Source organism: Leuresthes tenuis, unplaced genomic scaffold (assembly GCF_036924035.1).
Source record: "Leuresthes tenuis unplaced genomic scaffold, fLeuTen1.0.hap1 SCAF_22, whole genome shotgun sequence".
Classification (NCBI taxonomy): domain Eukaryota; kingdom Metazoa; phylum Chordata; class Actinopteri; order Atheriniformes; family Atherinopsidae; genus Leuresthes; species Leuresthes tenuis.
The window spans coordinates 19459878-19722224 of record NW_027325376.1 but is presented as its reverse complement, the minus strand read 5'-3'; the positions used below and the strand labels follow the sequence as shown (position 1 = coordinate 19722224).

At 40.4% G+C, this 262347-nt stretch overlaps 15 protein-coding genes and 1 non-coding gene across 21 annotated transcripts; 10 read left to right on the top strand and 6 right to left on the bottom strand.

Moving 5' to 3' along the window:
- Positions 1-21054: 21054 nt before the first annotated feature.
- Positions 21055-22642, bottom strand: LOC140281873 (uncharacterized). The gene is made up of 5 exons (XM_072376376.1): positions 22600-22642; positions 21787-22485; positions 21533-21661; positions 21411-21454; positions 21055-21261 (listed from the first exon to the last, which is right to left on the bottom strand). Exons 1-5 carry the CDS (start codon positions 22640-22642, stop codon positions 21133-21135), a joined length of 1044 nt encoding a protein of 347 aa, XP_072232477.1. The 3' UTR covers positions 21055-21132.
- An 11496-nt stretch (positions 22643-34138) lies between these two features.
- Positions 34139-36088, bottom strand: LOC140281799 (uncharacterized). Its single transcript, XM_072376294.1, has 6 exons — positions 35891-36088; positions 35370-35693; positions 34959-35288; positions 34724-34873; positions 34509-34546; positions 34139-34425 (listed from the first exon to the last, which is right to left on the bottom strand). Exons 1-6 carry the CDS (start codon positions 35931-35933, stop codon positions 34297-34299), a joined length of 1014 nt encoding a protein of 337 aa, XP_072232395.1. The 5' UTR covers positions 35934-36088; the 3' UTR covers positions 34139-34296.
- Positions 36089-45225: 9137 nt separating this feature from the next.
- Positions 45226-48248, bottom strand: LOC140282395 (RNA-binding protein 4.1-like). Of its 2 annotated transcripts, none has more exons than XM_072376980.1 (4): positions 48099-48248; positions 47307-47727; positions 46566-47218; positions 45226-46234 (listed from the first exon to the last, which is right to left on the bottom strand). In XM_072376980.1, the coding sequence occupies exons 2-3, from the start codon at positions 47713-47715 to the stop codon at positions 46587-46589; spliced, it is 1041 nt and encodes a 346-aa protein (XP_072233081.1). In that variant the 5' UTR covers positions 47716-47727; positions 48099-48248; the 3' UTR covers positions 45226-46234; positions 46566-46586. The 2 variants fall into 2 exon arrangements, with proteins under 2 accessions (XP_072233081.1, XP_072233080.1); XM_072376979.1 differs by having other exon boundaries at positions 47307-47724; positions 48099-48245.
- Positions 48249-52723: 4475 nt separating this feature from the next.
- LOC140282397 (RNA-binding protein 4B-like) lies at positions 52724-55539 on the bottom strand. 2 transcript variants are annotated; one of them, XM_072376982.1, is made up of 4 exons: positions 55378-55539; positions 54505-54923; positions 54181-54417; positions 52724-53444 (listed from the first exon to the last, which is right to left on the bottom strand). In XM_072376982.1, the coding sequence occupies exons 2-4, from the start codon at positions 54911-54913 to the stop codon at positions 53209-53211; spliced, it is 882 nt and encodes a 293-aa protein (XP_072233083.1). In that variant the 5' UTR covers positions 54914-54923; positions 55378-55539; the 3' UTR covers positions 52724-53208. The 2 variants fall into 2 exon arrangements, with proteins under 2 accessions (XP_072233083.1, XP_072233082.1); XM_072376981.1 differs by having other exon boundaries at positions 53336-53444; positions 53792-54417; positions 55378-55503.
- An 844-nt stretch (positions 55540-56383) lies between these two features.
- On the top strand, positions 56384-57564 carry tifa (TRAF interacting protein with forkhead associated domain). The gene is made up of 2 exons (XM_072376331.1): positions 56384-56472; positions 56636-57564. Exon 2 carries the CDS (start codon positions 56651-56653, stop codon positions 57230-57232), a length of 582 nt encoding a protein of 193 aa, XP_072232432.1. The 5' UTR covers positions 56384-56472; positions 56636-56650; the 3' UTR covers positions 57233-57564.
- Positions 57565-61699: 4135 nt separating this feature from the next.
- LOC140281836 (RNA-binding protein 4.1-like) lies at positions 61700-64354 on the bottom strand. Of its 2 annotated transcripts, none has more exons than XM_072376330.1 (3): positions 64301-64354; positions 63417-63845; positions 61700-63321 (listed from the first exon to the last, which is right to left on the bottom strand). In XM_072376330.1, the coding sequence occupies exons 2-3, from the start codon at positions 63823-63825 to the stop codon at positions 62705-62707; spliced, it is 1026 nt and encodes a 341-aa protein (XP_072232431.1). In that variant the 5' UTR covers positions 63826-63845; positions 64301-64354; the 3' UTR covers positions 61700-62704. The 2 variants fall into 2 exon arrangements, with proteins under 2 accessions (XP_072232431.1, XP_072232430.1); XM_072376329.1 differs by lacking the exon at positions 64301-64354 and having other exon boundaries at positions 61700-62359; positions 62684-63321; positions 63417-64249.
- Positions 64355-66951: 2597 nt separating this feature from the next.
- Positions 66952-83694, bottom strand: fxr2 (FMR1 autosomal homolog 2). The gene is made up of 17 exons (XM_072377001.1): positions 82970-83694; positions 80061-80113; positions 79176-79269; positions 76846-76917; positions 75556-75704; positions 75352-75445; positions 75032-75148; positions 74054-74224; positions 73885-73963; positions 73588-73745; positions 73135-73221; positions 70901-71120; positions 70634-70813; positions 70030-70224; positions 69766-69873; positions 69593-69681; positions 66952-69500 (listed from the first exon to the last, which is right to left on the bottom strand). Exons 1-17 carry the CDS (start codon positions 83018-83020, stop codon positions 69390-69392), a joined length of 2028 nt encoding a protein of 675 aa, XP_072233102.1. The 5' UTR covers positions 83021-83694; the 3' UTR covers positions 66952-69389.
- A 1666-nt stretch (positions 83695-85360) lies between these two features.
- Positions 85361-96464, top strand: haus4 (HAUS augmin-like complex, subunit 4). Its single transcript, XM_072376241.1, has 9 exons — positions 85361-85499; positions 85797-85936; positions 86236-86367; positions 86653-86793; positions 94572-94668; positions 94801-94946; positions 95299-95429; positions 95687-95755; positions 95896-96464. The coding sequence occupies exons 1-9, from the start codon at positions 85433-85435 to the stop codon at positions 96080-96082; spliced, it is 1110 nt and encodes a 369-aa protein (XP_072232342.1). The 5' UTR covers positions 85361-85432; the 3' UTR covers positions 96083-96464.
- A 1052-nt stretch (positions 96465-97516) lies between these two features.
- dock11 (dedicator of cytokinesis 11) lies at positions 97517-160196 on the top strand. Of its 2 annotated transcripts, XM_072375827.1 has the most exons (54): positions 97517-97791; positions 104891-105007; positions 107208-107297; positions 108901-108983; positions 109451-109517; positions 110823-110918; positions 111360-111494; positions 112216-112399; positions 113235-113314; positions 114010-114093; positions 114233-114373; positions 116344-116619; positions 119746-119868; positions 119960-120042; positions 120763-120885; positions 121034-121110; positions 121902-122086; positions 122255-122320; positions 127054-127146; positions 128539-128662; positions 128797-128909; positions 129181-129264; positions 129390-129479; positions 131207-131328; positions 131449-131518; positions 131597-131722; positions 132015-132086; positions 132552-132698; positions 132904-132987; positions 133538-133649; positions 134003-134041; positions 135721-135902; positions 136490-136603; positions 137012-137087; positions 137979-138067; positions 140447-140567; positions 140744-140810; positions 141020-141067; positions 141421-141566; positions 144046-144161; positions 144380-144517; positions 146126-146308; positions 146703-146816; positions 146997-147212; positions 148148-148205; positions 148860-148966; positions 149257-149379; positions 150449-150562; positions 151697-151843; positions 152367-152577; positions 153591-153781; positions 154210-154310; positions 154441-154579; positions 158684-160196. In XM_072375827.1, the coding sequence occupies exons 1-54, from the start codon at positions 97687-97689 to the stop codon at positions 158771-158773; spliced, it is 6282 nt and encodes a 2093-aa protein (XP_072231928.1). In that variant the 5' UTR covers positions 97517-97686; the 3' UTR covers positions 158774-160196. The 2 variants fall into 2 exon arrangements, with proteins under 2 accessions (XP_072231928.1, XP_072231929.1); XM_072375828.1 differs by lacking the exon at positions 134003-134041.
- A 5583-nt stretch (positions 160197-165779) lies between these two features.
- Positions 165780-170946, top strand: LOC140282124 (interleukin-13 receptor subunit alpha-1-like). Its single transcript, XM_072376701.1, has 8 exons — positions 165780-165923; positions 166053-166152; positions 166657-166820; positions 166972-167102; positions 167289-167418; positions 168627-168729; positions 169426-169507; positions 169592-170946. The coding sequence occupies exons 1-8, from the start codon at positions 165815-165817 to the stop codon at positions 169706-169708; spliced, it is 936 nt and encodes a 311-aa protein (XP_072232802.1). The 5' UTR covers positions 165780-165814; the 3' UTR covers positions 169709-170946.
- Positions 170947-172580: 1634 nt separating this feature from the next.
- On the top strand, positions 172581-181282 carry il13ra1 (interleukin 13 receptor, alpha 1). The gene is made up of 9 exons (XM_072375816.1): positions 172581-172725; positions 173801-173927; positions 174114-174213; positions 176109-176299; positions 176482-176615; positions 177680-177809; positions 178034-178124; positions 178220-178295; positions 178718-181282. Exons 2-9 carry the CDS (start codon positions 173813-173815, stop codon positions 178799-178801), a joined length of 921 nt encoding a protein of 306 aa, XP_072231917.1. The 5' UTR covers positions 172581-172725; positions 173801-173812; the 3' UTR covers positions 178802-181282.
- A 2211-nt stretch (positions 181283-183493) lies between these two features.
- trnar-ucu (transfer RNA arginine (anticodon UCU)) lies at positions 183494-183567 on the top strand. The gene has a single exon. It is a non-coding gene; the product is annotated as a tRNA-Arg (tRNA).
- Positions 183568-185477: 1910 nt separating this feature from the next.
- On the top strand, positions 185478-217888 carry kirrel1a (kirre like nephrin family adhesion molecule 1a). Of its 2 annotated transcripts, none has more exons than XM_072376303.1 (15): positions 185478-185761; positions 201742-201891; positions 205968-206117; positions 206210-206367; positions 206468-206618; positions 208946-209051; positions 209237-209385; positions 209543-209670; positions 211666-211792; positions 212016-212116; positions 213088-213304; positions 213542-213649; positions 213895-214022; positions 214339-214416; positions 216221-217888. In XM_072376303.1, the coding sequence occupies exons 1-15, from the start codon at positions 185716-185718 to the stop codon at positions 216881-216883; spliced, it is 2460 nt and encodes an 819-aa protein (XP_072232404.1). In that variant the 5' UTR covers positions 185478-185715; the 3' UTR covers positions 216884-217888. The 2 variants fall into 2 exon arrangements, with proteins under 2 accessions (XP_072232404.1, XP_072232403.1); XM_072376302.1 differs by having other exon boundaries at positions 214303-214416.
- Positions 217889-220293: 2405 nt separating this feature from the next.
- On the top strand, positions 220294-230346 carry ndufs2 (NADH:ubiquinone oxidoreductase core subunit S2). The gene is made up of 14 exons (XM_072376444.1): positions 220294-220426; positions 224058-224161; positions 225595-225785; positions 225934-226054; positions 226632-226744; positions 227673-227747; positions 228063-228140; positions 228221-228306; positions 228445-228564; positions 228797-228926; positions 229268-229363; positions 229495-229578; positions 229992-230049; positions 230142-230346. The coding sequence occupies exons 1-14, from the start codon at positions 220320-220322 to the stop codon at positions 230177-230179; spliced, it is 1401 nt and encodes a 466-aa protein (XP_072232545.1). The 5' UTR covers positions 220294-220319; the 3' UTR covers positions 230180-230346.
- Positions 230347-230501: 155 nt separating this feature from the next.
- LOC140281405 (high affinity immunoglobulin epsilon receptor subunit gamma-like) lies at positions 230502-236476 on the top strand. Its single transcript, XM_072375823.1, has 5 exons — positions 230502-230729; positions 234191-234282; positions 235145-235192; positions 235682-235705; positions 235814-236476. The coding sequence occupies exons 1-5, from the start codon at positions 230663-230665 to the stop codon at positions 235865-235867; spliced, it is 285 nt and encodes a 94-aa protein (XP_072231924.1). The 5' UTR covers positions 230502-230662; the 3' UTR covers positions 235868-236476.
- Positions 236477-237241: 765 nt separating this feature from the next.
- Positions 237242-258491, top strand: nectin4a (nectin cell adhesion molecule 4a). The gene is made up of 11 exons (XM_072375824.1): positions 237242-237659; positions 241132-241326; positions 241792-241959; positions 243096-243374; positions 243504-243621; positions 248164-248318; positions 253650-253809; positions 254144-254219; positions 254386-254448; positions 256176-256364; positions 256518-258491. Exons 1-11 carry the CDS (start codon positions 237608-237610, stop codon positions 256884-256886), a joined length of 1824 nt encoding a protein of 607 aa, XP_072231925.1. The 5' UTR covers positions 237242-237607; the 3' UTR covers positions 256887-258491.
- Positions 258492-262347: the final 3856 nt, after the last annotated feature.

The window sequence follows — 262347 nt, the reverse complement described above, 5'->3', positions numbered from 1 at the left end:
TTTGGGAGAAATCGTTTATTCCTAGAGCATGGCGTAGAGCAAGAGGCGTTCTTATTTCAAAGGAGAAAGAGTCCTTGGATCTGAGTCAGTTCCGAATGATCTCTCTCCTAAATGTAGAGGGGAAGATTTTCTTTAGTGTAGTTGCACAGAGATTAGCTAGTTATTTAGAAATGAATAGCTTAATAGATACTACTGTGCAGAAGGCAGGAACACAAGGTTTTGCAGGGTGTTTATAGCACACTAACATGAATTGGCATCAGATTCAGACAGCCAAGATTGAAAAAAAAAGACTTGGATGTTATATTTCTAGATCTAGCAAATGCATTTGGTTCAGTGCCACTTGTCCTTATTTGGAAAGCATTAAATTATTTCAGAGTTCCTGTATTAGTTGTTAACTTAGTAAGAGCATATTTCCAGGATATTAGACTGTGCCTAAGGACAGCAAGTTTCACAAAAGGTTGGCAGAGACTAGAAATAGGCATTATGGCAGGGTGTACGATTTCTCCATTAGCATTTACAACGGCAATGGAGATCATTATTAGAGCTTCCAAATGGGTTGTAGGTGGAGAGAGATGTCAGCATGGCTTGCACCTTATGTCATCTTACCTTACCTTAATTAGGGCCTACATGGATGTTATGACGTTGGTTACTACAACAGTGCCATGTATGAAGAGAATACTTGAGACTTGTTCTAAGTTAGCTTTGCTCAACTGTTTTTTGCCTTTTTTTTCTTAAGCAATTTTTCAGTTCCACACAAGGGAAAAATCTTAAGTGAGCTGGTATGAAAATCAAACCTAATAAGTCTAGAAGTATCTCAATAAATTAAGTGATAGAAAGTTTGTAATAGATGAAAAAAAAATCCAATAATTAGGGAAAAGGCAGTAAAGAGTTTAGGTAGGTGGTACCAGGCAGACATAAATGATGGAGAGCAGGCAGTGCAGTTTCGGAAAGATGTTGCTGAGGGACTGGATAGAATAGATAAATCACGGCTTCCAGGAAAGTTGAAGCTGTGGTGTATGCAGTTTAGATTGTTTCCTAGGTTGATGTGGCCACTGTCTGTGTATGAGATTCCTTTATCTGTTGCAGAAAAAATGGAAAGATCAGTTAGCTTTTACATTAGGAAGTAGTTAGGTGTTCCTAGATGTTTAAGTACCGTGGCACTGTGTGGGAAAGGCATACTCCAGATCCTAGTATCTAGTCTAGTAGAGGAGTTTAAATGTACCAAAGTTAAGACAGAACTCCTGTTAGCTGGGAGTAAAGATGTGGTAGTTAGTAAAGTGGTTCCAAAACCCAACCAAGGGGACGAAATGGAATCCAAGAATGGCAGCTCAAGAGGCAGAAGCAACTCTTGGCCTAGGAGGTTTGAGGCTTGGCCCAGGTAAACCAGTGTGGAGTAGAGCAGGTCCCAAGGAGAAGAGAAAGCTAGTTGTTGAGCAGGTTCGTAGAAAGGAGGAAATGTTAAGGGGTACAAAGGCAGTGGTTCAGGCTATGCAGGGACAGTGGTTGAATTGTGTAGAGAAGAAAAAAAAAGGCCGGTATATGACTCAACCAAGTATTAAGAAGCTTAGCTGCAGGTATTGAAGATAAACGAAGGCAGGTACATTTAGGAGGGTCTAAGGTGAAGAGAGTGGCAATTCAGTTTGTTCAAGAGGGGAGAAAGTTAAGGCAATCAGGAGGCAAGGCAGCTTAGAGGATGCTTATAATTGGGAGATGCAGGTAGATTTAGGAGGAAAGCTCGTTGTTCCCCAGGAAATAGACTCTACAAATCTAGGCCTGATATAGTCTTGTGGTCTAGGAGTAGAATGAGAGTCTATTTTATAGAGCTGACTGTTCCTTGGGAGGACTTAGTAGTAGAAATATGTGAAAGGAAAAAGCTTAGGTATGTGGAGTTAGGGGCAGAAGCAGAGCAGCAAAGATGGAAAGTAAGAATATGTCCAGTGGTAGTAAGATGTAGAGGATTTATTGCAAAGTCTGTCTCAACGTTGAGGGAGTTGGGTGTAAGTGGACAGATTGTGAGGAAAATGGTGAAGGAAATGTCAGATGAGGCAGTAAGGTCCAGTCAGTGGATTTGGATTAAAAGAAGCAATAGCAGCTTGAGGCCCAGCAGGGGGAGCACTTCGGGTAAACAAACTCTTGGAAGAAGCAAGGACATATTTGAGTGGAGGGTGTGTCCCATGTGAGCCTTTTGAAACCAGGCGGTCATTTCAGGTGAATTGGCCTGTATGGCCTTGTTTTTGCTGGCATTTTTAGTGACTGCCTTAATACTGTTTTGGTGAATTTGCCTGCTGAATCTGCTATTGTGTCTTGTACTGTCTCCACCTCTGGCACCCTCTATACTCTATAAACCAGGGTTTGTGTCCCCACCCTGCTATGACTGGTGTGCAGTTGGTGAGAGGCTGGGGTAGCTGATAATAATGCTGTTTAAGGTGGTTGTTGTGTGGTGTTAAGACGAAACACTGATGAAAGGAGGTTCCCACCTGATGACCCCAATGACATGTCAGCACTGCTCACTGGTCTATATAGGAATTATAGGGAATTATTGACTGAGTCTGGTCCATTTTTTTTTAGCACAAGTTTCTTGTGTTTACTTTAAATTAATTTAATACCAGTAGTCTGATTTGTTCCAACATTTTTTTTCTTTTACTCTGGACTGTAAGATTGTCCTGAGTACACACACCATGGCCAATGTTTCTGTCAAAGACGTTGGTGTAGGAAGGGAGGACCCAGATGCAGATGTGATTTATTAACAAAAAAGGCACACAGGGCAAAAATAGAGGGCGCAGATGGGCCCGATTATCAAAAATAATTAACTGTGAAACAACCAAACAATTAATAAACAAGACAAAGACTATGGTTAAATAATGAACAAGACTATGAATAACAAAGAAGACTATGGAACTGTGGTTAACAAGACTATGAGGCAAAACCAGACTTAGCATTTCAGAGTGAACATGACAGGCAACATGACAGGCAACAAAAGAACCTGAAAACATGAAGATCAAAACATAAAACATGACAGAACCTGAAATTTAACAACGAATCCTGATAACAAGAATATTAAAACATAAACCATGACAGAAAAAACATGTTTTTTTCTGTCATTAGGTTCTGGGGAGCTTATGACAGGCTTGGTCTCGATCGTGGCTGGAACCTCAGTCTTGTTCATGGCTGGAGCCGTCTGGGTCGTGGCTCGAGCTGTCTGGGTCATGACTGAAACGGTTTGGGTCATGGCTGGAACAGTCTGGGTCATGGAGTCGTAGGCGTAGGACCTCGTCAGTGGCGGCAGCCGGCTTGGGAATGGCAGTGGGCTGTGGGGACGGCAACACAGGAGGAGAAACTGGGGAGGCAAAAGGAGAGGTGAGAGTCCGGTGGAGCATGGCCGATACGTCGGCCATGTCCGCACCGAAAACGTCCACCGCGGCCACGTAATGGACTTCTCTTGTCGCCGCCCAGGCCTCCTGGAGTGCGGGGATCTCCGGATCCAGCCCCCACCGGAACACCTCCAGTAAGTCGCCAGACACCCTCCACCGGACAAACATGTCGGCCCCCTCGGCCAAGCAACTGGCCAAGTCCCGAGTCGACTGTGGAAAGCCTCGAAGACTGCTGGGTCCATTATTGGCTAAATCTTTCTGTCAAGGACGTTGGTGTAGGAAGGGAGAACCCAGATGCAGACTTCCAAAGCAGACGTGATTTATTAAGAAAAAAGGCACACAGGGCAAAAACAGGGCTGGGCCGGATTATCAAAAATACTTCACTGTATGATGCTGTAGTGTCGCAAGATTGTGTGAGACTATCGGCAGATTCAAACAAGACGCGCCTCAAATAGAGCAAACAATATAGTAAGATTATAATTACGCCAATAACTACTGTTTAAATAAATATATTATCGGGTGAAACAAAAACAAAACACTGGAGTACAGTGAAGAAAGCCTGGAGAGCCTCACGGATTTCATCGACGAGTGTTTTGACAGGATCGTCATGGGGAAAACTAACCAAACCCCATCTGCTAGCAGCAAGGCTTCAACTTCAAAGAGAAGTCGTAAGGAAGAGTCACCCGGAGCGACGTCTCCAGCTGGTAATGATTCGACGGACATTTTAACATCGATCGATAACAAATTATCCAGCTTTGACGCCCGTATGTCTCTGTTGGAGATTCTACACAGAGAGTTCCAGGCATTACGGGAGTCGTTGGAGTTCAGCCAGCAACCGGTGCAGACGCTGGCTGCAGAAAATGCAGCCCTCAGAGGATCGGTGAAAACACTCACCGAAGGAATGAGCCGGATCTCTGATGAGAACAAGAGGATAAAAGAATCAATTATTGATCTCCAGGCTTGTATGAGGGACAACCTGGTGTTTTCTGGAATCCCGGAGCAGGCAGACGAGGATCCTGAACTCGCAGTGAAAAACTTCATTCAAAATCAGCTGAAACTTCCAGGAGATGTAGTGAAAAACATTACTTTTCACCGTGTCCACCGCCTGGGAGGGAAGAGACCTGATGCCCGCTGACCGAGACTGATTGTGGCCAAGTTCGAGCATTTCCAACAGAAGGTCCAGGTGAGGGGCCGCGGCAGGGAGCTGAGAGGAACGGACTTCAGCGTCAACGACCAGTTTCCCAAAGAAATCCTGGAAAGACGCAGGATTCTGCTCCCCATCCGGAGAAAGTTCATGGAAGGAGGCTCCCGAGCTGTCATCGCGGTGGATAAGTTATTCATCAACGGGCAGCTGTACCGCGACCAGGAAACCACTCCTTGGCTCTTCTAAACTCCAGGTGATCTGTATTCGTTAACTTGTATGAATCATTTCACTGTAGATGACATAAGTAAAATGAAATAATCTATCCAATTCACAGTTATCTATCAAGGCAAAATATATAGCTCACTGCCAGTCTCACCAGCATAGGATGTATGCAGCTCATATTTGTTTATTTGGGTATGTTTTTTTGTTTTTGTTTTTCCTTTTTCTATCTCACACTTCCACTCTTTTGCACTGTTTTTCTATTCTGTCTTTCTTCCCCAACCCGCTGCGTTTCCACCTTAATAAGTAATGTTAACAAGCACGGCGCACATAGAGTTTTGAGCAGAGCACATAATCAAGTTCCACACAGCATCGACAGCGCAAGTACATATTGTAGCAAGCTCATATTGACAACTGAAACACCAACAATGGCATGTTCATGGAAGCATATATGCACACACACGCACGGGATGCTTTTAGCAAGCATCCAGAACTCACTGCGTTAGTCTGAGCATGTCCACGCTGAGGTTTATCTCATGGAATGTGCATGGAGCTGGGTCCAGAGAGAAGAGATTAAAAATCTCCAATAAATTGAAGGATTTACAGGCGGACATTGTTTTATTACAGGAGATTCATTTATCAAAGACTTTAGCTGATGTTCTCACCACAGCACAGTTCCCTCATGTGTACTCAGCCTGTTACAACTCCAGACAAAGAGGTGTAGCCATTCTGATAAATAGAAGAGTAAATTTCCCCGTAAACAACACACTTATAGATCCAGAAGGTAGATTTCTAATAGTTAATTTATCTATTCAAAATATGAATTTATGCATTGCAAATATATATGGTCCAAATGTGGATGACCCCTCATTTTTTCACTCCTTTTTCACTTCACTCTCTGATCACTCAGATAACACACTCATCATAGGAGGGGACTTTAACATGGTATTAGACTCAGGAGTAGACAGACTCAGTACTTCAGGAAGTCAGCGGAACTGGCAGTCCACGAATATTGTTAAACAGTATATGAAAGATTTTGGTCTTTGTGATGCTTGGCGCTCCCACCACCCCACTCTTAGAGTATACACCTTCTTCTCACCAGTACACCACTCATACTCAAGAATAGATTATTTCTTAGTTAGCAGTTCCTTGATGAGGGATATTTCAGACACCAAAATCCACCCCATCACTATCAGTGATCACGCTCCAGTTTCTATCACACTGAAGAATAACAGAGTTACACCACCAGCTAGGAATTGGAGATTTAATACATCATTACTAAAAGACCCTGATTTTATTAATTATTTCAAAAGGGAATGGTCTGTATATTTAGAAAATAATGACCTGCCAGGAATGTCAGCTTGTACTCTTTGGGAAGCCGGAAAAGCAGTTATGAGAGGCAAAATAATCTCTTTTTCATCAAATAAGAAAAAGAGGGAAAGTTCAAGGATATCAGATTTAGAACTCAGGATTAAATCATTAGAAATTGTCTACAGTACCTCCAAAGAGGAACACACACTGAATGAACTAAGAAAAGCTAAACTTGAATTAAACAAAATTATTGATAAACAAACACAGTTTCTGATACAAAGACTTCGCTTGGAGAACTTTGAGCACGGCAATAAATCTGGAAGGTTCCTAGCTAACCAACTAAAGAGAAACAAAGAGAAAACAACAATCACTTCTGTTAAAGACTCAAAAGGAAATGTCACCCATGACCCCGATGTAATCAACAATGCTTTTAGGGACTTCTATAAAACCTTATATTCATCATAAAATGATCCATCAGACAGTAACATCGATCAGTTTCTTAGTAATATCAACCTTCCAAAATTACAAACCGAACAGGCAATGGCTCTGGATTCACCTCTCTCAATAGGAGAACTCCATGAAGCCCTTCAACATATGCCTAGTAACAAAGCCCCGGGACCAGATAGTTTTACAGCAGAGTTCTACAAAGAATTTTGGACTGTTTTGGCACCTGTATTTCACAAAATGGTATTACAAGTTAAGCAGAATGGCAGATTATCCCCACACATGAACTCTGCTAACATTATCTTGCTACAGAAACCAAGAAAAGACCCCATACTTCCATCCAGCTACCGCCCAATATCTCTAATAAATGCAGACCTCAAAATAATTTGTAAAGCCCTCCCCAAAAGAATAGAAAAAATAACTCCACTTATAATACATCCTGACCGGACAGGTTTCATAAAGGGTAGACAGTCATCCACTAACACTCGCAGGCTAATTAATCTCATAGACTATTCTACCATCAACAACCTGGAAACCACAATAGTCTCTCTAGATGCAGAAAAAGCATTTGATCGAGTGAACTGGAAATTTTTATTCGCAACATTAAACAAATTTGGGTTTGGGTCACACTTCATCACCTGGATAAGGATATTATATAGCTCCCCAAATGCGTGTGTCAGGACAAATGATCAAACCTCTCCAAGCTTCAGTCTGCAGAGAGGTACAAGACAGGGTTGCCCACTTTCTCCCTCACTTTTTGCTATTTTCATCGAACCTTTAGCAGCTGCTATCAGAAAAGAAAGAAATATTAAAGGCATCCAACCCCAAAATATTGAGCATAAAATAAGTCTTTATGCTGATGATGTTTTACTTTTCCTTCAGAACTCTCAAACGTCTCTCACTCACACGATCACACTCATAAATAAATTCTCAGCACTTTCTGACTACTCTATCAATTGGTCTAAGACCACAGTTCTGCCCATTAACGGCAGAGTCCAGAATATACCTGCGATCACTTTACAGTCAGGAAATATTAGATATTTAGGCATAAACATTTCCTCCAGGCTCTCAGAGCTAACAAAGCTAAATTATGTGCAATTATTAAAGACAGTAGAGGACGATCTCTCTCGTTGGAACCTTACCTATATCACTTATGGGGAGAGTTACAACCATTAAAATGATGATACTACCAAAAGTTAATCATTTGTTCACAATGATCCCCATAAAACCATCTGCTACTTGGTTTAAGTCACTAGATTCTTGCATCTCCAAATTTCTGTGGAAAAACAAACCACCACGTATTAGTTTAAAAACCCTACAGAAGACCAAGGACTGTGGTGGATTAGATTGACCTAATTTTCAGCACTATTCCTTAGCCAATAGGTTACAGTATATATCAAAATGGTTTAAACCTAGCCCAATAGATGAACCATGGATAAATATAGAACAAGCATTGTGTGATAATCTGGAAATCTCTGACCTGCCACTTATTAGTCAAAACGTAAAAATTCACAAATGTTTCATAAGCATTAACATCAGCACCTCTCTGACAGCCTGGTGGGAATTTCTTAAAATAACAAAGTCTTCAATTGTCCCATGTAAGCTTACACCCATCTGGAACAATCCTGACATACTGCAAAACAAAAAAATGCTAAACTTTACTCTGTGGAAGATAAAAGGAATCAAACATCTGGAACATATAATCCAAAATGGACATTTTATTTCATTTGATGAGCTCATATCACAACATGAGATAGGCAGCAATAAATTCCTAGAATATCAACAACTTAAGTCTATAATAACAAAGAAATATATCCTCCACCAACCAGACTTACAACTCCCGACTAGGGTAGCAGAATTTCTAAGCATCTGCACCCCAAAACTACTATCAAAAATATATAAATTATTGTCTAAAATAGATGACACAATGTCTCTTCCATCCTCAAAATGGGAGGCAGATTTATCCATCAGTTCTAGTCATAGCTTCTGGCCACAAATATGTTTGAACACCTTCAAAATGACTCAGAATTCTAATTTACAGCTCATACAATACAAAATTCTTCATAGAACACACTATACAGGACAAAGGATGTTCAGGATGGGTCTAACACACTCAAACATCTGCTCACATTGCACAGATAACACACCTGATGATTATGCACACGCTTTGTGGTTCTGTGCGCCTGTCCAGAAGTTCTGGTTTGAAGTCTGTACGGACCTATCAACATGGCTAAAGTGTAGCATTCCTGCATGCCCCACACTGTGCATACTGGGTGACTTAGACAACATCAACATGGAAATTAACTCAGCACACATGGTTCTCACAGTGTTATGTATCACAAAGAAAACTATTCTCATGAACTGGAAAGCGAAGAACAATCTGTGTATTAACCACCCAAAGAAATTTGTGTGGCTTCGGGCGTCTGGTGGTCTCTCGGGTCGTGGGGACCGGGTTGGTCATTGCTGGGGGGGACTGTGTGTCGGGCTTGGAGGGCAGTTTTGGGGGCTTGCGGGTGGGACTGTCTTGCGGTGTGGGGCGGGGTCCCTTAGGGGCCTTGGGGTGGTGGCTGCTGGCTCTATGCCGGGTGGCCGGGCCGCTCTGGCGTGGGTGGTGGTGCTGGGCCTGGGCCCTGGTGGCTGGGCGCTGCCTTGCGCCCGGGGGGGGGGGGGGCCTGCCTGTGCCTGGGGGGGCTGGGTTGTCCTGGACACGCCACAGTATGGGTGGGTTGGTGCAGGTCCTGGTGCCGGGCTTGTTGCTCTGGGACCTCCAAGGTGTCCGCAGATGGTTGTTTTTTTTTCAGGGTGTTGGGGCGTGCGGTAGGGGGGGGGGCGGTGCTTTTCCCCTGTTGGGGGGGGCCTGGGTGATGGTGGGTCTCAGGCCCGGGCTGCTGCGACTGGTGTGACTGGGTGGTTTGTTTGTTTGTTTTTTGTTGTTGTTTGTTTGTTTTTTGTAGAGGTCCTCCGGGGTGGGGTGGGGCGGGATGGGTACCTTCTGGGGGTACAGTAGCTCCCGGAATATGGTCGTTGCAGGCCCCGAGCCTGGTGGACATCAGCCCCTCCTGCCCTGGGTTGGCTCCCAGGTACCGGGGATGCCTATTGCAGCCAGTACCTGTCTGCCCTCTCCGGGGGAGAGTAGCTCCCCCGGTGTATATCCCCATACCCCTCTCCCTTCTGGCTCCTGTACACAGCACACACTCACACATGAAGGGTTTTGGGGGCGTGTGTGTTCGGTGGGGTGTAGTGGATGGGGCCACGTAGGTGGTCCCCTTTGGTTGCACTCTGCAGTTCCCCGCCCCTGTTTTAATTACACCTTAGACATTACTACTTATCAAACACACTCACACACACATATTAGGTCTTGGGGGGTGGTTACACTGAGTGGCATCTGGTGGGCGGGGCTCTTTGGGTATGTAGGCTGCCCAGAGGGCCGCGCTCCTAGTTCTAGGGTTTGTCTGCCCCTCAATTTTAATCGCTCACTATTAGAAAATATTGAAGACCCAGAAGGGTGAGGGGAGGGGTCTTCTTCCCACACCCCTGCTTCCTGGTTGCTGCTCGGGGCGGGAGGGGCCAAGAGGATTAATTAATTGTTCTGCTGGTTCGGGGTCTGTGGTGGCTGGGTGGCTGCTGGCCACCCCTGGTGTGCCCGCTGCGCTACACCCCAGCGGAGTTGAGGGAGGGAGGACGTGTGGATGTATGGGACGTGAAAGTGTGTGTGGTAATGATTGGGCCTGGATCTGGGACTTGCTGTCGCCTGGCCTGCTTGTGCTTCTCCCGATGGGGGGGCGGCGTTGCCTCTCCCCGCTGCTCGCGACTTCACCCACCTGTGGGCACGTCTTGACTCCCAGGGCACTTGGCCAGGGGCGCTGGGGCAGGCGCTGACCCACTGTGTGGCTGTCTGGGGCGCTTGGCCCTCCTGGGTATTGGGTGGGGCCTCTGCCGGGGGGTTTGGGGGTGCTTGGGCTCCCGGGGCCCGGGTCCAGTGCACGGCCCATGTCTGGGCGGCTGGGGCCTGGCGGGGTCGGTGGGCTGTTGCCCCTGGCTCCCGGAGGGCCTCTGCCCTATGCTTATGGGGGCTCTGTCCGGGGGCTTCCTCTGCAGTCTTCTGGGTGGATGCGTGGTTGTCCCTGTGGTGGGCTTCCTGGGTTCTGTGCTCCGTGGGGGCTGCTGGTGGCCTGGGTCTTGTGGCCCTCTCTGCCTGCTTCTGATTGCTGGGGGGGGGGGGGCTGTGGATTGTGGCTCTGTACACTTATACACTCATAACTAAGTAAGGTTACCATGTAGGTCCTGTGCCATGGGTGTTGCATGTTCTCACACACACACACACACACACACACATTTATTAGCCCAGTAGCATGCTCGCTAAGCAGTTGATGTATTATCATGTCGTCTCAGGTCATCTATATTCACAGCTGTGTTGTATGCGATTACCGCTTCTTGTGCTTGTTTTTGTTTGGTTGTGTGTTTGTTTTTTCTCTGCTTGTCTGCTTTCAGGTGCTCCTGGTGGCGCCAAGGCTGGATTCCCCTCAGAGGCCATGGATTGTTGTCTGTTTTTTACAGGTGTAGCAGCTGGTTGTCTGGTTTTTGTTTCTATTTTTGTTCTGTTTTCCCTTCTTTCCTTGTCCCCCGGTCCGGTTCAGTTCCATTACATATTATATATTGTAAACAAAAATAAATAAATGGGCATCAAGGGGAGCTTTACATTTATAAAACTTCCTTTGGCAAAGCAAATCTGTTTGGCATCAAAGGTATTCAGACTACAATTCTGCTGCCATAATGCTGAACAGGACAAGGGGAAAAGAAAAAAAAAAAAATACTTCACTGTGAAACAACCAAACAAAACCAGACAGGACTAAGATCCATAAATAACAAGACTATGGAATTAATAAACAAGACTAAGACTATGGACTAAATAACGAACAAGACTGAATAACAAACAAAACTATGGAACTGTGGTTAACAGGACTATGAGGCAAAACCAGACCTAACATTTCAGAGTGAACATGAAAAGGAAGTGAGGATTGAGGACTGAGACTGAACCTGGAAACTATATACTGTGGGGAGGTGATAGGTGATGATGTGCAACTGTTGAAAAGAAAACAGGTGACTTGAGTGAAGCTAAGTGAACATAACCTGGAAACCGAGAAACACAAGAACCTGAAAACATGAAGATTAAAACATAAACTGTGACGGAGCCTGAAACATAACAAAGAATTCCGAAAACAAGAATATTAAAACATAAACCATGAGAGTTTCGTTGATGCACCGGTAGTAATGCCTTTGTATTCAGTTTTATTTGTCACACCCTAATGAAGTGTGGGCCCCGGTGCGGTCACAGAGTCAGGAGAACAAGAACTCTTAGTTCAAACAAAAGTTTATTGGTAACAGAAAATCTCACACAGAGGAAAAACCTGGCCTGGTGAGCAGGGAAGTCGGCCTGCAGGACCGGAGCAAAAAACCAAGGTAATCCAAGAACAGAAAATAATCCATAAAAAACACCAAGGGTCAGGATCCAGGTCATGAACCAAACAGGCATAACAAATACATTAACACATGAGCAAAGAAAGGCGGAGAAGACCAGGTATTTAAACTAACGGGGCACTCAAGGGAAGATGGAACACTGGTGAGTTACAAACCAGGTGTCACAGCCACAGCTGTGAATCATTGTAAATAAAAAATAAACAATATTGTTAGAGGTCATGAAAATAGGATTCAAATGATTTGGTGTTCATTGGGTTGCATTACACAGCAGTTTATTTGCATATTGCCAGATATTTAAAAAATACTTTACATTATTAGATAATACTTCCAATTTCATTGCTTGACCAATGTTATGGTTAAAACAATGTAATCACTGATATCATGTATTTGTTCTCTTTTTAAAACCTTCTGGGCCGAGTCACAGTGTGTGTCTGCAGTGCATGAAAACTGCATGACTTCCTGTTGGAGATCACAGAGTGAAGAGGTGTTTGGAGAGATTTTTGACTGAAGTATACTGAGAGGCAATCTTTAGACTGTCAACCACACAAAGGCTAAAAAAAGATATGTACATCTCTTAGTGGTGTATATGCCACACATTTGCAGTAAAAAACCTGTGACAATGAACAGGCATCATCGTTCTGCTCAGATCAGACTTTGTTTGTGCCACGTGCATTTTGCTCATCGAAATGTAGGCTTCATTAGCATATGAAGGCAACTCTGGGTCTGAACTTGCAAACACACTTAAACACATCCCCAAGTGCTTCATGGCTGCAGTGTTGTGCTGACTATGACTATTTTCTAAGTAGCCAGTAGCAAGATCCAAGTAATGTGTGTTGTATGAAGGGAAACATTGTACATGTATATACAGTCCATGATATACATCTGAAGTACATTGTGATTGTCTAGTAGTTTCCCATGTGGACTGCACAAGATATTGAGCACTGTGAAAGCTGCAGTGGGCAAAGTATTCCCAAAGCAAGAGATAAGCAAGATTCTAAAACCACACAGTTGAAAAATTCACACCCTCTCTCCTAGGAGCTTACGTTAAAGCAACACCTCTACAACATTTGCACTTGCCCCTCCCAGATCAGCGAGTTAGCCATGAACTAACAACAGAAATCGTGATAAATGAACTCATTGGGTCTCTAAGTTTAGATAAGTTTAAGTTACTGCTCTTTCTCTGTTGGTACTGAGCTCTCTGCTAGCTGCTTTTACTCTGTCACTGTTGCACTCTGTAGACTCCAGTCATTTTTTCTCTCTTTTTGACTCAGATTTATTGATAGCTGTTGTAAAGAGAACATCAACATATATGACACAAAAATGCATTTACAGAGGATAAGATACTGTACCTTCAAATGCTCAGCTCTAAGGAAGCTGTGATCAGTGCAGGGAAGAATTTAACTTTCTCACTTAAAGTACCCTTCAGTCACTGTAGCTTGCTTGAGTTAATAAATACAAGAAAAAAAGAAAGAGTTCACTTGATAGTTTACATATGTCTTGTTATGCAAAAGTGCACTCCAAATCAGTAATGTTTTTGCTGACATTAAATCTACCCGATAAGTTGACTTTGGTTCAACTCGTTTAGCTGTGAAACGGTCAATGTTAGCATTTGGTGCTAAAATTTCCACTAGAGTGGCAACAGATATAACAGGTTATGTGACCAGAGTATGTTTGTGACTAGAGTGTTGTCTATGTTAGTGATGTTGCAAAATAGTGCGTATTTAAGCACATGTGCACGAGGATAGTAAATTTAGATACTCCACACCCTAAATAATACCATATAAGGCTACGCTTCCTCTCTCCTGTGTCAGGAAGTGTTGAGTCATGAGAATGGCATAAAGGCGCAAAAATGAAGATTGAATTCTGCTTTCAGAGATCCAAAAAGGAAAATCTGTCATTTTTAGCAGTGTCAGCAGTGGAACTGCAGGACCTTCGTAATGTCACCGAAATTAAAATGGTTTGATATGAAAACGGCTTTAAAAAAAAAAAAATGTCTTGCCAGGCGAAGGCACTCGATGACTACAACTAAAGCCGTGCAATTAGTTGTTGCCTCATCGTGATGGCACTTTGATAGGGCGGTCCATGAGGGGGTCTTCTGGTACCACACTTGGGCTGTGTCCGAAATCACTCCCTGACCACTACATAGTGACCACGCCATTTTGTAGTGGTGTCCCAATGTTTAGTGATTATTAATGTTCACTATATAGTGCACTGAATGTATCTCACAATTCACTGCGAAATGTAGTGAACATCCGATGGTCACTAACTGGCGCAAGATATTCCATCATGCAACGTTTCGCCTCTGCAGCCAGTTTGGAGTGAGTAAAAGTTACACATTTCAAAGCAATGCAATTTAAATAGCTTCCTTTATTCATTGAAAACAAAAAGTGTAAAACAAACAGCAAATAATTAGACATTCCAGTAGGTTACACTGTAACTTGCTGTTACTAAAGAGCGAAGAGAAGAAAATATGAAAATGTGCTAAAATGGAAAACAAAATACGAAAATAAAAATTACAGGACAGTAATCAAAAGCCTCGAATTTAACAAAAATGCAGTAGTAAACGGACAAGTATTATGTGAGGCGACGTTAATGTGGTACATTTTAATTGTACGACAGCGATAACATAATTACCGGCGCTAAGAGTAGTGTCCGAAAGTGTCAAAAGATTTTTCTGTTGAGCTCACTATATAGTCCACTGCATTTATTTCCCTATGTAGGGAGTTGGGAATGAGTGAGTGAATTCGGACACATCTCTGGTCTGCCTGGGCAGGTTCAGGTAGTGGAAGACCCTCGTTCAGAGCAGTATTGTGCAAAACGCATGCCTTCTCTGGGCTATAGAGCAGAATAATGTCAGCATAATTATGGGGTATAATATATTCATCTATGATTGCTTCAAAGTAATTAAATATACAATCCATTAGTCAAGCAAACTTGATTTGAATAACAGCAGACTATTTTACGAAACTCTTATGACAAGTCTGGATCACTTAAAATACGAAAAAATTGGTGAATGCGCAAATTCTCTTAAATCACTCATATGCACGACTTAAGAACAAATCTGTTTGTATGAACAGTTTTTCCATGAGGCCCAGTGTCCTCCATCACAGGTTCCAGTGTGTACTGTACACTTCAGAGTCACAGAGTCTCCTGGCTGGATGGTCTCAGATGCCAACTGACAGACAGAAGCCTGGATGGAACCTGAACCCTTCACATGGACAATTGTGCCCCCCAAATATTCATACATATACTGTATGAATAGCCACTAACAGTCACTAAGTAGCTGAGATTTTACCACTCCCAGTTTCCAGATTAAATCGTGGCTCATTCTTAAATTCACCATTCAAGGAGCCATTTCTCTTGTGCTTAAAGAATTCAGACATTAATTCTTGTTTCTGACCCAGAATTTGTTTATATCAAAAAGAAACCACTGCAGCACTGTTTTGATAAAAAGCATTTCAAATTCACTGACCAACATTTAAAATGTAAAGTTGATGACACTTTGAGAACTGGTACATGAGCTAAAGAGAGACCCGGTGGGAAAGGAAATAAAAGAATAAAAGACTTAATACCTTGATTGAAAGCATATTAAGGCTGACACAATATACACTGCTCAAAATAAAGGGAACACCTAAACAACATAAGGTAACTCCAAGTCAATCACACTTCTGTGAAATCAACTTGTCCAGTTAGGAAGCAACCCTGATTGTTAATCAATCACCTGCTGTTGTGCAAATGGCACAGACAACAGGTGGAAATGAGAGGCAATTAGCAAGACCACTCCTATAAAGGAGTGATTCTGCAGGTGGTGACCACAGACCATTTCTCTGTTCTCATCCTTTCTGGCTGATGTTTTAGTCACTTTTGCTCTCACCCCTAGAGGTAGCATGAGGCGGTGTCTACAATCCACAGAAGTTGCTCAGGCAATGCAGCTCATCCAGGATGACACATCAATGTGAACTGTGGCAAGAAGGTTTGCTGTGTCTTTCAGCACAGTGTCCAGAGCATGGAGGAGATAACAGGAGACGTGGAGGGGGTTGTAGGAGGGCACCAACCCAGCAGCAGGACTGCAACCTTTGTGCAGGGAGGAACAGGAGGAGCACTGCCAGAGCCCTGCAAAATGACCGCCAGCAGGCCATTAATATGCATGGTTTTGCTCAAACTGTCAGAAACATGAAGGTGGTATGAGGGCAGGAACATGGCCAGGCGCTGTTGGAAGGTCATATAGGCACATGGAGGATGTGTTATTTTAGTGTTCTCTTTATTTTTGCGAGCAGTGTATTATCTTCTTCTGCTTTCGGCCTCTCCCTTTATCAGGGGTCGCCACAGTGAGTCGATCTTGCCTCATCAATTTGGCACGTCTTTTTACACCTGATTCCCTATCCTGACGCAACCTTCACTATTTGGGACCGGTCTTGGGTCCGGCACTAGAAATACACTGGCTCATGCTCCACAGTGGCTGGGTTTTCACACTCACACCCAGGGACAATTTCGCATCACCATTTAACCTAACATTCCTGATTTGGGGGGTGGGAGGAAGCCAGAGTACCCAGACAGAACCCACAGATATACAAGAAAAACATGCTAACTCGACACAGAAAGGCCCCAGCTGGGAATTGAACCTGGAACCCTCTTGCTGTGAGGTGTTCACTTAGAGAAGCTCTTTAAAATTTCCACAAGTTTCCCAAGTGATAGGAGTAGGTATGACTAGCCAATCAGAAATGACTGAATGGGCACATGTTCAGTGCTTACTTTAGTTTTCATGTTTTCATTGAAAAAAATTGCATAAGAAGATGTAAAAGCATGACTGGAACAGATATTTTTAGGTGAGCAGGTAAAGAGGATTGACTTGGGGACATAAGCACAAGTCCATGGTGTCACCAATGTCTTCTAAGTCAGTGTGACATAAAGCTACCGAATCATCTGTGGTTGAAACTTCCAGCCTTGTTGAATACATTGACTCAGATTCTTCTGAAAGGCCTGAATGTCCTAAGATATTATTGGACAAATTGGTTTTAACATGAAGCATATTGGAGAGACTGAAGTGGAAATGCAACAGTGAGACTGTTTAGAAGAAGAAACAGAGCATACTTTGTTTATTTGTAGAAACTGCAATTTTGTTTGCAGCCATCTGTTGAGTCCACAGTATGAGAACTAAGAAAAGAAAAAAAACTAAAACAAAGAAAGAGGCCACAAGGCAAGTTTATTTGTAGAGCACAATTCGTACACAAGGCAATTCAGAGTTCTTTACAGCTACATAAAGTTACTTAAGGCAAATAAAAACATTCCATAAAACAAAAAATAATCATTAATCAATTCAATTAAAAGCGAAAAAGTGCAGATAAAATACTTTCAGTTGTCATATGCACAGCTATGACAACTGGATTTAAACATTGTCAGAGTTGAGGCCTTGTCTCACATCTTCTGGAAGACTGTTCCAGACTTTAGGAGCACAAAACTGAAACGCAGCCTCACATGGTTTAGTCCTGATTCCTGAGGTTGCCAGAGATGTACTTTGGCAGTAGACCATGAAGAGACTTATTCACAAGCAGAGCTGTTTTAAAGTCTATTCTCTGAGCAACAGGAAGCCAGTGCAGATACCTGAGCACTGGACTAATATGGTTGTATTTCCTCGTTCTAGTCAGCACTCGAGCAGCAGCATTCTGGATGTACTTCAGCTGTCTTACAGCCCCTTAAGAAAGCCCAGTGAGCAGGCCGTTACAGTAGTCTAACCTGCTGGACACAATTGCATAGATTAGTTTATCTATGTCTGGTTTAGACACTATTCCTTTGATTCTGACAATGTTTTTTAGATAGTAAAGAGCTGCTGATGTTATTGATTTAATGGTCAGGTCTGAGTCCAATATTACTCCTAGATTTCTAACCTGATTATTAGGTTCTAGAGAGAGAGTCTCAAGATTACTGGTAACACTTTATCTTGGTTTCTGTGGGCCACAGACAATGATTTCAATTTTGGTTGAGGTTAACTGGAGAAATTTGTTTTGCATCCACACACTGATCTGTTCGATGCAGTGACATAATGAATCTACAAGCCCTTGTTCTCCTACCGTCAGTGACACATAGGTCTGAGTGTCATCTGTATAGTTGTGGTAGGACACATTATAGCTGCTTGTTAGCTGGCCTAATAGAAGCATGTACAGGTTGAACAATAGGGGTCCCAGGATTGACCTGGCCTCGAGATAGGACATGAACTAGTTTACAGCAGTACCAGAAATTCCCACATAGTCTTTTAACCGCTGTAATAAGATTACATGGTCAACTGTGTCGAAAGCAGCACTCAAGTCCGCAGAACTAAGACTGACACTTTACTGTGTTCAGGTGGATATAATTTGTCACCTTGACCTGTCTCAGTGTTGTGGTGGGGCCTAAAGCCTGATTGGAAAGTATAAAAAGCATTGTTAGACAGGAGAAAGTCAATAAGCTGTTGGTACACAACTTTTTCTAGGATTTTGCCTTGGAATGGCAGGTTTGATATGGGCCGGTAGTTCTTGAGTACTGTGGCATCAAGACTGCTCTTCTTTAGAAGAAGCTTAATGACAGCAGTTTTTAAGGCATTTGGAAAAGTTCCAGTCTGAAGTGAGATGTTGACTAGATGAGCGAGTTGTGGTAACACAGACTTTAGAAATCTAGTGGGCAACTCATCAAGGCAGCTTGTCGATGGACTCAGACTGCAGATGATCTCTTTGACTGTGTTGTCAGTGACTGGTTACTGGTGTGAAATGTCTAGCTGAGTAGTTAATTGTGTTGTGGAAATTATTGTATTTTTAATGCCTTGAACTTTGTCATTAAAGAATATTGCAAACTCATTACACTTAGATGTAGAAATTAATTCTTGATTAGAAATTAAGGCAGTGAAACTGGAGGGTTTGTTCATCTGTTTACTGTAGCAAACAGGACACGAGAGTTGTTACTGCAGTTTTTGATGATTTCAGAAAAATAACTATCCCTTGCTCTACACATTACTTTTCTTTGTAAATCTCATAATAAACCAGGAGCTTTGAACTGTGCCATTTCCATTCCGCTCTCAGGCTCTCCCTTTTCTGTGCCCTGACCAAGTCTTCTTTTCTCCATGGTGCCTTTTGCCTACTTTTAACCATTCTCACCTTGACAGGAGCAATGGTATCCAAAACATTCAAAACACTTGATGTGTAAGAGTTCAACAGATCATCAACATTAAAACACGGGATATTTTCAAACCTAATCATTTCCATAAACTTTGTCACAAGTTGACAAATGGTCAAATACTGTAGATTTTTTGTGAATATCTTAAATATGACCCATAACAGTGTCCTGTAAAGTAACCCCACTATAGGCAGCAGTAAGGAAATATGGCTCATAAGAGCATTTCCTCTATGATAACATCATTCTTTAGTCTTACCTTTTAACATGCCACAAAATCCTAATAAAGAAGCAGGAGGTAGGGTTTGGATGGTGCTGTTATGTGCAGCACTTTTAGTCAATGTGTTTTCAAACTTGGGACTCATGTTCAAGATGATGTGTCAGCTTTTACTTCTGACTTATGTTCAGTTGATAATGCACCATTACTTTACTGTAGCACTTTTGTCACTTCCTGGTTGGGTTAAGGCAACAACATCACATAGTTAGTGTTAGAAAAGGATCATGGTCAAAGTTAAAACAAATTCTTTTACAACAAATTGTCACCTTCATTGACATCATTCTAAGACTTTACATGAAGCACCTGTTATGATCACTGCAGGTTGCATAATCATAGAAAATAACTTTTTTGTTTTGTTGTGGCCTACACATTTTAAAGGTGAAAGTTTAAACAAAATCACAAAAAAATTTTTATTTTGTGACAAGTTGACACAACGATGATGCCTGTTCATTTCTTTGATCAAAGAAAGCACAGTCTAAGCAGACCTTAAACAAGAAGGTGCTCCTTCAACCATCAAGGCTTCAACAGGATGTCAGTAAAGGCTTAGTTTATGTATGTTGACTAAGGACACACTGCCATGCTGGCTGTTGCTGACAAGAGTTTGTTTTTGTGCATTAGCTGTCATCAAAACCTGGGCATCTACAATACAAACATAATGAAGCTATTCCTCCAGGCATACCAAAACATTGTAGCTCTATATTTCGATATATATGTTATTGCTCCATTGATCCAAGAGGGGATTTTTTTTTTTATCCATGTAGCTGTAGTTAGCAACAGAAATAAAACTCAGAACAACTTGTCGAATGAGAAACTTTGAAACACGGGGGACAATGACAAAAATATCACGGTTGTGCTATTGGGGAGATTTTCACTTGCTTGTGACTTGAGACAGCTAAATATATGCTCTCAAGAACAGAGAGTTTTTTTCGTTTCATAATTTTGTCCCCTTTAACATTTTTGGAAAGAGGACAGTGTCAAAAGAAGGCTGTCTCTTTGCTGGAGATTGCTCTGGCGCCCCTGGAACTGATTGTGCAATATAGAGTGTTGTACAAACTTCTAAACATAATGGACAACAGTGAACACCCACTATATAACATCCTTATCAAACAAATTTTTCTCAGTTGGAGGGCTTCGTCAGCTCCACTGTGGTAAAGACGATTGTTCAGGTTATTTCTGCCCACTAATATTAAGCAACACCCTTTCTCCTTTCTGAATTCAGGCACCAAACATATATCATAAAAATGTGTGCAATAACAAACAAGCTTTACACTGACCTTCTAACAGTGGCATTTTTATTTTGGTCTTCCTTCCAGGCATGGATGAAAGGTCAGATATTTAGTGTCTTATATGGTTGTAGAAAAGTGTTTGACAGAGCCTGTGTATTGAGGTTGGTCTTCCTGTGTTTAAGTTCTGTTCGATCTCAAGTTTCCACCAGTGGAAAATTTTACAGTGTAATTCACACCACCTTTACCACACGAGCGGAAGGTATACAGTGCAATTCCACTATAAACTGAAAGGTGTGACCTGTGCTCATGAGGTTATTGAAGTTATTTTCATGAGGTTACTTTATGTATTCAGTGTTTACTGTATGATTGGAAATGCTGGAGCTTGTGTGGTGTCCTCTCAGAATTTAACTGATATACAAATAGACAAAAGTTATTTATTTTAATTTAGCTTTATTTTACATAATACTTCCAGTCAAGTGATTTGTTGTTTTCTTACTTTGGTTTTAAACAAGAAAGTGTTCTTTATTGTTTTCTGCTCTTTACTCTGGAGTACACACAAACACTCTCCGTGCTGTCCTCTGGATGATGCCAGTCACTGTTCCTCTTCAGACTCAGAGCAGCATAATAGAGATCGTCTGCATTGTGGCTCTGCTCATGAGAATGACAAATTATTTTTTTCATATGAAAAATAGAACTGCAAATAACATAGAAGAAATAGAAATTGAATTGCTTCTATTAAAAATGTAGCTGAAGATGCTAAGAAAGGAAATTTGGTATAATGATAATATTTTTTCACCTACCACGGAGTCTGTGGCTGCAGAACAGGTCGGGTGTGATGCAGTTCCTGAAAATTAAAACATATGAATAAGCCTGCCAGCCAGTTGGATGCGGCAAGATTATGTTGATTCTCCTGAACCTTTACTTTTGCAAACAGAACACAGCTTTGACTTCAGCTTGTACATGACGAGACCCAGAACAAGGAGCACAACAATGGAAACTGTCAGAGCTGCTAACAGGCAGTACACCAGGAGAAGGGGGACTGTGGTGGAACCTCACATGCAAGAAAGAGAAAACTGTTACATACATTTATATTTTTTAGAAATACAATCAATATGAGTCATTTCATAGTTATTCCACAGACATCAATAATATTGATTATCTATCGTCATCACCTACCTAGAATCTCAACTCGAGTTCCATTTCCAAAGACAACCTCCCCACAGGAGGCCAGAGCACAGTAGTAAGTTGCAGCATCAAAGGAACGCACAGGCTTTATTTCAAGTTTTAAAGTACAATTTTTTCTGTCAAGCTTTTCATTTGAGAGGCTTGTACACTGTCTGTTGCTGGAATACATGACTGCAGGCTGAGACACACCATGTCTGAACCAGTACAGTTTCTGCTCTCCTGGACATGACTCAGCATACACTGTACAGCTCAAATTCACAGAGTCTCCCAGTCGAAGTTGCTCCACAGCTGGCTGATGGACAGAAGATTGTGTGTTGGACAGAGATGTTTTGACATGAAGGAAAACTCCTTGTCCAAATTCAATGGTATTGAATTCTAAAATCCCACAGTAATATCTCCCTGAATCTGATAGGTGAAGATCTGTGATTATCAGATTGTTGATTCCTTCCTGAGTTTGTGCATCAACTTGAAACCTTTTTCTATATGTTGGGGAGATTTTGGGTTCTTCACTGTGCTTCATCCAACTTGATATGGTGTGAGGTTTGCTGCCCAGGCTTTGCTGGTACCAGAAAAGAAAAGTCACAGTGTCATCTTGACAAGAGCAGCGTAAAGTCACTGCGTCCCCAACTTTAGCTGTCTTGACTCCACTCTCCTGAATTATACATGTTTTGTTGAGAGAAAGCCCCAGGCCTGCATACAAATGCACAATTATGTAATTTACAGTTTCATTAGCACTCAATTAAATTAATGCTTGAAGAACCCCCCCCCCAACACACACACACTAAAAATGTGTAAAATACTCACAGATCTTGTAAAGAAGCAAGAGAAAAACACAAAGTGGCATCATCTCTGAAGCTCTGTAGTCTGTGTGATGACGAATGCACTCAACTTTTATAGGGGACGAAGGCTGTTTGTGATTGGCTAAGATGAATGGTTTGGTTTAACATCATACTTATGAGTTGTTCCAGTCGAAAACATCTTTCTCTTAGATGACTGGAGAAATATTTGAGGTCAGTTAAGTCATTTTACCTACATCATTGTTATTTACACTATAAGTTCACTATAGAAATGTTTTTCATTTTTCAGAGGTGTAGAAGTTGGTGCATGTTATGTCAGCACCACAATATACTAAATGCAGTGTGCTTACAGGAGAATTTTAGATATTTGTAAAAAGAACGAAAAATCTGACATGACACAAGTTTGTATCTGTTGTATTGAGCAGTGTGTATGTGTCTGTGTGTGAAACTGTCTTGTTATTTTTTCATGAATAACTTTTAAAGACTGGGTATTTTTAATTTATGAGTGATGGGGAAGAGCTTCACATTGGATGTTTCATTTCAACTTCTAAAATGCATCATATATTGTCATTTTGTCAGAAACACTGGTTCTAAAACAACAGTGGGAACATAGTGAAATTGTGTATTTGCTTGTAACTATTCTTGTCAGTGTTGTGATGCCTATCCATCCATTTTCTATACCCACTTAATCCGATTTTGGGTTGTGGGGCGCACTGCAGCCTATCCCAGCTGTCCTTGGGCGAGAGGTAGGGTACACCCTGGACAGGTCGCCGGTCCATCACAGGTGTTATAAGGTGTTGTATTGAAAACCTGACCTCAAATTTTTCCTAAACCTATGAAAGTTGTTCTGGTTCCTAAGCCTTACCAAATAGGATTAGTGCATAAACTTGGCAAGACAGCGAGTGTAACATAGATCTCAAGTAATGAGTAAATAACTGAAAGAAAGGAACTTAAAACATGCTGCAAAGAGGTCTTGAATATAACGCTCCTATTTCAAAGTCTATGGACCTGTTCTCATTTGGTGCAAACATGTGTGCTGGGTGATTTGATCATAAGCGGACATTCCATAGTAGCCATAATGTGTTAACACCTGGTGTTGCAATGTATCCCCACATGAATCCATAATGACCACATTTGATCTTATCTCAGTTACCTGGGGCCTCATGTATAGAAGACCGTGAAGCTTTCATATTGTTAGAGAGCATAGTCTGAAAATCTGAAAGGCACATATGCCAAGAAATATCCAAATGTATAAAATTATGCTCATGTCTGATCCTGCACACTGTCCCTCTATAAATACTAATGAATATGAAATAGAGCCCACATGCATGAGCCAGTAACCCCACCTTGTATCCTCTCAAAGATGATTATGTATGGTGATACAGCACACCCAATATGTCACTTGTTGTCCAATTAACAAAGGCAAACTCTGTTGCAAAGAAGAAAAGAAATTCAGAGTGTGAGATCAAAGTGCTTTTCACAGAGATGGAGGCCATAAGAAAATATTTAGTGTCATCTTCATAGGTAATACAGCTGGCTCAGACAAATGAAAAATAGCCAAATTTAAAACAAAAAATTGTGTTGAATGACATTAAAGTAGAAGTAAAGGAAAGGATGATATTGCAGAATGTGGCTAATGCAGGTTGATGTGCATAAAATTTCAACCGGACTGGGCTATATACTCTACCTCCACCTGATTCCACCCTAAGGCGGGAACAGAGGGGTGAATAATAGAGAATTGAAGAATAAGAAGGGTCTATCGGTTTATCAGTTGTGGAATGTCTTCCTTGGAGTTGGGGTGTTTAGATGGTGACCACTTAGATCCCCTGCAATACATCAATGGTTGTGCATCCAAGCCTCGTTGCATGTTTTGGCCATTTATCACAAGACACCCTCGGCTGGGAAAGGCCCACCACAGGTTGATCAGACCTGCGCGTGTGACCTGGTGACTGAAGTGGTCTTTGGCACCCCATTCTGCATCTTTTCATTCAATTCACAACCAGTTACTGCTTCGTTTAGCCACAGTGGAGAGTTCTTTAATTAATTTCAGCTGCACCTGCCCTCGAATAACCAACTCCTTCAGCAGCCTTGTGGTGGAGGCTTCATCAGGCCACATGTTAAAGCATCCTTGGGCGAGACATTGAACTCCACATTGCCTACCAATGCAGCTTTCGGTGTACGAATGTGTGTGAATGCATAGATGAAAGCGCCATTTAGTACTTAGCACTAAGACGTGCTGTGAATGTTGTATGTAGTGTTGAGTCAGCTAGACTAGAAAAGCATCATAAAATTACAATCCATTTACTAATCAAGGGACACTGGGTAAGTCAGCAGGTGGGATAGAACTCTAAAACACGTAATTACCTTTACATTACATAAACTATTTGTATTTTACAGAAAAAAGAGACATGAAAAAAATTATTTGAAAAAAACGTGTTTCTTGAGGACCATCACTGCATTAATGTTAGGTTAGAACATTTGCATATGTATTAGGGGACAGGTCAGCCCTTATTACTTTTCACAACCTGCCCTCTGGACGTCTTTTTACTTATTTATTATTAAGCACCAAATAAGCCCTTCGGACTTGTTTGCAGTATAAACATTATATAAAGATGTTTGATTAATTTTTTGTTGCTTTCCCATGTTGCATAGGCAGATGAGTTGCTCAAATGCAAAACGTCACAGCTAGGTGTCTAGCCGCCTTAGAGTTACTAGGACTCAAGAGCAGATGCTGGAGACAGGGAGGATAAAGGTTAACAGAATTTATTGTACAGAGGAGGTGATTCAGTTCAGTTTTCAATTCAGTTTTATTTATATAGTTCCAAACTACAACAATTATCATCTCAAGGCACGTAAATAATATAATCCAATTCAAGACAATTGGAATTCAATTAATTGTACTCATAATCCAATTAAATCCAATGAATTAATTTAGAAATAATCCAATTCATTCACATAGAGCCAATTCAAAAAACAATATCCTAGCTAAGGAAAACAACAGATTGCACCGAAACTTCAGTCCAATCTCCCGTCCTGAGCGTGCCTGTGGCGACTGTGGAAAGGAATGACTCCCTTTTAACAGGAAGAAACCTCTAGCAGAACCAGATTCAGGAAGGGTGGCCATCCGCCTCGACCAGATGGGGTTTGAGAAGATAGAAAAGAGGGGGGGAAAACACCGTAACACCATTCAAAGGATACCTGTTGGAACAGGGAAACACAAGTTAATAACCACAATAATGTCACATGTACATAATATCATTTGAGAAATGAAACAGGAAAAAGAGAGCAAAGTGAGGGGAGGTGTGACAGATGAGGTCCCCCAGCAGTCTAAGCCTATAGCAGCTTAACTATGGGATGTTTCAGGATCACCTGAGCCATCCCTAACTATAAGTTTTATCAAAAAGGAAAGTTTTAAGCCTAATCTTAAAAGTGGAAAGGGTGTCTGCTTCCCAGACATTTACTGGCAGCTTATTCCACAAGAGAGGGGCCTAATAACCGAAGACTCAGCCTCCCATTCTACTTTTAGAAACTCTGGGAACAACAAGTAAACCTGCAGTTTGGGAGTGAAGTGCTCTGTTAGGAAAATATCTTACAATGAGATCTTTAAGATATGATGGAGCTCGGTCATTAAGAGCTTTATATGTGAGGAGCAGAATCTTAAATTCTATTCTGAATTTAACAGGGAGCCAATGAAGAGAAGCTAAAACTGGAGAAACATGATCTCTCCTGCTAATTCTCATCAGACCTCTGGCTGCAGCATTTTGGATCAGCTGGAGGCTTTTCAGAGAATATGTGGGACAGCCCAATGATAAAAAATGACAGTAGTCCAGTCTTGAAGTAACAAATGCATAGATTAGTTTCTCTGCATCACACTGAGACAGGATGTTCACGATTTTAGCAATATTACGAAGTTCACTTTCGTAATATTGCTAAAATCAGGAACAGTCCTAGAAACCAGTTTTATATGTATGTCAAATGATAAATTCTGGTCAAAAATAACTCCAAGGTTCTTCACTGTAGAACTGGAAGCCAAGGAAATATTATCTCGAGTAACTATATAACTAGACAATTTCTCCCTGAAGCGCTCAATTCCAAAGAGAACAACTTCAATTTTGTCTGAATTTACAAGCAGACAGTTCTGAGTTATCCAGGTCTTTATGTCTTTAAGACATGCTTGTAGTCTGACCAACCTATTGGTTTTATCTGGTTTCATAGATAAGTACAGCTGAGTATCAACAGCACAACAATGGAAATTTATGCCATGCTGTTTAATAATGTTACCTAATGGAAGCATGTATAAAGTAAAAAGAACTGGTCCAAGCACAGAACCCTGAGGAACTCCATGACTTACTCCAATGTGTGAGGAAGATTCTTCATTTACAAGAACAAACTGGAATCTATCAGATAAATATGACTTAAACCAGCCTAATGCAGTTCCTTTAATCCCAATAACATGTTCAAGTCTCTGTAACAGAATGCTGTGATCGATCGTAAGAGGCTAAGAGGAGATCATTGGTAACTTTCACCAGCGCTGTTTCTGTGCTATGATGCGCTCTGAATCCTGACTGAAACTCTTCGAACAGATTATTTCTATGTAAATGATCACAAAGTTGAACTGCAACTATTTTTTTAAGAACTTTAAAGGAGATTGGATATAGGTTGATAATTAGCCAATACTTCTGAATCAAGAGTAGGTTTTTTAAGTAAAGGTTTAATTACAGAAACATTAAAAGTCTGAGGTACATATCCTGTCAACAAAGACAGATTGATCAAATCCAATATGGAAGTGTCAATTAAGGGGAAAACCTCCTTGAACAGTCTGGTTGGGATTGGGCCTAAAATACAAATTGATGGTTTAGAAGAGTTTAGAGATTGTTCTTATTCTCTTCTATCAATGATGAATAATAAGCAGTTCTAGCTTTACAAAGGGCTTTCTTATACGTTATTAAACTATCCTTCCAGACTAATTGAGACACTTCTAAATTAGAGGAACACTACTGTCTCTCCAGCTTTCTTGCAGTGTAGATTGTAGATTGACAGGAAAGTCCAGGAAAGGCGGTACTCTGAGGGTGGAGAGAGATAGTTAGGAGGAGTCCAGATAATGATATGCTAGATGTAATGGCTGGTTTTATCCATACTAGATACGAGAATTCGAGAGAGAGGGGAGGGCGCTGGCTGTGGAGCAGTGGCTTTAAGATGGTTAAAGCTCCTATAAGGCTGTCTTGATGAAGTTAGATGAGGAGCAGGTGCATGAGGAGCAGGAGCAAGAGCAATCCAGACTCCCTGGGGTCCATTACACAAAGCAGGTCTAATCCTAAACTCTGAGTTGATCTACTCTGAGATAGAAAACTCTGAGTTTCCGGTTCCAGATACCCTGATTTGAGTTAGTTTAGTCAACTCTGAGTAGAGTTAAGCGCGTGAGCCAAAACTATAATAAGCCAGCATTAACGAAGCCCCTATCCGACGAGTCACCATGGCAACGGAGAAGGGGAGGGTTACTTTTTTCACCAATCTCGAATTGTAAATCTTAATGCGAGGCATAAGGCGAGTTTCGACAAGTTTTTAAGAAAGAAGTTTTGAAAGAAGTGTGACACCGCAGCTGCAAAAGAGAGGGAGACAGCATGGGAGAACATTGCTGCTCAGGTCAATGCGCAAGTTTAAATGTAGTCCTTCGCAATCACAATAATATTACAGGGAAAAACTGCTTGAATGTTGGACAGAGAATGCTATTCATTTATTTCATTTAGGTGCAATCCCACAGGGGAGAAACGCACTTGGCAGCAGCTTAAGATGAAATGTAAAAACATTGTTCTAACAGGTAAGACCTCGGCATGGAGGTACCTCATTTTGATCAAGTTTTACACTGTAATGTAAATATTAATTTCTTTTGTCCCAACAGATTTTGAAGGTACCGCTCAAAAAGATAATTATCTGGAAATGCTTAAACATCTATGCTGATGACCATATCCCGACAAATATTTAATTCTCTGCGCAGTAATGCTGCACCTTCATTCACGGGATCGTTTTCAAAAGGACATGCCGTGTTCGTGAAAAAAGTCGCCTCCTACTGTGCTTAATGGACTTCTAGAACTAGAAGAACTAGGCTACGCAAAAACTCGCTTGTTGACTGAATGAATGAGGAAATCAAATGGCGCGTGTGGCAGAAAGAGGGCGGAGACAGAGAAAAACTCGAGGTTGACTGAGAAAAACCTGGTCCCGACCAGGTCCAAGTACCCCTGACTGCAGACCGCAGATCGGGGCGGGGCTCAATGTGGGCGGAGCTCAACGTTGAGCCACGCCCACGTCGAGTCCCGATTGACGCCTTCTTGGACGCCATCTGGTGGTGAAGACCATGAAGCACATTACCAAACACCAATGTATGAAACAATTATAATAACATATATTAGATAGATCTTGTTTTTTCTTCCCGTCCATAATTTTATCCATTCTGCCTATATTTAAAACAAAGTTTTTATAGATTTTCCCCAGAACAGAAACAAAAACATACACCTCTTTATAGAAACCTACTGTATATGATTATACCAGAGATAGTCTGTACATCTCACGAACCATATATGTGTCAGGAATTGCAGAAAACTGGACCCAAATGCAGACGCTGATAGAGACAGGTAGGTGAACAATAAACTTTATTTTTACTCGCAAACTGAACTCACAGACAACATGAGGAACACAGGAACACCAGCCATGGGGAACAGGCTGCAACACAGGACAAAACACAGGCATAGAACACACAGGAAGACAGGACACTGAACTTCAAAATAAAACAGGAGCACAATAGGGAACAAAAGACAAAGACCATGACAGGACATTTGTAGGGGTTAGCATTCAAAGGCAGAAAACGCCTGAGATCAGTTGATTAACTGAGTCAAGTCTTGTGTACTGTTGCTTGGTTGGGACGAAAACCTGCAGCCACATGGCCCTTTGTGCAATAGTTTGGACATGCCTGCTTTCTCTGGACAAGACAAACTGGTACAAAACAAATGGGAATGCAGAATACATACACTGCCTTAATAATACCCTTGATCTTGTGCTGACTTATGGCATTGAGAGTGAACAGTTAACAGTGTTCCCCCTCAAAACCCTGTCTTGTCTGACCATTTTTAGGTCACATTGGGAAGCTATTGAGCTGAAATGCTCATATTTATTTAAAATGAGTGTAGCAGCTTAGTACTACACTTGTTTTATGAGACACACATTTGAGGGCTGCATTGGGATGTAGCCTACTTGTGTTCTCATTAATGTTTCTTATTCAATCACCTCAATCACTGCGTGATTATATAAAGATAGAAAAATAAATAAAATACGGAGGAGGAGAACAGAATATGAAACAGTCTTTACTTAATTAAAAACTAAATGAAAACAATGAAATAGGAGTGTTATTCCTGACCAGCGCGTCAAAAAACATGCTAGCAAGGAAAACGAAACATAAAACCCCATGAATCTCTTTAATGTGGCTCAATGTGGGTGGAGCTCCGCCCCGATCTGCGGTCTGCAGCCAGGGCTTACTCACCAGGTTAGGTTCATAGAGTCTGTTAATACGGTAACTGATCGAGAGCTTAAGTTGCCTTTCCTTCTGAAATAGGCTAGAGTTACCTCTCTTTCTCTGGTTTGAATTACCTCCCTTTGTGAAATGGAAAACTCAGAGTTTTCACTAAACCTGCTTTGTGAAACGGACCTCTGCTCAACCCTCACCTAAGACTCCGAAACCAAAGCAACAACAACCAAGCGTGATCGTGGCACTAAAGGACACAATGAGTATTTGTACATGTTTACATGACAATAGAAAAAAAGATTAATGTGAGATGCACGATGTGAGGCTGAGCCAGTTGTTTGGCTTGTGTGAATTACGAGGAAGTTAACAAAGACGTTTTTTGCGCCAATGAGACTTTGCACAACGTATGTGTGAAAGAGACTTTAAAATGTTTGAATAGAATTACAGTTTTACAACTGTAGCATCACCTGATGCAAAATCACGATTCAGTGAACTTAATGATATTTGGGAAGTAAGTTCATGTACATTTGTCTCCCACAGAGAGACGTAGACGTGGTTGAATGTCTTGAACATTTTCTCACACAGTTCACAACATCAGACAAAACGGAACAGGCCTTTCTCCCAAGGCATGATCACAGTTCCACAGTTTTTCAACCATGCTTTTTGCATGGTCACAACATTATGCCTCTGGCTGTTACAAGTAAACAATCAACAATGTTAACCTGTCTTATGTGCCCAATTTCTACACAAGGTAAACAAGTATTTACCTTATGTTCCTTATGGGTACATTATTATGCATATCAGTTATGCCTACATTAATCAGAAATAATGGCTTTTCGATGACAATTGAAAGAGTAATGTTGAATGTTTGTATTGCAAAGGTAAACCTTGTATATGTACTCTACACATTATACAAAAACAAGAAGCTGACTACTGCCTGTGACACGCACCTGTCCTTTTATCTCTGTGGTCTGCATGTTTGGGTTTCGAAACAAGCGACGGGTAAACGTACTATTGTTGACTCAGAAAACATGATGCTTTACTGAACAACAGTCTTCTCAGTTCAAGCCAGCTTCCTGTGTCATGCACAGTAGATGGTCTGCTGTTTCTCAGAATGAGTCGAAGCTGAAGCGGAAAAATTAAACTTAATTTTTTTTCAATGAAAGTCAGGCTATGTCACAAACAGTGAAAAGAGGAAGCAGTGTTGTCTGTCTATAGCATTTAATTAGATTGTATTGGGAGCAAAATCAATGCAAATGTAAAAAAAAGTTGTTTACTGGGGTCTTGGCAAATTGAACACATTACTGGGTTACTGGGTTCTGTCTCCAATGTAATTTGAAGCTACGAGATAAAGCTGGCATGTTTTTTAATATGCACACACGCAGCTTTTACTGCTTGATATAAGCTGAGTTTTCAGTGAACCAGCTACTGAAAAGCTGTTCAAATCTTAAATTTAAATCTTGCTATGACTCTGTTGAATATGCAGTAAAACTTGTATAAATCCAATTCTAAAGGTGGAATTGGACCATTGACCAGTTTATGGAATAGTCCATTTGATCCAGGGTTTGCCGACAGATTTAAATGTATCTTCAACTTCAAAATCCAGTTCTGATTAGTAGTGGTTAACATTAACACTCTTCATGTATGTAGCTAACCGATGGCTTTCAGACTCTTGGCTTTATGCATTTTTTTAGATTAAACACATTTTTTATCATCAATCTACACACAGTTACACAGTTAAGTTAAGTTCACTGGGCCACACAAAGGCAAACAACCATGCACTCTCACCCTCACTCGTAGGGTCAATTTAAAATTTGGATTACAAACTTAAAATAAAAAAAAAGTGGACAGTTCTCGCAACCTCAAGTATTGGTTTCATTCTGACATGAACCATTTTTCCCAGATTGTGACACGTAACATAGAAATATGTGTGCCTTTCTAATTGTGTTCAGTGAACAGAGCTGGGCACAGGTGAACTCCAGGAAAGTTGTAAAACAGTCTCAGTTTGAAGGGCTACAAATAGAACAAGGAATCAGTCATGACAAAAGGTCATTGTATTTTATAAGGAATTTTTTTTTAAACTAACTTTCATTATGGATAATTGTTGTCTTAAACTTTTGCAGCAACTTTCAGATTATGAAAGCTCAGATCTAAGTTTGCTAAAGCAAAACAAAAAACAGCAAAGCATTCTTCTTAAAACAGCTAATTCATTTGTGTGTACTTCACACAAATCGGGTTTAATAGAACCAGAAAAAGATAGCTGATGCTGTGGTTTTAGATTAGAAACCATGACAGTTTTTTTTATATAAAACAATATTCGCCTATCGCACTTAAATGATTTTGTTTCAGAATTTTCTCGAAGAATACCTCTGCATGAAAGTCCCCATTTGTTTCCTATGATCTTTTGCTTTCTTATAACACTCAAAATAGGTCACTAACACGAAGATGTACCATCTGGTGGTAAAAATGTTGTTTGTTTTTTTCCATTGTGCTTCCCGTTACAAAGAAGTACATTTAGGTCAGTGAGGGCCAAATAAGTTTCCTGTGTGCCTCTGCAATGTCAAACAGAGACCAAATTCTACCTTTTATGCTCACAGAGAGTGTTTTGTTATTTATAATATAAATATAAATATTTTTATTTTAATTTATTTAAATGTAAAAATCAAAAATTGGAATATAAATGCATTTACAGCTTTAAAGATAATAAAAAAGAAAACTTGTACATACAGAGAAGAGAAAGCAAAGCCAGGGCCCTACCAGTCTTCTCATAAAGCTCCTCCCCCTCCTTCCTCTATTCTGGGGTGACTGTGAGGCGGCTGAAACAAACAAACTGCATCAGAAATGACCACACAGACATCCTGTTAGGACGGCGCAGAGGTGGGGCTGACAAAACCGCTGAGGTTGATGCGAGAGAACTTGACCAGAGCGGGAACTCAGAAAGATTTTTTTTTTCTTCCTATTTCTCAGAAGCCTGCAGTACTTGAAAGCACATCATTCTAAAAGTCCAAAGTTGACACACACACAAAAAAACACGTAGCTTCATGGCTTTCAGCTTGAGATTTCTATTTTGTTCCATAATTGAAGATTGATTTAAGAAAAAAATATAATATCATGATGGTCTGACTGCATTCACAGGGTTTAAGTTAGCAGCTAAATTATTCAAAGAGGAGAGCAGTTTGTATGCAGTTTTGTATGCCATAAGGGGTGGCTATAAATCAGGAGGAAGAACAGTCGCCCTCCAATCAGAAGGTCAGTGGTTCAACTCCAGGTCACTTGTCAAAGTGTCCTTGGCCAAGGCACTGAAACCCACATTGCCTACTGATGTATCCATCAGTGTATGGATGTGTGTGAATGGAATAGGAAGCACAAAGTTATGTATAGACTGTACATACTGTGTGGGTGAATGTGGCATGTAATGTTAAAAGCGCTTTGAGTGGTCAACTAGACTAGAAAAGTGCTATACAAGTACAGTCCATTTACCATAAGATGTTGCTGTGATGATGCTTAAACAAAAGGCAAATGAAAACTTTTTTATGTCATTTGACCACAACAAGTGGTTTCGCTCTATGGGTGGACTATCTGAGCAAATAGGACAGATCACATGTTTCTGTTTTTGGAAATGTTCAGATACACATTTTGTTTCTCTTCTGCATTCACTTTGAATAACATGTATCTCCAGACTTTGCTATCTGATGTCTTTGACCACATCTAAATTTGTTGATCATTTTTAAAGTTTGGCTTCATGACTGAGCACTTCTGTGGAGTCTTCTGTAGGTGGACTGCTGCCTCCTACTGGCTAGAAGCTTTACTGCGCACATATGTTGAATATTTTTATCAAAATGTTTAAAAGCAAACACTACACAGTATGAATGCAAAATATCAAAAGCTTATAGTTAACCATTGCCCTTAAAGATTTGACCAATTATATAATCAACTTTTTTTTTTAGAGGTTTTGTGAATTTGTATTAGGAAAATAATTCTCTTCTCTTTAGGTTTCTCCTTAAAATTACTTATGAAGTCATGACTTTTTGGTAAAAGGTAATTTATTTTCTCTGAATTTTAAAGATAAATAAACACATCTACAATGCAAACTTGGTTTGATTTCATTAAAGACAGTGATAATGATTAAAAGTAGAGGAGTCAGAAAAGAAAGTCAGTTTCAGTGGTGTTTGGTCTGATTAAACAGCAAAGTCACTTCAGGTGTGAAAGTCGAACTCCAGCGTAAACAGTCTCTTCCTTTGTGTTTCTCTGTCTGCTGCTCTTTTCTTTCCTTTGTTTGAAGTCCAGAGCTACATACTGCACCACACCAATCACCTCATTCTGTAGGAAACAAAGGAGCTATGTTATGGGTCATATCTACATCCAAACATGTGACTCATGTTGAGAGGATTTTGTTTACCAACCTGACTGTCAGCTGTGTACTCACGCTGGTGATGGGAATCTTCAAAGAAAAGCAGATTTTTCAAAAATCATTAACTGAACCTGCCATCATGTTTAGTAAGCACATACCTCTAAATAATGAAAGAACTGTCAGCTTTGCTGAACGCAACAAGAGTTAAGTTGAGTTAAGTTAAGTGAATGTCTCCTTTTATCCTCATTAAAACTACAGACTACTTACCTGGTAAATAATCATCATCTGCACCTTCAGAATGAAGATAATGTCTTCTGGACTTTTTACAGAGGAAACAGAACAGAATGAGGTTGAGTGTAAAGGACACAACCAGCGCTGCGACCACACAGTGCACCATCACTGTGTCACACTTTTTCTCTGGGAAAACATAAAAAGCAATGTGGACTGAGCCAAAGAGGAGACAAAAAAGAAGGATTTCAGATTCTAAACAGCTGTTTCTTACCGCCAACATCCAGTGCTGTTCCTGTCCCAAACACGATCTCCCCACAAGAAGCCACAGCACAGTGGTATATCCCGGCATCGGACAAGCTCACATTCCTCTTTGATAAACTGTACACACAGCTGTGTCCAGAGCTCCTCACACACACACTGCTGCTGTGTATGGGGATGTACATGGTTCCAAAACGCGAGGCTGTTGAATCCCTTTTGAACCAGTAAATGCTGTGTTCTCTGTCTCTGGTTCCACCGAGCACTGTGCAGTTCAGAGTCACAGACCCTCCTGGCTGCACAGATTCTGAGTCTGGCTGCTGAAGGTAAGACCTGCAACCAGACTCTGAAAAGCAGATGTAGAAAATAAAATGAAGTTTGTATGAATTAGTAGATTTTAAATAGTTTAAAACAATTGTTATATTACCTTTCAACACCAAAAATGTTGCTTTGTAAAATTCAGTGACTGTGATGCTGGTATGCCCACAATAGTACATGGCTGAGTCTGAGTCCTGTACATTAGAGATGATCAAATTGTAGAATCCCTCTCCAGTTTGAACTGAAAATCGCTTTTCATCTTTAAACGGCTCCTGGAAGCTGTTGGAGTCAGGTGAATGTTTGTAGAAAGAGGATACCATCTGAGGTTGCTCCCCAGCTACCTGTTTATACCAGGTCAGATGTTTGACACTGGAGGAGTAGACACAAGGTAAAGTAACATTGTCTCCAAGGTTGGCATAAAGCAGGTCACCATCTGAAACACAAGTGAAGATCAGTTATGACTACTGAATGTAAACATAAAAGGTAGAAAAGAATAGAACAGAATAGAATAGAAAAACACTTTTAGTGAAACATCTCCTCTCGGGCTTCCATAATCACCTATGCCTCAGTAAAAGTTAAACCCAGAATCTAATCTCAGTATAAATAAAGAGTGTTGAGACAGTAACTTACAGGCTCTAAAGAGAACAATGAAGAGCGTGTAAAACCGAAGCATCCTTCGCTCTCTGCTGTTCAGTCTCTTACAATGTGGCAACAGTTTCAGTGACAGGGTCGAAGACGAGTTACAGATTCAGCGGAAAAGGTCTGTACATAACCAGGTACTACACATTTGTGGGCGTCAATACTCATATTAAAGGAAGTGAGAAGCTCTGATTTGACATTTAACTTGGCATATTTTTTATTTTAACACCTGCAAGACAGTTTTCTTAGATCTTCAGTTCACAGATACTGCTTGACTCTCCTAAAGTCATGACACTTTTCTTTTGACCTGAAAACATCCATAATGTTCTTTTGGGTCTTTTGACACAATCCTGTCTTTGGTTGAACTTTGTTTTACATTCTGTGGTGGAATTGTGTTTTCAGATGTATACCGTGCAGCACTCTTGTGTGCATAAAGATTCTGCATCCCTGCATGGCTGCACATCTAGCCTCAGATGACTGTTCTCCTTTGTTTCACTGACTTACGATTAGGAGGTGCTCACAGTTCTGCATTATCTTGGATGGATGAGATGCCACTTGCACAGGCATCAAGTAGCAGGTGATCTGACCGGTTTAGGTGGGTCATAAAGTTAATACTTAGGCCTTTAAATATTCAGTTCTTTATAAGCCATCAATATTTTTAAAGTCAGTTCACTGAAAGACAGGAGCAGTAAAAGAAAGGACAGCTGCAGTGATCTGATGCACTTTCCTGGCCCTATGAGAATTCTGAATCTGCTTTGTAGAAGCATACTCAACATGTTTACATGCACAGTTCTCCTGCAACATTGAGAGAAAAGTTGACTGAGAAAGTTTTGGAATAATACTGTGAGGAATATGGCATGCTGATTAATGAAGATAAAACAAAGTTTATGGTTATCTTTGGAACTGATGAAGACAGACAGCCTATTCAATTCAACTCATTTGCAGTAAGGCACTGCAACAGTTATATGTATCTTGGAGCTATTTTTACTGCTGATGATAACGCCCGAAATTCTCTTGACTTACATGTCAAAGATAAAAAGAAGAACTTAAACAAATTGATTATTTTCCTATCAACCAATTATGATGCTCCATTTTTTGTTAAATCAAAAGTGTTTGAGGCTGCTTTTACATCAACTATTTTGTATGAATGCGAGACTTGGTTAAAAATTCCCCTAAAGTGTGTAGAATCCCTTTATATGGCTTTGGTGAAATCTTTATCGGGTGTGTGGTCTGCCACACCAAACGTTATTTGCCCAGCGGAGGCAGGCCTCCCTTCAGTACCAGCTTTAATCAGACTGAAACAAGCCAGATTCTTGACTAAGGTGATGCAGCGCCAGGGTATTCAAGACAACCCCTTATGGTTTGTTCTTGAAATGACAAGAAAGGAAAACAAGGTCATAGACTTATACCTAAAGGAATTAATGGATGAACAAGATCACATTGAGAGAGATCATGCAGACACGATTGTGTAAATATGCTCTAATGAAGGAACAAGATACAAAACCTATCAAGTCATCAACCCGGACATGTCCACACACCCCCTTTATTCCAACACTGCCCCATACATTAAGGACCACTTGAGAGTGACTTTCACACGGTTCCGGTTGTCCTGCCATAGGCTGTGTGTAGAAATGGGAAGGTGGAGTCGCACACCCCCATACCTACGTGTGTGCCATTGCAATATGGACATACAAAATGAGGAACATTTGCTTTTGTGCCCTCTCCCAAAGGATATCTGTGCAAAATACGGACATGATTCTACAGAGATGAGCTCTCTGTTCGACAACACTGATAAAAAGATTTTAGTTATGTTACAAGCTTGTCTTGCAATACTAGATAGATGGGAGATGGAATGGTATAGTGTAATCGTGGTGGTTATATGACAAATTATAAAATGTATAATTTTTTCTTCTTTGTGTGTGTGCGTGGGTTCATGGTTTTTTGTTGTTTATTGTTTGGACCCAAATGTTATGTTTTTAATTATTTGTGTCAATAAAATTAACAAACTAACTAGGTCGAGCAAGATTTTGAAAAAATATGATATTATGTTATTACAATATAATAAATGTTAGATATTGTAATTTGTATTGTAAAAATGTTATGCTGTGAAAAAATTAAAAATACACATCTATTACATTTATGCCTTTATGCCTCTTGTTAGTGAGACCAATCTAAAAACATCTAATCAAGAGGTCTAAATGTAAATGAGCTGATATTAAGATACTAAAAGGCAAAATACACAAGAAAACACACAAAAGTATGACCCGTTTTCTTTTTTCCTTTTTTAAAAAACCTTTTTGCAACATAATATGATGTGGGAAAAAAAAACCTTACACACTATCCTTCAGATAATGTCTTATCGTACCAGAGAGGCAAATACTTTTGGAACTGAAATATCAAAAAAGAAAGGGGAAAAAGCATCTTCCTACAGGAATCCTACAGCTGTGGATTTTGATGACTTTAACTGTTTGCACGTTTCAACTGTTAATTATCTAATCATTATCAAATTCTATGGCTGGTACGTGTTTATGTTCCATGTTCCACCACATGGTGGATACACTTGACTATGATGCTTGAGACACTTTCAGCACTGTATCACAAATTTTGAGCAGTTACATTTCACACATTCGTCAGTATCCAAAAAGTTACTGTAAGAAGCTGACTTAAGGAAACTATGCAATATCATGAAAAAAAGAGAGCAAATCTAATATTTATGCCTATTTACTTTGGTTTTTATCAGGAGTGTTAAATCTCTACACCTACATGGGGAGAACATCCAAACTCTACACAGAAAGGCCCCAGCCAGGATTCAAATCAGGAACCCTCTTGCTGTGAGGTGACAGTACTAACCATCACACCACCATGCAGCCCATGACCATCTCAATTTGTTGAAAATTTGAAGGGTTCATCAGTAACATCATTACCTTTCCCTCTATTTTGAGTCTTCATGGCTGAAGTTCTTCAGAAACAGTTTCAAGGTAAAAGTCATGAAATAGGCTTTTTGTGCTTTTGAACTTTAAGTGCATACAGAAAATGGTGTGATTAATACAAACTAGTATTACCATTTATCAGATGACAATCTCAAAATCATATCACAGGTTACATTTGTTCTCCATTTTCCTGTATGAAACAGGCACTTTCATGTAAAATAATGTAAAAATGCTAGAAGCATGCACAACCATATCCATGCTTTTACGTCCTCAGGCTCAAGCAGCTGGAGTGCACTTTATACCTAAAACTGAGTCGACATGATTTTAGACATCTAGTACAAAACTCTGCAGCAAGGTAATTTGCTAAGATTTCATGTTAGTCATCTATTTCACCAGCCCTCATGTCATGACTCCAACAGCTTCCACAAGTAGGTTTTACAGGTATTACATGAAGTTAATTTCATCCCAGAGAAGGATTCTACAATCTAACTCAGACTCTGCTGTCAGGGAGAAAGTTTACAGGTGAGAAAGTTTGAAAAAGCCTCTCATGAAGGTCACATTAGGACATAATGCACCCATGTGAACCAGGAAAATATACAGCTATTATTTGATTGTCTTAGCATGAAACACAATTACTGGCTTCAAGATAAAATAGTTAATTATTGTAACAAACAGCTGACAGCTGTCATCCTTTTAAACTTTTTCAAATGGATTTCTTTGGTTTTAAGACTGATGGAATCATTTGAAGTTTTGGGTTTAAAGAGTGGGCATGGTTTCTTTTTGAGGAGATTTGAGAAGATAAGAGTTTCTGTAATAAATGATTGTACTTAGTTGTATTGTGGATTTTTATTTAATTAAAAAATTAAATACAGTTGAAGGACAGAAGAAGTGATAGGATTTGTATTTGCAACAACGATTGAAGATCAATTAGAACTGGGGACGGTTTAAAAACTGTGTATGCAACGTGACTATAAAAGGCAAACGGAGGGAGACATGAGAATGTAGAATATGGAATGAATAAAGAAAGAATTTTTGTTTCAAATTGGTCTTTCAGTACCAACCAAAATATATCCTTTTGTTTGATTGTTCTTTCTATTACAACTCATGGAAATGGTAAATGGACTTGTATAGCGCTTTTCTAGTCTAGCTGACCACTCAAAGCGCTTAAGCTGGGGAACAATAGTCTGTATGAGGGGGGGAAGAAGGGGGAAAAGGGGGAAGAAGGGGGAAGGGGGAAGGGGAAAAATGAAGGAAAAGAGGAGTTTTTGAGAATATGAGGGGAAAAAATGGAATGAACTTGTAGTTATTTGTGTTTCTGCTGTCCATTTCAAGTAAAAGCACACATTCTGGTGTATTCATTTGAGAATTCTACGCGAACATGACACTTTGCTGTGGAATAGTATAGGAGGCTCTTAATCCAAAGGTCACCGGTTCGATTCCACCATTGGAAGATGACACAAACGTTATCAAATGTACTTTTATGGTCATTTTTAAATTTCTGAATTAAGTGCTGCAACAATGTAATCTTCTTCTCTGAATGAGTTTGCATGTTTGCAGAAAAAACTGAAGACACTCACTGAAATGTAACTAATTTATTACTAATTTCACACACACAAACACTCAGAAACATGTGTGAAATTAAACCTGAAGTAATAAAAACAGGAATAAATTAAACAATTAAAAATAGAAAAAAATAAATGGGACAGTATATCTTCCCATAATACTACCATTTTCTTTTATGCACGGCAGGTGACACTGACAGCATTTGTTTTTTTCCACCGTGCGGGCGTAAGCTCTCCGGGTTAGTGGAGGTGAGGGCAGGGAATCAGATGGCACAATCTGTTTGTTTCCATTTGGGATGACAAACACAACTGGCTCAATGAATGGACTGGGGTTTAAAAGTACAGGAGATGGAGATGGAGGAAGAGACAGAGGAGAAACGATCTGCAGAAACTTCTTGGGACTGCAGCCAGGTGGTGATACTTTTCTTTTGGTGGGGCTTGTGATGCGGTTGGATAAATCAGACGTCTGAGGGAATAAAGGCACAGTTCACAATATAGGATAACCATAGATGATAGTGAATTCATCTATCTATCATTATGGGTATAGCAGTCAATAAAACCAGATCATTTCAACATGAAATGAATGAAATGCATGAAAGTGCCACTATAGTTACTGCTACATGAAAACAATAACAATGTACATTTTTTAAAATCAAAGTCAACCTATGTATCATTCTCTTTACATTACCTTAGATGAATGCTTCCCAGCCAAACTTAAGTTTGGCTTCAGCATGGCACCATGACAGCCACCAAACCGTGGCTTTGTAAACTGACAAAAAGAAAAACATAACCTTAACTGGGGCTTTGTACATTTTATACAGTTGAGTATATTAATAATATTAATATAAATATCAGCATAAGTAAATCCTCATTACTTACTGATACCAAAGTCACAATGGGTCTTCTCGGTTCATCACCAGCTAAGGAGACGTCCTTTGGTGGTGGTGAATCTGCAGGTGAGGGCCCTGGCTGCTCTGCCACCAGCACGTCATAAATGTATGAGAGCCTTCTGATACCTTCTTTGCATGCAAACCGCAGTTACAGCTCTGTGCACCTCCAAACAGTGACATTTGTCCCCTCATCTGCATTGGGCATTTCTCAATCTGTATTAATGTTTGACAGCAAATAAGAAGGTGTTCCCTTTAAATCTGTCACAGCTTTACATTTAATATGATACACATATCACTCTGTGCAGGTTTACCTTTCAGATACAGATCATGCCACTTTTTCTGCCGAGGTGCTGGTCTGTTTCCTGCCTCAGAGGGCCAAACACCCGAGGCAGCAACTTTTCGCAGGCGGGATATCCACTCCTCCTCTCCCATGGCCCTGTGTTTTTTTTTTTTTGTTTGGAAGCCATCTGCCATTAACAGAGAAAGAATATCTATATCAAACAGCTAATATTTGTACATCACAGAAATATGACCAATGTGCACTATTTTTAACTTATTAAAATATATATATTCATGCACACACATAAGTTCTTACTTGCATACAATCACACAAACACACAGCTAATTATTAACTAATAGCAGTAGCCTACATATTACACATATTACAACAGAAGTGAATACTACATAGATTTCATTCATACCCTAGCTTGTTATCAACTAATACTAGTAGCAGCAATGCATATTTAAGACTTTTGTGACAACAGAAGTTAATATGTCGTACTGATTAGCAGTACAATATAGAGCAGTACAATAGCATTAGCATGTTTGACAAAAAAATCGCCACGTAGAAAAAACGATATATTTACCTTCTGTAGTTAAAGTCACCTGAAGTCCTGCTGGGCTGAATTATGGAGAAGTGCCATCGTGATTGGCTATCAGCAAAAATGGAAATGGAGCAACGCGATTGGCTGTTGGGCTGAATTATGGAGAAGTGCCATCGTGATTGGCTATCAACAAAAATGGAAATGGAGCAACGCGATTGGCTGTTGGGCTGAATTATGGAGAAGTGCCATCGTGATTGGCTATCAGCAAAAATGGAAACGAGGCAACGTGATTGGCTGTTGGGCTGAATTATGGAGAAGTGCCATCGTGATTGGCTATCACCAAAGATGGACCAAAAATGGAAATGGGGCAACGCGATTGGAGGAGAATTATACAGACGCTTGGTCTCCCGCTACCGCTCCACTACATGCTGCATTCACCCCACTCACACACATTCATACAGCACGTCTTAGGACAATACAAGGTACACTGGGGGAGCAACGTGGGGTACATGTATCCTGGGGAAGCCAGAGTCGAACCACCGACCTTCCGATTGGTGGGCGACTGCTCTTCCTCCTGAGCTACAGCCGCCCTTTTTCTCTTTCACCCACTACTCTTCCAAACAGGGTATACAGATAAAGGTGATCTACTCCGATGTATACTTCATCTTTGATATCAGCTTTCTAATTTTTTTTATTTTTTACCACTGTTCCACACAAAATTACTTTTTTTCAGAGGTTTTGAAATGTTTGTTTTGATCCAATCAACCCAACCCTGTTCTTTATTTACATGTTTACATGTTTGATTTGCTTGTGTACTTTGGTCGTTATCTGTTTAAAACTCCACTTCTGATTAAACTTTAACTTTTGCCAGATAATGTCACATTATCTTCAACCACCTCTGCCCCTGGCAGTAAAGAAATCCCAAACCATATTTCCACCACCATTTCACAGTTATTTTTCTTTGGTCTGTACCCCACAACGAGCTACTGTTGATAGAATGTATTTATTAAAAAGCTGGTCCTTTTCCTTTATGTTCATTGTCAAATCGGATAATTATCCTCATTTTCTTTTTGTTTATATCAGATGCTTTTTTCCTCCTTCAATACAGGACAAATGCATATAGTCTTTTAAATTTTTTTTTACAAGGATATAATTTAAGTTAGGCTTCCTTTATAAATCCCTCGCCAGAACACAGATACAGTGCCCTCCTTGGAACAAAGGGACATTTTTCTTTGAGCTACCCAACTGCTCTTCAGTGTAAAATTCTAAATCAAGCAATTCCAATGTAATTAAAGTTCACATGTCAAACTTTAATTTAAAGTCATTTTCATACATTTCTGTTCCACCATGTTAGAAATTACAACACCTTTTTTGATATAGAGTCGGCTTCCAAGGTGTGATTACTCAGGTGTGTTCCATTGCTTCAGTACTGCAGGGATAAGATACCTAGGTTTGTGTTTAAAATTCAGAGTCTGTAGTTGGCATTGCGCAACATGAACACAGAAGCTTTATGAGGCTGAAAAACAACAAACATATCATTAAGAAGAAACAATGCACTGGCAAGTTCTGTAATGGCAAAGAGTAACCGGTAGGCCAAAGAAAGACCTTCAATGCTAATGACAGAAGAATCCTCAAAAGCCTGACCAACAGATCAGAAACCGTCTTCAGGAGGAAGGTGTCTTTGTCCGAGATGACTATCAGCAGAAAACTTCATGAACAGAAATACAGAGGTTGCTCAGCAAGATGCAAACATTCTTGAATTTCCAGGCCAGTCACCTGATTTAAATCCAATTGCCCTCTATATGCTGAAGAATAAACCTAAAGGGACAAGCTGCCAGAACAATATGTATAATATAATGTATAAAGTGTTGTAATTGAAATGTATGAAAACTGCTTTAAAGGCTAGAATGTGCACATTAATCACATCAGAATTTGTTGATTCAGAATTTTACTCTGAGGAGCAAGAAGAAATGCGACTGTCCACATATTACGGAGGGCACTGTATGCACAACCTTTTCTTATTGGCAATTTCTTTTGTTCTTTGGCTCCCCCTGCAATTACGGAATGTTACACCATAAAAAAAAAATCATGTGAGCCCAAAACACGTACAGATATACAAATTAATCTGTTGTCATGTTGAAGAGACCTCAAAGCCTAAATCAGAAGTCCACAAAAATGCCAGATGACATATCACCAAATGATATGGTGCAGGGCTGGAAACCAAAGAACTGGTTTGTCAGCTACCAGGAGTTCAAGGGTAGTTTAAAGCCCAGGAATGTGCAGAATGAAGGTGAGTGTACTTCAGAAGGAGTAAGTAGTACAGTTTTACGGTTCACAAACTTCTCTACTGTTGGTTTAAGGGGTTTTGACTGCGTTACACTAAGAGATCATAAACCGTTAACTCCATACCAAGTTTGAATCATGGTAATCTTACCTTGAAGGTAGGACATTCAGCATACTTCAGTGGGTAAAGTAGGAATCTATTAAACTTTGGTGTGGACCTGAGTAACTTTTTAAACAGCAAAATACACCCGAGCTTTTTAGAAGCACTTCTAGAGCAGTTGTTTAAACTGTATCAATATTGCAATGCTGGTCTTATATGACCAGAAGTAACTCATCTACCTCATTTAAACATTCATGTTGGACCTTTGTTTTCTTGTAGGGAAACACTGCCAGGTATTCCAATGCAGTAAAGAACTAAAAGTAGTGCCCCAAAAGCAAGACCCACATAATCTAAAGCAACGTATTACTAAAGAGGGAGTCCATTACGTTTTTTAAAAAAATTTTTATTCATGCAGGTCAGAATACAAAAGTGGCAAATATAATGGGAAAAACTGTCAATGTCCATCAAAAGTGTGGGTATCATCTATTGAGCTGCTTAATTGTACTGTTAAAAGCATTTCATGTTAACAAGCTTTCTTAAAAAAGGTCCATCTGCAATATTCAGTGAATTCTTGTGAGGATTTCTCCAGGTCCATTCTGCCAACGAAACCTAGCAAAACTGCATCAGGTGTAACATTATTTTTTACCAAATTCCAATCAAGGCTTTTGTTCTGCTGGATTTCAACACTGCTGGTGGTATTCTATTCACTAGCAATACCTTAAAAATGGAGCACTCCCATTATAGACCAGTAAATTATTGTAGATTTGAAGGCTGGTCAGTTTAGTGTACTAGCAAAGAGTCTGGACCTGCAGATAATCCAATAAATGTCTACTTACAGGAAAGCTATTTGACGACTGATAAACAGGCATCTTTTGCATCGTTCTCCACTTCAGTAGTTCTTGACTTACCTGTTCATCATGTAGGTCTCCATCAGCCCTAAATGTCGTCCCTTCCACCATTTCAAAATAGATGGGTTTTAATGCAGCAATATTTAAATTTTGGTACTGAGTGGCACAAGTTTGGTGACTCGATGACGAATGATTTAAGTTAGACCAGAGAGGAGAGTTTCTTTAATTAAGTGTGACGGTTTTGACAAACTTTTTCGTCATTGTTTTAGCAGAAACTAATGAAAGCTCTTAACACAGAATGTTCTAGATGTTTTAGCGCTGAAAATTTCGATCTTATTTAAGAGCACTTACTGCACAGTTCGGGTTAACTTAAGAGTTGGAAGTCTGACAATGACAACGGTATACATTACCGACCTAGTTACAGTTGACCAACTTAAACCTATCAATAGCTTAAATGTTCAGAGCAATGCCACAGAAGTTTGGGTTTTGCTAAAAACTTTTACATGACGGAGCCAACGTGCAGATCATATTATATGTCAAACAATTCAGTTCAGTTAAGGTAATAAGTTTCGGTTTGAAACTGCTGCTGAGATTATTTAGATTTCAATGGTCACACAGATCAAAAATCACTCAAACGAAGCAGTAAAAAGATAAAGAAAAAAGCGCCTGATGAAATCAACCAATAAAATACTACAGTACAAATGCTAAACAACCAGGGGGAAAAAACAGAGAGACGAGGGTAAAACTGTCCCAAATAGGAAAAACTAAAAGAGACGTCAACGCCAGCAATTCGTTTCTTCGTGTGAACACCGCAGGGAAACAAAACGCGCTCAGCCGCAGACGTGAAGAGGACAGAGTCACGTGCATCAGGAGGCGGCAACGCAGTCGGACGACAATCCTGAAAAAAGAACAAATGAGACAGATGAACTACCAGCAACGTTTCAGCGAACAGCACGTTGCACCATCGTAATCCTTAAGTTTAAATTGTTTCCGACGTTTGAATCTCAAGACCTGTTTTTATTCCAATGAGAGATCTCTGCCTGAAACAATTTTAAAACTGATATTAGCTAAAAGTCCAAGCTCATGCATAGACTTTTATTACAACCTAACACCTTGAACGAACACTTTTCCAACCTTGTTCATCCCACGAGATCGCGTGGGATAAAGCCGACTCTCCTTTTGGAGGGACGAAAGGTATGAATACCAGTTTAATTCGGACCTATTCTCACCTTCGAATGACGACGTCTAGCTTAATAAGCGTAGCGTGCAGGTGGAGGCGGAGGCAGCCGGTCTGCGTAGGGGTCCCTTGCACGTGGAATTTCATATGCAGGGATCCGGGAAACTGGAGAGAGCCGAGAACGCTCATAGGAGTAGCCATTACTGGCAGGGGGCATTGGTGCGCTCGGTGCCCTCCTGATGGGGCTGCGATCTCGGGCATAGTACGATGACGGAGGCGGAGGAGGAGGAAGGGGTCGACGCTCATAAGGGTCAAGCGACGAACTCATAGGACGACCTCGGACGACAGCTGAGGGTGGAGGAGGGGGAGGTGGGATACCAGAACGTTGGTCTTCGTAGGGGGGGATGCCATACGTACGGGCTCTGTACTTCTCATAATAATCTAACATGCTGTATCTATCCCTGTCACCTTCATAAGGACGGTCAGGATAAACAGCTTGTCTGGGGGGAGGGGGTGGAAGAGGAGGGGCGGGGTAACCTGGGGGCATCATTCGGCCCCTCATGTAGCTGGGTGGCGGAGGCTCATGTCGCTCTCCTGGATACCGTGGAGGCCAGTAGCCGCCCCTGTCTGGGGGAGGAGGGGGATAGTCGTCTCTCTCATCATGCCTCGGACGACTCTTGGAAATCTGGACATGGATCCGTTTGTCTAAGATAAGTGAAAAAAATAAAAACATAAATGGAGAAAACGTGGCAAGGTCTTTTCTTTCCTTTTTTACAAAGCGGCCCTCTCTTACCTTGAAACTCTGCGTTATCCAGTCCTTTGATGGCATCCATGGCCTCGTCATAGTTGGGCATATGTACAAAAGCAAAATTCTTAACCACAGCACACTCTGTGACTGTACCGTACTCTTCAAAGAGAGCACGGAGCTCATCATCACATCCTTTTTCTACATTTGCTACATGCAGCTTGACTGAGCCCTGGTTCTTCCCATGACTGGCCTCCACGTTGATCTGCGTGCCGTGAAGTTTGTGCAGGTGCAGGTTCTTGATGGCTTTGGTGGCGGCTTTGCGATCATCCATATGAACAAAGGCAAAGTTTTTGATGATGGCACATTCAGTGACTGTACCATACTCGGTAAAGAGTGCCTTAATTTCTTCCTCGTCTGCCTCTCGGGGCAGATTTCCCACAAAAATCTTCACCATTGTTGAGATCTGCTTCAACGCAATACAAAGAAAAGAGGAGTATGTTAAGTGGTAATACAAAACAATTTCCTGTAATCCTGTTTATGGAATGGGGTCTTAAGCTTAAATATTGTTTTCTGAAGGTAGTAAGTTTAGAATTTAGGTTGTCTCAAGGCCATATTTGTACGGCAAGGAATCGAATTAGAAAAGTCAGGCCATGGACTTAGCTCATTTTACATGCGTAGCTGTATGCTTCCGTTAGCATGCTACAAATCACGCAACAAAATCGGAACGACTGGTTTTCACTCAAATACGGAAGAATACTCAAGGACAGAAAGTTCACAAAAGTAACATTAAGTCTACAAGATGCATTAAATAACGTATATGAAGGGTTTAGTTTCTACCTTGTTACCGGGCGGCCTCGAGAAAAACTATCAGATTCTTCCCTCGAGGTTTGCTTCCGCCGACTTCCGTTTGGTTTGTCAGCACGAGACGAGCTCCGCTGGCCTTTAGTTCGTTTCTTTGTCAGCACTTTTAAAACCACAGCGCCACGCACTGGCCAGGAGGACACAGGCATCGGAGGGAAAAACAAAAAAAACAACAGAACACCAATCCAGCTTGCAACCATTCCTTTCTTCTTAAGATTTTGTTCATGAAGCCAGGATATACGAGTGTTTATTCTGTTGATATAATTACTAAGATCAGAGATGAAAAAATAAAAAATTATAACTACCCAATTATAAGTACTTGCTCTCTTCTGTAGGTTCTTGTATTTCTTACCTCCCCTACTTTAGGTTGTATTGTACATGTGTCTTTTCTTATGGTGTGCCATCTCAAATTGATCTCATTAGATTTCTAAGCTTGATATATAGTAATATATAATATATAGTTTATTTAGTGTGCTCTTCAATTATAGCCTCTCTTCAGGGGGTTGGTTAAAAATATGCATGTGATGAAACAACTCAGCATTTTCAGTTGTGACTGTTTATATTGAATGATGACTAAAATTTGTACATCTATACTGCAACTTTATCATTTTCATTTAGGGATTAATGAAGTATCATTCAATTTAATCATTACATCTGCACTAGGACTTAACATTTTCAAAAAATGCCCACTAATTAGAATTACAGTGCCAATACTGCCACGCCTCAATTAAAATTATCTCACTTTGTAATGCACTGTAGTAAAATAGTACAACTATAGCTGGAAAACAGGACTTGCTCTCCTCTGCAGGTTTTTGTATTAAAAGTCAGTATGTTATTAAACAAGGAGTCCATTAGTTTGATTTGAATATATTTATTCATGCAAATGAGGATCCAAAAATGGAAATACAATGCAAAGTGTTGTAAATATCTGCATCTACAATACATCTATAAATATTTTTTTCTGTGAAAATTTGAAATATTCCACTACACTTATCATCAATTTCATGTCAGTCAAGATATAAAAATAAGTTCAATTCTTTGTGATATGTATATGTAAAACCACGCAAAATACTCTTAGAATAACAAAACATTGACATGCAGTATAAAAAATTTCCCTATTTTCACCTTACTTTGACCAAGATGAACATGGTCTTAATTCTAATGATACTGAATACTGCTGATGGTATTCTTTACAGGCAGTACCTTAAAAATAATTTCACTGTACAGAGGGGTGAAAAGATAAAGGAATAAACCATTTCTGTCATTATAAGGTTTAGGGAACAAGAAGCTATGAGAATGAGAACTTCATATTGAAGAATTGTAATTGCAGCGATCATTCAAAGGCTGCAACAAACTGCAATTCTAGCCACCTTATACGTTCACTGCCAGCTACACTGTGCAACAGGCACCTAATGAACTCAACTACAACATGTTTGATGTATGAAAACAGTCCCATTACAATAGCCTCATAATTGAAGTAGGTTTCAGGGCAAATTGAACAAGTGTCATTGTGGACTACTATTCAGCTGTGCCATTCTTTAATGAATAATGAAGAAATGGCCTAGTCCAAACAATATTGCAATATGTGTGTATGGAAAATAAATCCCATAGAGGATGATAATGTGGACCTGGTCATGGTTGAGGATAGAGGCCAAATTCAGATGCAGAACTTGGCTTGAACCTATAATGTTCAAGTTTGTATTTGTTTTAAAAACAACTCCATCAAATTTTCTTGTTCAAAATACACAAAGAAACTGTACTAGATAAAAATTTTGTCAAAAATCCCTATATTTAATTGTATGTACATAGATACAAATCTAGAACAGAATAAACACCAACAGCACTGTCTTTCTTTCCTTAAGTTGACAATTAACGGCAGCGCTCACAGTGCAGAGCTAAATTCATTCTACAGGGTTCAGACTGCAACCACCTAAGCCAAATTTTGCAATAATTTTTATGAGAGTATTTTACATTTAGACATATACAAGAACAGCTTGGGAAAAGGTGACTCAAGGACCCTTTTTGTTTGCCTTTTAAATAAATCATAAAATATCCTGAGAAACATCAGGGGGGAGAAAAGCTGTGTGTATTTGCAGTGAGGAGCCTATTGCCCTCTCACTTCAGTTGGATCTTTAAACTGTGGTGTATCATTTAAAAAAAAGTTAGCATTCAGACCTGTGGCACAACAGTCATACATTAATAATGAGGATATGATGTGAATCAACCATCTTCCTGTAACATGAAACGGTTCCACTGTCTATAAGGTAAATACTTCCCCAAGAAAGGAAGCCTGTAGATTTCATTTAGCTCTATCGCTGTGGCCCAAATTTTGTGGGGATATCTCATATGCTGACTCGACCACAAACTTTATACATGAGACACTCCTGAAGCGCAACAGCACAACTAATCAACAGTGCAGGACCAAACACACTAAGAAACCGCAGCGGGTGTCTGCAGACTTTGAATTAATTAGTCTGCACAGCCAACAAAGTTCAAGTGAATCTAAGTATCAGACATGACAAGTGTATGTGAGTGACTCTGCTCATTATAAGTGACTCTGATGTGTCGACCAAATAACTTAAGTCAACATGCAAATCAGCGCATTATCATCTAGTTCATCTTAACATTTCTGATACATTTTTCGGTAATGGACGGCAATTTCCTGCAGAAAAAACAAATTTTCCCTTTAAAGGGAACAAGCAATATAATACTAATAAATTAGATCACTTGGTTTCTGTGTTGAAAAAATAAATGACTTAAGTTACCTTTTATTTCTCGTGAACTTCTATTTTGTGACATTTTCTCCTAAAATGGAACGTGTTATTTCTGTAAATTGTTCATTATGACCAAATCCTTCATCAATAAGTACAGTTACCTGAACAGCTGAGTTAACCTACAGTTAGTTGTCTTGATTGGACAATTTTTTTATTACAACTTCTGACGCATTAAGCCATGTAACAAAAGAAATAGAAACACGTTTTAATTCTAGCAACCTTAGTGGGAATTCCAGCTATATCAACACACGTTTGTGCTTAATCGTTTTTCCAAAAAGGTGGAACTTCACTTGCATGCATTTTAGCCCAGTCTTTGTGGAAAAAATATTCAATCGTTGCATTAAAGTCCATTTTTGCAATGCTTTTTTGTGCTGGTGCTCATAACTTAAGTTAAGAACAGCATTGTTGATAGGGGAAAATGTTATTCTGGAATCGCGTTCTTTAAAAACATTTTCTGCCTCGTCATTTTTCCTTACAAAGCATCAAATGTTTTCCTGAGCATCGGTTAGATTGTTCTTTTATGTTGGTCCTCTTTCATATGAGAAAGCCAATAATTGCAGTGTACTCCAGGCTTAAGTTGAAAAGTACAACTAATGTGTCAGCACCTCATAAAAGTATGTCGCCCTATCTGCTAATTGTAGGTGTCAATGTTGCATGCCTAGTCCACAGTTCACTGCACCTGCACTCATCCACTTACGAATATGGCGAAAAACTCATTTGACACCATCGGTCAGTTCAATGTCTCTGGACCACATGCCACTAAGCATTCAAACGTGTTCATCTTGAGATGTTTATGTACTGCAAACAGTTCTGAGTTTAATCACGTCCTGAATAAACGTTTTCTGTCCCGATGTTCGTTGTTTTCTCACACCCGTGTACAAATGCAGTCAATTATCCCATTTATTGCTGTAATTCATGCCATTATTAATGCCAAGGTCACTCCTGTGACTGCTCCTACTGCAATACTAAGCCACATTCTAAATCGGTCACCTCTGTTCTTTGTCAGTGCTTCACTCATACAACCGAATGTGGATTCACCCTATGCCTCCACACATCTTTTCATGTGTCGTTCCACGATGGTGGATGAACTACTCAGCACTACAACAAGGGCACCCCTATCTATTTCCAATAAACTCTTGAAGACCCAGCTCTTCAGAGAGAATCTCCTACCATAACACTTACCCTGTACTTCCCTGCCCCTTCTCTTTCTGTACTTCTATTCTTCACTGTCATCCCTGTCACCTCTGACAGAGCCTGACAAGTGGTTTTCCTTCTATGTAGCTTATTGTTAGCTTTGATGTTAGCTGTAATGTTATATCCTCATTTAAGTCGCTTTGGACAAAAGCGTCTGCTAAATCCATAAACATAACATTTATTCATTTATTATTCATTCTTTTGTCTTTGTCACCCAACTGTATAGTGGCACATTTCAGGCACAGAATGATAAAAACAACAGCTGCACAACTGGGTAATTCAACATAGTAGCCAATAACCAATGACAGAGAAAATGTCAATTATGGCTAACAGTAGTCTCTAAAATTAGTTAATCTAAGCCTATATAAACAGTCAAACATCACCATATGATGTCAGCATTGATCTCTCAAACAATCCCTTGACTTACCTGCTCACTGTGAAGGTCTCCATCAGCCCTTGATGTCATCCCTTCCCCCAGACCATGATGAACTGTACTTGGCTATGCAATCTATCTTGGTCGAGTACAGCTGGAATGTTTAAGTTCTGATGCTGAAGCATTTAAATTCTGGCTCTTTGGGTTACGTTACGTGTGCCGCTGATGAATGATAAAAGCTGTAAGATCTCAGACAAGACCAGAGGGGAGGTTCTTTAATCAGCGTGACGGTTTTGACAAGCTTATTATTCGTTTTTTTACTACTAACTAATGAGAAATCCTAGAACAGTATTTGAATAATTTCAAACAGTTACAGTGATGTTTTATCGATGAGCATTTTGATCAGATTTAACATTTACTGCACAAATCTGTTTTTTTAATAGTAAGAATTTGACAGTTAAAACGCTTTGCATTAACTGCCGAGTTAACAGTTACATTTATCTAACTCCTACATCTTAAAAGCTTAAATTTTTACAGCAACGCCACAGCGGTTTGCCAGTCGATGGAAAACTTGATGGAACCAACGTGCAGGTTAGATTGTATACCAAAACAAGTCCCGCCTTGAAACTGTTGCTGAGATTATTTAGCTTTTTAAGGATCACATTAGTATCATGAGGTCACATTAGAAACATTAAAATTACTTTAACGAAATAGCTGGAATTTAAAAAAAAACAAAACGCAAAAATCATACGTCAACCAATGAAAATACTACAGCACAAATATACACTAAAACAGTCAGGAGGAAAAAATAATAGGTGTAAAAATAGTCCCAAAATAATAAAAACATAGACATGGACGTCAGCGATTCGGTTCCTCTTGTGAGTGTCGCAGAGGAACGTAACGCGCTCAGCCGCAGACATGAGGTGGACAGAGTCACGTGCATCAGGAGGCGGCGTGCGGCGACGCAGTCGGACAACAATCCTGAAAAAAGAGCAAATGACACAAATGAACTACCTGCAACTTTAAGTGATAGCACGTTGTTCCATCATACATTTTTCTCCTAATAGTTTTGTATCGAGGCCGGCTTTTTAGTCAGGGTCCATCTTTGACGGTATACGTTTTGGCACTCGCTAAAACTCCAAATTCATGTGCTCTCGTGCATTAAAACGACATGGAGAATAGCAACTTGGACGCACTCTTTCAAACCTTGTTTATCCCACAAGATCTAGAGCATGCAGGACAATTCACAAGCTGCTTCTTCGTTTGAAGGGACGAGGGGAAATTTAAGGAAAGGCATGAACACCAGTTTATCTCAGACCGGTTCTCACCTTCAATTGCCGACGTCTCGCCTAATAAGCGTAGCGTGCAGGCGGAGGCGGAGGCAGCCGGTCTGCGTAGGGGTCCCTTGCACGTGGAACTCCGTATGCAGAACGATCATAGGAGTAGCCATTACTGGCAGGGGGCATTGGTGCGCTCGGTGCCCTCCTGATGGGACTGCGATCTCGGGCATAGTACGATGACGGAGGCGGAGGAGGAGGAAGGGGTCGACGCTCATAAGGGTCAAGCGACGAACTCATAAGACGCTCTCGGACGACGGCTGAGGGTGGAGGAGGGGGAGGTGGGATACCAGAACGTTGGTCTTCGTAGGGGGGGATGCCATACGGACGGGCTCTGTACTTCTCATAATAATCTACCATGCTGTATCTGTCCCTGTCACCTTCATAAGGACGGTCAGGATAAACAGCTCGTCTGGGGGGAGGGGGTGGAAGAGGAGGGGCGGGGTAACCTGGGGGCATCATTCGGCCCCTCATGTAGCTGGGTGGCGGAGGCTCATGTCGCTCTCCTGGATACCGTGGAGGCCAGTAGCCGCCCCTGTCTGGGGGAGGAGGGGGATAGTCGTCTCTCTCATCATGCCTCGGACGACTCTTGGAAATCTGGACATGGATCCGTTTGTCTAGAATAAGTGAAAAAATAAAAACATAAATGGAGAAAACGTGGTGAGGTCTTTTCTTTCCTTTTTTACAAAGCGGCCCTCTCTTACCTTGAAACTCTGTGTTATCCAGTCCTTTGATGGCATCCATGGCCTCGTCATAGTTGGGCATATGTACAAAAGCAAAATTCTTAACCACAGCACACTCTGTGACTGTACCGTACTCTTCAAAGAGAGCACGGAGCTCATCATCACATCCTTTTTCTACATTTGCTACATGCAGCTTGACTGAGCCCTGGTTCTTTCCATGACTGGCCTCCACGTTGATCTGCGTGCCGTGAAGTTTGTGCAGGTGCAGGTTCTTGATGGCTTTGGTGGCAGCTTTGCGATCATCCATATGAACAAAGGCAAAGTTTTTGATGATGGCACATTCAGTGACTGTACCATACTCGGTAAAGAGTGCCTTAATTTCTTCCTCGTCTGCCTCTCGGGGCAGATTTCCCACAAAAATCTTCACCATGGTTAAATATCTATTTCAACAAAATATGGAGAAATAAAGTGGGAAGAAAAGAAACAGGAGAGTAAAATTTAGCACGTAAAAGATTCTTAAATAATTCGCCAGAATAAAAAAAGTTACATCTTCAACCTACCGTTTTATTGTATAATGCCTAAAGTTAATTTAATTAGCAGACATATGAAATTATATGTTCCTTACAAGAACAGCCTAAACAACTTATATATTTAAAATGAAATATTGCCATCTTAATTGTACAGTGAGGGCAGATAGCTGCTGGGAAGCAGTCGTTAGCTAGGATTTAGCTTGCTCGCCAGGCCATGCTAACACAGAAAACCCCGCACGTATTAGCTCACAGGCGCAAAAGCAGCCGGCGGGCGAACGAACCTTCGACGTCATACAGAATAAGCAGATATGCAAGATATTATCAATAGAATATATCAAGTGTGATTATTTAACATGCTGGTTACCTTCTCACACGACAAATTCTTCAAAGAATTCAAACCCTTTTCTAGAGCTTTCTTTCTGTCGACTCCCCGTTCTATTGAACTACGCTTGCGCAAAGATCCTCTCCTCTGTACTGTCTTCTTCGTGGAAAACAAGCACATTGCCATCTGCACTTAGGGGTGCGGAGGTTGTGGCCCATTCCTCCAGGACCCTCTATGTTCTACTTAGTTAATGTTTAACTGTCTTCTGTGACTTACTCTACATAGGAATGTGTATATTAAATACATTTACTTCCCTGAGCAAACTTACAGCTGTATTGGACATAAACTTACCACGATTTATAATCCAATAATGTATTTTTTTTTGTGTGTTGTTGGGGGGTAATTTCTTTAAAGTAATTTTAAAGGCGTGGCTTTCTGATATAGTTGTAAATACTGCAGGCTCAATCTCACGTGAAAAATAAAAGAAATTCCCTTTCTGAGGTTACCTCAGAGAGGAATTTTCTGTTGTAATGCTGCGTTCAGGGACATATAGTTAAGGTAAAATACACTTATCAAAAATATATTTGCATTAAAAAAGAAAACATGATAAGAGACTAGCTCTGCAGTAAGTAGAGTGGGGCGTTTTTCATTTTCCCGCGTCATAAGATTATGCTATACATATTGCATTTATTTGGATGGGCCATGCAACACCAGCTAAAAAACATTCAATTTACTTGTTTAACTATCTAAACTAATCTGGATGAAAGTACACTTTTGTTAATGGTTTATTGGTTTGCCTCCTCCACAACACTAGTAAAACAACCGGATTTTTACTTGTGAGATATATTATTAAATTATTTGCCTTTCATCATGCAGGTTCCACAGCAAACGAAGATTTTTTGGATTCACACTTGAAGGTAACAGATGTCTGAGTGTGGCACTAAGAGAATGACGACACCATTCTGAATAAAAGAAAACAGCTTGCGGAACAGCCAGGAGTCTCCGTGCTTCCACTTGTTGCAGCAGCACTGTTAGTTTCTTGTCAGTCTTAAGAGTAAGATGTCTCAATATTTTCACGTCTTTTTGTTGGGGGAAACTATCTCTCTGTATTTTCATCTTTAAAAAGTTAACATTCAGGTAAGGCACAGACATGTTATAATTTATTTATGTCGACATTTTGTCCTTATAGTTTGGTTTGACTTAAAAACTGGTTCAGTTCTCTGAATCGCAAATGTTTCATTTGTCTTCTGTGTTAACAGAATATTGTCACTGAACATAAATTTCCTATCAATTTCATAAGGAACTGTTCTTCAAGATGAATGTGTCTCAGACAATTGAGACAGAGGAGGATCTCCTGACTTGTCTGCACTTTCATCTTTACCACCCACAGCAGAGCTGTAAAGGCCTTTATGGTTTGTTGCCCTTGGGGGTCAGAAGCAGACACTCTGCCGATGACCCTCTCAGGCTTGGCCGTGATGCCCAGGCCTGCTCCTACGCTCTGGTAGATCCCAGAGTGTCCCGTAAACAGCTGGCCCTCCACGCCTACTACTTGCCCAACAGCCCTATGATGCTGTTCACCATCCAGAATCTGAGCCAGAGGGGACGACTGTCAGTGAACAGCACAGCACTGGGATACCTGGAGAGGATAGATCTCCCAGACAAAGCTCTGATCCGGTTTGGGGAGTATGAGATGCTGATCATCTGTGACTCGGGAGAAGCCAAGACAAGCTTTGAAGTGGAGTTTGAGGTACTGGCAGTGCCTCCATCCAGGGAGAGATGCACATGTGAGCCCATGGTGACACCTATCATGGACACAGGCTTGATGACCAATTTCACAGCTGATATCGGAGAGCTTGTCCCCCAGGAGACTGATGAGACTCTTGTGTGTTATTCATGATGAACACTTACCTCTTAATGATTCTTATTCATCTACATACTGAACTTCAAGGCAACATAATTTGCTTTCCACTTGTTACATTAGAAGAGCAGAATTGATTAAGATGTCCCTTTTATATGTGAAATAGCATTATTTTAACTCTTGTGTCTGTCATGCTTCTGCATTTCCAACTTCAACAAACAAGCAGTTTATGTGCAACTTCTTTTCTTAGATACCAATATATCGGTATCAACTCAGTGGAGGAGGTATTCATAAATAACTTTGCTTGTCCAGTATGAGTCAGATTTTTACTTTCAAAACATTATTAGTAAATTAAAATATTTACCTCTGAAATTAGTACAAATGCTTTTTTACATGGGTGTGTTTACATGTACTATTATATGACACAAAATGCTAATCCAAATCAAGTACAAATTCCCCAAAAATGTGATTGAGTAAATGTACTCCCACAACTTTTCACATAACATCATACAAAAACAAATTCTGCTTAAACACTGTGGCTGTGCATCCCACCTCACCAGGATTTGGGTAATGTTACATTTCATTCTGCAAACCCTCATGTTAACACGACACCCAACTGTAGACATATTGTGCACAGTTTAAGTCAATAAACTCATGCTATTTATTGAGGTCTTAAAAGCAAAGTTCAGTTGGTTTAATCTTACTGTGGTGAGTTTATAGCTGGGAGATGCAATAAGTCATTTTCATGAAACTGTTGCAACAATCACTTATGACAGTAACAGGAAGCTTCAGGAGAGAGAACAAAAGCCATAAATGTTTGGAAACTCATTGCTGTCATTCAGGCACTTGTTCAACACCCCCCATAAAACCATGCAGTGAAATTCCAGCCTTCACCATGATTTCTTAAAAGTCTGTTGAGAAGGGAGTATGCTCAAAGAGAAACTAATTTGATGTGAAAAACAACTTCAGTCATTAAGCAAGGCTTCTGAAATGGGGAAGAGAAAATGACACGTTTCACTCTTTGGTAGAAGTGAAAGCATTACTTTCCAGTTTACTAAAAATAAAAATCAGTTCCATATGTTTCCCAAAGCAAAACTTGCAACATCAATCCATCTACACTACCTGTCCAGGATGGATTCCACCTCTCAATTAATCCAAGTCAGAACAGGTTCCAACACACTGCAGGTTACTAAAGCAACACTAAACAAGTTTTTGAACCTTAAAACCATGTGCTTCTGACTCGTTTACGTATTAAGTATACTGACATCTGTTATGCACATTAGTTGAGCACCCAGGGACAGAGATACCACAGTTCATGACTTCGGTTTTCAATCCCACAACCCTCCATTTTTCTTTATAGTCTCTGGTCAAATTTGTGGACATTTGATGAAGTCTTTGTGGCCTTTTTAACATGACAGCAACATTCATGTGTATGGCTGTACATTTGCAGGACTCCGACCAACATTGGTTTTTATGACAGTGGTGTTGCACCCCACCGCTGCAGAGGGAGTATCCCACACCTTCCAAAAGTTCACAAAAGAGCAATGATAATCCTCGAGAAAAGTAAAATGACAGAACACTTAACATTTTAGAATACAAATAGTTTATTTACTAAACATAAAAAAGTGAAAACTGTTTTAAAAGTATTGGGTTTTTAAAAAAAAAGATTTCAAAGTTTCACATATTTAATGCTCATTTAAAAAAAAAAATTAAATGTTTAAATAAAACATTTGCTTGTTATTTACTTCTTCGTTAATTTTTTTTTCTTAAACAAACACATGAAAATTATACCAAAAACATCATAGTGCTGTCAGCTGCAAAGAATAAAGATGGAAACAAGCAGGGTTTCCATGGCATTCTTTTTCAGCTAATCAACCAATGGACCAAACTCCCGCAGGAGGACTACGCTTCCTGTAAAAATAAAGACTCCTCAGTCATGGTTCAAAAAGTCCCTTAAGGGCTCACAGACTCAATGTATATAAAATGGACCACATGATCTCATGCTGCTTTACCTTTAACTACAGGACAGCCTGTTCACATTTCTCCAGCTCGCACTCCAATTTGAATTCACCTCAAGACCATCCCTGGAGAAACAAGCCTGTGGACAAAGATGCAGGGTCAATGATATCTACAAGTGGCTGTTTTTTACATCAGCCAACAATTCCCTTTAATGCCTTCTGCCAAAGCTACATTGACAAATTCACTAAGAAAATGAACTTGTCATAGAAAATTAAAACAAAAAGACAGCTAACGTTTCCTGTTGTCTAATAATGCAACATTGAAGAGCTCTGCAAAGCTGTATTAGCTTGTAGACTAAAAAACTAAATGTCCTCAGTGCCAAGTAAACAGCAGCATGAATCCAATACCAGGATTTTTAAAACAGTGGTATTACTACGTGTTCAGAGGTACAGTTTAAATGGTATATACCTGGTTTCTTTAGAATGTTGAACATCTTCTGAGGATGACTTACCATGAGTTGACATCTCCTGTACATAGTCTAACAATCTATGAAGAGCAAAAATTACTGATAATACTAAGATTGCAAACAATTTGTGGTGCAAATTCACAAAGTCTAAATAATGACATGAAGAGGTGACAGATGTGAATTGGGATTTTGAATATATGAAGAGTGCAAATTGAGCGTAACAGTTGAAAGTCCACAGAATCATGAGTCAAGAAGTTCAAGAAATAATTCTTCTGTTCCAAAGAAAATCAATTTAAATGACTAAATACAATGTCGGTTATTAAAGATGAGGACTAAGACGCAGCTATTCGATCGCCAACAGACTCAAGATGAGCCAGATCCAATCACTGCACAACACAAGCATGTCAGTTTTCTGACCAACATATAAGCTTAGACAACGATAATCTAATGAGAAAGAGGGGGCTGCAAGTTTCAGAGTCAGGCGTCACAGATGCTCTGCGCCAACTACATGAGAATGGTAGGAAGCATCTGCCTCTCACCTGATCAATGCTGGCTTAGATGCTGGCACAACATGATGATCATTAGAAAATACATTTTTGTTGTAGAGTTCATTTAGTCTGATTTTAAAGATGTATTGACAGGTTATGTCACCAAAAATTTGGAAAATGGATGTGAGGATTCTTGATATAAGACATGAACCGAAGCAAAGTCAAAACGGTCAAGAATTTCTTTCCTATAATCTATAGTATAGTATAATCGCTTTTTAAAATTTTTTTTTATCCATTTCTGTAGTCTGAGCGTGACAGGTTTGTTCAGCTTTAGTGCTTGTTAACACAAACAGCTAATCAGCCAATCGTGTGGCCGCAACTCAATACATTTACGCATGTCTTTAGAGGTGGTCAAGACAACTTGTTGAAGTTCAAACCGAACATCAGAATGGGGAAGAAAGGGGATTTAAATTATTTTGAACATGGCAGGATTGGTGGTGCCCGACGGGCTGGTCTGAGTATTTCAAAAACTACTGGAATTTTCACGCACAGGCAACTCTGTGACCAGAGAATGGTCCAAAAAAAGAGTAAATATCCAGTGAGCAGCAGTTGTGTGGACGAAAATGCCTTGTTGATGTGAGAGTTCAGAGGAGAATGGGCAGACAGGGTCAAGATGATAGGAAGGCAACAGTAACTCAAATAAGCAATTGTTACAACCCAGGAATACAGAATACCACCTCTGAATGCACAACACGTCGAACCTTGAAGAAGATGGCCTACAGCAGCAGAAGACCACAGCAGATGCCTCTCCTGTCAGCTAACAGCAGGAAGCTTAGACTACAGTTCGTACAGGCTCACCAAAATTAGACAATAGAAGATTGGAAAAACGTTGCCTGGTCTGACTAATCTCGATTTCAGCTGCGACATTAAAATGGTAGAGTCAGAATTTGGCGTAAACAACATGAAAGCATGGATCCATCCTGCCTTGTATCAATGGTTCAGGCTGCTGGTGGTGGTGTAATGGTGTGGGGGATATTTTCTTGGCACACTTTGGGCCCCTTCGTACCAACTGAGGATAGTTTAAATGCCGCAGCCTACCCGAGTATTGTTGCTGACTATGTCCATTCCTTTATGACCACAGTGTACCCATTAACTGGTGGGATAATGAACCATGTCATAAAGTTCATATCATCTCAAACTGGTTTCTTGAACATGACAATGAATTCACTGAACTCCAATGGCCTACACAGTCACCAGATCTCAATCCAGTAGAGCACCTTTGGGAAGTGGTGGGAGATTCGCATCATAGATGTGTAAACGACAAATCTGCAGCAACTGTGGAATTGTCTTACACATTGTAAACAAGACTGCTCAGGTAAAAAAAAAAAAGAAAAAAAAGAAAAACCCAGAATGGGTGTTATTCACGATCAGAAATTAAACTCACATCTACCATGTGTCAAGCTAAAAACTACAAACCGAAAGCGCACAAATAGCACGACTGTAGTTAATATATTTTGCTCAATAGAGGCTGTCTACCCAGTTACTGTACAAAAGCCCAACGCAACGAAGAATAATTTCACAGTTAAAATGCTGTTGTTGGTTTCATGTGTTTATTTAAAAGCCTTCAAATAAAAAGCAACTTGGAAAGTAAATAAAAGCATACAAGGCGGGGCTAATAGAGTCTACGTTCGCACGAAAACTCAACACAAAGTGTCAAAAGAACAAAAATCACAATGGTAGTCTTGATGCCCTGCCAACATGTCGCAAATTTGAAACTTCTATACAACCTCCGACACCAAGTAGCACTTCCAAAGGGATTTTTCCTTAAGAAATTAGCTTTTTTTCTTTTTAAATGAACAAGCCTACCCTGAAAGCAGTTTTGTTTACAAAGACCACACATTGTGATTTTAATGCATTCCCTTATGAAAATATATTAGTTTCCCAGAAGCCTTTCTGAAAAAGATTTAACAACAAAGCGTGTAGTTTCCACCTACTGCGTCCCACTGAAATAGTCCACACCTGTCCAGCAAAAATCTTAAGAACCTGAACAGTAAAACAAATAGAGGTACAGAAAAGGCATGAAAGGCTCAGAAGAACTGTGGGCATGGATTCGTATTTTTGTTTTAAGTACGGAGCTGTCTGCAATATCTTCCAGTAAGTCACAGGTGAACGCAACGCAATCCGCCATAGACGTAGGGGGTGTATAGCGCCACGTGCATCAGCAGACAACGACGATCTTGTCATATTCTAAACCTGGAAAGAGAGCACACCAAACATGTCAAGGAGCGTGTTTTACTCAGGATTCGCGCAAGACTGTTTGAAAATAAAACAGCAATATGTGAGCATTCTAACAGCAACGTATACTGGTTGTATACCAATTTAATGGTTGAAGAAAATCTGCACGAATTAAGAGCTCTGGTTGATGGTATGAAAGCATGACTATCAACTTATGTATTCAGCTTTCATTCATTTTGACACAAACATCAAAAGTTTTTTTTTTTTTTTTTTAAATCAACTACATCTACTTGTGATCAAAGTGACTTATGGAGTTTTGAAACATTCCCTTGCAGCCCTCACCTTGTGCCACAGTATTGCAGTCTAATAGCCTGCATAGCGAGGTGGTGGAGGTGGGGGCGGAATTCTCTCTGAAAAAGAATCCCTGGGACGGGGAGCCACGTACAGTGGAGTCCTGGACATCGGTGAGAGACGAGACCGCTCATAGGAGTACCCGTTACCTGCTGACGGAGCAGGCGAAGGGGGGAGTCTTCTGATAGGGCTCCGGTCCCTGACAGCATAAGATGAAGGAGATGGGAGTGGATGCCGCTCATATGGGTCAAGCGGCCCCATTCCTAGTTGCTCTCTGACCAGTGCCGACGGAGGAGGCGGAGGAGGAGGAATGGCACGCCTGTCATCATAGCCTGCAGCGCCGTATGGACGGGCTCTGTATTTCTCGTAGTAATCAACAAGCCCGTAGGCATCTCTCTCGCCATAACCACGGTCGGGATAAGGTGCTCGTCTGGGGGGAACGAGTGGAGGCAGATGAGGAGGGGGAGGAGGGGGGTAAACAGACAAGCAACCTCTGTAGGGGGGCTCAGGCCTCTCCCCTGGATAACGAGGAGGATAATAGCCTCCTCTGCCTGGTGGCTGTAGATATTCCTCCTCCTCCGGAGGCCCCCTCGGCCTGCTTTTTGATACCTGAACGTGAATGTGCTTTCCTGAGAGAGAGAAAAACATTGTCCCTAAAATCTCAAGACCTAGAACAGAAACTCCCCAAGCTTCAAACATAGATTACATTGTTAAACTCACTTACCTTGAAACTCTGTGTTATCTAGGCCCTGCAGAGCATCCATGGCCTCATCACAATTGGGCATGTGCACAAAGGCAAAGTTCTTAACAATCGAACATTCTGTGACTGTGCCATACTCTTCAAACAGGTCACGCAGCTCTTTATCGAACCCTTTTTCAACATTAGCTACGTGAAGCTTCACTGGACCCTGGTTCTTCCCTTTGCTGGGCTCCACATTGATAGGACGGCCATTCAGTTTGTAAAGATGTAACTCACGGATAGCTTTAGTGGCAGACTTGCGATCCTCCATATGGACAAACGCATAATTTTTATACTTGGCACATTCTGTCACTGCCCCGTACTTTGTGAAGAGAGCTTCAATTTCTTCTTTCTCAGTGTTCTGAGAGAGATTCCCGATGAAAATCTTCACCATTGTATCAGCAGTGCATCTATCTACAAAGGGGAAACGCAATGTGTGACAAGACCACCTAAAAAGTAGTAAAAGACGCAGTCTGTGGGCATGTGGTGAGTAAACAACACCATTTACAGGAAACACCATCTGACTGATGCCACCGAAGCCAAACGATATTTACGACCTCGTTTTGGACTAACGCCATAAGAGTTCGTCGGAAACCCATATTAACTCAAATATAGCAGACCACAGGGAAGATGTATATGAGTAAGTTTCAGTGTTAGTACGTCCTAATCACAGAGATGCTAGCCGAATTGCTAGCAGAAAGATAACATTAGCTACAAACTACAACAGTAACAATAACTACATTAGCTGGTAAATTAAACTCACTCGCTTACATCGCTTACATGTGAGTTGTTACGATTGTAGACACGTATAAGGCAGAGCCATAAAATTAGGAACGTCAAAAAAACCGAAAAAAAAACACAACACTCACAGTGTATCAGCGAGATCAACAGAAACGCCAAACATGAGACTTATGAACGTATGTAGACGTGTGATTGGAAGATAAATGTGTCCATCAAAACGTCTGGACTGTGATTGGGTGACGGTCTGAACAAGCTTTTCCTGGGAAAAGGTCAATCATCCCGAGTTGGTTGTGTGAGAGGTTTTCGGTTACTGTTAAGAAATTAAAATAGAATTTCTACATTGACTATGTCTATGGACATATCAACAGGGTAAATCCACAGATATTACGAATGTTTAATGGTACGCTTTTAAAAGTTTTACACAGTCATAATAGCCGTGTTATTTTTTTTATTTTCTGTTCTTATACTGCATTTGTAAAATGAAACCTAAACTCATTCTTTTCTGTTTTCAGTAAAAAATAAATCCCTAAAAGCTATGTTTATAATTAGATTATTTTACGATGACTTCTCTCAATTATTTGTCACACGCTGGCTGTGTCTGTTGATTGCGGAATAAACGTGGGGGAAAAAGTGAAAACTTACCATTTACTTTGTATAACAAATAAAAGATCATGGTGGTAAGATTCCTGATACAACATTTAGTATGACTGTTGTTTGCCAGATTTCACAGCTTTCTAAGAAAGCAGTGACTTAACAGATGGTTGCAATAACTTTGTGTACTCTTTTTTGTTGGGGGAAAAAAAGCACTAACGTTACAGAATTTATTAATTCTAGCAAGGTGAAATTAGTGTTTTGTTTAGTGTCTTTCAAAATATAGTTGATATTTATCAGAAGCTAATACTGACACCTAATCTCACTACCCTGCCAATGTGGTTATTCCATTCTATACTTTAATCCTCAAAAGAAAGTGGAGACTTCAACCTTACACAGCCATTTGTAAAATAGAGGGGCAGAATTTAGCAGCGGAGCTAAAAAAGGAAACTGGCAGTGAACCTGGAGAATCTGACTTATGACAGTAAATCCCGAGCAGGGGGACACAGACTGATAAAAGTGAAGTTGCCCTCGAGCATCCTCAGGGTTGGAACTTCCAAGGAGAAACATCAAAGCTCTAAACGGAATCACATTCTATGAACATTCACTCGAATCCAAAATTAGTTAGTTATCCCTTTGTTTAACCAGGGGAAACCAGTTGAGAGCAGTGTATCATTTTCAACACCTGCCCCGGCATTAAAGATGTAATTTATACAGAGAGGCTGTGGATGAACACCTCATGAAAGTTTCATCCATTATACCCTCAACTTTACAGCTTGTGAAAGACTTTTTACAAGTTCACTTTACTTACTTTCATATCAGTTATGTAACTGGTATATTACAGTACAAGAGAATTTTATGAGAACAGTCTCTGAAAGTGGAGGAGGCAGCCCGGCACATGATTGGTAAGAAGCACATTACCAGTAAGGACATCTGACTCTAATGGTGAGCCATCCAGCATGCAAATAGTTGTGCTTATCCCTGTCTAACAGATTGTGAACAGACTACAAGGCTTCAAAATGGTTTTCATTACTTGAATTCATGCAATATGTTTTTGCATTAATATATTCATTGTACTTATTTTGATGCTAAGCAGTCATCAGATTCAGACATTGTGCATATATTCTTACATTGTGGATGGGCTGAATTAGACTGTGGATAACAAGCTTTAATGTGAATTTAATTTTGTTTTATTGTTTAGTATGTTATGCATAATGTTGAATCTTCATCTTATAAGTATCTAGTAATAAGAACTTTCAGATATATGTACTGAAGATTAAATACTTCCTAATGAAATGGGGTAAAGAGGAATCATGAGGTAGCATCGAAAACACAAAGTACGGTACTTGAAAATGAGGACTTAGGTACAGGTAATTCTTCTTGCTCATTTCCACCATGGTTATATCTCCATGAGTCCTGAGAATCTTACTTGAATACTGGCTCTTAAATTTCACTTTGTCAAGTGTCTGTCTGACTTTGTCTTATTTCAAATAGTTAATTGTTCTTCCACAAATCACAGACTCTGCAGAAGACTTTGAGACACCAAAACATAGTACTTCTCGAGTCCATCATCCCTTGAATACTGCCTTACACCCTCTTCTTTCAAATAGGGTAAGAAGATATGCATTTTCCGGAGCTGAACATAACTCCTCTTTTGCTCCCATTGATTGATTTCGGTAACTTTCACACAGACTTCTGCCTGTAAATTAACCAGCTGCATTAATCTCTGGGTAGCAGCAAACTTGTATTTAGTTTCAATGAAAATGACACCATGTAAACAAAACCTGAAGATCTTGGAGCTACCTTTTTATGCATATTTACTGAGGCTCATGACGATTACTTACAAGGCCTTTACTGAAGAGGCCATGATTTACATGATAGTCTACTGAGTCACTGCTGTCTTAAATCCTTTTAACGGCATTCAAAAGCAGAATAAAATCAGCAAATGAAAGGTACCGTCCTGTTTTAACAGTAACGTAAAAACAGGGAAACAAAACCATCCTTACAGCAGTGACATCACTAAAAGGCTAAAAATATTAGGTCTGAATGAGCTCTGAATTGCATATCTTGGTGTAATATAACAGAAAAATGTGTTAATGCTCACTTACATTATGCACAAGTTTCACAGTAAACTTGGATAGTCAAGAGCTCAAGTGTGTGATACAAAGAAGAAACTTTTGCAAAAACGTATACCAAACAATGAAAAGTCCTTTATTGCCATCAGAACATGAGTGAGAAAACCAGAGACAAAAATTTGAGTGAGGAGTCGACTGTACAACCAGCATTCATTCATATACACACACACACACACAGCGCAGCCTTCAGTCTTTCAAAAATGACGCGAGGGATACGGATACATGAGGGAATACAGTACTCACACGATGAGGTATAAAGGCAAACACAGGCATACCAGACACAGCCTCATTCTCCACTCACACACATGCAACTAAACCAAGGTACAAATACTCAAAATACTCATTCATTCTCTAAAACACAACATACAGGTGAGCAGAAATGTACAACAGCAGCATCTGGGTCATCTCGATTCAACCTTACTCCCATTCATCTGTCTCTCAAACCTTTGGCCATGTGGACGCTTGCTTGTCATGCACAATGTTGCCCTTGGGTTTTAATACTTTTTGAGACGAAGGAATGGGTCCCTTCCTGACTCTTGTCCACTGAAAGTGGGACGTTCAGGGCAGATGAGCAGAAGGAAAATGTTGATTCAGTCACAAATAAAGTTGTCCTCCACCAAAGGCAGAGCTTCTACTACGTTAGTTGGACATTCAGTGTGTACATTAGCAGCAATTCTAGTGAATGAAACAATGGCTTTGTAAGTCAGATTAATAACACCCTTTCCTCATGCACAGGACAGGCATCACCTACCACTCAGTAACTAAATGCCATGCAAGTTAGAAAAATAGACTGCAAACTCACAAGACAGAGAAATCAAAGTTCGTCTCCACAGAAGAGGTTGATTTCACTTCAATGTTTTATTTAATATTTTCTAAGGTGTGGAAATTGCAACAAAAAAAATTGAGAGCGGTAACCAAGACAACAGTAACAACATGAGAAGAGAGCCACTGAGGTTTCCAGTCCGTCTCTTACTCCATATGCCAACCCAATCTGCCAGGTACAGGACAGACACGTCACTGGTTTAAGGTTTTCTTTTTCGGTCCTCTACTTTGCGCCACGCGGGAGACCACGTCGACTTGCGCGTGCCTTATGTGTGTGTGTACCTGTAAATGTGGGCCTGTGTGTCATGTGGCTCTCATTTCAATTTGAAGCTGTCCCAATCCCACAGTCTGCAGTCTCCAGGCCCTCCCCCACTAGCAGCACCCATCACAGAAAAGGTGGTTGCCCTCGTGTGTTCCGGAGCTGCGTGCTGCAGTGGTTTATCAAGACACTAGTGTGGCTGAAAGCTAGCACCGCTGCCCCCTCTGACACAGAGAAAGAGGCACGGTATAGTTAATTATTTTAAGTCTAAATCTACAGTTCAAGTTTGCCGTCTGTCTGGTCTCAGCCTGTCCTGTTTACAAGGCCGCAGAGGTGCAGCCCTGGACCCTCGAAAGACCTAAAACAGGTGAGAGGAAGAAGCGACACGTCACATAACAACCCCCAAGCTAGTTGGTAAAGAGCCCAGGGCTTTTTGTTTTTTTTAACCTCACCCTCACAGTTTAGTTTTGTGGTCGCCAAATGTCTCAACTGTGCACACGTACGTGCGCTCGAACATATGTGCACACACAGACCCCAACGCCGTCCATTCTACATGGAATGAGGACAAGCGCCTTGAATTTTGTGTTTGGCACCAGGCTTCGTTTTTCTCACGCTGGCCAGCCACACCCTCCATTTCCGGATTCTCTTTTCACTCATCACTTTCGCACGGGTCTGTTCTCTCCTTCAAACCAAATAATAATAATAGAAAAAAAAAAGGCCCTGGAAGGATACCCTCTTTACTTCCTCTCAGGAAACAAAAATAAACTTAATGGAAAAACTCAAGTTTTTTTTTTTTTTTAATTTTTTTTTTTTTTCAGATTCAAGGCACAATGTCTATCAATATCCCAATCTGTCCATCTTCACTCCCAGGTTCCAGGTTCAGTGTGTGGACACCGCGTCTATTGGACTGTCTGCTCATACGCTTAACAACATAACTCGCAGTCCGTGACATCTCTCTTTAACACCGAGACGCGTCTGTTTTGGTTGAGAGAGCAGCCGCCGAGTCCAAACCAGTGATAAACAATGAACAAAATAAACATTAACGTAAAGGAGGACACAAATAAAGACAACCGTTAAAAAAAAGAAAAAAAAAAGTCTTGTCCTGTTTCTCGTGTTTCAGTATTTTTAGAAATCAAGTCATATCCACCAGCTCTTTTTTGGCAAGCTAGTTGTGTTTTTAAATAAGCACTAAGTACTGATAGATAGGATAGCATACACCGTTAACGTGTGTTTTTAAGAAGATGCGTTTGTCGTTTTTTTGTACTTTTTCACTCTCATAGTATGAATTCAGGTATTTTGTCAGGTACTTTTCACTCATCTGTTTAAGGTTTAAGTTAATGCAAGCAGGGACAGAGTTTGCCATGGAGTCTTGCTCTAGACTTGGGTTCGCGAGGGGCAGGGGCCGTCTCTTTATGAGACCCCGTTGACCAGAGTCAGGGTCTCGCCGGCCGAGGTCATGTCTTTGCTGGGGGAACGCTTGGTGGGCGTTCGCTCATCCTTCTTGGCACTGGTGCCGTTTTCCTGTGGATACAAAAGGTGGGAATCATAAACCAATATCTAATTTGTGTCAAGAAAACTAACAGTGAGGTGAATTTGTGCAAATCTGCCTGTACCTTGGGCTCAGGTGCAGCATGGTTTTCCTTTTGGGGCATGTTCTGTCTGCTCTGGGACTCAGGACGGGATATGTAGTCAGCAACAGTCACTGGAAACATTCAAATCCATGAGATAGATTAATCCACAGAATATTTCAGAGGAAAAATGGAAACAGCTAAAACACTGGACATACCATTTTCCCCTGGCTGTCTGTCACGGCTCGCTGAACCACCCTCTTGGCGGTTGCCACGGTTGCGACGGCGGCGGCTTCGGTTGCGGCGCTGAGGTCTGGCCTCTTCATCTAACAGACAAATGAGATAATATGGATCATTGTCTCTGATTAAGTCACAACTCTGAATTTTTACTTCCATCCAAATTTGTGGTCTTAATTCTCAGATAGTAACATTTCTTATGAAGTATTAGACAACAAAGGTGAGATCAGAAAACTGAGGCTCACCCAGGCCGTTCTCACTAGGGCCAGCCTGGCTGTCTGACTCTGCAGCGGCATCCATCACGCTGGGCTCCTGGTCGTTGCGGCGACGCCGAGATCGTCTGCGGCGGTCTCCTCCCATGCCTTCACTGATGTCTGTGTCAGCCAGCTCTCCCTCCCCCTCCAGCAGAGAGTATGGGTTACTGTCTGGGTCCCTCAGCACTGCAAATGTTGAAAAAGAAATCTTACCATAACCTACTCTGCCATCATTAATTTACAGCAGTTGGAATAGATACACAGCCTTTTAAAACTGCATCTATCCTTGAACCAAAAAAAACACACTTGTTAGCCTGAATACAAAAATGACCCTGCAAACTCCCATGCTCCAAGCTGCGTTTCTCATCTTTACAATATCAGGCTGAAAAGAGCTCAGTGATCACGACTGTTTCCAGAGCCTATGATCTCAGCTTCATAGACAGAACTGATGGGCTCTGAACACTTAAAATGACTGACTAAAGGCTCAACAAAGTTAATGTACACACACCTCCTGCGCACTAGCACAGTTGCTAAAAGGCAGATCAGTGGTGCTATGACTGCTTACAAAAGCATAAAGGGGCAGATCATGGTCTACCTGAGCTGATGGAGTTGGAGGGCTTGGATCCAGTCCCTCCACGGCCTCTTACAGAGTTGGAGCCTCGGCCCCTGCCACCCCTTCGAGAGCCTCTCTCGTCACCGCCTATCCCACGGGGCCTCTGGTCTTTCTCAGTAATATCCTCTGACTCAGAAGCATTGGACAGTTCAGAGTTTGTGCCTGCACAAATTAAAGATAATGTAAACAACTTTCTATAACTTTTCATAAAAAATAAAAAAATTAAATCATAATTTCCTTAATTCTTACCATATCCAGAGTACTGGCTGTTGGATGCCCTGCGTCCTCTCCCACGGCCCCCATAGGTACGAGAAGTGTGGAGTGAGTTGCCGCTCTCATCTGTCATGTAGCCTTTCTCCCGGTCAACACCAGGGCCCCCAGTTCGGCTGGGTGGAGCACGGTAACCGACCCCAATCTGACGGAGCTGCTCATCAATCTGGAGACGCTCAAGACGCAGCTGCTCCACTTCCTTTAAATTAAGACAACCAGTTGTAAATGGTGGGAACTTTTTGAGACCATTTGAGAAAAATCTTTCTTTCTCTCCTTTGCATTTATTACCTATTATTAAAGGTTTGTTTATAAAAAATAAATGTAGATGAACAAATCTTTAAGAAGTAAAATACATGTTAAATACCACAAAGACATTACTTTTAAGCGATTAAGGTGAGTCGTGAATGGCACCTATGCCTTGCTGTTACAATGAAGGATCATTGTCTTCTCCAACTTTAGGTAAACACAAATAACAATGTCTTGCATGACATTTTTGTCTTAAGTGGGACAAAATGCAATATATAAAAAGTGTTTGGTGTCCCACATGTGAAGCAACAAAAATATGTTGAGTTAATGAAGCCATTGACCACTGTACTATAGACATGATTAAAAGCAACATTATGGCACATTTTACTCTTCTATGACTTGTGATTGATTGGGATCTTAATTATAGTTGGTATAGACAGATTTAACAGTCAAAAAAGTTCTGCCGTATTGTGCTCAGTCCAAGCCGTAGTAACAAAACTCAGAACTACTCCAGGGCTGCGCTGGTTCTGCACTCATTTTTCTGCCTCCTATTCTACCACTAAGTGGCAGTGTGGTGTAAACTTTAGTGGCCCTTTGGAGGAACACCCACTTCTGTGGAAAAGTCACTACTGATAATAAATAATAAATGTTTCTGTTATTACCTGAGATTTAAATATCTTTGTCTATTTGCATGGCTGGTCATTCTACAGAGCTGAGTGGCCTTATTATAACTGGAAAAAACACGAAGGACTAGGTTTGAGGTTCACACTTAAGAAATGGATCATGCTTATGATCTAATACAATAACAGGCAGCAGCATGTTAACTGAGTCAAAACGTGACGGCTGAAAACAAGAATAATCACCCACATGAAAATCGCTGATGAAGAACAAAGATCTTGATACAGATGCAATTTGTTCCTAAATAGTGAGTTGATGGCATCTGAGATGGTTACCATCTCCAACTTGACCAAACAGTTCCTTTCAGCTGCTATAGCAGCTGCATCTGTCAGCACAATCAATGCTTCACTCCTCCCATCTTTTAAACGCACTTTTTTTTTAAGCCACTGCTGAATTTAAGAAGGGTCAGTCAGAGTTGCCTGACTGCTGGAAGACAGTAACATAGCATCACACTGTTTCTTACGTATCTGAGAAGAGGCAAAACAAATATCACACTTGGTTTATGTATGTGTATGAGTGTGTGTTTGTGTGTGTGGTAGCTAAAGAAGCCTCACAGTCTAATGTTTTCCGGCCTCTTTGATTCACAGACCTATTTGGTTCGCCTTTTTGCTGAGGATATCCTACAACCCCATTATAGCTGTCAAACAAACAAACTTGAAGAGAAATCAAAGTTAAAAGTTTCATTTTGTCACTTTAAATACTTTTGTCTATCTGGTGGATCACAATTAGTCAAATTAGTCATACTTATGGATAAGGAAAGTGAGCAATGGTAATTCATTGCAGCAGGACCCTGACTGCACCTTCTTGGAGAAGGGGGTTCCACTTCAGTGTGACAGCTGACTACACCAATGACAGCTGACCCCCAAGGGAGGTGTGAAGGAAGCGAGGCAGGGGACTTGATGTTATTTTTGAAAGCAGAGGGTCCAGATAGCTGGTAATCTACACTCCGGTGTACCCTTCACCCCAACCCACAGAGAGGGGTTATTTATAAAAGCACATGAGGTAAGGGCAAAATGAGGCGCTCTCAGCAGCTTCCCTCGTGTGTTACCGAGCGGGCAGAAAACAGGTGACTAATACGAGACCCCCGCACATGCGCTCATCTAGATGCAATAAATAAATCTGTTTTTTTTATCTTTGTAAGTGGAGACACTCACAGATTTAAATCAAGTAAAAATGGCTGCAATATAGACAGACATGCTATTGGTATACAGCTATCTTTTCAGAGTGATAAAAAAAAACAGACCAGAATAGTGCTGCCATCTATTGGTGAAAACGGGAGATCAACCAACCTGAAGATAAGACACGTGATACTCCAACAGTGCCTGAGCATTGCTGATGTTCTCTTTGGTTCCCACAAACACAAAGGGAACCATGCCCTGATTCAGAAAAAAGAAAAGAGAATAGAGTTATGTGCAATTTACAGCGCATTTTGGAATGAGTGTATGCTTGAAAAGAAAAGAAAAAGACATTCAACAGAAACATAGCAACCCATCAAAAACAACAGCTAAGCACCCACACACCAAATAAAACTGACATTTTCTATGCTTTAGGCTGTGTTTGTGTGTTGAAAGTAATGAAAGCTCAAGTGCGAATGACAAAACAAGAGGCACAGCCGCAGAATAGAATAGTGTCTAAGCAGACATTTACTCTCTCTGTCATTAATCAGCTTTGCAATTGGAGAGCAGAAAGGGTGGGTGGGTGTTTATAAGGGGAGTGGGAGGCCAGCCGAACGGTCAATTCACCTCTTTGCTGCTGGCAGTGTCGTCTCTGCTAGCCCCCTGCCTGCCTACCTCCTCCCGGGGAAGCTTTTTATCATTGTCTCCTTCGATCCTGACGCGGACAACGCCCGACTTATCCACAATTTCCTGGATGACTTTGCCGTTTTTGCCGATGACTTTGCCTGTGCAAGGATAAAAGTGGAAAAATAGACAAGAGTAAAAGAATATGCAATTACTAATAAGTGATATTCAGTGGTGATGAAGTGAGATGTTGACAGCAACAAAATGAGACTTATCAGGAATGTTTGGCTGCTCACTCACCTACAAGGTTCCTGGGTACCTGAAAGTAGTCTTCTTTAAACTCAAGATATTCTCTAGCCTGTTTCACTGCCTCTGGGGTCTGCAAAATGGCACAAACATTACCATAAAGAAAATTCAAACAAGACCAGTACAAACATACAACAGTACACAGGTTCATTGAAAGACTTACCTCTCCATAGATCCTGAATGTGCAGCTTTCCTCCTCCAGCTCGATGGCTGTAACACCAGGCACCTTCCTTGCTTGCTGGATGTTGGCACCATGAGAGCCGATGGCGAGGCCCATGAGATCCTCTCTGACTCTGACCTCTTCTTGGTAAGCTGAAGCTAACTGTTTACTCGTCTAGAAAAGGGAAAACACAAATATGCTAGCATGTTCCCTACAACTGTACAGGACTGGGAAACACCTAATTGCTTGAAGTAAAACAGTGGTCCTCATTTTGTCTAAAAGCAGTCAACATAAAGGAAACAATCAGCTGGTTATATGTACAGCTGAGTCGAGCTTCAGCTCACCCTCTTAATTAGACCAACATCCATTGGCCAGTATGTGTGCACGGGAGCAGAATCGCAGCTTATTCAATGCTATGAACTATTGGTAAAACGAGGCATTCTTCTGCTTCTAACTTTCTCTATGTGAGATCATCATACATGTAAGAACCGCTGAATTCACCGCGCAGACATTGTTTTTAAGTTAATTTAATGGTGATTTTATCAGATGATGATGTGGTTCTAAAATCAGGATTTTCCTAAAGCACAGTCTGGAAAAGTGACCGCAAACTGAGGCGATGTCTTAATGGGCTGATTGTCAGTCACGATTCTGAACCAGTTTAGTTGTCTTACTTAAGTAACAAATATGACAATGAAGGAGGCTTTATTGGGAATTTGTCTATATTAATATGCACTTAGGCTTTATGTGTCATCACAAAAAGATGCTAAACAGATGGAAGAATATACAAAGTATATGTCCATTTCAATCTAGTTGAACATATACAAGAAGAGTAATCTGACCCATCACAGCATGGTCTGGGTGTTTGGAGAAGCTTAACATTTTAGAATTTCAGTCAGACTAACTTACTTACAGACTAACTAGATATTACTGAAAGCTGATATCAAAGTGTGAACTTGATACGTGTCAAATGAGTGCGTTTACCTCCAAATGTTTGGTGGCTTCCTCGTTGCGTGACATTAGTATAAGCTTGGTACGGATGCTGCGGAAATGCATGTCGCTCAGGAGAGTCGCACGCTTTACTGTTGTGTCATTTGTAGACTGTTAAGAGAACAACAACAAAAAACAAACAAAAAAAACATGAAGATGACAGCAAAAAATTATTGCTAAAAAAAACTATTATTCTATTTTTTGTGTGATAAAAGGGTTAGGGGTTGAGCTTGTGAATATGGGCAAGTTTTGGAGCCAAGAATGAGCAAAAAGTTTATGAACTTGTTTATGGAGTGTGAAGTCAGAGTACTAACCAGCACAATTAGTTCATGTGTTTGGGCACTGTAGAAGATGCAGTTTGCTCCAATAGCTTTCCTGAAGTCTTTGTGAATGTTGTCATTTGCACAGCTGCCAGATAAGAAAACATTCTTCATTAGTACCACTATAACAATCCCCATGAGATGACACCTTCATGTACAATGTTTCAATAAAAATCTTAACATTAAGCTTGAACTCACATTTCCCTCAAATCTTCTGGGATGGGGATGGGGACCTTGTAGAAAGAGTTTCGAGAGGAAGGGCTGTTGGGGTTGACAGGTCTGATGCGCTCTGATGTGACAATCTCATTGTATGTGGCGTCACATGCCGCATATTCGATTACATAAAACTGAAAACAGCACAACAGTTACAGATATTAAACAGCATGGACAGAATTATAAGATATTTACAGAGCTGGACTGTTACAGACAACCTATATAAAGGATCTGAATAAGCTGTTGATTAAAGGTTTAATAATACATAGATTATGAAGAAAAAAAATCTCAATTCTTGTTTAAGAAAAAACTATGATGGAACTAAAGAAGTCTGCCAGACTAAGATGCAGGCAAAGATGGAAAAAACTGCAGACAAATTAAAAGAAGAAACATGTGAGTGCAGCGGTGAGATGAACACTAAGCCCTCTGTGATCAAAAGCATCAGTCAATGTTATAGATTCCTGTAGGCTCTTATCAGACTGAGACAATTAACATCACAACACCAGCAGCAGCTTTACTGGCACAGGAACACCACAAATCTGTCCTTTTCATATCCTGCTGAGCCACCACTCAACCTGCAGACTGGCACTTGGTACAAGCTCAAATAGTGTGAAAATGTTTTTGAAAACAAAAACAGCAGTGCCTGAGACTGTATCGAGCATTTTGACAGAAAGCAGTGTAAAGGCGAGCACAGTGTGTATATCAAACATTATGCAAAGATATAATGTCAGACTCAGCCAGCACATATTGACTATTTCAGCTCATTATCAAGCAGAACCTCAAATACGACTCAACATACTGCTGTACATACCGCTGTACTCTGAGCTCAATAAGTGATTACTGGCAACACAACTGAATAGTGGGGGCAAAGTGAAAGATGATTGCTTCGCTCCTGTGATCATTTAAAAACTCTGAATCTGAGTAAATAGGCCCTGTCGGATCTTATCACCCAACTGACTTCTCAGCAAAGTTTGTCCTTTTAAGCTCCAGCTTCACAAAATTTGAGCTCTGTGGAAAAACCAATTCAATTCTTAGAAATTACTTCCTGACTCGTTAACTTTTTTATTTTTTTAGAAATGAAGTAATATTTTAATCTACTTTCGGTTACTATGGTGCTTGAAATAATGCAGACATGCACAAGTTGAAAAGGTGTATGAAAACTCAAAACTTTTACTTGTGACTCATTAGCTTCATCAGTCATTAGTAGGAAAAGTGTGTTTTTTTCCCTTTACCATCTGATCTTGTTTAAAAGATTTGCTCTTAGCAACCACTTACCTCTCCCTTCATCATCCTGACCCGTGCCAACCACCACCCACATGGCTCCTGTTCGTTGGCCCTGGAGTAAACCTGCAAGGAGAGGTACAGTGAATAAAAGCAGAAACACAGTCATAAAACTATACTTCACTTAATATATTTCATTGTTGAGTTATTTTGTAAATACATAAGCCTTTTTTGTAATGTTTAAGATACAGTATTACAAACCAAAGAATTCATCTGATCAAAAATGCCGGCACCATAGTGTACTCAGCTTCCACAATAGACAGTTTAGAGTGTCAATAAGCCTAAAAGTCCATTTTCAAATCCATTCATCATCTGCCGCTTATTCGGGGGTCGGGTCGCGGGGGCAGAAGCTTGAGCAGAGAAACCCAAACGTCCCTGTCCCCAGCCACTTCCTCCAGCTCTTCCGGGGGGACCCCGAGGCGTTCCCAGGCCAGCCGAGAGACAGTCTCTCCAACGTGTCCTGGGTCTTCCCCGGGGTCTCTTCCCAGTGGGACGTGCCCGGAATTTTCAAATGTTGCAGAATTCAGAGGCCACATCAATGTGAGGACATAATCAAAATCATATGTTCCTTACCAGGTCTTAAAAAACCTTAGATGAACACCACATATTACAGTGTCATCATTCGATAAAAACTAAGTAAAATGCAGAAGCTGAGTGTATAAAACTAAGTCCACCCCATGATTCGATCATTTTTAGGACCACCTTCAGTCGCAATAACTTGAAGCAAAGATTTCTTTATGACATCATCATTTACATCATTATAGAGTAATTTTGGTCGGCTCTTCTTTATAAAATCGCTTAACTGCATTGAGGTTTGCAGCACTGGTTTATGCACAGCTCTCTTAAGGTCCCACCACAGCATTTCAATCAAGTTGAGGTCTGTACTTTGACTGGACCGATGCAACAACTTGATTCTTTTCTTTTTCCGACATTCTGTTGTAGACTTGCTGCTGTGTTTGGGATCATTGTCCTGTTGATGACCCAGTTTCAGTCAAACTTTAGCTGTCCGACAGATGGCCTCACATATGACTCTAGAATACTTTGGTATACAGAAGAGTTCATGATGGACTCAATAACTGCAAGGTGTCCAGGTCATGTGGCTGCAGAACAAGCCCAAATCATTAGCCCCCCACCACCGTGCTTGTCAATTTATATGAGGCGTTTGAACGCAAACGCAGCATATCAGCTCAAACATGCTGCTGTGCATTATGGCCAAATATCTCCACTTTGGTCTCATGTGTCCTTAAACGTCAAGAGGAGGATTTTGAAGTTGATACGGTGTTTGATGGGAAGCCAGTGGAGTTGGTGTACAATGGGGGTGATGTGACTGATGGATGGTGTTTTGGTGATGATCCGGGCAGCAGCGTTCTGGACCAGCTGGAGTTTATGGAGGAGCTTGTGGGGAAGACCAAATAAAAGGGAATTGCTATAGTCCAGATGGGAAGTGACCAGAGAGTGAACCAGGATAGCTGCGCTGTTGGGAGTGAGTGAAGAGCAGAGGCGGTTGATGTTCCGGAGGTGGAAGTAGGGGGCCCGGATGGTGTTGCTGATGTGGGTGTGGAAAGATTGGGTGCTGTCGAGGACAACACCCAGACTCTTAGCCTGTGGGGCAGGGGAAACAGAGTAATTGTCGATGTTGAGGGTGAAGCTGGGATGTTTGGAGAGGGTGGACTTTGTACCAATAAGGACTACCTCAGTTTTGTTACTGTTGAGTTTGAGGAAATTTGAGGAGAACCAGGCTTTGATTTCCTGTAAGCAGGCACAGAGGGAGGAGGGCGGGAAGGTGGAAGTGGGTTTGGAAGAAACGTAGAGCTGGGTGTCGTCCGCATAACAGTGGAAAAGGATTTTATGTTTGCGAAATATCAGTCCAAGTGGGAGGACATAAATAATAAATAGGAGAGGGCCCAGGACAGAGTCCTGGGGAACACCAGAGGAGAGGGGGGATGGGTGGGATGTGAATGATTTCAAATGGATGAACTGAGTACGACCAGAGAGATATGAGTGGAACCAGTCTACGGGTGTTGTTGTTCCAAAAGTCTTGTGGTTTGATCAAATGCAGCTTTTCAAACCAAAGCTGTTATGCCATGTTCATGTTTAGAGAGAAGAGGCTTTCTCCTGCAAACCTTCCAAACAAGTCATACTTGTTCAACCTTTTTCGAATTTGACTGTCATGAATTTTAACATTTAATGTGCCAGCTGAGACCTGTAGAGCCTGAAATGTAGCTATTTTGTTTTTTACAGTTTCTCTTAGAATTGCACTGTCTGACCTTGTGGTGAACTTGTTGGGATGACCACTCATGTGGACACAAAGTGGCAGGCCTTACCTCCACCTCTTCGCCTTCACCAATATCCTTGTGGTAGTCGGTCGGAGGAGGCAACCGCACGTCGCTGAAGGGCAGTTGTCTTTCTGGCTGCCAGCTAGGGCAAGAAAAGCCATAAATGAGAATTACTTACACCCTTATCGATAAAAAACAAAAACAAAACTAGAATCGAAATAAAGATAGAATAGTAATGATGAAAATATAAATCGAAACGGTTCAATAGGCTTAATGAGCATGTATGTTCCCCCTTTTAAATTTAAAAGTTTGTTAGTTTCAAGGGTAAAAGCTTATTACACTGGACTTTTATATAGCTTTATTCCGTGTTCATCTACAATCAATATCTCTTCCTCTTATCACTTCCATAAGATATTTTAGATGTAAAGAAACAACCAGCTTGTTCAACACCTTTATATGCTCAGAGAAAGTAAAAGGAGAAGGCGGGGGAGAGAACCAACCAAAAAGTAACACAGGCCACCATGCTGCCTGCCTGCCTGCCTGTCCCCCCTCCCTCCCTCCCACTTTGCATACCTTGGATCACTATTTTTAGGAGGCCCGTGCTCAACATTCTGAGTCGGGTAGATTGAGGGACCAAAGAGATGGGTGGGGGTGGTAGAAAGGGACAGTAGGTTGGCCTATGAGTAAACGAATTCATGCCACATGTATGGCAGGGACAGAAGGGGGTAGAGCAGGAGATTTAAAAAACTGTAAGAGACGTATATGGACAGCTGCATCCTGAGCACAGGTGCTGAAGAGGAAAATTTAAATACCTAAGACACAGTCCTGGACTAGTCATCATATTTCTCTTACTATGTTACAAGCTTGGTCTCTCTGTACCAAGACCATTTACTATAATGCAGACATACAAGTGAACGGAAGGAACAAACTTACTTGTTTTCAAATACAATTGTGAGTGAATCTTCATGGACATCTTTGATAAAGCCCTGAAAGAAGAGCAAAGAGGAAGAATTTTACTCCCATGAACGCAGAACAGAAAGACATAGATGAAGGGTGGAGCTGTGGGTGTAAACAACACTGACAGCTGGTTTTTAAACTGCACTACACCAATACTGTAACTGTTGCCGAAAAAGAGCATCTAGAGCTTTTTGGAAAGCCAAGGCATCATGTCGCTGACACAATTTCACTGGCTGTGAATTCTGTGCTGGATAAAGTGACAAGAAACATTGAGTGACTTCTCCTGATAGCGCAGACAGCCTGCAAATCTTCCTTACATACAAACAGGATTAAAATGCAGGAACCTTTCCTTTTGTGTGTAAATTGGAAGACAATCATTTTAGGATAGGAATATTCATGAGGCTACATATACAAGAAAGGCAAACTCCCATTCCGCCTTGCTTATATGGACTGATTATATGACAGCCCACCTATTAAGAAAGAGACTACTTGAGTATGTTGCTTGACCACCATGACCATTCACAAATCAGTCACATCATGCCATAAAACATAACCAACACCCCCTTTGCTGAGCAGAAACTGGACAGGGGGAAACATGTAGGCATGGCATGTCACTTAGAGTGACACTACCATATATGGGACAGAGAGATCGGATAGTATCTTCAGCTTCAGATGTGCTTGGGGGTTAGAAATGCTGGTGTGGAATCACTTGCTGGCTAGATGCTGGGAAAGCTGGCTGGGGTTAAGTCTGGATTAGGGGTAATGATCATGTGCACTGCTGGATTTTACACCCTGTGAATCATCCACAGTAACAACAACTAATATCAACAACAACCTCACAGTCCAAACATCCATACAAACAGTAGCAGGTTATAGTCTGCCATTTACATAATAGTGCTCATCCACACAGTTGAATGTTTTCCAGTTCAAGCATTGCTTTCACTCCTATGCTGTATTCAAAAGATAGATTAAATTTATCATTCTGGCCATCGATATCTTAATTTCGGAAAGAGGACAAGACCTATAAGGGGTATTCTGACAGAAAGTACGCAGCCCTGTGGGGTATCACCTTGTCAATAACAAGGCACGCACACACTACATAATGTTACGTCACTGGATATCGTTGCAATTATGTTTAGAAAAGTTTTTGAAAGCTTCGGCAAAAGTCGGTTTACAAGACAGACCTGCAGCAGTGGATTTTATTCCAAGTTCGACAAACTGAGTGGGATGGTGGATATGCACATGACTTTTCATTTTACAGGGACCCTTGACTGCCAACTTTTTTTGCTGAAAATCCAATTAAATGTCTTCTGCAACTAAAGAGAACCGCTGGGTTTTGAGTGACAGCAGAAGTCACACCAATGTGGCATTTTAACAATTTAAGCGTTTTACACAGTGCTCCAAAACTTCCATTTTATTTCAGATGCAACACCTGTTAATGACATTTAAATAATGGTATATTGAAGAGGACTTCAAACTGGAAAATGTTTACTGAGCCAAAAAAATCAAGTGTGATGTTTGGTAATTTTCTCATCCACTTATAAACAATTAAACAAAGGAGCTGTTTCTCGCTGACCAATAGATGGAATGCACACTACAAGTTCTTCAGGAACGGCTTCTCTTTTCAGACTCAAAATCAACACCTTTTTAAACAATCTAATCTTCTATATTGTATTCAAGTAGAAAGTTTAAAAAGACTGAGTCAGAGTAGCTGAGGATATTTCAAAGAGTGAAATTCTTTTAAACCGAGTGTGAATCACAGAAGAAAAGCTTTCGTCCCACATCCCACAGATTATAAACTATAACCTGGAAAATGGCATTTAGAAGTCACAAACACAGTTGTGTCTACATCATGTACAAAATGAGAGCTACAAGATAACAGACGTAACAGAGTTTAATGGAAAATGTTCATTCAAGCCAGAGTCAAACTGTCACCCAGTAAAACAGAACAACAGGTGAAGCAGCATGAGAGTAAATATAGGATCATCACTAAACTGTGGTGTGGTTGGCCGGCCAACTGAAAGGTTGAAGACGAACAAGAAAGAGCATATTGACAAATAACTGTACTATATTAAAGATACGAAAACGCGTGATTCAAAATCCTCATATCAAAACCTGCAATGTTCAGAGACCAAAGTTTGTATGACTACTTAAAAACAGTCATATCCCATGACATTCTCTCTAAAACCAGAATTAAGTATAAAATTCAATAAGAAGTCACCAAGTTTGAATTTTAAGGTCGTATCTCACAGTGACACAGGAGCAAAAAACTAAACAAAAAAAAAGATGTGAAAGTATAGTTGCCTCTGAGGATTCGACAAAAATGAAACAGAAACTGTTGATGGACAGGAGTTATTTTTCAGGGCAAGAAACAGAATGATGAGGTTACATTCATGACGCTAAAACTTTGGTTCGTTCATAAGATAATTCTGAGGTTTGTGAGCTTTGATGAAGCATCACTTCACAAAAGCTGCACAACAGCTGTCTGGTTAGCAGTCGGCTCTTGTCTAAAATGCTCGCATCCCACAATTCACGACAAAGCCATGTGTTATCAGACACGATATGTACAATTGAAATAATACGGAGAATATTTTCCTAACAATATAAGCTGCGTTTAGAAAACCAGAATATTATAACGGATAAATATAGGCCATACATGGTGATGACAAGTGTACCTAGCTAGTGCCGCTAACTCTTGCTAGCTGCCCATCCTGCAACGGCCATTCTTATTGGAACCATCTCTGCTCATCATGACTAACCAAGAGCTAACTTTAGCCAAGTAATGCTTAACTACGTCTGTGCACTGGAGAATGAAACCAACGTTTTTAATTAAGCAAAACTTTTCATTTAAACAGCTAGAAACTACGACCGTATAACCAGGTTACCTTGTAGAAGGCCCCATTCGAGCCGCGAACTTCCACGGCCAGCCCGTCCATACTGGTCGGAAGATCCCCACGGCTAAGCTTGTCTGCAGCCGTTATGACTCCCTGTGGGTCCGGTAAGGTTACCACCCCCAGCTTCGCCGGCCCTTCGCCGCTATCTGGTCGCTTGTGGATTTCCAGTGTTTCGGGTGGAGGAAAAGGGACAGAGGTGAAGGGGTTGGGGAGATGGGTGTGATGGTGTCAACTAATACAACGCAGAGGCTGTCTCTGGCAGCCACTTAGGGAGAATCCGCTGTCTGTTTTGTCTGGGTGTGGGATTGAGAACTAACGACCTGAAAAGATCCGCCACGAGCGGTTGGTGAGGTCTCGACGTCCGCGAGGAGGAGAACCAAGCTAAGGATGCTACAACAGGAGGATGCTAGCTGATGGATAATTAGCTGGGAGGCTAGCTATCAACACCTTGATCCCGTCAGTTTTCAGGGATGCTAGCAGGCTAGTATTTGATAGCCTGGCTACGTTTGTTGGTTGTACGTGTGGCGCAGTCGCTGCCTTGAATAATTTCACAGAAGTCGTCACCGGGGGTCGTTTCTTTAGTCCGTGGTGTAATTTTCAGCGGTCAGTCTTTCCCAAAAAGCGTTCGAAATACACTACCGCCCGGTGACTCCTTACACCAACCACCCGTCCCCTCAAACACACGCCGATAGAGTGAATCAGTGAGGGACTGAATGACCTGGAACACCCCACCCCTGCACACAAAGACCCGCCCGATACGACGAACGGATTCATAATTGGTTAAAAGTAATGACAATCACTTTTGCTGTCATTAATTGGTTTAAAAGATAAGGGCTGGTCAATGAACGTGTCCAATAAAACACAGAGAGTCGCATCCTAACACAATCCATTGGTTTATTTCCGTGTCAGTTGTATTTTTACTCAAATTGACTGGCTCTCAGGTTAAATTTTGCCCACTCATTGATGAGTAAAGACCACCAGCTATTGTGTAAACAGCACCCCAGCGTAGTTACTATTTACACAATACTTTATGTAAAAGTTTACAAGGCAGAAACACAAAAGGGAAAACACTGTTTGGGGATTTTACCCCCTACTTTTGATAAATCTTATCACCTTGATCAGCCCAACAGGACTATAGCCATTACTTTAATGCAAAAGAAGATAAGTAAAAAAAAATCAATGTAGGAAAAACTGGGTAATGGCATGTTTACTTCACAGCCAAAATGCTGCACCAAGATGAGGAGATATGGACAAAGACTGATGAGAGGAAACAGCTGTGAGGCAGAAATGAGAGGGCAAGGGTCACAGGGGGAAGCCACCCAGCTCATGAATAGTAACAACAGAGAAAGTTACTATATGTACAGGAGAGAAAGCAGTTAATACACGACTTCGACAGAATCCATTAGTTGGTTTATTTGCAAGACTTGTTCAAAGTCTTTACCAAGCTGTTAAAACCATACCAAACACAAATAATCACACCCTGAATACCAACATAGTCTACACAGAATGTAAAATGTGACGTTGAGCAAATTGCAATTATTTACAATTTCTAACGGTTAAAATTGAGTGAGTTTGTATCATCACAAAAGCTCCATCAGTGTACCTTTAAAAAAAAAAAAGGAGTTCAACCTACACCGTGCATACTGGTTCTGTAAAACAATAAATGGTACAAATGGGTTGTTCATAATTTCCTGTCACAGAATTGATAGAATATTTAAGGCATGGCTGGTGCAGAGAGGTGTGCTTTACCTCCTCTCATGTATTAATAAAGAATAAGTGGTTGATCATTTATGGGGCTTGTTTTCAAACCCCTGATAAAAAAAAAGTGACACTTATTTCGTGTGAAAACATAAAATAATTGTTCTGTCAGATTGAAAAAATGCGAATGTACATTGTACATCATTTGGGTTGATGATACAATATGAGCTGTACAAGATGTTTGAATTAGTTTAGTAATATTAATTAGAACTTCATAGAATTAAGTTGCCATCTTGTTTTTACTTTATTTAATTAAGCTTATAAGCCATACGTTTTTCTATTCTAGTTTTTAGAATTCTAAAACCTCGTTCAACATGTAAATAAACAAAGCAAAAATGACAAGACAATACAAAAGCAGAATGTTAACTTAATTTAACATGAAGTGAATGATTTTTCTTCAATAAAAAGTAGTCCAAACATAGTTTTATCATTGTTCATGTCACCGAAGATTTAACCCTAATTTTACCAATCTTTTAACTCATACTTTCTTTAAACACGCTCGTGAGAGAAACCTGCAGTTCTCGTAATGCTTGCTTACGTAGTAGCCATGTGAGTTACGGAGCCAATAAGAAGGCTTCTTGTAGACGCGCGCAAATTGATTCAGGAAGTGTTTGTTCTGTTTTCGTTTAACTAAAGTTTCGGAAATTTAAAACCTTCTGCGCTGTTTTGCGACTGAGGAACACAATTCAGCGGAAAATGTCCAGTGGCCTCGAGACAACAAATGCATCATTGCTCGGGAAGGGTGACAGTTTGCATCATCAGGGTAAGTAAACATTTTACTACTTTTGCTACGCTCTTACAACGTCAGGTAGCATTAAGAATGGGATTAAAACTACGATTATTGATGGTTTATTGAAAAATTAAAAGATAGAAAGTTTGCGTTGTACTTTAACAATACCATTTTAATTATATATATAAAAAACTAATAGTCTAACGACATAGTAGGTTAAATAGAAACTAAGTCGTTTGTACCATTTAGTTTGAGATGGGCTCGTCCGGTAAAATATCAGTGATTTACTTTGGCCACCTATTTAAAAGTGTTGTCCATCTTTCCACACAGTTCTTGCCTCCTTCCCACTGTGTGACGTGACAGAAGAAGACCTGACCCAGAACCCTCTGTTCTGTAAACTGCTGGCCACTCTGACACAGTATGTGGACAAAACTGGACTAACTTTTCCACTGAAGACAGAGCTGGACAAGGTATCAGTTGTTACTTATAAACTTTTCCAATGTACAACACCCAACTGTCAAATTAACTGAAGTCGAATGAAAGAACTTGTAGCACAAGTGGCCAACTGGGAGCTCCTTGAGCATTCCTGATGGGCCGTTCCTTATCTATCTGTTGGATTTGCAGCTTAGTTACTGATATTTTGTTTTTCAGTAAGCAGTCTATAACTTACCGATCTTTGCTGGCCAGCAGAAAGAACTGCAGAAACACGGAGGGGACTTTACTTAGCTGACAAAGGTCTTAGTGTGCATATGTGGCTGCTTCTCTGCAGGCTGAACAAAAGCTACAAGGCCAGAGGCGCCAGTGGCTCCACCCCGAGATCCTCCACAGAGGGCTGCAGGAGATGATTCAGCACCACTGTGTGAGGAAGCACCATGTCACTGTACCCCCTGATCAGAACATGGTACATTTTAAAGACTCAAAAATAAAAATAAAAAGCACCAACAGCTATCTGTAAATAATTCACAATATATGTATTTATGGTTGTCGTTGCTCTGTGGCAGCTTTGTTAGCAAATTATTATTTGTATCAAATAAGTGGGTTTTCACCTCACTTAATCTAAATTGGCTTAAGTTTTTATATTGGTTAACAGCTCACTTTTTGCTTGCATTGACAGTGTCTCTGCTATTGAGTACAATGACACTTGATAAAAAATGTCATGGTAACACATCATGCACTTTACATGCAGTTCTATGAAACGGTGGAGAAGTGTCTCCTGATGGCTCATTGTGTCAAACAACTGGATCCCAGTAGCACTACAAACCAGGACCAGCCTTCTGTACTGGGCCTGACACCACAACACACAATGGAGCTCATGCCAACAGAGAAGGTAAGTTGTAGGAATACAGTATGTTTACATACAGCAGTAACTAATAAGTAAACTCTCATTTTTAGTGATATGTTCTTTCTAAATCTGCATCTTTTATTTTTTCATCAATAAAAGATGTACAGCAAATGTAGTTTTTAGAAAAACAGTTTTTACACAAGTCCAATTTTCAGTGCCTTGAAAAAGTATTCATACCCCTTGCACTTTTCCACATTTTTTCACGTTTATATATATATGTATTTATATAAATGTATTTTATTGGGATTTTATGTAATAGACCAACACAAAGCACTATGTGTCTAAGGTAAATGATACATGTTGTTCAAAATGTGTTACGAATACAAATCTGAAAAGTGGAGTGTGCATTTGTGTTCTGCCCCCTTTGTGTCAGTACTGTCAAATAACCTGCACTTGCAGGTACAATTACAGCTGCAAGTCTTTTGGGGTATGTCTCTACAAGCTTTGCATAACTAGAGACTGCACTTTTTGCCAATTCTTCTTTGTAAAATGGCTACAGTTCAGTCAGATTGGATGGAGAGCGTTTGTAAACTAAAGTTTTCAAGACTGGCCACATATTCTCAATAGGATTCAAGCCTGGACTTTGACTGGGGTATTCTCACACATTAATATGCTTTGATCTGAACCATTCCATTGTAGCTCTAGGTGTATGTTTAGGGTCGTTGTCCCCCGTCCTAGTCTCAAGTCTTTTGCTGCCTCTCACAGGTTTTCTTATAGGATTGCCCTGTATTTAGCTCCATCCATCTACCCATCAACTCTGACCAACTTTCCTGTGCCTGCTGAAGAAAAGCATCCCAACAGCATGATTCTGCCACCACCATGTTTCATACTAGGGATGGTGTGTTCTGTTTGATGTTCAGCGTTAGGTTTCCACCTCACATGATGTTTTGTATGTATGCCAAAAACGTTTGGTCTTATCTGACCAGAGCACCTTCTTACGCATGTTTGCTGTGTCCCCTACTTGGCTTGTGGCAAACTGCAAATGGGACTTCTTATTGCTTTCTTTTAGCTAGAGCTAAATGACTCTACCCTAAAAGCTAAATTGGTTAAGCGCATGACTAATACTTGTCATCTGGACAGACACTCTCACCGAAGCTGCGGATCTCTGCATGGGCCTCTTGGCTGCTTCTCTGATTAATGCTCTCCTTTCCCAGCCTGTCAGTTTAGGTGGTCGGTGATAGGTCTGCAGTTGTGCCACACCCTTTCCATTTTCGGATGATGGATTGAACACTGCTCCGTGACATGTTCAAAGCTTGGAATATGTGTATATAACCTAACCCTGCTTTAAAATTCTCCAAAACTTTGTCCCTGACCTGTCTGGTATGTTCCTTTGTTTTTATTGTGCTGTTTGTTCACTAATCAGAATCAATTTTATTGCCAAGTAGGTTTGCACTTACAAGGAATTTGACTTGGTGTAGTTGGTGGAGACAATATAGATATATATCGTTTGCCTAATAGCATAATTGCCTAAATACATTTTTTGGCCAAATTGTGATGCCTAACTTTACTCTCCTATCACTGCCGCATCATTATTGCCTATGTCCTCAGCCTATCAGAACACATTTTAGATTCCAAAATCACTATCTGCCTTGGTCATCTCTTTGACTTGGGCATTTTTGACGCTACACACAAAGATGGCGGACCGCATGAGACAGAGGGCTCTGCTGACCCTAAGTGAAGCATTAGCTCTTCTCTTTGATTCATCTGGTGAATCTAGTTCATATTTCTTCAACTTTTTAGACACTAAATGTACTTTCAGTCAATCAAAGGGTTTATGAACTGTGTGTTTAAACTTTTAATCACATTTGTGCGACAAGGTATGAGCAGTATAAGAGCTAGCTAAGGCTAGCAAAATCTTACCAAGTAGATTTGTTTTGACAAGAAATGAGACATTTTGACTAGAAATAAGAGAAATGTTCTGCGTAAGATTTTGAGTTTTTACAGTGAACTTTTTAATTTAACATGGTATAATGTGTTAAAACACTCGGGAACTTTTTTTATTTTTTTTTATTTTCTTCTACTTCAGGATCAGGAAATGAACTTGATACAAATTAAGAGAAGGAATCGGAGAAGGATTTAGATGACAGTAGATGTGAGAAAGAAGGAAATGACATTGACAACTGATTGAAGGAGAAACAGCCGATGAAGCCTCCAGAGCTGATTCTGATTCTGATCCTGATTCATGGTCAGAAAGTGAACACGATGACTCTGTCTCAGATGAAGACTACATACCTAAGAAAGATGATCGCCCAGATGATGATGGTGATGCAGACACGGCTCAACATAGTGAAGAAGAGGCTGCACGTGAAGCTCCTGCTGTTAAACATTATAAGCGTGCAAGTCACATATGTGGAAGCGACAGGTGATAAAAGACTACGTTCACACTGCAGATCTTAATGCACAATTCCAATTTACTGCTCAAATCCACATTTTTAAAAATTTTTTGGCTATTCACTTTACCTCTTTAAATGTGGCCTGTCTACGGATTGCTGTGTGAACAGCTCATGCTCCTGAAGTGACCCGCATGCACAGTTGATCATTGATGACATCACGCCCATAGACCACGCCACAATGGTGTTTACTGAAGCGACCATGGGAACGGCAACCGGTACTGCAGGACTGTATGGCTTAATGCGAAAAATAGTGTGTGGTGGCAGCCGACAAATCTGTGAGCGGGTGACATCATGAAGGAGGAAGAGGAAGAAAATTCTCACTATTGCCCTCATTCAAAACTTGAGAGACCTGATGATGGCTCCATGTGGAGCAATAACCACATCATCTGTACAGAGAAGTATTTGGATGCGGCGTCAGAGCCAGGAGTGGTGGGGTAATGATGTGGCTGGTTACATGGAGCAAGAATTCTTCCAGAACTTTAGAAAATCTAGGAATACCTTTCATCACATTTGTCAGCGCCTTCAGGCAGAGGTGGGGTTACCCCCAGTGTGCTGGGGTGATGGATTTCTTTTTTTCAATGAACTTCAGAATGACGTCAAAGTCACATCAAATGCGACCTGGCTGTTCAGATTGCGGTCACATTTAAAAAAAAAAAAATAAAAAAAAATAAAAAATCAGATATGTATCCGATTCAGTACCACATTTAAAAGTGGCCTGATTCTGATTCGAAAATTTAATATTCAGTGTGACTTGTGCTGTTCATACTGACAAAAGCAAATCAGATATGGGTAACATATGAGCGAAAAAATCGGATTCAGGTCACTTGCAACTGCAATGGGATCGTAGCCAAAGAGAAGCGCCTTAAGGGAGAGTGTTACAAGAATGCAACTGGACAGCAGAGACAGCCAAAGACTGTGGGCCCACACTGCACATCACAGCACTGCTTAAGGTCTGAGACATGAAGTTGTGAACTGCTGAGTAAAGAAGAGAGAACAGATATCTTCAACAATTTCTGGTCCATGCCCTCCTGGTAGACACGCAAGCTGTATATCCAGACTTTAGTGGAAAATCTGCCTATTAAGCAGAAGAAAGGTGGTGTTGCATCAAAGAGAAACACGTCCCTATCATACCACCTGCAACTGGAAGATGGATGTAAACTCTGTGTGTAAGATTCTTTTCTGTTAAACCCTTGGCATCGCCCCCAGAACCATCGGATCATGGTTAGCTGTGGACAAGAAAACCAAAACTGATCCGCCCAAACCCAAGATCAATAAGACTGGTCCATATATGCCCATATCATATTCCTGAAAGAATGGCTCTCTGGGCTGCCTACCGTTCCATCCCATTACTGCCGTCAGGTTCTCTTCTATCAGAATAAGATGTTTCTGGAGTCGGGAACAGTTCTAAATGACCTTCACAAGGAATACTAGAAAGCTGCTGGTAAAAGTGGAGCATGTGTTGTGAGTGAGACATATTTCCAAAAAGCTTTCAGTGAGCAGAAAGAAATCCCAGTGTGATGTAGGTATCAGTGACAAGGTAGGAAATATAGATCAGGATACCCTTACTACTCATATGAAATTAAAGGCTCAAGCTCAAGCTGAAAAAGCTATGGATAAACAGGAATCCAGTGACAAACTCTCTGTGGACAATGGACCTTCAGAGCGTTCTTCTGTGTCCCAAGACAAAAGCAAGTATGATGTATTACAAAACTAAACTGCAGATACACAACTTTACTTGCTTCAACCTGGGTAACAAAGATGGGTATTGTTACACCTGAGAGGAGCATGAGGGCTCCCTCAGCAGCGAGGTTTTTGCACATATGTAGTGCAATAACTTTGAGTCGGTCCGAGAGGCCAACCAAAACATTGGAAAAGTCAAAGTCTAGAGTGATGGCTGCGGCTATCAAAATCAATGTTGTAACATCACAAATGCGTACCTAGATCTAGCCATGAAGCACGATGTCACCATAGAACAAAAGTTTCTGGCTGTAGAGCACACACAAATGGAGTGTGACTCCATGCATAGCCTCATTGAACGTTGTGCCATCAAAGATATTCACACTCCACCTGATTACATTGTCATCTTTGAGACTGCATTTTTGCATCCATCACCATACAAGGTGACCCAGCTATACCACAATCTTCATGAGGTTATCTGGGGCCTATGTCACCAACATTTGACCAGGCAGAAAAGTTGGCGACCCCACAGTCCATGACCTTTGGACTTTCCAGTACTTGGGAGATGGACAAATCTGGCACAAGTTGGATTTTGAGTCTGACTGGAGAGGACCTACCTCAGCGACTCAGCATACCCGAAGAACCGCTTCACTGGGTCCCACTCTTTCCTGGCGAATTGGCAATTACTCTCAGGAAATTCAATGACTTGCAGGCAATGAAACCAGTACTAAGAGTGGCCCACCAGTACTATGACAACCTCCTTCATCAATAGACAGTGTGAAAACGAGTTCACACAGCACCTGAGTAGGTCTTTGGTTAATGTTAAACATGAATACAACTTGGTTAAGGTCAGACATTTAGAGCAGCTTGGTTAAAGTTAGATGGGTAACACAGCTTGGGCTCTGGGCCTTGTTGATAAGGCTAGTAGCGGATGGCAAGAAACTGTTCTTGTGGCGTGAGGTTTTGGTCCTGATGGACCACAGCCTCCTGCCAGAGGGGAGTGTGTCAAAGAGTTTGTGACTAGGGTGGGAGAGATCTGTCTTTGGTGATGGCAGCAGCTTACCAGATGGTGATGGAAGAGGCGAGGATGGACTCAATGATGGAGGAGTAGAAATGCATCATTGTCCTTGGCAGGTTGAATTTCTTCAGCTGCTGCAGGAAGTACATCCTCTGCTGGGCTTTCTTGATGAGCTCCCTCTTAAGGTCCTGGGAGATGATAGTTCCCAGGAAACGGAAAGACTCCACAGTGTCAATTATGGAGTCACAGAGGGTGATGGGGGTAGGTGAGGCCGAGTTCTTCCTGAAGTCTACAACCATCTCCACTGTCTTTAGAGCGTTGAGCTCCAGGTTGTTTTGGTTGCACCAGGTCGCCAGATGGTCAGTCTCAAGTCTGTAGACGGACTCGTCACCATCAGAGATAAGTCCAATGAGAGTGGTATCGTCCGCGAACTTCAGGAGCTTGACAGACTGGTGACTGGAGGTGCAGCTGTTGGTATACAGGGAGAAGAGCAGAGGAGAAAGAACACGTCTATAGACCTGTTGGCTCTGGAGGCTCTGAAAGGGGTTCGGTGATCTCTTTGAGGTGTGAAAGCACAAGGCGCTTCATAACCACAGAGGTCAGGGCGACGGGTCTGAAGTCATTAAGTGGGCGGCTGTAGCTCAGGAGGAAGAGCAGTCACCCACCAATCGGAAGGTCGGTGGTTCGACTCTGGCTTCCCCAGGCTACATGTCTAAGCGTCTAAGCAACCCCACGTTGCCTCCCAGTGTATCACAATGTGCGTATGAATGATTTAAAAAAAAAAAAGAAAAAAAAAAAAGAAAAAAGCACGTAGTTAAGTATCTTAAGGTGCTGTATGAATGTGTGAGTGGGGTGTAGTTTAGTGAAGCTAGAGTTAGACTAGAAAAGCGCTATACAAGTACAAGTCCATTTACCATTAAGTCCTGTGGACCTTGGCTTCTTGGGAACAGGAATGATAGTAGAGGCCTTGAAGCCAGAATCTGGCCAGAATCTGGTCCAGCAGTCTCCTGTCTCCTGAAGAGTTTGACGTCTCTCATGATGAGATTATCTCGATTATAGCTATAGTTGGGTTATGCTCCTTATCTGAGCAAGGGTAATTATCGGTGGCGAATGGTGGCGAATCAATCGAATCACTGGCACAAAGCATGCTCAGTACGATAGGTAGCGCTGTATCTATTTCAAGTATCGCTAATAGAGCCACTCCGGTTTGACCTCTTCACCACCACCACCAACAACAACAACAAACTCAGGTATTCGAGAAAGATGGCGAATGAAGAGCAAGGTGAAACTACGTCCCGCTACATTTCGCTTGTGGTGAGCATGGTTATGGCACAAACACAATGCACAACGGCGCATTCTCCATCGCGTTGTTTATTTATATCCGACCGCGGTGACAACAACAGTAATATCGTCTCCTTCGACTTCCAGGTGACGATAGCGGGAAGAAATCTCAAGCATGTGCAGAACGCTCGATCCGATTCACTGCCGTCTACATGCACGCATGCATGTTCAGTGTACATTTGGATCGAGTTATCTCGGGGTCTTAATTTGATTACGAGTAATCCGATCCGTTTTTTCATCAGATTAAGGTCTCTACGTGAACTGAATAACTCAATCTTATTGCAATTTAGCCATTAATCTAATTTGGCTTGCAGTTGGTGATCTGCCTGAGCCCTTTCCAGACAGATGTAGAGTTGCTGGCTGAGAACTGAGAAGCTTCTTTCACTGCCTTGCTAAACTTGTACTTCGCCTCTTTGAATCTATCTTTTACCCCACTCCTGAAGGCCTCTTCCTTATCCAACCTTACTCGTCTGAGTTTGGCTGTGAACCAGGGTTTGTCGCTGTTGTAACTCACCCTGGTGCGTGATGGAACACAACGGTCCTCACAGAAGCTGATGTATGATGTCACAGCCTCTATGAACTCATCCAGACTAGTAGCGGTCCTGAACACATCCCAATGAGTAGAGTCCAAACATGCCTGGAGATCCTCCACAGCCTCACTGGTCCACTTCCTTGATGTCTTCACTGCAGATTTGCAGAGCTTTAGTTTCTGCCTGTAAGCAGGAATCAGGTGGACCATGACCTGGTCAGAGTGGCCCAGTGCAGCATGGTCTGGTCGGACATTCAATAAGCTGTCTATATTTAGGAAGTTCGTGACTGAGATTTCCTTTGTTAAAGTTACTAAGGACAATAACTAAAGAGTCCGGGTTAGTCCGCTACACACAAAATATCTGGTCGACGAGCATGCACTGTGCGTCCTGCACGGTCTAATGTTCTCTAACATACCTCTAAAGCCTTCACAGAACAACTGTATTCATACTGAGATTAAAGTACACACAGGTGGACTCTGTTTACTAATTAGGTGACTTCTGAAGGCAATTGGTTGCACTGCATTTTATTTATGGGTATCGGAGTAAAGGGGGCTGAATACAAATGCACGCCACATTTTTCAGATTTGTATTTGTAAAAAAGATATGAACACCATGTATAATCTTCCTTCCAGTTCACAATTATGTACTACTTTGTGTTGGTCTTTCACATAAAATCCCAGTAAAATCTGTTCAGGTTTGCAGCTGTGATGTGACGAAATGTGGAAAAGTTCAAAGGGTATGAATACTTTTTCAAGGCAGTGTATATTAATTCCTTATAACCATGCCGCTGCTTGTCTTTACTAGAATGTGGAAAGAATGAAACAGGGTCTGCCCAGACAGCTGGAGAAACATCTGAAGGAGAAGAGTCTGAGCCTCCTCTCTTACTATCAGCCTGAATGGGGTACAGTAGCTGGAATCTGATAAGATTTATCTGTTGTTTCTGTAAAATGTACTTTCCCCTACAGAATCTTCAGATCACTTAATTTTTCTGTTTGGACACGCATTGTTAAAACATTTTTATTGTCACTTTTAGAGAATGAGAGTGATGGTCTAAAGGCCAGTAAGTTGTCTCATTTGTCCTCCCTGCTTGACAAAGAGAAGAAAAGAGCAGAAAGTCTGAAGGAAACTTGTCAGGAAAATGTAGTTCTTATGCAGAGACAGACCCATCTCTACCTCTCTGTAAGTATTCACCTGAATGTATAAAGTAAATTCTGTAGTTTTTGCATAATTTGAAAACTTGCACTCACTGTGAATTGTTTACAAATTAATAAAAAACTTTTTATTACTAAATAAGGTACTTGTTAAATGGGCCGAAACATAACACTCTCACCTCCATGTTTCACAGTAATAATTAGGTTCTGAGAATTGAATGCTGTGTTTTCCTCTCTTCAAGCATAATGTTTTAAATTCTAATTCAGACCGAAAAGACCAATTCACTCAAAGGTAACCTGTGTTCCATGTGTTCTACTTAGTTTGTTTAGTACATTTTGTACATTTACATTTAGTGTTTCTTCTTTCTCTCACCAACCAGGAGCTGACAAAGTGCATTCAGCTCCTTCAGGCTCTCATTTTGGACCACCGCCTCAAGATCCAGACAGATTTGGACAGGAAGAAATTAGAGTACTTTGAAGGCAAATGTGAATTAGTCCTGCAGAAGATAAAGTGAGTGCTTCATCTGCTTTTATACATGTCAGAAACTCATTACCATTTATCTGTTTATTATTTATTTAGAGATCTATGAGAATGTCACAATGATTAGATGTTTGGAAATATATTGGCTAATATGTTGTTTGATTGTTGCATCATTAAGAAAACATTGTTTGCTTGAGTTTAGACACTCATTGGCCAATAGGATTAAAAAAAAAAAAAAAGAATATGAAACAGACATTCTTTTTCTCATGTTTCTTCTTCTTTCTAAGGACTGAGATGGTGGAAATTCAACTGGAAACGTACACAGCCGACACAATTTCTGCTCACCGAAAAATAAGGCAAGACTACGTTTATCTCATCTCTCCTGTTAGTCAAAGGAGAATGCAAGCAATTTCTCACGCGTGTTTTTTAGAGTCTTCATTATTAGTGATACCCTCTGCAAATCTAACACTTTTCTCCTGTCGCACCTCTGTTGCAGAGAGAAGATGGAGTGTGAGCTGAAGGCCTTTACAACAGAGAAGCAAGCTGTTGAGTTAAAACTGTCATCCTTTGAGATCTTGGGCAAAGAGTTTGAGGCACTGGCTGATGAGTACTGCAGGTTACGGCAGGAGATAGAAATGAAAAACTGGGCTCTGAAGGAGCTAACTCAGTACAGTGAAAAGTAAACGTAACATGGTGTTGAGCTGTCAGCCAGTGCACGGAATGACATGCTAGTTGCTGAATGCATGGCAGAAAAAGCCAAGACATTTGGCTTACAGTAACACATACATTTTTTTTTTTTTTTTTTTTTTTTTGGCTCATCACCATGGCATTCTGAAATTTGGCTTTCTTTATGTACGCTTAGTACCAAGTAGTATTAAAAGCTTTGCTTATTTGTTGCTTTTAATAAGACCGTTTCCCACTAAGCCTATATGATCTTGTATGTGGTTATAGAGTCATTTCTGTATGAATCATCCTATTGATACAATGTAAAGTACATTCATCCTTTCTAAGTATTTGAGGTAACCGTGAAGCATCTGTTCAGTAAATTGATCAAATTTGTCCTAAAAATAAAGTGTTATGGTGTATTTTTGTCAAAAACACAAGTTGTACACATTCACCAATGGTTTCCGTCCATGGTTTTTACGCACTGAGATCCATTGCTAATTTGAATTGTAAAATATTTTTGGAACTCATTGATTATCCTCTGATTGATTATGGTGACCCATCCTTGCTTGGAAAGACTAAACCTTTGGTGGATGCACCTTTTATGCCCAATCCTGACACCCTCACCAGTCCTTAATTAATCTGCAGATTGTAGAGTCTTCCAGAATGGTACTTAGAACAAGTTTTCTGTCTTTGTCTTTGTGTTGCTGGCATTAAATTGATTTTTTTGTACTTTCTAAATGCAATGAAACTGGTCAGTGAAGATGCTGAAAAAAAACCATTTTTCTAAGTTAGTCTCTGTTCATTAAAGTTCAAAGAAATGACTGATTTAAAATTGTAATTGCATTTTAGAAAAAAAATTCTAGTGATGAGGATTGTACATAAAGATTGAATCACCAGTGGTCTGAAAATAAATTACATATTTTTAATACATGCACATATGAGCTGATTGCTTTCATCCACTCTTTGTGCATTTTATATAGCGTGAGTACAGAGTCTTGATAAAAGGTTGAATAACCATAAGCAACTGCATCTCAGGAGTACACAACTGGACTGCAGTTTGCAGTATCATCCACGAGATGGAAGTGTGCCATCAACGTTGATGGGTCAACCTTTACTGAGCGTTCATAAATTTTTTTCAACAATATAATAATATCGATATCGATCATATAATAATTGGTAGAAGAAACAACCAATTTATTGAAATGAAACGGTGTTGCATGTGCCTCAACTTTAGTAGTCGAGAACAATTTATCATTTAAATTATCAAATGAGTTACTGACTCTGTTAGAGACCTTAATCTCTGAGTTGAAATATGAATAAGTTCAAATATGAGATTGATTTAAATGTCAATGTAAGGTCGTTCACTTCTTTGCTGTCCTCTTTGGTAAGTCTGTTGTATTGCGGAGAAACGGAAGTGCGTAAGAGTGAAGCATCTCGCTCTCTTATTCAATCTCTGGTCTCGTCTCATCACCACCTCCACCATCAGCAGCAGAAGCAGCGGCCCCGCCTCGCGACGTGAACCGCAAGCTCACATCTGGCTGCCTGTCACCATTCAGAACTGCCGCGGCATGCTCATATTCACACCGGGTAATAAGAAACGGAATTTTACCAGAGGGGCACGATGTCTGAGGTGCGAAAATTCACAAAGAGGCTAAGCAAACCCGGGACGGCCGCGGAAGTAAGGCAGAGCGTGTCGGAGGCTGTGAGGAGCACCGTGGACCTTGTGGTGAGCTGCTGACCGGCAGCGGTCATTTTCACTATGAAAATATCATTAAACTAACTGGTTAGCTTGCTAACTTCTCCCGCCTCTATCCTGCTTTGGAAAAATGACCATGATTTTCCAATTGTTTTCCCCAAAACACACATTATTTATTTATTTATTTATTTATTTTTAAGTAGTGTTACATTTCATTCGCTGCTTTCGCCTTGTCCCACAGAGCTTCGTTACCGGTGTCGTCAAGCTCTGGTGTGTTTCTAAATGCTCTAGAACGGCGTAATTGGCACTGTGTGTGATGTTAAGACGTTAAGCCAGGTCATCATGAAGAGATTATATACAGTGACTGTAACCCCCGCGTGGTTTCCTGGTCCTATCTTGCTGCCATCACATAATAGTGCGACATTGTCCGCGGACATGCATGTTTTTCCAGTCTTGTGCGGCTCCTTTTGTGTGCTGCTGGATGAGGAGCAGTGCCAGTTGGACAGCTGCAGCATGGCTTCCTTGTTCTTGCCTTGGAGCAGTGTGTGCGCCTCTTTCTTTATTACTGCCACAGAGTTCAGGGGGATGTCTGTCTGTTTTCTTTTTAACGTGGATGGGACAAAAATGATGCTTGTTTAAAGCTAAAGAATGTTACGTTCCTCCATGTGAATGGACAGCAGTGGAACAGGGTACAGCGATGAGGGATTAGGCGCAGTGGTTTGAGATGAATAGCATTTAGGTTCCCGTTGACACAGCATTTGTGTGTGTTTATGTGCGGGGACTGATTTGTGTATGTGTATACATATATTTAAGTAAATCCATGGCATTACATTTGTCTTGAAATGTTACCACTGGTATTAGTACATACTCCTATATTTTGGATTATTTTTGGCTTATCCAAAGCAGTCTGAAAACTCCACTTTTCCGTTTTGTGATGAAAACAAACTTTAAATCTACACAACACTGACCGTTCAAGCTGTGCTGGATGAGTTTGTCTTGTTCTCTGGTTTCCTGAGGATTAGTCTGTAGTCTTATGACGATCATCTTGATGAATGTGATGCAAAGAGTTTCCCGGTGGAATAATCTTGTGATAGGGTTCTGATTTTAGGCAACAGAGGTGGGAGTGTTGTGTGTCTACTTGCATTTGTAGCCACGTGTGGTGTGTGGGTATTTTCTCCTTTAGAAAAGTAGGTAGAGTGGATGGCTGGTCTACTTTCAGAGGACAAATGCTGTTTTGTGGAGGGAGGATGGCTTGTGTTCCTCTCACATGGGGATTCCCTTAGGCATGTTATGACCATGCTTCCTCTGTGACCGTGTCTGTTGATTCATTCCTGGCTGCTTCATTTTTGCTCAAGTGTTTTGGAAGGCGATGTCTGCTTCCATTGGGAGGTTTTAAATATAAACTAAGGAATCTTAGTAAATATTTTATTGTATTATTTTCCAATATCATGCATTTTGAAACATGCTTAAAAAGTTCCAGTCATGAAAAAGAAAGTATACCCTCTTTCAAATCTCAGGTTTTGCTTATTAGGACATAATGAAGAATCGTCATTATCTGGTCCTTACCAGGTATTACAATTCAGGAAATAGAACCTCATATGTAGCCAAAATGCAGAAGCAGAGTGAAGTCCACTCTTACTGCTTCCATAGGAATTGAGAGGCAACAGGAGCGGCTAATCAAATGCAGTTGACTTAACTGATCATCTGCAAGTGTGAGCACCTCTATGAAAGCAGACGTTTTAGGCCGTTTGCTGGTCTGGAGCATTCAGGATTGTGTCAACACCATGCCAAGGAGGAAAGACATCAGCAGTGATCTTTGGGAAGCAGTTGTTGGTGCCCATGATTCTGGGAAGGGTTATGACACCATTTTCCAAAAGGTTCATTACAGCATAATTAGAAAAAGACTGAACAAGTATGGCTTGTTTGGAAGGTTTGCAGAGAAAGCCTCTTCTCTCTAAAAAGCTTAGGTTTTGGAAGCTGCATCTGAACAAGTCCTCTGGAACAATGTCTTTTAGGCGGACCAGACCAGAAGTGGAAATGTTTGGTCATAATGCATAGCAGCACATTTGGAGTAAACCAAACAGCATATCAGTCCCCCATGAACTCTTCTGTATGCCAAAGTATTTTAGAGTAAAATGTGAGGCCATCTGTCGGACAGCTAAAGCTTGGCTGAAACTGGGTCATCAACAAGACAATGATCCCAAACACAGCAGCAAATCTACAACAGAATGTCAGAAAAAGAGTGGAATCAAGTTATTGCATCGTTCCAGTCAAATCCCAGACCTCAACCTGATTAAAATGCTGCAGTGGGACCTTAAGAGAGCTAAATTAAATGACTTGCAAATCATTGCATTCAGTTTTTTTTTACATTTTATCCAAGTTGACAGGGATTTACAGTTGTAGCCAAAAGTAACTTGACTGGTACTGCGGTTTTTCCGTATGTGTTTAATTTACTTCATTTACTTTCAGTGATTATAAAAGCAAGGTAATCAAGTTAAAACAATTGCTTTCACGCATTCTGTTTGCCGTTGGTTCTCTTTTATTATTGATCCATGAACAGTGGGGCTTTTGCTGCTCCCTTAAAGCCCAAAATCACTCTGTCATACAGGTTGTGGCATGTTTAGTTTTTTTTTTGTGTCAGCTGGATCATAATAGAAATGCAAGAGAATCCTCAGTTACAAGCAAGACATTTTTACAAAGCTATATAAATGTACAAGGTCAGCAAAAAAACATAATGAATGATCATGTTTTATTACTGTTAAAATGATCTTGTTTCTTATTTTTTTCATAATCAAGCAGCCTAACATTCCTGTTCTGACGTAATCTGATGACTATGAGATTTTACATAAACAAAATAATACAGAAAACAATTAGGAAATCTATTAAGACAACAGCAAGGTGCAGCTGTTACTGGTTCCCAAACAGGAGAAAACACACTGTTGTTGATGAGCAATTACTGTCATGGGAAGGCACTCAAACACTGATGAACTTCTGAACTTGGTGTCTCCAAACTACTCCAGCTGCCCCATAGACACCAGTACAGAAGTGAAGCAGTGAAACTAAAAGTGACCCTATTTTTGATTCTCATAGATGTGTGCATGAAACTGCTCTCAGTGGCTCAACTGTGTCAACAAGAGTGATGTCTTTTTTTCAATTTCCTCTTAACATCACCATGGCGACTTTAACAGCCACTCAAAACTTACATCTGATGGACATGTGATCTATATATAGCTACAACCTGTTTCCAAACACTTACTTTATTAACTTTTTTCAGTTGGGAAGCACAGCTTCAGCCATCCCACATTGTCTAGTTCACTGTTGTTTGTGAGTTTTCAAAAATTATTTTAAAATATAATTCTCCCCAGCATTGAAGTTGCAAGACAAGTGTGCTTTTTTTTCTTGCTTTTCTCACAGCAACAAGTTTGTAACATTGTTAACATGCTTGGATGGAAATGTCTTCATGTCTTGCCTCTTGAACACATTAACATTCTCTTGATCTATCAAACATTCTGCCTTTGAATTGACATTCATGACAAAACACTTTGATGTTTGCTCTCACTTTAACGCCACACGATTGCTGGATCAACTCGAGATCTATTTTAATTCAGGCTAAATGTAGACGATGCTCTCAGCTTTAAACACATAAAGATAATCTGCTATACTGATATATTAGCAGAAGGCATATCTTTCTTTCTTTCTTTCTTTCTTTCTTTCTTTCTTTCTTTCTTTCTTTCTTTCTTTCTTTGTTTATTTATTTATTTATTTATTGATTTATTTATTTATGTGGGGTCTTTTATTTTCATTTGAAGATGTTTAGGGACTAGATTGGGTTGGTTTATGTGCCACTTTCGGCCCTCAGGCCATGTTTTTCCTTGGTGTGGGTTGGGATTGGTGTGGATATTTTTTGGTTTCAACTCAGATGAGGAAATGACCGAAAAAAGTTTTGGGAAGCACTGTAGAGGGATGCACTCTTGATGCTGCGAGTCCCCTTGTGTGGATTTCATGTGTTAGAAAGTGTAAGTGACATTTCTCACTGAACACCACATTGCTGTCCAGTGAACATTATTCAGTGATTAAATACAAGTTGAACTTTGTCTTCATTGCAAAAAGACTGAGTGCAGCAAAAAGCTCAGTTGATATAACAGACGATGTTGGAATATACAGGAGGTAATTCAAGGATTAAAGAGGCTTGTTGGGCTCCTTTATTCCCTCCAGATGAGTTGTGTATCTGTGCAGCTAAATTACACAGATTTGAGCACTTAGTGGTGGTCAGCTTTGGGACAGTGGGGCTGCTTCATGCTGGTCGTGACTTGTGTGTTGACTCAACTTGGTTGTGCTGGAGTCTGGAGTGCCTTACATCTGCAAAGCTGTAATGGGACACAGACATCTGGAACTGCAACCCTGCTAACATCATCATTGTCCCCTTGTGGGAACAGGGTTTGTGCTTTGTACTCAGTGACTGCTAAGTGAGTGTTCCGTGTCCAGGCTGATAGTTGAGAGAAGCAAGTGTGAGACGTGTTGCGAGCTTACAAAATAAATCAGATGGGAGAGTGTTGCGATTGCTCTTTAGTCACACCCAATTGTTGCACGTCCTTCTCAGTAAAATTAAGTTCTCCCAATTCTTCTGTTCGGCGAAAGCAGAACCTGCTCTCTTCTGTTCTTCCTTCTCTCTTTTCTTGCTTCCTCTCCCTCCCTCTCTCTTGCTCTCTTTGCAACATGATCACTGTTGCATGGTGTGCTGAAAACAGTCGCCTCTGACTCGTAGGGCTGCTGCGGTTCAGCTTGTTGCACATGACAGGAAGCAGAGCAGCTGTGTTGGGTGCAGGGGCAGCACAGCAGCTCTGTGTAATGATTTGAGCAGATTTGTAGGTGTTGCATTTTGCCATTGGTTAGTTGTAGCTCTGTGTCTTTAAAACAAACAAACAAACAAAAAGATGCACAGAGAAACATACTTATAGTCACGTTTCATGAGTTCCAGTATGGAAAGGAAGTTTTGGTTAGATTAAATGCCAGGCAAGGTTTATGTGGACAACTGACAGAGTTGGGATCTGGTGGAAAAAAGAACATGTACATGTATCTAGCTCATTTCACAGGCCAAATTAAATTATTGGTTAAAGAACTCTGAAGGGACAATTTTCATTCCATGACTGACTAGTGCACAGATACCAGCATATTCAAGGAGAATTCAACCCTGGAAATATAACTGAACTTATTCCCCTCAGCCAAACTCTGTTCAAATTCACATACCCTTATATGTAATGCTAAAAGTGATTCAAAACCTTCTAAAAATACCAAACATATCAGCATATCAGCAATAACAGACTTTCCAGATTTGACAAATTGGTGGCGAAAGGCCTTGAGCACACAAGTTAACCAACAAGTCAGTGGCCACTATGAATGAGATCCAGAGTTCCTTAGAGGAGATTGTAGAGCGTTACAGATGGACGTGACAGCCTGCAGGAAATTTACCTGTGGCTTCTAAATGATTCTCAGATCACGAGGAGCAATTTCTCCTGATCTGATGAAACCTTTTCATTTTTAATATTTCACTACAATTCCGAACAGCTTGCGAGGAAGCAACCAAGCGCTGAATATCAGTTCGTTAATGACATCCATGCAGTCAAACGTGGCGGTGGCAGTATCATGCTATGGGCTTTTCTCTGACAACAGTCAGAGACAGATGACCTGAGCTAATACAAAGCAAACAGGAGTGAAAACAAAAAAACAACGATCTGTGAGCTGTTCTGGACACGTTAACCCTTATATCATCTCTGTAAGGCCACCTGAAAATTGCTGTGCTCTGACGCTCCTCATCCAACTTTGTCCAGCTTGAATATTTCTGTCAAGAGGAAGCGGTTAAACTTCCAAAGCCTTGTTGGATCATTTAAAAGTGACTTGAGGCTGTTGTTGCTGCTAACGGTCTGAATACTGAAGGAAATGGGATATTTTGAGTAATAAATGCTAAATTTATCATATTTTAAACTGCTCTGATACAGTTCTAATTACATTTTTATTGTGTTAATGTTACTGACATCTCATACTGTCAGTTAGCAGGAAACTTTTTGTACAAACGAGAGAAAATTATTTTCTAACTATACTATAATGTTGTAAGTTATATTGTTAAATATTTCCAGAACTTTTGTCCAGTTTAACTGCACACATTAACAGTTGCAGTAACTGTTTTAGGGGGAAAGAAATAGGCAGCAGCCAGACAACTGCTTTTCAAACTTTCTTGCTCCGCCCACTCAACCAGCAGTTCATCAGAAAAACAAAGCTCTGCTTCTCAGCTGCATAACGCTTAGATGGAACTATGACCAACACAAGGTGGAAAATCACTGTCATTTTCTTCCTGCTGTGGAGCAAGATCAGCTCTTTGTTCGCTTCTTGTGCTAAGCAAGGAATCACATTCTGCGGTGGTGACTCTGTAATGTTGTACAGAAGCTGATCAAGTCCATACAGCTTGATTTGCTCTGCTTGAGTCCAACAGCTCAGCCGAGGCTTATTGGCTAAGCTACTCATCATTTTCTCTGCTCAGATTGAGCTTAAAGTAGCACTTTCTTGGAATTAAATTTGAATCTCTCCAAGTGGTTTAGTTTTTTTTTTTAAACTTGTGATCACGTGTTGACCTCATTGAGGAAGGCTTGATTTTAAGTCTGCAGACACCTTTAAGACATATTGCTCAGTCATATCATTCACTTCTCTATGAAACTCAAAACAGGAAATGTTGATACTTAGCTGTGGCATTTGTTACAGCTCTTTTGTTACATTACTACATATGTACAAATCTATCAAATTACTTTTCATACACTGCCCTTTTTTTGTATCTTTCAGTTTTATTCCTCTTGTCATCTTCTGCTTAATTTTGTGTATCCGCCCATGATTCTCTGAGTAACTGTTTTCCAGCATTGTGAGTCTTCTAAACTTTGTGGTTGCTTCTGATCTTTTGTGGCTTTGCTGTACCATGGGTGATGAAAAGGTCTCGGGATGAACACTTGGAAACTGCTTTGAAACAGCATGAGTTTACAGAGCTCACAAAAGCCACAGTGAAGACAAAAAATACACATTCAAATATAAAAGAAATGGCTTCTTTTAAATGACATGCATTGTCCTTTCCGTCTTCCCCTCTCAGGAGCAGCCAAAGATCATTGAACCGCTCGACTATGAGGCTGTGGTGTTTCAGAGAAAGGCTCAGATCCACAGTGACCCCCACAGAGACCTGCTCCTCTGCCCCGTTGATGATGTATCGGTGAGTTTTTTCTTTTTTTTTTTGTTGTTTTTAAAAAAATAAATAATTCTCCTCGTCTTCATCATCAACATGATCTTATAACCCACAGTTGCAGTTTTCAGCTACCTGAGGTTTTGAGGGTGTCGCTTTTACAGCTATTGAGAGCTATTAAAACTGCAATGTTTCCACATTCATATGTGAAAGTGAAAAGGTTTTTAATTTCTGCTTGAGGTAGTTCAAATTCTCAACAGATTTTGTGTAATAGTGGCAGGAGTCACTCATAATGGCTCACATTAAACAGCTCACATTAAACAGCTCACAAATGGAAACCAAAGGCTAAAGTCAAAACAGGTGTTTCTCATCAACCTAATCAACACCCACCATGTCTAAGTGAACAAGTACACAGAGCAAGACTGAAGATCCTCCAGTCAATCATAGAGCAACTTTTGGACCCATCCAACTCACAACAAGGAAGCAAAAGACAAGGCGCCCCGCGTGTGGTTAAAGGACGACCAAAGAGATCCCCAAGACAGCACAGTCACACGCAGCGCTGTGTCAAGTTTCACTTACTTCCTGTCTAATTTCAGTTTTAAGTGAAGGTCTTTCATTTGCAGTGACTAATAAGATGAATGCCCTTAATTTAAAGGTTGATGCAGACAGGTCTATGAGACAACTTTTTGTTGAGACATTTTATTTTTCTCCCATACGCAATAGTGCCTCTTATACTAGACAACAGTCACATCAGATTAAAGTAGACGAAGTGGACTTACAAAAACAGCATCCCTTTATATCAAAGTTTCTATTTTGCCCCACAACCAAAGTCATGCAAATGAGAAATCTAATAAATTGGCTGGGAAAGATCTGGAGGAAAATTATAAGAAAAAAAAAAAAGATAAAGCCCCTAAATATTCACATATAACAGCTGATGAGAGGAATTAATTAAAACAACTGGAGAAGAGGCAGGCATTTTTTTCCCTGAGTAATCATCATCCAGTTCCTGCTGTCATCTACAGTCTTCCCAAGATTCACAAACATGCTACAAACCACCACTTAGAGCAATTGCAGATTTTGTGGAAAATGGATTTTGTGAAAAATGTTCCTTCTTACTTTAGAGACAAAAAGGATGTACTAAATTATTAGAAAGATTGTGCCTTTAATCAGAACACCACATTTGTTTCTATTGATGTGGAGAATGTGTGTAGTAGTTTCCCCCATGATGAGGCTTTGGCTTCTATTCCTTTCTATCTATCCAAGAGCTCAACACAGAGTCCTCCAAACACATTTTTTTTAAACTGTTGCATCTTGTCCTCAGATGCAATGTTATGCAGTGTGAATCCAACTGATACGAACAACAGGCTGCACAGCTATGAGTTTAACAGTGGCACCCTCTATGGCCACATTGGTTTCAGGAAACAGGAGGAAGCTGTTAAACAAGATTATAAAAGCAATTCTTATCATTCAAAAGTAAACATGTACAAATTTACTTATGAATAGAGTGAATAACAAATACATTCCTGCTGGTCAGTTTTTGAGACTCAGACTTAATTTTTCAAGCTCGTAAGATTATTTCATAAAAAAAAAACCATAATTTAAAGAAAGAGGTTACTCATGTTATTTTATCCAGAGAGACATACAACGAGAAGATACCACCCCTCATTTGGAGTTATTATCGAATACTGAGAAAAGAAAAACTTTGGATCCTGTTTGTTTTTACACTGAATATAATCACTGCAAAATGAGTAAGTAAGACCTCCTCATCCCATATTTTGCCTTTAACATAAACAAAGAAAAAATCTTGTTGTGAAAGTACATCATAGTTTTCTGGACCAGAACAAAATGAGATCCACGCATGCGTTATACAAAAGCTTTCCACTCAAAACACCTGTGCTGACATCTCTTCAGCAAGCAACCAAATCAGCGTCTTTTTTCTGACTCCAACAGGAACAAATTACCATAAGGTATCACCGTCTAAAGAAAGCTTTCCATCAATAATCTGTTTACTGTCCCATCACAGCAGGCCCAGTTATTTCTGCGTCAGTTCAGGCGTCTCATTAGCACAATCCAGCCAGCAACCTCTGCTTTGTATTTACTGCTGTTTAGTGGCACATCTTGATACATGTCTACTTTTTTATCTTCGTTCTGAGAGGATGAAGAGCTGTCGTTATTAGATATTTGATGTATACGTGTTGCTGTGTATCTTACTGTGTTTATATGAATGCAGGAGTCCCAGATTTCCAGGCAGAGGAGGACTGTTGTTCCCGCAGTACCTCAGAATGCCGAGTGGGAGGCCAGGAGTCTGTTTGCCAAAGAGGTACCGTAATCCTGCAGACTCACGTGTATGACTGAGCAGCACATTTACACATTTACAATAACGCTAATAAGGACAATGAAGCCGTTTTCTTAATGATAATCAACTCCATACAAAACAGAAAGAAAATGATGCAGTCTTCATTATTCTCTCAACAACCATGAACTGGGGTTTCTTAATTTTGTTTAATTTAATCTCAGGAAGAAAAAAGAAACAGTATGCAGAGTTCAGTAGTAAACATATGGTGCCGTGATGAAATACTACATTAGCAATGAAAAACAGACTCCTCTTCTGGCTCGATTTGAACACACTCTGCTGTTCTGCCAGGCTTTAAATCTGTGTTCATTAGCCAGATTTCATGTCTGTGATACAGCATGGAACAACTGTCTTAGGGATTGTTAAAACTGACCCAGGCTTGCTCAATGTTTTTCAAACAAAGGTCCATTCAGTTGGCTTGACTTAAAATTTCTGCATATTTCTATTTCACATTGAATGAAGAATTAATGTCTACTGTGGAAACTATCTTGAATGCTACCAAACGGAAGACAAAGATGAAGTAAAGCCATCTTCTGCTTCTTTGCAAAGTTGTTTTGGGTTGGAAAACGAGTCACAACAAGCAAGAAACTTCTTCACAAAAGGGAACTAAGTGCTAATAAACACATATGAAGTGTGTGTGTACACATGTGTTTTTGTGTATGTGCAGATAGACCTATATTGATGTAAAAAAAAAAAAAAGCTGAAGTTTTTATGTTTAAGGACATTTTTGAAAAAAAAAAATCATTGGTCGTCACCAGGTCTTAAAATGAGGTAAATACCAGCATTTGAAAAGTCCACCCTACCTGCTTCCATAGGAACTAGGAGGGTAAGTAGCAGCCAGCTACTACTTATCAAATGCATTTGAAATAATTTAAATGTGAGCACCTCTATGAAGGCATAGGATTTGTCAGTTTGCATTAACACAATGCCAAGGAGGGAAGACATCAGCAGTGATCTTAGAGAAGCAATTGTTGCTGCCTATGAATCTGGAAAGGGTTATAAGACCATTTCCAAACCATTTGGAGTCCATCATGCTGCACTGACAGCTCAAATTTGCCTGAAACTGCGTCATGCAACATGACAGCAATTCCAAGCACAGCAGCAAATGATTGAATGACAGAATGACTGAAAAGAAAAGAATTAAGGTGTTGCAATGGTCCAGTCAAAGTCCAGATCTGAACTGGATTGAAATGCTGTGGTTGGACCTTATGGGCTGTACAGAAACCGATCCTCAAACAGAAAATGATTATGTTGAGTTATTGATGCTAAATGTGGTTCCAAGAGCTGTTGAATTATGTCGTATACATAGTGGTTTACACACTGCTTCTGCATTTTTGCTTAGTTTTTGTTAATTAATAAGGCAGTGTAATTTGTCATGTGTTGTTTATCTATGGTTGTATTTATATAACCTTATCAGATGTTTTTTTTTTTAATTATGTCCTGACATTTAAAACCTTAGAATGGAAAGAGGATGTACTTTCCTCCTCACATGACTGTATTTCCTGGCATGCTTGTTGTATGTGAGTGTAGCTGCTGCTAATCTTTCTCTCTGTGTTGACCTGTTTGACAGTGCATCAAGATGTACAACACGGACTGGCATGTTATCAACTACAAATACGAGGCTTACTCGGGTGACTTCCGCATGTTACCAAAGTAAGAAAGATAAAACCAAAACTGATTGAAAAGAATTAAAAATGTGCTTTGGGTATATGTAAAAATTCAGATTAGGGGTCAGAGTTTGTGCAAAGTAACGTCACATTTTTTAAGCAGGTCTTTACTACCCAGTATTTATTGAAGATGTACACAGGATTTACTCTGTTGACATGAATCTGATGGATAGTGACCTACAACTAGTGACATTATGTTGTTACATCTCTAAAGCTTCAGAGAGGAAAAGTTGTACAGAAATTGAAATGACCGCAGACTTTGGCTGCATTTTCCTCCACACAACAGGAGTAGCAGCAGAGGAAATCATTTTCACTGCTGACATCATTTAGAGAAACATTCATAACAGTTATTTCCAAATATCTTTAAAATTTCAGAAAATAATATCTGTAATGCAAAAAAAAAAAAAAAAAGGCAGATTTATTAATTGACAATCTTTGTCTGGCTTTTTAAAGCAAAGGCCTGAAGACAGACAAGCTGCCAGCTCACGTGTTTGAGATCGATGAAGACGCCAAGGACGAGGTGAGTGGAAGGGCCTGAGTGTTGTTACATCACAGACATCGATCGCTGCAGGGAGGGTGAGTTGTCTGCTAATGTCGAACCCATCCGTTTATGGACAGATAGCTCCATAAGTATCAGCGAGGCTTTTAGTGATGTCCCATAAATCTCTTACTCAGGAATTAGGTTTTAAACAGCTTTGAATCAAAGACATATACAGAAATACTCAGATTTGGCTTGTTGAACATGCTCCACTTTCCTGGTAATTTAAGCAAAGATATGCTCTTTGCTCACTCAGTGTTTTCCAGCACATATAGTGAAATGGGAACTGGGCTGGGAAGAGCCTGGACGACTTATGGTCTGTCAGTCCTCTGAAAATGAACGATAGCCAGTGAAACCAGAACCCTTACTTGTCCTATAAATAGCTCTCATAGATCCTCTGCCCTCTCCGCTCCGGCTGGATGTGGATAAACTTAGACAGAGAAGATGTTTAATTGAAGGAAAATAAATGCTGCAGGACTACCAGGCTGGGAAGAGTGGGAAGAAGATGATGGCCCCATTACTTCTCAAAACAGCACATGTTCTCTTCCATCACCATCATCAGTTAGAAGTAAAAAGGTCTGCTTTTACAAGTCCTGTATGTAACCTTTACAGGAAAATAATAGTTAATCCATAATATTGCTGTTAGATGGGAATACAGGCAGAAATAGTTGTGGTGGCTGGAAACCCCTCTGGTCTGGGAGGCGAGAATAACCTTGAGAGTCCTGCAGGAGGACAGCAGCCAGCCAATCAGCTTACAGGACGAAGGGGACATTTAGAGGACTAAACATGTCAAGAGGAATATGCTACCCCCCCTTTGTGAGAGCAAAATACACACAAGCCTGCACACCCTCTACCTTACCCATTCAGTGTCATGGTATGTGTGCCAGCTAATGAGGCGTCTGTGTTCTTTAAATTCCTATGAGAGACTGAATGCTTGACTCCCAGCTCACACGTGTGTTTGAGAATGAGTGTACTCACTAAGAGACTAGTCCCTTGAGAAGAAAGTCCCAAGATGGATACAGTATGAGATAGAGAGGTAACCCTGACAGAACTGAGTCTGGATGATGACTTCCTTATAGGAAATTAACCAAGCAGTGGCTGGAATGTGATCAGAACTGATGGCACCTTACACTCACTGAACTGCAATATGTTTATGTAAAGATACAAAACATTTCTTAGAGACCAGTTGCTTATGAGAAAATAATTATTGGAAACAAGGTTTTTGAGACTGTGTACAGCCCTGTGAATATCAATTATGTTTGATTTCCTGATGTTTTTGTTTGTCAGGACACATCATCACTGTGCTCCCAGAGGGGAGGTATCATGAAGCAGGGCTGGCTTCAGAAAGCCAACATCAACAGCAGTCTGTCTGTCTCCATGAGGGTGAGTCCACACCAGTCTGTCATTATAACGTAGCCGCAGCCAAAGAAACCATAACATGTAGGCATCAGAACACAGGTAGGCAGACAATAAAGGGACGTTGGCCTCCAGTACATCTGTATTTAGCTTCAGCTTAAGTTTTCCAGAACTACACTCGCATATTTACAACTTCTGCCAATAGTGTAAATTCAAACAACACCAAAAGCACATCATGAATGACCATAAAAATTGTCAAAATATAAATGTAATGAAAGAAATAAAATATTGTCATATGTGCAAAGTCTAATTTTACTGTGTAGAATCTTTAAGACTGTCTCATCAAAAGGACAACGTAAATAAGGGGAACATAAATGGAAGCAGTTCCACATGCATTTAGAAGCCACTTTCTTATACTGCTCTGTACTGTAATGTCCCTTACTCACTGTCCTTTGCTGTGAATTGCAGGTGTTCAAAAGAAGGTACTTCTACCTGTCTCAGCTCCCTGATGGCTCTTACATCCTCAACTCTTACAAGGATGAGAAGAACTGCAAGGAAACCAAAGGATCCATCTATCTGGACTCCTGTATAGATGTTGTTCAGGTACACCTGTGGCAGAAAACTGTCAAATGCACAGATAAGAATACGGCAGCAACTTTTTATTAGTTTTATCCACTGCACCATGTCTTATTTAACTGAACTCACTGTGAGTACTTCCTTCAAGTACTCAATGTGTGTTTTTCGTTCTTGGCATGAGCTCCCACCCTCGAGAATGTGAGTGTGTTTCGCAGTCTCGCCTGACTCTGGGGGCTTTTTGCAGCTTTTATTGGGCAGATTTACTGCATTCCACTGACTTGGTTTAAAAAAAAAATGCTTGCTCTAGCGGATTGTGAGGGGCCTACTGCTGTTGGCTTATGGCACAGGATGGTACCTCATTTGTGTCTGCGCTGACTGGCGAGGCTGCCAGGGAGCTTTCAGTTCAATGAGCACACTCAGTAGATGAACCAGCAGAGAGAGGAGGCTCATTCTGTTTAATGGGTTTGATGTAGAAGCCAGTGTTTTGCATGCAAACCAGGTTTTCCACCTGTTAGTCTTGGCTAAATAATTCTGAAAATCTGTTTGTTTTTAAATTCATATTTGAATCCCTTTTTGAAAAGATTTTGAAACTCACCGCTATGCGCCGAGTCAGCTCTAACAATTTATCCTTTGCTCTTAATATAGTGTTGTACTGCTCAGTGTTTGACTGCTTCCCGACAGTGTTGTGTTTTATGCCTCCAGAAGCCATATGCTAGCAAAAGATAAAGAAATATTATCACTTTCTCAGAGTCCTAAGATGCGGCGCAATGGCTTTGAGCTGAAGATGCAAGACCGCTACAGCCACTTCCTGGCTGCAGACAGTGAAGCAGAGATGGAGGACTGGGTGGCCACGCTCAAACAGGCTCTGCAGAGCAGCACAGAGCCTGTCCAGGACAAGAAGAACGGAGCAGAGTCTCTGGACTGTGCTGCAGGTTAGCTCTACACCCACATCTTAAAACTATGGAGGTTCATATTTCAGTTGACTTGGTATTTATAGTCTTAGTGGTTACATTTCTATTCATGTCATGGTCTATTTGATGAAATGATGATGAAACAAAACCTTTAATCCAGAAACAAAGGCACTCAGGGTTACTGAAATCATTCTCCCTGGTAGTCCAAAAAAAAAATCTCTGAGCATTACACCTGTAGCTGCTGCCAATACAGAAATGTCACAACAGCTAAAATATGTTAAGATGTGGAGGTGTAAGTAAATCAAAGCTGAATCTGAGGATTGTTTCCAGTTTTAATTTGATTCTGCTGATTATTTATTTAGTTGCTAAATCATTGACTCAGTTGTTTGGGTTCAGTTGAGGATGAATGCCAGCAGCTTTTATTCACTTTGTGCATGTCCTGCCAGCACTCTGTAGGATTTTTCAGTGAAACCCAAGAGGCCTGGCTTGGTCAGATGCCTCCTAGTTACTGATGAGAGATTGGGAGACTGTCCAGAAACATGTCGGATGAGTTCACTTTGTCCACTGGTTATCCTTTGGGAGTCAGCAGAATGCCACAGCGTCTTATTTTTTTCTTTAATTTGGTAATGTTAGCATATCTATCAGAGAAGACAAAGATTCAGACAGCCACTGAGGGAGGCTTTTAGGAAATGCTGAGTCAGAGGAGCTTTATTGTAGTGAAGCACTTTGAGTGGTCAGTTAGACTAGAAAAGCGCTATACAAGTACAAGTCCATTTATTGAGCCTGACTTGTGTCTTTTTTTCTTGAACATGCTGATTACTTCTGCTGATGCTTGATCTCTGTTTCGTTCCGTCAGATGATGACACTGTCAGCCAAGGTAAAGGTGAGAGCCTGCAGGAGAGTCAGGGGCGCAGCTTGCACACTGAACTCATGAAGGTATGATGCAAATGTGTGAATCTGTTAATTTCATGCATATGCATTTGATTGACATGGTTTGTTTACCACAAATGTCGTTTATTTGTGCAGTTTAATTTTTTATACCCGTCACTACACAGTTATTACAGATGATAGTAATGAAATGGAAAGATGGGGAAAAAAGCTTGGCTGCAACAGTGTTCCTTCCACATGCACTCTGCTGCTTTGATATGTCTGTAACCCAGAGCTACACACTGACAACAAAGCCCTCTGTACTCTGTGCTGCTGTTTCCATTCGTCTGCTCCGGGCCTCTCCAGCACAGCTTTTCTCTCTCGATTCGAAAGATCACTTGGGTTTGTCTGCAGGGTGTATACAGTGTGAGCAGAAATGGATTAAGGCTTTTACCATGACCTGACGGTTTGATTTGTTTGCCCTTTTTCCTCCCTTTGTCTGTTGACTGTATCTGACTCTCTTGTGTGCTTCTGTTTGTGTTGCTGCAAGTGTGAGCTTCCTTCTTTTTTTTAAGATACTGCTCTGTTTTCCTATCACGCTAGAATTTCAGTCATATTGCCAAGATGAGAAAAGCTTAACAAAAAAGAGTAAAAGATGAAGCATAGAAACAGGGTAGAGGGTGAAGTGCTTAAGGTGACAATATAAATGAATTTCTTAAAAAAGGAAGGAACACTAATTACATTTCTGTGCACTTTGTCTGCAGTATGCGAGGGAGACAGACCAACTCAATAAGATCAACAGAAATGAGGGCAGACAAAAGCTATTCTCCCTGGATCCTGAAACACAGGTAAAGAAAATTCTTCTTACAGCACTCGCTTTTCCTGTATATTATTTATTTGACTATTGATCCTGTCTCTTTGATCTAACCTCCTCCCTCCCACCATTTACACGGTTTCCTCCTCTCTTCCCTCCTGTCTGATATCCAGAGGCTGGACTTCTCTGGCATAGAGCCAGACGTGAAGCCATTCGAGGAGCGCTTTGGCCGACGCATCATGGTCAGCTGCCATGACCTCACATTCAATCTGCAGGGCTGCGTTAATGAGAAGGCCGACGGGATCCTCACTAATGTACGCCATTGCCCTAATTCTACACCAGTCATTTGAATTATTTCATTCATTTCTGTGCCTCAGCTGTTCTTACTACTAAATATAAACAAATTGCACTGCAGAACTGCACAATAAAACAAAGACTACAATACAGAATTACTTTCCATGAAGTCTCTAACAGGCTGTGTTTGTAAAGATGGTGACCTTTAATCTGAGCCTGGATTTTGGAACTTTCTGCCAGAGAATGTGAGGTGACATGCTGGCTCGCAACATGTTAAAATACACTGATAATACTGGCAGTCTCTATGCATATTTTTATAGGGCTAGGTTTATACCACACCTAAAAGTTCATTTTTAGAAGTTATCACAAAAATGTTCAAAGCAGTTGGAAACAAGCAACAGGAAGGAAGAATCCTTGTGATTTTTCTATGCAAGCACCGACTTTTAACCACAAAACACTGCTTACTTTCTCCCACCATACATTTCCATCCATCTTCACCCTCTGCAGTGCTGCCCCAAATAATAAGTGTTCATAATTCATGTTGGTCTGAGTGGAAGCAACAGAAATAACCAGGTCGAAAAAGAATGATGCAACTGGATATCATTTTAAGACCTTCCCCACGTACTGTGTTGTGGAAGGTCCAAATTACCTAACAGTTCCACACAGTGATGTTTTAAACTGCTCTGAGTGAATAAAGACATAAGCTGATGCAAAAAATTCACAATGTGAAAATGCCGACTGTGTAATGAATGAAGAGGTTTTAAGTTAGTCCTCTTCCATAGCCTGTATAAAAGAGGCTGGCAGGAGAAATAATCACTCATATTTGTGGTTTGGAAGCAGCACACACTCCCCCTCTTTCCTTTCCTTTTTTTTTCTTTCCATTCAGAAATGTTCACTGACCCATTCTGGCATAAATGAGCAGCCTGTCAGGAACATGTGGGTGAGGAAGCATGTTGGAGGAAACATTTGCTTTCAAACTGGGCATCAACTCATACTTGTGACATACTGAAAGAGTGTAAATGTTTGTGCCGATATTTGTTTTTCAATTAGTTATCTAAATGTATTTGTACAATACAGCACTGTGACTATTTCAGATAAAACAGAACAATGACCCAATGAAAACCATTATAATGGTTCTGGTCAGGGAGGTTGAAGCTTAGCGCAGACTCAGTCGAGTTTTGGACATATTTCTGCCACAAAATGTACATAATGAAGCTCAGACTAAAATAAAAAACAAGTGCATCAAAACACACATTAATGCAGGTGCTATTAGTGCCTAATTGTTTCAGATCTATTCAAATGTTGTGGTCTTAGAATGCAAAACTTGTTTCCGATAAAGCAGCTAATATGATAAAGTACAATAAAAAAATAAAATAGAGCCCTATCTACAGCTGTTTGTAAGGTAAGAGGAGAATAAAGATGGCTGTGCATTGAAGAAGCAGTAATCAGTTAAACAATCTGTAGAAAAACAGCAAAGTAAAAACAGACAATAGAGACAGAAGTGCAAAGGAGGCAATATGAATTGAAATATTTACATTGCGTGTTCATCTGTTACATAGCAGTGAGCTGCTGTTCAGTGTTAAAGTGAATGGTAGGAATTGTTTCCTGAAGTGTTCTTTCTGACAGCAGAACTGATGGGATGGATTGTCCAATATGAAGAGTTGTTTGTTTAATTATTTCCTGCCCCTAACTGACTCAAAAACGTCCAGGTTCTGTTCTGTTATTTTTCTGTCCTTATGGAGGAGTTTAATAAATCTACTGATATCTCTTACACTGATGCTGCTACCCCAGCAAACCACAGCACTTTAGATGGCACTCCAGAAATCTCCAGTTTCTTATTGCACACGCTGAAGATCTGAGCTTCCTTTACTTAAAAACAGCTTCAGGGGGAAGTGATCATCTGAAACATGACAAGAAATAGATCAAGGGACATTTGAACTAACACTGTGGAGTGTTGGCAATCTTTAACGATGTCCCTGTTGAATCTTAGGTGGAACCATTCTTCATCAGCCTTGCTCTGTTCGACATCTCCAAGAGCTGTAAGATCTCGGCCGACTTCCATGTGGACCTGAACCCACCTTGCGTCCGGGAGATGTTGACAGACACCTCTGGCCAAATCTCTCCTTCATCTGACTCAGATGGTGGAGGAGGAGGAGTCAGGGAGGCAGTAAGAGGAGGGGTGATGGTGAACGGAGACTCGGGGAAAGGGAATGGCCTGCCTGTTCTGCAGAGGGTGTCGGAGGCTCTGCTGCGTTTGCCCACACAGGTAATAATTTGACTGTATTAAGACAGCTTCCTGATTGAGGAAATGACTGAAGCTGAGTCACACATAGTGTACAGCCAGTCAGGAATGGGTGTGACACTTGAATGTGTGAATCAGTGTGAATCAGTGCTTCTTGTGATTGGTTGTAAACGATTTTGTTTGCTTAAAAAAAGTCCTGACAGTAATGGCCTCATACTAGAGGAACTTTAGAATTTATAGGAGACATCTGTTTGTTAATAAAATGTCTCTGTCATGCTTTTTTCAAAGTACCACAGAGAAACATGACAACTGCCCTCTTACAACCATGTTTCTATAGCTCTTTTCATAACAACCAGTTTTAGGGGATGAAGTAAACTACTCAACTCCACTTTCTTCCACAGCGTCTGTCCAATAAAAGCATATTTTAGCCCCCCCCCCCCCCCCCCCCCCCCTCCAAGAAACTGCATAGGATAAAGTGGGTATGGAAAGTGAATGAATGAACTCTTAAATTACATTATAACGTATGAAAAAGCAGACCGTTCCTAACCCCAGAGCTCATACTAGCACACACAGAAAACTGATTAAAAAATAAATAAATCTAAAAAAAAACCTGACTGGCAGTATCTCAAATTTGCAGTTGCACTGTTAACAGCTGATACTGATCCCTGTTTCAGGCACAGTCTTGACATGAGTCAAGTGTTGACTTGGTCTATGTTGTTAAAACACTACACTGCAGATTCAGAAGACGCAAAATTATAATGATCATATTTCAAAGTTAAAATCCAATCAAACTTTATTTATAAAACACATTTAAAACAACAGAGTTGACCCAAAGTGTTATACAGTCAAAATATGCATTTACATGCATACATGAAACACAGACGTACAAATGCAAAAATAGAAATCACCGACAGAATAAGTAAAACAACAACTAGAAAGTTAAGAAAAACAAATGTGATTTTAAAAGAGATTTGACAACGGGAAGAAAGGGAGCCTGCCTAACATCTAAAGGCAATTTGTTCCAAAGTTTGGGAGCCGTGATTGCAAATTCCCAATCACCTCTGAGCTTCAACTTAGTTTTTGGGAGATCAACAGACCTTAGGGACTGAGAGGGAACATAAAGCTGAAGCAAGTCAGAAAGGTAGGGTGGAGTGAGACCATTCAGCCGATGGAGAGCAGACAGAATAGGTGAAATATGCTCATGTCTGATGAACATTAGCTGTTTATAACAAAGCAAGAGAAAAAGAATCTCAGCTTCCCACTTCTGAGGTTCAGCCGTTAGTTGTGGGTTTGCCCCGTCGAGCTTCGGAAACGTCCTCACAGAACCGTGAGGAGACAAACTGCTGAACTGTCGTCTGCTGTGTAACCCTGCTCAGCTGTTCTGGGTTGACTGCAGCTGGCCCGGTGATGAATGAGTGATGGAGTTCTGAACTTGAATATATGAAGAATATGTTTTTCACTGCCCCTACTCCCCTCGTCGAAAACCATTTTGTTATTTCCAGATGATGCGTGCATATCACTCAAGAATCATTGTGAGATGTTTAGCTCATTCAGCTAAAGTTTGCAAGTGATAGTAGTGTTGCTTTGGTTTGCTGTTTTGTTTTTTTATGTGAGCTACATTTTCGGTGTTGTAAGCTTTAAGTCTGCCCACTTCTGTCTACTGTATTTTAACTCTGGAGTATATGTAGTAGAGAAAAAAAGTCCACGTGTGAGTGTTACTTTTGGCTCAGGCCTTGAGTAAACTTCTGCAGGTGTTGTGAGGTCACCACATTCTCCATCTGCTCTTCACCCCAGCTGTTTGGTCTTTTCTTATGATGAGTCACTCAGCAGGACCTGTGTCTGGTGTAAATTAGTAGCTGTTACTCAGGTGCTCACTTTCTATTTCCATGACAAGAAACCTGAGTTGACTATCAAGACAGCAGGTTGAAAAGCAGAAGTTAAGAGCAGGTTCTATTTGACTTTCATGTGTACACTTCATGGACCAAATGTTAGCCGACCAACATCTGTGAAAGCTCCACACCAGCAGGACAGACATGTCCACACTCGCATACATCACATGAATGCTAACATAGCAGGTTCCATCTCTATGATTAGAGTTCTGTTTTAGCTTGGCAGACCACAGTTTAATTTAGGTGCGCTGGGTGTGGTCCAACAGCACAGCCTCCACCTCCTCCATCTCTCCACTGCGTCAGCAGTAGCTCCAAGGACACATCTGTGCCAGCTCATTACATAATTCATAAATCTAATTCATGTGTTCTGGTTGTATGATGCTTGCGGAAACGAGGAAGTATAATGTTAGAATGTTGCAACCACACTGTAGAAAATGTTTGATAATAGATTGTAAGCAACAAATTGTGAGGTGGATGATGGAAACCAAAAGCAGCTGTGTGGTTGTATCAGTGCTGTGAAAATGAGTTAATAAAGGCAGATAGTGGAGGATGGATAGGCTGATGACTTTAGGTGTAACCCAGCTGTTAGAGCATGTTAGTCTCTTCTAGAGTGGATTTTCAGTATTAATCTGCTGTGTGTGATATCTGCTGATATTTTGAGATGCTGTCAGAGACCTCAGCTGCTCCTTTATTTAAACTGCTCTGTTTTATTTCCGATGAACTTTAATACATTCTTCCTGCTGCTTCTTTTTACGGTTTTGCTTCTGTTCTCAGAAACCTCTATGGAGCTTTTATCAATAAATTTATCAGTGTGATTAAACATAGAACATAGCCAGCGTGAATGAAATTTAGTTGTTGTTTTGTTTTTTGTTGTTAATTTGAAATGACAATTGAAGCTTAAAGACAGCCCCATAACTCCAGAACAAAAATAGATTTGGCCCCATGTGGTTTTCCTGTATAGCCTCAGCTACTTCCCCTGCACTGGCTTCTCAGTAAAGCGGGGGGTGAATTAAAAAGTGAAATGTGTTTCAGGTTTGAATTACTGTTGACATCTAGTTTGGAGAAAGTTGTTTCTCTTTAAATCTATGTATCCATCAAGTTAGCAGCTCCCATTTTTATATTCTTTGTGGAAAAACTCCTGAAGGAGGCTTGTAATAAAAGAAACGTTCACTGTGTGTTAAATCATGATACCATGCATACTAAGTGACTTAATCCCAAAACTAATAATCTTTCTCATTTGTTTTCTCTCTTATTCTTACAGGGTATCTTTTCAGTGACCAACCCACATGCAGATATCTTCTTGGTGGCCCATGTGGAGAAGGTGTTGCAGAATGGCATCACACACTGCGCTGAGCCGTACATCAAGACTTCTGATGTCACCAAGGTCTGCCCCTTTTGTTTACCACATTTGAACACACACATGAGAGTGGTTTTGATTTCGTGTTTACTATGTGTCTTCTCCCACGTCTCCACAGACGGCTCAGAAGGTGCTAAAAGCTGCCAAACAGACATGCCAACGCTTGGGGCAGTACAGGATGCCATTTGCTTGGGCAGCTAAGTAAGAGAGGAATAATTCATGAGTCAAAATATCAGCTGTTAATGAATCTGTTTGGACTCAAGCTTGCAAGATCTCATGCATACACATGCAATGATATCAATAATTTAAGGGTATGAAGTGGATTTTAGGACATAGAAGTTTCTCGTTCAGTTTCAAACATCCTCTAAATACTTCTGGAAAGGATGGAAAATAGGGATTCACTTGATATAATTTTGTTTATATCTATGTCAATCAAATTCTTGGTGCAAATATTGAATCTAAGGGCTCTTATACACCAAACTGATGTCAAGACCCAGCAGCAATGGCAGAACCCCTACTGTGTTTCCTCATATCACCAGCTGGTGGGAAAAAAAAAACTTAGACTTAAACACATCATCAATAGTTAAGTTTTAGAATCCAACATAGGATTATCTCAGTTATTTGATTATTTTGCATGTTTTTATTAAAAATGTACACTTCTTGCATAAAAAGGATTAAGTTGTCATCACGTCAACATTCAACAGAGTTCAGTCACAACACTGAACAGCAGTGAACTCTCTCTCTGACAGACCAGTCGCTGATTCAACATGTTTAATTAGCCCAAAAATGTCTTGTAAAGTAGTCTTATTGCCTCAAAATGATCCAATTTAGTATTATATTTTTGAGAAAATGCCACGTCGGATCTGATGAGTCGGTATAGTATCTGAGACAAACTCTGCTGTCCTCTGTGATCTGATCCAGGCAGGTGTTCAAAGACGCCCAGGGCAGCCTGGACATGGATGGGAAGTTTTCTCCTCTTTATCGTCAGGACAGCAGCAAAATCTCCACAGACGACCTCATCAAGCTCCTGGCCGACATCAGGAAGTGAGTAATAAGAACGCCTGCTGTAGTTAAGCTCAGTCATGTGGGAGTTAGAAGTCATTCCTTGGAAGTTCATATTTGATATGGAAGGAGGGCTGCACCATTTATTGTGATTGTTTCTTCATATTTGTAATCTGTTCTTCCTCTTCAGACCTGAGAAGAGCAAACTTCAGACCATCCCTGGACAGCTTAATGTCACAATTGAATGTGTCCCACCTGATTTCTCAAGTATGTTCCCATTTCCACTCCCTTTAGGCCAGTTTGTCTCTCAGTCAGTTGAACGGTCATCATACTGTAAAATTAAAACAAATAACCAATAACAACAAATAAAAATACAAATAACTATTCTTGAATTTTATTGCAGAAATTCCAATAATTGCATTGAACAAACTAAAGCTATTAAAGCTAAAGTTAAATGTTTCTCTAATTTTGGTGATGATTGACCATAGCATGTACCTCTGATTCCTAGAAAGCACTTTGTCATCTCTTGTGCATCTACAGCTTCACTTGTTTCTGCTGCTCATTTGAAGAATAAAGAGAAAGCCTGAATTTCTCTGATCAAGATTATGATCAAACAATAGCAACGCATGCAGAGATAAAACCTGTGGTGTTGTCACAGAACATGTATCATGTCATGTAAAACCTTTTCTGGGTTACAACAGATGGGAGCTTAATAAGGAGGTCACATTTTTCGGTTATCAAGTGTTTTCACACAGAACAGTAAGACGATGATGTCACAGAGTTTAAAATCAGCCTCCATCAGTCACAGTACTTGTGAAGTCTTGCCAGGAATTACTTCAAATAACCATAAATTGGATCTAACTGTAATTTTTTTTTGTGTGACTCAAAGCTTTGTTCTTTGTATTTTCATGCTTTCAGCTGTTTTTGTAATGAATAGTGATATGTGAGTTTGAGCTGTAAGGGGTAGATGTAGAGTTGGTTCTTTCCGGTGGCACAAGATACAGGAAAGCAGCATCTGAGGTGTGCTTCTCTAACCTGATATGTGTTCTGTGCTACAGATACAGTGACATCCTCTTACATTCCTGTCAAACCCTTCGAGGACGGCTGTGAGCGGGTGTCGGTGGAAATCGAGGAGTTCCTCCCAGAGGAAGCCAAGTACAACTACCCCTTCACTACCTACAAGAACCAACTCTACATCTACCCCTTACAGCTCAAATACGACAACCAGAAGACCTTCACTAAGGTGTGAGGCTGGGTAGAACCATGTGATTGATGATGGCTATAGACTGTAACAGTCTTTCAGTGCTGATTGGTTAATGTTTTATTGCTGCCTAAAGCACATGTGACAGACTGGACTCAGAGGTTCTCACTGATGATTTGTATGACTGATGTAATGTTTCCTCAACATTAGGCTAGAAACATTGCAGTCTGCATGCAGTTCAGAGATTCAGATGAGGAGGGAGCAGCCCCTTTAAAGGTGAGTTGGATGTACTGTTTATACAGATTATGTATAACATGTTAGCTGTTGTATGTTTTTAAATCCATGCAGTTCAAGGCAGGACTGCTGCTCCTTTACTGTGAATTATTATAGTCCATGAAAATAGCCAGAGAGTAGAATAGAGACACAGGGGGAATGGAGATACTGGTGCATTAGTGAAAACACACAGCAGGCTATTCTCAGTTCAGCGTTCCTGAGAAAAGGCAAACACAGGCTACATAAAAGGAGTCTCCGCCTCACAGCATTACTTATAGGTTTCTGTGCAACGTTCATCACAGAGGTGAGAGGAGTTTACCCCTGTTTGTTTGGCAGAGCCAAGAAATGAAAAGGCTCAGTATGGTTCAGTATTCTAAGGGGAACACAGCCCTATGTCAGGTGCAGAAGAAGACAGCAATCCAGAGTATCACTCACTGTCCCAGACCAAGCAAGCTGTTGTTAGTGTCTTGGTCAATAATTTTACAGTAGGTTTTATTTCTGTTAAATGCAGCATAACTTGTTGTTTATGTTTATGTTTATGTATTTAGCAGACGCTTTTATCCAAAGCGACTTACAAATCAAGATATAACAAGCTATACAAAAAGCTAACAATAAATTACATAGAAGAAACCCTCTAGTCCGACTCTGTCAGAGGTGACAGAGTAGAGATAGGGTGCAGGCATAGAAGGAAGTGCAGAAAGATAAAGTGCAAAGATAGAGGGGGTAGGGAAGTACAAGGTAAGTGCTAGGATAGGAGGTGCTCTCTGAAGAGCTGGGTTTTCAAGACCTTCTTGAAGATAGACAGGGACGCCCCGGTTCTGGTAGCGCTCGGTAGGTCATTCCACCATCGTGGGACGACACATGAAAAGAGTTTGGATTGTCTTAGGCGTGGTGTAGGCACTGCTAGACGACAATCCTGGGACGAACGGAGGGACCGAGTTGTGACATAAGCCTTTGCAAGAGCATTCAAGTAGATGGGAGCCGTTCCATTAAGCACTTTGTAGACTAACATCAGTGACTTGAATTTGATGCGGGCGGCTAAGGGTAGCCAGTGGAGTTCAATGAACAGAGGGGTGACGTGTGTTCTTTTAGGCTGACCGAAGACCAGACGCGCCGCCGCGTTCTGGACCATCTGCAGAGGTTTCACAGCACAGGCTGGGAGACCAGTCAGGAGAGCATTGCAGTAGTCAAGGCGGGAGATGACCATGGCCTGCACCAGGAGTTGGGTGGCATGTTGGGTTAGGTATGGTTTGATCTTTCTTATGTTTAGTAATGCAAAGCGGCATGAACGAGCAACCGAGGCAATGTGATCTTTGAAGGTTAGTTGGTCATCAATCAGGACACCCAAGTTTCTAGCAACCTTTGATGGAGCAAGAGATAGGGATTCAGTTTGGATGCAGATGCTGTGTTGTATGGTTGGTTTGGCTGGGAAGACCAGCAGTTCAGTTTTTGGGAGGTTAAGTTGGAGGTGATGGGCTTCCATCCATGTTGATATTTCAGAGAGACAGTCTGAGATTCTTGCTGAGACCGTGTGGTCGTCAGGTGGGAATGACAGATAGAGCTGGGTATCATCAGCATAACATTGGTATGAGAAGCCATGTGATCGGATGATCTGTCCTAATGAGTTGGTGTATATGGCAACGAGAAGAGGTCCCAGTACTGAACCTTGGGGGACCCCTGTGGCGAGGTGGTGCGCTGCAGAAGTGTGACCAAGCCAGGATACTTTGAAAGACCGACCAGTGAGGTATGATTCAAACCAGGAGTGTGCTCTCCCTGTGATGCCCATGCTAGAGAGTATGGACAAAAGGATACTGTGGTTGACAGTGTCAAATCCAGCTGATAAGTCAAGCAGGATAAGTACAGAGGACTTAGCTGTCGCTCTGGCTTCTTTTAATGTTTCTGTCACAGCTAACAGAGCTGTTTCGGTGGAGAGAGAGCCGTTTCGGTTGTTGTGAACATTCTTACTCATTGAGCCCAGTGAGGCAAACATTTCCACCAAGCTGCTCATATTGTCAAACAAGGAGAGTAGGAACGCACAATCGATGTCAAAAACTAGGTTGTTTCTAGTTGAAATAATGTCAGCTTACATTTTCTAAAAGTCTGAATCAAAACTCTAATCTGTGAAGTAGCTTTTCATGTTTGAGTTAGTTCATAATTGAGTCAGCAAGAATTTTTAAACAATAGGACATTTTTTATTAAGGAAGTTCACTACCACCTGGTCACTTCTATTTGCAGTTTTTCCCTGTGGTTGTATGCGCAGCCAGTAATGTTTGAAAGCGAGAAACTGTGTGAAAGAAAGGAGCTGGTGGTAGACTTTTTCACTGATGAGTTGTTGTAAGAGTTCTCATCTTGAAACAATTGCTGATCAGATACTGTAGAATCTGAATGATATCACTAGAGCTGTGAAGTTGAAACATTAACAATTAAATATTTCTCTTGAAATTGCAATCTTTTTCCAGATATGAGGAGAATTAAGCAGAACATTCATGTTCTTAAACTAAAATATATAGAAACAGAGATGACATAAAGTTATCGATTTTCACGAGTGAAGAAGATTTTGAATATTTGCTGAAAGTCTGTTTAAAATAAATGGGACCATTTACATTATGTATTAATTAATAACCAGTTGTACAGCAGCGGCAGGACCTCAGAGGGGACATTTTTCTGGAAATATCACAACTACGAGTTGTAAAAATATGAAACGTTGATGCTTTATCTTCGACAAAATCAGAAAAACTAACAAAGAGAATGAAACGCCTTTAGAAATAAAAGTGTTTTGCATTCAGAGAGAATGCTGAGGGAAGTTACACAGTTGGTTGACTCAGGTGTACCTTACATAAAAAAAAAAGCTGATGCAAATGCTTAGCTTGCACTTTCTTCTCAACAGAGGCTGGATACTGCTCTATATATCTCAGAGATATAAAATATTACAGTGAGAAGCTGTGGAATGTCCGAGGAAAAACTTCATTAATGACAGAGGCCTCAAACAGAACAAACTTTTCTTTTTACTGCTTCTTACAAAGTGGAGGACATAGTGTAGCTGACTTCCCAGAGAATTTAGAATCTTATAGAAACTGGTTATTATAGCTGGCCACAGGGGATAATGAATGGTCACACTTTTTCTCCTTTTCTGTCTGGCCACACATGTCAGATATTTGTGGTTGGAAATAGTCGTCAAAGCGCCACAAATTGTTTTTTTGTTTTTTTTTTCACTTTTCCAGAGCCAGCGAGCAACTCAGAAATACTTTGACTTTTACCGCCAAAACATTCATGCTTGATATTCTTGATTCAGACAGATCAACAAGCGGTCATGCGTACAGTATCTCAACTGCGGCGCTCACACAGACATAATTCAGACGCTGTCTGGAATGGTGCCTAAAGTACACTGAGGCAAAAAGTTGTTTACAAACGGTGTGCATTCGCCAGCAGCACACCTCAGAGGAGATTTTATCAGAGGTAGCAGAAGCTTAGAAAGGTTGTGGGTTTTAAATAAGACATAAATCCGACTGAGAGGAAATTAATTTGAGGCTTTTGGGAACAGGAATCTAAAAGAGGTTGATGGAATATTCCAGGAGCTGGGAATTAAAGATACAATCCTTCCTGCTGCCTCCAGACGGTTAGATTTGTCATAATTGTCTTTTTTTAACTTAAACCCAAATCAGCTTTTATTTATTTAAAGCTCTGCTGGAATTGTGCTTTTAAGGCAGAGAGATAACTAGTTGTATCACTTGACATCAATAAGAAAGGCTTGGCTTTGAGTTCTTTGCGGTACAGTACATGCACTGACAGGAAGGCCTCTGTGAGGAATAAGATCCGAGGCAGCCCCTGCCAACCACATATCAGCCCTCATCCTGAGTCAGGTAATCAGGACTCCCATCAGCCTGATGCTGCAATGAGAGCCTCTTAATGTTTTTCTTTTTTTTTGTGATGGTATGCAAACAATGCTCTGTCTGTAGGGCTGCACCTTTTGAGCAACAACAGCAGAACTTGGATGAAATCTGTGTACCTCCTATCCTTCCTTTCTTCTCCACCTCAAGCTTGTTGGACTCTGAACTCCCATCGAGCCCACTTCATCTTCCAGGCTCCTCTCTGATCCAGTTTCTGATCCACCCTCCTATCAGCGCCATTTTCAATGAGTTGGCTCCACAGCCTCGTCCTTCCTCTAGCCAGAACTGCTCGTTATTGCTCATTAGGGCTGACTGCATTTGTTAGCATCCTCATTACAGTATTGCAGCATCAGAACAGGTCTGAATACTTCTTTGTCACTTCTCGTTTGTCACGGTCTGTGACTAATGATCCTGCTGAAAAGATTTATTTTTTCCCACGGAACTTTCTCTTATATTTGCCCCTGTGCAGATGCAAAACAGATCATTGAATTTTCAGATTATTATGAGGGGACATTTGTAAAATATATCTGTGGATGGCTGAAATCTGCAATTTAGAGAAAAAAAATTAGAAAAAAACCCCATAAACAGTCCAACAGAGAAGCGAGGACTCAGCTGCTTTGTTAATGTAGGTGTGTAAGGATTGGGGACCTTTGTAATAACTTTGTTATGATAGAGCATCTGTTTAGTAAGACACTGTAATTCTTGTAGTTCTGCTCTTTACCTGACTTGGTTTCTGCTTAAAAGAAGCATAAGTTGCATACAGGCATGCAAACACTCATCTTTTCTCATTTTTCTCAGCATCAAACAACCAGAGTTTAATGACTGATGATGTGCTTGCTCACCTTTCAGTGCATCTACGGCAAGCCAGGAGACTCACTCTTCACCAGCAGCACCTATGCGGCCGTCCTGCACCACAACCAGAGTCCAGAGTTTTATGATGAGGTCAGATGACATCCTCTTTACCATTAATTCCATAACCTATGCTGTAGAGTCCAAGGGTTTTACAGGAATGTGACAGTTCCATCTTATGATTAGACTCTTTCACATAAACAGAGAGAGCATGAAGTTACAGATAAGGAAACAAGCTGGTTAAGTACGTTATTGTTATTCTCAAACACTTTGGATTTTTTCTTAACTAGCAGTTTTTGTGGTCATTACTAGAATACTTCAGCAGTACTGAGATAATCCTATGAATCTGCCTGAGAATAGGGACGTGATCTCACACTCAACTGGTCAAACAGTCACAAATTCCACTGCACACACACATAAAGCCAGGAGCTTAACCAAAGAAGAACGGTAAGGATACTGTTAGAGAGGTAGGACAGAGGGGGTCCATATGGCCCGGGTATCAAACGGATTAGGATCTTAAGCACCCTCAAAGATGCCCTCATGCAGGCATGAACACAGACATTATCACTGGGTTTTACCTCTACCTGCCTCAGCTTCCTGTCACATTCTGATACATTTCTTCTTTAAAAAGAGACTACAGTCTTTGTCTTTTTCAATAATCACTCTTGTAAAGCATCTTAAACGTCACTTAGAGTGGGCTAGTAAGATAGACTGATTGTTAGTATTTTATCAAGACTTCTGACATTGTTTAAATATTACTACACCGATGGCCTTGTTAGATTGTCACAGCCTATAATAGATTTTGTTTGACTTTTGCTTAATAAAGCTGCTGAATGATTCAAGCTTACATGATAAAATGAGTCAGGATTTTCATTCATGGATTTCATAAGCAATTTGTTGGGTGCTGGGTCTGTATTTTGGCTTTCTTACATGCTCTTCTGTGGTCTCTTGTGAAAATCATCAAAGTGTCAGTGAGACATTTCCTTGCTGTTGCTGCCCTCTAGGCCTGGGTCGGTGTGATGCCGTTCAAGCACATCTATCCACAGGTCTAAATGTCCAGCAAAATAATAGCCTTTTCTGGTTAATATTTTAGTAAGCAATAATGCCACTGTGATGGACACACAGTTCTCCCAATTGGTAAAATATAGAGTTAGCATTCTTTGAATTATTTGTTTGTCAAATCTATGTCAAATTGAGCAACCTTTCATAACATTAACATAGCAATGCGACAGTATGTCCTGCTGTCTACATCCTGCCCTCCAAATGGCCTTTCAGTGGCTACAAATGCAGTCATTGTGCGTTCTGTTGCTCTAGTCTAATGTCAGCAACACAGGTAATGGCACTACAAAACCTAAAGGCAGGGCGCCATAGGGGTGTACTGACTGGGCTGCGATCCATGACTGGTATCAGAATGTTCCTAACCTGATGTCAGTATAGAATTTAAATGAGGTTTTGAAGAGTGACCTGTTCCACTGTGTCCCACAGGTTAAAATTGAGCTGCCGGTCCACATGCATGAGAAACACCACATCCTCTTCACCTTTTACCATATCAGCTGTGACTCGAGCACCAAGGCCAGCAGCAAGAAAAGAGATGGAGTGGAGTCGCTGGGTGAGTCAGACAGTGCTGCTTCTGCATGCTTCTACATGTGTTTTTTTGTTATCTTTTTTTTTTTTAAATTATTACAGCAAATCAGGATACATTTTTTAGTATTGCTTATATTTTGTTGTTTTGATCCCTTTCAGTGGGCTACTCGTGGATGCCATTGCATAAAGATGGGAAGATGCAGTCATCAGAGGTCCAGTTACCTGTAGCTGCGACACTGCCTGCTGGATATCTTTGTCAGGACAGCAAAAAGGTAGACCCATGTTGCCTTTGACCAAAACTCAAGAACTGATGTTATCCTTAAAGCCAATGGATAAAGTTATTTTTCTCTGTCACGTCCAGCATGTCCCAGAGAATCTTGAACTCTTAGCTTTTTGTGTCAAATTGCATCAGTATTAACAAAATAAACTCATGTTTGTCAGTTTTTGATATTAAAACTACCAGAATATAACCAAACAACCACTTATGAACTTGTGCTAATACAATACTAACTGTGTTTGTTCTTTTATGTCTTATTTGTACAGTCCCAACCAGATATTAAGTGGGTAGAAAATGCCAAAATGCTGTTCAAAGTGAGGAGTCGTGTAGCATCAACCATATATCCTCAGGTACACTTCCAATACTTTGTCCTTTCCACTCTCACATACAGTGATATAAAGTACACATGACAACAGCTGCAGTAGATCAGAGAGTGTTGCCTTGACACTGATGTTCCAGATGTTTCTTTCAACAGGATTTCCATCTCCACACATTCTTCCAGCACTGCCAGCAGATGAGGACAACATCAGAGGGCAACCCAGTTGAACTCATTAAATACCTGAAGGTGAGGTGCTGTAAGTCATTAGCAAGAAGCGGTCAATTTGCAGATGTCGATCCCTTACAGACTCTATTACCCAATCAGCAGCTCCACTTATCACACTGATTTATCATTTATCATGACATAAACGGACCACTCATCTACCCGGCAGCATGCAGTTTTAGTAGAACTTTTAGGTATTTCACAGGAATTCATCTTTTATACAACCATTCTAATTGTGACAAAGCTTCAAAGTTCTTTTCATTGTTAAAACAACATGAGACTGTTAAAAGATTACAATTACGCAAAAAAAAAGGTCAAGACAGAATTAAAGGAATAAAAATGTAATGAGATATCCAAGAATTATATGACATGAAAAACAATAACAGAAAGACATGCTGGTAGTCAAATTTGGTGCCCACATTAATAGTTTGTCATGGTTTTGGTCAGCTGTGGGCCCTGACTGTTAAAGTCTTATTACCTTTAGTCTTGAGTCAGCACTCGATCTGAGGATATGAGGCTGTGTTCCAGTACATAGCAAAGCAGTAATTTATCTCTGTAGCTTTGGCTGAGTACATGGCATTTCAGGGTTTTGACCGATTCCACAGTTAGAACATATCACAATAAGGTACTGTACAACCCCAAATGAAAGAAAATTGAGATGATGTAATAAATGCATTAAACAACGCAGTAATTCTTACGTTTTATTTCAAATTTTATTTATATGCAGACTGCATAAACCCAAGATGTTTCATGTTTTTTCTGCTTGTCTATATTTCATTTGTTAGGATGTAGAAATTTCTGCTTTTCAGGCCTGCAACATGGTCAGTTGAGGGCTAGTAATTCGATTTTAAACAAAAATAAAAGAGAAAAAAAACTTTTTTTGTCTATTAAATGTATGGCATTTTCTTTGCAAACCTCCTGCAAACAGAAGCCTCATATTAACTTTGTTGTGACAGAACCTTCTCTGGGCTCAGAAGCATCTGGGATACACCATCGCATAGTGGAAATATGTTTGCAGTCAGTACTCAAGATCCTTTTTTTCGAAGAACTGGTGTGCTCTAAAACAAAGACGAAAAGGAGCACACAGAATGTTATCCTCAACATGTCAAAGCCAGGCTCTCTGATGGTCTGGGGTTGTATCAGTGCTGTTGCTAAAGTTTATTTGAACTTTCGTGATGGCAGCATTAATGCAGAAAAGTTCACTGAGGAACAAGAGGTTACAGAAAATAGCAACAGTGTATTCACAAAGCACTGTGTACTAAGGTGCTGCACACCTTAAGATGTGTCCGATACTTCGGCCCCAACTTTTCTTGGAATGTGCTGAAATGTTTATTAACAAATTAAGTCGTATTCACAAGGCAAATTAAATTTATTGGGTTCATACCATCTGCAAAGAAATAAAACTCAAAATGTCTCTGCGTTTTCTTTCTTTTTTTCTTGGGTTTCTGTGTAATTCTAACATTTCCTTTCTCATTGGGTTGTAGTGTACATCCATTTAAAGTTTCCCCAGCTATGTATTAAAGTTTTAGAATATATTTATTTTATTGTTTTAGTAGATGATTAAATGAGGAAGGTTTTTTTTTTTTCTGCAAGGTGAATTTTCTTAGAGCACATTAACTTTTTACAAATGAGGATGTAACAAGCTTTGTTCTAAAGTCTCAAAAACCTTTTCCACCATTCAGCCACAACATTAAAACCACCACTTCTCACTGACTCCGAGTTATTATTCCCTGTCATCTTTTCTCCTACAGTGCCTGCATGCTGTGGAGACTCATGTCGTCATCACTTTCTTACCAACGGTGCTGATGCAGCTGTTTGAGGTGCTCTCAGCAGCCACCAAAGAAGCCCATGAGATTGCTGTCAACTCTCTGCGGTCAGTTCTTGTTTTAGTTTGTTTTAGATCTCTTGTTTATGAAGCTGCTTCAGTTATTAGTGTGAAACTGCTGATCAGTAGAGTTTACAGCTTGAAATTTCCATGCATCTGTACTTTCAGAGTGATCATACATATAGTCTCCAGATGTCAAGAGGAAGGGCTGGAAGCCTACCTGCGCTCTTTTGTTAAGGTAACTTACAAATGAATGCCAAAATTGTTCCATTTAAAGCACAGCATGAACATCAATTTGTGTTGTTTCTTCTTTTAGTACGTCTTTGTGACTAATATTCCTGCGTCAAGAAACTCTGCAACCACTCACGAGGTGCTGGCCATCGCAGTGACTGCCGTCCTCAAGCAAACTGCTGATTTCAACACCAGCAATAAGCTGCTCAAGGTATGTGCAGTGCTCTTTTTGTCCCTCTGTAAGACCAAAAAAAACGTTAGTTGTAATACCAACACTTAACAGCAAGTGGCAGACTGAACCATGATGACTAATATGCCAGTTGTCAGGTGAGAAATATTTAAACATGCGGTTACTTGCCTCTGTTAGAATGTTATGACCTTTTTCTGAAATATTAATTTTTCAGCTTGTTACTTCTCTTTACAATTTCCTTGTTAAAGAATGCACAGTATGAACATTCCAGAGAAGTCAAACTCTTGATATATCTTGATATCCCTTTCCACAGTACTCATGGTTCTTCTTTGAAATCATGGCAAAATCCATGGCCCAGTATCTACAAGAGGACAACCGCATCAAGGTTGGTATTTACTGGTTTCTGTGGCACAATTCAGATGCAGCAACTTTTTATTATTAACGCATCATCACTACCTAAGGTTCAGATGTCCTTATCTGGTATGGACAAGTTTTCACTGTGTTGTATGTGAAGTTGCAAATCATGTCAGTACATTTAAACAAACCTCACACACACTTAAAGGAAAATAACAGAAGACTACTGGTGGGTCATTAATCTGTGTATACTCTGCATTGTGATGCCATGGGTCTGGATTTTATCCGTGTCCTAACCTACATTGCGCAGTAAGCGCAGACATGGCTGCTATTAAGAGGAGGGTTAGCTCTTATCTTTTTAAGGAAAACAAACATCCTCAAGTTTATCTACATAAGCATGATCTGTCTTCATAATGTTCATATTGTTTGAAGTTTCCCCTTTTTAATGTTAAAAGTTATGTATCAACGCATGTTGGACCTGTCTGTCTCTCTTTAGATGCCGCGAGCCCAGCGTTTCCCTGAAAGCTTTCACCAGGCACTCCAGTCTCTGGTGCTGTCCATTATGCCACACATCACCATCCGCCACATGGAAATCCCTGAAGAGGCCCGATGCATCAACTTCAGCCTGGCAAATTTCATCAAGGTCTGAGCCCCACATGCAAAACTATGAAATTGATTTCATTATATGTGAGGCTCTTAGCGTTTTCTTTTCATTTTCTATATGAACCCCAGCTAGAATCTCACTCTACTTTTCTGGCAACCTTTTTTGTAACGTTCAGTCTGCTTTGAGATCCAAAGGGTCTGAAATGTGTATGACTTGTCAAGGACCAAACATTTTCTCTCCTCAGAGATGCCTGACCTTCATGAACAGGGGCTTTGCATTTGGCCTGGTCAACCACTACATGTGTCATTTCAGCCTCAAAGATCCAAAGGTATGAGTCTGACGGAGCAGGGGCAACTCACACCTTCACACTCAGTTGGAGAGCATGTGAATGAGTTCAAGTCCACAACAGTAAACTTGTTTTTGTTCTAAAGCTACAATTCAACATTTGATTTAAACAGAGAATTCTATTTTTAGAACAACCTTTTCCTTTCAACAGACCAAAACATTTCAATTTGACAAAGACCCAAAGAAAATGAGAAGAGTTTTAGAGTTTTAGTTTTACCCTTTTTCTTCTGTGATTTTTTAATAACGCAGCACCCAGATGATTTGTTTATAACGATACCCTTTCCTTCCTTGATTCCTGGGACACATTACTAGTTGTTACTTGAAAGACAAACTTGTGTGTTTAATCAGCTAAGATGAACTGTTTCTCCTGCTCTGTCTTTTGAAGCAGCATATTTGACTAACAAATTCAAACAACACCAGACACACAAAGCTGTCCCGGTTCTGTTTAAACTATTGTATTTATTCTGTAAGGTGGCAGAAATCTGCATACATGTCTGCTGACACAATTCTGTGTGCTCATGTGTTCGTCCCAGGTGCTGAGTGAAATTAAGTTTGAGTTCCTGATGACGCTGTGTAACCACGAACACTTCATCCCTCTTAACCTGCCCATGGCCTTTGGGCGTACCAAGCTGCAAAGGGTACAAGGTGAGAGCCAGGGTCATATCAGGAGTCCTAATCCTCCCTTCCACACACATATCCACTGACTAGCTCTCACGCAGCTACATGCCCTGATCTTGTTTTGACTTGCAGCACATTGATGCCATCTTTCAAGCTGCCTGATTGTTCAGTCCCTGCATACATGAGTGACACTTCACTCCCAACTGCCATTAGTCAGATCTCCTACACACATTTACCCAGCACTTATTGACACAAGTTTTTACACAACCACAATTGAAAAGCTGCATGGATTGTTTACAGTTTACCCCAAAGTTCTTTATTTTTACTCCCCGCTCTCTGTTTTTTTGTTTTGTTTTTGTTTGTGTTTTGCTTGTGGTCAGATTTTATTCCATATGCGACGGAGCTTTTTGGCCCTGTAGGTAGGTGATGCTCAACGCTCCATAATACACACCACGTTTGCTGCCGTGTGCAAACACTCTGCTCATGACTGCTCTTATTCTGAACGACATTAACCCGCTCAGCCGCCGTCAGCACCTTCCTCACAGGGCTGTCATTCCCTCCCACTCACCCTCAACAATGCTCATGCCTGTAGGCTTCTGCTTCATGTGCCTGCTGGGGTCTGGGCCTGTGTGTTGGAGTGGAAAGGAGCTTGGCTGTTATGAGAATCAACCGATCCTCTTTTCTTAATGCTTTATTGACTTGACACAACAGAGAAAAACATCTCTCTTATAGCTGCGGTTGTCTCTCTTGCTGGGTCCTATCTCTGCTTATTGGTTTCTCTCTGCCTCTGACACTGGAGAAGATAATTGCTGATGGTCTCTTAGTTACCAAGCTTTGTCCGTTTCAATATTAACACAGCTTCATTTTGAAACTGAAATTTCTGTTGAAACAGAACCTGTTTCTCTGATTCTTATTCTGTATTGCTCTTTTCTGAATATCAAGAATGAACAATTTTAGAATTGTCCGAATGATATTTAGGCTGCGTGTAATGAATTATTTTAATTTCTCTCATTATCATGAGTGCATTTTGTGGTTTTTGTTAATTCTGTGATTCTGTTGCATATCAGTTTGCAGTCTTGCACTTTGAATGACTGAACTCGTTACAATTTGCATCTGTATTAAATTACAACAATCCAACAGTTTTGTAAAAGTATTTAGTAAATATTATTGATTTGTTTAAGATTACTTTATTTCTTTTGTTGCATGTTTGATACTTTCAGTTATGGAGGACTGAAACTACCAAAATCCAGTCAATCTAGATTAATAAATGCTACAAAAATAAAGTAAAAATGTAACTATGCATGAAATAATGTAGAAGGTTTGACACAAATTGACAGTCTATCCATTTTCTATAGCAACTTAATCCAATTTAGGGTCATGGGGACACTGGAGACTTTCCCAGCTGCCAGTGGTCAAGACATCCTGGACAGGTCCCCAGTCAGTCATATGGCCAACACAGAGACAAACGAGACACACAACCACACATGCTCACTCTCACTACAAATAGTGTGTTCATTTAATTATACAGAAAGTGAAAAGGGAGTCCTAAATGAGAACGCTTGTAAAAATTACAAGAGAGAGAAAATGTAAAGATAAAGTAATGAGTAAAAATACTTTTTTTATATTATTCAGTTGAAAAATATTGTCAAATGAAAAAAAGAAGAAAAAAATAGATGGTAAATGCAAAAAATTATAGTGTAAAGATAAAAAAATAAAAAAAATGAGAAATAAATTAATAAATATGTTATTAACTAACACAAAGTTGATCATTAAAGCAGAATTATCCATTCATGTCACATTTCAAACATGTCTGATTTTGTCAGTTTCAGTCCACTGTACTTAAAGTGTAACCTTTGTTTAAAAAGGTGCTTTTTGAGAAAATCTTTACTTAAGAAGCGTGTCGTTGTGGATGACCTTGTACATATCACTTATTAGTGATTTAAAAACTTATTCACTGAGTTTTTTCATCAACACAAATCATATTTTACAGGTTCCTGGAATTTGTTATTAGCAAATTATATTAGCACATCCCACTCTGAATGTTTCTATTTTCAGCATGTACTAATATACTGATTCTTCTTGTCTGGCCAAACTACAGAACAGAGTCTAGAGTTCAGCCTGACTGAGGAATACTGCCGTAACCACTTCCTGGTGGGTCTGCTCCTGAGGGAGGTGGCTGAGGCCTTGCAGCAAGCGCCTGAAGTCCGACAGCTGGCTGTGAGCATCCTCAAGAACCTTCTGATTAAACATGCCATGGATGACCGCTACACAGCATACAAGGTGAAGGAGGGCGAGGGCTGCAACTTTTGAATGATGATGGGAGGATGAGGAGAGGCAAGAGAAACTGAGGAAGGAGAGGGGAGAACACATACTCACTGTTGTGGATGGCTAAGTTTGAGAAATAAGAGCAGCAGAAATAGTGTTAATAACCAAAAGAAATTATATAAAAAGGCGGAATATATAACATGGTCTTTAGAAAAATAATATTTCCAATAAATTTTCTTAAACCTTCAAATTAGCTTTGTTTTATGTATGCCATTTCAAACAGGACCTAAATGCATGCATACAGAGGGTTAATGATCAACATGGCACGGTTTGTCAACTCTCTAACAATTTACTGTGTCTACACCCAGTAACAAGATACCAGCTTCTGTTGTGCAAACAAACATACGTTTGGCAACAGGCACCACTGATAGCAGCTTGTGATGAGAACTGTTTGGATTCAACATGAAATAAAGTCTTCTCCAATAGCGCATGCTGTCATTTCTTCTGCCTCTGTAGCCTCATGTCATGTTACTCATCAGTATTAATACATAGTTTTTGATGATATTACTTACGTTCTAATGTGATCATGTCGAATTTCTCAGAACCAGCAGGCCAGGATCTGTTTGCTGTACCTGCCACTTTATGAACTGCTCTACCAGAACCTGAAGCACCTGTCTGCTCCGCATCAGACCTCCAGCCCCGGACTTGGCTTCAATGTGAGTTCCCCTTCGCATGAATCACAGGATTTTCAAAGCGGGTTTTCAGAGTGCTCTGTTAATGTAACTAATAGTAACTTTTATAACAGTTTTTTTCCATTGAAGTTTGTTTTTACCGCAATTCAGAAAAGTGTTTTCAAGTCCAAATGAGTGCTTTCTCAGATTAAAAAGAACCTTGATACTTTACGTGTACAAAGGGTCATATGTATTCACAAACAGAGGAGCATGAGTTATATATGCATCAGAAGACAGAAGAAGAAGCTGGCTGTTCAGTCCATACTGTCACTGTAAGGTCGATACATTTATAAGTCCAGTTTAGCCTACTGTAACATGAAGTAAGCACTCAATATTATTCAGTTTCCATCTTAACAGTGACAGTTTCCTTTTTTCATCCTTGCTGTTGGCCAGGGCTCCAGAGACGACCTGATATCAACCACCTCCATCGACAGCCGGAGAATCAGCACTGCAATTGACAAAGACCATGGTCAGTTCAGAACCGCAGATATTGCACAAAACATAGGCCATCTGGCCTCTTCCTGTTTACAGATGGTTCACTGTTATCATCACACAAAGCCTTCAACACCACAGTTACACAGCGTTATGTATGTAACACATAACTTAATCCATTAGCAGCACTCTGTCTGAAAGCAGCAGCTGTGTACCAGACATGCAGTACATTATTGTTTATTTCTTCTTGGGATTAGTTCCCACAGATATACCACTTTCCCTGGCCGGGGCGCCTCAATTATGTTAAAGACTTCTTGATTTGTGCATCATTCACTCATGACGTGATGTTAATGATGTTAAGATGAAAGTAGCTCCTAAAGAAGGGTGAGGATATCACATTAACAACGGCAATAAAAGAAATAAGAAAAAAGTCTTCAAAACACATTCAACATTGGTGTCGTATTTATTTATTCTTTTTATCACTATCAGCTCCTTACATACCAGTGGTGGTCGTCCATCAAGCAAAATGCTGATTGGTTTGTTCCTATTAAATGCTCGGCTTGTGAAAAGTTCACAGTTAAATGTTTAAGAGGGTACAGCAGCCATTCAGCCTTGTATTTCTATAAAGTCGGATGTTTACAAAACATCAAAATGCAGCTCTATTCCTGATGATAAAGAAAGTTATTTGTTCTCAGAGTCACAGAATGCTTTGTACTTCTGTGTTCACGAGTTCGATTGTGTTCCCTGTGAGCTGTAAACTGACCATATTGTAAAAAAAAACAGGAGCTGCACTTTGATCAATGATGTACTAAAATCTATTTATCAGCCAGCTGTCAACAGGTATTGTCAGCTAAATAAACAGATCTTTGACACATTGTGCAAATATTATTTTGGTTTATGTGACAGTTGTGCTCTTCACTGGCTTCAGGTCTTCCAGCTCAGAATGGCCATATTGTGAGGAGAGAAGACTCCAGAGGTTCTCTGTTTATGGATCCAGGAACACCAGATAGCATTGAGGTGACAACTTTTCACTGCGAAACACCTCTCATCACAGTTAATATGATACATGGTGGAGGGATGGGGTATAAAAAGGCATCAAAGAATATTCCACTTTATGAAATTTCATAAAGAGACAAGATCTGGAAAAGCAAGACATCTTTGGGATCTGGAGCGAAGAAAATAAAAGCCAAACTCACATTTGACAGCAAAGTAACTTTGGGAAGTCAGCAGTGGTGGTTCACTGATACATATACCAGTTCCTCGAATGGGAACTTTACATGTGACCATCACAGTGTCAACATACCAAGTTTGCAAAGCAGCTCTAAAACAAGTCAGTTAAGCCAGGATAAGTAAAGGGCTGGAGAGCTCTTTACCACAGTCACTAAATGTGTGTTTAAAGAAACAGAGAAGATCAGTGAAGTGAGCTGCAAGGAGAGCGGTGGAAATGCATCACAATTAATTACACTGGAAGGATTGCAGCAAAATAGCAATGACTGTGTTGCAATACATACCATGGACTTCTGAAGTCTTTTCTATGCATTTGTCCATAACAAATATAAATACAGTATTTGAAAAACAGCATCAGTGTCTTGACAGCATGAAGTGGCTGCTGTCACTGAGCCCAGGCCAAAATAACCAACCCTTCGCTTGGTCCTGTTGTGCAGCTGTGGCTCATTAGATGAGTTGGATCAATATATACTGCAGGAAACACATTAAGGTTTCACAGAAGATCCATATGAACACAGAGGCTAGGGCTGAGACTGCATCTGCGTCAGTACATAGAAAGTATTTGGCTTATGATAGAAGCCAACTTGAATAACTATGGGTGAAGCTTTGCTTTAATGAAACAACAGTGTTTAGCCATAACTAACTGTTGTTCAGATCTCTTAACTACTTTCAGAAACAGATATACTTGATTGGCCCAGATGAGGGAAACTTTGTTTGAAGCATACATGTGCAGCTGTGTAACAAGATGAACTGAATCATCATGTTCAAGCAGTCATGTAGTGTATGTTAGAGCTTAGTTTTGTAGCTCAAGAAGCAAAACAGACCTTACAGCAGTCGTGGCGTGCAAATACATCAACCAGATGTGGAAATTCAAACTTTAGATCATGTGTGAGTTGGCTCTAAAGTAATTTTCATTTCTAGTATGACAAAGATTTTATTCAAAATGGATGCAAGGGCATTCAGCCATCACCGCCTCACAGCAAGAGGGTTTCTCTTTTTCGAATCCTAGCTGAGGCCTCTGCATGTTCTCCATGTGCATGTGTGGTTTCTCTCAGGTCATCCTGCTTCCGTCTGTTGTCCAAAAACATGCATGTCAGGTTAATTGGTGATCAGTATGCAAAGTTGTTTGTCTTATTTGTCGACATGTGGCTCGCTGACGAACTGGTGACCTGTACAGGGTGTACCCCGCCTCTCGCCCAATGGCACTTGGGATAGGCTCCAGCACCCCTCGACCTCAATTAGATTAAGTGGGAATAGAAAATGGATGGATGGGGTATCCCACCTATTCACTGCAGATGTGAGGATAAGTGGCAGTTTACCAAACCAGAAAGAATGCCCCCACACCAAGATGGATTCAGTGAATACCTCAGACAAGATCAGCACGATCCTCTGGGACCCACCTGGTGCTTTTTTATTGTCCTGTAGCAGTTCACACAGATTGTTCATCCCACAATAAGCTGGCATCAGTAAGTAAGTGCTAGTATTTGCATGAAGGTTTCTGTTAATAGGCTTGTTGTTAGCCATGATGAGTGAATGGCTGCCACTGACTTTAGATCAAAAAGCTTAATGATGTTTTCTTAGAATTACCTGAAATACTGTGTTCTTCACACTGTGTGACACAGTTAGGAATCTCTGCTGTATAACGTTGAATGCCCAGTTGTCCTTATTTAACTCCCTTCCCACATATTATCTGTGTAGCCACTGTAACTGACTCTGGCAGCTGTGGCTCTGTGGTTAACTGCAGGGATGCTGCTTTGAATGGCTGAGCACCAGGCCTTGAAATGGCCTGGTACTCGTGGAGGTCTATAGGCAGTGGATTTTTAAATTTTTTGTTATTTATTTATTTATTTTTTTTGATAGCACTATCTACAATCATGCAAAAAAAGCAGTTACACCCTCTTTCAATTCTAACAATGCTTCTGTATTTTGCTTGGTTTTCTTTGTGATGTGTCAGTAGTTTCACTAGTTTCTCATCACATATTAGGAAGCTTTAGTGAAAGTAAATGCAGCACCTTTGTTACATACGAATCTAAATTCCAAGAGAAAATACTTTGAAAGAAAGTGATCTTCCAAGATCTGAAGGCTCATTGTTGATCAGCTTTTTTGATCACACATCAAGTCCCATCTTTGATACATTACCAAGTAAGTGTGTGTGTTACTCTGTTCCAGCTGCAGCGGCGTGGCTCCACCATGAGCAGCAGCCCCAAACCTCCTGTCGGCAAACTGGGACAGTATGAGATTAAAGGCCTCCTCTTCTCCTTCCTGCACATTGTCAAGACCTTGTCAGAGGGTCAGTGACGCTCTATCGCTGTACATTGTACTGAGTCTAAACTGAATAAGGCTTGGCTCCGACACAAAGAAAGACTTCATCTTATAAATAACTGTCAGCCAGGGAGCACGACTCGATGATTTCACCTTGTAAAAAATGAATATCCAAGAGTGGACTTTGTCTTTTTGTGTCCGCAGACACTCTGACAGCCTACTGGAACAAAATAAGTCCACAAGACATCATGAACTTTCTCAGCTTGCTTGAGTGAGTCCTGTGTATAACAAACGAACAAATTAAAAAAGAATTCTTGCATCATTATGACCTGTTGCAGTGGGATTTTTTTGTAAAACCTCATACTTGTTTTGTCATGATGAACTTTCTATTTAGACTTCTCACACTAACTGTTATGTGATGAAAAGTTTGTTAAGCGTAGAAGGTGACTTGCATTCTCTGTTATCTTATTTCTCCTGCAGGATCTGTCTCGGCCAGTTCCGTTACATTGGAAAGAGGAACATTGGCAGGTAATGCTGAAAAATAACAGCACTTTGGCTTATTTGTCATACCTGCCTTGCCTATCAGCACCTGTCATTTGAAACCAAGTCAAATTAAATTTAGTTTTTTTGAAGCATGAATTCAAGATGTTCTTGTGGATTTGATATCAGTGCAGGGGATGTTTGATTAATTATTTCCTTGTTTTTTGTTTGATGATAATGTTTCTTGGGTTATGATCATTCCCTGTATGCTAATTATTTATGTCATATGTCAGATAGCTGCATAGTCAGAAGCTTTCTTCTTGGGTCTTCTTTTTTTGTTTCTCTTTCACTCTCAAACAAATAGTATATTCTTTCCCACTGTTTACATCATGTTTATCTAGGAGCCAAGAGGTGTGTGTGTCAAAGCTCTTCACGTCAGACAGGAAGTCTCAGACAATGCCAGCCATGCGCTGTAACCGTGCCAGCCTCCTGCAGTCCAAGATACACCAGTTCAGCACCATGGAAACTTCTCTTACCCTCAATATAGGTAACTACACCCACCATTTAACATGCAAAAGACTTTATCTTCAGGGTTAATTTTCCTAACAGTTTTTATATGTTAAGTGAAAGGTAGATATTGTTCAAGTAACGAATAATGAAGCAATAAGTTCAGTACATCAGTTAATGCAGACACAAAAAGGGTCATACAGTTTGTTCCTAATGTGATAACACTGGAACAACATTATGACATCACAGGTTTATGGCATGGAGGCAGTTTCAAACTGCCTTTTTTTTTCCACAAGGAAACAAGTTCAACGTCCATTTACAAGTACCTGTTAGACGGCTCTTGTTAACCTCACAGACTTGTGCCTTACTGCGGTTACCAAACAAAAATGATGTTAGAATGGGTCAAAATGGGACACTAAAACAAACATTGTGAACTACTGTAGTGGCTGCACCCACAGAGACACTGAGTACATGTAATAGATATGTGATCATGCCAGATGCAACGGTGCATAACATCCTGATTCCAAATGCATATTCTATATTTCACCTACATGTTGAAGTGTTCTGAGAAGTAATGCAGCACATGTTGAGGCAGTGGCCACGTAAACACAAGATTAAAGCCACCGTTGCACTTGAATGACATTGTCATCTGTCAACATTCTGTGTTCTGCTTTTTTCGCAAAGAAATTCTTTGAGGCTTCTCTTTGTTGATCAACATTTTTGTGAAATGATATGACATGGTTCTTATAGACTGCAGTGTTTACATGTGTTGCATTTTCACGATAACTCGATGGTCCTGAGAAAGATATGCCAATTCCTGAGTGGGTTTTACAAAAAGTGTCATTGCTAATGTTTGTGTTATTAAATCCAACAAAGAACAATTTGCCTTTGATATAAACTTGATTAAAACGACCTAATCAAAGAAGAAGATTTTTACCAAAACATGCTAAAAAATTAACCTTCTCTGATGATAAATGACAAAACCTGGCTTCACACCAGGAGTGTTGTGTGTGTGGAATGTCATCATTTTCATTTTAACGTAGCCACAATGGGTGTGGAGACACACGTGGCCTTTCAGCTGAGCAACTTTTCAAGTCATTGTCAACCATGGATTATCTAAGGTTACGTTCACACTGCTGGTTTTAATGCACAAATCCGATTTTTTGTTTTGCTGTTCACATTACCTCTTTAAATGTGGCTGTGTGAACAGCTCACGTTCCTGAAGTGACCTGCATGCGCAGTTGATCATTGATGACATCACGCCCATAGACCACGCCACAATGGTGTTTACTGAAGCGACCATGGGAACGGCAACCGATACTGCAGGACTGTATGGCTTAATGCTAAAAATGATTTCTCACGCTGAAAAAAAAGTATAATATAAATTTCTCTGGCACACCACTATTGCTATGGAAACGGCAGGAAACAAGCACATCTCCCATGAGTCTGAGCAGACCAACACTAACAACAACACTAATACTAATAAAAGTAATGAAAGACCTGTCCCCCGCCCCTCAGGCGGGATTCTCACGCTTGCCTTCATTCAAAACTTGAGAGCCCCACTAAAAACAGTGTGTGGCGGCAGCCGGGAAATCTGTGAGATCTTGAAAGGAGTAAGAAGAGGAAGAAAATTCAGATGTTAATGACCACAACACCCGCACATCCCTATTTGGCTGCGGCGTTGGAGCCAGGGGTGGTGGGGTCAGGATGTGGCTGTTTACACGGAGCAGGAATTCTTCCTGAACTTTAGAATGTCGAGGAATACCTTTCATCACATTTGTCAGCGCCTCTCCTCGAGACTTTCAAGGAGACACGTTGTTCAGGAGATCCATCTCCTTGCGAAAGCAAGTGAGAATGGGGCTATATTGGGTAGCAACGGGGGCGGGTTACCGCACCTTCGCCAATCTGTTTGGCATCGCAAAGTCCTCCGTTTGCACTATTGTGCATGACTTCTGCAAAGCTGTGCACCAGGTCCTCATGCCTGACTATATTAAACTACCCCAGGGAGACGATCTCTAGGAGGTACTGCGAGGCTTCAGGCAGAGGTGACCTGTTGCAGTGTGCTGGGGCCATCGACGGGAGCAGTGCAGTGCGGGTCAGAATGACGTCAAAGTCGCATTAAATGCGACTTGGCTGCGGTCGCATTCAAAAAAATCAGATACGTATCCGATTCACTACCACATTTAAAAGTGGCCTGATTCCGATTTGAGAATGTCAGATTCAATGCGACTTTTTCTGTTCACACTTTCAAAAAAGCAAATCAGATGTGGGTCACATATGAGGGAAAAAATCGGATTCAGGTCACTTGCAACTGCAGTGTGACCGTAGCCTAAGACACGAAAAAGTTTTGAAAAACGACTGCAGCAGAGAGGTTGTTGTTGTGAATTATAAACATGCAGCAGGTGCATTAAAAACTTGCTGTTTGAAGCTGGTATAGAGATTCCCCCTAATGCAATGTAAACTGTAAGCATTAACCTTTATGTTTTTATATGTGTGTGCTCTATTTGTGTGTGTTGTAGGGATGGGTCCATCAGAGGCAGAAATCCACCATCAGGCTCTGCTGGAGGGCAACATTTCAACTGAGGTGTGCCTCAGTGTTCTGGATGTCCTTTCTCTTTTCTCTCAGTGTTTCAAGGTCAGCACACACACAAACAAACTTTTTACTTCAGAAAATGGAGCTAAACTTCGTAGATGTACTTGAAAATGTGTTTGATAGTGAGGAGGATGGGTTTAGTTATATGACTGATCAGCCATAACATTAAAAAGCTGTCAGGAGGCTTCAGCTTGTTACAATGAAATGTTCGGCTGGGAAAACATGTGAGTGTTACGTGCATTTGTGTGTTTGTGACCCAGACCCAGCTGCTGGACAGCGAAGGTCACAACCCCCTCATGAAGAAGGTGTTTGATGTTTACCTGACTTTCCTCAAAGTCGGCCAATCAGAAGCTGCTATCAGGCATGTCTTCGCTGCACTCCGGGCTTTCATCAACAAGGTGCGTGTCCACGTTCTCACATGCGCACATGGTGTGAGGTATCACTGCAGTAGTGAACGCATCAAACGTGATGAACATAAGATGCTTTGTTTTTGTTATGAATGATAATTTGCTGTTGTTGTTGTGGGACACAGTCTAGAATATTTTCCACCACTAGAAGACAAACAGAAGTGATGTTTCCTGCTATTGTGCTGCCATTACCAAAGATTCTCCCTCTCTCTATCATTAATAACATCCAGATAATGAATAAAAGCCGCTGCTCTGCTGACGTGAGCAGGCTTCCTGGAACAATGGATGCATATAATCAATATTCTTGTTTCCTATGTTTGTTGGCGTCACTGCTGTCTCATTCTGTTGTTTACATTTTGTCTAAGTTCTTTCTTATCTTATGTATTTATAATTTACATATTTTTTATTATGAAGTAAGCTCAAGCATGATTAATCAGATAAGCAAGGAAACAAATGCAGATTCTAAGAGAGTGGCCCACCCACTCCCAACTGGTATCCTGAGATAGTATCAGTGTTGGCTGCTTATGTGTTGAATCAGAGGAGGCTCTGTTCTGGCATGTTTTCTCTATTACAGTAAGAAGCTGGCCTCTTTTCACAGCCACAGATCGTAAACATCTCCCTGGGGTAAAACACATGAGCATTCGAAAGTAAAAAATTTCTAACATGGGAAATTTGTTGGAAATATTAAGATGTTCAAGTAACATTTCAAAGGACTTGGCTTGTGTATTCATTCAGTCACTAAACAGTTAACTCTCTTTTTCTGCATGATCACATTAAAGTGGCAAAACTATGAAATTATGAAGATAAAGCATGAACTATGTAACAGAATAAGGAAAGTAATTGAAATGGAACTGTTATCTAATGTCTTAAAACAACATTGACTTGCTGTGAGAGAAAGCATACATGAAGATAAATAAATGCGCAGCTCGTCAGGAATGGTGTGGTTTGAACTTATGCAATTTATCAAACAGAAGCAAATACATCTGTCCATAGCAGCTCTTCTTCTATAGTTCCTCCTCTGCAGCACTTTCATTTGTCAAATATGTTTGTAAACTTGATGAAAGGAGATTAATTATTGAGGTAGAGAATCCTATCAAATCCTCTTAAATCCTGTTAAATCCCGCCAGACTTGTTGCTCTTCAGGTACGTCGCCAAGTTTAAACTCCTTTTATCAACAAAAGTATGTCAGCAGAAAGCTGCTGCTTTTGCCTGCCTTCAAAGTTTCTCCAGAGATCTTCTAGTAATTAATATAACTGCTCATGTCCTTCTACGTTTTGTTAGTGTCTGCTGTGAGAAACGTTTTCAGTCACTTGTTTACAGTATAGAGTTGAAATATAGATCTGAAATAAGAATTTTTCAAATGAAACATTAAACCCGCTTGCAAAAAAGGGTGCGTACATCTTGCATCTTTCTGGCGACAGTCAGAAACGAGACTTCACTCAGCTGTGTTTTTGAGGTCACATTCATCCTGCTCATCTCTAATGGCCACCGCTGTTTTCTCTGCCATCTTCCCCACCTACAAACAGCATTTACTGTATTTTCTAATCCCAGCCCCCACCCAGAACCTGCTTTTAATACACTAACACGCTGTCCCGTCAGTTCCCGTCGGTGCTCTTTAAGGGCCGCGTGACGTTGTGCGAAGCTCTCTGCTGCGAGGTTCTGAAGTGCTGCGTCTCCAAACTGGGCTCCCTGAGGGCTGAGGCGTCTGCACTGCTCTACATGTTGATGAGAAACAACTATGAGTACACCAAAAGGAAGACCTTCCTACGCACGCACCTGCAGGTAAATAGCAGTAAATCAGGGGAAGGATGTCCTTTTGGATGTCATTTAGTCTCTGCTCAGTGAACAATAACTGCACTGTCAGCTTTACTTGGTGGTCCGTTCACTCTGGTGTTCACCACTGACCTTTTTGAGACATCTTTGAGCGCTTAAGTTGTTTTTCTAGGAAAGTTTAAAAATGTGAAGTAGAACTGTAAACAGTTCAAACAGATGGCCTGTTGTGTTTCTGGCACCTTTACTAACATAGTAGTGAAACGGTGTCTTTCTCTAAGCTCACACTGGATTCTGAAAATACAGCACAAATACCATTTAAAGACTTTGGTGTGTTTGTGTTTCTCCTCCTCAACTTCTCTTCATCTTCTCACCCACATTGTTTCTTTTTTTTCTTCTCCCTTAGATCATCATTGCAGTAAGCCAGCTGATCTCCGACGTGGCGCTGACAGGCAGTTCTCGCTTCCAAGAGTCTCTCTCCATCATCAACAACTTTGCAAACAGCGACAAGGCCATGAAGGTAAAGCATAAAACAAACTACAGCCCTGAATCCAACACTATTGAACTGAGAAAGCAAAAACAAGAAACTAAGTAACTCATAGATCCTATACATATCTGATCAGGAAGTATTTCCATCAAAGCCAACTGTGCACTGTCAAAGCTAAGACAGAGATTTTGTCTGTATCTTCACATCATATAGTCTACAGCCTTCCCCTCAGAAGTGAAGGGTCTGACCAAGCGCATACGTACGGTGCTGATGGCCACGGCCCAGATGAGAGAGCATGAGAAAGACCCAGAGATGCTGCTGGACCTTCAATACAGCCTGGCCCGGTCTTACGCCAGCACTCCTGAGCTCAGACGGACCTGGCTGGACAGCATGGCCAGAGCACACCTCAAGAATGGAGATCTGTCTGAGGTATCAACAGACACAATTTGAAAATTTTGTCTCACTTTGTGTTCTATCTGTATCTAGATGTTACCTTTTAACCATTTGTTTTATAGTGAAGTTATCATATTTGAATCCATCTATGCATATAATTTTGTGATGTCTGTTACACAACAGTTATCTATCACACTGCAAAAAGAGTGCCAGCTGGGACAAGAAAAGTGTGATGCACCCCTATCCTCAATGGCAATACCAAGAATAAACTCCTTCCATGATATCTGACCAAATGGTCGGGGTCCACCTGAAAAGGGTTGAATTTTAGTTCCAAAAAAAACAGATGTAGATGTTTCATGGTAAAAATAGTGATAAAAATAAGGTTTTAAGGAAGCATTATTGTCTCTGTTTATTCCAGGCCACGAAGAAATAAACACTGACTGCTACATCCTTAGTTAACGTAAACGGGATGGAGATGCTGAGTTAGAATGCCTCATGATTATATCATTTTTTTCCCATCAGGGCGCTCAGTTTAACACACAATAGAACAGGAAGTCAATAATAAACAGTAAAGCACAGCCTGAAAAATGAGTGGTCTGGTTTATATATACAACTTGGCTCACTTCAAATGCATTTTTGTTTATTTATTAGTTATTATTATCATTATTAAGAAGAAATAAGGGGTTAAAACATGAACCTAGCTAAAATTTGCCTACAACATTAGTTTGTTTTCTGTTATATATTATTTGATTTTTTTGCATTTTATTGTTTTTATTCAATATTTAATTGAGATTATGTTTAAATTATTATTATGTTATTAATATGTTAAAGATTTTATTTGATTTTTTTATGTAATTTTTTATAATTAATGTAATTTGACTATTATTGTTTTGTGTTAGTTTTCTTTAACATTTTAGTTTATTTAATTCCTTTTGTGGAAATGTTCACTAAATCTGTGGGTGTCTCTACAGGCTGCCATGTGCTACGTTCATGTGGCTGCACTGGTTGCAGAATACCTGCACAGGAAAAGTAAGACCATTCTCACCTTTTAAACAAACACACGCACTGTACATTAAACCCTGTTTGTTGCGATACTGTTCCCTGTGGGCACATCAATGATTCAGTACAGCAGGAAGTTCGTACAATGCAGCTGACTTTCATACAGGATATTTTTAGAGAGCTGCCGTCCTTCAGGAACATACACTTGATAAAAGACAGTTCATTCCCCCTCTGCTGCTGCACACAACATGCAAAGCTGACATCGAGCAAAAACATTTTTATCTCATGCAAAACCTGCTGTGGCAGCTGTGTTTGGGGAATGCTAGCAAAGATCATTTGCAAGTGTTGGTTCGAGACAGCACTTATCAGTGCAATTTTATCAGACATTAGCACACGTCTGTCTCTATTTCTGTTTTCATTGTGATGTTTGCTGCCAGACAGGCACATCCAGAAGGCATTTTGTCTCAGTACAAGATATGTTTTTCCAAAAATCCTATGAGCCTTCGTTAGCACTGAGTAGCACTTATATTTGGATTTTTATATTATGTTTTTTGCTTTGCTTGTTTGTTTGGTTTTTTTTGTCATCACTTCTTCAGAATCCACAACACATTACAAGTTTTGTTAATGAAATATAGCTTTTTTGCAAAAAGGTGTCTAATTCTGTCTCTGCTTATTATTTGCCAGAGTTGTTCCCCAGCGGCCTTACAGCTTTTAAAAAGATCACCTTTAATATCGAAGAGGAAGCTGCCATGAAGGAAGACACTGGAATGCAGGATGTCTATTACACTGAGGTGGGGCTTTATGCTTTTTTTCCCCTTGCATTAGACTCTTTGAAGTGACAAATAGGCAATCTGGTTTTGCAAAGCAGAAACCTCTCTAAACAAAACAAATGACAACTCACTTGTTTGTAAATTAGTGTATTATTTTGTACAGCTGCTTCTCTTTTAATTTGAAATAACTTTGTTCTTTTTTCTCAAAATAAGGTGTCAAAAATAGTATTGTTTTGACCCTTCAACTGATTTTGGTGTGACAGCACTATAAATATTTAAATGGCTACTGTTCCCTTTCTGCCCATACTTAGGAAGTCCTGGTTGAACACCTTGAGGTCTGTGTTGAGGCTTTGTGGAAAGCTGAACGCTATGAGCTCATCACACACATCGCCAAAGTCATTGTCCCTGTTTATGAGAAGCGTCACGAGTACGAGGTACTGCTGCGTTGTCTTTTATGTGAAGTTCCACTCCTGCCGCATGTGATTTTTCATTTCAGCAGCAAGCAAGTCAGATGGATGGAATAATGTCACAATTGCAGTCTAAACCTGCCATAAGGGATGGTACAGTGTCTTCTACAAATATGAGCCAAAGCATTATGAACTCCCAGAGAAGAAGCAACTTACCACGATTCAGTGTATGTGGGAGGGTGTCTTGCTAATGGGTTTTGGCCACATGCGCACTGAATGTTATCAGAAAATATAAGTGAATACCACAGTCTACTGTCCTTGGGAATTCCTTGCATGCTGCCATGTGACATGCGTGTCTTGTCTGTTCCTATTGATAAATTCTCGTAAGAGGCTGCCCAGACGAGTCCAACTAATCTCATCTTTTCTCCACAACAGATGGAGGAGATAAAGCAAGTTTTTAGAACCTTAAGAGACTTTGTCAAGGGCTTAATCAATATCACAGAATCTGTGCTTCTAATAAATGGCAGTGGTTGTTGGATGCTTTCAATAAGCAGTGGTTCACTTTGAAAATTTGAATTAACCTTCTTGGAGGGCACCTTCAGAGATTTTTTTTTGTGTCCCATCTCCACCAACATGGATGCCATTGCTGCTGCTTCGTCTAGAACCGGGTTCACTCTAAGTAGATAGATTACAGCTACATGAAATTTCTGCTCTCATAAATGAAGCCATTCGCACCAGTATCTAGAGGTAGGGCCAGCTCATGAACTGTCATTTTGATCAAACAAAAGCTGTGCAGTTGGTAATATTAATGCATCTGGTTCCCAGAAATCAAGAATGTGACACAAGTTTGGTTCTTTAAGCAGCTGAAATGCAGGCTGGTTCTGAAAAGGCATGATGGAAGACTTTCCTGAGCAACTGCATGTTTGGCAAGCTTCATTAGTTTGCACTTCAATACATGGATACAAAACAATACAATACAACTTTAACGGCACATTATAAGACTAGCTTTTCGTGTCCTACACCCTTGCAAAAATAAACAAACAAACCCAAAGCAAACATGCACTTATGGCATCTGCTTTGTTTTGTTTTTTCTCAGAAACTAAGCCGACTGTACGACACTCTGCACAGAGCCTACAACAAGATCATGGAGGTAGTACATTCAGGCCGCAGACTGCTCGGAACATACTTCAGAGTGGCTTTTTATGGACAGGTGAGTTTAACAAGCAGCTCCAAGGGATCCTATATTCAAAGTTCAAGTTGAATAACCAGCTTGTACAGGGAAAGTATTTCATATTGACCCAGACTGGCTGCGTCAATATAGAGATACAGTAGGTGTGGAGAGGATCATTGCTCTCCCAAGCAGTAAAATACTTGACTGCTAAAAAAAAAAAAAAGACAATGAAAACTTTTGAGGAGGAAAACATAATCTCTTGTTAAAAAAATCTAGAAATAAAATTGTATGAGGGAAAACTGTTGTAGTACAGACACTATAGAGGGAGTCCACAGTCATTCGATGTTGCATGTAGATTTAAATGAGGCAAAACGTCGATCTGGCCTTATTCCAAAAAAAAGCCTTCCCAGTTCCCCAACATCCCAGCTACTGTGGACATGGCAGAATAGACTGAAAAGGGTTGAATGAGCAAATCAACGATTAAATTAGGGGAGAAGGGGTTTTTAATGCTGAGCATTCACATTATGATGGTGATGAATTAAAAAAAAAACAGTCAGTGAATATCAAAAGATATTCTTTTGAAATAGTAGTGTCATAATCACAGTCACTGTAATAACTATTGTGAATAATGTGAAAAAACAAGCAAAATAAGCCTTGCTCATATATGACTACTTGATGTAATAGTAATAAAAGGCTTACTAATAGCAATGATTCAGTAGTACAGTAATCATACAAAAACACTATAGGAGGAAAGCACAAGAGTGCTGAATAGATAAAAAGAGACATTTTAGAAATAGAGAAATATCAACATTTTAAATTTCCAGTGTAAAAAATCGTTCTTGTGATGTGTGTACACATGCATGCATATGTGTATTTACCTGTGTTTGCGTGTGTGTATGCTAACTATAAATCTTTACATTCATTTTTCGCATAGCAAAGTACTTGGCGTTAGTCAAGGTTGAAATGGTTTAGGAATGGTCTCCATTTTTCTCTGAAAGGCAAATGGAGAGCTGTGTTTTCCACTCTGCCACTATGTTTGAAATAAACCATTAGTTTTAAAACGTAAAATAGTAAAGTAAAGTAAATATCTTTTCTGCAAGCTTTTAGACTTTCTGTTTTTTAAGATTACTTTCAGCACATTTAATCTTGACCGAACACGTGTCTTTTGAACAGGTCTTCTTTGAGGAAGAGGACGGGAAAGAGTACATCTACAAAGAGCCTAAACTCACTGGTCTGTCTGAAATCTCCCAGCGGCTGCTGACACTCTACGGCGAAAAGTTCAGCCCAGAGAACGTCAAGATCATTCAGGACTCAAATAAGGTTCGGTAAACAAATGAAGGAAGTGGTGAAAGGCATATCAAACAGTCTTAATATTTAGTTTTAGCTGAGATGAACACAAATGAAAATAATTTATTTAGCGTCAAAGTCCCACTTTTCTGTTTATTTAGAAAAAAAAGCATTTGTGCAAAATAATATGGGCATTGTTAATTTTCCACCCCATGGAGTCATGATGAAGTCTCAGTCGATAGATTAAGAAGCTACTTCTCTGACTGCTTTCATTGTGTTGAACTGAGAAGCGGTTGTGGTGTAAAGAAGAATCAGCTGGGGGTTGTGAGGCTGCATTTGATGGATTGGCCAAAAGTTTAAATCTGAGAATATTTATCTCATGAGGATGCTCCAAAAGTTTGAGTTGCCTTTGGATGGCATTGTTTATTATTCCTCAGCAATTTACTTTGATCAAGTCAAGGCTTGTCTGAGCTGCGCTTCAATCGCAAACATCCTCCTTGTGATATTTGGCATGTTTCACATTTGTATTTTATTAATGTTAACGGCTCTCTCCCAGGTGAACCCCAAAGAGCTGGACTCCAAGTTCGCCTACATCCAGGTGACATTTGTCAAGCCATACTTTGAAGAGAAGGAGGCGCCGGAGAAGAAGACAGATTTTGAGAAGTGTCACAACATCAGCCGCTTTGTGTTTGAGACACCGTACACGCTGTCAGGGAAAAAACATGGCGGGGTGGAGGAGCAGTGCAAGAGGAGGACGGTCCTCATAAGTACGTGAAACACACACAGACAGCGGGTGTTTGACAGCTGCTCTTCACAGTAAAACCTGTTGCTCTCAGATAGCCTGAAGCTGTTGTGCACTGTGAAAAATAAGAGTGTTGTGTGTTTTTCTTTTGGATGCCCGTTGGTTAACATCAGTTCGCTGTGAAGTATGTGACACAGCACATAAAAGATGGATTTGTCTTTGTTATCAGGACGCCTTATTATAAAGTGACATGAAGGCAAAAGCTGAAATGTTCATCAGATCCTTTTTAAGTTCCAAAACACCCGCTCTTTGTTCTGTTGATTATTTTAAATGAACTACACCCACTTTGGACTGCGACTGTGTGGGGAAATATTAAATAGCAACGGGTGTTAAACATTAACTTTAACAGTTGGGTAATTTAGCATTCAGCTATTGTCTGTTTTTCCACAGCTCTCTAAAGGTCCCAGTTGCATCAACTTGTTTTTTTTCCTGTTGAAGATTTGCTGTGTTTGGAATCATCGTCTTTTCGTAGGAACCAATTTCAGCCAAGCTTTATCTGTAAAACAGATGGCCTAACGTTAGATTCTAAAATACTTTGGTATACAGAGGAGGTCATGGTTGACTGAATGACTCGGTCTGACCTTGGGATAAACTTGCTGGGAGATTCATTCCTGAGAAGACTGACCACACTTCCCACTTGTGAATAATCTTTCTAACTGTGGAGTGATGATCGCCAAATGGTTTGGATATGGCTTTATAATCCTTCCCAGATTGATGGGCAGCAACAATTGCTCTGAGAGATCACCCTTTCCTCCCTGGCATTGCGGTAACACACACCTGAATACTCCAGACCAGCAAAACCTAGAAGTGACCGAATTTACTGATTTTAAGGCCTGGTTATGAGCAGCTGATATATCCTTTAAATTATTTCCTGATACCTGAAACCTTTGAACTGAAGAGAGTGTACTTTCTTTTTTACATGACCACATTTGGTTGTATGACATGCCCTAATCAATTCTCTCATCCTCTCATCTCCAGCTGCCAACACTTTCCCATATGTGAAGAAGCGTGTGGAAGTGGTGGGGGAGAAGCAGGTGGAGCTTAAGCCAGTGGATGTGGCTATAGATGAGATGAAGGCTCGAACAGCAGAGCTGACAAAGCTGTGCTCCAACCAGGAAGTAGACATGATCCAGCTGCAGCTCAAACTGCAGGGGTGTGTCTCTGTGCAGGTAAAGGTTTCAGTCCCTCGAACAACTAAGTCAAAGAATGTAATATGGATATACAAAAGACTGACTTTCTACCAAGTTACATGAAATCTGCTTTTACATAACTAAAATGACGAGGCATGTAACTTGAACTTACTTGTAAATGTAAGGTATGCAATATATAGTCACACACTGCTTAACATGTTGGAGGCAATGTAGGGTTCAGTCCATGTTAGCCATGGCTGCCCCACTGAGTATATATTTCACTGACAGTGTTTAATGTGGGCATTACATTTGTTTAGAGGAAACACATTAACCACTGCTGCTGTGTAACAACTGTGTCAGGACGCTGTTAGATCTTTGAGGGAGCATTCAGTATGTGCCGATTGTTATCTTTGTTGGCGTTGATCACGGCGTAAGAATGCTTAACAACCTCAGGCTTGTGACTGCAGGTGAATGCTGGTCCCATGGCATATGCAAGAGCATTCCTGGATGATAGTAAATCCAACCAGTCTGGCAATAAGAAAGTAAAAGAGCTTAAGGATATTTTCAGGTATGTTTGTTATCTTCATACATCACATAAAGAACAAATAGTCTTGTTGGCTTTGATTTGAGGATCTTCTGTATTTTTGCTTTTACAATTTTCTATTTGTTGAAGTTCTTTTTTTTATTAATAACTGCAGGCGTTTTGTGGAGGCATGCAGCGTTGCTCTGGACATAAATGAACGTTTGATCAAAGAGGACCAGTTTGAGTATCATGAAGGCCTCAAATCCAACTTTAAAGAAATGGTAAAGGAGCTGTCAGACATCATCCATGAACAGGTAACTGACTTTTGTGTGCCCAGTCCAACGAATGACAAAATATTTAGGTGGAATGCGATTTTCTCTGTTAGGGTCACACCCCTTTGTTTTCACACTCCTTTAATCCCAAATTGGTTGACAGCCTGGTGGATACACACCCAGACTACTACATTCACAGAAAATGTGTCTCATCTATTCCAAAACTAGACAGTAGTAAAAACCTGTTTCCAAATGACTGGAGACGCTATGTACAATCAAAATTAAACAGAATGCAGGGATTCGCAGATAAATTACTATTTATATTGAATTGAAAATGGTACAGATCAATATCAAATGTATCAATTGCCAAAAACTTTTTTATTTTATTGTTTGTAGGAAACGTATATGCTCATTTTAAATTCAGTCCTAGTAACACCAATTACATTTTGTTAATAGTTGCATTTTGTTTTCCTTTTTCTTTTTCTTTTTGTAAAGTTTTGTAAATGGATCTTCTGACTTCACTTTTGAAACAGTATTCTTCCAACTGTCTGCTATCAGAGAATGTTTTAAAGTGTTGTTTTTATATGCTGTATGCAGTAGATACAAATTAGCTATACTTTCACTTGTTCTGCGGCTGGAAGCAGTGGAGAGAGTCTCAAAACACAAATTAAATCTACACAGACGCAATGACTCTGATTATATAGCTGATTTGCAAAGTTACTGTAGTCACAATCAGCACCACAAACTGCCTATACTGGACCATGGTGAGATATTCTCCATGGAAAAGTTTCACCTGCAGAAGGCCGAATCAGATTATGTACACACAATGTAAACTGAGCCAATCCAAAAGGTTTAAGAATAATAATCTCTGTTTAAACTTCTGGTGCCTGTGCCTAAACTCACTGTTATACTATATTTATTGGTTGTTACTATAAAAGCAATAAGCAATATACTCGAGGGAAAGTCCCTCTCTCTGTGACGATACCGTTTCATGTGAGGTCTCGTAAATTGGACCTTTTTCAGAAAACATCCGGCCATGCGTCCTGCTCTTTGATTCTTTCACCGCAGCCGCATAATGCAGCTGTCCCTTAATGTGTACCACTGATCATGATCAAACTTGAAGCGACTTATAATGACTTGCAACGGGAAACTGTTAATTTAACGTCCAGGAATCATTAAAAACTGAATTTCCACTTGACCATTTCCTGGAGGAATGACTCCCTCCGTGAAAGCAGATGGCTCACGCACTCATCAGCCGCGATTCTTAAAATTCTTGTTTATGTTCCCCAGGATGTGATAAAAGTAGAAATGAGCTAATACTGCTGACTGAGTGCTTACAGTATCTGTACTGTGGGAATAAACCGGGGAACTTGCTTGTACGTGTAGTAAGACCATGTTACAATATTTTTTTCTTATCAGGGAAAACTTTTGTTCATTTCACTAGTGCAAATAACTGTTGCTGTATTGCAACACAACAACCACACAGGCTTTGTTAGTCATGGCAGGTTATGTTTCAGTGTGTTGATATTGAAGCTGATGTTTAACTTTAATTCTTGCTTCCATTTTCCTGATGTTACCGAACTAACGAGTCTGACTTTTTCTCTCCAATGTGCTGGCCTTTAGCTTTAAGGAAAAAAGGTAATGAGGTCATTAAGTGTGTTAAAGCTGGATGTATTAGTTTTGTCCCCTTCATTTACACGTCAAGTATAATTTTGTGCCTTCTTGTTCAATTCCACTCAGACACTTTATGGTTAAATGTTAAAGTAATCTTAAAAAAGTTCATACAGTTTGCATTTAAAGAAAAAAACGCAATCAGATGAGTCATATTTGGTTGGTTGATAATCGTCTTTATTATCAAATCAGAATTAGAAGAAAGTGATACAGGCGACTACAACTTTTTATTGAAGTGCAATAATGTGGAATCCTCTTGATGAAGCATTCAGAGGCCGAATGTTGTTTTAGCAGACACGAGAGGCATGTGGACTTCCTTATTTAGATAACACTGAGACATAAAAGCCGTTGATCGTAGCCAACACTGGTGCTTCTGATGATTTTGAAAAGAATGCAAATTAGAGACGCTTTTAACCAAATTGTCTGTGTAACACACTACACCTGTACACATTGTTGTCTTGGTTAAAGTTTGAACATTTTGCATATCCACATATGAAAAAAATCTGCATCTTGATAACAGATCTGTCACTACCATCCATTTCCAAACCAAATTAGGCTACCTGTAAACATGTCAACCAGGTTTCACATGTCACCTATTGTGCCCAAAGTCACACAATGGTAGTAGGAGAACCTGTCTCCTAAAGAAAGTTGAAGTAATATGAATTTTAAATCTGCAGAAGATTTACCGCACAGTTGAATCATATATTATTCACTTTATGAAATAAAATTAAAAAACAGATAATACTCTAGATCTGTCAAATGTATTCGAGTTCTTTGTCTTTTTTTCTTATAAACATTGCTATTTATGAAACTTCCACAAAACTTCAAACCAGCGGGGTAGAGGTTTCTGTCACAACTTTACGGAATTACAAGGCACGAAGTGAAAAGGCCTGAGGAAGTCACAACTCCAGTAACACTTGTGATTTGTGGAATAACTTATTTGGGAAACTGAGATAGTCACTTCTCAATTGTTCATCAACACTGACAACCATCCATCCATCCATTTTCTATACCGTCAATCCGTTAATCGGGTAGCGGGTGGGAGCTTATCCCAGCAGTCATCGGGCGAAAGGCGGGGTACACCCTGGACAGGTCGCCAGTCCATCAGAGCACTGACAACCATTTATCGAGAAAATCAGCAGAGGAAACTTATAAAAAAAAACACAAACAGCTGAAATCTACACTATGTTGCCAAAAGTATTCGCTCATCTGCCTTTACACATATATGAACTTAAGTGACATCCCATTCTCAATCCATAGGATTTAAAATGACGTCGGCCCACCCTTTGCAGCTATAACAGCTTCAGCTTGAGCTAATCTGAAGGCAACATAAAGTTTGGAGGTCTGTAGCGATTGACTTTGCAGAAAGTCGGCGACCTCTGAGCACAATGTGCCTCGGCATCCGCTGACCCCGCTCTGTCATTTTTTACGTGGCCAACCACTTCGTGGCTGAGTTGCTGTCGTTCCCAGTCACTTCCACTTTGTTTTGATACAACTGACAGTTGACTGTGGAATTAGTAGAGAGGAAATTTCACGAATGGACTTGTTGCACAGGTGGCATCCTATTACGGTACCAGGCTGGAATTCAATGAGCTGAGAGCGCTCCATTCTTTCACAAATGTTTGTAGAAGCAGTCTGCATCCCGAGGTGCTTGAATTTATACACCTGTGGCCAGGGAAGTGATTGGAACACCTGAATTTAATTACTTGGATGGTTGAGTGAGTTATTTTGTCAATATAGTGTATGTTTGAAGTAATTTTCAATGTAATGGAATGTATTGCTGTCACTTTGTTCATATCTAGAGTTGCATTTAGATGACAGCAGTCATTACGCAACCATTTTGAGACTTGCTTTTTTAACAATGTTGGCACATCACCACACACAATAGTTCCCTCTGGGACTTTTGAACCCTTTACAGAGTGCACAAAGTTACATAGTGTGTGATGAAAACACCCCACTGTCAGAGCCATGTCATTTGTGCTTCTGAACACGCTGTCTTTCCCACCCTGTATTTGTATCTGCTGCAGCAACAGCTGCTTACTTGGAATAAATATGTTTAGTCGTGTCTGTTTAGTATCCAGCAGTATAAACATCCCTAGTCAAGAGGAGCCATGCTTTCAGACGCTTACAACGTTGCTGAAGTCTCTGATTTTTTTTTTTTTTTCAGCGATTCACACACAGTAGCCAAAGAAATAACCAAGTATCATCGATCTGCTCCATTGGTTGAATGTGCAAAGAAATAACAAAAACACATTTAGCCTCTCTTGTTTCTTTTCACTCGGTGTACATTTGTCTTGTTTGCATGTCTTGACCTCATAGTGTATGAGATCCCATCAGCCTGTGCAGTTCAGTGTGTGTAAACAAAGCTACAGCAGATCTGAGTATGCTGTGAATGTACGTGTGTGTGTGTGTGTGTGTGTGTGTGGCTTCATGTAAGTGCTACCTCTCATCATGTCTGATTTGCTCTCACCACAGATCTACCAGGAGGACATGATGCGCTCGCTGTTACAGAACTCCCTCCATGTGTTTCGTGCCATCAGCGGGACATCCACTGACCTGGGCTGAGCTCCTTCATCCACCTCCCCCCTGGCCTTCCTCTCTTGCAGCCATTGTCCATTATGTATATCCTTTCACTTCTCCTTTGAAGATCTGAACTGGGTGATAAGAGGGTAGCTGCCCAGCTATGCTTGCCAAAACAACCCATTCCCCACCTTCTGGTGAAGATACAATTTGGCTATCCTCAGCATTTCTGCTGGGTGTACAGTGGAAGGTGGGCATGAAAGATTGTAGTACGGCACATAGATATAAATATAATTATCACATCACAGGAGCAGTATTTTTGAGAATGTATTATTGCGACACCTTCTAAATGTGTGCATGTCAGGTTTAGGTGTTAGGCTAAGTCACGACAGGTTGTAATGCACTTTTTTCTGCCTTGGCAACAAACTGCAGAATTGACTTCTGGTTGGGTATTGAAACAATTCTCTGCCCTTTCTCTGCAGCATTGCCCCAAGATCTATGCAGAATACCACTTTCTCTCAAGTATCTTCTTCTTTTTTCTTTTTTTTTAAACTTGAGTTGACTTTTCAGAGACAGAGGCATCTTTTTGTTGTTTGTGCTGGGCGAGCACAGTGCGAGCGAGCATACCACCTAAACTGGTTCAGTTTTAATGTGCACCCAAACCGAAAACATGCGATAATCTTGGCCTATAATTATAGGCTTGCAGCACATTCCAGCAAGGTTAACAGATTGTGATAAGGAACTCAGTTGCGTCCAAAGAGCAGCAGCTTACAGTGAGCATACAGACAGGACAGTATTCTGTTTATGACAGGCGACCTCTGGCTGTGCCAAATCTGCAAAAAAGGAATAAAGTTGTGTAATGCTTGTGTCATTTGAAAGAATTCTAAGAACATTTATGAATGTAAAAAAGAAAATCTATTAATAATGTCCTAAATTATTGGGGGGTTATGATCACAAATTCTTTTAAGTTCTAAAACAATCATTGAAACATTTTGGACTCTGCATCGGCCCTGCTGATCACTGATGTGTGACGATATGTACTTCAGTCCAGTGAGTGAGTGAGGAGCTCCTCTCAGCTGGGCTTGGATTCAGTGCCTTTGTGCTCTGCCTTCTGAAAAACCTCCTCTATCTCAATAAATGAAAACCTTCACATACTGGTGATTCAAAATATTTCACAAGTGCTACACTGAAATGAGCAGATAAATGAATGATATTTAAGCAGATGTACATAATTTGTTGACATGCTGTAAACTGAATTATGTTTGTATGTACAGTACTTGTATGTATGTATGTATGTATGATATTAGGTTGTTTTTGGGCTCTTGTTCAGTCCAAAAATCTGTCTTAGAGGAGAGATTGGATAAGTTTCTGTTTTTTTCTTCTCTTTCTTCATTTTCTTCAAGCAGCTGGTTGTCAGATTTACTTTGTAAAGCCTTTTATCAATAAAACCCTCAGAAAATATTAAGATCTTAAGCTTCAAAACTTTTGTTGCTGATCTTTACAGGAAGACTCTGTAAACCCACATAATGCCTAAATCATGTTGACGCTTTCATAGCAACTGAGCCATAGTCATCTCTGGATTCCAAACATGAAAAGAATCTATATGTCAAAGTGAAACCTCGAATTTACAGGATATTCCCACATGTCGGTGCTTGTGGGGGATGCTGATGAGTTTCATTGTGACAAATGTAGTATACTGTTGGACTCGGGATACACCCCTCACACACAGACACTCGTGGACTTCCACTAGTCTTGTGTGTGTCTCGCTTTGTGTCGCTTGCTGCATAAAACCTACCCTGCTTATAATCAGCTTAATGATCCACAGACTCATTTAGACCCTGACGACTTCCTGAAGGGACTGATGGACACTAGTGGTTTGCGTTGTAGCGCTCAAGTTCCCACGCATGCGTGATTTACTCTCAGTGCTGTTACACCAACGCTAGTAGCATGTGGGTTTTTTTTCCATTGCAAGTCTGACACTGCCATACTTGCACTTACTTACCCAGTGACTTCCCCCCTTCCTCGTACCACTACCTGTTCCCGCAACAACTCCGCCCCGCTGACACTTCTCCCGGCAGAGAACGACGCTCTTGGCATTTAATGGACTGTTTTGTCTTCGCCGTTTGTTTTTAAACTATTTATACGCTATTGTAACTTTTCTTTTCTTTTTTTTTTACATGTTTTAGTCTGTCACTGTATTTGCCCGTTGTATGCGGTGATTTTCAGACACTTCCTCTCCTCCTTCGCCACCCTCGGACTACCCCAGTGGACCGGTGTGATTGAATGTTCGTCAAAAATGATTACTACTATGGAAATTATCGTCTTTTTTTGCGCTGTCATTTTGACGTTTTCCCACTGTGAAGCAGGTAATCACTACTTCTTTTTCTTTTTTAATGTTTAATATTACCGTTCCAGCAGCTGCTTTGATTTGAGGCTGCAGTTTAATTAACTTGTTGTAAAACAGTTTGAACTGTCCGAGTATTTTCATATATAGATTGTCTAATTTATCCTTTGTTTTTCAGTTAAACGTATTGCTTGTTCTTTACTGTGTGTTATTCCTCAACGCTCCAATTTCTCGCTCTCTATTACCGAACTGGCTCGACTAACTTCCGCCCACGCACCTGCTCAATTGACATGTTTTCTTTACCTGCTTAAAAAACAGACTTTTCCTCCTACTCGCGGTCGCCTTGTGTGAGTGACTGGCACAGCTAACAAGGTCCATATAAGGGCTGTTGCGACTCTTAAGCGAACTTCCCCTGAGGGTCAAGTGATGGGTTTTCTTAACGTTCTCTGTTGGTTAAAACAAATCCTCGGGAAAAGTTTCGCGAACGCTTAGCGAGCTGAACGTTCCCAGAACCTTCGTCTCGCGAGCTTGCCTCGCGCCTCGGTGTAGGCACAACCACGCTGCTCCTGGATGGTATATGTTGTCCGAGCCTAACTCGACATTGTGGTGCGCCAAGTTTTCCTCACGACGGAGGCAGCAGGACCAACTAACCGAACGCAGTGTCCCTTTCAGGATAACCTCACCCAACGCTCAGTGGCGATTTTCCCCGGTGAATCCTCGTCTTAGTGTCGCCCAGTCTACTTCAAAGTCTATGTCCCTGTGTGACAATAACTAATCACTTCTAATAACACCAGCTACAATTTGATTAGGCTATTTATCTGAAAACATAACATAAGAAGTTACTTTAAATAGATTTACTGTATTAAACTAGAGTCATGTCAACAGCTGACATTCAGATGAATGTAACACAAATCGGGTGAAAAAACAAGAATGAAATGTCAAATTAAAACAAATATAACAAATAGAGTAATTGAGTTTGCAGCAGTTTTTTAATCAAATGATGCATCTTCAAATTATAATAACCAGAGAGAAAAAAACTTTGAATATTCAGTGTTTCTTTAACCAATATACATATGTGTATATATATATATATAACTTTTTTATGACTTTTTTAAAGCTAAAAACAGCTATTGCAGTCTTTGAGATTACCCACAAATTCTCTTTGAATATACAGTATCTACTGTATATTTTGCGAAAAATCTAAACCGAAATGCATCTCATTTTTACCAAATGAGCTTACTTTTCCCTTGATTTCTGTAATGTGTACAGAAAAAATAATACACCCGTTTCTAACAAGAAAAGACAAGATCATGACGAGATTTTTTCACCTCGTCATCCTGTTTTTAAGGTACAGAGGTGGGATGGGTGGTTGGAGCTGAAATCAGCAGTGCGGTGGAGGTGGTAGTCTGTGCCAATTCAACACGTCTTAGTTAGAGTAAATCGTTCTTTCCAGTGACTCTTAACTCAACTTCGTCTCTCTATTTGAAAGCACGGTGGTGGTCAAAACAACATCTCTTCTTTGTTCTTAGTTGACACATCCACCTGTGAAAAGGTTCTCTGATCACAAGCTTACAGCTGTCATTTCTCTATGTTACGACACAGGAATTTTAAGGCACATGCACCACATTAGGGGGTATGAAAGTGCTCTGACAATTCTGGTAAAGTCACTGAATTGTGGCCAACAAATAGAAGAACAATAGAACATAGAAAACGTATCAATTGTTGAAAGTCAGATATTTCCCTATTTCATGAAAAGATGTTGGTTCAACGTGACTTTGAAGGGGCAGGAACACGTATCAAAAATGTCTGCCGTGACACATTTTGCCAGTTAAACGTCTCACTTTCAACATTAAATACGTTTCTATGTTCTACTGTGGATAAACTGTTGGTTTATGTGAATTGTGAATGATTTAATTCTGTTCCTCCTTTTTTTAAGTGGTGGTGTTTAAATTACAGGGTGTGTAAGGGGTCTACCTGTAGCAGATGTGTTGTTCAGGGACTGTTCCCCAAAGGTTCCCTAAAGATTAGAAGCAGCCTTCACAAAGTAACATTTAGAGAACCTTCAGGGAACAGTTCCTGAAGGTGAACGATAGGTTCCACAACCTGTAACTTTCAGGGAACAGTTCCTGAAGGGAAAGGTTCCACAACCTGTAACTTTCAAGGAACATTCCTGAAGGTAAACGATAGGTTCCACAATGTGTAATTTTCAGGGATCAACACAGATCCACAAATAGCTGGTGATTCACAAAGCACCATCCAGTAGATGGCACTGTTGTTCACTGATGTATCTGTGGCTCGGTTTAAGAACGAAGAAGTGAACAACAGTGCCATCTACTGGATGCTTTGTGTATCACCAGCTATTTGTTTGTGGATCTGTGTGGATTTGCGGAAAGAATGTCTCAAAAATACGAATTGGTGATCCAAAATGAGTCACGATTCACAAAGAATTTTCAGTTTCACAAATGGCTTTTTGTTTTATAAATGGAAAATTATATATTTACAAATACACATATTTGTGAAAAACAACACACAAGTTACAAATAGGAAATTTGTATTTGTGGATAGCAAAACACGTGTGCAACTCAAGGCATATTTGTAGATCACCTTCTGTGCATTTGCAGTTATTTTTATACAAATATAAGCCCATAATCTAAATCTAAATATCTTTCAGTTTTCCCCAATCAGGCTGATTGAACTCCGTGCTCTTTGTGTTGCCCTCAACTAACAATCTACGCTTAGCTATCCATCCATTGTTTCTGATATGTAAAATGGAAAATTATGGGAAATGGTTCCGCTCGAGCTCCTTTTGTCCCTTTCGCGAGAACCTTACTGACCCCGTACCATAATGCGTGGTGTTCGTGCGTCGCAAAGTTCTGTCGGCTGGCTTTGACCATGCATTTGTAAGTTGTACCTCACTTGAAGTCCGGTGAATCTAACCAGAAAAAAATCCGCAAAGCAGCTGGATTCTCGTGAGATTCGCGAAATCACGACTATAGGAAACGACCCAACCGGACCTTCGGGTTAATATGAAGTTAAATGGAAGACCAAACGAAGTTGATTTATTTTACCAGGGACTGAACCTTTTTACTGTGACGCCGCGCAATTAAAACTGCGTGTCCTTTTCTGGTGTGTGGCATGAAACGGATGCATGTGTGACTTTAGCATAAAAAAACGAAGTTCACCATCAAGCTTCAGGTGTTTTTTATCATGAGGTCCCATTGGGTGATTGGGACGGCGCTTGATGACTCAGCTCAGTCTCTGATTAAAATGGCTGCAGTCTATTATGATTGTGTCGAAATAGCACCATGCCATCTGAAATGGTTGAGGGTAACTTCTTGTTTCTGTAATATTTGCCCCAAAGGTCGCCGCCTCCCTGCGCCGACGGGGCTGAAATACCAGTGGATCGACCATCTGACTGTAAAAGTGAGCTGGTCCTGGAGTAGGCCGAAGAATCTGCCGCAGAACTGCACAATTGAATATAATATATACCAGAAGAATCCGGAAAATATGACTTGGACAAAAATAATGGTGAGACTTGCTTATGGTGGGGAGTGGGTGTGTGTAATGCTCACCTGTCATATATGACCTTACTATCAACCAGTAAGTCACGATTTTTCAGATTCTTAGCAAGCATCCAGTTTTTTTTTTATTGGTTGGAGCACTCATACATATAAATGGATTATGCTGACACTACAGTGATGTTATAAGAATTCTTTCTTTTTTTTCCCAGCTGAACTTTGACTTGGAATCCTTTGATTTCATGACTTGGCCCTGAAACCGAGCAGTAACATCCATCACAATTAGCTATTCACCCTTATCAAGGCCTCCTGTAGCTCATCTTTCTGTCAGCACTTACAGTGGAATGAACAGCTCTGTAATATAGATATGCCATCTATTTAGAGTGATTTCTTGTTGTCCATTATTACCAATTACAATTCGTTTTTATACTATTCATACATTCTTTTTCGGATGACATCATTCTGAGATCAGTTAGTTTAAGTAATTGCTTGCATCAAAACTACAATGTATTAACTTGATGAGCAGTGCATATGATTCGTTTGGGCTTGAATCATGAAATGGAGAGAACTTTTTTTCAAACTTTTTTGTGCTCGACTTGATTTGGAACTTTATAGTAAAGACTAAGACTTTCTCAAGACTTGCAAACTCCCAACAGTCAGGGCGTTTTCATCATTGCTGGAGATTTTAAATCAGGCCAACCTGAAAACAGAGTTCCATCAACATGTGAACTTTGCAACTCGGGGAGCAAACTCCCTGGATAAAGTCTACACAGACATCAAGGAAGCAAAATTGTATACATATTTATACATTTATCTCTATTCTGTCCATAGCCTAAATCATTTTGTTTAGTTAGTTAATTTTTTATTATTTTTATACTGTTGGAGCCTTGCATCAAAATTTAATTCGGCGTACTTGTTTATCTAAATGACAATAAAACCTGCCCATGTCAGAGCAGTGACGTCACAAACTGAGATGGAGGACGCAAGGAGAGGAATTTATTAGCAAAAAGCTCAACTGAAAAAGGGTTCAGAGTGTGAGAATGTGAGAATCTCATGTTGAATGAGTTGTTTTGCCCAAAACGAACCACAACTCTCTCGACGCTCAATTTCAAACTTTCTTCTGACTGGATTTCCTTTTGCAGCTGCAGCGTTGTCACGGAACGTTTCGCTGTCTTTCAGATATGTTCGGGAACACATTTTGAAGAGCGGTATCTCACTGATCGAATGTCTTCCAGGCGTTTGGTGTTCGGCGTTATGGCTTCTAATAAGCACTGCATTGGTTGGACTGACAGTGATCGTGCAATTATAGACGTCAGTACACGAAAGCAACACGGTAAGCGCCACAAAGCCGTGGCATCATCACAACAATGACTGAACTCATTGTCCACACAGTATATCCATCGAGATGCTGTAGAGTGCAGCCTGTGTAACGTTTTGTTTTTTGTTCTTTTTTTGTGTGCAGTTGAGCTGGTAAAGAACTTCAAATGTGTTCTTGAGGCTACTAAAATGAACTGTTCCTGGATCCCAGTTAATAAATCTCAGAACCTATCGTTCTTCTATAGGTGAGAATAACAGACTATAGATAAGAAACTTTCCCTTTAGTCTTAGGAGCTACATATCGTGTTGCAATAGCAGATGTGTGCCACTGCAGTTCATTTATTCTCTGCATGGGTAAATAGGAAATGTTTGCCTTTCAACCTGCGCCTAAAAGAGTGAACAAAACATTTAAAAAAAAAAAAAGACAGTAGCCTATGCAAATGTAAGATTAGGAAAAAGTTCCTTCTATTTAGACAATTTTGTCACCAATTTAACTGGTAAAATTGAATGTAGCGCATACACAGCATGTGGTGAAAGAACCCCTGCAAGTTCTGACTTGCATCCCCTGCAAGTCAGGATGGAATATTTGACGTCATGAGCAAATATTCCATCCTGTGTCATTTGCTCGGACGTCATCTAGTGGAAACTGAAAGGAACTCTTGAATCCAGAGTCGGAAACTTTTTTTTTTGGTGAAGGGCTTTGGCGAAGGCTTTGAATGTCTTATCGAGTTCTCATTTTGTCATTTTAGGCACTGTGGAAAAGCTGAGAGCAACACAAAGAGCGTGGAGTTCAATCAGCCGTACCGCGGGGAAAACTGGGAGGTTTTTACCTTGAAACCAAAATGGCGTTATCAAGATATCTGTGTGGTTGTGCAGACTGAAGACAAAATGCATACCTTTAAACCCAAGTTCGGTTGGTGCTACCTCATCATTTATTTTTCATATTATAAAAAGTTGTGGAAATATATATTAAATGTTTGCTCACTCTAATTTCTCTGTTTTGTGTCAACTCTATATGGGATTTTTTCTTTTTTTTTGCTGCTGCTGTTTTATATCCTCTGCAGCGATAAGTACACCACAGATGGAGGTCAAAGAGGATGGCGATTATCTCACACTGACATGGGCTTCTCCAGACGTTGGAGGGAACTGCTCATGGGAATATGATGTATCTTACACACATTGCAGTAAAAAAAACGTAAGTTACGTTAAGTGCTCCGTCTTTCAGACGACACTGATGTGTGTTTCACATGAAACAAATCAATGTCTTTAACCCTGAAATTCAAAGCAACCACGTCTTTGTTGTAACATGGACGCTGACACAAAACAATATTGTAGCTTTGTGATTTTTTTTTTTTTTGTTTTCTTTCTTAACTTTCTGCAGCAACTCACAGCACAAGGGCCTATGAAGATCCTCTATGATAAATGCTGCGAGTATGAGATCCATTACAGTGTCAAGACTGATAAATATTGCCCTCAGGTGCCCGGCGACAACAGTAAAAGTCAAGTTTACGGTAACTTTCCAACTCATTTACTCACGCTGTTCGGTTACAATGTGTTTATAGACCAAATAATATCTAATTACTGAAGGCCTTTTCTCGAGTTTGAGCATGGTCTAAAGAAAAGAATCCCATTCAGTTTTTGATGCAGATCAGGATCACTTAGGTTCAAACGGAAAAATCCAGCATCGGCTTGGCAGAAAATATGTCAGTTACATGAAGTGGACTAACCAGTTCACATGTACCACACAGAAAAGTTGGCATGTAATCAATCTTTTAACTCATCAGTCAGCTGGTGGGGGCCGTATGCTGCCTCCGTTTATCGTTTCATATCATGTCTCATGTCATAGGTACTTTCAAAGCTTGTTCTACGGTCAGTTTGTGTACTTTGATGGTTGCTTTATGGTCTGACCCGGAACCTTGCAGAGAAGACTCAAACAGGCGGTAGTTATTCTTGTTGCTCACATCTTTACAAGACGGACACCGTTTTTAGGCTATGAGTTGCACAACGTGGAGGTGTTGGAACTCTACAGGTACCGTGACAAAATTATAAGCATGTTGTGGAACTCCAGCGCCTCCTCCTGAAGGGCAAATTAATGGTCTCAGCCGATCTTGTTTGGCGCAAATGCCATCTGGTAGTCAGAGACTGGCTGCTTTCACACCAGTTTGTGTGGTATTTGTGTGTTCTTGACCTTCTGTAAGAAGATTCCCGTTTGTCATTCTTTGTGTGCATTTATGTCCCTTGTGTGCATGATATCTATTATTTTGAGGATGTAGCGATAAACTTCTTTCTCCCACGCTGGTTTTCACAAGCGTTCCTGAGCACACACAGATATTTTTTTTATGTTCTTTTAATGTTTTGTCTGAAGGCCTGAAGGTGACAGCAGTCTCTACTTTTTTGAAAGCAGAGTTTTAATATAACAATTACCTTGACACACATTGGTACATTTAAACAAAGATATCTAGTAATTAAGTTTATTCTGTATTGCTTTCCATGGGGGATATCAAATGTTGCTGTTGGACATTGAACTTTTGATAGTTCTTTGTATACTGCAGCAATTTACTATCAGTTTAATTTGATTTGAATAAATGGGTGACTTTGCGAGTTCTAAATGAATGAGCCAAGATGCCTTGAAGGTTTGGGTTTTCAAAGTCTGAGTTGAGTCAAAAGCTTAAAATTGTCTTTTAAAAAAAAAGTGAAAAGGATCTCTTGTTCATCATAGGTGCCAAAAGACTCTGTCTCGAGACAGCTGCTGTGGTATGCGCCGTTGTCATCCCCATCGTTCTGTTCGTCTGCGTCATCCTGTCCTGCTACTGCTTCAGGAGGTACGTGTTGGAAGGAGACACACCCTCACCAGGCACAAAGTGCTACATGGAAACTGCTCAAAGTGAATCGCTGTGTCCAGATCACTTAAGAAAAGGTTGTGAAATATTTCAAGAGATGACCACGTCAAACAGAACACTGACGAACAAAGATCTGCAGCAACAAAAACACATGACTGGCATATTTTGCAAGTCAGTTAAATGTCACAAGAAGTGTAGATACTAAGTGGCGTAGCTCTAAAAAGGGAGTCCACAATGCAACTGGATACATTTTAAAGTCCAGATTACAGTTATGTTGAGGTGGCCAAGGACCTGAATCTCCCAGCACTACATACAGGTAAAGCTGCACTATAGGTTTGCTTTTGACACCCAGTCGTGTATATTCTAAGACATAAAAACTGTAACTTACATTTGTTTTAATCCACATTTGTTCTTCGTGTTTGAGTGGGTGGATGTGACCATATCCCACTTGAGAAAAGTAACTTTGGACAACAAAGGGCCTCCGAGGCAGCTGCGATGTCACACAGAACTCAAAGATGTGTGTGAAACGGTTTCATTTCAACTATGAACAAATGAGTCACTGCAGCAGCCGTCCAACAATGCCGTTTCAGTTTCATGTTTCTGACAGAAACTACAGATGTTTGCTTTGCTCATCGTTGCCCTCAGCTCCCTGACATGCTTGTTCACTTCTGTTTGTAGGCACAAACACATCATCTGTCCTGTCATGCCGGATCCATCAGACTTTTTAAAGGAAATGATGAATGGAAACAAGGAAAATAAGGTATATTTAAGAAAACCTGAAAATGTCATTGGTCCTTTTCTCTTCATCTCTATTAACAATTATTTTGCTTGTTTTTTTTTCCAGACCCCAGCAGTCAATCTGTACAAGCCAGTGCCAGAGCGCTTTGATTCCGAGAAGATTGTACTTGTCCCTAAAACGAGTCCTACAGCAAAAGAGCCGACATCTCCTGTCTGCTTGTAAACACAGTAAAGACTGCATTGCAGCTCGACTTTAACTTGAATTATTAAAGAAACTTTGCAAAGTAACGTACGGCAAGCTGAAAACCTTTGTCCCACCGATCTCTTGCGGTGAAGAGCTTCACGTCTGGCTCTGTGTAAGGACTTTGCTGCGTGGTGCCTGTGCTGTACTGACCTAACGGCAGTCGGGTGAGAACTTTAACCATTAGATGTTTGCAGGGAAAAAAAAAAAAGATTTTTATGTGGTAATAAGCTCCTTTCCATGGCAACGTGGACGCATGCCGTGGACGAAGCGCACTGTGGACAGGCTAAGAACATGCCCCGAAGTGCCCTTGAACACAGCCCCCGAGCCGAGGAACCGGACATGTAAAGAGAAGGAGAAAGAAATCTGGACAAGGACTGGACTCATCAGGACAAGGGTGGGACGAATGTTTTGGTTGGATACAGAAAATCAGTTGTGCCTTAAAAGCTAAGAAAAAAACCGAAAAGACTCCAGTACTGGCACATCTTAGGCCTGAAACAATGCTAACAGTGATAACCTAGGTGGTTTAAAAGTGTATATAATAATCCTGTGACTGTTCAGGAAAACCGGTGTACGGGTTCTAACCATCACATGAGGAAGACTGTTTGGTTAATGTGTTTGCTGAGGATGGTGTGAGCCTAGCAGGGCTGGTGCTTATTTTCTGTGGTGAAACATTGAATGTCAAATCATGGATCGAAGGCAAACAGATTGACTCTATTTCCTCTGTTAAGCCATTAGTACTGCATGCCTGGATAGTCACTGACCTACATGAAGTTTGCTGGCAGACTTCAGTGAATTCTGCACTTGATAATCTTACACAACTTGGCTGGAAATAAGAGTTTTCTCGCGACAGTTAATGTTTCTGAAAAAAAATGAAGATGCATTTTTGACATGCGTACTTTTTAAGAGAAGGACAATGATGAAAATTGTAAATATCTGAGACACATTATGAACTTGAGTCTACACTGTCTGTTACTTGAGCATTACCTTTTGCTGCTTTATCACTGAGCACAACCAAATCCAAAATGCCTTATAATCAGATGTGAGGGCTTCCTTCCTCAGAGGCTTTTCTTCTTCTGCTTTGTGGTATCTAGTCACTCTGTTAGTCTGTTGGTGGTTTTCCAAACCTTAACAGAAAACAATGACTCGACTGTATATATTGTGTATGCACCTTTTTATTTTTAATTTACTTTCAGGAAATAAAGAACATATCCCATCTTGTAGACACTATTTATTGTTCACGGGGCAGCTTCCAGCTTGGAGTACTGATGCAAAGAAAAGCATGGAAACATAATCCAAAACTTTTACTCTCCAGATCATGATCAAAAGCAACCTTTTGAGTTGAGGGAGTCCCCTGCATCATGACAGTTTGATTACCTAAATGACAAGTTCCTCTTTTTTTTTTCTTCAGTTGTTTTGCAACACTTATCAGCTTCACTTAGGAACAGGGAGGCATGTTCAACTCACTTTAGTCAGTAAAAGATTTCTGCTTTAGTGTTTGTGATGGGGTCAAACTCCCGACTCTCCGCTTTGTTTAAGAACTGATTGGAAATGAGTATTGCCCAGTGGGCCAGGGAAATTCCTGTGCGTCTCCACTTTGAGCTGCAGTGGAAAACCAGAGGTTCCAACCTTTCGAGTTTGGAACTGTCAGACAGCAACATTTGGTAATCCTCACAGAATCAATGTCCAATAGCCATCCAGGAATTTAGTAAAAGCAAATTAAATGGTGGAAAGGAGTTGAGTGTGGTGTCTCCACTTAATCTGTGGAGAGCCTCAGACTCAGACTTTGACTCCTCATCATGCCTCAGCGTCGTAGCCTTTTCAGCCTCAGATAAACTTAGATAAAGAACACGTTTCCAAAATGTCGTCATGACTATGGGTCTAGCTTATTACTACTTGCGTGTACTCTGTAATCACGTGAAAACTAGTTTAATGCCCCTGAAAGTGCAACTAAATCATAGTCTTTGACATTTACCTTGCCGCAAACTACAGAAACAAAGGTCTCCTCAGCCCTTCCCGACCGTCGCGTCCCCACAGAGAGAAGGAAGCGCACCGCCTACTTCCTTTCCGCCTCCTAACTTTTCATACCTTCCCCACACATAATCTGGAAGCGAAAGTAGTCAGACAAGACGGACATTTCTCCTTTACTATACTGCAGACAGCCGAGGTGGACACCAGACGACAATTTTTTTTCAACACGAAAACTTTAGGAAAACCTTGTCTTAAAGGGGATGGACGCGGTGTTTCGAAGTTTAGAGCTGCTCGTGTTACACTGTCTCTTTATAAGTGCTGAACTCCCATCAGGTGAGACAAACTTTGCTTACCTTGTGTCTTTTGTTGTTGTTGTTGTCGTCGTCTATGTCTTTGGTGACTTTCCCCCCGAATCACCCCAGCCCCTGTAAAGACGTCACTCATGGTGATAATTGGTGTCAGGATGGGAAAAGTGGGCGAGCGTCAAAGCTCACGTGAAGCATTCTGGTGGTTAACTGGTCAAAGTCAAGGTGGATTTTTCACCATTAGGCTACCACTAATGAGTTGATGTGTGTTATTCTGACTTTATGTACGAGGAATAAACAAAAGACGACGTGGCCATTTTTAAATTAAATTATTCCTTTGCTCTTGATTCTCCCGGGGACCCACTTCAAAGCATCACAGATGTTTGCCAGCTGTTTGGTGGTCTAATTATTTTTCACATATTTTCCACACAGTTCCGCCTTCGGATGTCCTGCTGAAGTGCTGTAGTCAAACAGGAACTTAAATTAATGAAAGGATCAATAAACCATCCATGAAGGTTACAAATGACCACTTTTCTTTTGTGTGTTTGTTTTCTTCTTTCTTCTTTACATTAAGGCGAAATCTTGCCGCCACAAAATCTGTCTTTGCTGTGGATCAGTGACTTTGAACCACAGCTGACCTGGGATCCACCACATGTTCCACTGACAAACTGCACATATGAAGTCTGTACAGATACAGGGGATTCTTCCAGCACTGAATGTACGGTAAGTACGGAAAGATGGGTCTCTTTTAAAAAATAAGCATATATTAGGTGTGTACTGTGCTCAGAAAGTATTTTAGATTGATACTCATCTGCTGAGAAAAAGTTTTGAGAAATAACCCTTTCTCTGGACTGCTGAGATGGACTGAGAGACTTGTTGAGATTTGTTGCTGTTTTCAGAAGATGATCTTGAGCTTTTCTAACCTGAAAAGCATAAAATCACCAGAACTGTCATAAATTCAACTCCAAATCAGTGGCAGTTTTTGCATTTGCACCAATTTTGCATTTCAGGCCTTCAACACATTCCAAAAAAAACAAAAACACGGTGGGTAAGTAATATTGCTATTCCTCCTAAAAATACTAAGATATTCTGGCACTCAGACTGTAAGGCGATGAAGAGCTTGAGATGTTGCGCTGTCCGATCTTTTTGCGTAACACAACAGTATGGAGTCATGGTCTGAATTTTTTTTTATAACATATTCACTTTCTGGGGCAGACCGACATGTGACCTGTTCCCCCTTCTTCCTCAGCCATGTCTTTGTAACGTATGCAGAATGTGGTTCAGCGTTGTCTTGTGGAGAAACACGTGGAGGATGTGGTATTGAAGGCAGGATATGTGACACTAAAATCTCAATTAACGCTTCCATCACAGAAGTATAAATAAGCCTTGCCAACAGCACTGATAAAACCCCGTAAGGCACCAGGCACCACAGATCCTGGTTTTTAGACTTGTTGCTGATAACAGTCAGGATGGTGCTCTTTGGTCAGGGGCACACAGCCTTCTTTTCTTCCCAAAAATTGTCTGTAATACGATTGGTCTGACCACAATACACACTTCCATTGTTGGCTAGTCCATATCAGATGCCTCCAAACTCAGAGAAGTTGACGCTGCCTCTGTATAAGGCAACACAGTAAAGTATTAAGTGTCATTTGTGAATCTAACTCTATTTTGTTGTACTTGACACAAGTTTCGTGCAGTTTCTTTCTTTGCGTTAATACCGCTAAGGATGGTTTAGGTTGTTTGTTTGAGTTTTTTTTTTCCTCTGACTCTTTTTTTGTTTATTTTTTTGTTCATGTAGGTGTGTGATGAAATGAGTGAATGCAGAACACACTTGGTAATGCAGGGAGGAGTTCTACGTTGTGAAGTTAAAATTGTTTGTGGGGATAATGAGAGTGAGGTTGCGCACTACAATGTCAATTATACAGGTAGGCAATTTTGCCGCCTCTCTACTTCTTAACAACTCTGCTTTGTTTTTCAAGTTCAAATATTTCATTTTGTAAACAAAAACCTTTACTAAATTTGAAGAAAGATGTGTACAAAAGCTTTTTGAAGCATGTATTGACTGACTGTCTGTTTATTAAGATGTGTCTTTATGTTTCTTTTCCTCCCAGAGCTGGTGACGAATTTGAATTGCTACATCTCCACAGCCAGACAAGCTCACTGCTCTTGGTCCCCAGCAAGTAACGCTACCGATCTCAGTTTTTTCTATCTGTACGCACATTTATTTACATTTTTAACTTTTGACTGGAACTGTGTATGTATGTACTGTATGTAAATGTTTGATCAAGAAATTGATACAGAGAAGAAATGCTATAGGTTCAAAAGCAACTCAGTTATTGGTAGCACGTAATTCAATATTTCACAGTGTTTTGCAACGCTTCCTGATACTGTCTGGTTAGCTTGTTTCGTCACAGTTGGACTGACCTCAAGTGGGGGTGGTGATCTGGGGATAATTTAAGGCTAAATTCTTTTTTAATGGCTCAGTTTTTAATTAGCTGAGTGATGTTTAGCTGCTGTGGGAGGCTTTATATTTTTAACACTACAACCCTTGTTAAAACCAATGTTAAAAAAGGATGAGAAAAAGCTGACCCCTGTCAACTATGGCCTGTTGCGGTCAATAAACTACACTTATTTTCATGACACAAGAACATGTAAACTCCACATAGATAGGTCCCCAGCCAGGATTTGAACTTGGAACCGTTGTGCTGTGAGCCAAAGACACTAACCACCACACCACTTTAGAGCCCTGTGATTATGTCTCATTAATGAATTCACTAGACAAAAAAAGCCCTCAACTTTGTGGAAGTAATTCAGAAATATAACAGTTTCAATGAAAAGTGTGCGCTTGCCCCACTATAATCTGTAAAATCCAGACAATGTGGGGTTTTTTTTTTCTTTGTGTTCATTTGTGTCAGCGACCACCTAATTATTTACAGATGATGGAGCAGACATATTGTTTTCCACAATAAAATGATTATGCTTTTTGAAGTCAAACTTTTTTGCTGTGTTAACATTTGTTCTTAGCTGTTTTGAATACTTTAATCTGCAGCTGAGTGGGTGGGCTTGTGTCTGAAGTGACATAAGACAGCTGGAAGCTGTAAAACAGCTGTCTGTTCATGAGAGGTTTTGATGATAAGTTGGTCTTGATGATTTAATTTAATATTTGACCTCATGAGAGGTTATTATTATTTATTGTTCTTTATTGTGTAATCGTTTCCTGACCAGCTCCATTATCTTCTTGGGATTCTCGTTGTCTCCATGACGATGTCACGAGACAGTTTTCAGACTATTTAAATTTTGTCTTGCTTTGATAAGTTTCAGGCTTATTTTTTAAATGTAAGACCCTTCACTTACTTAAAGTGTCTGTGATTTGGAAGTTTCTTCCATTCTTTTTGGTCTCTAAGTGCCATTCCCATGTTTGACTGTATGGTTGGTATTATTGAGGTGATGCTTGGTTTAGTCCTTTCTGGCTGTTGGGAATTGAGACTAGATAGTTTCTAGTTTCCATCAGATCAGAATACTTTACTTCTTGTTGTCTTAGAGCCAGATGCCTTTGGAAAAAAATCACAGTGGTCTATCATGTGCCAGTGTGCGATTTAATCAGAAATGGCTTCAGTATGACCACTTTAAAACTGTGGATCTCATTATTGTGACTATTGGCTTGTCGGTCACACTGTAACCTCAACAAAACCTGGTCTCACATGTCTGCAGTATTTACAGTTATCTCATTGTCTTGGATTTGTTTTCAATTTGCCATAAAGCACAACAGGATAATGGGACATTTCTATCTTTGATTTATAGTACATTTGCTAAACTCCACAAAAGTTGTTATTTGGGTTAGACTAATGAGAAAAATGAATTGAAATCTATTTCCAGATGGGTCTAAAACATAACAGATGTGGAAAACTTCCTGGACCAGTGTTTGCTTGTTTATGTTTTTACATTACTTAATGCGGCAAAATCTGTGAAATAATGGGTTAATGCAAACGTTTTAAAATGAAAATGTTTTGCATTGATATGATTATATTTAGGAGTTTGTCCATCTCAACATTTCATGAATTCTGTGAAGCAAGAAAGTCTATAACCGTTTTCCTCGTGTTTCCAAGGTTGGTGAAGATGTTCGACAGCGCTCCTCCTTCGCAATTGAAAGAATGTTCCTCGTATATCAACACTGATGGTGTCAAGACTGGTTGTGATCTGCAGGCAACCTCCCAAGAAGACATCTATATCTTGTTGAATGGAACACTGAACAACGCTACTGTTAGAAACACCTTCACCTTTGAGCTCAAAGACAACGGTATGTAGAGGCCTTATTGGTGCGAATTAGCATCAAAACTCCTTTTTTAGGATAGGCTGCATTTCCCCTTTCAGTCTCTCACGAGAGAAACCCAGAAACCTTTATGCATATGGAAGGGGGATTTTTAAAAAGACATTCAGCAGCATTTTTTGGTAATGTCTGTAATGCTTTTCTCCACACAGTAAAGCCCCCTCCCCTTATATGGAAGGCCACTAAAAGTGGGAGCAAACTCAATATTAGCTGGACTCCTCCTGAAGTATTGAGCCAGGATTTTTGGGAATTCAACATCAATTACACCGAGTGTGATAAGCTAAAGGTAGGAGGCACCATAAATCTATCTATCTGCTCATCCGCCCGTCTGTCTATTTAGTATATTTATACTTTTCAGTTGTTTTAGAAAGCTAAAGAACTTTCCTATCCATACGTTTCTTGATATGGGGTCTGTAATACATTCTATCATGTACCATACACATTCAGAAATTACAGGGAATTTGGTATTGTCAGGTACCGGCAGGACACAGGCGCAGGATCAATTTCAAAATAAGATTTATTTCTTTAACTTCTTAATAAATGCTTCCAACAGAGAAAATAAGAATTATGAAACTTCTGCCGGTATAAAACTTTATCAAAATAAACATCCACTCCACTCCAGGAGGAAAGCAAAAGACTATAAAAGATTATAACTTAAATTTCGTTGCTCTCTTTAAACGAGGCGTAACAAAGAAAAACTCTCCGTCTAATGGAGGATCTAAAGAATTAAACAAAGGAACGAGGTCACGCAACTACTCCTATAACGGAGGTGCTATCAAAGTTACAAACAAAAGGTCACTCCAAAAATGGAGGAAACCAAGACGGCTACAAAATGTTACAAATGGCTAAACTGGAATACTAATCAAAAACTTTATCCAAAAACAAAACTCTGAAGGAGGCATGCTCGACTTCAGGGACAAGACTGATTTCAAATGCTTGAGGTTCAGAGGCTAGAAGGAAGACTGAAAGTACGACACACTGGCCACGAGACAAGGGAAGACAAAGACTATATAAACATGAGGATCCAAGGGGAACAGGTGGAAACACTTGGGTAATCAGGGAAGACACGCAGACACAGGACACGGGAGGAAGGGCAAGTTATCTGAAACGAGAGGAGAAGTTAACATTCAAAATAAAACAGGAAGTGACAAGACATGAAACAAAACCTAAATCCTGACAGGTATAAGGTGCAATGCCCCGAGTGTATGAGCCAAAATGATTAATTCAGTCTTCTGAAATATCTTAGTATGACCTTGATGGGATGGGGCAGGCATTGCTTATTTCCTTTAGGATGAATAGTTGATTCCTGATGCTCCAGCTCACCCTGCCCTCCCCAAATATTTTTTACAGAATATCGACATAAAGCAACAAGTAGTAACATCGCATCTGATGAATTTGGTTCCACACTGCCGATACTGCATCACCATTAGAGCTTCGAGTTCCAAAGGCAAGACACCATGGAGCGACCAGAAGTGTTTCGGTATGGTCATTTTCTCTGTGTCTGTGTTTTTTCATATCATGAAGTTCTGCATAGGAAAACCTGATAATGATATTATCTTTAGGCTATTGGCACACAGTAATATAATTTCTTTGTAAAAATAAAATTGAGATGATAAAATTCAAATTGTCAGTTGAACAAATAAATATAGTCGCCATCTTATCACTCTCAGCTGAACATGATGCCACTGATGCTTTTGCTTGCAGAAGCTGATGCTAATTGGTTGGTGTACACTGCAGTCATCATCCCACTGGTAATTGCTTGTCTGGCAGCCTTGACATTCAAGTGTTACTGGAAGTATGTTAAGTCTTCTTTTTGTCTGGATCTTGTGGAATTCTGGTAGTTTTCTTGTTGTCCTCATTAAACATTAACATTAAACTCCCTTTGTACAGAAATAAGGAAAAAATGTTCCCCAAAGTACCAAAACCTCGGGATCTCCTAACTGATATTTCTGACAACAACAATGAGGTAATTCTTTTTTCTTGTTTCTTTTTTAGGGTGTAATTGTGACTTTACATGGCAAGTCCCTGTCTATTTATACAGTGACCGCATATTAGTCTTTTCTTTCATTTATTTGTTACTTGTATGTTCATGTACATGACACAGACCTTGTTTCTGGTCAATTAGCAGCCAGTCACATGTAAATAAAGTGTATACGCAAGCATCTGCACTTTACTGAAAGGTTAAATTATTGACAGGAGCATCTCACTACTTTCACTAATTTTACGAATTTAGATTTTATTCTGGGCACCTACACCACCGTTTGCGAGGTCACACATTTGTAATCGCAACAACAGTGCTGATCTTTTCATCACTATTACTTTATTTGTTTTTGCAATAGTAGTGTTATCTTTGCTTTTCTCTCTTTTCTTTTGTCTACTTTTCCTCAGAGCACCCATTGCAACATGTACATACCGGTGGAGGAAGACGAGAACTGTAAAGTTACTCTGGTGACAGATACCCAAATCAGCTAGACTGCTCACACGCCTCTGTGCATTGTGCATAGACCATTTGAGCTGAAATCTAACTTCACAAAGTTTTTCACACGGTCATTTAGACCGAGATGAGTGGTACAGACATGCCAAGTTAGAATGTCAGTAATCTCAGGGCACTTTACACAATAAGAACAGGCCTTATAAAGAGTAAAAGAGAGAAACCCAGCAAATCTGCCTTAGCCAATTTAATTTTATCTATATTACCCTGCCATGCTTACAAACAGGGAGTGCTCCTTTTGTGGAGAACTGTTGTGTGTCAGGCACTACTTCTGTGAGACCTGTTGGAAGCATGAAACTGTAGCTACTCATCAGCTTCAGAGCTACATCAGATGTGGACAGACATGGGCTGAAAGGTGATGCTAAACCAAGACAAAGCTGCATCACCTACACGCCAGAGTATAAAATGTTTTAGCGTTTGCTGAGGTCCCACAGATGTCACTGCCATTGCAATTTTTTAGAAACGTATTATGTTTAGTAAGATTCTTTTTCGAATCTTCTCTTTTAACGTCAGGCTAACTGTTTAGAATCCACGTATAACTTTGCTCACTTTCATTTTCTCTGCTGATCGAAGAGCCGTGTCCCTGTCAAACAAGCAATCAGGGGAATCACCTCACAAAAAGCACAAAACACAAAAAACTGATGTCTGAACACCAAGGTGCTCATTTTTTTTTAAGCTTCAATGAATGTATTACTTCTATGCTACCCTAAAGATGCCAGTTTGGAATTTTCTCAGCCGAAAGAAAAATACCTCATGACAGTGGCTCCCTCTTTGTGGTGTTGAAGTGGTGAAGTAGTAGTAGGATGAACCCACACATCCATAACAGTTGTCTCCTGACTGTTTGTTATTTTCAGTCGGATCAGGGGAACTCGTCACTCTGTTGAACAAAGAAAAACAAGCTTTCTTGGCAGGAGAAGCTGAGTCAGACTCAACTGCAAATAGGCAGTCAGTAACTGTTAAAAGAAAAACTATGTGGCATCAACCCTTTAGAGAGATTGCAAAGGTATCCCCATCAGAATGTGACATACTCTCCATAAACCTATAAGAACAAATCAAATGTCAAACCTCCTTTGTAAACTGATGATGGGTTGCAAGTGTATTTTATTTGTGTTCTCACCCCACATTGCTCAGCCAGAGACACATTTGTGTTGTTCAATTACTGGTTACTGCCCAGACCACTGTTGGACCATCTCCACTCACAGCTCTATACCAAATACTGAAAGGTTAGCCAGTATGCTGAATGTGAGGGGTAAGAAATACCACAATCACTTCAGGAAATATTGATTTGTATTGTAAGAGAGATGGTGGCTCTATGCTGATTTCCTGTATTTCTGCTCTGCGAAATACAAAATAACCTGAAGGGCGTTTCATTAGCTTGGTCAGTATTACATAGAAATGTAGTTATACATATAGTACTCTTTTTAAAAAAAAATTTTTTAAAGGATTTTTTTTAGTTTTGTTAGCCACGGGCCTGAATTGAAAAGCTTCAGCTTCTGTAAATTCAGCCTCTGTTCAAGGAATGTGTGCTCTTTAAATGCGTTGTGCGTTATGAAAATTTCAAGGTTGGCTCAAAAGTTTTATCCACCAAAGTTGTCAGTTACATTTTTCCAGAATGTTTCAATTATGTGCTTAGAGGTGGTAGATACAGGCTGCTGCTTATCAGTTGTTCATATTTGCTATATTAGTCACACTTCAGTCCCAATAAATCTGCACTCATACACATATGTTTTTTGTTTCTGAAAGTTTGAAAGTTTGAAAAGTCTCCCAGTAAGACTACATGCCAACCCACGGTCACTTTCAAAGCAATTTGAGATTATTGCTCTTCTCTGATATAATCCTACATTTGTCAATAGCCTCAGCGTCTTCTGACATGATTGCCAGCCACATCATTTAAAGACGTATAACACGTCTGTGCTGTAATTTTAGCTGTATTTACATGTTTGATGATCCCCCAGTGAGAAAGAAGCAACAGAATGTATCTAATGTTTTCTCACAGAAACTCATAGCCTCCTAATGTTCTAAAAGGTGCTGAATACATTGCACTCTAACCATTACATGTATTCTCATTGTTGTGAGACTTAAGAACCCTGCTCTTTGTTGTACCCATGGATATTTTTTTTTACATGTATTGTCTGCACCAGTGCAGAAGTAGAAAACTGAATCCCTCAAAGCTCATTAAGCAACTTTTTGTACCATATCTGTTACGTTCAGGAATTGTCTTATTGCTATGGGAGCTGGTTGCAGCTACGTGTTTATAAAACCCAGCATTTTTTTTTCATTTAGCCCTTGGCAAGAATTGGAAGGTTGTTTTTTGCCAGAGAAAGAACCGTTGGCAAATGTTTTCCTATTCTTTTTTTAACAAGACTGTATTTGGTCACTTTATTGGAAATTTATGAAGTTGAGTGTTAAGAATGTATCATACAGATTAAACAAAAATAAATTAAATCACAAAGGCTTCCTTAAGGTGACCTTTGTCAAAAAATGGTTTCTATGGTGTGCTTATTTACTTTCTTTCATAACCGCAACACCGTTTCCTTCCTGAAATAGTTGGTCCAAACTCTGACAAATTATGGCAACATACTTAGAGTATTAATGGCAGAAGATGAATGTACATACTTCAGCTGATTTGTTTCTATCTTGTGACATGCCTAGAAAGCTGTATTTAAATCTCTCAGTGGCACACCACGATAGAGGGTTTTCACCAATACTTGATCATCACTGAAATGATATATTCAGCATAGAATTAAGAATCAATCATTAAGATGTAGTTAAAATAATTAATTTTCAAAGTAAATATCTAGTGGCATCAATACTCCAGTCTTAAGGGAATAAATCCAAGGAAGATCAAGTGTTTAGGTATTGCATGATCAATATGCATAGCATGACTGGATGTCACAAAGTTACAAAGTTGGCTTCAAAATGTCTCAATTTTGAGGCTTGTGTCTTTTCTTGAGAAACTCAGTAGTTTCATTTCTGAAAATACAACTTTCTGTAAAAAGGCAGGTTTCTACATCCCACGCAACCTTTTCCTTTATAGGCCAAAAGTTCAGTTTTCCCAATTTCAACTTTCAATAAAAAGGTGGAGTGCACAGCTTAAAGTGGTCCTGTGAACACCCCAACCTCTGTGGCCTTTTTCCTCTTTACTACCTCTCCGATTAATGCCTTTCTCACACGGAGTGTGAGTTTTTGTGGTCTGCCCTCTTTTGACAGGTTTGTTGCACTCATATTCTTCTCAGTTTCTGATAATGAATTTAACTGTGCTCCGATGGATATTCAGAGATTAAGATATTTCTTTACAGCCCAACCTGAATCTGTGCTTCTCCAGACCTGTGCCCCTGACATGTATGGAAAGGTTCTTGGTTTTAATTTTGCTTCATGCTTAATGGTGTTGCAGACTCTGGCGTCTTTAACAACAGTCAATCAATATATCAAGCGCATGGGACACTAAGGTTGCAGACTTAAATGAACCAGTTATTTGTCTTGTGAAGGCATCTGAATACACAGGGCCCATATTTAAGATCTTAAAACAAAGGGGTGAATAAAAATATGTACACAACTTTTCTTTTCTTCATTTTGTTCAAGAACATTTAAAAACAATGTCTTTCATAGTTCATGTCACTGGTTGGGGCTGTTTTTGTGTAGGTCAACAAAAAACCCATCTAGATTATAGGCTGTGCACATTTTCTGGCATCAAATTTTTGATCTCACACAGTATCTTTGTGACAGAATAATGATCAAAATTTCACCTTCTGATATGACAAATTCAAGTCTCAGTGCTCCCATTTCCATTTTGTCTGTGCTTATAGATACCTATTGTCAAAAGTAGTAGCACACTTTACAGCTATTTGGGGCGGACTGGGTCCCCACGAACCTGGGTAAACTCTGCCAAGAGGTGCCTGACATCTACAGTGTTTATGTGAAGAAATGAATCAGTGTCCCACTATAATAAAGGGCGCGTGCGTTTCCAGTTTCTGATGCAATGTTGGGGTAATGCCAGTATTATAATACCTTGAGAATTCTGCAACATTTCTATGAAGGTTTCCATTAACAAAAATCACCAATGAAAAAAAAAAAACAAGTCTCACAATGGAGAATAAAAATACACAGAAATTGAATTAAACGTTTGGCCATTTTTACCTGCAAAGTACCACGCAAATGTTCACAGCTATTGATGACCGTAGTCGCTAACATCGTCATTTCAGGGGAGTTTTACAATATGCTAGCTGCTCATTGTCATATTTTAATTCGTCATCTTACCAGGACCTAGCAAAACAAGTACACTGGCCTTTTAAACATCATGAATCAATTTAAAACCACAAATACTAAGCTCTGCCGGGAACCATTTCGATTCGGGGCTTAGGACTGAACTAACATCCTAACATTTTTTTCCTGTTGATTTATTTTTAAAATAAAAGTTTCAGTCACAAATGCAGATTCAAACACGGTCAATATTCAAAAAATACTTTTATTTTGTAAATAATAACGAAGCTTCCGGTTAGATATCAGCCAACTTGATTCAATTCCTGTTTTTTTTATTGCAACAGCTCCATCTAGTGGCCGATTCAGGTACAGCCAAAATGTCGGCTCAGAGTGGTCCTGATGCTGCAAGGATGCAGAGATATGGGAGGATGTGTAGTATCTAAACTGTGCCAGGTCAAATTTCTATTGGCGCAGTCTCTGTGGCGCAATGGAATAGCGCGCTGGACTTCTAATCCAGAGGCTCCGGGTTCGAGTCCCGGCAGAGATGGGTCACTCTGTGTGCTATACGCCAGAACTCCTTTTTTTCGAGAGCTGCAGAGTGGAAGGGTGTTTTAACTGCAAAACACTGTATATTAAACCGACCTTCGTCGCGTAGTGACAAGGCAAAGGCTGGTATTAGCTGATGACATTAAACAGTTTCGTCACTTTTTCTTTTAATACATTAATCGAATAAATTGGTTTCTGCAAACACAGCAAAAAACAAACAAAAAACATGAGTGAAGGCTATAAGGGCAATTTCAATTCTCATCACAATATATTCACATTGGGGTGTTTTATTTATCTTGGATTAAATCATCAAGTATGCAAAAAAATTTGTTTTAGTTTATCTATCTGTCTATTTATGCTTTTTATCTATTTACAAGACTGATGGTATCTGCAGTTATCTCTAAGAAATCCATTTAAGTTTTTTTAAAAAAAAAGGTGGGTAGTCTGTGTAATGCTGACATGATTATACATTGGTGTTGAACAGTAGGCTATATCCGGTTTCCCCTGAAATAAATGTAACAAATGTAGCTAATTTATGGGAACATGGTCATCACTCAAATTCAGTATGCTTACATTCTCTTTTAAAGATTTCTGTCAGGAATAAAAGGTGGACGCAGCGAAAAGACTCCGGTTCAGATTCGTAACTTTCATCAGGATCACGTCTGAGTCCTGCCGGAAACAATGCTACCAGAATGTATTCTGTATGTTTATGCGCGTGCATGCGCAGACATTCTGGGACATTTGTTCCAGTAGTGCCCGGGGCATAGTTAGGGTCACTGTGGGCCGAGGAAGACGCTAGGGGGCGCTCCAGCCTCAGTGTCAGACGTCTGGTCTGGGACCGGCTCACTGTGGAGACCCACTGAGCTGTGACAGCTACAGTATCAGGGGGATCCATCACTACATCCTACATTATATGTCAGGAATGAGGACAAGGTCTGTTTATTCACTGTGTGCTGAGGCTGTCTCATCATGTTGACGTCACCGAACTAAATAGTCCACATTATTTTAGGCAGTAACTGATGCTGTTGTGTACGTCTTTGCGACTCTTTTGCCTTCTTAGTCTGCTGCTTGCAGCATATTGTCTCTACTGATATTTGAATTTGCTTCCAACATGACCTCATAGAAGTCTATGTAAAAATGTAGCATTAGGTTAAGCAAAAATTACAAAATATTGTTTGCATTCACATTAGTTTACAGGTGCGTATGTTCAAGGAAAATTACACAGACATGAGCACTTGTTTTTATTATATATATATTGTTAATCATTAAATTAGGTGAAAGAGGGTTAGGGGGAAGTTGAGACTTCTCAGATGAATTCACTGCCTATGTCGCACTGACGGTCCCCACCACAGTAAATGTGTCAGCGTGATTATGCGCCTCTAAACCGGTTCATTTTTTTAATCATTATTTATTTATTTATTTTACCAGTGTTGGCCCAGGCAAGAACCAAAGGGAGAGGAAAAAGGGGCAGTGCTGTACTGCTGCTGACGTCAGAGGGAGAGAGAAGAATGCGCCGCTAATGAGAATATGACGTCAAGTCAGAGGTAGCGAGGACAAAACCGGAAGTAGAGCGTGGTCCTATTGCGTGAACTAGATTTAATTGTGTTTGATTCTTTCACTCATTTATTTGTTTATTTTCTATTAATCGCAGGGACGCCAGAAAGATCATAGCCTATGACAGTTAAGCTATCATTTCCCTCAATTAGAGATAGCCTGAATCCAATCATTTAATCTTTTTTTCTTCTTCGATCAAATGTTGGCCTGCACAACATTATTTCTCATAATATGCGTCTGTTAAATGTTATAGGGGGGAATCCCCGGCAGTGTAAGACAGCCTGCGTTCAGTCGAACTTTATTTTGAAAATGTTGACCGGAACTTCAATGTTTCATAGCCGTGAGTATACCACCTCAGAGTGGAATAGAAAAGGGACTGTCGCTGGAGAGCGAAGAAGAGGAGAGAGGTTTAAAAAAAATTGAAATGTTGTAAACGCTAGTGAGTCCAGCCCGAGTCAGGGGACAAACGAGGCGGACAGACGCAGGAGGATTGTGGTTCTTTGTGTAATTACTGTTAAAGTCAGCAAACTCCCGCTTTTTGATGCTGTCCTCACGGAGGTTTGAGCCAATAACGGACTTATTGGTCGGCTGAACCATGCAGAGGCTGCTGTTCCTTAGTTTGGCGTTCAGTTTTCAAACTGGTAAGATTGCATTTTCTCTCTTTTTTTTGAGCAGTTAATACGGTTGAAATAAGACATGCGAAGCTGTGGAGGCTTAAAAGCCCTCACAGCCAACCGCTGGTCTTCCTTCTGAAGTGAGTGTTGTGTGCTTGGAAGAGAAAACGAGAAAGGCATGTAACATGATTTCATAGCATTCCCATATGCGCCGCAGCGATGGATCACCTTTGAGGCGCGTGGCTACGTGCGCGCGTGTAGTGTACGCGTGCGTGCGAATGCGTAGAAAGGGATCGTTACGGTTTAGTTTGATGATGAAAGTCGCGCGCAGCTCTTTGCGTGCGAATACAAGCGGGTCTATATTGCGCGTGCGTGCGTCCAAGTTAAGGAGGACTGGGGCTCACGCGCCCACCGGCCTAAATGACCTTTTGCATATGACAAAGTCCCCCATTGCCGTTATTCAGTGGGGCTGTGGTGAGGCGCTGAGGACGTGACGGGAATGACAGTGATTGACCACCGCTGCTCTACATGCCAGCAGCTCTTCCACTCTGCTATGGCATCTGAATGGCTGTCAGTCAGTGAGTCCTCTGCTACCAGCTCCTGGAAGGATCCTCCAGTGAAAGGCAGCCTTATCTTCCCATGTTTCACCCCCTCATACTCACACACCTCCCTTTTCCTCTCCTGGTGTCCTACCTCATCCACAGCTTATTGTCACTGCATTTCAGCAGCACAAAGAGGTATGTGCAGCAGCAGTAAATCTCTTCCTCGCTCCATACCTGTGGGGTGCCAGGTAGGCTATTGGCTTATGATAATCACAGCTGTAGCCGAGTTGCTAGGAGACAGGAGGCTGTGGTAAGAGGAGGAGAGGATGGTTGTAATATCTCTAAGCTACCTGTTTGATTGAGGTATATCTGCATGTAGCAGCAGCAAACCTCCCTTTTTTCCCCTATTGTCTACCTCGGCTTGATGGGCGCGTGCATGGGCGACTGTTGGCCGTCCCGCCGACCACTCCATCATAGGTAGGGGGCGTGTTCGGGGAAGGGAAGGTATAGAAAGGGATGATGTCACCATGTCTGCCAGGCTTTGTATCGCTCTGCTCTGCTCACAGAGCTCAGCATCCACCCAGTGAGTGTAGATGAGAATTCACACCAGCACACAGTAGCCTCCATAAACATTAGGGAGCGGATTGCCTGTCATCCACAAATTCAGGCGCTTCATAGGAATCGCATAAGACACAATCTTGCAACAATTGCAGAAGCTCCTTCTCGTTCTCTTTAAGACCCCCGTCTTACTGTCACATACCATGTTTATCTGCTAAACCTGTCACACAGACACGGCCTATTTACATGTGAGTTCTATTGTCTCTGTTACATCTGTATAATCCGTTATTACTCCATGTTGCGCACTCAAACACAAAGATATTTGCTCTCACAGGCTTTCCCCAAGACAAGATTAGTGGGCTGGAAATGGGTCTGACTTTGCTGTAAAATTTAAAATGATGTAACACATGTAAAGTCACACATGTTGTGTTGTAGTTTGTGCACCGTGGTGTGAAACCATAAGAGGAGGAGACATAATGCAGAGAGGACGGAAATTATTATTATCACCTTACTTTCAGAAAGGGAGCATTTTTTCATCCAAGCTACCAGACTCTTATGTCTTCATTAAATTACTCAAACGCTATGTCTGTAATTTGCACAGATGTAATTGTGTTCTAGTGCTAATTATGGGATTGTTGTTAGTAAAGCAGCTAATTAAAGCTTTGGTGTGTCAGAGTGTTTATAGTTATTAAAAGTCTATAGGCAGAACTGCAACCTTGTGATTACCTACAGTGTGTCTCTATTAGCAGCTCCATAGGAGTGATTGATTTAGTATCCCAGCCATGTATCTACATACCACCCAGGTGGTGAGTCCCAAGCAAGCGCCACCATTAATGCAGCTGTTAAATGTTACTGCATAATCAATTATCACAAACTCACTCCTTTAACTTAGTAATGAGCAAGCCTCGCAGCGCTGCACCTACAGCCAGACCCTGGTTTGAAATGCTGACTTGGGACAAAGGAGCCAGTGCAGGTGTTCCATTTGTCAGCTTCTATCCTTTTGTGCAGATCCAGGCCATGAACTGCTGCTGCTGCCTGTACTCTGCACTCCTGCTCTGAATCCCACAGCCGAGCCGTGAATCACTGACCTCAGACAGATTCTTGCAAAGAAAATATTCACGTTGGAAGAGTCAGAAACATTCGAGGGGCTTTTACATCCAGTGAAAGAAGGGTTTCCTCTAGGGTTGTTTGATCCACAAGTATATGTGCAATGTTACTGACTCAAAGTGAGCTGAAATAGCTCAAATAAAAAAATCAGGAAAACCTCGTAAAAAGAAGTCCAGGTTAAAACACTTTGTTAAATCTGCTCATTTCATTTTTCGCATTTTCTTCTAAATAAATTCCCATTTTTTTCCCACTCCCATCGAGTTACTGCTGCTACTCGAATCCTTTCTGATTTCCGAATTCAACCTTTCCACACAGCTTGTCGTGTGTTTTATGTCCTCACAATAGATTAATGAAGAATTGAGTTGTTAGCTATCCCACTGCCTCATTAGCTCACACTGATGTGGAAAAATTCAAACACTGAAGTTGGTCACAAAAGGATGGGGACGGAGCAGGCCATGACACCCACCAAACCTGAACCTGTGAGAGCTCGTTTCAGCTCAGGGAATGACTTCAGCTTGAGCTGAAGTGGGAAAAAAAAGAGTGACACCTACTCTAAGTCAAACTTGTCAAGCTCCTCGAAGTGGATCATCCCTTATAGAGCTATAAATAGCAGCACAGTGTTTTTTGAAAGCTCTGTGCCATAGTTTAAAGGCTAACGAACCATTTTATGGTGCTATACTGAACCTTCTCCAGCTCAGAGTGTGGATCCGGAGTGACATATGTGGCGAGGCAGAAGTCTGTTTTTAATTTGAGTCCAAGAGAGCGTGATGCAGATCTGCAGCGTCCTACTGTTGACACGCAAATTCAGGTCATGGTTTTGCTGGATTTTGAATGAAGCCTATTTACCACAAAGCATCTCTAATTGACATCAGCCACTGAAAGCAATCACTGAATCAGTTGTATAGCTCCACATGGGCATCGAGTCTGTAATGATATATTGTACATTTTTGCCTGTTGTCACTCCCTCTGCGCTCCATTCAGTCGAGAAATTCTTGGCATGTCTGTCCAGGTGGGTGTGATGTGCTGATTGCTCCTCGGAGCTGATGTGTTTGTTTAAGGGCATTCCTTCAGACGCAAGTGTCTTGTAATGCTTTTTGAAGTGGCGTTTGGCAAGAGAAGGAGGCTGCGTACTTTCAGGTTTTCCAGTGAAAACCTTCTAGAACACAGAAGTATTTATGCAGCTATTTCATTATCAAATTTGCGATCGGAGATCAATTCGAACAGAAGTGTACACATTTCCTTTGAGCATCCCCAACAGCTAAGCAAATGTCTGACAAGTGAAAACGGCAGGATTTAAAGGCTCCGTAATCTGACTGTGTTTGACAGGCCGGGGGCATACAAGTTAAAAAAAGAAAAAGGGGAAGGGAAAAAAACCTAACTTGTTTTTTTTATGCAGAGCCCCTCTCCCCATTGAGTAACAGAGGGCTTATCACATCTGACTGAATCTATTGGCCGTGTTTTCCTAAACTGCACGGCCGCATTCTGCAGTGAGGGGTGATGGAGTGGAGGAGGAGGAGAGGGGATGTTACAGAAAAAAAAGTTGTTTGTTGGAGAAGTGGATGGTGAGGAGGGGGACAATAAGGGGTAGTCTTGTGGGCAGGTGGGTAAAGGAGAGTGATTAGACTTTTTTGTTTTGTTGTTTGTTTTGGATGTGGTGAGTTGGAGTGGGGTTGGGGGAGGTATTGTCGTGTGCGAGGAGGTTTTCCGTGGTTGAAAAGAATAGCGAGCCATGGCAGAGAGGCGAGAGGGACGAGGACGAAAGAGGAGGAGGAGTGGTGGGGAGGCCAGTAGTAGAGAGAAAGGGACCATTACTCAGGCCTGACTGCTTGCTCAGTGGGGACAGTGAAGCTGCTCATTCAAACAGAATATGGTCACGGTCAGTTCAAAGGCTACATTTGCGCTGGAATTGCTGCTGATTGAGCCCACATCAGAGGTGCAAGCCGAGCTCATCCCCGTGCCTCCTCCGCCAGGGTTAATCACTGTTAATCGGTGTCGCTGTAAACGTTCTTTTGCGCTCCTTTGACTCTCTCCCAAAATGATCCCTTTCCTGCTTACTAAAGTGCATTCTTTCTCCCTTTCTGTCCCCTCATGGACTTATTTTTTTTCATTTGGACACCCCCCCCTTCTCTCTTTACCACCACCATTACTTCTTCTCTTTCCATCTACCCCTTCCTCTCTCTGGCTCTCTAATAAGTTCCAGATGTGGTTCTTGCATTCCTCTGGTCGGCGGAGGGAGAAAAAGAGGAGGGTGGGGGGGCGAGGCGGAGAGGGTGCATGAGTTGGGGGAGGGGACAGGAGGAGAAGCACATGAATTAAAACAGGGAGCACATGATGAAGAAGAGGAGCCCATGTTCTGTGACACACGCACACGGTAACAGAAGCTGGAAAACATGCGAATGTTGATTGTGGGACAGTGTGTATGTTAGAGAGTGTTTGTGTCTGTTTGGGGAAGGGGAGGGGGGTTAGTCTTGTAACCTCAAAAGTTTTAGGACATTCTCCCCCTCCTTCTCCCATCCCCCCTATTCCCCCTCCTCGCCCCCTCCCTCTACAGGAATGTGGCCGACGCTGATGATGTCACTTCATTTCTTTGCTCTCCCAGTTTCGTCTCCTCGGCAGGGACAGGGCAGAGATTTGACTCGCTCCATCCATCTTCCCTTTATGATAACAACATTAGGGTCAGCCGTCTAACTAAATCGGTTACCACAGCGCCGCAACACTCGCCATCCCCTTGTCGCGTAATATAACTGCCTGCAGGCTAGATTGCTGCGGACCACAAATAATGAGTGAGCCGTCTCTTAGCAGCAATGATCATCAATGACTTTGAAGTGTAGTCATTAAAGCAATGCTGTGCAGATGCATAGTTTTGTCAAAGGCTGCTACTGCCAACTTAATGCTGTAACCTTGAGGCAAAACTAACCTTAACCCAGTGTATCCATGTTCGTAGACGGCAGATTGAATTCAGCCTAATTTCCATTTTGGCAACTCTTCTTAAGTTAATGGAAGATAGACTGGGAGGCCTTATATATGTGGGCATCTCCACTGTTATTGGAGGGCTTTTCACACCACTTTAGAATCTGACTGCTCCCATTCTGTTGTAAGACTGCCACTGGTGATGGGTGGAAGTGCCTAAAGTGCAATTGGGCCTCTAGTTCATCCCAAAGGAGACAGTTCTCAGTTAAGGTTGTGCAGGCCAGTCAAACTTTTCCACCTGAAACCCATTTCTTTACAGACATGACTTTGATGTGATAAAACAGGAAAGGGTCAATTGCCCTGAATTCGAAACAAGTCCAGACAATGGATGTTGCCCTGTTTCGAGGCACAAGCTTCTCGCGATCCCCAGATGCTACTGTATTCTTCTCGGCTTTCGACATGACTTGCTCTCATCAGTCTTACTCATAGACTGTCTAACTAGCTGCAGCTGCAGGCTGTCTAACACTGTGCGCTTGTTATTTAGGCAGCTTAATGAAGCCTTAACCATGCGTTCGCCCCCTGGTGGTTGGTAGACTGCTGGTTGAGAACGTGTGTGGTTAGATATGCAGGCAGCAGAGCTCGCATTTTGACTGTAACTGTTGACGATCAGGTTCATTTAATTGTGGCCACCAAAATCGTGATCACGATCAAAATACGATTAATTGTGCAGCCCTGCCCTTCATTTGAACCAGGGGCCAGTCATGTCAGGTTTAACAGCTCGTAAAATCGGTTATCTTGAATTGTACTACAGGAGTAGTTATTGTTAGTAAACAACAACATTCATGCAGTTCGATCAGTTGAGAAGATGCAGTGCGGAGCTCAAGCTGCTGTGGTCGAGGGAGCTCCTGAATGTATGAAGAGACAGAGCTACGATTGTCAGAAGAAAGCGGTGAACTCAGAGCAATAAAACATTAATCACTGACTGTTTCACGGCATTTATGTTCTAAGACGCAGATAAAAGACCCAGTGGTCATGACTTAGTTCCTAGAATAAAGCCCCGGACCAATTTAGTTCTGGGTGTTGCTGGTCGAAATGTACCTTTTGTATTTTTGATAGAATAATTTCTTTATAAAACAGCTGATTGAAACAATAAAAAATTAAAAAACAAAGAAAAAAAATGAATGTAATATATCCACGCACCCTTTTTGCACCATATTCCCCCCTTACCTTGCTATTTTTCTGCCACATCAAAGCCTACTGACTGACTGCATCTATAGACAGTAACATCATGTATTTAAAGTGAGATACCACAGCTTCTCTGTGGGAACATTCTGATTTAATCCAGATGAAAAAGTGAACCCAATATCTCAAAGGAGGTATTTGTTTGCTCTTTGGCTCCCCCTACAGTTGTGGGATGTAATACCTCTGTCATAATAACAAACATCCATGGGAGCTCTGAATAAGTACAGTCATAATTTTTTTTTTCATGTTGAATAGGCCACAAAGACAACATCAAAAGCTCACAACGTGTCAAGCAACCGTAAAGCGAAACAGCCCAATGTGGAGCATAACAGCAGTCAGTGTGCTTCAAACGTAGTCAGAAACACATAATTATACGGTTCACAAACATCTCTATTTCTACTTTAATATTATTAATCTAAAACCAATGGTGCAACTGAATGAGAATCAGAAAAGGGCTAATACTGCTATCATAGAAAACAGCAAATCATCAAGAAATTTCATGATCATGACAATGGGTTTTATTACACACCTGTGTTAAGAGGATATCATGATTTGATTGTCGTGTATTTTCTTTTTTTTAGGATTATGAATATACAATTTTGAATTATTCAAATAAAAGCTAAAAGACACAAAAATCAAAGAATTGTCAGCGAGCATATGTTGCCTAAGTAAGTATCTGATGTCACGACACACCTTACTGTAGAGGATCGCAGGGGGCCGGGGGTCTACTACAGCTAACATTTGGCGAGAGGCAGGATGGTGTCACCATTTGTCGGGTGCCCAGTAAATGGACTAATGCAAAGAGTTAGACAATCATGCTTTTTCATGGCCAGTGGAAAATATTCTCCATCAAATATGCACAAGTGTATATTAACTCAGAATTATCATGGCAGTCATTTAATTACAAGAGCATTTATTGATTCTGTGTTACTCATATTAATCTCTGGGTTACACCAGGTTGTATGTATGTAATACTGACTTACAGTCCTATACTATATATTGCCCAGCCCAGATGATCTCACCTCAGTCATTTAGCTTTTTAGTTATTTAGAGTGTTTGCTATCAGCAAAATAGCCTTCTCCTCAAAGCGACAGTAGCACTGGTGGTGATATTTCCGTGGGGCTCTGCAGGAATATTGCTCCACTCCAGAGGTCAAGGCTCCTAGCTTTTATGGGCTGGTTTTAGTGACAGATGACATTGCAAGAAGCTACAGTACATACCAATAAAATGAGACTGCACTGGGCTGAATTAGAGCAAACTGATTTATTTTGGGGAGTGATTTATCGCTAGGACACTGCTTGTGAAATGACCTGCCGGATTTCATCACTGGGCCATACAGCAACCTGGTATGGGTCGAGGGACCATCTGAAAGCTGTAACAAGTCATGATATGGTTGCTTATGTTGTATATAGAGGTAGAGTGGCTTTAGGGAATGGGGTCGCCTGCCACCAATCGATGGGGAATCACTGCTGGGAATTATAGATTCATTATGATATTGACTGTGCCAGTTGCATTCTGTGGCAACTCATGTGCTGCATGATACATGGTGCGCTACTGCAGAGACGCAGCTTGATATGCATTATATCCTCCTGTTTGAGCCTATCCAGAGGACAGCTATTGTTAGTTGTGGTCACCATTGGTTACAGCAGAGTATTCTTTGTCTACTGCTCGGCATGTTGGGGGCACAAAGGCTGGTGGATCACCAGCGACAGGCCCGCTTTCCAGAGCTTGAGCATATTCATGTGGCCGTAATGTGTCAGATGCCTCGTTCAGGAATTACCATATTACCCACTACTGCTCCTGGGGTTGCCATAGCCACTGTGTCTATCATTGTGTCAGCAGTCCTCACTGGCTGTAGCCATGGTAACTATGTCTGTAACAGAGGTTTGGTTCAAATAAAGCTCTTCAGATGTGAAATGCGTGTATGAGAGAAGCCCCAGAGAATGGAGGGGTGGTGCACTCACGCATTCACAGAAAATTGGTGCGCGCACCTCAACAGGAGCACGTGAACCTCTCTGCACAGGGTGGTATCAAAATGGACAAACAAGTTGCAGGGAATATTTTTTCCTTCCTATCCTTTTAAAAAAACAGTTTCCACAGCAACAATTTTGTTAGTAATACAGAGAAGGACTAAAGAGTGAGGACTGATTGAGGGGAATTGTGTTTTGATGGTAGAACGATAATAAGGGAGAAGGTGGAGGAGAGACGTAAGGTGCCTGCCAGACAAAAAGGAGTTAATGAGAAGGGAGCAATGCCACAAAAGAGAAGAAGAAAGAGAGAGGTCACTAACTCTAAGTTTGAGTTAGGACGGCAAGGTACGGTGACAGAGGAAGGGAGTGAGCGTGAAGACAATGCGGCAAACAAAGGAAGGAGTCTGAGCTTTTTTTCTCCTGGCTCGTTCTCCCCTCTGCCCTGATCTTCCTTCAGCTCCGTCTCCACCTCCAGGAGACACCTTTGTGTTTGACTGACACTGTGTCAGAAGGCTCAGTGGGTTGCCTCCTTTCACTCCCTGCCTCTCTCTGTCTATGCCTCTCGTTTGTTCCTATAGCGCCGTCGTCATGGTGATAGGTTATTATGGCCATCCTGCCAGGCGGCCATGTTGTTGAAACAAGACAGGCACAGGTGGTAGAGTTCTCACAGACGGATGAATAGATGGAGAATCTGCAGACACTCCTGTTGTACATGGATACAGTTAAAAGCTACAAGGTTTGGTTGGTTAATCAATTAGTTGGTAAATATAACATTGACTGACAGTGATTTTGATAAAAATGCCAACACATGCTTCTTAAACATTATGGGTGTTGCTTTACCTGAATATCTTTGGGCTTTGTTTTGCAAAGAATCTTTTTGAGAATGTCGTCATGATCTCTGATATGGGAATTTGATGCGGCGTTGATTGGCACTAAATGGATATTGGAAAATAATATTTGGTACATAAATAATAGATCTTCATAGAAATGTATGTTGGCTACTGGAATTCATTGTAGAAACTGTTCACTGATTACTGCATATTTCCAGGCCAGTTTTTCAGTAACTAAAACAAAACATCTTCCCAGGTGATCTCTGAATAGAATAAAAACTTATAAAAGTTCAAAGTCTCTCATCTTCACACGGACAGAGGCTCACAGGGATCTCACCGATGGGGCGAAATCCGCAATATGTATATGTCAAATGCAGCCAGCAATGGAGAGGTTGAGTCTGTGCCGTATGACTCCTATGGCTGCAACTTTGTCCTGAAACGATGATGTCATCCTCCATCACACTTCACAGCTCGGTGTCTGTGGACCTTGCTGTCTCTTTGTTCTCTGTATCCCTGCATCTCATTTTCAGGCAGCCCGCTTCACAATGGCTATGCATCGGCCACACGCAGCGCCAATATGGAATTAGGCTGATAACAAAATCAATTTGGAGCAGATTGAGTAAAAGTGGAAAGAGTAGGGAGCAAGAGTGTGAAAGAGAAATAATGTGAGACCAGCGCTAGTCGCTTATTAATTGAATAGGTGGAGCATGGATGAGGTCATTGAATCTTTTTTTTTGTTTTGTCTTCAGAAAAATGGATGTACCATGCACAGGGGAGGGTTTCATCAGACACATGGATGCATGTTTGCTGGTGTGCTCACATACATGCTTGGACAGAAAACTTTTTTTTTGGGGCAGTTACTTACACGTCAGCTGTTACTATGGTGACGCAAGTCTGTGATCCAGCCGGGGCGAGGGATTGGCTGGAGAGGAGCGAGGTAGAGGAAAGCAGGCGGACTCTGGTGGAGGGACACAGAAGGGTATGGGGAGGAGATAATTAAATGGATGCATAACAATCCATACAAATGGCATTTTATTTAATAGTCTCTGATTCAATGAGACCAATATCCAGCAGTGAGCCTTTCTCAAAACCGTCTACTGCATGGCATCACTTCCCGCCATGCCTCCCGTCCCGTACAGTGAGCTGATGCAAGCCTGCATCTATAAGGTGAAAATGAAGCGTTCCCATTCAGCACCTTACGGCAGTGTGATACATGCGGCACACTTGCTAAGAATAGCTTCCAACATCTTTGCATGCGTGTACCCTTTTAGTGATTTTCAGTAACAAATTGATGCTTCATTACCATGCTATTAAAGCACCATCACATGGTGCGGGAGCTGCTCGGGGGCTAAACTGATGGGACTGTTCATGCTATGGCAGTGTGTGGCTATGCTTTAGGTGAGTCACTCGTCGAGGCAGTGTGTGGCTCGCCTTTGGCTTTGTGTCTGCTTTGACAAGCAGAGGTTGGTGTCTCAGTGTCTGCCAGGGCTGTTGTCCTCAGTCCCAGATTATCCTAATCCCTATTCAAACTTTGACCAGTGTTGTACTTAATCCTAGACCAAACTGAGACCCATTCCCAAGGGAGATGAAGATGCTCCGCTGGCTTGGTGTTTTATTCCAAGTTGTGGCGTAATCCATGTTTGGGAAACCGCTGCTGTGTGTTGATTACACGTCTGGGATTCAGAGTGGTCGTGTTTGTGTGCATGTTGACGGGAAATGGTTAGCCCGTGTGGTGAAGGGTAGGTCATCCGTGCTGCCTGTTTTTGTTTGTGTGTGTCTGTGTGCATGTGCACGTGGTCATGGTCGCAGCCCTTTGTGACCGTAGTCTTTGTGTGGACAGGGAGCTCAGAGTCTCCTGGTGGTATCTTGGGGATCAGTGACTCAAGGAAATCAGGACACACTCTAAATTTGTCACTGCAGCATAACCCACATAATGAAAGAATACAAGCTCCCTTGCATACTCTCCCCTCCTCTGCCTTTGCTCTGACTGCTCTGTGTGCGTGGATCATCTTTAAACACACCGACACATACACTCATGTTGACAAGTGTTAACTGGGTGATATGGAAATCACAAGGTGATGAGCACATGTTTAAATGAGTCAGTGTTTTCAGTCCTCAGCCTTTGAAGGGGTGTTTTCTCTGCAGATTGTGTAGCCTCCGCTCAGGAGCATTCAGTTTGGATCATGTTGTTACGGTTTACGGAGGCAGTTGAGGGAATACCTCCAGCTAGCATATCTGAAGTGTTGGAGGAAAGAATTTGCTTGCCCACAAGCCGCTATTTAGGTTGCAAGGTTGTTTATCCTCAGTTTAACTCTATACACTGCAGATGTCTGAGAATAGGCTTTTTCTGCTTATATGTAGGTAATAATCCACACACCCTAATTAAATTGGAAAATATAATTTTGCTATTATAGTTATCTACTACTTATGATTAAATTTTGCTATGAGGACTTGTTATATACCTTTTTAATATAATCATAGTTATGTACTAATTCTTCAGACTTGATACAACATACTTGTATATCTCCATTTCAGACCTTGATAGAGGTCCATTATCTGCCGCTTGTGTGGGGGTCGGGTCGCAAACAGCAGTTTTCCAATAAAAGTGGAAGCTTTGACTTCTCAAATGTTTCTGTTTAATTTTTTCAGTAATTTTAGAGGCTGAGAAATAAAGGTTTTAGTGTTGAGTTGGAGATTTCAAGGAATACTTGGAATGGGGTTGAATTAAATTTGGTTAAGTTTAGTATTTTGTTTATAGAGCTTATTCACAACAGAAAGTCATCTCAGGGTAGCGAATTATGTAGCGAAACTGAACAATTCCTTTTGCGCAAGTACTTGGCGACAGTGGGGAGAAAAAAACTCCACAGAGACAACAACTAACAATAGACAAGTGCACTGCTCGGTTAGGCCAGTAACCACAAATAGAAAACATTCAGCTCCAGAGCTAGAGATACTTGCAGATAAGTGCTGGGAAAGAACAGAAACAAACTTAAGCGTTTCTCTCTCTTTCTCTCTCTTTCTCTCTCTCTGTCCCTCTCTCTCACACACACATACACTGATGATTTGAAACGTTTTATTATTCCAGAATGGTGGCATGTAGCAAACCAAATTTCAGTATTATTCACTCCAAACTTCTTGATACGATTTAGTTAAATCTCCTGTACATCAACAGGTAAGCTAGTGTGTGAATATTGCAAAGCATTTACTGCCTGTGAGCGTGTGTGCATGCTGGTAAGAGTTGCTCCTACATTCTTTCCTTTCCGCTGATCTGTATGCTGCTTTGCTTTCGCGGCTCGCTATTGTGAAGATGTACAAGTACTAGCGACCATGATATAAACACAACAAGGAGCCTCATCTGCTGGTCTTAACGTATCAAAGAAAACAGTGATTTCTGCAGCCTAGTTACTGGATCACGTCCTGCCTCCTGCATGCTATAGACATAAGTTCCCCTGCGCCCTCTCTACTTACTTTTCCAGCCGTGAAAATTCTCCAGCTGTGAGGCATATTTGTGAACAGCAGCTGTGGAAAAGGTCCAGAAATTGTCCCCCAATAGTTCATGTTTGAACACTGCTTATGTTAGAGAGACACACCAATTTAATGACTTCATGGGCAGTCCCCCATATCTAAAGGGGGCTACAGATCACCTGAAACATCTCTAACTGTAATGGCTTGATCAAAAACAAAGGTTTTAAGCTTTATCTGAATCAGAAAAAGCAGAGAGCGTGGATACCTCCTGAATGCAAGTTCAGGAGCCACAAGTATGTCTGCAGTCTGAGAGCGAAGTGCTCTGTTGGAATGATACTATAAGGTCCATAAGACATGACAGGGCTCAGTCATAAAGGGATTTATTTGTAAGGAGAAGCATTTTAAACAATATTCTGGATTTCACAGGGAGACAGTGAACACAAGCTAAAACGGGAGAAATATGAGCTTTCTTGCTTTTTCCTCAGAACTCTTGTTGCATCATTTTGGTTCAGCTGAGGGCTTCTCAGATAGTTATTCTGAAATTCTTCTGATAAGGATTTACAATAGTAAAGCCCACAAGTAACAACTGCATGAAGCAGTTTTACTGCATCCCAATAAAACAGGATGTTCCTAGTTTTAGTGATATTATGAATGTGAAAGAGGGCAGGTACAGAGATTTGTTTGATGTTTGAGTTAAAAGACAGACCCTGTTCAAAATAACTGACTTTTTCATCTCAGAGGTCCAAGAGGCCAAGTTATGGCCATCCTCTATAGGGTTAGATCATGCGTCTCTTAAGTGTTTAAGGCCAAAAAAAAATTATTCAGGCCTTTATCTCTTTCAAGTATTATTAATTTGGTTTCATGGATAAATAAAGCTGAATGTCATGCATAGCAGTGAAAATGTTTGCCATTGTTGCTCAATCATATTACTTGATGGGAGCACAATTCTTCTTCTTTCGGCCCCTCCCTTTATCAGGGGTCGCCACAGCAAGTTGATCTTGCATAAATGATTTTGCATATGTTTTACACCAACTCTCACCATTTATCCGGGCTTGGGACTGGCACTAGAAGTGCTCTGGCTTGTGATCCTCAGTGGGGAGCTCACTGGGGACAATTTAGAGTGACCAATTAACCTAACATGCATGTTTTTTGGGGGGTGAGAGGAAGCTGGAGTACCCAGAGAGAACCCATGCATACACAGGGAGAACATACAAACTCCACACAGAAAGGCCCCACCCAGGAATTTAACCCGAAACCTTGCTGTGAGGCGAATGTGCTAACCACCACACCACTGAAATGTTATGTGAAAAGTATTTGTCCAAGTACAGAACCTTGTGGGACTCCATGACTAATTCTTAAGTGTGTACCTCTTTACAGTCAGTCAAGTTTGCACTGAACGGCCATTTAGACGAATTGATGTTTTTCATTGGCTGGTGAAAACAAGCGTTTTTATGATTCCATCTTACATTGTTTGCATTCAAAGGCTTTACATAATCATCTCCTTTCTGCTACATTCTGTGCTTTATTCTAACTCGCTAGTTCCACCACTGAATTTGGGCATTCCTCATGGAGCAAATTAAGGTTAAGAGTAATTTTTAAGGGGGATAGTTGAGCTCTGAATTATTCTTGGTATGCATGCTGCAAAATCCATCTGCATCTTATTCCCTTTTCCGTGTGCATCCCCATACATCCCCTTTATCTTTCAGAATATTAATGTGCTGCACCGTCAGGTGTCATTGTTGTGATTTGGTACTCAAATCTTTTTGCGTTTCTGTTTTAGTTTATTTTATTTTATTTAGAAGCACGTCCTACCTCTACAAATCATGCTTAACATGACGTGAAAGTGCATGTCCGCATACATAGTAAAGTGCCTGAATGTGAGAGTTAGGGACTATGGGTCATGATGGTGAAGTTGGAGGTAGGGTGTAGAGGCATATGGCGGTTGTTAAAAAAAGAAGACAACGGATGGGAATCTTTGGAGAAGCACTGGAGGGCTCCAAGGGAAGACTTGTGAGGGCATGACAGGTAGATTGTGAGTCTAACAGAAGGGTAAAAGAGTGATTAAGAAGAAAAGAAGAGGAGAGGACAAGTGAGAGATGTAAGTGGCAGGAGGTGAAGAAAAAACAAGTGAGGGAAAAAGTGAGAGAAGAGAGATGGATGAATGAGGGAATGAGAGAAAGGGAGGAAGAAAGTGCTGGAGGGGTGATATTTAATGTGATAAATGAGTTGTGACAGTCCGCCTCTAACCCCCTTCCAACCAGCATGGAAGAGGAACACAGAAATAGAAAGCATTATGGGTAAAAGGACATACACTCCATAATATATGTATATAGAAAGAAAGCGGCATGCACATACTATGGCAAAGGAGAGGCAGAGGAAAATCAGTGCAGGCAAAAGAACCTTCATAGACAGTGTTATAGATGAACAAAGTGAAGGAGGCGAGTGGGGATGCATACATATAGCCTGAAAAAGCAGCGAGTGAAGCAAGGCAATTTAGGTAAAGGACATCCAACCTTATGGAGAGAGAACAGAAGGAGAGAGGGAATGGCAAAGGAGTCGGGGGGGGGGCAATGCAGCAGTGGGTTAATGATCTACTGTATGAGATTCTTCGAAATAACAAGTGGGAGAGGAGAAAAAAACTAAGCCAGATTGGAAAGAATCAAAATTTAAAGTAGATCCTCCCCTGTGATTGCCCTTCATCTATTCTACACGTGCCATGCCTTCAAGGGACTGCTAATTACAAGTTGCTATCACACAGTGTGAAACAGTAGAAGGGGCTTTTTCTCATTTTTCCCCTCATATTAGATGGTTGGTGGGCCAGCGTGGTACTGGCCCCTCTTCTGTGGCAGTGGCCTATAGACTGAAAGGAGAGTCCAGTAGACAATGACAGCCACTGTAATGTTTTTTGGGGAGTGGAAGCCTGGGAGATGACTCATAGGGTGGAATGAAGAAGGGAGAAACAGAGAGAGGCGAGAGTGAGGGAGCTGCAGAGTTTTTAGGGAAATAAAAGTCAGGAGCAAGAAGAAACGGGGTGTGAGCCACCCTGTGGCTGAAGTTATCTGTTTGATCTCGAGTCAGCTTTACTGCCTCCTCCACTTTATTCATTCTAACTCTGCTCTGATTTCCTCTTCTTTGACACCTTTTTCTTTCCCAGTTGTCTGTCTGAGGTGCTCAGTTAGTGGCTGCAAAGGTGGTAATCAAGGCATTCCATGTGCTGTTGGGGAAGTGCAAGTTTTAATCAGTTTAATCAACAATGAAAAATAAACCAATGGAATAACATGCTGGAGTGATTCTAAAGTAGACTGTTTGAAATGTGTTTTTACAGTGAGAAAGTCCCTAACTTACCCGTCTCTTTCTTTCCCAATCCCCCTCTCAACTGCCAGTGAGGACGGCAAGATTCTCTCAGGAGCCGGCAGACCAGTCGGTGGTGCGGGGCCAGAGGGTGATCCTGTCCTGTGTTGTTTTCAACTACTCTGGCATTGTTCAGTGGACCAAAGATGGCCTGGCTCTGGGCATCGGAGAGGACCTTCAGGGTGAGGCATCACACGCCGTCCTCAGGCTTCCTTCACTCTTTCAAGCGTGTGACTGAGATGGGTTCTGTGAAGCTAATTCTGAAATCTTTGGACTGCAACTGCTGATGGGCACCTTTTTTTAAACTGCATGGTCTATGCTCTAGAAGCTGAAATTAGGATATCTTGAGTTTTTCTTGAATATGGCCCTGCATAAAGTGCTGACCATTTGCTTATATAACTTGCGCCACACTTCTGAGTGAAGACAAAAGATTATATTTTCAGTGGCATCTGCTGTTTTTGCTGTGCAGAGGCTCAGAGTTTTGCTGTGCTGTGGTGCCAAACTCAAACTGAAATTGGAGGCCAGCATGTTGCCACACTTTTGTACAGTTCATGCCAGCATCCAACAAAAATTGGACATGCACCAACACAGCGGAGCTTTGAGCTATATGCTAATGTCAGCAATGCATTTATCATAATTAACAACCATAGTTCTGCCAGTTATGATATTTGGCTGCACACAAACTGCTTCTTACAAACGCGAGTCAACTGTAAAACACTGCATGTTAACTAGAAATAGTAAGCCAGAGAGAAAATTAAACAGCCAAAAATTATTAATATATGATACTCCTAAATAAAAGCCTATCCTGCTGGGAAAAAAACAAATGATTGTTTTAAATAACTCCCAGTTTGACCACCTCCCCCGTCTATAACCTCACGTTGCTTCAGCTTCTCAGTCTTAGTCGGTTTTGAATTGTAAGTAACTAATTCAGGGCTACAACTAATAATTAATTTCATCATAAATTAATCTTCTGATGAATTTTTTGATTAATTGATAATTTGCTATGTCTAAAAATATGCCGGTAATCAATTTTATGAGCCCACGGGCACGTGTTCACGTTTCTTTTATTTAACCAACAATCCTCAGCCGTCAGGTTTTCAGTTTGCTTCTGTTTAAGTCAAAGACCAGATTCTCACATTTGTGAAGTTTGTAGAATGTAGCTATCTCCACTTTCAGGTGAGTCTTTTATATTTTAGCATACTGACTTCATCTTTCTACTCCACTACATCTCACAGGGAATTGCAGTATTTTCTACTTCACCACATTTATCTACAGTTCAATTTTTACAGTTCAAAACATAAGATCAAAAAGGGTGAAGCTGGGAAACGAAGTATGAATGTGAAGTCTGACTGGACAAAATTACGTATCTTTGAAGCTATTTACTCATTTGTTTTCAGGAAAGTCCCCAGCACACTGATCAGTGGGAGTAAATCTAGCTAATTCATGAGAAAAGTTTACAGTTTTGGATCTACCTCAAAGCGGCAATTAGTGGTACTGCATCTTAAAGCAACACATGAGAAGTTTGTCAACCCTAAAACAATTCTCATTTTCAAGTATACTGACTATATACTTGCTATCTAAATTCCCAGGACTGAAACTGCCCAAGGATGAGATACCATTGGTTTCAAGTCCTGCACTACAACATATTTAGCTTTTTCAGTCAGTCAACATATTTGTTGGCTTTTAATTGCATATTTTCCACCTCTTCAAGATGCCAAAAAAATGTAGTATATGGCTGTACATTAGCAGAGTTTGCATAGATATTCGTTCCTTATCACATCCCAAAACTTTAGGGGGAGCCAAAGAGCGAAGAATTTGAAAAATTCTCAAGCGTTACTTTAGAGGATTTCTGCATCGACTTCATGTCCAGATAATGGTTGACTTCGTCCATCTTTTCTGTACAGTCGAAGTTCTAGAAGTGGCGTTTGGGTTGTCCCCACTTGGCTACAGTCGTAAGATGCTTGTACAATATGGCAGAGGGCTGAGAAGGGCAACTTTTTTATACACATTGCTCATTCTAAGGAAATCAAAACTCAGTTGTTATTATTTGAATGTAATTCTAACACCAGGCAAAATTATATTGCCATAAATGTTGCACAGTGGAACTTAAAGGATCTGAACTCTGCCTCCACCACTGCACATTTCTGCGTGATGATTTGCTAAAATGAATAAACAGACATAGTAGCTGCAGATTAATTTTCAGTCGAGTTATTATTTAGATATCTAACTGCTGCAGTTCTACTGAAATTTGCCCACGGTGTTTCGAAAAACATCTTTTGAGGCAGCATCCCAGTGTTAGTGCAACATTGCGTGTTGGTATCTTCGGGATCTAATGCATGCTGACAAATTGCTCTTGCCGCTGAATGTTGTAAATACAGCTAGACTGAGTAAGCAGAGCACAAGATAAGAGAGCCTACTGTCATGTTACTGTCATATGACACCTTATCTGCCACTGCAGATACCCCTTCACATCCTATTGTGGTAATATGTGCACAAAATTAGGTTGATGCTACATTTACCCACCTTCCGCACACAGGTTTGATGGGAATTTCTTTGCTCCCTCGGGCACATTTTGCAGTCTGACGTCCCTGAGTTTGGTTGAGGAACATCACATTATCACCTCTCTCAGAGAAGCAGTGGCTGACACCGACTGGCTAATATCTGATATTTATTGAGGGCTGTCTGTTCTACAGTGCAGCTCAGAGCCCTCACTCTATCGCTCACACTGATTTCCTCCTCTTTTTTCTTGTCCTGAGTGATTTTCCACTTTGATTTAGTCGGCTTTGGCAAAACTTGGGTTGAATGACTCATCTCATCGCTGGGTTACAACATTTTGCAGAATTGCGCTTAATGTGCTTAGTCCAGAAGGAATGATGCAGGGGGTTGAGTAATTACTGGTCAAAACATGTGGACATATTTTTAACCCACTGCCCTAGAGGAGGATATTCTTTATGTGTGGTTGTTTTTGTTTGTCTGTTAACTTTAGCTGTTTCCTTTGTTTTGGATGGCTTACTTTTCACTCCTAACTTTCTTGTTCTTCATTTCTAATCCCTTCTTCACTATGATGTACTTTCTCCCCTCCTCTTTTCTCTTCTTCTCTCCTCTCTTCTATCTGTCACGCTATTCCTCTGTGACCTTCTCATCTAAGATCCCTTGTTCCTTTCTGTCCCTCTTGCTCTCTTCGTTCTTCTTTCAGCTGCCTTTGTTGCACTGAGCCCTCTCAGATTCTTCTTTTAAATTGTCTGCCTCGTCTCTCATCAGCTTCATTGCCTGACCCACTCCTAGTTCCTGCACTCTTCTTCATGTCCCTTCTTTCTCTCCTCCTCCCTGTCTTTGTCGTTCTTTCCTTACCCTTTTATTTTGGTTTATTTATTCATATTATTACTGTACTGATCCAGGACTTTAACCCAAAGCTTAAAAACATGAACACTGTCCTCTGTGTATGTGTGTGTTTCTTTCTGTGTATGAGCCTGTGTCCCTCTGTCCCCCCCTTTCCAGATACCCCTACTCTTGGCTTTGCTTTTGCCCCCTCGACATTTCAAATGCAAAAGCACATATATGAAAGGCACACACGTCCAAATGCATGCAGAAACAAGGACACACAAAGATTAGGCAAGCAGCAGCGGTCAGCTCGGAGGCTGCACATATGAAATGGCAGCGAAGAGTTTCACATGTGATCCACGTCTGGACAGCAAACGTGAATTCTGCACCATGGACTTGAGTCAGTTTGAGCGCTCTAAAACGCTGCTGTCATAATGCATTCATCTTTTCCCCCTACTGTTAGAAGAGAGCATGGACGCCACCTAATGGTGAGAATGCAGGGCAGTGACACAGCTGGACTGTGTGCTGGATGGGGGAGGGGAAAGAGAGGATTGGAAAGGCTGTGTGTGTTACTGTGTGAATGTGGTCAAGTGTTTATTTTTGTGCTTGTCAGTCGCATCATGTGGCCGTGCATCTCTCTGGTGTCCTTTAGGCTGATGCTAAAAAAGACAGATTTTTTTACCTCCTTCGTGACATGGATCTGATGTTTTGTGATCAGCATGATGAGGTGCCACAAGCCTCATGGGGCGCCTTAGACATGTGACCTATCAGTATTTGAAGGTTTAGATAATAGAGAAGATAAAAGGACATAGAATGCTAACATAGGGGTATCTGGGCAAAATTGGGAGGCTGTTAGAGTTATAAATATATTCTTTGCTTTTGCTTTTTAAAACTTGTTACTCTTGTTCAAGTCTTTCTGTTTGAATGTGTGTTCCAGCCTGGCCCAGGTACAGTGTGCTGCGGGTCCAGGAGCTTGGCCAGCACAACCTGGAGATCCTGTCAGCCGATCTGTCTGATGACTCCTTGTATGAGTGCCAGGCCCCTGATGCCGCCCTGAGGTCCAGAAGGGCCAAACTCACCGTCCTTAGTATGTTTGTGTTGTTGTGTGACAGCCCGCATATCTATGGAAATTATATGAGATTGTATGTATCAAGCCACGCCCTCTCTCTCCTGCTCCAGTTCCGCCTGACGACCCGGTGATCGATGGGGGTCCGGAGGTCCTGCTGAACGCAGGGGAGTCATACAACCTGAGCTGTGTGTCTCGGGGGGCTAAGCCGCCCTCAATGATCGAGTGGCTCAAAGACGGTCTGCCTGTGGAGGCGGCCGTCAGTACCACTGTGAGTTTAAAAAAAAGAAACCTGCACACACACTCAGACACATTAAACACTCCCGTTCACTAACTGTTCTGGCACTAACTCTCTGTCATCTAAATACCAGGAGGTGCTTCCAGACAGGAAGAGGGTGACCACACGTAGCTACCTTCCTGTCCACCCCATTGAAACTGACACTGGGAGGAACTACAGCTGTGTGGCTACCAACCTGGCAGTTCCCACTGGCAAGAGCACAACCGTCACCCTTAACGTGCACCGTAAGCAATGCTACTTTTCCATACTGGGCTTAAAATTGAGGAAAACTGATATTAGTTACAGAAGTTTTGTCATTTCTTTTCAATGTACAATCTCAATTCCAAAAAGTTGGGACACTGTGTAAAATGCAAATAAAACTAATAAACTGACTAAACTGAATAAACCGAATGCCAAGATCTGCAAATCTCATAAAAAATAATTAATTCACAGTAGAATATAGAAAACATGTCAAATGTTAAAGGTCAGACATTTTACTATTTCATAAAAGAATATTAGCCCATCTTAAATTTGATAGCAATAACATGTCTCAAAAAAGTTGGGACAGGTCCATGTATACCACTGTGTAGCATCTCCCGTTTTTGTAAAAACAGTCTGAAACTGAAACATCCGTTCCTGGACCTTGACTTGATGTTGTCCCATTCTTGTCTGATATAGGATTCTGGTTGCCCAACAGTCTTCTTTGTCTTTTTTATAGTTTTTGTTTCACGATGATTAAAAGGTTTTCACCCGGTACTACGAAACCAGTAGCTGTTATAATAGCTGCAGTATCTGGTTACCTAAAAAAAGATATTATCTACAAGGTGTTGTTCTAAACCTTTCAGCGTTGATGGTGCCTTTCCAGATGTGCAAGCTGTCAGTTCCATAGGCACTAATGCATCCCCATACCATCAGAGATGCAGACTTTTGATCTGAGCGCTGATAAAAAGTCAGATGGTCCCTCTTAGGACTGGGCAATAGGGGAAAAAGTCATATCACGATCATTTTTTTATATCAGTCGATATACAGTATATCACAATATAAAACAAATCACTATTTTGTGAATTTGAATTGTTCCCCGATACTCTTAAGTGAGATTTGAAGATATCAGAAGGTTAATTTTTATTGAAATATTTATTTTCTGTCAAAGTTGAACATGACATGTGACACTATACAACTGTTTCAGATAAGTAGAGAACAGGTATTTTAAATTGAAATCCTATATCTGACCAGTCAACTAATCAAAAAAAGTTTGATTCGGGTGGCCGTGCCTCAGGTGATGAAAAAGATTATTAGTATTCCCAATAGTCGAGTCTTTAGGTAGTCTTTGCCGGAACATGTGCTCGACATAAGTGCACACTACTACTACTCTGTTTCGTGTCGGACTTCAGAAAACCAAAATACCTCCACACCACTGAATTTCTTGGGCCCCATCTTATCAGCGATGTCATCCGTTACGCCTTGGGCTGTGTTTCCGTCGTTTCTTCCGAGGGAGCACTCGTTTTCTTTTTTTAAACAGCTGCAGCAGCAGCACAAACAAACAAACACGCCACGACTAGCTGCTTGCATTGCTCTATTCTAGCCACGCGACTGGTTCAGCGCGGCACAACTCTCGTTGTCATTGGCTATTTGTATTGTCTGTCAAAAGATGGACGAATGTAATCTATCGAAAAGTATATCGACCATGTTTCATATCTCCATGGAGGAAAAGTTATTCCTCGATAACTATCGCAATCGTTTTATCGCCCAGCCATAGTTCCTCTTCTCCTTTAATCCAGAGGATGCAGAAACCATGATTTCCAAAAAGAATTAAAAATTTCAGTTAATCTGACCACAGAGCAGTTTTCCACTTTGGCTCAGTTTTTAAAAAAAACTGACTCAGAGATGTCTTCCAGATTCCTTCAATCTTTTGATATTGATGATATTATGTGCTATAAATGATGGAACATTCAAATTCTTCCCAGTTTTATGTTGATGAACTTTCTGAAATTGCTTCACAATTTATAGACACAGGTTACTCAACCTTTGCTTTACTTCTGAGAGACTTTGCCTCTCTAATGTGCTCTTTTTATGCCCAGTCATGTTACTGACCTGTTGCCAATTAGTAGAATTTCTTTGCTTCCATTGCCATTACTTTCCAGACTTTTTTTTCCTCCAGTCCCATCTTTTTTGGGACATTTTGCCACAATAAAATTCAAGATTAACGAATATATTTCTCATAATGTGAATAAGATAGTGGCTTATGAGACTACATACTGCTTTCATTTACATTTTACACAGAGACTCAACTTTTTTGGAATTGGGGTTGTAGATACCTGAAAGAAAAAAAGATGTATTTAAGACATATTCAAAAAAATTAAAACGCTGAAAAAATTGTAGTTATTGTGTCTGCGTCAAAATCAAAGAGGACAAACATCATAATGTTAAATGTATAACATCTGTCACCAGATCAAGGATTCTAAAGCTGTTTTTAAGTAATGCATGGCAACCATTTTGCCTCAGCTAATCCTCTGAATTCCAGCATACATTAGACGTAGTAAGGTTACCTTATGTATGTCTCGCTCTCTTCCAGATCCACCAATAGTGACCTTGTCCATTGAGCCTCGCTCTGTCCTGGAAGGGGACAGAGTCACCTTCACCTGCCAGGCTCATGCCAACCCTCCTATTATGGGCTACAGGTTTGCTACATTCTCTTTTTTTGGGGCATTTTCAAGTTACAGTTTAGCCACTGATCAGATTTAAATTGTCATAATAAAAAAAAAAATGCCAATCTGAGATTTAGAATATACTTCCTTCTGTGTCATATGATGTTCCACTGCACATAGAAAACATGCTTTTTTTGGGACGTGTGTCTAAAATCTAGGTGGGCTAAAGGTGGAGTGGCGCTGCAGGGCGCCAGGGAGAGTGTGTTCACCACCAAGGCCGACCACTCCTTCTTCACTGAGCCTGTCTCCTGTCAGGTTTTCAATGCTGTAGGAAAGACCAACGTCAGCATCTTGGTGGACGTTCATTGTGAGTCACACACTACTCATCTCACCTTGTTCAATCACTCATCCCAGCCTGGAGTCAAAATGTCTCATTCTCTCAGCTCCCCCCCCTTAGTCCCACTGCATTATTCCTCAAACAAAACCCAGGACAGCTCACTCTCTCCCTTAATCTCCGTCCCCAGTCGGCCCTATCCTGTTGGTGGAGCCGCAGCCAAAAACTGTTGACGTTGACTCTGATATCACCCTCAACTGCAAATGGGCCGGAAACCCTCCGCTCACTCTCACCTGGTTCAAGAAGGGTTCAAACATGGTAAGAAGCCAAGAAACCCAGCTGTGCTTTCTTTCCTCTCTTCTTGTTTTCACACAGTTTTCGAAGGTCAAATGCTCATCTCTTGTGTTAACAGCAGCATCCTGTTTTGGGAGAGCATTAACTGACTTGTCATCTCTTTTTAATTTCAGTTTTTGTGAAGATTGAACATGATCAGATTGAACAATACATTTATTTGCTATATGTTATAACTATAATATACTGAAGTCCCATGTATTGATTTAAATCATGCAGCAGAAACAATGTGCAAAATAAGTGATTGATTTCAGATGGTGTATTACACTGTTTGGCAGCCATACTGAAAGTTGTGAATAACTGTGACTCTGGAAATGCCAGTCCTTTTAATAAAGTGGACAAACAGTAAAATTCTGTATTCAGTCTTTGCACTTTGCAGATTTTTTTTTTATATTTACAGAGAGCAGTGTAAATATTCTCTACTAAAGCAAAACCAATATCCCTTTTACCCCAAACTTTTCTTGGTATTTAAAAAGCTGTGCCGCAAACAGGTATGTTTACACACACAACAATATTCTGTCATTCAAGTTGCAGACCTTACTCTGAATAAGACACTGCCATGTAAACAGTATTTTCTGGTCCCCTCTGTCTGAATAAGGTCATTCAGAGAAAGCAAAAGCTGAATTAAGCTCAGACACACTGCTGCTTTACAAAGCATGCTCAAGGCTCCACACTTGCATTGTTCACTGACTGTGTGCAAGTTTGGAATGTTTTTTTTTTAAAGCAGTATCGCTTGTTTTGTGCCTGTTTTCATCGCTTGAGTTACTAGTTTCCTTCACAAGATCTGGCCAAACCGGCTCAGTGCAGAATATGAAGACTGTAGTAGATGGAAGGCACACTTGTTTTGAGGAATACGGATGAGATTAAGACTTTGGATATGTGCAAACATTGCGGATTGCATAGGGGGGATTTAATATGGTCAGAAACTGAACCATGAATCTGAATGGAACAACCTATCTGCAAAGTTCTTAGTTAGAACATTGTTTGTAATTAGGTGTATTCATTTTGGTGCAATCTGTTGGTTTCCTTAGCTAGGATATTATTTTTTGAATTGGCTCTATATGAATGAATTGGATTATGATTACAATGAATTGAATTCCAATTGGCTTGAATTGGACTATATTATTTAAGTGCCTTGAGATGACAATTGTTGTAATTTGGCGCTATATAAATAAAATTGAATTGAATTGAATTAAACTCATATATAACTATTCCAACCCATATGTAGGGATTTATACTTACTTCATGAATTTATTACAGGATTTATTTCATAGCCACATTTATTGATTTCATAGGCATATATATGTATTTAAAATAGAATAGAATAGAATATTACTTTATCTATCCCTGAAGACAACTCATGTTGTTGTAGTAGAATACAGAATGACACGTGATCTAAATAAATTAAAAAAATAAATAAAAAAGAAATAGTCCTTATAGATAAAGCTGTCATTGTTTAAGACCATTGCAGTGGGCAGAAATTACCTTTAATGATTTGATTCAATTGTTCTTGATTCAGGTATTTAGCCTGGATTTGAATGGTATACCATATTCTGAGTTTTATTCAGCAACAGCTCAAAGCCGAGCAGAAACTAGAACTAATTACAAGACAGTGACTTAAATCTCCTTCACTACACACCTGCTAATCATTGTTGAACTCTGCCGGTGCCCACGCCTGTACAGTCAGGTGTTTCTCTCTCTCTGTGGTTACATATTTAACTATAATTTTCTCCCAAATAATTTTCTGATGGATGTGGTTGCTAGGCAACTATAAAACCCCTTGTAATGGGTTAAAAGCTAAAGGCCAAGTTTGCATTGTTCACCAGATAGGGTCGGACTAGGTGCTCACATAGACTATTAAATGAACAAGGTATGCTGAAGTACATGAAGTACATCAGCCTTCCCTTGTGGACTTTGATCGCATTGTTTATATTTGTGTGTTTTTTTTCCACTCCCCCACAGGTTCTGAGTAACAGCAACCAGCTGTATCTGAAATCAGTGAGCCAGGCGGATGCTGGTCAGTATGTGTGTAAGGCCATCGTCCCACGGATTGGAGTAGGAGAGACTGAGGTCACGCTCACGGTCAACGGTCAGAAAACATCCATACAGTTTAATGTTCTGCTGCTTTTACACAATATTTTTTTTACTTTTTACTAAGACAGTGGCCCTGTCAGTAACTGGAAAAAAACTTTGCATGTCCAAAATGGTGGGCATTTATATTCTGAAATACCGCAGCTTGAATCTGATTTTCCCAAAGTTTTTGTACTTCACAAATGGTTTCTTCACATGTTCTCTCGCTTTTGGCCCCACAGGTCCTCCTATCATCTCCAGTGATCCAGTCCAGTATGCTGTGAGAGGAGAAAGAGGAGAGGTGAAATGCTACATCGCCAGCACACCTCCTCCAGATAAGATAGTAAGTGAAAAGATAAGAAAATGAAATGCATAATTTATTTAGACAAGAATAATGAATAATAATAAATAATCATGCCAGACAAAGAAAAGCTTTGATCGCAAAGAGCTCATAGTTGTAACTTTTGCTCTAAAAACAGTTTGCATTATAATCTTGCTGTACTTTTTCTTAAATGGCTTCTTTTCCTGCATGGAGAATGCTGTTACACTCTGTCCCCTTTTCTTTTTGAGTGGTGACTCACCCACAGACTCTCTCAGAATGTTCCTCCATCCCATCACAAAAACAAACCAATGCGAACACTGAGCCGTCTGCTTTTAGCTCTGCGTCATAAAGCAGCCCGGACAGCAGTGGTTTCCTCAGCTCCCTTGCCTCTGTGACTGATCGGTCCTGACTAGCCCCTAATGCAAGTGGCGAAGGTTGGGGCGGAGAGAGATTTATAAAATATAAAGGGCTGGGGGGGGGACTTGTCCCTGTAAACGCCACAACCAGGAGATTCTCCCACTCTGCAATAAGTGGGCAGATTATAGGAACATGTGGGCTTATGCATAATTAACTCACCTTAGTACAGTGCTTAAGTGCTGAATAATAAAGTTGCTTTTAGTGGTTTTAAAGGTGGAGAATGAGCAATATTTTTCGCCAGATCAGTCACCCACTGTGCAGTGTGCATGTTTGCGTGAGAGTGTGTTTATGTGGACTACTGCATTTGTAGTGTGACGGATGTTTAAAGGCAGCTCTCCCTTTTCACTAAATATCCTCTCAGCCATGATGATGTTTTGTTTTCATGAATGTATTAAAAAGACAATTCCAAACATGCAAGGAAGCAGACATGAGAATTTTTACACAACTGCTTAATATCTCAGACAGAATTAGACCTAACAGACACGTTGAGAGGGTTTGAGAAACAACATATGATTTGAGTGGATTGGTAGATGCAGTCTAACATTACATGACAAAAAACATCTGTGTTGCGGCAGGTGTGGGCGTGGAAGGAGAACGTGTGGGAGAAGGAGAAGGGGACACTGTTAGAGAGGTACACGGTGGAGCAGAGCAAATCGTCAGCCGAAGGCGGTGGCGTCCTCTCCACCCTTACCATCAACAACGTGATGGAGTCTGACTTCCTATCCACCTACAACTGCACGGCCTGGAACTCGTTCGGCCCTGGCACCATGATCATAACACTGGAGGAGAAAGGTGTGCAAGATCTAACATCCATTTTTAGTTTTCAGGAAGATGGTGAAGAACACAATTTATTTGAGTTTTTATTATCTAAATAAGTCGATATTGTGTCAGTAACAGGCGACTGGGCACTTCTATAGAGTTTGGATTCATAAAATCATGCTTGTTCAGTTGCTGACTGAACAAGCAATCGAAACCTAAACGTTCGTTTTTTTTCTTTCTGTCTGATTCTATTTTATCCTTTCATTACAGAGGAGGTTCCTTTGGGGATAATAGCTGGTGGGACGGTGGGCTCAACTATCCTCCTCTTCATCTTTTTGCTGGTCCTTGTTCTTATCTTCTATCGGCAGCGCAAAGGCAGTGAGTCATACTCTCCATATGCTTTGACATGGATTATAAATAGTCTTTACAGTAGTATTCATGCTTTTTATGGAGGTTCACAGTTTAAATTCTTAATTTAAGCTGCTGCACACCAAAGAAAATCAAACACCTCAGCGCTGTATAGCCATAGGTCCCCTCTAAGCTCTCTCCCCCAGCTTGTGAAAACTCACTGACTTACAAGCGTGTTTCCAGCTCTATTCATCCTTGCGGTGTTTTGCTTTCAGGCCGGCGCGGGGTCACGCTGGGTAAGCCTGACATCAAGGTGGAGACGATAAACAAGGAGACCCACAGCTTAGAGGAGGACTCCGGCAGTGTGTCCACAGCTTCGCGCATGGTCAAGGCCATGTACTCGGTGAGCGGCAGCGGCATGTTTGTGTTTGTCTTGGACTCTGTTTTCACAGCCTGTAGTTGTAGAAAAAGCCTCAGAATAACTCTGTAACCTCTCTATACACTGCTCTGTACCTTTTGACTAAAAAATACTGATTTCCTCTTAAATCGCTCCTTTTTAACTCTTTTAAATCCATTTTCTCTTTTCCTTTCACACTTGTTGCCTCCTTCCCTCTTCTGTTTTGTTATGGCTCCTTCTCTCCTTTTTTTCTTCTTTTTTTTTGTTTTGTTGTTTGATGGTTTAGTTTCTCCCCTCTGTGTCCTTCTCTCCCTCCAATCAGCCTTTTAAAGATGACATAGAGCTCAAGTCTGACCTCCGCAGTGACACCCTGGACACCCGTCAGGAGTATGACCTAAAGGTGAGATCATACAGATGACAGAATCAGTCATTGAATTATTCAGGAGACAGATTTTACTTTCTTTTCAACTGATTTTACAACTAAAATCAGAAACATTCAGTCATACTCTGCCCATTGTGCTGAGATGAATCATTTATTCATATTGACACCATGGGGTTGGGCTTAGGTGATGAATGCATTTTCAATTGGGAAGCTGCCAAAATATTCCTCTGAAACTTTCCCCCCATGAATAATCTGTGAGGGCAAAATAAACCCGCCCCTCCAGCTGGAGTGCTGCCTTGGATCACTTTGAAGAAACGCAGACATGAATCCACCGCAGGAGGTGTTTAGATCCCCTCGACAACTGCCTCAGCCAGATGGATTTTTTGTTTCTCCCCACTGCCTGTAGCACCAGAGCACTAAAACAAACTTGGAAGGGAAACAAGTCTGTGCGAGACAATGAGACAGCAAAATCCTGTTGAATAAACGGAAGAGCACTATTAAAGCATTAACAGGTGAGCAGGGAGAGGCAGCCTGTGGTTAACAACAACTTGAACAACAACAGTCAAATAAGAGTTTTAGATTTTTGGGGTTTATTTTAGCAAAAATAAGTCAAGGTCCACACGACAAGGTGCAGGTGACATAATGTGCATGTTAAAAACAGGTTTTCAGTATGTAGTTTTTTGAGTTTGTAATGTATGTACACCCTCCCGTATTTCTGAGGTTTACATATAACAGAAATGATCTTGGTAAATACAACCTCAGAGAAACAGCCACACATTGCATATTACAGCATGTCCTCATTTAACAAAAACTGAGCGAAAATGCAGAAGCAGTGTGTGAACAATTAAGGACAACTCATGACTCAACAGTCATAAAACCATATTTAGCAGCAATAACTCGAACTAATTGTTTTCTGTATGATGTTGATAGCCTCTCACATCATTGTGGAGGAATTTTGACCCACTCTTATATACAACATTGCTTCAGGCCATTAGAGTTTTCAGGCATTTGGTGCCGCTGTGCATTATGAGTGAACTTCTACACTGTGGTCACATCTTTCTCAAGGACATTGTTCCAGAAGTCTTGTGGTTTGTTGTGACTTTGCAAACCCAAGCTGTGCTTCCATGTTTGTTTTAGGGAGAAGAGGCTTTCTCATTCAACCCATCCAAACAAGCTATAATCATTCAACCTTTTTCTAATTGTACTGTCATGAACTTTAACATCTAACATGCTAACTCAGGCCTGTAGAGTCTGAGATGTAGCTCTTGGAGTTTTTTTTTACATTTTCTCTGAGCTTTGCACGATCTGACCTTGAGGGTGAACTTGTTGGGACATCAACTCTTAGCCAGCTAAATGACCAAAACAGAAAAGCTACTTTTTACCTACTTTTATAGAGTGCATTTGATTAGCAGCACCTGACTGATACTTCCGCTCTTAATTCCTATTGAAACAGTAAGGGTGGACTTAGTTTTAACACACTGTTTTGGCATTTTGGCCTAGTCTTTGTTGCGTAAAATCTTAGAAACGACAAAGTGTGTACGTTCTTTTTCACGCGACTATTTAAATAAAAAATGCCTTGTTTTTCTAATGGACTCTTGTTGGAAATAGAGTGGCTGCTTAAAAGGTTTAGAATTTAACTGTGAGCTCTTACCTTCCACAACCATAACAAATTATTTGCGAGGATCATTAGGGAACATACTGTTATTACAGAGCCTATTTGTTTAATTTGTGTGTAGAAACCTCTTGAGGATATCCGTCATAACATTTTTTCTTAATTTCTATATTGCATTATATATGCATTCTCCCCTTCTTTACTTTTCAGGACCCAACTAACGGCTACTACAATGTGCGAGCATCCACCCACGATGAAGTCCACCCTGCGTCCCGTTCCACCATGCACTACTCTGACTACCGCTCCCCTGGAGGAACACCAGGGGGGGCGGCATCTATCAGCAGCAGCACTGGAGGCTCAGGAGCCACTGCCAGTGGAGGAGCCCCTGGTCCCCCAGGTCCCCTCACCTCCCCTGGGCGCCCACAGGCCTGCTACGACCCCCGGCCACCCTCCAGGCTATCCCACATCAGCTATGCCCAGTTTAACACTTTCACCCGGGGGGGCCAGAGCCAGCAGCCCCCAACTAACCCAGCTCCCGCAGCCAGTGACTTCCCTGGGGACTGTAGCCTCCTGGACTCCACTTCCCAGCTGGCCTACGACAATTACGGATACCCCTCACACTACCAGACCTACCGCATGGGTTTTGCACCGTCCAGCCTGGCCCCCCTGGAGGCCGGCCCCTCCTATGAGATGTACGGGGTGGGATCTGGGGTGGGCAGCCCTGGGGTAGGAGTCGGTCCTGGAGGCCCAGCTCCTTCGGGATCAGAGACTGGACTAGGGAAGTACGGCAGCTCCACTCGCTTCTCCTACACTTCGCAACACTCTGACTACTCTCACAGCCGACACACACAAAGAATGCAGACTCACGTGTGAGACAGAGATGTGCAAACACCTCACAGTCTTAGCTGAGCATGCGAAAGCATCTTATAAATAGCGTCACACCCAATAACAATCACAAATTGACATGCACACATTCCCACACTATAACACACCCTACTGGCCATGCACACGAAAGAGCCACAAAAACATCTGACACACACATACACACACACCTACCCATGCACAAAGTCAGAAACACATGCCCTTGAGACAAGGAGAGGCACAGAGAACAAAAAGAGTTAAAAATGAAGGAGTGAGTCAGGGAAGGGAAATTCCGTACAGTTTAAAATTCCCACATACCCAATGTGTTTGTATATCTGAGCTCTGAAAGAGCGGACAGTGCAAGTCACAATCAAGACTGAGAAGGAGAGCAAGAACCTGAGAGAGATCACAGATCTGTGGAGCCCTTAGCTTTTGCTAAAAACTGACATTGTCAAAGGATGAGAGAGAACGTCTTAAAGCAAACTGACTGTGTAACATGGTACAACATGGATGATTTGGAAGAAACCTCAGCCAGTGGAAGTAATTTCTGGCCGCCATTTTTTAATTTTCTGTTTGCTGGTTGTCTCATTCAATAATCATAGAGCACATCCACAGTATATAGTATCCCAGAATGCCCATGTGTACAGTTATCATCATGCCTGTTAGGCAGGGAAGTGGTGTGAGTTGGGTTAAGCTTGGGGCTGGGAAGGTGGACATCATTTTGCACTGCATCTACAGTATTCATGCTTTGACGTCTCTTATCTATATCTCTGTTACGTCTTCAGTTTTTTTTTTTTGCACACCTGACTAGAGCTTTGTATTCTATTTTTTAACATTACAGAATTATTTTTGTCAATATAAAATGTGTAAAGTGTACGTATGGACCAAAAGTTTGAACATGAGTGCACGTAACTCGAGTGACATCCACTGAGTCAGAGTGAAGAGCTGTGCCAAAAGCAGATGTATTTCACACCAGAAGAGTGCATCAGTGTAAAAAAAAAAAAAAGAAAAAAGAAACCTAGTGCCAAGTGTTCATGTCGTTCTTCACCTTAGACCGTGTATATGCAGTAGAAGCTCCTTTCTAATGGCGGATGTTGCTTTACAAGGCAGGCCCAGTGAGAGTTTGAGTCATTCCCAGACATTTTTTTAGGGCTGGAGCCTTTTTCTCTGAGCTCTCAACTTCCAGCCTGGTGCAGACTGATTGGTAAAACACAGATGATGGGTTTGGAGTGGCCTTATAAAGGAACATGTCATACATTTCCATTTTGAATCATTCCTTATTGTCTGTCTGCCAAAACGGCCGGAGGAGAATGTGTATGGAGAGGTTTATTGAAGGCTTGTTCACAATATTGACATGTAGTAGTGTATGAGTGAGTGTGTGCGAGTGTGTGAATGATAGAAATCGAGGGAAAGTGTGTGGGCGTTGGTGCATCGATTTGTACAGTGTGTTTGTATAGAAGTGCGAGTGACTGTGTGTGTATGGGAAGCATACTGTCAACACGTATACAGTATGTGCATTTACGGTGCGTTTGTGTGAGCGGGTGGATGTGTGTTTCAGTATATGTCCATATCATTTCTCTCACAATCCTGTTACAGTACTTTTATACCTCTGGTAGGACTGTATCCTGTATTATTGTGTCTTTGAATTTAGAAAAATCCAATGTTTATCTTATCGTACTGTTCGTAGCAGAGAAAACTGTTCAAAGGATGTACGACAAACGTTATCAAACTCTCATTTTTTAATTTCATTATCTTCAATATTTTTTAAAAATGGTATGTAATTATTTTTCCACAGTATTACATAAATAAAAGCACTGTTTTTTATAAAAATGAATCTTGTCCTCGTCCTGTAGATGTGTTTTTAAACAGGTTACAAACAGCTGTACATGAATAATATTAACTTTTATTGTTGTCACACTTTCAGATTTATTTTACTCAGTTATAATCACTTTATTTGACAGGGACAATACATATAATAAATAATATCTATATTAAAAGATTAATCCTTTGCATTGTATATAGGATGTCCAGTTATGGCTAATCTGTAGGTCCTGTCCTTGATTTGACTTTTAGGTCTTTGAGTAAGTCATCGCTTCTATGAGAACTGAAAGCTTCAAAGTTTGCAATCATTCTTATTCCTGTTGGAAAAAATGCTTCAAATCTGTGGATCTTTAAATGAAATGTAAGAATCCCCAAATGTTTTATACACTACTTTGATGGTTCATCTTCTTTAACTGCTCCCTATGTGGTGGCTACAATACTGCTACATTTTAAAATAATTTGTAATAATAATGCAACATTTAAATCATCAATTTCACACATGAAAAACGTATGAAATTACCGTACTTTATCAAATTATATTTTTCGTATTGTATTAGTGCAGTTTTATGGGGTTTTGATCCAGGAGTTTCAAACTTAGAAGCAGAATCTATGAAGATTTGTTTGAATGATTTCATTGATACTTTTATTGGCTCTGGCTACCTTCTTAATACAAGCCACAGCTTTTAACTGGGAATCTAAAATTAACTCCCAAATATTAAAACTTGTCCACATTCCTAATTTTTCCTCTGATTATGAAAAGCTGCAGTACCAATACACACTTTTCCTCTAAAGCACATGGATGTTTATTTACAGTTCAAAAGTATTTTTATGCCACTGTGAAGCTCCAACAAGTTACCTGCTCAGTAACGTAAAATGGAATCTTGCGGCTTGTCCATTTTGCAGTTATGAAAGGATGACATTCCATTAAAACTGACAATTTTGCCTAATGTTCAAAGCACGATTTGAGCAAATTAAGACCTTGCTTTGAAAATTTTTTTTTTATACAAAAAATTATTAGTATTATAATACTATTGCAGCTGCCCTATCATTGTATAATAATACCTTAATATTTTCAATGAGACAACAAGTATACCCTCTTCTGTTTAATATCTTGGGCAAAAGAGTTTATTTCCCCTAAAACTAATGAACTGCTGCTACTTTTCAAACTTGTCAATACCATTTGATATGGCATGTAATAGATACATTTACCATATGTTAGTATCCTTAGTTTGTATTCTGAAATTTAAAAAAATTGTTCAAATGATTATTTAAATCATATAAAATAACACTCATATTTCTATTATCTGCCACATTGTTGACCTGCTTGGTATGAAAACCAAGTATCATCCAAATATTTTAAAATAAACTATAAACTATATTACTATTAGATTATGTTAAAGTTTAGAAGAACAACACTGCACAAAAAAATATTATATAGACAGACAAAAGACAGTATATACATGCTGAATAAAATGAACCTGTTACAAGAACAAACATATTTCTCAGACGGCTTAAAGAAGTGGGCTTATATTTACCGACAGGTGGCGGTCACACCTGCTGAGCCTTTAAAAGTAACAGAAGAAATAAGTCCTTTACGTCATTGGCCTGAGGTTGTCTAACAGCCAAGATGGCGGCGACAATGTTGAGGTCGGTTACCAAGCTGGGACGTCCTTCAGCAAAACTGATATTAAGCAATAATTTGCTGAGCCCGGGCTGTACGCTGCTACAGAACAGGTATGATATAAAAAGACTAAAACGTGACGCTTAATGTGACATTTGTTGCACGTGATGTCAGAGCTTAAGCTCATCATAACGATACATGCTAAAAGGCTAATGCTAGCATGATGGTATATAAGCCGACATTGTCTCTGTCAAAATGTACAAGTCGCCTGGTACAGTTATCACTGTCAATTTGAGTAAAAAAAACATATCCACAAGCTACATATAGTACTGTAACATTAAAGCATACATTGCACAGTAGATTAGCCTTTTTTCGCTGTACTGTAGTCTGAATTTTAGCTGCTTGCGTGTCGGTGTTTACATCACAGACCGAATTTTCCTGTCAGTGTTATTTTCGGGGGAAAAATACTACATGGTACTGTTATTTCGTAAGAGACTAAGCATAAATTAGTTGCTCAGGAAAAAAGCGTAAACTGCGACTATCAACATACAATAATAAAATATCATCTCGTTGTAATATTTAGATAAGAAGGATTGAATTAGGAAAGAAACGACCGCTCATTAGTCAGCTTGGCCTCTGAAATGATTCGTCTTTGCATGTCAAAATGTCAAAAAGTCAAGGTTAGTTAAAGACATTATGGAAGGCTTGCTAACGTCTTATATATATATTCAACCACCTTTTGTGACGTAACATTCAGCATTAGAAATCCTGCCTATTAATGAAAGTGTTGTACTAGCAAATGATGCATCGCATGTGCATTTTGCCTTCATGTTCGTCACTTAGATAAAAAAGCAGAATAATCATGTGGAAATGATAATTACGATAATTAGCATATTTGGGACAAAATAGTGGAAACATAGTATTAAGTTACCTTTTTTGGTTGGTTCTTCTTTGGTGGGTATAACTGCTTCAGTATAACAGATATTACAAGCTTTGCACAGCTGTTAGGGAATTATTAATATGTTCCTCAAGCAGAACCTGTTCCAGCTCCTTTAGAGATAATGAAATGGAACCTGTGACCAAAGGACTTGGTTTTCTCTTTGCTGTTGTAATGTGTGGTGTCATCACATTACGGTCAAAAGAGCTCTCTCTGACCCCCAGAAAATAAAAAGGTTGAGTTGGATGCCTTTTAGAGTTTCAAGAAGTTAGATATTTAAAAAAATAATAATAATAAAAAAAAACACATCAATCCATAGCAACAAAGAGTTTTTCAAGAATTAAATTCTCCAAAACGAAAGGAAAACTTGAAGCCTATTATGTTAAGATTTATATTTATTCCATCAGAAATATATTGTACAAATTAAAAAAGGAGTAAAAATAATTTATCTGCTTAAAAAAAACAGAACTTCTGATCAAAACTACGGTTGCCATTCAACATAAAGGCAAAGACCAGGGGCCCCATGTACAAAGACTTGCGTGAATTTCCTACTGAAACATGGCGTACGCTCAAACCAAAATGCCCTCCAACGTACAAAAATATCCGGATGTATCAATGTGTGCGCACGGATGAATCCAAGCACATTTCCTTTGTACATCCCAATCAACGTGGAATTGAGCGCACATGTCTGAGTACCCGACTCCTCCCTGTCCACGCCCCTACTTGAATATGCAAATCATATAAATATTAAATGAGCCCTGCACCTGCGATTCCTCTCTGCAGGATCAGAAAATAAAGAATAAAGAATGCGTAAAATGGAAAAAAGAATAACTTAACGGAAAGTGAGATGGAGGTGCTACTTTCTGAAGTGGAGGCCCGCAAAAATGTGCTCTTTGGCACGCTGGCCTACGATATAAGCAGCAAACGTAAGAGGAGTGGGTGGGAGAGCGTGAGCGAGGCCTTTAATGCTGAGGAGTTGAACAGAGAGGCGACACAACTATGGGTAACACTGCTCTCTCAGGGGTGGTGGGAGCACATGTGGGTGGCTCTGATTACCCCCAAGGTAAATACCTACATTTGGGTAACTCACAACAAACGTGTTCATACAGTAATCTAGAGCATAAGTGCACCGGGGAAAAGGTGAGACTCATTGAGACATTTCACAAGCACGAGGTTATTAACATGTGCACACAGAGATGATCAGGGGCTTGTTAGAAAGATCTTAAGCTGTAGTTTAACCAGCAAAAAACAGCAAGTTACTAACTTTAACCACCAACTATGATGCTGTGAAGACGGGATAGAAATTTTCTGCGCACATGCTCAATGCACTTCATGGGGAATAATATTAGGACAATTACACGAATAAAGTTACTCACCAAGAAGCCCACCGTCGCGCACAGTGCCAGCTTGTAGTCTGTTCCCAACAATGCTGTTACTCAGAATGTAGGAGTCGTGCGTTGAACCAGGCCACCTCGCCACAATGTTAGTTAAGTGCATTTGCGCATCACAAATGATCTTTACATTGATGGAATGGAATTGCTTCCTGTTGACATACACAAATTCATCCTGTGATTGCGCTTTTATAGCAATGTGTGTGCAGTCGATAGCTCCGATTACATTAGGAAAACCGGCTGTTGCTGCAAATTGCGCTTTAATGTTGGCCTGTTCAGCTGCATTGTGGGAATTTGATATACCTGCTGAGATGCGGATAATCCCGTCCCACACAGCTGGCACGGCTCGGCTCAGGGTCGACTGGCACAGTCCCGATCGGTCGGCCAGCTCCCTTTGAAATGCCCCGGTTGTCAGGAACCCCAACGTGGTCATCAACTGTATGGGAACAGGCAGCCCGTGGCTCCTCGCTGTGTTGCGCTCCAACGCCGGCCTCAGCTCTGCGCATAGCTCCAGGAGGATTGCCCTCGGGAACCTAAAACGGCTGATGAGCCACTTGTCCTCATGTTCCAACAAATCATGCCTGTCTCTAAATGCACGCTCTCTCCTTATTGCACCATTTGCTATGTCTTCCAACACCGCTAAAGCAGCCATTGTTTTTAATAGTATGCATTGCACCACTTTGCGCATACTTTTATAGTCACTCTAACTGTAATTGCAGACACATGGGTGTGTTAATTGTTTATCAGTGATAATTGTTCATGTGTCTCAGATGTGCACATCGCTCATTCTGAGGACAAATTGTGTTTAAATTTATTCATTATAACAGTTTCCCAACATCACCTCTAAGTGTCGCCAAAGAATCAACCGCTGTAGAAAAGTGCGTACGACAGCCCTGAAATTTGCGTGAGGCACCGCACATTTCCACGAAAAAGTGTGTACGCCACTTTTTTGTGCGTACGTACCCTTTGTACATGAGGCCCCAGATCTTTTTTTAAAATTCTGTGCTGTTCACAGACTCGGAGACAGTGTCGGTGGCCCGCTGTAGAAGTTTAGTGTGAACTAAAGACAGCTTTTCAGAACCCAATGCCGATCTTGTAACATGGTGCTGGACACTTTTAGGTTTGGTGTTGCTACACTTGGCATGCAATTTCAAAGTAGAAAAGTGTACTTTGTTTTCACATGACTGTCTATCTCTGTTCCTCTGTTTTCGTGAGGCTGGCAGGCAGGGTGTAGCCCAAATGATGGCCATCTTGAAACCGCATCCTTAACAGATTTTGATTAAAAGCTTCTTAGCATGCAGGTAGCCAGTGTCACTACACCTACCACGATCCAGGATAATGTTGTGGCATCTTGGCAAAGGTTGGCTGCAGTTAGCTTCATCTCATGTTGTGAAACATGTTCTGTGTTTCTTGCAGGCAGAAACAATGGCAGCCAGATGTGGAGTGGATGGAGCAGTATGCTGGAGCGGTGATGTACCCCACTGCCATTAATGAGAAATGGACACCACCCCCATGGAATGGTATGCACATAGTGACAGGTTTAAGACTTATAGCTAAATGATATTTAAATCAAAAGGGTAGTGTAACTTTTGCACCTTATGACTGTATGAAAGTTGACTTTTTCTTAATATAAATCTTTACTTTACACATAACTCAGTGTCATTGGTTTGTTATTTTAATTTTGGTTACTTATTAAGATGGAGGCAGATATTCCATTTCTGACCTAATATGTAACTAAATTACTGATATTTGGAGCTCATTACAACCACTGACAAAAATGAAGGATTCATCACACTTGGGTGATGTTCAGCTTTTTTATCTTGTGAATTAAAAAAAACAAACAAACAAAATTAGACAGATATGACCCAGAACCGTTTTTATGTTATAGCTGAACATTCAAGAGGAGGAACAGCAACGGGATAAGAAGGACTCCTTTTTTTCACCTATAAGCTGAACCAGTATATGAAAGGCTTTTGAGTCCCTTTTCCGCCTCTTATTGTTTAATTTCTTTTATCGTGCACTTTCTATTTTCAAGTCATTGCGTTGAGTTTCTATCTGGGCGCTTTGATGTATTTGGAGTTTTTTTTTTTTTTTTTTCATTTTGATTTACTTCTTATATTTGATATGCGGTCATATTTGCATTTTAGGTCTGCAACACATTTCCATGAAAAGCTTGGGGGAATTTAGGACTAATAATAAGCTGAAAAGGGTGATGTCAACAAATGACTGTAACCACGATTTAGTACAAAAGCAGGATCCACAAAGGGCTGAGGATCTTTAGTTTGTTAACAAATGTGTGAGAAAATCATTGAACTGTTTAAAAATACAATTTCACTCAAAGAAAAAAATGGAAAGAATTCCAATATTTTTCCCTCTATAGTGCAGAGTATCATTAAACCATTCAGGGAATCTGGAGGGAGAAGGCCTAAGATGGACACCTGTGATCTCCAATCCCTCAGACAGCACTGCATCAAGAACTGTCATCCATTAACAGCTCGTATAACCACATAAGCAAGACATTACTGTTGGAAATCTTTACCAAGTACCAAGTACTATACACAGTTTGAAATGGCACGTAAAACCACTTCAACCACCTGCAAATACCAATTCAAACTTCACTCTGCAAACAGAAGCCTCACGTTAAGTTTGTTCAAAGCTGGCAGAGCCTTCTCTGGGCTGTTTAGCATCTGGGGTGGATCATCATAAAGTGGAACCTGTATTGTGGTCAGACCAAATGGTATTCAAGATCTTTTTTTTATTTATTTATTTATTTTTTTTTAATGTGTTGCAGGCTTAAAATTCATGAATGGATGTATATTAACAAATGTGGTTGTTGAGGAAAAAGAGTAGGAACCACTGCATTTTTCTTTTGCCGTGTCCATACAGTTTGTTAAATTAGATTTTTAAAAAATATTTATTCTTCTTCCTTCATCCTTGTTTTTTCACCTTTCAGACAAAGATCCTCCAGCAGAGAAGGATGTGTCCAACTTGACAATTAACTTTGGCCCCCAGCACCCTGCAGCTCATGGTGTTCTGCGTCTGGTGTTGGAGCTCAGTGGAGAGTCTGTGAAGAAATGTGACCCCCACATCGGCCTGCTTCATCGTGGCACTGAAAAGCTCATCGAGTACAAGACCTACCTGCAGGTAGACAGCTATACATGACTAATGAAGCAGTTAATGGCACTGAATTGATTCAGGATTCTTTTTTTCTTTTCTCTAGAAGACTTTTATCATAATTCATATGTTACCTAATTCCTTCACACCCCGCCTTCTTTTTTTTGTTTTCTTCCAGGCTCTGCCCTACTTTGACCGTCTGGACTATGTTTCCATGATGTGTAATGAGGAGGCATACTCTCTGGCTGTGGAGAAGCTGCTCAACATCCAGGCTCCACTCCGTGCACAGTGGATCAGAGGTAGTGAATATGAAGGGTCACATGTGTTTTGCAAAGTATTGTAATTAACATTTAAAAAAAAAAAAAAACTTTGTCTCTTCAGAACGGTGAACGGTTCAGATGCATTTCAGTCATAAATTTTAGGCTACATGGAAAGATTCTAGTTCACAGGTGCTAGCTTTGGTTCTTTCTGTGTGCCAGCAGATCAGCTATTTATCATTTTTTAATTTCTGTTAACTTTGAAGTCCTTTTTTTAAGTTAACAAATCAGCAGTAAATGGCCAGCAGCATAAATTTCCAATGAAGTGTCCAAACTGAAGTATATTAATTTTTACATCAAGAACTTAAGAAAAAAAAAAAGCACATCCATATATCTGAACAGTTGGAGCTGGTAAAATGTCAAAAGCGTCTTTATTTCGTTGCTGTTCACTGAGACCTCAATATTTAATTTAGTTCCTTTTCTTTAACTTATATACTGCATCGACCATAAAACCTCTTGGAATCACTTGAAATGATCAATAACTTGAAATGATCAATAAGTAATCACTAGAGTAGTTTGGTGTCACAAGAATAATGGGTAAACTCTGTTGTTTTTATAGTTCTGTATGGAGAGATGACCCGCATCCTGAACCACATCATGGCCATCACAACACATGCCCTGGACATCGGTGCCATGACACCCTTCTTTTGGCTGTTTGAGGAGCGAGAGAAGGTCAGTGCTGGATGATGCAGAAATTAAATGTCCACTCCTGTTTTTTCTTCTGTTTTTTTTTTTTTTTGGTTGTAAAGGTTGTAAATTCACAGCCAGAGTTGTAAATTCAGCCGTCCCCAGCCTCGACAGGTCGTACAGACCACCCCCGCAAACGTCTTCTCTGTCGCCTGCGCTTCAACATTTGCAATTTAAGCATTCGTTTCTCAATATTGATGAGCTCCAACTGCAAATACAGCTGCTCCACATCGGTTGCCATTGTTTACTGTTGTTAACTCTGACCGGAAGAAAAAGCAAGGATTCTGCTATAACCCCTGAAACCACACAAACACACAGCCACACCTCCCTACCGGCCTGGTGAACTGCAGAGCAACGTGTTCCCTCGATGCAGAACTTCGACTGCTCAATGACGACGTCACGTCAACGTTATGGAGGAGAATAAACTAGGACTAAACCTTCTTTAACTCAGTCCCATGAATACTGAGTTGTTACTTTTGAAAGGAGACCAACATCAAGCGTTTTCTCCATATAGTTCTGGAACAATTTGCTTGGGGTTTGGACAGAAAGTGTGTGTCGCTAATGGCTACGTTATAAAATCAAGTCTGATGTTAAGTTGGTATTTTTTTTGCCATGGGATTTCACCCGAAAATGTACATACTGTACATTCAAAGTACCTTCTGTTTGTGTTGCAAAAGAACATTTTAGGTTTTCCCGTCAATATTGAATATAATATTATATTAATACTATAATATTATTATAATATTGTTTTGAGAGGTTGTTTCTCAGACACCCCATCAGACCAGCACTTTGCTAAAAGGCCAAAATCAGCATCTGTGAATTTCTTGAAGTTACGAGACAGAGATGTTTGATTAAATATAACAATCCACAATAAATAGAACTCCTGTTTATGTTTCCTTTTGGTTCCCCATAGATGTTTGAGTTTTATGAGCGGGTGTCAGGAGCCAGAATGCACGCAGCATACATCAGGCCTGGTGGTGTACATCAGGTAGGAAAAGTCACCCAACTCTTTCTGTGTCTTGTTTGAGATCCGTAGCGTTTATGAGCATGTAGCTGGTAGATAAATCTCTTATAGAATACTGTTTTAATTTTTTCTGGAGAAAGACCTCAAATAAAATGAGACTTGATGAGCTAAAAAAACCAGTTAATATACAACAGTTAAAACAGTTTTCATTAGCGTTTCTAAGGTCAGTGGTTATGCAGTTACAAAGACATCAGTTAGATCGTAGCTAAAGCGCGTTAACAGCTACTGTGACAAAATGAGTAAAAGGAATGAAAGTCACTAATCTTTATTGTGTTCCAGGATCTGCCTCTTGGCCTGATGGATGACATCTACGAGTGGTGCAAGAATTTTTCCTTGCGAATTGATGAAGTAGAAGAGGTAAATGACTCCATGTTAAAATCTCAACAATGAAATGATGCAACATAAGAAGGTGGTGAAGAGTGCTTTTATTTTTGCAGATGCTGACAAACAATCGTATTTGGAAGAATCGTACTGTGGACATCGGGATTGTTACTGCCGAGGATGCCCTCAACTATGGCTTCAGGTAATCCTCCAATCAAAGAGGAGAGTAGCAACGGAATAAATGAAATATTCCAGATAAAGTTATATTTAACTAGAAGCTGCTCACGTGAATTTAGTCTGTAATCCTGCCATACATCTTCTCTCCTCATCCCTGTTATAGTGGGGTAATGCTGCGAGGCTCAGGAATCAAGTGGGACCTGCGGAAGTCTCAGCCATACGACAAGTATGATGAGGTGGAGTTTGACGTTCCCATTGGATCTAACGGAGACTGCTATGACAGGTAAAAGATTAACAAAAGGCAGTAGATTTCTTCACGTAACGCTTCAGTTAAATTTTTTTGTCTCCAGCTAGGAGCCCTGCTAGCCAAACTATAGGCAGCTAAATTAAAGCTGTTCAAAGGGAGACATACAGTTTGCAGACCCGATGTGGTGCAGAAGGCGATTATAATATCTTGGAGTGGCATCTGTTATATCAGCTTTTGTATCATATATCCTTTTCTCTGTGTGGTCCAGGTATCTGTGCAGAGTGGAGGAGATGAGGCAGTCTCTCAGAATCATGCTGCAGGCACTCAACAAGATGCCAGAGGGGGAGATTAAGGTGGATGACGCCAAAGTGGCCCCACCCAAGAGATCTGAGATGAAGGTGAGCATAGTAAACACTCTTCCTCACATGCTTATTATTTTAGAAGCTGATGATCTTTTTCTCTCTTTGGGTGTCTCTCCGTTTGCCACATTTCTTAATTTTCTTGTTTTTGACTTGTTTCTTTTTACTTTACCTCTTTGTAAAATGAAGCCAGTTCTGCTACAAAATGCATTTTAATTAAGCTCCAGTTAGTTCACCAATTGTTTTCCTCCATTTTACAAGCTTCAGTGTTTCTGTTTAAAAAATGTCCACAATAAATGCAAGTTAGTTTTTTAATGTTTTATTTTTATTGTTTTTTTTTAGCTGTTGGGATGTAACTTTTCTTGTGCTCCTTGTCTTAGACTTCCATGGAGTCACTGATCCACCACTTCAAACTGTACACAGAGGGCTATCAGGTGCCTCCAGGGTCCACATACACAGCTGTAGAGGCACCTAAGGTACAACTTAAGATTTTTTGGTTACATCAGTTCTTTTTTTCCTCTCTGTTTGTCTGTCCTTTTAGCCTGTAGGTGATTGTTGGCCTGCATTGTGCTTACTGAAGTGTATTGTGTGTTTGTGTTGCTTGCAGGGGGAGTTTGGTGTTTATTTGGTATCAGATGGTACCAGCAGACCTTATCGCTGCAAGATCAAAGCTCCTGGATTCGCTCACTTGGTGCGTTCTTAAAACTTCACAAGACTGAAATATTAAACCCTCTGCTTATCAATAATTTAGCATGTTTAAGAGCTCACCCTTTCGGCTACATTCAGTTCATTAACTACATTTTCTAAGGTATTATAAAACCATTTTTTAAAGTACACAGAAACTCTCTTCTCCCACCTTCCTGTTCCTGTCTTAGCTCATGTGTATGTGAAGTACAGTTTAACAGGCGTTTAAATTATGCTTCATAAGGCTAAAAATGTCTTTTACATTGCATAAACAAACTGTTAGTCACTGCTAGTGAGTTGACTTTCAGGCTACGATCTCATGAATAATGAAAATGAACTTCATTATGAGTTCCTCTGCGAGGGGCATAATGGTTGGTCACAGGTTATTATGTATGCTAATGCACGGTTGCTTCTTTCTAGGCTGGTCTAGATAAAATGTCCAAAGGACACATGTTGGCGGACGTGGTTGCCATTATTGGTAAGAATGTGATTGTAATTTTTACAGTCAAAACACAGACTCCAGTATGAAGTTGTATCACCTTCAGTCTTCCCTTCATCTTCTTCTCACAGGTACACAGGATATAGTGTTTGGTGAGGTTGACCGTTAATGCCGTGCCGCTCATGAAGAGGAGGGTTCATTCTGTCACACTTCTGTCGGACTGGCTCCCTTCCTGTTCTCTCGCTCTCCTGTTCGCTGTAGAGAGATTTCAAGCGACGACTTCGCTTATAATGTATAATGCCCAAATAAACGTAATAAATATTTTATCTCTGAAAAGACACTTGTTTTTACTGTCACATTGTGATTGCTGAAATGTTCTTTGAAAGGTTTTATTTCTTTAAGCTGACTGAAAACTTGAGAAATCATGTATCAGACATGGCAGCAGATACCAAAGCCTCAGTGGTGTTAAAAGGGGGAGTGGTCTGATGAGATCTGAGACAAATGGACTTAGAGCTCAGACCACAACTTCCCCTCTTAGATGTGAGGTGTGCAATACCCGAGTCTTCACCAGAGCGCAGAGAAAACACGAGCGAGTCGTCGTGTTTGTTGTCTGCTGAAGGAGCCTAGTTGTGCGTGCCGGGCCTGTATCGCCATGACCGCGTTGGGCAGGAACCCACTGCTGATGGCAGTTCCTCTGTGGATGAGTTTTGGGAGAGCTGGTGAGTTGGAAAATAAAGACTTAAGGATTTTAAGTGTTGTGTAATGACCAGATACTCTACAGTGATGACTTTTTTTTTTTTTTCTATAAATCTTATATGTTGGATACAAATGATCAAATTCAGTATGAGTGAACAGGACTTTTGCATGGTGTAGTAGCAAAGATCAACGGGGTTTTATAGATTATCTCCACAAAACACCCCTCAGCTGCAGAACAACCGTAAATAGACAAAAAGAAATGTTCACACATATTCTTTTAACGTGTTGGCAGATGGGTGTACGTATCTGATGTTTGGTCTGATTCCGCTCAGTGTAGGCAGCAGAGATGAAGTCACCATGTTGCTGTTCCTGTGAAAAGAAACTGACCCTTTTGGCTCTTGTGGTGGAGGACACATGCACACATTTGTGTCTATGGCCACTTCAGCTGCTGCTGCTGTTGAGGCACTTCGCATGCACATCCTGTCTCAAGCATATGCGTCGCTCCCTCTTAACCAAATTCAGACTGTTTGTCACCACATATTTCCAGGTAAAGGCTACATATTGGAACACTGCATTAGAAAAGAAAAATCTGTCTTTTTACATCGAGCTCTAACGGCTCGAAAAAACTACACTCAAACTAGATTTGCTTTTAACGTATTTATTTAAATTCATACATAAATGGAGACGTGTAAAATCTATCTTATCTAATCAGAAATCTTCTTCTTTGTAATGAGATCAAATTAAAGCACGTTTTTATTAATAAAAAGCTTATCAACAAAGACGATAACAAATTTTTTTTATTTGTTGCTGTTGGAGACAAACTGCAAAAAGTGTAGCGGAAATATTATTTTTGCTTTCATTCTAAACCACAACAAATGGCCTCTGAGATGTAGTCACTGCAAACTAATAAAACATTCTAATGAAAGTGTCTCATATTTGAGCACATTAACGGCATCGTTATCATTTCTTGAACATTTTTATTTATTTCTCTGAAATAGACTAAAGTTACTATGGCTGCTGGTGGAAGAACATGTCAGTACGTTCACCATAGAAAGGGGGAATGTGTTTGGACACATGTTCGCATATTGGTCACACATTACTATGAGAGTTCATTTAGGTGTCGTTTGTTTTTTTTTTAAATCTTTGAGCGTGCTCCGTATGTATCTTGTGGAAACTAAAGATGTGAGAAACAATGGCCCACTGCAGCTCACAGTCCACATAGAGGTAGGTGTTACATGTAGGGAGAAGGAGAACTGAGAACTGCCAGTCCGAGGACCGGCTTTTTTCTGCAGCTGCATTTGAAAGATTTTAGTCTGGTCATTCAGTACTCATGATCCAAAAGCACGGCCATGTTAGGATTTCTGTGTCAAGTGTGACCAAGAACCAATAGACTGTAGTTAAAAGTGAGTCAAAGTGGTGGAGAATCATCTTGTGATAGAAGATTTTAGGGAAGTAAATCATTTCCTTGAATTTATAGACGAGAAAGAAAGTGGGAAGGAAGAGATGACGTTTGTGTAAATGTCACAATCGTGAAGTTTTTTTTTTTGAGTTCTTGTGTCAAGAGAAATAGAAAAAAATACTGTGTAAGTTGCTATAGGCAAGTTTAGCCAAAATTGGCATTTATAACACGTTAAACCTGTAAAATCTACTAAAATTATTTTCTGTTGTTAACAGTAATGAGTTAAATTATAATTTATTATAAAGAACATAACTAATTGTAAATATAATCATGAACGAATTTTGACAAAATGTTTTTCTTATTACTCCTTTGATCATTTAAAGACAAATTAAAGCAGTTAACAACAAACCAGGATACCACTGTTTCTAGTTCACTGCCTCAAATTTATTTATTTATTCACTCCATGATACCCTGGCTGTGTGAGAGAAAGATAAGTGCTTTTAAAGTCATGTTGCCATATAATGGAAAAAAACCAACAACATAGTGACATAAAACCTTATCTTTTGTTATAATGTGCATGGTAATGGTAAATGGACTGTACTTGTATAGCATGTTTCCAGTCTAACTGACCACTCAGAGCACTTCTAACACTACATGCCACATTCACACACACAGCACGTCTTAAGTCTATACATAACTTCAAGCGTTCTAAGCATTCATACACCGATGTCGGTAGGCAACGTGGGGTTCAGTGTCTTGCCTAAGAACACTACGACATGTAGCCCTGGGAAACTGGAATTGAACCACAAACCTTCCAATTGATGGCTCTTCCTCCTGAGCTACAGCCACCCCAAAGGAGGTTAACAAAAATTAGAGTCACATTTTGTGGTGTGTGCTGAAATTCTCTTTCTTTCGCTCTTTGTCCTTGTATGTCGCTCAGACATACAGAGGGTTTAAGCATGTTTTGTTCAAACTGAATAATTACATTTCTATGTAGGCTGATAAAGGCTAATAAAAGGATCTTCATCACACAGTGTGTAAGTTATAGGTTTTATTCTGCTAACATTGGGTTGGTTTACTGTAAAGTTTCTTTAGAACACCAACATGTTGAAGTTTTTCCTTAATTGCAATGTATATGTGTATATATATATATATATATATATATATATATATATATACATACCTTTTTTAAAAATAATTTTCATTTCCCGCAGGCTTTATAAAAAATAAACTGTAAATTCAGTTATAATATTGTTTAATCCTTAAATTTTCTCTCTGAGAAAAACTAAAAAACTCTTTCTTTGCAGCTTGTAATTTTCTTGGGGAAATGACTAGTTATTTTAAACAAATCATTGGTTTTTCTTGTTTTTAAAAGTGCCTAAAGGAGAAGTAATAGCATAAAATGTTATCACTTATGTACCCAAACATGAGGAGGCCGAGACGGCTCATTAAGGTTAACTTCCACCAAATGTTTGATCGTATATAGTGATTAAAGCATGCTCTACAAAACTGTTCTGATCCTCATCAGTGACTCATTCATCTGTAATCCTTCTGATTTCCATTTAATTGTTTACATCTTGTTCCTCCATAATCTGCATTGTGTATTTGCGGTGTGTTTGAGATGATGCACACAGTTTATTTTGTTACTCTCATTTATTGTTTATTTATAGTTTGCTGTTGCTGCATGTTTCACAATCTGAGATGGTGACAGCACCTAACAAGGCAATTCTGCAGACGTCTGAAATACTATCATCATCACTGAGAGAAGTTTTCGTTACACGCACTATTTGAAATGGAAGTCCAGTGTCAGAAACTACTTTAAGTACTCAGTTTAAGTCTGTAACTGCCCTCAAATCACTTCTTATAAATAACTTCTTATAGATGATCTTTTTTTCAACATTTTGCTCTTATAAGCATTTTCTGACCCAACTCGCCTCATCCGTTCCTGTGAAGCTCTTTGCAACGTTGTTCAGAAAAGAGCTATGCAAATATATATAATTATCAACTTTTTGTAGCAGTTTTATAAACAATACAAGTGCTGTTCTGGTTTCACTCCTAACAGATTTTTCTCCCATCTGTCCTCAGCTGCTCTCACCGAGCCTGAGATCTGCTATGTGCTGGATGGCATCCTGTTTTTGTACGGCATCATTCTGACTGCTCTCTACTGCAGAATCAAGGTTGGCATTGCATGCGTTTGACCCTGCCTGTATTCACATGGATACGACTTCAGAAAGTCTATCTGTAATCAATGATGGATCCATCCAAGAAAATAAGTGATAAAGAGAAGCGGTGCTGTCACTGACAGGAAGCAAAACCTGCTTCATAACAAGTAGTCTGATGGATTATCCATGGTTAACAATTAAAAAGAGACAACTGAACAGGAAAGCCTTAAAAAATACTTCCTTCACTGTAGTTCTGCAGATAGATTGGTGTCAGTAATGAGTCTAAATTGTAAGGAGGGTGTGAGCTTGCTAGTCTCTTGTGCTGCACCTCCCCTTTTAGTGAAAAGTTAATCAACTCGTGGGAAGTATTTGTACATATTCTAGAGAAACTGACATGGAACTTTTAAATGAAAAAAAAATTTAAAAAGAGGTGTCATAAAATACTGCTATTGACAGTAACTGCATTTCTCAGAGAGCCTATATGTTTTATTCAGAAGTATTCAAAGCGAATATGTGAATACTGTAAATGATTTTGTTTAAGGTGCATTGCATCTTGTGGATATCTTGTTCTGACTGTTTCTCCACCCCTGAGCTTTTACTTTTTGAGTTTCAATTATGAAAATCTGATCTAGTCATCTGAAGATTTTTGCTCCCAATGTACAACTTGAATGAACTTATTTGCCTGTAACTCTTCATAAGTTTCTTTAAAGAGGTTAGCCAGTGCTTTGTAGGAAAAAAGTAAACGTAGAATAGTTTATTACAATGAAAGTAAAGTAACTGATGTACAAACATGATTTCATGATATGAATATTACAAGAAAAAGATGAATAATGTGCTAGTGTTGAAGTTTTCCCTTCTTTAACTTTATCCTCCACAGATCTACAATGGTAGAGCGACAAAGGGTGGGAAAACAGAGCCAAAGCAGGTGAGCATGACGGCTCATATGTGACTAAAATATTGCATGCTGTTTAAATTGCATCTAGAAAACAGAGGCACACATAATACACCACAGCACAAAGCTGGGTTTCAGTTGACAGAGAAGAAACAAAACTTCTGTAGATGGAGAAATGGTCCCACTGGCCAGGTCAAACCTCAGTGGACAAACTGAGGTTTGAATGTGATGAAGACATCAAGGCTGTGTATGTGTCTGTGTCTGTGGTTGGCTCAGCTCTGCAAACGTTTCGATTTCCCACCCACCACGGTGCTTTTTCATTTCAAAGCAGTTAATAGCAACTGCTCTGTGCAACTTTTCAGCAACACCTAATAGTAACATCAGCCTTCTGGTACATTTATCTTATCTATCTGTTGGGTCTTGGTAAGAAACAGCAATTATATTTGGTTTGGAATTGTTTCCTTATAATTAATGCCACAATGCGCGTTTTCTCACCGTGTCTTTTTCTTGTCTCTCCATCAGAATGTTGAAGAGGGCATCTACACGGTGAGTTTCTCTAGCACGAATGTTGTAAAAGAGGTTAACAAAAATTAGAGTCACATTTTGTGGTGTGTGCTGAAATTCTCTTTCTTTCGCTCCTTGTCTTCTTCTCAGGGTCTGACACCTCATGCCCAGGACACATACGAAACTATCGGCATGAAGAAGTGATGGGTCCAGTGGTCTTTGAAATACTTTTTTTTTGTATTTAAATATTGCATTTCATACTCCGCTTTTGTACACCAGTACTCCATTTGCTACTGTAGAATGTATGAACAGTTTATAAGAACAGGAAAGAAGAAGTGAGACCCATAACAGGCACATTTCAGAAGTGCTCTGCCTCTGTTGTATAAGATAGTTTTTCTGCTTCATTGCAGATGTTTAATTCTAATGCTTTGGGTACATTTGATATAAGTAATCCTTATGAGTAAGAGGTTAAATATCACATGCTTTTGTCAGGGTCAAAATGTTGGCTGTGTCATACACATTTCTTTTTTTAGGCCATTTGAAAGATGCCAGTATTTTTCTTGACATTATATAGAATATATATAGTACAATATACAGTTCTATTTCTCTCTGGCTTAATATTATAAAGTTTAATATTGTTTTACTGCACAAAAATTATCATGATTTTGTATTTAAAATCTAGGTTTCTGGGTAAGATGGCAGATGGTGGAGGTGATTGGGAAGGTAGGGGAATCCAGTTAAGCTTTACAGAGCAGTGTTTCCACAATTGGTTGTACCCTGGTGTGCAATGACAGTAAAGTCTATTCTATTCTATTCCTGTTCACCACAGGATGGCAGTAATGCTGTCTTTGTTGTGTTTTTTTACCTGTCTGTTTTCACAAAACAGAAATGCAGAAGTCATGGATCTGTAACATGTGCACACAACGCTTATTAAATATCATACCTATATCACAAACAAACTCGTCTCTCTTTAAAATGCTGTGCTGAATTAAAGCAGATGTGTCTCCCATGGATTTCCACATAAAATCCAAGCTGTTGCATTCTTTCCAAATAATCACACAATTTAAGGAAATAACCGTTTCGTGAGAGTGGTTTTACTTTTCCAATGTGGCGAAGAAGTATTTATTGTGTTCAGATTTGGCTTTGTTCAGATAGATAAAGGAAAGGGATTAGTATGCCATCATGTCAAGGCAAAAATGTAGGAAATAAGCCAAGAGTAATGCCATCATTGATTTATGAGGTGGTAGTGGAGTATCACATTTCCTCCCAAATTAACCATCACTGTACATATGTGAGATTAAACACATAAAAAAGAAGGCAAATTAATTTATTTCTGTGTTTTAGGTTATGAAAATCTTCATTGTGATTGTGTGATTAGAACCTTTCAAAAGAAAGACTTTCCTTCAGCTCCTTGGTTTCGGTGTCGGTCCTGCTGTTATGATGATCAGTCTGTGTCATTTAGGTGCAGTTTAAACAGGTTCTTTGTGCCTGCTTTTTTCACCTGCCTCTCCTCTGGGCTGAGCAAGTAAAAACGCGCAAATAACTGTCATGCGGCTCAAACAAACCGGTAAGGCAACTTTATCTTGTGTGTGAGAGAGAGAGAGAGAGAGGGAGGTGTAGCTCAAACAGGTGTATCCCAAACGGGTAAAGCTGCGCCTTCTTTTTCTTACTGAAATGCAAAAATGGATGTCCTGATCACACTTACAGACTGAGCTACACAGCCCCAAAATTGACATATTTTGCTCCCTGGATAGCACTTTGAGGAGGATCTGGATCTCAAAGAACAAAACACCATTAAGGATGATCTTGCCACACGAGGCATGAGCACACCTCATGCTTTAACCTGACCTGTTATTTAGGAACATAATATATGGACGGATGATCTTTATTCCAGTGCTGGAATTATCCAAATTTGTGCACAGTTAACAGTAACTGCTGAGGAGGATGACATCTCTTCTGAACAGCCTCATTTTGTGTCTCTGTGTCCTCCAAATCGGTAAGATAACGCTTTTCATTGCACAAAGTCTTGTCATTAATTGAATGTTTCACTGTGCTGATATGACGTATAATGCTATAATTCTGTAATTTGTGGTGGCCGAGCTCTCAATGTGAAGGAAACAGTCTAAATGTATGTGTGTTTTGGAGGTCATTATAAATCAGTTAAAACTGATATATAAAGTGTGGTGATAACTACTATGATCTATTCAGGAGCTTTGTTCTGTAAAGTTTGGGAAAGATGGCCTCCTTTCTTCAAGGATAGCCTGAGCAGCGCTGTTAAAATAACACTTTTTTTAACAGCCCTTAAAACGTTGTCTGGTATTTCAGGAAAAACAGGTTGCTGTCGATCAATCCCCCTCCCAAGTCACTGGAACTGCATGAGCCCTCCTGGCAGCTGTGTGTGCTTGAAGTCCAACTCTAGCAGTCATTAATCCCCTAAAAACTCATCTGTGTTCCTCAAAAAGCTGTACATTTGGAAGTTTTGCTTAAAATATCTCCAATATAATTCTTCATTCGATCGATGGTTATACTAATACCCACATCTCTTCCACAGCCAGGTTGATTCCTAATGGTTAGCAGCTACAGCCAGGTCACTTGGCTGGGTCTTGACCTGGCAGCTGATGCCCATCTGCTTAGCCGAGTAGCGCCACCAGCTGGCGACTCAAAGCTAGTGCTTAGCACCTGGTTAACTTCTCTTCATAGCTTGGGCAAACTTATACTAGCTATATATCTAACTCATACCCCCTCGGTCATTTCCTCCAATCATCTATGTACATCCACGTTTTAAGACAGCTGTTGGTACTCAGAAGACACAAAGCAGAAATCACACTGATGGCTGGCATGTTATGTCTTGTAACAACCAAAAAAAAACATCTTATGGATGTTGACAAGGTAAAAAAAAAAGGTGATTTCTCCTTCTGAGGAAGACTTAATGTGTAAACAGTATGCTACATGTGTTGTAGACTGAGTATCCAGCACCAACAAAAACCTCCTGGCCTCCAAAGGAAAATTCACAATGTTGCACAATGATAGACAAAACAGTGCCAATTAAAAAACAAAAAAACACATTGCTATTCCATCCATAAAGACACGGTTAACCAAGGGTTATTCCTGTAATGCAGCATAGGCAGATTCCACAGTAGGCTTACATATCAGGGTTACAAACAGGCACACACACATTTATGGAAAAAAACACACCTGTCTTCACAGTACACTCATCAGGTCTGATGGTAAATCATGAATCATACCTTCCCACCCTCTCCCACATCAGGTGTTCAATCAACTCCTGCAGGAGCTGCTGAGTATGAGACTCACACACATTAAAAGATTATAACATGTCAGCCTCTCAGATGGTGCAGTGAAAGACTGACTGCACCATTTTGTATGAACATTTTGTGTATAGAAGTAGTGTTAATATTCTGTCATCTTTCCATGGAAAGTAGTGTGGATGGAAAGGAACAGGAGTTTCACTTCTTATTCCAGCAGAAGAAGATATTTTTTGAATGTCATAATAATCAGCACCGTGGATAGTCATTTCAGATGATCTGCCAAACAGTCTCTACCATTCCCAGGTTGCTTTTACTCAACAGCTGTTGGTTGAGTTGTTGAGGCAGTCATGGGTCAGTTCTCATGACCCCTTACATTTTCATTCTACAGCCATCATCAGGGTTTTATCTGTTGTTCATCTGTTCACGTGTGAACAATTTTGAGTGATCTTTGGACAGAAATGTAACACATGAGTTATGACAGTTTCAGTAATAATCACCATTGTCAGAGCCACATTTTTTAGTCTGCAAAGATAAAGACAGCCTCATCATCCTCAGCTGAAAATCTACTAATCAGTCTTGTGGAAATATGTGATATAGTCAGAAATCTTTAAATTTGTGCTGAAGGAGAAGAAATTAGTTTTTTTGTATGTGTGCCCTCCAGCTGGATGTTCTATTGTATTTTCATAGGATGTCTGGTTCATGTCTCCAGCACGTTTTGTGTGTTTAGATGAGGTGGCAAAACTCGGCAGGAGTAATTCAGGAAAAGTATTTTTCAATATGATAAGTTATCAAAATGTAATTTTTAAAGTAAGCCATGATGTTTTCCTAACTTTTTTTTAGTACCTAGCCCTAACCAAGTTGTTTATAATGTGTAAAACAGTTGTGAAACAGCAACTGAATGCCGAAACAAAATTTTGTAGTAAATTTACATGAGGGCACTAATGGTCATGACAGAACTTGATCTCAGCTCTCCCATGTGACAGTCAGGTGTGTTGTGCAATCCATCCCTAAATGTTTTGGCTTTTCATTTGTGATGCAAGTGTTATTTAGACTATTTCAAAATATGCTATGACACTATGTCACTCTATGGGCTCATTATTGTGTGCTCAAGCATGAAAACTACAAAAATCGCATTTCACAAAACTGCGATAGACAACATTAAATGTTGTTGAATTTCATAACCAGCGTGTTGACATTAGTATTCATCTCAGAGTTCATCCTCAAGGTTTACACAGATACAATAAGATATGAGTAACAAAGTGAGAACTGCTTGTACCAGAGAAGACTTTTGAAAATAACGGTTTAAATAAATACATCAGGCTGACAAGTTATCATGTTGTGACTTGTCATATGATTTTTTTGGTTTGGCAATAGTGTGTTTCATTGATTTTTTTTTTTCTTGTCAACATCTTTAACTGGGCTATTTGATAATTACACCCTCTGAAAACATATCAGTCACCAACAGCACAAACTTGATGTCAAGAGCAGCAGAAAGATAAGAGACGTCAGGGCTAAACATTACGCTTGTTTGCATTCGCAAAACATCTCCAAACCTTCCTTCTGTTTAATTTTAGCAAAGAGAATAATATCCTCCTGACAGGTACTAACAAGCTGGTGTCACTTAGCCATTAAATGCAGGTTGCAGGGATCATCTCTGGTGTGTGTCTGAAAACTCAGCAATGTGACAAGGCAAGAAAAAAACGAGAAAAAAAGACATTGAGTATTGGGTGTTTGTGGTTTTCAACCATAATGCTGCCATGTCACAGTGTGAGCTGCATGACACGCTGTGTGTTTAGACTTTATTTAGCCTTCTAGGGGCCCTGTGACTGTTTTAGTAGTCCATACACTGAAGACTCTGAGCTGAAGTTTGCTTCAAAACCTTACCTTGAACAACTAGTTAAGCGACATATCTTCATGTGTACTCATGCTCTCTGATGGACATCCTGTTTTCTTCCTCCACCTTCTTTTCTGCCTTCTCTCTGTGTCATTGAAACCGTCCTGTGCTACTTAACCCACTAAGGTTTGAGCTTATTTTATCTGCACCATCACATTTTCAGTTACTACTCCTGCATACAGACTTCCTCAGTCGACTAACTGTGACAGTACATTTTATAAGCTGTAAAAACAAGGAAAAGATTTCCAGAGCGCCCCTCTTCCTCTCTGTGAAGTTTTTGTGTTCACATATATGTCTTTGTGTTGTAGTGGCAGAGATACAGGGAGAGTTTGTGGATTCCCCTCCAAAGCCCTTGCGCTCCTTGGCAGAAGAGGACACCTTCCTGCCCTGTCAATACCAGCCGACTGACGACAATGTGGTGGTGCAGGTTACCTGGTACAGGCAATTATCTGATGCTACCAAGGACCAGATCATCACTGTACACCATAAGAACGGACAGACAGGTGCTCATTCTAACAAGCAAATGTTCTTTTGGTATCACGTTTTGGTTGACAAATGCTGTCTGGAGGACTTATTTTCTCCACTTGAAGAACTTTAAAAGCTTTAAAAGACAAGTGCTTAATTTAAAACTGTTAAATCAGTTGAACTGTGACACACACTGACAGTTTTTGTCATCTAAATTTCAAGACTACCAAGACTCTGATCTTTGCATTTTTTAAAACATTTTTCTTTTAATATTGGTCATTTGGGAATTGAAGCTTACAGCAACTGTGAGTGTGAGGATAAAGACTGGGAGCTAAATAGATTTAATGTTATGTAGTGTCAGGCCAGGGTGCAAAATTGTGTATTAAACTGAGAATGACAAATAAAACCCTGGGGTCTGTTTTGAGCTCACTGGACTTTTTTTTTTTTTTTTAGTCACTTCCTTTCTCATATGCTCATGTGAACCTCCCCCTCTCTGTCTGCAGCATTCGGGACATGGGCACAACGTGTGCGCTTCAAAAGCAAAGATCCCATTGTGGATTCAGCTTTGGTCATCATAAACACCCAGGTCTCCGATGAGGGGAAGTACATCTGCCAGATCTCTACCTTTCCATATGGCAACTTTGAAGCAACGATGTCACTCATCGTGTGGAGTGAGTCTCTCCCTCATAGCTCTCTTGTAAAGTTGCAGAAGATTAGTACAGTATGAGTGATATGTTTGAGCACAAGGATGAAATCTGATCATTCAAGGAAATTGAAACTGATTCATTTGTTCATTAGAATATTTTCTACCAGAAATATATCAGATTTTCTAATTATTTAGCTTTTCAGAAGCACATTTTTTACATTTTAAATTGTCCCACATCTCCAATTATTATCTATTTTTCTACTGTCATGGATGTCTCCAGAAGCACTCCATACATTTGCAAAAATTACACATTATTGTGGGATCTATGGTTGATTAAGCAAATCATATTTAAGTTCAGTATGTACAATTACATATGGCTGAGGCTGATTCTAGTTTAGTCATCCTTAAGTTAATCTCTTTATTACACATGAGTAGTTTTGAGTATACACTTCAATTTTTTTACCGTGTTCTCCGACTTCTGCCAGTTTCCAGATCAAGTTCTATCAGTCTGGATTGGAGCTCAAATGTGCCTCTTGACGAGAAAAAAACGTTGAATGGATTAATTCGGTTCAATGCAATTCAATGCTGTCTGACACTGTACTTAAAAACCCCTTAAAGTAGATATTCTTTGAAAAGCTAGTTCTCTGAGTGTGGCGGGTGGTTATCTGCATTCCTGCATATATTGGTGTGTTTTCTCCCACCTCCTGCAGAAGCCCTGGTTGCCCTGATTGGGCAACTCCACAGGCCTGAGTAGGCTCCACCTACTATTACCCATCTCCTGCTGGTGTTTCTGATTTAATTTTTTTGTGACAAGAGAGGAAGATAAAAATCTTAGAAAGCATTTGATTGGATGCAAAATTAGTCTATGGCTGAAAGTGCTGGTTGATCCATCAGCAAGTTATAAAAACTCAAAAAATATATATTTATCCATACTCAAGAACTGTAAAATTGGAAAGAAACAACATAAAACCAGTGAGAAAAAGCAATCCAAAATTTGGTTTAAATCATGCTGTAAATGGTTGTTCAATGCGTAGCAAGTAATTCTTTGTTGGAAGGACTTCTCAACATATTTTAAGTCTCGAAATGTAATGAACTGTTGTTAACTATATTGAATTCTCATTATCTTCTTCACTCTAATTCACTGTAACTTTTTCCCTCCAGCCATCCCCATTACCTCCTTGGATCCTGTAGTTGTAGTGGAGGGACAGTCCTACCGGCAGGTGGCCTCTTGCCGCTCTGTGGCCCGCCCGCCACCCCACCTCTCTTGGGACACCGACCTAAATGGCCAGTCTATCAATCGCTCCTCCGACAACGGGGCCGTCTCCACACACTACTCCCTGCACCCCCTGAGGAATATGAATGGCAAGAAGCTGGACTGCCTGGTGTGGCATCCAGCTTTCCCAGGCCCACGCAGGCTCAAAAACAAGCTAGTGGTGCACTGTGAGTGTTCCTTAAAGTTGCGGATGTTGGAATGTAAAAAACAATAGAAATCAAAGGATTTGAGTTGTTTTCTGTTATTATCACTATCTTATTTAATTACAGTTGGTAAATTACTCTTTTACCTTCCAGTCCCTCCACATGCAGAGGTGTCTGGCTACAACGAAGAATGGTTTGTTGGTTTGGAGAATGCTGCCCTGAGGTGCATGAGTGGAGGAAACCCTAAACCACACAGTTTCACTTGGATCAGGTACAAGAGCACTCACCTGCCCCTTTGACTGTCTGGTGATCATATGACTAACTGCCTGATGTGTCTAGTCGCAGTTCATTTACTTGGAACTTCCACAGTAATAATGCCAATGACTCGTCCAGTTATTAAGTGGGTTTGAATGGAATGTTTCATGAAGTTGCTCTTAGGCTATCCACCTCTGGATAACCTGAGTATAATTAAAGTTACCACTACCCAGTTGTTTAAGACTATTGTTTAGACACTATTCTAAACCTTCTAACTCTGTGATTATTTCTTGTGATCTCAAATCCTCAGTAGAAACGATTCTGCAGACTAGAGTTTATATCTGCACAATGTATTGGATTGAGTCCAAACAAACTACAGGATGTGTGTTGATGGCAGTGAAGAAACACATCCCCGGTACAGCAGTATTCCACACAGGTGTATTTTTAATAGTCAATTTTGTTAAATATTGCAAAGACTATATGATCTGCGATATATGAACAAATACTTTAACATATGGAATTACTCTCAGGTGTATTAATGTCTGCTGCGTTCCACTTTTGCACCTGTGCATGCCGGTTAGTTGTAAAATATGCACAGGGGCAAAACTTCCTCTAAGTGGAATGCAGCCCTCATTAATGACTGTCCTGTTTCATGTCAAACTGTCTGATACATCCTGATATTAGGATAATGATATATTTTGGATATATTGTGCAGGATTAATTTTGGACAACAGTGGAGCCCCAATGAACAGATGTATATGAGACGTACATCAGGCTTTGGATGTATTCATCCACAGTGCATTTTAGAGGGATAAATTCTAGTTTTAGGAAGTTTTTTAGGAAGTTACATGGATTTTTTTCTAACAATAATAAGGGTTTAGTTGGTTGATTTCACAAAAAAATAGACTACTAACCCCAATTTGCAATTCAGGAAATGCAATTAAATTTGAATATTTAAGCTTTTCAGTCTGAAGTTGAGGGCACGTTGTGGAGTGTTTGAACAAAACCAGTGCTAAAGATAAAGGTTTATATGGATGGGCTTAGGTCTATATTGATTCTTTCTTGCTATTTGTTGAGAGCATTCCACTGATCTTGGCAGATTTATGTTTCAAGGAACGTATTGATGTAAACAAATATTGGTTAAAAATTGAGAGTCTTTTATGTAATCGTTCACGTCAACATGATATGAAAAACTGCAAAAGTAAAGAAAGAAAATTTGAAAGTAAAAAAGGGCTTCAACGCAAATACTGCTTCTGGTTTGTGGGGGGCAACAGGACAAAGACAAACAAACACAGTACCATCAGACCAGAGATATCTGCCAGGGGAAAAAAGAAGAAATAGAAACTCAAAATTAACAACAACAATATTGACACAGAACTTTACAAAGAAAACCCTCAGGTCCCTGTGCGTCTGATTCAGTTATCCACACTGCTTCAGTTATCCACACTGCTTCACATTTAAGGAGGGCCTCTTTCATGTCATCTTCAGTGTAGCAATACAAGGTGAGAGGATGTTTCATAAACTGGACTTGTAGCACAACGGTGTCACACCATCTTACGAAACCTATCCTTGATGACAAAGATAAAACCAGCAGTTGAGCTGGAAATTGTTCTCCAAATTGTATATTCTTTCCTGTACAGATTTAGAGAAAAGAGGCACTCTTAGTTGTTTACCGACAATGTGTGCAACCATATTTTGTGTTTCAAAGAGGGCGCTCATAAAACTCTGACCATAAGAATTTATACCATGTGAATTTTTGTTTTTCAACAAAAAGCTCCCCTTTATTACTTTCAGTGAACCAAACGAATGAATGTAGTATTTGTTGTATCAACCTAATAAGTCATAACAGCTTCATCACAACAGCTTCTTTTTTAAAATTTTAAAATCCACAATTAGTTACTTTAAAATGTGTTCTAAACACATGTACACTTGAGTGAAACAATTTTTGACAGTGTACCAAGGGAAGATCTCCACCCTTTCCACTTGACTTACTCAAACAAGCCCTGACACTGTCACCTCCCGATCGTGCTGCCTCAATGGAAACTGACAGGCTCAAATATTGCGTGTCATATAACATGCAGTACACTGCTCCCCGGCTTTAAACCTAGATGAGGGTTTGTCTCACATGTCTGACTTCTTCTGCTTGACTCACCCACTGTCATTTTTAAAGCCATTTGCTTTGGTGCATTAAATATATTCTCAGGGTGTGGTGCAGGGAGAAAAACGTGCGTCACGAAAAGACACAGTGGAGGAGTGATGACTCCCTTCATATTATTAGAGGTGACAGCAGTGCCCACGAGGGAGAAATCCACATAGAATGGCTGTTTTTGCTGATAAAGTTAAAAAAATGGAAAGGCTTGGTGTTTCATTTCATTAGAGTTGTTTTTGTCAGATGGTGATATGCACATTACTTGTCATTAGTCACAAACACACCTCAGGAAAGAAGATTTTATGAGTAATGCTTACCCGACACATGCAATCTACACACAGACACACAGGGAACTCCAAATCTCTTGTTACAACCAACCTCTTCTTACTCACACACGGACAGATACTCGAGCTAAAGTGCGACAGCTACAGTAGCAGGCAAACCTGTTGTCAGTAAGGTGGTAGGTGAAGTAATGCTAATGTCACAGTGTCATGTTGCAGCTTGTGCTGAAAGCAGACAGATGAGACATTTTCACACGAAGGGGGGGAGGAAGAGGAGGGAGGGAAAAATAGGAAAGAGATTAATAGTAAGAAGAATGGTGAACCAGTGGAAGCAGGTAGCCCAGCAACGGTGGTGTTGTGAGCCAAAAAGAGGAAGAGGAAGTAGAGAGTGTGGAATTGTGGGAGATGTTATCGCCAAGCTTTGTTAGATACATATGTAAAAACAGAAAGTTCCTCTTTTTTTTTACTTGTGAGAGGAGCTACCTAATACAAGTGTGCTCTGAGAAGATTGTGGTGCTCGCTGTACTTGTGAATAGAAACAGCATGTACCTGTGAGGGTGTGTGTTTTTATGTAAATACGGGTTGTTCAGAGGCAAACATTAAGTTTTCAGCTGTTTTGAATTAAATCTGTTCAAAACAACATCACCACAAAGGCTCTTCTCTAAACTGTTTAGTCGCTGAATCATATGGTTTATTTGTTGAAACAGAATTAAGTAAGTCATATTAAAGACAGATTATGACTGATTTTGAAGCACGTTGACATGACACGAGAAAAAAAAACACCAAATCATTACATTAGTTTGACCAAAGCCGTACTGTAAAAAATTCATGTAAATACATTAGTCCGACAGATATGATACAAAATCAAGCTTCCTCACAACACACCCAGATAATGCTGGTGCAGGTTGAATCACTTCTGCATGCCTACATTGAGCTGAGCTGTAACTGTTGCTTGACTCTACTGTTTCAGTAAATCTGCTGGAAAAGGAAAAGAGGAAATCGCTGGAGTGGGTGCAAAAAGGACTGTTAGTTGTTAGTTTGTAGTCATCACTTTAAGAACTAAAACACAGCATTGCACTTGTTCCTCTATGCTGAACCTCCTTATCTGGCTGCCTAATATGGTAATATTTCTACCGCCAGTTTGCTCTTCTCTGCCTGCTAGCCCTATTGTGTTTTGTTTTGTAGAAGAGATTTATCAATTTGTGCTTGCTTTTTTGTCACTGTACATCTGCATTGCAAGTTTTAGTCAATGTTTAACAATGAAGCACAATATGATACTTATTTAATTGCATATATAAAAATTGAATATTTAAGTTACATTAATATAGCTTGTTAATGTTTTGCGTGCCTTGTGTTTCTTTCATTGTTCCAAATAGTAAGGGAGCATGGAAAAATTAGGCATTCTATTACCCAGTTGGTCCTCAAGATAAGGGGAAATGAGGCAAGGCACAGACACAATGATAGCATCTAATCAAATCATACAGTTAGTTACATTCTCACATAAAGTCATCAGAATGCATCTAATAAAAAGGACTTAAAAAACATGGCTTCTTTTAAAAATCTGATCCTGTGGCTCAATTTGCTCCAAGTTAGGGGTAAGTTGATCTGTGTCAGAAAACTTATTTCATGGTCTATTTTTTTTAACATTGATCATCATACAAATATTTTTATTACATAAATAGTTTGCTCTTCAAAGATAGAGTTTTGTAAGACATGGTGTATGTTTCTGTCCCGAAGAAAGGTTCAAGTTTTATGCATTCAGTTACAAGTTTATATTATTATTATCGTCACTATTATTTTAATGAGCCTACTGAAGGACAATGAGAGGAAGAAAAAAAACGTCTTTATTGTCTCTGATGCATTTCGATTTACTCTTGGCTCCTTTCATTTAACTGAAAAAATCATCCATAATGACAAGAAAAGAACCCAAAACATTTTGGTTCTCTCATTTGTTACTATGCTACTGCACTTTATTGTAAAATGCCCTTTCGAGTAAGTCTTTGAAGTGTAGCTGACAAACTTTAAAAAAAATATGTATCACTAAAGCTCTGTTAAACAAGTTTAAGAGGATAATCGGACTGCACTGTTATGTAATTTTGTCTTGTACTTGTTGTTGTTCTGCTTACAGAATCGGTGGAGAGCTGCCAAAAGGTGCTGTCGCCCACCCTAATGGAACACTAGTTTTTGGGAAGCCTCTAAACTCGTCAGACGAAGGCACCTACCAGTGTTTGGCAGTGAATGAAGTGGGAAAAGCAAAGGCGGAGGTGGACATTAGTGTGAGAGGTAGGAAGCAGCACATATCAGACTAATTTTCCACTCAGTCGCTATATAGTCCACTTTATAGTGAGTTGGCCATTTTGTGGTGCTGCTTGTAATGTCAACTGAAACTTTTGATCACTATATGGCACAAGATATTCATACAGTACATCAAACGTAGTGTGCAGAGCCTGCAGAGCATGGGTGCTTCTCAAAGTTAAGTGGACCAACAGGTAACATTCCCACCATCAACTTCACCCAACACAAAGGACACATTAAAAATTGACACGGCTGTCAAAAGCATCGTTGAAATTTCATAGAACAAAAGGAATAAGTCCTTTTAGGGATCCTTGACTGTAGAACAGTCCTCTTCAAGGTCCACTGACGTAGTATCTTAGAAAGGGCATCCATTATTATTTTTTACTTATTCTTTTCTTTATTTATTATCTGCTGTAAAGCACTTTGCTACACCGAAATGGATTGTTGTAAAGGGCTGTATAAATAAATTACATTTATATTTACATTAAGGATCCTTCTTTCACTTTGAGAAGCATCTAACATTGGTAGAAATAGACCATCACGCATTGCACCATGGAGCTACCCATTGCCAGCTGGCGCTAATGTTTGCAGCTCATCGTTGTGGTTTTCCTCGTCATTGAGAGTAACTGGTGAGTCAAAAACACTCCCTAGTTGTCTCGACCTCAAAGTACTTAGTTTCTTTTTATATGCCCGAGAAGCAGGACTTGAGAAATTATTAGTAATACAGGCCTATATAGAGGAACCACATTAGAAATTTAAGTTGGTCAGTCTAAACATGTTGGGGGTCGGTTGTGATGTAGCTCGCCTTTCTAGATATTTGAATGGAAACTACAATGTCTACAACATCTCTTATTATTATATATATTACATTGTGGCGACACTGATGAATTAGAACGCACGCACAAATAACGTTCTATTTCTGGTCTCCATAACAACGGTTGTTGTCATGAAAACGAAATGTATGTTCTGTCAGTTGATGTCAGTTTAATAGTTTTCTTTTAAGTGGAGTAAGGAGAAGAATAAATAATAGAGACTTACCGAAACATCGTCTCTTTCTCTTTAAACTCCACATTGGTGACCCCGACGACTGAAATATGTCGGTAGAGGCAACTTCATTTTTCGCCGCTGTGACAGCACCTGTTTTCGCAGCCACGGTTAAGCTACCGGACTTTTGGCAGCACGACCCAGAGCCATGGTTCCAGCACGTCGAGGCTCAGTTTCATCTGCGCGGCATAACCATGGACGACACGAAGTATTTTCACGTCGTCGCAGCTTTGGATTCGGCCACCACACGCAGGTTAATGGGACTGCTCCGGCACCCGCCTCCAGCCGACAAGTATGCAGCACTGAAGAAGGAGTTGCTGCAACTGTATCAACTCTCAGATATGGAGCGGGCCGATCGTCTGCTGTCTCTGACTGGTTTGGGGGACAGCAGACCTTCTGAACTGATGGAGAATATGTTGGCACTGCTTGGCTCTGGTGATACTTCATTCCTTTTCACCCACCTGTTCCTGCGCCAGCTTCCACCTCCTGTACGCTCAGTCTTGGCCAATTCTCCCCTGATCCGCACTAAAGATTACAGAGGTTTGGCCGAAGAAGCGGACAGACTTCTGCTGGCATCCAGACAGTTCTCAGTGCACACCCTGTTGCCATGCGTGAATGATAAGGACGACTCTGTGGAAGTGGCTGCTGTCACGGAGCGCCGGAAGAGGCAGAGCAGTCTGTGCTTCTATCATCGCCGCTTTGGAGTGAAGGCCCGGCGTTGTGTCCCACCGTGTTCCTTTCAGCAGCAGGGAACCGAGAAGGCCCGCGCTCACTAGCAGCTGTGTGTTCCGGCAACAATGATAGGCTGCTTTTCAGTGAGGACAGCGCGTCAGGACGACGTTTTCTAGTGGATTCGGGATTACAGCGAAGCAACATGCCCCCTTCCTCTACTGACACTTTGGGACATGGACAGGGACCCCCGCTGGATGCACTCCCATCCGCACCTTTGGTACCAGGTTCATGACTGTGTGTTTTAATGGGTGTGAGTTTAACAGGGAATTTGTTGTAGCAGCTGTTTCTGTGCCCATTCTAGGCGCAGATTTTTTTATGTGCTTACAGGCTGTTAGTGGATGTATCTAACAGGAGAGTTATTGATGCTGGTTCTTTTGATTCCTACCCATGTACTCTGGGGAAGACAGGGCCCCTTCTGGCAAATATGCTTGCCACAGGGGACATATACCAACGTCTTCTCTCTGAATTTCCTGCCCTTACTGTACCAACTTTTTCTGCTGCTGTAGCCAAGCATGGTGTAGATCATTATACAACTACTGTAGGAGCACCTGTTTTTGCACTTGCGCGCCATTTGGATGAGGCTAAGTTTGCCTACATGAAGCGCCCTTGTGGAGATTTCCGGCGCCTCAACAATGTTACTACAAATGACAAACTTTTCTTGCATCTTGCAGGTGCAGTCGTTTTCTCTAAGGTCGACTTGGTGAGGGGCTACCATCAAGTGCCGGTCCATCCACAGGACATCCCCAAAACTGCTGTTATTACTCCTTTTGGGCTATTTGAGTTTATGAGAATGCCAAACGGCATTCTCATAAACACTCATAAGCACAGGTTACACCTCTGCCTATTGTTTGAGTGCCTCACTGAATATGGAATAATTGTGAATCCTGAGATTGAGTTCCTGGGTCACAGTGTGTCACAGCAGGGTGCTGTGCCACTCCCTACCAAGGTAGAAGCAGTTTTAGCCTTACCCCTCCCCTCCTCTGTGAAACCTCTTCAGGAGTTTTTGGGCATGGTTAACTTTTACAACCATTTCATTCCTAGAGTACCCTTTGTATGAAGCATTAAAAAGCAAAAAGGGTAACCAGGACATTGAGTGGACCACGGAGAGGTTACAGGCATTTGAAAGCTAAAACAGCGCTTGCCTACGCCGCCTTGTTGACCCATCCCAACCCTGCAGCGCCTATCACCCTAACCTCTGATGCTTCTGATTATGCAGTCGGGGCAGTTTGTGAGCAGTGGGCAGACGGGGCCTGGAAGCCCCTGGCCTTTTTCAGCAGAAAATTGCGAGAATCAGAGAAGAAGTACAGCACATTTGACAGAGAGCTCTTGGCCCTTTTCCTCGCCACGCACCATTTCAGGTTCCTCTTAGAAGGCCGAGAGTTCACCGCTTTTGTTGACCACAAGCCCCTGACGTTTGCTATGGCCAAAACCTCTGAACCGTGGTCAGCGCGGCAGCAGTGTCAACTTTCTGCTATTTCCGAATTTACAACTGACATTCAGCATGTTGCCAACTTGGTTGCTGACTGCCTCTCGCGTGCCCATTTGGGAATGGATTATGCTGAGATGGCTGCGGACCAGCTGACGGACTCGCAGGTGCAGGCATTGCGCACAGCCGAGTCTACTTTGCGGTTGGAAATGGTCACTTTTCAGAATGGCGGTGTGACACTCCTTTGTGACGTTTCAATGGACAAGCTGCGCCTGGTGGTACCGGCTGCTTGGCGCTGCCGTGTTTTTGATGCTGTTCACTCCCTGTCACACCCTGGGGTTAAAGCTTCAGTTAAGTTGGTGGGTCCCAAGTTTGTGTGGACCGGCCTCAGAAAGGACGTTAAAACTTGGGCCTCTACATGCATAGCATGCCAACGTGCAAAGGTGCAACGTCACGTTAAAGCTCCTTTAGGGCCCTTTTTGATTTCTGAGAGACGTTTTGAACATGTTCATGTCGACCTAGTTGGCTCTTTTCCCCCATCCCGAGGTTTTACTCACCATGGTGGACAGGACCACGCAGTGACCTGAGGCATCCACAACGTCATCAGAGGTTGCCCGGGCTTTCATCTATTCCTGGGTGTCGCAGTTCGGGGTTCCTTTGGACCTGACATCTGATAGGGGCTCACAGTTTACCTCTGAGTTGTGGAACGCGGTAGCTGGGAGCTTGGGGGTCAAACTTCACCGGACCACTACAACCCACAAGCCAACGGACTGTGCGAGCGGTTTCATCGTACTATGAAGGCTGCTCTCCATGCATCTTTAGTTGACAGTAGCTGGTTGCCATGGGTTTTGTTAGGCCTGCGCTCCGCTCCTAAGGAGGACCTGCACTTTTCCTCTGCTCAGTTGGTTCTAGGTCAGTCTTTGAGGGTCCCAGGGGAGTTCCTTTCTAGTGTTCCGGGTTTGGGCCCTAATTTCACAGGGAGGTCTGGGTTACAGAGCGAGGCCAGAGTTTTCTCACCTGTGGCGGCTCACCACTGCCTTCCTCAATCATACATTCCCAAGGACCTTATGTTGGCCAAATATGTATTTATCCGCCATGATGCACACCGTTCTGCCCTGCAATTCCCATATGACGGTCCTTTTCGCGTGCTGGAAGCGGGGTCTAAGTATTTTCTGATCGAGATAAGGACTGGTCAGGACCGAGTTTCGGTGGATCGTTTGAAACATGCTCACGTGTTCAGGACGCAGTTGAGCTGGCTCGCCCAGCCCGCCGCGGCCGCCCTCCCAACCCTATTCCTGATGTTAGGCTTATACCCTTACCTGTTCCTCCCTCACCTCCAAAGTCTATTAGGCATAGTCGTAGAAGTAGGGAAGTTAGATTGCCTAACAGGTATACTTGAGGTTTTGCAATGTACACTGTTTTGTTGTTTGTTTGTTTTTCTGCTGGTTTATGCATGTTGCAACTTGGGATGTTATTATGTGTGTTCTGGGGGGAGCTGTGTGGCGACACTGATGAATTAGAACGTACACATAAATAACGTTCTATTTCTGCTCTCCATGACAATGGTTGTTGTCATGAAAATGAAATGTATATTCTGTCAGTTGATGTCAGTTATTGTCAGTTTTATGGTTTTCTTTTAAGTGGAGTAAGGAGAAGAATAAATAATAGAGACTTACCGAAACGTTGTCTCTTTCTCTTCAAACTCCACAACATTATAATTATGTAGTTACAGCATCAACCAAAGCTGGTGTAGGTGGATACAGTGCAATTTAAAAAAAATTAAACTGCCCATATATCTGTGTCAAAACGTTCAATGTTAGTGACATAGAAAAAAATGGCAATTATAGCATGTTCTCAACCAAAAATAAGCAATCTGGTGTTATCTGTCTTGCTGTTATTTGTCTCTTGAATACATAACTGAATATACGCAGCGTTCAAGTCATTAGCCTCTGTCTAATCATAACCACTAGTGAGTTCTCTTTATAGTGAATACTATAAAGTGAGCGAGTATACGAGTGGGCAATTCAAACACACTATGAAACTTGTCATGAGAATGTGCGCTGTAAGCATGCATTTATATATGTGTATCTGTCTAATCCTACATCTCCCCTTCACAGAGCGGCCACAAGTGCGGGCAAAGTTTGAAAGCATGTTGACAATCATCGTGGGAGGCGCAGCTGCTGGGCTCCTGATCATGATGCTCATCATTGTCATCACCCTCGCTTGCCACCACAAACGCAAGAGCAAGAAACTAAAGAGGGAGCTGACTGAGAAGAAGTACGTGATAACATGTTAATTAAGATTAAATGAGATTAGATGGAACTTTAATAGTCTCTACAGGGCATATTGAGCCAAAAGAAATTCTATTAATGAAGCAAATCAGGCCTATTAAGCATATTACAGCTGACAGTTACAATATGACATGAGAGCATGATTACTAGATTTAGATGAGTGTGTATAATTGGAAAATTCAGTGGATAAATTATTCTGTGTATAAGCAGAGATGGAGAAAAATATGCAAAATGAAAAAAAAATGTATGACTCAATACACATATGTGGAACTGAATCTAATTCTTCTATTTTTTTCTTGCCCATCTTATGTTTGTCACAGGGAGGAAATAAGCACTCTCTCCAGGCAAGCTTCTTTCAGGAGGGTGAACTCTGTCAGCACTGATGCCAGAGGAGTGGTACTTACACTGAATGATCATGTTCACACTCAGTACACTTTCCTTCAGCAGCACCAGTAGTTGTGGGAGTCAAATCTTAATTTTACTCTCATCATTCATCTGGGAAGTTTTGAATGTTTTTGAGTATTTTTTTCTTTTGAGTGACACGTGTTTCTTTCAACCACAGAGAGAAGAGTACCTGCCTCTGAGGGTGGAGGGAACCATAAGGACGAGCCTGTCATCCCTTGGGGTCAGTCTACGTATCTATCTAAATCTGCATGCACTGCCAGGGCCTTGAACTGGGCTGAAAATAATAGTTGGACTGTTTTTAAGTGGATGCTACCCTCACTGTATATCACATTATGTGTAACTGGAGCAAGTGAACAGTTTAAACTTGAAACAGGGGCAATGAGCCAACCCGACTTTTCCCAAAGCAACAGAATCTTAAACCCAGCAGCTTTAATACTACGTAATTGACATTAAACAAATAGTCTTTTCACTCAAATAAATTAAAAAATAATTAACAGAGTGGTCAAAATTCCAACAGGGCACCAGGCCCAGAGGTAGTTCTATTTAATTGCTAGCTATTTCCTCTCTCTCTTCAGAGTAAAACTAATTAACTACTGGTTACCGTCATAGCATACAGACACGAGCTATGCAGTCTTACTATGTAATGTCTAAGATTGAATTCACACGTATGTGTCTCAGAAGTCAACAGTCACTTCTCATTCACATTGAAAGGTCTTATTTCAAAATTATTTCAAAGCTGAATTAAATTCTTTGTCCATTGCTTTGCTTTTCTGACTTAGCTTACAGTTGAATGTTGAGAAGAGTTCAATATTTTTGAGTGGCAGTGGAGGCACCAGTCGGTCAAATTGCCTAGCCAATTGTGTATTTTGTAATAAATGAAACTGTTACAAAAGTAATATTGCTGCTCTATATAACATGTTAAAACATGCTCATAAGGATGTTGGTCGGGATAGAAAAAAAGTTCCTACACTGTGGACTACCGTACCAGAGAACCAAATTTGAGCCCCATCATTATTGTCTAAAGACTTTTCACTCTTTAGCTTTGCTATCTTTTACGTTAATATTTTCCATACATTGTGGTATTGTTAAAATTCTATCAAAGTCAGTGGCTTTTGCATTTTGTTATTTTGCGAGAGTGAAGCATCATGTTAACAACGCAGAGAAGAATTAGTCATTTGAATTTTTATATTAGAGATCACACCTGAAATTGCTTAGAAATAATTTTTAGAAATAAAATCTTGAGAGTGGAAACCAATTTCAACTAAACAAAAAAAACTATGTACTGATTTATGCCCAGCTAACAACTTTGCACAAATCCATCATATCTGTTAGCAGCCAGTTCATATAGAATTCATTAGTGAAGTGTGAAATTGTCTCATTTTTATTGTGACAAATACTGTATTAGGCCACAGATATATTTTATGAGATATAACGGAAATTACAAGGATACAAGTATGAAAAGTTTAGCTTATGTGATCATGAAATATAGTATTAGTCTGCCAATAGACAAGGAAACACTTTTTTTAAAATGTGTATGAAGTAGATATTATAATGCTCCTTTCTAATATTGCTTGGTAGGAACTTTTGTTATATTTTAACTAAAACAAATCATCTGGTTCCCCCAGGCTTCCACTGTTTCTGCTAAGTTGACAGAAATATATTAGTTATGGCTTTTTTTAATTAGAATACAATTCTGAGGGGCAACAGTCGTTTCATTTCTTAGCAAGAAAGTGCACAAGTATATTTCCTAAGATTTCAATTTAAGGCTGTTAAAGTTTGGCCATTGTCACAATAAGTAGATAATTGAACATGATTTGGCTTGCTTTAGATAATGTGTACTCACCTGGTGAAAACTCGCCTGAAAATAAAACAAGGAAACACTACAATCTATTGTATGCATCTAATCAGTGTATCTATATATACATTATTTTTTTCCTTTGCTAGCAGGAGCGCGCTCACTGCCAAGATAGCAGATCTACTATCTCAGGTGGGCGGGTAGTAGGTGGGGCATATGACTCCCTGGGCAGACCAGTCCTTTACAACAACTCCCGGAGGGGAAGAGACAGGTTTTTGGATAGAGAAGAGGAGAACCGACTCAGAGTGGAAGCATATGTGAGAAGCAGCACTATGTCCTTGGTAAGTGTGTCATGTTGCATTCATGATTTTGGGCATGTCCAAGCATGATTTCACCCAACTGTAGAATTCCTCTCACCCAGCTTACTAACCTCCCCATACTTACCTGAAGACAATGATGCAATTAGTAAGTGTATCTGCTCTGTGCTTTTACAGCAAGAAAGTCGTTTCCACCCTCCTCTCACGCAATCAACCTTCCCTGTTGTACAGTCAACTGATGTTTTAGGACAGTTAAATGGCAGCGTCATTATCCCAGCAGATGGGAGTTCACGACAAGGAAGTGTCACCAAGAATTACCTGAACCCTGCTATGAGCTGCAGCTACCCTCCAGTAACAGATGATGAGGATGAAGTTGATGAGGGGTTGGGCGGTCCTGCCAGTCAAGAGCATCCTGATGATCAAGACAGTGAGACCAATAGCTCTCATGTGTCTGAGGCTCCCAACACACAAAGGCCCAAACTTAGGACAAGCCCTCATCTGAACAGTCCCCACGCCTCGCTGATCCACAACGCCCAAATTGTTTAGCAGGAAAATATCGAGTGAAAATGTGGACCTGTTCAGCTCTGGTTTTTGGAGGTTTCAAAGTTACAGCCCCCCAAAAAACAGTCTGCTGTCAGTTTCTGAAAAATCTGCAACTTCACAACAGCGCTGCATTTTTTAATCCCTACTTTGTGTGGACACAGAATGCAATGAAGACAAGTCATCTCCAGAGCATTCCTGATTTCAGCAAGTAGTTTGGGGATCAACAATGTGTTGTAGACAAGCACAAAGACAATATCACAAACTATCTGTTGCAGCTACTACAGTATTTAATTAGCCAACTTTCACAGTGCAGTTGTTGCTCTAGTCAGTTGTACCTAACAGATGAACGTGGCTGACACACCTTGTGAGTGGATATCGAAAGCACTCAAGGACATGTACAGTAGAAAAAAGCAGTGGGAAAGTTGGTAAATCAGTTAAGCATATTGCAACACCTCCGTACTGAGGGCATAGTTTTGCTTTGGTGGTATTCAGTGGAGCTAAAGAGTAGCTGCATATACGATAAGTTTGCTGACACAACACTGCTTGGGACCTCTGAAATCTCTGTTTTTCTCATCTCTGGCCACATCTGAAACCTGCATACCTCCCTTTTGTCCTCCTACAATTCTTTCTTCACCCAATGCACTGAGACAGATGAAAAAAAAACAAGATAAATCTGCTCCACACATGTAATGATCTGTAAATCTGTACAAATGTGCATATGAATTTTTTTTGTCAATATATTGTTCTTTGAAACATTTTTGTGATACAATTCAAATCATGTTTCTAGCTATTAACACATTAACACATTTGCACATAGACAGTGCAAATAGAAGATCAGCATGCCCACCTTGTACATATCTAGGATGAAAATTTAAACCTTATATATAACACTAAATACATCACATGATGTGGCTGGTTTTGTAAATACACCTGGAACTTTATACTAGAGAGACAAACAGTCTGTAAGATTTCACAACTATGGACACACTGTATCTACACATATACCAGTGAGAGATGGATTTTTTTCAGCATCCATATCAGAATGATGCCTTTCCAAGTGGAATGTGACAACTTTTTCAAACTACATCAAAGCCAAGCATGTATTGTTTATTTGTGTACCACTGATTTTTTTTCTTTTCTTTTTTTTCATTTTCTTTTTATGCTTTCTTAGTATTTGTGGGTTCTGTTACAAGCATGATAGGGCCCTGACAGGGCAACAAATGTGCCAAAGTGATATCTTATATGAAGTATTATTTTGTTCTCTTATCCATACAATTACACTATACCAGCATTGGCTTTTCTTACATGCTACAAATATGTCTGTGTACAAGACAAGTTAAAAACCACTGGAGTTATAAATGTTCAGGGGGGGGCAAGTATACTAGGACAGTTTGTGACAAACTCAAACTCATACCTGCAAGCAGCCAGCAGAGAAGGGCCGATGAAATCATGGGTTATATTCGTTGTAAGCAGTGGCCCCTGGTGTATATAGTTGGGAAATGCAGGGATGAGCCAACAACCACTCCAACTACAAGTCGAGACTCTGCATACCATAATTCACTGTGATGATAAAGATCGTCCCGGTCATGTCCCTGCATTAGTCCTTTTCTTTTTTTCATTTCTACATTAATGGGTAAAAATAAATGTGCATGTTTTTTTTCTAAAGCAACACTTAAATGTCCAAAAATTGGGATTCCCTTATACATCTAATGGTTTTCCTTTATTTTCAACATTGTAAAGCAAAACTGAATACATCTTAAGTATTGAATAAACAAAGTTCTAACTGGTCGAAGTAGCCAGCGTTTGCTTCCGAAACTGTGCTTTGCCTTTCTCTACTCCAGCTATATTAGGTTATCAACTAGAAAAACAGTGCTGAGCAAATGACTAAACTAATGTATGCTCTAACCACATCCTCTCAAGACCCAACCTTAAATTTTGAATGAATTTTTTTCCCTCCCATTTTATTTGGGAAGTCTAGATTCTGGTCAGTTTAAAACCCAAGCAGATCATTTAAATGGGAAGTGGCTTTTGTGAAAAAAAATGTCTTCATGTGGGGACCAGGATCCTTATATGAGGTTGCTGGATCTCAGGAGGATAATAGGGAACTTAAAGGTGATGCCCTATAATGGCCTGCCCTTTTTGACAACCTTTCACATAAAAATTCCAGAGGCGTGTTTTGGGTCACCTGTCAGCTTGAAATGAATTCTGTCATAAAACCTCAGTTGATTGTACAAAAACACTTTGTGGCAAACACATGCTGATATGTTTAGAAATATGGCACCAATAATTTTGTCAAATGTTAACTCCTTTTGTATCTTGGCTCAATCAAGCTTCTCTTATTTTTTCTCCGTCAGTCCTTCCATGAAGGCTTGATTCTCACAGTTTTGCTCTTAGAAAAATTTCACAAGAGCCACTTTCATCTCAGTGTTCATTTGTTTTATAACTAGGATTGAATAAAGTTTAATTATTAAAATTTTAAGGGAATGATGATCTTTTGCTTATTATTACTTAGTTGAGCAGTTCTTGCTGTGATGTGGATTTCTACGTTTATAGGCTAGTGGGTAATGGGAACCAGGAAGATTCTTAAATGACAGTAAAGCTTCAAGGGTTTTTTTCTCTGGTTGCATTTGCAACACTGACATACATGGCAACCAGTAGTTGGATGAAAGGTCAAAATATGCCACCCACATCTCCGCCTCTCAGCACTTCCTGAAAGTCTCCTCTCACTCTACAAATCTAACTTTGCTATGCTCATGTTGTAAAGAACAAATATCTGTCCATCATTCCATATTCTATACCCACTTAATCCAATTCAGGGTCCCAGCTGCCACTGGGTGAGAGGTAGGGTAAACTCTGGATGGTTTGCCAGTCCATCACGCATGCATGGGGAGAACATGCAAGGGCCACACAGAAAGGCCCCAGCTGGCATTCAATAAAGAACAAGCAGCAATGAAATAATGATCATAACAATGGGCTGCTAACTTTCACTCACTGAGCACCAGAATCACGATCTTTTCACATGAGATACAGTAAACGCTTGGACCTAATTTATTTTGACACAATGTGCTGCCACAAACAGAAAACCCCTTTGAAAAACTAAATTTACTGACATCAGTGGAGAGAGGAGTTGCACTGCCTGTGCAACAGCTGTTCCTCTTGGAAGAAGACACCTCTTTGTATCACTTTGCCCCATTGAGCTGGAGCCGGTGGCTGCAGCGAAAAGCAATGACTTATCGGACTTGGGACACTGCCATGTCTTTTAATAAATTAAATCCTCTTGTGGTTGGACATCATTGGCTTATAGAAACTGATTTCATGCCATCACAGAAAATGTCAGATCTGCCATTTTAGTAGCCAGATGATAACACACCAACTTGATCCTCCATGTAGCTTGTAGTAGAATCTCCTATAATTTGCTATCATCCCACCCTGCAAGAAGTTCCTCCCTCACTGGAACAGCTTTGGTCAAAAAGTGTCTTCGTAGAACTTGTGCTATGTGAACTGCCTTTCTGAGGCTAGGGGCAGTGCTCTGCAGATTCAAAGTAGAAATTCTTTGCCATAGCGTTAATGACTAATTTTGCTTGTGATATGTCTTGTAACACATAAAATACATCATATGAACATGCTGATGAGGTTAAAAAAAACGCTGACTTTTAAAGGAGGGGACTTTAAAGAACCTGGACTTCACTGTCAGTAAAATCCTTTGTGTTTTGCTTAATCTTATAAAGGCAAAAGGTGAGAACTGTTGTTCAACCAATCACTTTATAGGGAGAATACTTGAAGGAGGTGCTGCTCTTTCACACTGCAGGAACATTTTCATAGTTCTCATAGTTCTTAAGTACTGAAGGTCCTCATTTTTTTTATTTTGTCTGCACCACAGAAGCTGCAGCCAAATGTAGTCCATAGTTCTGCTTTTAAAGGGGATTCTTTAGCTTCTGACTCAGAATAGTAACTTTCCTTAGTATGACTGGTAGCAAGTGTGAAATAAGTTTACAATGCCTGTTAGTAACTGCACAGTGATGGGTCCCAACAGTGTAAGCACCATTTCAAAATCGTTTATGAAGATCAGTAATAAGTCATCCATATAAAGTCACTTCTCAGTTTTAGCTTTTAAACACTTAAACAGAGAATCGAGAAATGAATAGTTGATGAAGCCCAGGGTTTATTACGCTTATATGTGACTGAGGAATCGCAACAAAATTCTGACCAGTCTCCCAACCAGCAGCTGGCTGTTATTTGACTTCGGTGGTCCTCTTTGTGTACAAATGCTGTGCAGAAGTACCTGTACCCCCTTCTTCCTCAGCCATGCTTTTGTAATGTGTGCAGAATGATGTCGCTTTGTGTCACGTTGTTGAAAGATTCATGAATGCCCCCTGGAAAAGATGTTGTCTTGAAGGCAACATATGTGGTTATAAAATCTCTGTGAACTTTTCTACATTAATGCTGCCGTCACAGAAGTGTAAATGAGCTTTGCCAAGAGCACTGATACAACCCATAACACCACAGAGCCTGGCTTTTGGACTTGTTACTGATAACAGTCTGGATTATTGATCGGTCGGATCACAATACTCATTTCTATTGAGCCCAGAGAAGTCAACACAACCTCTGAAAGAAGATTGACATCAGGCTTCTTTTTTGCATAGTGAAGTTTTTCTGTATTATAATGCTTGACAATGGTTTCTCTTGCTTGTGTGATTATATCAACTGTTAATGAAGGACCTTCTGATGCGGCATCTGAGGGATCAGAGGTCATGGGTTTCCAAATTAGGCTTGCGACCTTGTCTTTCAACCACTGATTTTCCTTTGGATTGCTCGAATGGTTTAATGATATTATACACTGTTGAAGAAATCATTATTTATTTATTTTTTTGTCACTCGTGAAAGGCCTGGGGTGCAAAACTGAAAGTATATTTTCAAATGAAATTAAGTTTATAAAACAAAACTTATTTGATTCATTCTGTCTGCGAATAAATAAAAATCAAAGTAAATCTAAAAATGGCCCCAACTGTTTTTTTAAAAAAAAAAAAAAGTATTTGCATTTTTCAATCAAACAAGATTTTGACGTAGAAAACAGGAGACATCTTGTGATCCTAACAATTAAATTTTTTTTATTGCATTTTAGTTCACAAGTTGTATCAGATTTACAGTCAGTGATTGGTGATATCACCCAAACCAACAACTTTATAATGAATACTTTATTCTTCCTTTTTCATAAAACAGATCTGGTCTTTAAGGACCTTCCTTGAAAATATGAGGAATATTCAAGTTTCAATAACAACAACATGTCAACTCTTCCCTCACATTTGGTGAATGTAGACAATAACATAACGTTTCCCTAATATCATTGAAAGTAATCATGTTCTTTTATTCAAGTACTGTCCACTATACTGTACTGTAAGTATAGTTTTGAGGAACTTATATTTTCCTTGAATATTTGTATTTCATGCTGCTTCATAGGCTACTT

Coding starts and splice junctions, on each gene's coding strand:
- LOC140282397 (XM_072376981.1), bottom strand. CDS start 54,913: ATGGTGAAGATTTTTGTGGGAAATCTGCCCCGAGAGGCAGACGAGGAA. Junction 54,418..54,504: donor GGATAACACAGAGTTTCAAG/GTAAGAGAGGGC, acceptor CACTTATTCTAG/ACAAACGGATCCATGTCCAG.
- haus4 (XM_072376241.1), top strand. CDS start 85,433: ATGTCCAGTGGCCTCGAGACAACAAATGCATCATTGCTCGGGAAGGGT. Junction 86,794..94,571: donor AGCTCATGCCAACAGAGAAG/GTAAGTTGTAGG, acceptor TGTCTTTACTAG/AATGTGGAAAGAATGAAACA. Junction 94,669..94,800: donor TTACTATCAGCCTGAATGGG/GTACAGTAGCTG, acceptor TGTCACTTTTAG/AGAATGAGAGTGATGGTCTA.
- kirrel1a (XM_072376302.1), top strand. CDS start 185,716: ATGCAGAGGCTGCTGTTCCTTAGTTTGGCGTTCAGTTTTCAAACTG. Junction 206,619..208,945: donor CGTCACCCTTAACGTGCACC/GTAAGCAATGCT, acceptor GCTCTCTTCCAG/ATCCACCAATAGTGACCTTG. Junction 212,117..213,087: donor CACCTCCTCCAGATAAGATA/GTAAGTGAAAAG, acceptor GTGTTGCGGCAG/GTGTGGGCGTGGAAGGAGAA.
- LOC140281799 (XM_072376294.1), bottom strand. CDS start 35,933: ATGCTTCGGTTTTACACGCTCTTCATTGTTCTCTTTAGAGCCT. Junction 34,547..34,723: donor AGATGATGATTATTTACCAG/GTAAGTAGTCTG, acceptor TTTTCTTTGAAG/ATTCCCATCACCAGCGTGAG. Junction 34,426..34,508: donor AGTACACAGCTGACAGTCAG/GTTGGTAAACAA, acceptor TGTTTCCTACAG/AATGAGGTGATTGGTGTGGT.
- LOC140282395 (XM_072376980.1), bottom strand. CDS start 47,715: ATGGTGAAGATTTTTGTGGGAAATCTGCCCCGAGAGGCAGACGAGGAA. Junction 47,219..47,306: donor GGATAACGCAGAGTTTCAAG/GTAAGAGAGGGC, acceptor CACTTATCTTAG/ACAAACGGATCCATGTCCAG.
- dock11 (XM_072375827.1), top strand. CDS start 97,687: ATGTCTGAGGTGCGAAAATTCACAAAGAGGCTAAGCAAACCCGGGACG. Junction 128,910..129,180: donor TTTGTCAGGACAGCAAAAAG/GTAGACCCATGT, acceptor TTATTTGTACAG/TCCCAACCAGATATTAAGTG. Junction 137,088..137,978: donor TGCAATTGACAAAGACCATG/GTCAGTTCAGAA, acceptor CACTGGCTTCAG/GTCTTCCAGCTCAGAATGGC.
- ndufs2 (XM_072376444.1), top strand. CDS start 220,320: ATGGCGGCGACAATGTTGAGGTCGGTTACCAAGCTGGGACGTCCTTCA. Junction 226,745..227,672: donor TGTTTGAGGAGCGAGAGAAG/GTCAGTGCTGGA, acceptor GGTTCCCCATAG/ATGTTTGAGTTTTATGAGCG. Junction 228,927..229,267: donor CCAAGAGATCTGAGATGAAG/GTGAGCATAGTA, acceptor TCCTTGTCTTAG/ACTTCCATGGAGTCACTGAT.
- LOC140281836 (XM_072376329.1), bottom strand. CDS start 63,951: ATGGTGTTTCCTGTAAATGGTGTTGTTTACTCACCACATGCCCACAGA. Junction 63,322..63,416: donor AGATAACACAGAGTTTCAAG/GTAAGTGAGTTT, acceptor TCTCTCTCTCAG/GAAAGCACATTCACGTTCAG.
- LOC140282124 (XM_072376701.1), top strand. CDS start 165,815: ATGTCTTCCAGGCGTTTGGTGTTCGGCGTTATGGCTTCTAATAAGCAC. Junction 166,153..166,656: donor AACCTATCGTTCTTCTATAG/GTGAGAATAACA, acceptor TTGTCATTTTAG/GCACTGTGGAAAAGCTGAGA. Junction 167,103..167,288: donor CACATTGCAGTAAAAAAAAC/GTAAGTTACGTT, acceptor AACTTTCTGCAG/CAACTCACAGCACAAGGGCC.
- tifa (XM_072376331.1), top strand. CDS start 56,651: ATGAATGTGTCTCAGACAATTGAGACAGAGGAGGATCTCCTGACTTGT.
- fxr2 (XM_072377001.1), bottom strand. CDS start 83,020: ATGGACGGGCTGGCCGTGGAAGTTCGCGGCTCGAATGGGGCCTTCTAC. Junction 69,682..69,765: donor CAGACAGCCAGGGGAAAATG/GTATGTCCAGTG, acceptor GAATGTTTCCAG/TGACTGTTGCTGACTACATA. Junction 69,501..69,592: donor ATGCTGCACCTGAGCCCAAG/GTACAGGCAGAT, acceptor TTGTATCCACAG/GAAAACGGCACCAGTGCCAA.
- il13ra1 (XM_072375816.1), top strand. CDS start 173,813: ATGAGTGAATGCAGAACACACTTGGTAATGCAGGGAGGAGTTCTACGT. Junction 176,616..177,679: donor CCGAGTGTGATAAGCTAAAG/GTAGGAGGCACC, acceptor TATTTTTTACAG/AATATCGACATAAAGCAACA. Junction 178,125..178,219: donor ACATTCAAGTGTTACTGGAA/GTATGTTAAGTC, acceptor CCCTTTGTACAG/AAATAAGGAAAAAATGTTCC.
- nectin4a (XM_072375824.1), top strand. CDS start 237,608: ATGACATCTCTTCTGAACAGCCTCATTTTGTGTCTCTGTGTCCTCCAA. Junction 243,622..248,163: donor CACAGTTTCACTTGGATCAG/GTACAAGAGCAC, acceptor TTCTGCTTACAG/AATCGGTGGAGAGCTGCCAA. Junction 248,319..253,649: donor GGTGGACATTAGTGTGAGAG/GTAGGAAGCAGC, acceptor TCCCCTTCACAG/AGCGGCCACAAGTGCGGGCA.
- LOC140281405 (XM_072375823.1), top strand. CDS start 230,663: ATGACCGCGTTGGGCAGGAACCCACTGCTGATGGCAGTTCCTCTGTGG. Junction 230,730..234,190: donor GATGAGTTTTGGGAGAGCTG/GTGAGTTGGAAA, acceptor ATCTGTCCTCAG/CTGCTCTCACCGAGCCTGAG. Junction 234,283..235,144: donor CTCTCTACTGCAGAATCAAG/GTTGGCATTGCA, acceptor TATCCTCCACAG/ATCTACAATGGTAGAGCGAC.
- LOC140281873 (XM_072376376.1), bottom strand. CDS start 22,642: ATGATGCCACTTTGTGTTTTTCTCTTGCTTCTTTACAAGATCT. Junction 21,455..21,532: donor GCTGTGTTCTGTTTGCAAAA/GTAAAGGTTCAG, acceptor TTTAATTTTCAG/GAACTGCATCACACCCGACC. Junction 21,262..21,410: donor CTGCAGCCACAGACTCCGTG/GTAGGTGAAAAA, acceptor CATTCTCATGAG/CAGAGCCACAATGCAGACGA.